At 52.0% G+C, this 268,225-nt stretch overlaps 4 protein-coding genes and 1 long non-coding RNA gene across 34 annotated transcripts; 3 read left to right on the forward strand and 2 right to left on the reverse strand.

Moving 5' to 3' along the window:
* Nucleotides 1-14,384: 14,384 nt before the first annotated feature.
* PLCD1 (phospholipase C delta 1) lies at nucleotides 14,385-63,606 on the forward strand. Of its 7 annotated transcripts, XM_072599180.1 has the most exons (17): nucleotides 32,389-32,471; nucleotides 32,864-32,939; nucleotides 33,672-33,728; nucleotides 41,721-41,885; nucleotides 50,932-51,160; nucleotides 53,740-53,869; nucleotides 54,453-54,684; nucleotides 55,045-55,246; nucleotides 55,413-55,557; nucleotides 55,713-55,862; nucleotides 56,813-56,965; nucleotides 57,782-57,926; nucleotides 59,270-59,386; nucleotides 60,266-60,444; nucleotides 60,694-60,826; nucleotides 61,912-62,061; nucleotides 62,981-63,606. In XM_072599180.1, the coding sequence occupies exons 2-17, from the start codon at nucleotides 32,915-32,917 to the stop codon at nucleotides 63,064-63,066; spliced, it is 2,298 nt and encodes a 765-aa protein (XP_072455281.1). In that variant the 5' UTR covers nucleotides 32,389-32,471; nucleotides 32,864-32,914; the 3' UTR covers nucleotides 63,067-63,606. The 7 variants fall into 7 exon arrangements, with proteins under 7 accessions (XP_072455279.1, XP_072455280.1, XP_072455282.1 ...); XM_072599179.1 differs by lacking the exons at nucleotides 32,389-32,471; nucleotides 32,864-32,939 and adding an exon at nucleotides 14,735-14,978; XM_072599176.1 differs by lacking the exon at nucleotides 32,864-32,939 and having other exon boundaries at nucleotides 32,289-32,471.
* Nucleotides 63,607-64,652: 1,046 nt separating this feature from the next.
* Nucleotides 64,653-100,514, reverse strand: VILL (villin like). 11 transcript variants are annotated; one of them, XM_072599172.1, is made up of 21 exons: nucleotides 100,481-100,514; nucleotides 88,449-88,515; nucleotides 85,588-85,668; nucleotides 85,383-85,457; nucleotides 83,935-84,131; nucleotides 83,610-83,718; nucleotides 82,292-82,402; nucleotides 81,533-81,732; nucleotides 80,857-80,935; nucleotides 80,365-80,463; nucleotides 79,671-79,824; nucleotides 79,473-79,573; nucleotides 73,244-73,381; nucleotides 71,668-71,826; nucleotides 70,876-71,055; nucleotides 70,081-70,226; nucleotides 68,506-68,650; nucleotides 67,214-67,402; nucleotides 66,914-66,982; nucleotides 66,000-66,347; nucleotides 64,653-65,061 (listed from the first exon to the last, which is right to left on the reverse strand). In XM_072599172.1, the coding sequence occupies exons 3-21, from the start codon at nucleotides 85,651-85,653 to the stop codon at nucleotides 64,948-64,950; spliced, it is 2,679 nt and encodes an 892-aa protein (XP_072455273.1). In that variant the 5' UTR covers nucleotides 85,654-85,668; nucleotides 88,449-88,515; nucleotides 100,481-100,514; the 3' UTR covers nucleotides 64,653-64,947. The 11 variants fall into 11 exon arrangements, with proteins under 11 accessions (XP_072455273.1, XP_072455271.1, XP_072455276.1 ...); XM_072599170.1 differs by having other exon boundaries at nucleotides 100,355-100,512; XM_072599175.1 differs by having other exon boundaries at nucleotides 70,876-70,998; nucleotides 100,340-100,512.
* Nucleotides 100,515-100,599: 85 nt separating this feature from the next.
* LOC140497807 (uncharacterized) lies at nucleotides 100,600-121,218 on the forward strand. 12 transcript variants are annotated; one of them, XR_011964850.1, is made up of 4 exons: nucleotides 100,600-105,944; nucleotides 106,306-112,381; nucleotides 112,470-117,741; nucleotides 120,652-121,218. It is a non-coding gene; the product is annotated as an uncharacterized lncRNA (long non-coding RNA). The 12 variants fall into 12 exon arrangements; XR_011964860.1 differs by having other exon boundaries at nucleotides 112,470-112,846; nucleotides 113,021-121,218; XR_011964853.1 differs by having other exon boundaries at nucleotides 106,306-109,246; nucleotides 109,328-112,381; nucleotides 112,470-121,218.
* On the reverse strand, nucleotides 120,955-198,581 carry CTDSPL (CTD small phosphatase like). Of its 2 annotated transcripts, XM_072599184.1 has the most exons (9): nucleotides 198,370-198,581; nucleotides 147,134-147,288; nucleotides 141,463-141,495; nucleotides 141,243-141,347; nucleotides 138,302-138,403; nucleotides 135,008-135,064; nucleotides 128,961-129,053; nucleotides 125,900-126,085; nucleotides 120,955-124,195 (listed from the first exon to the last, which is right to left on the reverse strand). In XM_072599184.1, the coding sequence occupies exons 1-9, from the start codon at nucleotides 198,452-198,454 to the stop codon at nucleotides 124,070-124,072; spliced, it is 942 nt and encodes a 313-aa protein (XP_072455285.1). In that variant the 5' UTR covers nucleotides 198,455-198,581; the 3' UTR covers nucleotides 120,955-124,069. The 2 variants fall into 2 exon arrangements, with proteins under 2 accessions (XP_072455285.1, XP_072455286.1); XM_072599185.1 differs by lacking the exon at nucleotides 141,243-141,347 and having other exon boundaries at nucleotides 198,370-198,579.
* A 32,953-nt stretch (nucleotides 198,582-231,534) lies between these two features.
* On the forward strand, nucleotides 231,535-259,645 carry GARS1 (glycyl-tRNA synthetase 1). 2 transcript variants are annotated; one of them, XM_072599187.1, is made up of 17 exons: nucleotides 231,535-231,795; nucleotides 237,981-238,082; nucleotides 239,753-239,855; nucleotides 240,968-241,109; nucleotides 241,653-241,741; nucleotides 242,366-242,442; nucleotides 244,666-244,811; nucleotides 245,404-245,553; nucleotides 247,518-247,680; nucleotides 248,832-248,996; nucleotides 251,323-251,435; nucleotides 252,364-252,504; nucleotides 253,375-253,460; nucleotides 255,190-255,299; nucleotides 255,854-255,947; nucleotides 256,417-256,607; nucleotides 257,245-259,645. In XM_072599187.1, exons 1-17 carry the CDS (start codon nucleotides 231,550-231,552, stop codon nucleotides 257,368-257,370), a joined length of 2,244 nt encoding a protein of 747 aa, XP_072455288.1. In that variant the 5' UTR covers nucleotides 231,535-231,549; the 3' UTR covers nucleotides 257,371-259,645. The 2 variants fall into 2 exon arrangements, with proteins under 2 accessions (XP_072455288.1, XP_072455289.1); XM_072599188.1 differs by lacking the exon at nucleotides 231,535-231,795 and adding an exon at nucleotides 233,042-233,131.
* Nucleotides 259,646-268,225: the final 8,580 nt, after the last annotated feature.

Here is a 268,225-nt window from a genome sequence, read left to right on the forward strand (position 1 = left end):
GCATGTGGCCCTCTAAATATCTCTGCTCCAATGCTTAACAGAATCTGGCACACAGTAGGCGCTTAATAAATGCTTGCTGATGGATTAGCTGCTCAGTGAGAAGCTCCCTGAAGGCAGGAACAGCTTTCACTTCATCTTCCTCATCTGGTAAATGGGGATGACCCATCACATGGTGCAGCAGGAAGGCACCAGGTTTGGAATCAGAGGACAGAGGTTCTTGTTCTGACTTCAACCCCCCTGCAACACACCCCTCACCTTGGGCCCATCACTTCTACTCTTTGGCCTCAGTTTCCCCATCTATAAAATGGAGGGATTGGATGAGATGACAGCTCAGGTCCCTCTCATCCCTAGCTCCTGTGACAGAGGGATTCCGGTGGGCTTGGGAGGGAGGGTCAGAACCACTCTGATACAGGGATGCTCTGAGGGAGAAAATGGTGATCTGGTGGAGGGTTGCCAGGCCTAGAGGCCTGAGGGCTACCCGAGTCTTACCTTACCTATTGCAGGTCTTCGGCTGGCCAAACCGGATAAACGTATGAGAGAAGAGACTTTCCAGAGTCGAACAAGGGTTAGGCTTTATTCAGGGTCTTGGTTACATGTTCAGGGGGAACTCTTCCTTAGGGAGCGAGGAATCTCCCAAGGAGGCAAAGATCTTAATGGAAGTGGAAGTGGAAGTGGGGAGAGAGGGGAGAGGGGCCTTCTGTCCTCTAAGGGCCCCTCAGCGCTAAGAGCGCCTTCAGGCTTTTCTGACCCTACTTAAGCTCTCCAGCCGCATATTTTGCACCTGAATACCGTGCCTGTTAGATAACAATAGGTGTGCTCAGACCCTGGGCCAATCTTGAGGGCGGGGATGCTCTCTTCCAGCACTTTTCTCACGGGAAGAGGCGGAAATGCACGAGATAGCTCGGTCTCACACCTCAATTCCCTGCTGTTCCCTGGGGGGCCTCATGAGAACTCTAAGGTTTAGAAGTCCTCACCTTTACCCGCCTGAGACTGTCCACATGGAACTGAGCTTACACCCCCAACAGAGGGTGTGGGCATGGATAAAGGTGTGGCCTCAGGAGGCAAGAGAACATGAAGCAGCCTTGAAAGGGGGTGGGGTGTGTCACATCCTAACAACAAGACCCAACTTTCACCCCCATAGTTTTTCCAGGGGGAGGAAGAGGGAGGCCAGTTCCTGGCTGGAAAATTCTGGATAAAGAACAATGGTCTTTGAGCCTAGAGAGGAAATCTGCAGGGCAGAAAGCTGGGACTCCTTCCAGGCCCAAAGAAACTCACGCATGTCCACGTACATGCATGTTAAGCCCACACACATGCCCACACATGCAATGTGTGTTAAACCTGCACACATGCACATACATGCACATGCATGTTAAACCTGCACACATGCACACACACTGTGCACACACATGCACATGCATGCTGTATATATTCACACTCATGCACAGTATACTCACACATGTACACATACACTTTGATACACACACACACACACACACACACACACACACACACACACCCCTAGACAGACACATGCTGTGGTTCAGGGATGTAGAAGATAAGACTGGGCTTTGAACGTCCAATGCAGGCGAGTGTCGCATGTCACAGCCCTGGCCAAGCAGTCAGAGGGTGACTCATAGGAGCATCCATTCCCAGGCAAAATATTTTCTCTTTGGGAGCAGCTCTGAGTCATGTGGTACCGCCCCTTGCTCTGCACTCCCACCCCAAGGGCTCACACACCCTCTGGGATCAGAGCCTCTGCCCCTCCTCCTGCCCAGAGACCCTGGCCTACCCTGCCCCAGGACACTGATAGGAGAGAGGCTAGAGCCTGACCCTCCAAGCTCCACACGCATTGGCAGAAAGATGAAGTTGGTTAGAAAATCATCATCCCCAGAGGAGCTACCAAGCCCAGAAATAAGAGCTGTTTCCAAGGCTCCTGTCCAGACAAGAGAGGCCTGGTCATGCATCCCTCTTCTCCCTTCTCTCCCGCCTATCCCTGCACTCCCTCCCCTAATTGGGCCAACACCCAGGGCACAGAGGAGTGAGTGGATCTCAGGAGTGTGGGGCCATTACCCAGCAGGGAGCCGGGGAAGGGACTCAGACATGGAGCTGTGGGGATGGGTCCCCTCTCCCCCAAGGCCCCTTCTCTTTCCCACCTACATGGTCATACCCTCCCTTGTGACTCATGCATCAGGTGGCCTTAAACAGGTCCTCACAAGCCCTGGGCAGTTTTCTTTTCAGGAGATCCTCCCAGTTCCCTCCCACTGGGGCTTGGCTTCTGGAAGAATCCTCAGCGCTCCCATCCCTACCAGCTAACCTCTAAAATCCAGCAGAGAAACTTCATTCTTGCCAGTCACTCCCCACTCAATTGAGCGACAAGCATTCATCCAGTGACCCAGGCCCCACTTAACTGGAAAGTCCAGTGGCTCCTTGTCTGTCTTCTTGGTCTCTGCTGCATTCTGACCCCTCCCTCTCCCCTGAATGCTCTCCTTCCTCATCCTCCCTGAGCTGCACCCTTTTATGTGCCCCATGTGGCTGTCTCTCTGTTTCCTCTTGTCAGTGCTACCCAGTGTCCAACCTCAACGATACCTTCGTCTGCAGAAGGCCCCAGAACCTACACTTCCACCTGCACACTCTCCCCTGGACTGTGCCAGCCAGCTGGACACCCCTGGAGGCAGCAGGGTTTGGACTTGGAACCAGGCCTGGGCCCCAACACCTCTCCCTCCCAGGGACTGAGATGTAAGGGTGGAGGAGGAGTATCCCTTATGGTGGGCACAATGTGTTTGTATATTTGTGATGATGCCTTTGGGAGTAAATATCTCTGTGTAAAAGCTATGAAGACAAAGGAAAGGTGTCCATGGGTTATCCCATAGGCCAGCATCCCAGAGACCTTCTGACAGTCCCTGTCCTGATCCTTACCCACGTGTCTCCCCCAGATTGTCTCCCCCAGAAGTGAAGCTCCCTGAGGGCAGGGACTGTCTCTTTTTGTATCCCTAGGGCTTAGCCCCAGTGCCTGCACACAGAAGGTACTTAATGAATGTGTTTTTATTCTTTCATTCATCCATCCATTTCCTCATGCTCAAAACTGAACCCAACATCTTCCCCTGCCTTCCTCCCTGTCCCCACTTCCTCCTGATTTTCCTATTTCTGGCAATAGCCCCACCTTGTCACCCTCTTTCCCCTCCCCTGGAAATCTAGGGCTCAGAGAACAACAGAGCCTCTGCCTTGAGAGGGGCCTCAGGGAGCATCTCCTGCAGCCCAGAGGAAACACACGGCCCTGCACAGCTTTCCTGAGGCCTCTTCCTCCTCCATGCTGCTGTCCACAGACCTTTCTTCACCTCTTCCAGCCTGGGACCTTGGGCACATCACTTCACCACCTCCCTGGGCCTCAGTTCCTCTATAGCAAGGTGGGAGAGATGACTCAATGACCTCCAAGGTCATTTGAGCCAATGAGATAATTGCCAATGACCCTGTCCTGGTCACTTACAGTTCGGACCCTCGTGACGTCTTGTCTGGACTGTTGGAATTGCCTTCTCGTTGGTGTCCATGCCTCATGTGTCTCGCTACTTCAGTCCATACTTCATACAGTTGATTTTCCTAAAGCATGGGTCTGACCCTTCTCTTCCTCAGCAAACCTCCTTATTGCCTCTAGCATGAAAACATAATTTCCATCTTGATACCATGTGAGCTCTTGCAGCCCTCTTTACTAATTATCCCAGAAGCTCTCAAATAGTCATGACTTTGGTAGCCTATTGAATCCTAGGAAAGCACCTGACACTCTCTGGTCACCTCGACATGGAGCCAGATTCCAGTACAGGGAGACATTTTTGTTCTCGTTGGTGAGGAAAATCATTTTAAGACTGGAGGAGACAGATCAAAATATCTACTGGAAAGCCAAGTAGGAATACACAAGAGAACATGTAGCTGCCTTTGATGGAACTGGGTCACTGGGCCCAGGCAAAGGTCCTGAGAGAGAGCAAGGAGATGTGCCTGTAGAGCCAACATGCATGACTTTGCAGAGATCATGGAAATACCAGTATCACAACATAGTAAGACTTCCCAAAAAGAGAAGAGAACAGAGTCTACAAAGCACTGGCCCCTGCGCTTGGCTTACTTCCTAGGACAGACTTTTAAAGAGACTGGAGGCAGACTGTGGAGAGGGAAGTGGTGATTCCACAGTGCCATCATGGTTTCGTTACAAGCAGCTCATACCAGACCAACCCTATTTTCTTAGCCAATGGGTTGACTTGCATGGTCGAACAAGGCTTCCCCCTCTTCGATATGTTGGAAGGGGGCTATCATGTCTGCTCCCCACCCACCACCAATGTGCACTGTGTTTCCTTCTTCGGGATCAATACTCCCATTTCCCTCAGCTTATCTCCATATGATAGTTGGTCAAAAAGCATATATTAAGTGCCTACTATGTACCCCACACAGTGCTAAATGCAGGGGATACAAAGAGAGGCATAAGCTAGATCCTACCCCCAAGGAGCTCCCAGTCTAATGGAGCTGACAACATGTAAACAGCCATGTGCAAGCAGGGTCTGTACTGAACACACCAGACATCAGCCACAGAGAGAAGGCAGAAGAGTCAAAAGGGCCTGGGCCTTGAAGGAAGTCAGGGAAGATGAGGAGGGAGAGTGGTCATGGCATGGGGAGCAGCCAGAGAGAACGCCCAGAGTTGGGGGATGAGTGTTCTCATTCAAGGAATAATACAGAGCCAATGTGTCCAGTGACAAATAGACATGCATAGACACATATGTACCTGCAGCTGGGTGGTGTAGTGCACAGAGCACTGGACCCACCATCAGGAAGACCTGAGTTCAGATCCTGTGTGACACTAGCTGTGTGAACAGTCTCATGTAGGCAGGGTGATGTGGCTGATGAGCACAAAAAAAGAGCCTGAGAAGGCAGGATCAGCCAGGCAGGAGGGGAATAAGGAGAGAGCAGTGTTATGAAGACCTAGAGAGGAGCCTGAGGCCAACTGTGTCCAACGGAGCAGAGAAAGTGAGAATGATGAGGAAGGAGGAAAGGAGCATCCTATTGGGTGATGAAGACACCACGGGCAACTGTGGAGAGAGTGGTCAGGGGAACGATGAAGCCAGAGGTGGGATTGCAAGGGAGTGAGGAAGGATGGATCTCTAGGACGGGAAGAGATAGGGATACACCAGGAAATGTGGGCAATAAAAAAATGAAATGCAGTCACGTGGCAAATGATGAATCATGTTAAAGTGGTGGCATTATTCAAATCTGAACTATTTAAGTTATGTTGGTATATAAAATATGGCGATTGGTTCTATCTCAATGCACTTACATAATATAAATTTTAAAATAAGTTTGATCTGTTTATTAAAGTAACATAAAGGTTAAGAAAAGTGGATTTCTGATAGTCTATTACAAAGTAATAGTTATAGAAGGAAAAATTGTAATAATGGAAAATTACAGAATATCCTGTCAAAGATGTCTGCGCTAACAAGATGAAAATTGTTACTGTCATGTAAAATCTCTTAGAAGTCCAGGCTGAGCTAGCTTCCCTCTCTCTAAATCTTCACACATATCCTGAAGACAGATCCTGTTTTTGAATGACTTTGCCCATGTTTCTACTATCGTAATAATAAGCTGCTTCTTTTTGTGCTGCCAGTGTTTCTACTGAAGATGTTCTTCCTTCTGTCCATGTTCCTAAGGGCTCTTTTTAACAGAAAATTAACACACCTATTGGCACCATGATACTGATAGCACATCACAGACACACACAATGACAAAGGTATTAAGTGGGATCTGGGATCATGTTATAATTCATGCTAAATTAAATTTTGCATTATTTAAACATGCATTAATCCCAGCCTAGCTGGATATGAATGAAATCTCCCCCCCACCTTTTTTTTTTTTTTTTACAATGCTACTATACTATTTGTTCATGCTATCTTCCCAATGGTATTACTTCTCCACTCCAAGACCTTCTCTAGCTCCTTTCCCAGGGCTCTCCGCTGCATCTCTGTGAGGTGCTTCCCTCAGCTTGACACTCAAAGTTCTCCACCCTCTGTTCCAGTTCAGGGAGACAGGCCTGGTCATAATTGTCACAGTCCATCTGTCCCAGAGTCATTGCTCATATCCTGCTCCTCCTCCTCTCCCCTGCCTCTCTCAGCCCACTTTCCGAAGTCCTAACCTTCACCCCCTTCAAGGGCACCTCAGATTCTTTCTCCTTCACAGAATACACATCTCAGAGCTAGAAGAGACTTCAGCCACCATCTGGTTATATGAGTCTTTCTGAGAAGTCACTCCACTATGTACAGTGGGGATAAGTAATTCCACCACCTGGGCTTGAAACCCTCTGGGAAGAGCATCTGCTACATGCAGAGATGAGGCAGCCACTTTGACACAGTATTGAGGCAGCTAGGTGGTCTAATGGGCAGTGCACTGGACCTGGAGTCTGAAAAACCTGAGTTCAGACATGGTCTTGGATTTGAGGATGCATTGCCTTAGATAAGTCCCTTGACCTCTGCCTGCCTGGATTTTCTCAATTGCAACAGGGTATGATAACAGCACCTAAGTGCTTTGTTGTTATGAGGATGAAATGAGATAATACTTGTAAAGTCCCTTGGAAAAATAACAAAATTCATCTGGAAGAACAAAAAGTCGAGATTATCAAGGGAATTAGCGTGGAAAAAATATGAAGGTGGCCTAGCCATACCAGATTTCAAATTATTTTACAAAGTGTAATCATCAAAACAGTCTGATACTGGCTAAGAAATACAGTGGTAGATCACTGGAATAGGTTAGGTACACAAGACACAGGAATCAGCGACTATAATTACCTACTGTTTGATAAACCCAAACACCCCAGCTTCTACAATGAAAAACTGCTGAGAAAACTGGAAAACAGTATGGTAGAAATGAGATATAGACCAGCATCTTCCACCATATGCCAAGATAAGGTCAAAATGGGGACATGATTTAGATATAAAAGGTGGTATCATCAGCAAATTAAGAGAACAAGAAATAGTTTATCTATCAGATCTATAGAGAAGGGAAGAATTTTTGATCAAAAGAGAGACAGACAACATTACAAAATGTAAAATGGATAATTTTGATTATTTTAAATTTAAAAGGTTTGTCACAAACAAAACGAATGTAACCAACACTAGAAAGAAAACAGAACCCATTTTTACAGCAATTGTCTCTGATAAAGGCCTCAGTTCCCAAATATATAGAAAATTGAGTTAAATTTATAAGAATAGAAGTCATTCCCCAGGATACAAACAGGCAGATTTCAGATGAAGAAACTAAAGGTATCTATAGTCATATTAAAATGCTCTAAATCATTACCAATTAAAGAAATGCAAATTGAAACAACTCTGAAGTACAACTACCTTATACCTATCAGATTGGACAGTGTGACTGAAAATGATAAATATTGGAGGGGATGTGGAAAAATTGGAACACTAATTGTTGGTGGAATTGTCAACTGATCCAAGCATTCTGGAGAACAATTTGAAACTAGGCCCAAAGGGTTATAAAATTGTGCATACCCTTTCACCCAGCAATACCACTAGTAGGTCTGTATCTCAAAGAAATTTTTTTTAAAAAAAGGAAAAGGACCTATTTGTACAAAAATATTTGTAGCAGCTCTTTTTGTGGCATCAAAAAATTTGTATATTTAGGGGATGTCCATCAACTGGGGAATGGCTGAACAAGCTGTGGTATATGAATATAATGGAATACTATTGTGCTGTAAGAAATGATGAGCAGGTGGATTTCAGAAAAACCTGGAAAGACTTACATGAATGCAAAGTGAAGTGAACAGAACCAGGAGAACACTGTACACAGGAACAGCAACATTGCATGATGATGTAAATGACTTAGTTATCTCAGCAATACAATGATGCAAGATAATTCCAAAAGACTCATGATAAAAAATACTATCCATCTCCAGAGAAAGAACTGATGGAGTCCAAATGCAGATCAAAGCAGTCTACTTTTAATTTTCTTAATGTTTTATGAGTTTGGTTTTTTTGTTTGTTTGTTTTTTGTTTTTTGGTCTGTGTCTTCTTTTGCCACGTGACTAATACAGAAACACGTTTTGTATGAATGCACATGTATAACCTATATCAAATCGCTTACCATACGGGATATAGATTCCCAAAGTGGGCAATACTGTCCCTTGGGGGGGTACTAGAACAATCCAGGGGGTAGTAGTAGGCTTGGGTGCTATTGGGAGGGCATTGAATAAAACTAAGGGGGCAGTGGAAGAATAAGGAAAGAAGAGAAGAAAATTTTGAAAAACTGTTTGGTACATGTTTCAGTTAAGTTGTAGTGATTACATTGGGGCAGCTGGATGGTGCAATGGATAGAGCACCAGTGCAGGAGTCAGGAGGATCTGAGTTCAAATCTCACCTCAGACGCTTGACACTCACTAGCTGTGTGACCTTGGGCAAGTCATTTAACCCCAATTGCCTCATCCTGGGTCATCTCCAGTCATTCTGATGAATATCTGGTCACTGGATTCAGATGGCTCTGGAGGAGAAGTGAGGCTGGTGACCTGCACAGTCCTCCCTCACTCAAAATAAAGTCAAGTGTAAGTCATGTCATTATTTCTCTGATGGCATGGTCTTCTTTGGCAACAAAGGACAAACACACACACACACAATCAACAACATGAGTGATTACGTTATTTTTCAAACAAACACACAAAGTGCAAGTTATAACCAATCAGTGGTCAAGTCTGCTGATAGGTCTTAACAAGCAAGGGTTGGGAGGCGAGCAGGTTGCACATTGTTGGGTAGTCCAGCATGTATCTGCAGGAATATGTTCGTGTAATGACTTGTTTACAATATGATACTATGTGGTTACACGATGGAATATTGTGTCATCAAAATTTCAATGCAGGGCAAAAAATCCACAAATTTACAATGAATTATTAAACTTAAGACATGTCATTTATAAAATAGTTTATATATTGTTTGAAATAAAACAAGTTTCTTTAAAAAAAAAAGTTAAAGAGAATAAAACCAATAGTTGGTTTTATGAAAAAAACTAATAAAATTGATAAACCTGTGGTCAATTTGATAAAAAAAGAAAGAAAGAAAGAAGAAAATCAAATTACTAATATAAAAAATGAAAGGGGTGAACTCACCTCCAACGAGGAGGAAATTAAAACAATAATTAGAAACTACTTTGCCCAACTTTATGCCCACAAATTCGATAATCTAAATGAGATGGATGAGTATTTTAAAAAATACAAATTGCCCAGATTAACAGAAGAGGAAGTTGAATACTTAAACAAACCCATCTCAGAAAAAGAAATTGAACAAGCCACCAATGAACTCCCTAGGAAAAGATCTCCAGGGCTGGATGTATTTACAAGTGAATTCTATCAAACATTTAAAGAACAGTTAATTCCAAAACTGTATAGACCATTTTTGAAAATTGGGGAAGAAGGAGTACTCTCAAATTCTTTCTATAATACAAATATGGTTTTGATACCTAAACCAGGAAGAGACAAAACAGAGAAAGAAAATTATAGACCAATTTCCCTAATGAATATAGATGCAATAATTTTAAATAAGATTCTAGCAAAACGAATACAGCATCTTATCATGAGATTAATACATTATGATCAGGTAGGATTCATACCAGGAATGCAGGGCTGGTTCGATATTAGGAAAACGATTAGCATTATCAATCGTATCAACTAACAAAACTAACAAAAACCACATGATTATCCCAATAGATGCAGAAAAAGCTTTCGACAAAATACAACACCCATTCCTATTAAAAACATTGGAGAACATAGGAATAAAGGGAACTTTCCATAAAATAATAAGCAGTATCTATCTAAAACCTTCAGCAAGCATTATATGCAATAGGGATAAGCTAGATGCATTCCCAATAAGATCAGGGGTGAAACAAGGATGTCCACTATCACCACTATTATTCAATATGGTACTAGAAATGTTAGCTGTAGCAATTAGACAAGATAAAGAAATTGAAGGAATAAGGATAAGCAAAGAAGAAACTAAGTTATCACTCTTTGCAGATGATATGATGATTTACTTAGAGAATCCCAGAGATTCAAGTAAAAAACTACTTGAAATAACAAACAACTTTGGCAAAGTCGCAGGTTACAAAATAAACCCGCACAAATCTTCTGCATTCCTATATATTAATAACAAAGTCCAACAGCAAGAGATAGAAAGAGAAATCCCACTTAAAGCTAGAGTAGACACTGTAAAATATTTGGGAGTTTACCTGCCAAAACAAACCCAGGGACGATATGAACACAATTACAAGACACTTTTTGCATGAATAAAGTCAGATCTAACTAAGTGGAAAACCATCAGTTGCTCATGGGTAGGCTGAGTCAATATAATTAAAATGATAATTCTACCTAAATTAATTTACTTATTTAGTGCCATGCCAATTAAACTACCAGATAATTATTTTCTAGAGCTAGATAAAATATTATCAAAATTCATCTGGAAGAACAAAAGGTCCAGAATCAAAGGGACTAATGAAAAGAAATGCTAGGGAAGGTGGCCTAGCACTACCAGATCTCAAATTGTACTATAAAGCAGCAATTATCAAACCACTTGGTACTGGCTAAGAAACAGAAGGGTAGACAAGTGGTATAGGCTAGGTACTCAAGACACAGTAGGCAATGAATATAGCAATCTCCTGTTTGACAAACCCAAGGACCCCAGCTTCTGGAATAAGAACTCACTGTTCGACAAAAATTGACGGGAAAAATGGATAACAGTGTGGCGGAAACTAGGTATAGACCCATGCCTGGCACCCTACACAAGAATAAAGTCCAAATGGGTACACGATCTAGGTATAAAGATTGATACCATGGACAAATCGGAGGAGCAAGGAATAGTGTATTTATCAGATTTATGGAGAAGGGAAGAATTTTTGACTAAAGAAGAGACAGAAAGCATTATGAAGTGCAAGATGGATAATTTTGGTTACATTAAACTGAAATGTTTTTGCACAACCAAACCCAATGCAACCAAAATTTGGAGGGATGTAGTATATTGGGAAAGAATTTTTACAGCTAATCTTGGGGATAAAGGCCTCATTTCTAGAATATATAGAGAACTGAGTCAAGTATACTACAATACAAGTCATTCCCCAATTGATAAGTGGTCAAAGGATATGAACAGGCAGTTTTCAGAGGAAGAAATTAAAGATATCTATAATCATATGAAAAAATGCTCTAAATCATTTTTGATTAGAGAGATGCAAATCAAAACAACTCTGAGGTACCACATCACACCTATCAGATTGGCAAACATGACAGAACAGGAAAATGATAAATGTTGGAGAGGATGTGGGAGAGTTGGAACACTAATTCATTGTTGGTGGAGCTGTGAGCTCATCCAACCATTCTGGAGAGCAATTTGGAACTATGCCCAAAGGGCTACAAAAATGTACATACCCTTTGACCCAGAAATATCACTTCCAGGACTGTATCCCCAAGAGATCATAAAAGTGGGAAAGGGTCCCACATGTACAAAAATACAGCAGCACTCTTTGTAGTTGCCAAAAACTGGAAATCAAGGGGATGCTCATCAATTGGGGAATGGCTGAATAAATTATGGTATATGAATGGAATGGAGTACTATTGTGCCATAAGAAATGATGAACAAGAAGACTTCAGAGAGGCCTGGAAAGACTTGTATGATCTGATGCTGAGTGAAAGGAGCAGAACCAGGAGAACTTTGTGCACAGCAATGATCACAGTGTGTGAGAATTTTTTCTGGTAGACTTGGATCTTCATAACAAAGGACATTAAAAAAAAAATTCCCAATGGTCTTCTAAGGCAAAATGCCTTCCACATTCAGAGAAAGAACTATGGAATTCAATCATAGAATGTAGGAGGTCATTTGTGTGTGTGTGTGTGTGTGTGTGTGTGTGTGTGTATTATGTTTTGGTTTGTTATATGATTTCTCCCATTTATTTTAGTTCTTCTACACAGCATGACTATGATGAAAATGTATTCAATAGGAACGTATGTGAGGATCCTATATAGAATTGTATGCCCTCTTGGGGAGGGAGGGGAGGGGAGGAGATAAGGGGAAAAACAATCTAAGTTTTATGGTAGTGATTGTAAAGCATTAAAAATAAATAAAGTGGATATAAAAAAAGTTAAAGAAAGTAGATTTCTGGGGGCACTGAGTGATTTTTTTTTTCAGAAAGGGGCATTAGGCCAAAAAGGTTTGGGAACTGCTGACTTGGGGGGAGGAAGGAGAGGGAGGGAGAGAATTTGGAGTGCAAAATTGTAAAAATAAATCTTAAAAGTTATCTTTACGTATAATTGGGGAAAGTATTTAAAAAGAAAATTAAAAAAATAGTTGTAAAGTACCTGGCACATCCTATATAAACGGTAATTATTGTTATTATAAAGTACTTAGCACAATGTCTGCGGGGGGGGGGGGGGGGGGCAGGGGAGGGGGGGGGGGGGTTGTGCCACAGTAAAAGGGGAAGCTTCATCATCTCATCCAGTCCCTGTTGGCTCCTGTATCTGTCAGAATTCACACTGGGTACAACTCAGTCCAAATCAGTGTGATGTTACCAAGCACCTACCAGATCCCTGTGTGTGTGTGTGTGTGTGTGTGTGTGTGTGTGTGTGTGTGTGTGTGTGTGTGTGTGTGTGAGAGAGAGAGAGAGACAGAGACAGAGAGAGACAGAGACAGAGAGACAGAGACAGAGACAGAGAAGGCTTCCCAGAGCAGGTGACACTTAAGCTGACATGACTAGGAAGTGGGTATATTCCAGGTCTGGGGACCAGTCTGCACAAATATGTTATCTATATGCCCTTCCTTCCTTCCTTCCTTCCTTCCTTCCTTCCTTCCTTCCTTCCTTCCTTCCTTCCTTCCTTCCTTCCTTCCTTCTCTCCCTCCTTCCTTCATCCATCTGTAGATTTCCACCAGTTTTTCTAGTCTTTCTCTGGTACCTGAAAAACAGAGACCAAGTTGAGGGCTGGCATTTTTCTGGCACTTCCTGTGCCTAAAGACTAAGGAGAGCTTGGCCTGATGGTTTATGGGAATTCCAATGAGTCACCTTGGCTAGCCTGCCCACAACTTCCTTTGGGGAGGAGGCCCAGGGGCTCTTCATCCTCTGACAATGGCGTGGTTGGTGCCCCACAAAGGGGTCACCGGGCCTCTTCCTTAGGCGACTTCATTTAGTCATTAACTCCAAGCTCTGACTTCCCGTGTGTGGTCCCAAACTGGGAGGTGGTGGGTGGTTGAGGGGGTGCTTTGCTGGTTCAGGGAGCTCCAGGGAGAGAGAAGTTTTCATTTCTATGAGTTGTTTTGGTCTCCTCCGAGGCCCTGCCAACCCGGTGAGATTGGGTGGCACTGAGAAAATGATGCCCATATTCCAGATGGGGAAAGTGACTCGCCCAGTGTCACACAGCCTTAGCAGGGCTCCCGAGGTTTCCCGTGGCCTTGTCTCTCCCCTCTCCCAGTCTGCAATCTCAGAAGCCGCTACGGGCGCTTGTGTCCTCGGACAACCCTTCTCCGGAGGGCGGGCTGCCAGCCGGGAAGGCGTCGCTGCCCTGGAAGCGCAGGGCTGTCGGGAGCCGCAGAAGCGTCCTTCCAGGGTGGGGAGAGAGAAGGAAAGGGGGAAGGCTTAGCTTCGCCTTGAGGCCTCCTGGAGGAGGGCGGGACGCCAGGCGGCTGGCAGCCCGAGGGGCCCAGCTCCCACAAAGCCCTCGCTGTGTCGCGCTGGCTTCCCGCTGGCCACCCCAGCTAATGAAAGAGTCAGGACTTGCGGTCGGGGCGGAGAGGACAGGGGAGGCGATGGGCGGCCAGCAGCTCGCCGCCGTCCCAGTCACAGGCTATTCTGGGCTCCCCTTTGGGCGTGTCCAGGTCCGGCGCTGCCAAGCGGCTTGGGGTGGGGCTGTGCCCTGGGCTGAGTGGGCTTTGTTCGGCTCCCAACCTGGGCCAGGGAGCCGAGGGTCAGGAGGTCAGGTGGGCCCGCTTGGAGGGGTCCCTGAAGTCAAGTTGTGCGGAAATCCGGCCCTAGTCTCCCCCTGGAACTGCAGCGGGGTGTGTGTGTGTGTGTGTGTGTGTGTGTGTGTGTGTGTGTGTGTGTGTGTGTGTGTGTGTGTGTGTGTGTGTGTGTGTGTGTGTGTGTGTGTGTGTGTGTGTGTGTGTGTGTGTGTGTGTGTGTGTGTGTGTGTGTGTGTGTGTGTGTGTGTGTGTGTGTGTGTGTGTGTGTGTGTGTGTGTGTGTGTGTGTGTGTGTGTGTGTGTGTGTGTGTGTGTGTGTGTGTGTGTGTGTGTGTGTGTGTGTGTCAGAGACAGACAGACAGACAGACAGAGACAGAGACAGAGACCCAGAGACCCAGAGGAGGGAGGGAGAGCGCGCGTGGTGGAGCGAGTTTCGGGGCTGGGGAGGAAGGATGGGGGGGGTGCTGGCTAGGGCCCGGCCCCCAGCGGGGGAGCGGGACTGCAGGAGAGAAGAAACCACGATTGCCCCAGACCCATTCTTTGCAGGAGGTAGGGCATAGGGGAAGGACTGAAGTCCAGACCAGGCTCCCCTGTCTCCTCTTCTCTTCCCAAGCCCCTCAGAACCTAGGGGCTAGAGGGCGGCCGCTGGCCTGGACTCCCGTGCGGCCGTAGGGGCAGGGGCAGGACCGGGTCCCCCAGCCCCAACCCCCTCCTTGAAGGCCAGACCGCAGTTAATTTCGGGCGGGGCGGCTCGGAGGGCTCGGAGGGCGGGTGTCGCTGTCTGGGCCCCGGGGAGGGGCTGGCGGGCCAGGGCCCGAGCCCGGGAGGCAGTACTGAGGTTGGGGTTGGGGTTGGGCTCGGCTCCCTCCCTCCCTCCTGCTTGTCTACCCGCCTCCTCTCCCAAGGCCGGCCCCCAGCCCCTTGGTGCCGCAGCCTGCTCCCTGAAGCTTGGCTCGAGCAGCAACTGGCACAGCTGGCCCGAGCCTAGCTGCCATGGACTCCAACGGAGGCTTCCTGGCGCTGCATGGTGAGCATCCCGGCCTCCCGCGGGGACCCCCCTTCCTTCCTCCAGCCCTTCTTCTTGTCAGGGCGCGGCCAGGTCCCTCATTCGCCGGAGACGTGCGCTGAATTCTGTGTACCTGTGTGTACGTGTGCGTGACCGTGGGGGGGGGGGGCTGTCTGTCCCAGTTTCCGAGCTTGGGATCCTGTGTGCGTCTGTGTAACTTTGTACGCGTAACTTTGTAACGGTGTATGTGTGGGACCGGCTGGCTTGGGAGGGACGAGGGTGTGTGTGATGTGACAAAGTTTTGTGCGCTTGGAACCGTGTGCGTGAGTGTGTGTGTGTGTGTGTGAGATCTGGTAGGAGACTGCGTGCGGTACTACCCGCGTCTCATTGCGTTCAGAGATTGGGTTGCGGACAGATTCGGTAGGATTCGGTTTGGCCGTTTGGCCATAGATCGGGGCGGGGCAGTAGGGATGGAAAATACAGGTTTGAGTGCGCGCACACACCACACACACACACACACACACACACACACACACACACACCACACACACACACACACACACACACACCACACACACACACCCACACACACACACACCCCCACACACACACCACACACACACACACACACCACACACACCACACACACACACACCACACACACACACACCACACACACCACACACACACACCACACACACACCCCCCCACACACACACACCCCCACACACACACCACACACACACACCACACACACCACACACACACACACACACCACACACACACACCACACACACACCCCACACACACACACACCACACCACACACACACACCACACACACACACACACCACACACACACACCACACACACCACACACACACACACACACACCACACACACACACACCACACACACACACACACCACACATACACACACACCACACACACACACACCACACACACACACCACACACCACACACACCACACACACACACACACACACCACACACACACACACACACACACACACACACACACACACACACACACACACACACACCACACACACACACACACACACACACACCACACACACACACCACACACACACACACACACACACACACACACACATCTGGGTTGATAGATTTAGAACATAGAATGGCCACGTGTGTGACAGCCTCTTGCTGTGGGGCTCACGCGGTCCATCCTCGGCCCCTCTGTTCTAATAAGAGAGTATTTGTGTTGGGGAGGGGAGGGCCTCCCCCTGCTCCTGGGACTACAAGCTCTGTTTGTCCCGGCTGCGGGCTCTCAGCGGGGAGCGGGGGGAGGGTCACACTCCACGGGACGCCAGGAATGCTGAAAGCTGGGGAAGGGCAAGAAAGACCTAGACACCCCTGGCCCCTTACCCTCCCTCCCGCCCCCTTTCAGATGGACCTCGCCCGGGGCTAGAACCGGAAGGCGGTAGAGGGTCAGTCGGCCCACCTTGGCTAGCGCTCCGGCTGAAGCTACGCCTCCACTTTTAGCCCGGTCCGATGGCCGAGTCGGAGGGTGCGTCTGCGCTGTCCTGTGCTGGCGGCTGGGGCTGTAGAGGAGGGGGCTCACGCAGGGCCCCCGCCAGCTTCCCCTTCTGCTAGAGTATGTCCTAGCTGGGAAGGGCTTTTTGTTTTCTGGGATTTTTTTGGTGGGGGGAGCCTACTGTCCGTTTATCTGGAAAAGGGGCTCTGGCTTCCTCTAGTTCGTAGGGGGGGGGGGGGAGGAGAAGGAGGGAGGGGAAGGTGGCCAGTAAGAGGGCACTGGAACATTGGGACATGGGTCACCAGGAAGGGAGACCCCCAGGGCTTTGGAAGGGATCTTGGGGAGTATCTCGTTCAAACCCTCTTTTCCAGAAGAGAGAACTGAACCCCAAGAGCAAAAGTGACCAGAATCCCACTGGCTTCAGAAGCAGGACCCCTGCCTCTGGGCCCAGCCTTGTCCCTTCCATTTTCCCACCTCAGCCTTGCAGGTTCTCACAAAAGGTCTTTGACCAACCATAGGGTAGGGAGAGATCACCGAACAGTTCTTACATAAGGTGCGAGACTTGTGCTCCAGAGAGCCTAATGAACCGTTGGAAGGGTGAAAAGGGCTGAGGGGAGGGGGCAGAGCTTTGCCCCCTTTCCCATCCCCCCCTCACTCCTACCCTAGGACATGCCAAGCAGAGGTCCGAGGATTTGGCGGGGAGGGGGCAGCCAGCATTCTCTCTGGGCCCTCTGATCCAGGGCCATGGACAGTTTCTTGGTGGAGGCTGCAGGAGAAATGGGAGGGACAACCCTGGCTACAGACAGATTACAGAAATTTGGGCTCTGCCCTGCCAGCCTGAATGACTTCTTGGGGTATCTTTCAGAGTCAAGCTTTCCCTGGGGAGGGTCAAGACCAAGGTCCAATTCCTGCTCCATCTAAAGGCCAAGCCTCATCCCACCCTGTCTTCTCCCCACCCCCTCCATCCTGGCCCCTCCCCCTCCCCCCCCCCCCCATCCTGGCCTCTCTCCCTCCCTGCCTCACAATAAAGCAGTTGTCTTTTTTGGGGGTAGTGGTAAGATGCTGCTCTGATGACCAAGATCAGAAACACTGATAGAACCACATCTAATCTCAGCCAGAATCTGAGAGGGTTTGGTTCCAGTGATTTACAGAAAAGAAGAAAGAGCAACATTTAACTATATCCATAATCCTAGAAATGGGGGGTGACAGGAGTTCCCTGCTGCAGAAGGGGAGCAGGGGAAGGGGAATGAGGCTCTGTGGAGAAGTGGGGGCAGTATTCCTTTGGTTGTCATGTTTCGTAGGTCATGGGGTTTTCTTGGCAAAGATGCTGGAGTGGTTTGCCATGTCCTTCTTCAATGTGTCCCCAGTTTACAGATAAGGAACTGAGGCAGACAGGGTTAAGTGACTTGTCCAAGGTCACACAACTAGGCAGTGTCTGAGGCTGAATTTAAACTCAGGTCTTCCTGACTCTAGGTCTGGTGCTCTAGCCACTGAACCACCCAGCTGCCTGAGGCGTCCCTTGGCTGCTCCTGCAGCTCACACTGCCCATCCCAGGTGCTCTCCTGAACATCCTGGACAGTGACTAGAGCAGTGAAACTGGAAGAAGTCTCTGAAGCTATTAAGTCTGATCCCTTCATTTTACAGATAAAGAAGCTGAGGCTTAGGGAAGGTAGGTGAAACAACTCCCCCAAAGTCACAGAGAGAGTCAGGATCTGAACCCATGTCTTCTAGTGCTTTTTGCCTAGTTCCATGCTGGAATTTAGGGATCATGTTAAGCATCTCATTTTCCAGAGAAGAAAGCTGAAACCAACAGAGAAGTGACTGGTGCAAGGTCACACAAGTGACAGCTCAGGGCAACCTGGCTGCAGATTCAATATCAAACACTTCCTGTTGGTATATGTGACCCTGGGCCACCGATTTCATCCCCCTGAGCCGTGTCCTCATCTATAAAATGGAGCTAATAAAAACTCGAATGTTTATGCACGGAACACTAGGTGCTTAAATTTCTAGAGACCTTTAAGATATCAAAGTACATGATCTCTGTTGTCTCCTTTACTCACCTGTCTACCCCCCCCATCCCACCCTCGCCCCAGTACTGCTGTACTGATGGAAGGGGCCTGGCAGAAGCACTAATGGGTGTCTGAGGCACTATTGGAATTCAGGTCTTAACACTGTGTTCTAAATGCTAGCCACAGCACTGCACTGCCTTGGCAGAGTTTCCTATTGGGGTTCAAGATCTTTGGTAAAGACCACCTCTACCCATGTATCTGCAGCTATTACTCAGCATGTACAGGATGTGTCACTAAGGCACATGAGCTGAGCTCAGGAGTGTCTCAGCCTGGCCTAAACCCTAAATGGGCATCTGAAGGGGGTAGGGAGGCTGGCAGCCTTGGAAAGCCTGGCGTAGCCTTAGGCTGTAGTGACCTCAGACAGCCCTGAGCACTGGAGAATCAGGGGCTCCTAGTGGAGTCAAGAACGAGAGGGAACATTTGCACAGACTTCCACAGCCTGCACCATCCTGGGCACAGCACCTGAATCGGCTCAGGGAAGGGGCTGCTCCCTTGCCCCCTGGCCAGTGGCTCCTCTGTTTCCTCCCCACTCATTGGCCTGAGAGGTTCCCCCATGACACCCTCTCCTGCATAGTGTGAGCCTTCTCTCACCTGGGCAGATCATCCCTGGGCCCTCTCCCTGATGCTCACGTGTCGTGGTTTCTGTGGATTTCACAGATAGAGGATGCTCAGATATTTGGGCATCAGACTGCAGCTCAGGCTCTGCTCTTTGGACCATTTGCTTCGCTCTTTGCCCTGCTCTGGCCAGGCCTGCTACCTTATTGCTGTTGGATTTTCTTTCTCCTTTTCCAATTGTCTCCATTTTCTTACATAAAATAACTTTTGCTGCTGTTCATTCATTTCTGTTGTGTCTGATTTGTGTGACCCCATTTGGAGTGGTTTGCCATTTCCTTCTGCAGTTCATTTTACAGATGAGATAACTGAGGCCAACAAGGTGAAATGACACAGCTACTGTCAGAGGCCGGATTTGGAGTCAGATCTTCCTAAATCCAAGGCCCTGTGTCCTATCCACTGTTCCACCTAGCTGCCCCAAGCTTCACAAAGTATTTAGCTACATAAAATAGCTACTCTATGGCATGTGTGGGATGGACTAGCACCTCTAGGGGGAGAACTAGAATGTCTGGGGCCAGGACTGCTCCACACCCTGGTAAAACTGTCCCCGCAGACAGGGGTGGGGGTTGGGGATGCAGGGGGTGTAGCTGACAGACCTCAAACCCTTCAGTGAGTTAGCGGGGTGTCTGCCCCAAAGCCTGTGGGGACTTCCCCTGGCGGGCAAAATGGGCGGAGGAGAACAGCATGTTCCAATGACTGGGAAGATAGCTAAAGGCAGCACTGTGGAGGCTTAGGCTTAGAGCATGGTTAGACATCAAAGACCCCATGGTCTCACCCACCACATCCTGAGCCACAGTCTGGCCTCTTGACTTTTAACGTGCCCCTGGACTCTGATGACTCTGGAGGAGAGGGTGAAGCTGGTGAAGGATGACCACCCCTGTGACTATACACTCTGCCCAAGAATCTCTGGAGCATCTCCTCAGGCCTTTCACACACTCCCTCTCCCTCCCTCCCTCCCTCCCTCCCTCCCTCTCTCCCTCTCTCTCTCTCTCTCTCTCTCTCTCTCTCTCTCTCTCTCTCTCTCTCTCTCTCTCTTCCCTTTGCAGCAGGGGTAGAGCACTAGAATTGGACTCCAGCAGACAGGAGTTCTATGCTGTCCCAGGTGCTTCCTAACTGTGTGACCCTGGGCAAATGACCATATCCCTCAGCCTCAGTTTCCATATCTGCATAATGGGGATAGTAACAGCTTTTCCCCCCACTGATTCATTGTGAGGATATATGCAATATCACATAGCTATAGATATGTCAGCAGGCATTGTTCTTTTTCCTTCTTTAATATTTGGACATTCTGAACTTAACAAACATTAAATCGAGTGTTTCTTTGTGGCTAATAGAGCAGTAAGTATAGCAGGATTTTGCCCATGAAACGATGGATCCCTTATTGTACTCAGCTGGCTTTTCCTTTAAAGGATTAAACACATTCATCGTGGTACTTTCAGAGTTGCCCTGTTCTGTTTGCCTCTTCTGTGAATTTTTGAAGAGAGGACTCATGACCTACTCTCTTTTCTTTTCCATGACAAGTGTTGCCCTAGCTTCCTCCTTTCAACCTTTCCCCCAAATCATCTTTTTTCAAAAGAAAAAGAAATCCTTGTAACCAACATGCACAGGCTCACCAGACAGATGGCTGCATTGGCCACGCCCACAAATGCCCGTCTCCTTCTGTACCCACCCCTTCTCTGACAGGAGGTAGGCAACAGGGTTCATCATCAGTCCTCACGCATTCATCAGAGTTCCCAAGCCTTTCAAAGCTGCTTGTCTGTCCAATGGCATTGTTACGGTGTATGTGTTGTTCTCCTGGGTCTGCTCACTTCACTCTGCATCAGTTCGTGCAAGTCTTCCGAGGTTTCTCTGACCCTTCCCTTTCATCATGTCTTATGGTGCAGTAATACTGCATGGGATTCATACACCATTCTCCAGATGAAGGCAATCTTCTTAAAAGTTCATTTCTCTACTATAGTGAAACAACAACCACCAGTTATTATTCATAAATCACTAGAATACAAACCCAACATTGGATAAATGGAGGAGGCACATGCCCAGTTCACAGGCTGGAAACAATATTTCCAGCTGGACTTGGGGTCACAAAAAGACTTTGTGCTGGAACTGGGCCTTGAACTGGACCTTACAGAGAGGAGGCTTTCAGCAGGAGAAGGTGTGGAAAAGGGTATCGTGGAGGAGGGAACAGCAGGAGTGTGGGATGGCAAAGGCCTCCAGTGTTGTGGCGCCATGGCTGTGGCAAGAGTCAATGAGTGTGCTGGCACTGGGCCAGATGCCAGAGGCCCAATGGGACAGCAAGACTGTAACTCAACTGTAGGTACTAGGGGTGGGAGAGAAGGGAGAGGACAGTGTGGACCACCAAGGTCCTCAGGACACATGCCTTCACTTCTCTCTTGGCTCTCCAGATTTGCACAAAGATCATTTGAAAGAAGTGGGGATGAGGAGAAGAGGGGCCTCGGGATGGGGCTGAGAATCCAGGAAAGGTGTCCTGGGGACAAGAAATGAACCTGAGCTCTGTTCAGCTTGGCCCCAGGGGGACCACGAGCAATGGGGGATTGGGGTGAGGGGGCTGATTTAGGCCTGAGATCAGAAAAAGCTGTCCCATTGGGCTGGCTTAGGAGGCAGTGAGCTTTTCATCCTGAGAGATTTCCATGTAGGGCTGGATTTGTCATGAATACTGTAGAAGGAGCCTCCAGGACGGCCTTGGTGATCTCTTGGCCCTTTCCAGCTCTGAGGACTCCTTTTTTAAAATTTCTTTTTAAAATTATTTAATTAATTTGTTTTCAGTTTTCTACAATAACTTCCATATAGCTTAGATTTTTCCCTCCTCCCTCCCCCATCTTTCCCTCTCCTTTCTCTCCCCCTCTCTGAGACAGCGTACGGTCTTATATAGGTTCTACACAAACATTCTTATTAAATACATCTTCACCTTCCTCATGTTGCATAGAAGAATTAAAATGCATGGGAGAAACCATGAAAACAAATCAAAACATAACAAGAGAAAATGGCCTGCTTCATTCTGCATTCCAGTTCCATAGTTCTTTCTCTGGATGTGGAAGCATTTTGCCTCAAGAGTCCTTTGAGAATGTTTTAGGTCCTTGCATGGCTGTGAAGGGCTAAGTCTGCCAGAAAACTTCCTTGCACACTGTGGTTGTTGCTGTGCACAGAGTTCTCCTGGTTCTGCTCCTTTCAGTCAGCATCAGTTCATATAAGTATTTTCAGGCCTCTCTGAACTCTTCCTGTTCATCGTTTCTCATAGCACAATAGTATTCCATTACATTCGTATACCACAACTTGTTCAGCCATTCCCCAATTGATGGGCATCCCTTTGATTTCCAGTTCTTGGCCACCACAAAGAGAGCTGCTATGAATAATTTTGTACATGAGGGACCTTTTCCCATTTTTATGATCTCTTGGGGATACAGTCCTAGAAGTGGTATTGCTGGGTCAAAAGATATGCATATTTTTGTAGCCCTTTGGGTATAGTTCCAAATGGCTCTCCAGAATGGTTGGATCAGCTCACAGCTCCACCAACAATGAATCAGTGTTCCAACTCTCCCACATCCTCTCCAGTATTTATTATCTTCCTGTCCTGTCATGCTAGCCAATCTGATAGGTGTGATATGGTACCTCAGGGTTGTTTTAATTTGCATCTCTCTAATCAATAGTGATTTAGAGCACTTTTTCATATGACTATAGATAGCTTTAATTTCTTCCTCTGAAAACTTCCTGTTGATATCCTTTGACCATTTATCAGCTGGGGAATCTGAGGACTCTTTAACACTAAAATTGTGAGGCCCTGGATCCTAGGCCCTCAGGGTTGGGGCAGCAAATGGAGTTTTTTCCTGTTGGGTCCCCTAAGGCCTAGGTCCTTGTTGTACAGATATGCATGCTGCAAGATGCCTGGTGAGGGCAGAGGCAGAAATTTCTTATATCCTGAGTTGGAACTTCTCATATGCTTCCCAGTGTAGGACTGGCTTAGAGCTCTAGCCTTGGGCTTCCTTTTCTTATCTCTGACTTGTTCTCCCCATCCTATCCCCCCACTCTTAGTAGCAGATCTGACCTCTAGCCTTGGCTCTCCTTCCCCTAGCTGCCCTGCTCTTGAGGACTGAGTTATTCTCTGTTCCTATGTGGACACTCTACAACATCTCCAGCATCTGAGCCCTTTTATCCTGCCTCCTGGGGACCTCTGTGTGGATATTCCAGCTAGCCTTCTCTTGTAACAAATTCAAACCAATCAGGAAAATCAACCAAAGTAGGTGCCACATCTGAGAGTGCATGCACCATTGCGCACCCACAGTACCCCACCTCTCCAGCTGAAGTGCATTTCCCCATCTCTCCTCTGGGGCCAGTTACTTATGATCATCATGCAGCCTTCAGCACCATTTTGTTTTCCCTTTCATTGATATTCTACTACTCATCCTTCCCTTCCTGCGTCTTTCTGTGCTTGTCTGAATTCCCCATGCTCACAGCATCCTATATCTAGAACTGGGACCTCGGAAACTATCTAGACCATTACCAGCCATTTTGCAGATAAGAGAGTGAGGTCCAGAGGTAATACGAGGTGCTGAAGGGCGCACGGATGGCAAGCAGGATCCCAACTGTTCATGCTCCATCACACACCCAGGCGCCACAATTTGTTTGGCTGTTTCCTGGGGGGTGGCTGCATGCTTCATTTCTTGTTCTTTCCTTCCACAAAAAGTACTGACAGATTTTTTGGTCTCTGAGACATTTCTTTCCTACCCAGCTCCTGGGGTGTGCACCTGCTGCTGGGCTCCCCTCTTTTTGGTGGCAGCGTCATGTCTCTCCTGGTCGTCCTGGCTTGGAAGCTGCATTCCTCCTGGTCTGTGCTCTCTGCATCACATTAGTCAACAGTTTTTCTTTCATGACACTCCTCCCTGGACTGAACCTGAGCACCCTTTTCCACCACTGCTGCCCACCCTTGTCCAGGGCCTGGCAGGCCCCCAGGTGCAGCAGTAACCTCCTAACTTTGTTGGCTCCTCCTCTGATTTGCTGTCAGATTTGTCTTCATAGGCTGCCTTCGATGGGCCCCTTTCCTCAGTGACTGCCACGGACTGTTGTCTATGGCAGGGGTCCCCAGACTCTCCCATTAGGAAAAGCAAAGCACGCACTCGTTGACAGGTGCATGTTGATTCCTCAAGTGCATATCTATCTACTATTTTCTATGTCCACTCATGTTTTAGGTCGATTATAAAATGGGAGATCCTTGAGGTCAGGGGCTGATTCAGCTTTGGCTGGGTGCCCTCCTTGCCTGCTCCAAGACCTGGAGCCACGTAGGTGCTTAACAAGTTCCTGTTGACAAATTGATAAAACATGAAAAAAAATTTAAAGGAAACAAATACTGTTTTAAAATAGTACATGTCTAGAGGATCTCAAGGCAGGAGCACCGAGCACTGATATGGTCCTGTGTGGTTGGCAAAGCACTTCACAGGCAGTTTCTTTTGATCCTCACAACAACCTTTTGTCCCATTTTACAGACGAGGAAATTGAGGCAGGCAGAAGGTAAGTGACTTGCCCAGGGTCTCACGGGTGTCTGAGACCAGATTTGAACTCAGGACTTCCTGACTCCAGTTCTAGCACACCACCCACAGGCACATCTGACCCAGGCTAGGTGGGTGATTTTCGACAAGTCACTCAGCATTTTAGTGCTGTAGGCAACCTTCCAAGACCATATGCATTAGTAGAGGGGCTGCGTCACCTGGGAGCTCCCTATCCCAATGAAAACACAAGGCCAGTCATAGAGAGCAAGTTATTATAAATAATATTTTGAGTGAAATTAATGTGAGTTGAATACACTTCCTCATTTTCAAAGAAGCCCTGGGTATGCCCTGGGGAAGAGGGTAGACATCAATAATAATTGTCTCATGATTATTGGGTCATTTTGATGACTGTTGTTAGTGTTGCCCACGCAGGCTTAGGAGCTACTCTTTCATCGTAGAGTTGATCCCCAGAGCTCAGCGAGTGACGAGTCCCTTCAGTGTCTGGGGGTGACTGAAGGGCTAGAGGTGGTTTTCTAAAGCTGGATACAGCTCATGAGGCTTCAATAGTGTCCACCCCCGCCATGACTATCAGTTGACATCAGTCAGCCAGATTTAATTAGTTTTTAGAAACAGATCTTTACTAAGTTGGTAACACTGATCCACAACATCCCCCAAAACTATGGGCCCACTCACCCAGCAGTACTGAGTCCAGAGGAAAGTGGGTGCGAGCTTAAAGAGCACTGGCTATGGCAAAGAGGTACCAGGGCTTGGTGGCAGGAAGTTCTTCTTCCCCTTAGGCATGTTGTAGTCCAGCCAGGCTCCTTGAATCTGCCTTTCCTCATCAGCCATCTGCCTGTGGCTGCCAGTGTAGCCACTGCCAACAACCGCTACCATCACAAAGATGATGACACTGATGCGATCCTCCAACTCTCAGGAGTTCCTCTTCTGGTCAAGGTATAGGAGAGGGGAGAAAGACACCAAAGCCCAGGCTCTTCTTATTCTCCCTTCCAAGTGATTCCTTCTCAGGCCCTTGGGCAATGCTCTCCTCTCTGAAGCCAGCAGCTCAGTTCCTCCATGTTCCTTCCCAACTGGCTCACCGTTTTATAAACCACTCCACAAGGCTTATCTGTGTTCTCAACCTGGCTGAACACACTCTGGCTCACTTGATGACTTTCTAAGACTTCTAAATTAATTTGGTATTTAGTATTTATTAGCCACTTAGTGTTTAGTATTATTCCCTTAGTAACATGGTATTAGTCATGTTATAGACATGTATAATCAAGCAAAACAAATTCCCCCATTGACCATGTCCCAAAACATGTCTCAGTCTTCACTCCAAGTTAAGAGGTGGATAGCAGGTTTCATTGGGCCATGAAGTGGAGCCATAGCTCACAGAGGGAGGGGTCTGGAGTCAGGGAGTCTTCTTTCTGAGCTCAAATCTGGCCTCCCCGATCCTTATTAACTGTGTGCCCCTGGGCAAGTCACTTCACCCTGTTTGCCTCAGTTTCCTCATCTGTAAAATGAGCTGGAGAAGGACATGCCAAACTCCAGTGTCTTTGCCAAGGAAACCCCACATGAGGTCAGGAGGAGACAGATATGACTGGGCACCAATGCCATCAAGCATATCTTGTTATTTTCCTCTGTAACTGAAAGTGGTCCCTGCACCGATCAGAGGAGTCTTTTAAAGTTGTTGTTGAACAATGCCGCTGTTATCGAATACGTTTTTCTCCTCATTCTGTTTCTGCAATCAGACTCCTGCCGAGGATAGGCTGGAGAGGGGACTTGAGGCAGGCACTGCAGTGAGAGGGTCCCTGCAATAATCCAGCTAGAGGTGAGCCAGCCTCATGGTCATGGTGGTGAGAGGACAGAGAAGGAGCTGTACTCAACAGATGGTTGTCATGGAATCCACCAGGCTTGGCAGCAGATTGGGTCTGGGAGAAAAAGAGAGAGAGCAGTCCATGATGACTCTGACACTGTGAGCCTGGTGCTTGGGAGGGTGGTGATGCCTTCAACAGTCATAGCCAAGTTGGGAAGAGCAAAGTTTGGTGGGGAGATCTTTTCCTCGCCATGGCTGTGCACTCAAAATGAAGAAGAGGGGGCTCTTAGTCACTGTCCCTCTTCTAGCACAGAGCCTGCAATGCAAACTCACTTCCCACAGTCACAAGGAGCTCTGAAGGCCAACAGGGTATTGAAGATAGAATTTCCCCAAGGGCACCTGTGGGCTGCTGCTCCAGTTCCAGGGTCTCATTGAGATCAAAAGTGCCCCAAGGGATCCACACTAGGTACAGAAGGAGGGTAGCACCGGAATCTTTTAGAGAATCAGAAGAGTCTTAGCTGGCAATAGGTGAAGGGCGGATCACATTGGAAGCCACTGGTTGAGAGAAGATAGTCCAAATTCCTCAGGCCCTCCACTGTTGGGTTCTCACCTGCCTTTCCATTCAATAAACTCTTCCAATGTGCTTACCCCATACGGAGCAGAGAGCTAGGAACTCAGGGGTGATCAATCAATAAAAATTGATTAAGCATCTACCCTGTTCCTGGTGCTACGAGCTGGGGATGAAGGGACTAAAATGAATGGACTCTGCTGTTAAGCAGATTAGATTCCCTTAGGGAGACAAGATGGGCAGGCATGGGTGTGCACCAAGTAAATATAAGACTGTATGGTGAGGTGGAGGGGAGGAGAGGCCAGCAGCCAGCAGCCAGCAGCCAGCTAGCTGCACGTAGGAAAGATCAGGAAAGGTCTCATGTCATTGGTTTAGACCCAGAAAGGCGCATTAGAAGTCATCCAGTTCAACCTCCTCATTTTACTGATTAGAAAAGGCACTAAGTGACAGAACCTAAATTCAAGCCCCAGGCCTGTAGCTCCACATTCAACACACTTTTTTGGATACAAATATCACAACATTTGGGGTTTTGAGTTATCAGGTATAGTAGGAAAGCCGATCACCCTTTCTCAGATGGCTTCTACCCTTGTGTGGTCAGAGCTACGCTTCCAGATCCTCCTTCAGGGTCCCAGGGGCTTGACATCTTCCCTCAGCTCCTGGGGAGAACTTTCTTTGACTAGGCCTTGTGCATGAAACCATGGGCAGGGCAGTTGCTTAATGGGGGCTTAGAAAGAAGAATTCTTCTTAACCAGCCTCAAACACCATTGCTGAGCCCATTTTTTGTCTAGGGAAATCCATGAGGGTCCACATCCATGTAGCATAATCTTTTTTTTCTGCTTTGTGGTTTCTAAAGTATTACTGGCTGATAACATCTCTGTGGTTCCTCTAGAGTCTCCACTGGGATGCATGGTGGTGGTAGGGGGAGATGTTGGGGGAGAAATCTTGGTTATTTGGAAAGAGAATTCCCTCCTCTGTGTGTGTCCTCAGGGTAATCTCTCTTCCTCCCTCCCTTCCTCTCTCCCCCATCTCATGCTCCTTTTAATTACTCCCAGTATACTCTCTCTGCAACCACCACACATACTGACATTTCAGAGAACTTTTTAGTTACATTTTTCAATTAACGAGCATTTATTTTCTTTTCCTTCTCAATCCCCGCTCTGCTCTGAAAAAACAAAAGTGAGTCCTCTAACAAATATGTGTAGTAAGTAAAACAAATTCCCACTTGCTCATGTTGAAAAGATACGTGTCATTCTACATATTTAGCTCATCCCTCCCCTTTAGCGTCAGTCCTGTAGAGTCCTGGTTGGTCACCTGTTGATCAGCTATTATGTCTTTCAAAGTTGTTTGTCTTAACCATGTTGTTATTGTATACGTTGCTTTCCTAGATCTTCTCATTTCGCCCTGTATGAATTCATATAAAATCTTTCCCAGTTCTCTGAAACCAACCCTTTCCTCATTTCTTATGGCTCTTGACATTCTTATATAAAAATGTGTGTGGTCTTTCCCCAGTGGATGGGCATACCCTTGGTTCTTTACTCCTACAGAAAGAGTTGCTATAAAATTCTTTGTGCATGTGTGTCCTTTTCTACTTTTCTTTGCTCTCCTTGGTGTACTGATAATCACTGGATCAAAGGGTGTACACCCTTTGGGAGTTTAGGAACTTTGGGGTCATAGTTCCAAATTGCTTTCCAGAATGGCTGAACCCATTCACGGCTTCACCAACTGTCTATTAATGTACCTGTTTTCCCATAGCCCCTCCAATATTGGTTGTTTTTATTTTTTAATTATATTGCCAGTCTTCCTGGTGGGGGTACACTCTTGGAACTGTTTTAATTTCTGTTTCTCTGTTAGTGATTTGGAACATTTTTAAAACTACATCTATTGAGAACTGCTTATCTATAGCCATTGAACATCTGTCAATTGTCAAATAGCTTTTACTCAAACTGGAATCAATTCCTTATTTATCTTGGAAATAAAACCTTGAATCTGGTTTCTGTTTAAGACCCGTTGGTTGTTACAGAAATTAGATAATCTTTAAAAAAAATCATCATGGAATGGCTTGAAGGACATAATAACTGATCAATGCGGTGACCAACCAGGATTATACAAGCCTGGTTGTCTGTACTGTGCACCCCTTGACGGAGAGGCTCAGGGAGAGAGCCAGCAGGGAGGAGGAGAAGGAGAGGAGGAAGGAATCTCATGATTACTGTTCTCAGTGATTGGGGAGTTGTTAGTCTCTTCCCCTTTTGCCTCAGCACTCTGTCCTGAGCAGCCCAGGACCCTCTTTCCTCCATGGAGCAGAGAAGGCCATGGAACCCTAGGGCACAGCTCACCTTTTGCCTTTAGCAAATTTCCATGTCCCTTTCCATTCTCCCTCCTGGGTGAAGGTGAAGAAGCTCTTGTCTTTTCAGGCACAGACAGAATCCCTCTTGGTCCCCAGGGGTCTGGATGCTGAATTCCTCTCTCAGTCAGCATGCTTTGTCTCCAATAACTAGTTTACACAGTTAGAAAGTGAATATTCTCTCCCTTCACAGAGCTTATACTCTCTCCAAGTGCCATAGCTCCCAATCCTCCTGAGAGCTGACACCAGTCAAGATGGTGCCCCAGCAGTCTTCTCAGCACACTTCTGGTCCCTTCACCTGGCCTTCTCTGCCCCAAACCATTTTCCCTTTCTTGAGTCCCCACAGCACTTGGTGTTTGAAGGATTGGCTGGTAGTCACCAGTTTAGTGCCTCCACGCTGCAGTGGAGTATCCCACCCCTGGCTTCTGATGCCAGGAGCTTGTCCATCTAACCCTCATAGCCTGGGGTAGGGAGGAGCAGCCCAGCTCCCTGATCTGGGAGAAGCCCTTGGGTCCTAGTGCTGAAAGGCTCAGCCCTACATCGGCCCAGAGCTCCAGAGACCAGGCCACCAGACTCTGTCCTGCCCAAGTAACTCTGTGGTCACTTCTCTCTTGTCCCGTGAAATGGAGTGGTTAAGACCAAATGTTAATGGTCTTTTCTGGCTCTAGGGGCTGCCATCCCTTCCTCCTCCTCTATGCCACCCCTTCCTGTTTTAGGGAGGGGGGAAGACAGAGCTCGGAGCAGTAAGTGCTTTCAAGTATATTAAAGACATGGGAGGAAACACTGGGAATACCCAGAGAGCAGGTAAACTGGCGTCCAAGCCCTCAGGGAGCTCCACCCCCAAGCAGGGTCACTGTCTCCCATAGCATAACAAGATAAGTGAGTCCAAGCTGCAAGAACCAGTGGGCCCCTGGATCCACCATTCACATGGATCAGGGAAGCCCTGTGAGACCAACGAGGTTCTTTCCTCCTGAACAGGCATGAAAAGAAAAGTCCTTTCAAATGTGTAGATGTTCCCAGGGCCCATTCCTTGGTGTCCATCCTGTGCTATGTGAGTGAGGGTATCCCTAAAACCTGGCACAGGCCAAGCACTTCGTAAGTATAAGTACTCTGAATCACTCACAACCCTTAGCATACTCATTTTACAAATGAGGAGCTGAAGCTCCAAGTGGCTTGCCCAGGATTCGAATCCTGGCATCCATAGGTAGAGGTCAGTGCTTTTACCTCCATGCCATTCCAGTTCCAGGAGGAGACCCACTCATTCCCACTGTGGATGGGCATGAGGATGTCTCTCACCAGCACCAGTGAGTGCTTGATCATGTGTGTCCCACAGACCCTAAGTTGCAGCGCTATGCTACAAAGACCGGACTCTGGTGCCCAGGAAGCCCCTGGGGGACACAGCTCCCCAGGGGAGGAGACACAGAGCAGTCACGGGGTCAGACCTCTGCTCCCAGAGCATTGTCTGAGGACTCGCGCGTCTGAGAGTGGAAATATTGCCAAGGGGAGAGAACAGGGGACAGGGAAAAGGGGAGGGCCCCAGGACAGGACCTTGGGGAGCAAGTGCCCCCCATTGATTTACTGAACTGAGGCTGGACCCTTCCCTTGGCAATGATAGAGGCTGGGCCTGGAGTCAGAAAAACCTGAAACATTAGTTGCGTGACCTTGGGCAATTACTTAACTTGTTTCCTTATCAGGAAAAAGGAGATAATAACTCACCTTTCTCCCAGGGTCATTGTGAGGAAAGAAAGAAATCACCTTGGTAAAGCTCTTGGCACAGTGCCTGGCACACAGATGGGTGCCTAATCCATGCTTGTTCCCCTCTCCTCCCACCAGGGAAGTGCTTACTTTCTGGCTTCACCCTGCTCTGGTTATACCTGCTACACTTTCTCTCTGGCACTTTCTTTCCCCCAGTGGCACAAGCATTCCAGGGTCTTTTCTGGGTCTGGGCCATCTCAGCCGAACAGCCCTGTCCTGCAAGGCCCTGGATCACCCCTCAGAACAGGGGGAGGGGGCCACTGGAGAGAGTCTTTGGCCTTGTCTTTGGAGAAGCGGTGTTTCTAGAATGAGGAAGGGGATGCTTCGCTCTCTGCTGTGGTCAGACCACTAACGGAGGTTGAGAACATTTTAGGAAGTTCACTATCAGCCAGTTGAGGGGAACAAGGTGGCCGGCCAGGTTCTTGAGGGAACTGGAGAACAAGCGTGGTGAGACCAGCTACTATGGAGCCTGGCCTGAATTTACTACTTAGCGTCTGTGTAACCAGGGAGAAGCTGGTTTCCCTCTCTGAGAGTCCCTTTTCTCAGCTGTCAATGACAGAGTGGAATGGGTTACCTCAGGGGTCACCCAGTTCTAAGGAGATGACAAGATTTATGAACATGGGTGTTTAGACTAGAGAAAGAAGTTTGGGGTGAGGGTGTGTGAGTGTGTGTGAGTGTGTGAGTATATGAGTGTGTTTGTGAGTCTGTGTGAGTGTGTGCATGTGTATGAGTGCACGTGAGTGTGTGTGTTTGTGAGTCTGTGTGTGTGCATATGTGAGTGTGCACGAGAGTGTGTGTGTATGTGTGCTGGGCAGGCCTTGGTCGCTGTCCATCCCCAGAAGTGCTCTTTTGGGTAAGAGGGATCAGGACCCCCACAGATAGACGGACAGACGAGCCGCTCCGTCCTTGCCCCCCAGCCTGATTGCTTCCCGGACCATTAGGGAGCCGAGGACCCCGTAGCGCCCTCCCAGACCTGGGCTCCTTTTGCCCGTCTGTGCGCTCTCCGCGCGCTCTCCCAGGACCCCGGACAGTGCAGCCCGCCTGGGCTCCTGCCCCCTGGCTCCACCCCCGCTTCCTTTCCCCGCCTCCAGCGCGGTAGGCCCTGCCCCTCCCTGTCAAGGCTGACCGGGCGGAGCGGGGTGGGACAGACGAGGAACAGACGAGGGCCAGCCCAGGCTGCAGGTGCCAGGACCAGCCGCCGGCTCTCCGGCTGCGGGCGCATCCCCTCATCATGCAATGCCTGGGCTGGCGCCCCTCGCACAGCCGCTCCCGAGAGGTCTTCCTGCGGGAGCACAACTGGCAGGTGGCAGCGCTCAACTGCCAGAGGTTGGGTGAGTGGGGTGGTCCCGGACTGGGAGGGACGGGCTGGAGCTGGAGCTGGGCTGGGTGGGGCGGACCGACGGGTGCGAGAGCAGGCGAGCGCGGCCGCTCCTGGCAGGAGAGGGCAGATCCCTTCCGCCCACCCCTCCGGAGTCCTCCCGGTGATCTGGCTGGCGCTCGGGGCAGTGCGTCCGCCTAACTTGGGAAGGGTGCATGCTGGAGGGCGGGGGGCGCTGCCGAGGCGGAGTGGGGCACCCCTGCGGGTCTGGGAGCCTCCGGGGCTGCGAGCTGGGGCCCTGCCGTGGGAAGAAGGGCGTTCAGGAGACCCCTTACCCCGCCCCCAAGCCAGGACACCCAGGTTCCTGCCCAGCTCTGCCACTTCCCCACTGGGCACTGCCAACAGGTCCCTTGGCGGTCTGGAGCCAGCTGGCCATCTGGGACCTTAGAGGAGATAATGGATGCACAACATGGAAACATCTGTACGCGTCTTGGGACAACTGCATGTGCCTGCGGGTGCATCTCTTCGTGGCCCAGTAGGGGATTTGGGTTGGTTGGAGGAAAGTAGAGAGGATTAATCCCGAAGCCTTCTCTTTGACTCCAGTTTAGGAGGGCTGGCCAGGAGGGTATCAGGGAGGCCGTGTGGATGTGGGTGTGTGCATGCATGTTTGCGTTATGAATGCAGTGGGACTCTGGGAATCCATCCCCTGTGTACATGGCTCCCTGAGCCTACTGCCTGGGCCCAGATCGAATGACTCCATTTCCAGGGCTCACTATTTCCATCATGAGCTAAGAGGGAGAGAGACCTGGCCCCAGGCTCAGAGAGTCGGGGACCTGAAGCTTCTTGTCAAGTGTGGGAGGCCCAGGAGGAGGGTGCCTGGCTGAGGTGTTATTAGAGAGGTCAGCAATGGGGAGAGGTACAGTTAATGCCACTTCATAGCCTCAGCAGGAAGGAGGGCGCCTACCTTTCCTTCTGAGTGAGGGGGAGACCAGGTCAAGCACCCCACCCTTCCAGAAGGGACCTAGTCTGCTCTGCTCTATGTACTGAGGTTCCTCAAGAAGTATTTGTGGCTCGATGCATTCTGCCACCATAAGACCGGAGATTTGGGACTGGGAGAGGCAGCAGATGAGATAACTGCTGGAAACACACCTCCGGAAGGTTCTGTGTAGTGATAATGATAGTTAACATTTATATGGGACTCACTCTATGCCAGGTGCTGTGCTGGGCACTTCACAAGTATCTCATCTGATCCTCACAACAACCCTGAGAGGTAAGCATTGTCATTATCCCCATTTTACAGGTGAGGAAACTAAGGCAAACAGAGGGGAAGTGATTTTCTCAGGTTCACACAACTAGTAAGTGTCTGAGGTTGGATTGGAACTCAGGCCTTTCGGACTCCAGGCCCAGGCCCTATCCATCTTGCCACCTAGCTGCCCCAGCCCTTATATAAATGCCAGCTGACTTAGTAATGCCAACGTATTACTGTCTAGCTCAAGTCACTCATTTTACAGTTGAGGACACTGAGACCCAAAAAGGTTATAGTGCCATGAGTCAGTGGTAGACCTGACTCCAAATCCTGAGTTCACTGAACCATACTACCTCCCCTGACTACAGAGCCCTGGCTGGGGCCAGGGAGCAGCTTTTCACCAATTGGTTAGTCAATTAGTAATTACTGATGTTCCTTTTCATCTCCCCCAGCTCTGCTCCTTTAGGGTAGGGGAGGAGGAGGTAGAGGACGGAGGTTTAGTCTAGTGGAGGAGGCTGACCCACTGGGAACAATTGGAAGACCATGGCAGGCCTGGCTGATCTCTGGGGCTGTCAGTAAAGATTCAGAGTTCCTAGGAATAAAGCGGAAACTGAGTCTCAGAGAGGTTCTAAATTGGCCCAAGTCACAAGGTGAGCCTGAAAGCCAGGGATTATCCCTCTTTTCTTTCCCATTTTCCTCCTCTCTCATTTCGGCCTCTTCTTAGTATGAGTCTCAAAGCAGGGGAGGTCAGGGAGCAGGGAATGTCCCTTACCCTTCTACAGCCTGGGGGAGGTAGCAGTGCCCTATGGGGGCTCCCTGTGGCTTGGTTTGCAGGAGGAGGATGGACTGCTTTGTTGGTCGGTGCCCTCATTCCTATTTCTATGGCCTTGGGATTCCCTTATCTCTCTGCAGCAGATTAGTTCCTGTAAACCAATGGGGAAGGGGGAGGGGTAGGGAGAGTGTTCCCAGCTCTAGGGGGTGGGGTAGGGGCTCATCCCAGTGCATCTGAATGGTATTGCCCATGCTCAGCACCGACTTCACCCGGGCAGCAGCTGGGCAGACAGCTGGCAGGTGTGAACAGATAGGCTTTCTGATCTGGGGGGCAGGGGTGAGAGGAGAGGGCTCTGATGTCCCATCTGCTCCCAGGCCTGCTTGGTAAAGTATGTCATTCCCTGCTAGGGGTTCTGCTGCCCGGTGCCGCTGGACTTCCCTCCTCTTTATACTTAGCAGTAGCATTATGGAAGTCAAGAGACTTTTCCAGGGAATTCTTTAAGGCCCAAACTCCTTTTCGCGTGAGGGCAGCTGGTAGCTCCTCTGGGCAGAGCTGGTCTATGGCCAGTCTTGCTGATTCGGGGCTGCTGGGCTCCGCCAGCCTCGAAGGCAGTCAAGTTCCAAGGTCAAGGAAGATAGATTGATCATCTCTGCCCTGGGACTTCCTCATATGAGGACTGGGTGTGGGAAGTGGGAATACTTCATGAAGACAAGACTCTGGGTCAGAAGGTTACTGGAGTGCGGCCACAGGGCTTGTGGAACTGTCAGCGTGAGCATTCACACACCAGAAATCTGCAAATGCTCCAAATGGTGTCAGATCTATTGAGTGTTTGATTGTCTGTTCTTCAGAACGTGAGGAAGTATTCATAATGCTGACTAAGCTGGAGGATGTCCTGTATACATTTTTTGGAGAGCCGATTATTAAACACTTCCAAGCTTGCCCTTGAGTCTGAGAGCACACCAGAGGGAAGATGCAAGAGGAGGGGGATATTGCAGAAAGACAGTTTGAGGATCCCCAAGCTGGCTGGTAAATGGAGGGCTGGAAGGCCCTTTAGACGGCAGGCCTGATTTGACAGACAAGGAAATGGAGGCCAGTGAGGGGAGCAAGATGACTTCTTTTCTGGAAAGGTAGAGTGAGGATTTTTTTTTCAGACACAGTTCGAACTAGACAGCTCCAAGGTCCTTTCCAGCTCACAAAAGTGTGTGATTCTGGTCCCTGGGAGAGATAGATTCTTTCAGCTCCCATTTAATTAGCATTTCAGAGCTAGAAGTCCAGAGGCATAGAGATCGGCAGCCTAATCACTTTTGACTATTGGGGAAACTGAGGCTCAGGAAAGGGGAAGGACTGGCTCCAAGTCCCTGCAAGAGGCGGTCTTGGTTGACCAAGAGCAACCATGAGAATGGGGAAGTCTCTCTGGCTCCAGGTTGGGTCTAGGCCGCCAGCTCCTCCCCATCTCTTATCTCTCCCTGAGGGGAACGGGATGGTTCCAGCCCTTCCCTGGAGGAAGGAAAGGCTTCAGAGATAAAACCTAGTGCCCGGCTGAGATTGGAGCTATTTCCTCTGGGAATGACCCCTCCCTGCCCCCACCCCAGCCCCTCTCCCACCTGGACCAGTTGGTCAGGGCTTCTCACCTCTGCCCTTTGGAGTCCTGGCCTTCCTTCCCAGGCCTCCCTCTTCTGTTCTTCTGTGAAGTCAGAGAGTTAGAGCAGGAAGGAACCTCGGGGACCATCCAGTCCAACCTGCTTTGTTTTACAGATGAGGAAACTGAGGCCTGGAGGTGAGGTCATCCAGGAAGGGGGTTGCTAAGCTAAGATTTGAGTTCTGGTTTTCTGTCTGACTCTGGACCTTGCTGCCTCTCCCACCCTCTGTGAAGGCTGAGCCCCTGATGGAAGGAAATGTTTTGTTTTTCTTTCCTTTTCTAAAGGAAGAATGTATTCATTTTGTTTCTTCCACCTTTCAAAATATAAGCACCAGAGGCTGTACTTTGGTTAGGTTATCCAAGGCACCAGATAGTGTGTGTTGTCACTGTTCGGTTATCTTAGCCTGACTCTTTGTGAACTCTTTTTGAGGTCTTTCTTGGAGGGCTTTGCCATTTCCTTCTCTAGATCATTTTACAGATGAAGAAAGTGAGGCAAATGGGGTGAAGTGACTTGCCCAGGGTCAGCCAGCTGGGAAGTCTCTGAGGCCAGACTGACATTCCACCTAGCTGCTCCACTAAGTGTCTACTAGGTGTCAAATCCCTGGGCAGCTAGGTGCTTGCTGGGTTGGACTGGTTGCTCTCCTAGGCCTTCAGCAATAGACCCTCATGTGTCACAGTCAGAGCTATGTGATGAGCACGGCCTGACAAGCAGGTGAGACTGGACCGAGTCAGTGCCTGAACGAAAAAGCACAATGGAACCAGCCTTGACCTAATGAAAGGAGCAAGGTTTGTTTGTCCTTCTCTGGCTGCCTGTAAACGAGCCCCAGCTCCCTCCTGCAGGAACTCATTCACTCTGAGAGGTTAGGGTGAATATGTGACATACGGGAAGACCATGGGACTGGGAGTCAGGAAAACTGCCTGACTTTATTAGCTCTGGGGCTTTCTCTGCCTCAGTTTCCTCATCTGTAAAATGAGGAGGTTGGGATTGATGGCCTGAAGGGCCTTGTTCAGCTCTTGGTCTAAGGGTCCTATATTCTTCATTTAAAGGTTTAGAGGTTAAGAGGGGTCTACGCTTTGTAACCTCACTGTTCCTTCAGGGGTGGAGCCTCAGTGGAATGGAGGCTCTTTGAGGGCAGGGATTAGGCCATATTTAAATTTTTGTATCATTGGGTAAATCTTTGTTGAAATGAACTGAAGCTGTAATGAGGCTTGTGAAAGGGGAAGGTCCTCTACAGGAGGGGGTGCTGTCTGGGCACCTTTGGGAGTGGCCAAGCCAGGCCTTCCTCCCCCCACCACACACACACTCCACTTTCCCTAATGATTCAGGTTGAAACAGATGTTTGTGAAACCCTTTCCAAGGCTAAGGTCTGTAAATGTGCATTGGTATCCTTTCTGAGCCTGCTGGAATAGCCCCCACCCAGTACCACCCACATCCCTGGATCCTCTTTTTTTTCATTCCTAAAATTTACAAAAGGCAAACATTAGCAGATGATAGGTTATTGTCTTACAATAGTCCCATGAGGTAGATTGTCCCCACTTTAAAGATGAGAAAGCTGAGTTCAGTGACTTACCCAAGGTCAAACAGTGAGTAAAATCTCTGAGGTAGGATGAAAGGGGGGTGTGAGTTCTGGGATGTTTGCTTAAGGGGAGGGGATGACAGAGTCCAACCAATAGTTTCTTTAGGGTGTTTGTAGACAATGGGAAGGAGAGATGAAAAAGGAGAGGGTGGTGGGCTTCAAGGGAGGAGTTTGCCTTGACCAGAAGGGCCCCCACCTCCTTTGAGAAACTGAAGAGAGTGGAGGCCTTGCCAGGGGAGGGAAGATGCCAGCCCTCATTGCCAGTGGTCCCGTCAGGAAGAGAGAGGCTGTGCAATGACCATGAAATGGAAGGACTTGGTGCTCCAACCAGCACAAGGACCAAGTGTGGACCCTCAGTAACCCTCAGTAACCCTCAGCCTGTCCACAGCCCTACAGAACCTGCCCCCTGTGTCCTCCTGCCAGGCCCTCTTCCATCCAGGGACCCTTCCTCCTTCTCTGGCCATCTCTCTGATCATCCCTCCCCCCCAGACCTGCACCAATCTTCCTTCTCCATTCTGACCACTGACTTGCAGGCTTCCTTGAAGTCTGAAATCCCACCTTCCTCCGTCCCCCGCTAATCCTCATCTCTTTCTTTTTTCTGTAGCTTGTTTGATGGATTTCTTTGCTTAATCTCTCCCCCATTGGACTGGGAGCTCCTTGAGGACAGGGACTGTCTTTTGCCTCTTTTTGTATCCCTGGTGCTTAGCACAGGGCCTGGAACCTAGTAGGTGGTTAATAAATGTTTACTGACCTACTGATTGAAGGATCATCTACTTCTTAGAGGAAAAGTGGTGAACTAGGGGTGCAGAATAAGGCATACATTTTCAAGGGTGGCCAAAGAATGAATTTGTTTTGCTTAATTATGTGTGTTTTAAGGGAGGACTTTTATTGGGAGGCGGAGTCAGCAGTTAGGGTGGAGGGTTATGGGTAACAATAAAAAGGAAAAAGCAGAAAAGAATGTCAAAGAAACTTAAAAACTATGGAAGAGAAGAGGGATAGGGCGAGTGAGGCAACGCAGGGCTTGCAGCAGGGAGCGTAACACTGGACTTTGTGGTCATTGTAGTGTTCAATATTACCTATTAATTGAATACGTCATTACATATTAATAATTTAAATTTATTTACTATATAATTTTAAAATGAGTTTGTATGGAGTAGTCATTCTGTACACAATCCTCTTTTCCTATTCTTTTTGTATGGAAATGTTCATGTGTGTTGCCAAATATATCACAAAAAAAGATGAATGGGAGGCTGAGAGGGAGTCAGGCAGGGCTCAGAAATGGGGAGGAGTTCCCAGAGTCACATAGAAATCGGAGAAATCAGAGATTTCGGGGCACATGTGAAGGTGATGTTGACTGGACTCTGAGCTGGTGAATCTCATCAGCCTGACCTCATGGCTGCGCCTGGCAGCTTGGGAGTCACAGTAGAGAGGGTCAGTGGTGGGGACCTCAGGCTGAGGATGAGCTCAGCCCCAACAATGGAAGGATGAATGACTCTTGAGTGTTGAAGGGCCTGGCAATAGGAGCAAGGCTTTAAAAGGAGGGAAGTGAAGTCAGAGCAGGGCTAAAATATGCTGGGAGGACAGTGAAGGTTTGAGAGTCTGATAGTCATGGAAGGAGGTGAGAGCAGGTGCCTGAGGAGTGGAGGAGGGGAAGAAAAGTGGGAGGGATGGAAGGAGGAAAGCTAGCCAACCTCTGGGCAGGGCAGCAGGTGTGGTCATCCTGGCGGTGACTTTAGGAGCTTGGGAATTAAAGAGGAGGTCATGGGATGATAGGAATGTGAATAATGAGGTTACCAAAGATAGGGGCAGAGCTGGGGTAAACAGAAAAGTGGTGGCTGTTATCCACAGCCACCACTCTTCAGCTCTTCATGACCCCATTGGGGGTTTTCTTGGCAGAAATACTGAGTATTTGCCATTTCCTTTTCCAGCTCATTTTACAGATGAGGAAACTGAGGCAAAAGGGTGAAGTGATTTGCCTAGGGTCCCACAACTAGTGACTGTCTGAGGCCAGATTGGAACTCAGGAAGAGTCTTCCTGTCTCTAGGCCTAGTGCTCTATGGACTGTGCCACCCTTAGAAAGGCCATGCCCAGATACTGCACTTCCTTGAGGAATTGGGGAGAGTGAGTGACCTGAAGGAAAACACATGACAGAGACAAAAATACAGACAGTAACATCGTCAAGCATCTAAAAGTCCTGCAAGAGTGTTGAGGCTGGGCTGGGTGGGAGCAGGGAGTGGCACCTCCTCCTGGCCCCGGGAGTGGAAAGGGTTGGGAGGCGAGAGAAGGGGGCAAAGGATGAGGTGTTTTCATGGGAACGTCGGCTGTCTGAAACTAGAAGGGATGGAAAGCCTGTAGGAGGAAAATACAAGGAAGAAGGGTGGGGAATCTCTCTCTCTCTCTCTCTCTCTCTCTCTCTCACACACACACACACACACACACACACACACACACATATATACTCACACACACACTCTTACTCACACTCATATATACATTCACACACACATACACTGACACACACACTCTTACACTCACCTACACACACACACACACACACACACACACACACACTCATCCTCACTCACACACGTGCACACACACACATACACTCTCAAGTCTCCGGTCCTTGGGTGCCAAACTGAGGGCTCCTCCCACTGCATCTCTTCGAACACTCCCTTCACCCTTTGCTCTTCATTTCACGTTAGTCACAAATCCGACCAGTTCATAACCCGCCCCATTCTAAAGTGGCTCCCTAGGGTTCCTGAGTCAATCTCAGATCTTTCTGCTTAGCATTCATGCCCCTTCTTGTCCTATGAACCTCCCCTTCTCAGCCCTAGCTGACATTATTCCTCTTGAGATCCCCCATGCTGCAACCAAACCATGTGATACACCATTTTTGGGATACACTCCGTACTTTCCTTCCTCCATACCTTTGTTCATGCAGTTCCTGATGTCTGGAATAATGTCTTTCTCCTCCTTTACCTGTCAAATCCCTGCCCGTCCTTTAAAGCTCCACTCAAACAGCAGACAGCCTTTTCTGACACCCCTCCCTAGTGGGTAACAAACCTTCCCTCTCAGATCATACAAAGTACTTTGTACCTCTTTGGTGTATTTAGGAATATTTTGTGTTAGAACTGTATGTGCGTGCACGTGTGTGTGTATACGTGTGTGCGTGTACGTGCGTGCATGTGCGTGCGTGTATGTGATAGCTCCCTTCCAGATCATAAGCCCCATGAGGACAGGGGGACTGGCTTTTCCAAACTTTGAATGAATGGTCCGCACACACGTGGCATTTATTGTGTATTTGTTGAACTGAACAGAATGGAAAGAGATAGAAATGAATGAAGAAGGAGCAGGTTTGTGAGAATATTGAGTGAGCCTTGGACAAGCTAAGTGTGAGGACCTCTGCGTGGGAATCCCCTAAGACCAGACAGAAATCCAGGCGTGGAACTGGAGAAGAGGATTAGCCCTAGCGGCTCTGGCAGCCATGTGCATACAGGGGGAGAGGGGCACAGGAGGACAGAACTGGCGAGCCAGCCGCCTCCAGTCAGAAGCCCTGGACTGAGTGCCCCATCTGACAATTCCCTCACCCACCCAACCCCTTTGGGCCTGGCTTTATTGGAGAACCTGAGGGGGCTCCTCAGCTGCACGATGTTTAGTCATCCACCGTGGTGGAGGGAGATCTTTCTGGATTTAGGCACAGACCCTTAACAGAAAGTCCTAAAGAGAGATCTCACTTGAAGCCTGGAGGGTGTACAAGAATCTCACAGTAGGGTTATTACCATGGAGGGCCATAGGTCAAATGCCAACACTGAGGGGAGGACTTGGAGGTGGACATTTGGCTGGGATCCCACTGTCAGCTCCAGGGGTGGAGTGAGGGTGCAGGACCTGGGCAGCGAGGAGCATGGGGCTGGAGCCAGCCCTGGAGGAAGTGCTGGGGCGGGACAGGGACATCCACAGAGGGTGGTTGAAGGACCAGGTGAAGAGACTGTGCACTAATCCTGCCTTCAATCTCCACCCTGCCCCAGGTCTACAGGATGATGGTGACTTGAAGTTTCTGCTGAAAGGTTCCCAGCTCCAGAAAGTCAAGTCCAGCTCATGGCGGAAAGACAGATTCTACAAGCTACAGGAAGATTGCAAGACCATCTGGCAGGAGTCCAAGAAAATGATGCGTTCTCCAGAGTCCCAGATCTGTGAGTGAAGATTGGTTCAACTGGGAGGGGCAGGGTTGGGCAGGGCAGGACTGGGTAGTGCCAAGTTGGGCAGTGCAGGGCTAGGCTGTACTGAGTTGGGCTGGGATAAACTGGATTGGGCAGGACTAGACTGGGCTGGGCTGGGTAGGGCTGGGTAGGGCTGGGATAGGCTGGGTTGGGCTGGGCTGGGCTAGGCTGGACTAGTCTGGGCTGGGCTGGGTTGGGCTGGGCTGGGTAGGGCTGGGTAGGTCTGGGATAGGCTGGGTTGGGCTGGGCTGGGCTGGGTTGGTCTGGGCTGGGCTGGGCAGGGCAGGGCTGGGCTGGGCTGGGTTGGGTTGGGCTGGTTGGGCTGGATTGGGTTGGGCTGGGCTGGGCTGGGCAGGGCAGGGCAGGGCAGGGTTGGGTAAGTGCAAGATTGGGCTGGGCTGGGCAGGGCTGGGTAAGTGCTAGGTTGGGCTAGGGCATGGCTAAGCTGGACTTGAATGAGTTGGGCTGGGCTGGGCTGGGCTGGATTTGACTAGGCTGGGCTGGATAGGTCTGGCTGGGCTGACCTGGGCAGGCTTTCTCTTGGGGGCTCTACCAGATCAAGCATGCTTGCTTATAGGATCTGGCAGGCTGTCTGTGGAATCTCTTCTATGGAAGGGGCATAGGCTGAGCACTAGGGGAGGTGAAGAGAGAGGAGAGGGTGGACAACTTCAGTGGAATGAGGAAACTGGGCTTCTGCCCTTGGAACCATAGCTGATGGGAAAGGGATAGCAAAAAGGAGGAAAGAAGGTCGAACCTCCAAACCATAGGCCAGTGAGTATCACTTGGCTTCTGGTTCATTCTAGAGGGGACCACACTGATCAGGAGAAGCTGTGATCACGTGGCACCAGGTTGGGTCTAGTCACCACTCAGCCCCAGTGGCAGTGCTCACCCCATGCTGCTCCCTTCTGCCAGTCTGAATGTATCTGGGATGTTCTGTTTTAGATGGCCCTCCTCACCCCCTTAGGCTACAAGCTGCTTGAGGGCAGGGGCTTTCCTTTATATTCCCCACTGCCTGGCATACAACCTGCCCTTGGTGAATGCTTGTTGACTGATCAAGAACAGTTGTTGCCAGACTCATCTCATTTCCCTTTTGGGGGAAACAGCCTCTTACTGCTTGAGACCTGGAAGAGACTGGAGTGAGGATTTCAGCAGAGCATTTGATGGAGTCTCACAGTCCCTGCAAAGGCCTGAATGAAAGGGTAGTTAATGGAATTTGGAGGTGACTCAGAAGTGGTGATGATGGACCCAGCACCAGCCTGGGGAGAAGAATGATGCCTGGGGTTTAGGTTGAGAACTGGAAAAGACAACCCCCCCCCTTTACATAGATAAGGAAACTGAGGCTGAGAGAGATCATGAGGTCATGGAAGTAGTGCTAGAATGGACGTAGGGGCTGGTGATCTACTGCGACTTTTACAGATAAGCCTCAAGGTCATAGGATGGTAGAGTCTAAGCTGAGGGAAGCTTTAGAGGCCATTTAGGCCATGCCCTTCACGAAATCCAAGGAATGATGGGACTTGCTCAGGTCATAGAGACAGACCTGGGATTCCAACCCAAGTCCTCTAAAGTCCTACTACACCAGCCTGTGTCCCAAGCCCTGGGCACCTCTGTGTCCTCCTCATCCCTGCAGGGTTTGGCTCTGAGGGTGGAGAAGATACAATGCTCTGGACCCACTGCTACCTCCTGATCAGCCCTGCCCAGCCAGGACCCACCCTGTGTGCCAGGTGACAGGTTGAGTCAGCAGGACAACATGCCCTGGCTGGGTGGTGGAATGTGTAGAGAAGTCACAGAATACAGAACCCTGGGCCACAGAAGGTGCAGCTTTGAGGCCAGGGCAGCTGGCTTCCAGCCCAAAGGAGAAGAGTGAAGCCTGGGGGCTAGGGATGGGGTGGGAAGGAAGTGTTAGCCCAGAGTCTCGGGGCTTCTGGCTCCCTAAGCAGAGGGGTGAGATTAGGGTAGAGCCTGCCAGCTCTGAAGGGAAGGTCAGGGGGTACATTGGGGTACAAGGAGATCCAGAGGCCTATCTGTCTTCTCCCTCCCCTAGTCTGCCCCCATACTTACCCATAAACCCAGACAAATACTGACAAGGTTGGGAAGGGAAAGCTGTCTGGCTTCTGGCATGTACAGGTGCAAAGGGCAGAGGGCTGTCAATCCTGGAGAGCTGGCCCCTCCCAGTGGGCAGGTCCTGCTTCAGTCCCTCTCCCCAACTGCTCCCCCCATCTTCTAATACCTGGGGCAACTTCAGAGATATCACCCCTTAGATATTACCCGGGGCTCCTGCCTTCCCTTCCCCACCAGATTGGACTCCCCTTTCCAGTCCCTCCCCTGCCAGTTTAAGGCTTCCAAGTATAGTGTCAATGGAGAGGAGAGAAGAGGGAGTGCCTCAGTGACTTGATCTGAGCAATGGGCTTCAGACCCCTGGCCTAGCTGCAATTAGGCTCTTGGATCTTGCCAAAGCTGGGAGTTCCCAGAGAGACTAATTTGGGGAATTAGGCAAAGGAAGGTAGAGGAGAGGCAGGGCTGGACCAAGCAGGGCAACCTCCCTGAGCCCCAAGTCATGGTGGGATGGACAGAAGGAATGCAGAAAAAAAATCAGAATTGGAAGGAGGGCCACAGTCCTGAGAGCTCTAAAAGCTGAACCTGCCCTTTCAAGGTTATGTATCACTCCCTTGAGAGGTACATGTTTAAAAATGGAAGGAGTCTTATTTTTTATTTTTTTATTTTTTTAATTTAATTTTTTTATTTTTTTAATGTTTAACAATCACTGCCATACAATTGCGATTTTATCCCTCCCCACCCACCCCCCACTACCTCCCTCCCTCCCCACGACTGCATACAATTCTGTATAGATTCTACATATACTTTCCTATTGAGTATATTTTCACTATAGTCATGCTATGTAGTCAGACTAAGATAAATGAAAGAATCCGTATAACAAATCAGAACATGATACACAAACAGATACACATACACAAACATGATCTGCTACATTATGTGAGTGACTTCCATATTTCTCTCTCTGAGTGTGGAAGGCATTTTGCCTTGAGGTCCACCATTGGGATTTTTTTTTTTTTCAGAAGTTCTTGTGTTATTACAAAAATCTAAGTCTACCAGAAAAAACTCTCACACACTGTGGTTGTTGCTGTGCATAAAGTTCTCCTGGTTCTGCTCCTTTCACTCAGCATCAGGTAAATGGAAGGAGTCTTATGGGAGTGGGTGATGAGGCCCACTCCTGGAACACTCATGTCTAGCAGGCACATCTGCCTGTTTTATGGTCAGTTTGCTGGGTCAAGGCTAAAAGTCAACGCTCATGGAATCCTCAACCCTGGGCTGGAAAAGACCTAGGTGATCATGGGGATCCTCAACCTTGGGTTGGAAGAGACCTCAGTGATCATGGGATCCTCAATCTTGGGCTGGAAGAGACCTAGCTGATGGTGGGGATCCTCAACCTCAAGCTGGAAGAGACCTAGGTGATTGTGGGGGTCCTTGACTTTGGGCTGGAAGAGTCCTCAGAGTCCATCTCATCCTACCCCTCACTTTACAGATGAGGAAACTGAGGCCCAGAGAAGTGGCCTGCCCTGATGCAGCTCATTCACTCATTTCCCCAGTGCTGATTGACTAATTCCTGCAGGGTACAGAGCCCTAGACTCTCAGCTCTGGGAATTCCCAGGATCAGCCCCTACCCTTGGGGAGATTGTTGGTTGATGGGGGCCAGGGTGGTCTGGAAGGCACCCTGAGCAGCCTACATATCTAGAGGGCTTCAAGGCTTCTGAGTTCTTTCCCACATATAGTCTCTTCTGATCCGGTAAGATTAGTCATGGAGGTACTATTATCTCCATTGCACAGATGAGGAAACTGAGGCTCCCAGACAGGCAATGACTTTGCCAAGGCCAAACAGCAAGGACTCCAGCCTCAGCTGTACCTGAACACTCACCCTGCCTGGCTTTGCCAGCAGAAGTCGAGTCAAGCTAAGGCACAGAGTTGGGGAGCTGGCATCACCTCCCCTGTATCCCAAGCTCTTTCCCTAAAGAGGGAGGAGCACATCACAATGTATTCTGGGAGCACAACAAGCACATAAGCAGGAAAGATACCGTGATCCTCCAGGGAAGGTCTGCAGGGCAGGCCTCACCAGCTGAGCAGGATGTGGCTCCTCGTGCCAAAGGCGCCCAGAGCAAAGGAGCTCAGAAAGAAGGAGGACAGGGACAGAGGTGGTTAGGCCCTCCAACCCGCTGTCTGCAGTGGGGATGAGCTCCATTTCTGGCCGAGAAAGGCGTGTTACTTCACACAGCAGGGCGGTCATGTTTAGGGGCTGTGTGCACTCATACTTACATGGGAAATAGGGGATAATCGCATTTTTAGAGCACTTTCCATGTGACAACTCATGTATGTGCAGAGACCTGGTTGTTGTTTGGTCCAGCCCTTTCTGACCCCTTTGAAAGTTTTCTTGACAAAGATCCTGGAGGGCTTTGCCATTTCCTTCTCCAGGCATTTTGCAGATGAGGAAACTGAGGCCCAGCTGGGGATTCTAGTGACTTGGAGGACTCCCAAGAGAGGCGGGGGTAGGGAAAGGGGGCCCCTCTTCTTGATCTTCCCCAACCCCACCTCCCATATTCATATTCCATCATTCTGCTCTTGCGGGTGCCCATGGGTGCATCGTTCACCCTGGCCAAACTTCAGAACACCTATCTGTGGTGGGGCCAGAGAGCTGGGAGGGGTGTTGCTCTGGGAGTTCCCAGTTTAGTGACAGGGAAAAGGGGAGATTAGCAGGAGAGAATGCCTCGCCAGCCCCTCAGTTTATCACCTTCCCTGCTTCCCCTCCAGACTCATGTAAAACAAAGGAAGGCCTTATCACTTTGCCTGGGAAAACAGGGAAACAGGGCATCTGGATGCTCTCTGTGCTGGTGAGAGAGGGGGAGGGACCAGAAAGGGGGCTGCCAACAGGACAAAGCCTGTTTCAGGGGGGAGGGGGCAAGGCCTCTATTTTTTCCTTCCTGGGAAATAGAAGTGTTAAGCCTTGGGTAGGGATTGGGACCCAGTCCCTGGCACAGGGATATAGAAGAGGGTTCTGGGGCCTGAGTGGAAGGTCATTCACAAAGTCTCAGATTAGGACTCAGGATGTGCGTTTAAATATTCATCCTCCTTTATAAATCATTAGTGTATTTCTTCAGCTCCATGAACCCCATGGGTAAACCAAGTCCCAGATCGGGTGAACGTGTCTGCGGTCACTGAGTAACCCCTATGAAATGCAGGCGTTGAACAAGATGATTTCTAAGGTCTCTTCTGGTGCTAAAGCCCACGACACCTGCCCTCCGTGCTGGCCCTGTCCCCACTCTGGCACATGAACTTTGCAGGTGCGGCCCACCCACTCTGTCTCAGATTATTAGAAAATGGTGGAGAGGGGAGGCCCGATTGGCAGATTCCTCCATCTTCTTGGGTGCTCTCACTTCCAAGCACTTGACCAAGGATCCTATAAGACCCTCAAGGAGACACCCAGTAGGACAGGAGAGGCCCCCATGGCAGATGATTCCTGGCAGCCATCTCCCATATGGAAAGGGGAAGGAGATGAGTGTTCATTAAGTGCCCACGACATGCCAGGCACTGTATTTGTGGCTTTACAGTATCTTCTTGGATCTTGTTTTCATGGGCTGCACTGAAATCTCACGTGATTGGGTCAGTCCTGAGGCACTGCTGAGCACCAGGAGCTAATACCCATCTAGGAAATGGGGTCTAATCAGGGGGAATGTGTTAGCTAGTGACTTCTGAAAGCCAAGCCGGAGTGTCATAGGACTGGAGGAGGGCAAACATCCCAACTCTAAACCGAAAAAGGAAGTAGGCCTGTTTGCCATTGATTACTACCGACATTCTAGCCAGCATCGTTAGAAGGATGGTTTGTGACCATTCAGAAAGGAAGCTGCAGTTCCCCAGAGCCAGCCTGGCTTCCTCAAGGACGGGGTTGCTCACTAGACTCCTTTCCTTGGTGGGGAGAGCACTAGATTGGCTAGAGGCAGAGCCATTCAGCTGGATTACAGCAAAGCCTTGACCAAAGCCTGGCGGGGAGGTGGCAGGTGACCCAGAGGATTGTACAGGCAGGTGCATTCAGAGCTAGGTCAGTGACTGCACTCAGAGACAAGGAAGTGACCCAAGGCACTGGGCCTGGCCTTGTGCTGTTTCACATTTAAATTAGTGACTTAGTGCACTAGAACAGGTAACTCAGCAGTGTGGGATGCAACGCCGGGAGGGCTATCTAGCACGTTGGGTGGGGGGCAGAATTCAAAGTGACCCGAATAGGTGAGAGCTTTGGATCAAACCAAATGAGATGGATTTGAATAGGGATGGATATAAAGTCTTATATTTAACCACCTTCCCAAGTGCAGGATGGCAGGGGTGGCTAGCTAAAAGTCTATCTGAATGTGATCTGGGGGCTTGAGTGGACCACAAGCACGATACTCTGTGGCAGGCAGGCCCTCAGAGAGGCGTGAGGTGAGAGTTGTGCTGTCTTCTGCCCGGCTGAGGTCCCCTCTGAGAGTCCTGTGCTCAGTTCTGGGTGCCACATTTTAGAAAGGACATTGGTGACACCTGGAGGGATTAAATTCAGTTCAACAGGCATTTATTAAGTAATTACTATGTGTAACAGGCTCACTGTGGTTCAGTGGACGGAGTACTGACTTGAGTCAGAAGAGCTGTATTCAAATCCCGCCTTGGATGCATGACCTGTATGTCTTGAACAAGTCATTTTTCTTGCCTGGATCTCAGTTTCCTCCTCTGTAAAATGGGGGTTTGCATTAGATGGCATCAGAGGGCTGGGATCCCACCATTCTAGGATGGGGCCTCCTAGAAGGGGATGGAGGGACCATGAAGCAGAGGACCCAGAGGAGGAGCCAGCATCCCTCAGGGCTGTCCTTGGTCCAGGGACACTGGCTTCCTCATCCCCAGGAGCTCCTGGTGGGCCAACAGCGGCCACAGCCCTCCTCAACTTGGTCTCTCTTCTTCTGGATGAGGTAGGGGATTAAAGGGGGCACTGTCTGTGTCTGAAGAACATCAGGGAGGCTAGTGCTGCGGTTTGGAAGAGAAAACTAGAATGGTGGAGGTGGGGGAGGAAACCGATGGGGGCTTGGGGTTACTGAGTAGGAGGTGACATGGTCAGTTCTGTGCTTGGGGAGATCACTCCGGCAGCAAAGAGGGGATGGGGCAGATCCCCAGCAGCTGCTGCAGTGTTCTGGGCGTGGAGTGGTGAGGGCCTGTGCCAGGGTGGGAGCAGTGGCAGAAGAGAGGAGGGGGTGTATATAAAAGAGGTCATAAAAGTTGGATTGGGAGGCAGGGGAGTGAGAGTTGAGGGCAATGCTTGGGTTGGGGGCCTGGGTGACTGGGAAGGGATCAGTCCCCTCCTCAGTAATAGGATGTTAGGAAGAAGGTAGAGTTTGGGGGGAAAGACTTTCAGGTTAAGATTCAAAGAGAGGTTAGGGCTGGCTAAGCAGGTTTGAGAGTCAGAAACTCAGAGATGATTGAATCATGGGAGCTGAGATTACCACCTGACACAATCAGGCTTAGCAAGCATTTAGTAAGCACCTACTGTGTACTGGTCAGGGTGCTAGGGGCTGGGCATATACAATCTGTGTCTTGGGGGTTACATTCTTTTAGGGCAGAGAATCCTCCCACTGGGCTCCAAGCACACCTGGCATGGGGGGAGGAGTGGGCATTGTCTGGGCAGGAGGGCAGCTCTGTGACAGGAAAGAAGCTCCTTAGCTGGAAGAGATGCCTGCTCTCCATAGAAGCTGGATTCACTGACCATCTGGTCTTTACTGGCAGAAACAGGGTGTAGACCCTGATGACTGTGTCACTGGGCATATCTGCGAAGCTCTCCCCTTCTAACTAGGCCCTGTGGCCTCTTTTCTTGGGGCTCAGATAATTGCCCCCTTTATGGATGGAGAAACTGAGGCCAATTCGATTCCCAGGCTTCCTTCCACTTGGCTTTCAGGATTTGGGCCCTCCAAGCCTCCCTTGGGACTCATTGACTCCCTGCCTTAGATACATCGTTGCACAAAGAGTGGATACAATCTCCCTCTCTCCCTCCCTCTCTCTCTCTCTCTCTCTCTCTCTCTCTGTCTCTGTCATTCTCACTCTCACCCTCTCTCTCTATCTCTCTCCCTCTCTCTCTCTCTCCCCTTTCTTCTCCCTCTCTCTCTTCCTCACTCTCTGTCGGTTCAATGCTGGCACGTACTCAGTGAAGTTCAGGCCACTGTCTGATTCCGGTGGGTGCCCTCCCTTCCTCCTGTTCCCCATCCAACCCCTGCTGTTTTCACAGGCAGGGCCTGATGCCCCTTCAGGAGGGCCACATGGGCAGATGTCTGGACATTGTGTGTAGCCCCTCCCCTCTGCTGTGGGCTCAGCCCCCATCCCAGGGTCTGCTGATGGGAATATGGGAGCAGCCTCTACAAACAGAAGGCCCTTTGTGTAGAAGAGCCATCTGTTCCCCCTTTGTCCTGGCTTCTTCCTCCTCTCTTCCCAACTCAGAACCTGGGGAGCACAGGTCCAAACAATGTCTTGTGTCCCTTCAAGTCAGCTAAGTGAGTGGGTAGTGCTGGACCACAGTTCAAATCCAGCCTCAGATGCTTACTAGCAGGGTGACCCTGGACAAGTCACTTAACCACTGTTTACTTCAGTTTCCCCAACTGTAAAATGGATATCATACTAGCACCTCCCAGTGTTGTGAAGATCAAATAAAATTGCTTCTGTAAAGCACTTAGGAGAGGGCCTGGCACATAATAGGTATTTAATAAATACGTCTTCCCTCCCTCCTCTGTGAGGCAAGTCAAGGCTGGATAAGCAAGTGAGGTGATGACTGGGAAATAACTTTAGGAAACAAAAGCTGGGAGCAACGGGGGGTGAACACCTATAGTGAGTACCAGCTGTAGTGAACAGCTGGGAGTGAACACCTGTAGAGAGCAGCTGGGGGTGAACACCCTGGGGGGAGCACCTCAGGTATTCTAATTACTTTCCCTCCTCCCCACCCTCGGGTCTCCAGTTTCCATCGAGGACATTCAGGAGGTGCGGTGGGGCCACCAGACTGAGGGCATGGAGAAGTTTGCCCGCGATACCCCCGAACACCAGTGTTTCTCCATCATCTTCAAGGATCAGAGAAGCAACCTAGACCTCATTGCAGACTCAGAGGTGGAAGCCCAGCACTGGGTGGATGGTCTCCGCAAAATCATTGTGCACGCAGGCTCCATGAGTCAAAGGCAGAAGCTCCAGCAGTATCCTCTTAGCCGAGGGGCCACCATCTGGTAGAAGGGGGAGAGGCTGAGGGAAGGCCCAGGGACACCATTGCTACAGGTGGGGTCCTCCTGTCCCCATTCCCCATCACCCTGCCCCCTACTGGGGCACTATAGCCCAGGGGGTTGAGAGATAAGAGCTGATGGGCAGGGATGTCCCTGAGGGGCACTGTGAGGATGTTAGCCTAGGAATGGCCAAGAAATAATCAGGGTTCATGCCTATCTTGTGCAGAGCCACTAAGTAGAACCCCTGGGAGCACTCCCATGCATCTTTGCAGCTCCTGGGAAAGCCCCAGGCTGACTGAGCCCATGGGATGAGAGGGAGGGACAGTGAACAGAAGGAGACCCCGGGAGAAGGGTGGCTCCTGTCTGGATGGGCAGAATGTTGGACTAGGCTGAGAAGCAGAGAGCCTGGCAGGCCAGAGAGGTGCCCCATAAAAACTGCCATCACAAATAGCAGGTACTGAAGGTAAGACAGGGTCAGTGGCAGGAGGAGGCTGGGGCTCCCACATTGGCTCAGTCAGGTCCAACTGTGCCTACAAATAGGGGCACAAAGGCGCAGACAGCTGCCTCTTCCACCCTGGAGTTGGGAGAGCTGACTTCTAGCCAGCTGGCCAAATACAGTTTGGGGAGTCAGTGGGAGAGAGGCTCAGGTACTTCAGTGGACCTCTGAGCTGACCTGCATGGCAGCTACAGCACATACTTGTTTGGAGGGACACCTAGTCCAACTAAGGCTTGTGCGACTGACAAGCAGTGGTCCAGCCTGGTTCTCTGCTCCACCAGCCTTTGCTCTGAGACCTCCAGGCAGAGGCTCCCATAACTTCTTTAGGGCTTCCAGACATTAACCTTAAATCTGTGTGTTCTTCCCTCCACACACACCCTTCTGCTGGCTCTGTCCCTGGAACCAAACAGGAAGTGTCTGTTGGCTCTTCTAACACTTGAACACAGTTTGGGTCTTTGCTATTTACTTAGCCAGTTGCCTCAGCGCCCCCCCTACCCCCACATCATACAAACCCAGGGCCCACCCCACTTCTGCTCACCTCCTTTTCTTTCACCATGACATCATACTCTAGATAGGACGAGACCAGAGCAGAGTGCCCAGGGATTATCGCTTGCAGCCTCTCCCACAAGATCCCACTGAGCTAGCTGCCTCATTCCAATGCAACTTATGCTTGGCTTACAGCCTACAAAGACTTCTAGATCTTTTTTTCAGACTGACTGCTATCTTAATCAGGTTTCTTTCCTTCCTTCTTGTGTAGTTGAGTATTTGAACCCATGTGTAAGACTTTACATTAATTCTTATTGAACTTCATCTCATTAGGTTCAGTCTAGTACTCTAGGCTGGCAAGACTCCTTTGGATGCTCCTCTCATCTGTGGGATGGCTTTCTCGATTTTGTGTCATGAGCAAATTGGATGGGTAAACATCTGTGCCTTTCTCTAGGTCGTTAACAAAACTGTGAAAGTGCACAGACAGTACAGAGCCCTGGGGTACTCTGCTGGGGACTGCCTTCCAAGGTGACATCGAGACAACAACGACTTCTTGGGTCTAGCCAGCCATTCAGCCAGTCGTGATTCTAGTTGTATTACAGACTTGTCCATCACTTTCCATCTAGGCATCGAAGTGGTTCAGTGGACAGACCGCTGGGCCTAGAGTGAGGAAGATTTGTGCTCAGATCCAACCTGGGACACTAGCTAGCTGTGTGACCTCGACATGTCACTTAACCGCTAGCTGCCTCAGTTTACCTAACTGTAAAACAGGGATAACAATAGCACCTACTTGCTTGGGTTGTTGTGAGGATCAAATGAGGTCACTGTAAAGCATGTGGCCCAGTGCCAGGCATCCAGTAGGTGCTGCATAAATGTGTGCTGTTATTATCTGTACCATAAGAATAACACTGGACATTTTATGAAACCTTTTGCAAAAATTGAGATGAAGCAGAACCTTCCCCTTCCTCCACCAGTTCAGTTTCCTTGGCAGGGCCTGGGCTTAATGCAGCCATGCTGGATCTTTGAACCCTGGCGTGGGACAGCCAGCTTTTTAATGATTCCTTCCAGGGGCTCAGACAAGGATATTCCCAGGAACCAAAGGGGCCGCACTGGCTTACAGCTCACCAATTCCCTTCCCTTTTGGAAAATGGCCTCATGTTTGGTTGCTCCAGCCTCCTCCTCTGTCCCCACTCCCCAGTGCTCTGTCTGTCTGTCTGTCTCCCCCTCCCTTCCTCTCTCCTCTCCTTCTCTCCCTGTCTCTCTCTCCCTCCCTTACTCCCTCTTTCTCTCTCATCCTCCCCCCTCCCTTCATCTCTTCTTTTCATCTCTCTGTCTCTTTGCCTTGCACATGTACACACACATGCACACACACACATACTCATTCTTCCTGGGGCACATGGAAGGTTCAAGGTAGGAGATGCCCAGATATGAGGGCCCTTGGGGGTCCGATGAGGGGTCAAAGGCCCCAGGGAGCTGCAGAGCTTCCTCAGGGTCACACAGGGCCGAGTCGCTAAGCCAGGACTCAAGCCCAGGTTTTCAGACACAGCGTTCCTCTCCTTACATCTGGCCACAGCTGGATTCACTCGTGTCTCCGGAAGGCAGACAAGAACAAAGACAACAAGATGAGCTTCAAGGAGCTGAAAAGCTTCCTTAAGGAAGTGAACATCCAGATGGATGACGGCTACGCCCGGAAGATCTTTGAGGTAACGCAGCAGGGCTTCTGATCGATCGGGATGGACGGCCTGGTGGCCTCACAGAGTGACCCACCCTCCGGGGTTCTCAGATATCCACACACGGAGCCTGAGCCATTCAGAAATGCCATTCATCCCCCAAAGTTTATAAAGCACCTACCATGTGCTGGGCCCCAGGGATACCAAGACAAAATAGTAATCACAACAAAACCTCCTCTTGTCCTTGAGGGCCCGTATACCTCATACAGGTCCATAAACACCAAGTGTGATACAAACACAAAAGAATAAAGAGATATTCCAGAAGACCAAAGCACCAGCAAAGGCTGTGCAGGGGCTGGCTCTGCAAACAAGTCCCCCCTAGTTTTTGGTCCTAGGTAACACCTGGGATGAGGGAATGGAGCTCTGTCTCAGGGCTCCACCCATGAAACATAGGCCGGAGGTCCTGGTGGTCTGGGCTCTCATCCAGCTTGCCCTGTCCTCACCATCCCAGGGGAGAAACTCCAGCCTAGGCTGTGTGGGGAATCCTTAGTCACGTGGCCTATGGAGCCCCCACTCGTGGGGACTCTGAGCCAGGTGCTAACCCTGACTCTTGCAGGAATGCGACAAATCCCAGACAGAATCCTTGGAAGACGATGAGATTGAGACATTTTACCGGATGCTAACCCAGAGGGAAGAGATTGATCAACTCTTTGAGACCATCTCAGGCTCCCAGGAGGCCCTGTCTGTGGACCAGCTGGCAGCCTTCTTACAGCAGGAGCAGAAGGAAGAGGAGGCTGGGCCCCAGCTGGCCCTGGCCCTCATTCAGAGATATGAGCCCAGTGAGGCTGGTGAGTCGTAGGGACTACGGACCAGAGGCATGCTCCATTCCCCTGCTCCCTATTAGCCAGGGGTCTGATGGTCTTTTTGCCTGGACCCAGGGAGCCCACAGTGACTTTACTGAGATCCTTTCATCTCACCTCATTTTCCAGAGGTAGAACATGAAGCCCAGAGGGGGCAATGACTGCCCCTGGTCACAGTGACTTCCCCTCTTCTCATGGATGTAGAAGGGAAATGACTTCTTTAAGACCACATGGGAGTAAGGCCAGGTTGGGCTTCTGGGCTAAACTCAGGAGGAGGCTTGGGCTGGGCATGGCCTGATTGCTCTCTTGGGGCTGGGGCTGGGGCTGGGGGGGCATGTCTTCCTGCAGCCAAGAAGCAGAAGCAAATGACGAAGGATGGCTTTCTCATCTACTTGTTATCTGCCGATGGAGACGCCTTCAACCTGGCCCATCAGAAAGTCTACCAGGACATGAGCCGACCGCTCAGCTACTACCTCATCTCCTCTTCCCACAACACATACCTGATGGAGGACCAGCTCACCGGGACCAGCAGCACAGAGGCCTACATCCGGTAGGAGCCTGGGGGAGGGGGCTCATGGAGCCACTGGTTTCATGTCACTGGCAGAGGTGGGCAGCAGGGCCACTGGGGCCACACACCCTGAAGATGCCTCTGGACCTGCTAAGGCCCAGGGAGTCCAGGATACCAGTCTTCAATCCTCCTCTTCACATGTCCCCAGGGCATTGTCCAAAGGTTGTCGGTGCGTGGAGCTGGACTGTTGGGATGGCCCCAACATGGAGCCGATCATCTACCATGGCTATACCTTCACCTCCAAGATCCTCTTCTGCGATGTCATCAAAGCCATCAAGAATTACGCCTTTAAGGTGAGAAGGCTGGAGATGGGAGGGAGGAGCAGGAGGAGGACAAGGGCACTGACTTCCTGAGTCCATATGGAACCATCCCCCTGCTCCAGGAGAACATCCTAGTCAGCCAGGCTGGCTTCCTAGAGGAGGTGGTCATGCATGGCTCTCTCCCACAGGTGTCACCATACCCAGTGATCCTCTCCTTAGAGAATCACTGCAGCTTGGAGCAGCAAAAAGTCATGGCCCATCACCTCCGCACCATCTTGGGGGACTTACTGCTTGACCAGCCCCTGAATGACATAGTGACAGACTTCCCTTCCCCTGAGGTGAGCCCTGGAGGGCAGAGGGGTAACGGCGGGGGGGGGGGGGGGGGGGGGGGGGAGGGAGAGGAGGAGAACCCTTACAACTTACGTTTCTTTCACATTTCTCTCATGACCCGTAGCAGAAAGGGCTCTTATTTATCCCCATTTTACACACGAGGAAGCTGGGGCTTTAGGGACATGCTGGTAAGTGGCAGCACCAGGATTCGAACCTAGGTCTCCTCTGACTTAAAGTCCAAGGCTTTCTCCATCACCCTCCTCCCTGGAAATTGTGTTGACTCTGTGTCTAGGAACAGGAAGCCCGGGCAGATATGCCAGCTGACTTGGCACAGTTCTGAGTCCCTGGCCATGGCAAAGGGGGAGGAGAAGGTGAAGGTGAAGATCCCAGGACCCCAAGACATGAGAGAGCCAGGCCATCAGCTTTGCTCAGCAGCCCCCCAGGCTGAGCACTAGAGCTCATGAGGCTGACATTTGGCTTTAAGGTGTGCAAAGTGCTTTGCACATGCTAGGGCAGGGGATAACCCTGTGTCCATCCAGGTGATAACTCCCAAAAACCCTGTGAGGCAAATACTATTGTGATCCCTACTTTACAAAGTAAGAAACTGAGGTTCAGAGAGGAGGAGTGACTTCCCCAGGGTCACACAGCTAGTAAATGTCTGAAGTGGGATTTGAACCCAGGTCTCGCTGACTCCAAGGTCCTCACTTTCTCCATATGCCACATTCCTTCTGCACCTGCAATGGGAATGTGGTGACTACAGCAGGGAGACACACCCATACAGGCTAAACAATGGAGGCATGAGGTGTAACCTGTGCCATGCAGTAGGTGGCTCATTTTTAGACTCTTCAGGCCACAGGGGACCCAAGCCCGGTGGACATGGAGGAGGGTGGTCTCTGACCTCACCAGTGTGATGGGTGCCACCTTGGGCAAAGACTGAGACCCCATATTTCATCCCCAGCAACTAAAGAAGAAGGTCTTGGTGAAGGGAAAGAAGCTGGGGGGCCTGCTCACCAATCTGGGGGGCTCAGACTCTGCCGACGTCTCAGATGAGGATGAAGCTGCCGAAATGGAGGATGAGGCCGTGAAGATGAAAGTGAAGCAGAAGAAGGCTGTAGGGATCACTTGGTGGGATGGGAGGCAGAGGGCTCCCTGTCTCTGGCTCCATCCATCTGTCTCTCTGTCTCTGTGGGCTCCTTTTTTCTGGCTCCATCCATCTGTCCGTCTGTCTGTCTCTGTGGGCTCCATGTCTCTAGCTCCATCTGTCCATCTGTCTGTCTGTCTCTGTTTCTCTGTGTTCCCCCAGTCCCCACACTCCAACTCAAGAGCTGTGACTGGTTATGAGAAGGAGAACCAAGAACAGTGAGTGTGTGAGCGCAGGAAGGTACATCTGTATGTGCATGTGTGTGCATGTGTGTGACGTGATTAGGTCAGGTCATTGCAAAGGGCAGCTCTGTGGTCATTCATCCCCTTGTTTTCTAGGACTATGCCCAGTCTCAGCAGCTCCCACTCCATCTCTCCTTATCTCATGTGACTTATCTGTCCCTTTGTCCTTGGGTGTCTCTTGGCCAGTCTCTCCCTGTCTCATGTTCCATGTGTGTGAACTTCTGAGCCTACCCATCCCCTTTTGTTTACAGTCTCTGCTTTTCCTCCTATCTCAGATTCTCCCCAGTCCTTGAATCTTTCTAGCTTTCTGTGTTCTTCATGTCTTCTGATTTTCTGTTTTTCTGTCTCCCTCTTGCTCTCTGTTGAATCTCTGAGTTTGTCTATTCTGCTTTGGTCTGTATGTGTGCCCATGGGTCCATCTGTCCCCACTCTTGGTCTCTCTGTCTCTCCTTCCATCTCCATGTTTCCCCCAGTCTCTATGTCCGTCCATTTCTTTGGGTTTCTTCATCTTTTCTGAGTCTCCATCACTCTTCCCCCCTCCCAGAATGAGAAGCGCAAGTTGGCCAAGGAGCTGTCCAATTTGGTCATTTACTGCAAGAGCGTTCACTTCCAAGGCTTCCATCACTCTGCCTTCTATGAGATGTCTTCTTTCTCGGAGAATCGAGCTCTCAAACTGGCCCAGGAATCAGGTACTTAGCCACAAACCAGCGTCCCACCTCAGTACATCCTTGAGCCATCACAACCCTGCATACTTGATGGGAACTGAGGGCTAGAGATCCCCAAAGCAGGAACTGTCAAAATTGTGTCAAAGCCTTTCCTCACTCAAAAGAAAAGGATTCCTATAGGCAAACCTCGCTCCCAGGACCCACTGCTTTGTGCTCCTTGGGATTCAGGCTGGGTAGTTCTGGGGGGAGAAGGTAGACAAGGCTATGGGGCTTGTAGCTGACCTTGCAGGGGCCATGTTAAACCTGAGTGAGGCCTAGTTCTCCATCAGGTTAGTAGAGTAGCCTTCATACACTGCATGTGTAGGCAGCCCTGATCTTTCCTAAAGAGGGCCTGTGGGACCCTTGTTTGAAAAGATTCAGAGATCTCCTAGTTCCAGCAAGAAGGCTTCTCCCCCATGTAGGAGAGAGTTCACTGGAATGAGAGTCAGAGACCCTCTCCTAGAGAACCCCTTCTTCCTTCTTGCTAACTATCATCATCGTCATTCCATCACATCCCTTCTCTGGGTCTCAGTTTCCTTGTCTGTAAAATGGGTATCTTAATACTTGGAATGCCTTTTGCAGAATGCCACAAGGCTCGAGAGAGATGGTATACATAGACTGCTTTGTAATGCTTTGTGAAGCTCTCTAGAAATGCCCGGTATAACTGAAGACATGTAGACTTCCTTGCAGATGAGAGGGCGTCTCCAGGCACAGTACCCTTGTTCTCAGGGGTAGTTGAGCTTGACTGTGATTGACAGGGGAATGTCTGATTTCACAGAAGGGGTGGCAGAGGCACTGGTCTGGAGGAGGACCACAGGGCCAGCCAGTACAGAGGTCTTGCTCAGGGTCCCACAGAGATAAATGGCAGAGCCCCCTCACCCATGATTAGCTTACAGGCTGGGAGGATCTCTGCACTCATGGAAGTTATCTGTTTTCCCTTCTGAATTAGGACTGCCTCAGACTTGTGGGATCTAGCTAGTTCTTTCCCAACATGGGGTGGGGAGAGGGAGTGAGGGTGGTGGAAGCCGACAGGATTGGCAGCCTGGGTTTCAGCAATCCCCAAGGATTATGCCCCAGTTTGTCTGGTTGATCGGTGACCTTCAGCCAGGCCCAGGGACTAGGGAGAGAGCAAAGGGGCTGGAAAGTTCAGCAGGAGATGTGTGTGTCAGGTGGGGTTGGAGATTCCTACTGGTCTGCAGCTTCTGACTGGCAGCTTTCTTTCCCCATTCTGGGGGCTGTTGCTGTGGAAGCAGCCAGGTCCCATCTCCCTGTTAGGGCTGGAGGTGCCAGTGGGATGGGTGTGAGGGAACGTCTTTGTTCCAAACCAGGAAACAGCTTCATCCATCACAACGTCAAGCATCTGAGTCGAACCTACCCTGCCGGCTGGAGAACTGACTCTTCCAATTACAACCCTGTGGACATGTGGAACGTTGGCTGCCAGATTGGTGAGGGCAGAGAAGGGGAAGCTCCTGGCCTGGAGCTGAGAGCATCACAATCCCCCTGGGGGGCCGTGATGGGAGGGGAGAGGGCTCCCAGAAACTGGCCATGGAACCGATGGGAGGAAGTGCAGTGAATCAGGCTGCTGTCCTGCGTAAAGAGAAAGCTTGCCCTCCGCCTCGTCCCTCCGGGCCCTCTCCCCAAACACAGGGCCCGAAGTTTGGCCAAGTGAAGGACTGAAACCTGGAGGGAAATTTTCCATTTCATTAACTCATGTTAGCTCTCTCAGAATTGATTCTGGAGGTACAGAGGCCAAAGGAAACAGGACTGCCCTCTCCTGGAGGCCCGACCTAACAGGGACATCACTAAGTAAACAGCTGGCCCCTCTGGAGGCAGCCCAGAGAGACAAGAGGGGAGATGCTGAGCAGCCAGGGGAATCAGGGGGGCTGAGAAGCCCTCATCAGACACATCTCATGCTATCGGGCAGCAGTTAGGGAGCTGACGTTTTAGCATCTGACAGTCACTCCCACGTTAGCCCTGGGAAGCAGGTGTTACTTCTCCTTCTTGACAGATGAGGAAAGTGAGGGAGACAGGGTGAATGAACCCCAAGCTTCCCGCCATCCTCCCCCTCAGGATCTCCTTGAGGGCCTGGAGTCTGAGGTCAGCAGCAAGGGTGCTGAACTGGTGACCCGGGGCCAGGCCGCTATGCTCCAGGCCTGAGGCTCCGTCCCAGCTCGAAGACTTCTTGTTCTGTGACCACTCCCTCCCTGGGGCTGATCTTCCTCTATTAGACAATGAAGTCAGACCAGGTGACCTTGAAGGTCCTTCCAACTCTGTGAATCAGGGAGGCACTTTCCTTATGGTGGTCTTTGCCCGCCTCTTTCTAGTGGCCTTGAACTTCCAGACACCAGGGATGGAGATGGACTTATACCAAGGCCGTTTCCAGGACAATGGGTTCTCTGGCTACGTTCTGAAGCCTGCCTTCCTCCAGGACCCCACCTCCAAGTTCAATCCCCGGGCTGTGACTGAAGGGCCATGGTGGAACCCAAAGAGACTTCGAGTGCAGGTAGGGGGGATATATGAGGAGCTTGGCGTAGGGGCTCCCCTGCCCAGCCCTGCCCTGTCTTCTCAAGGGGTCTTTCCTCCAGGCCAGGCCCCCTTCCTTGGCCTTTCTCCCTCCAACTACCATTAGCATCTCTGCAGTAGCTCTGAGCATGCTCCCTGCCCTTCTCTGTGCTCTGGCCGCCTGGAGCCCCTTTTCCCATCATCCCTGAGTGGTCTGGGCCAGCATTGCTGACCCTCCTTTCCCATCCAGGTCATCTCTGGGCAGCAACTGCCCAAAGTGAATAAGAACAAAAACTCCATTGTGGACCCCAAGGTGACTGTGGAGATTCATGGGGTTGCCCGGGATAATGTGAGCTTGCAGACCGTCGTGGTGAGCAACAACGGTGAGCACAGGCTCAGGCAGGGATGGGGAGGGCTGGCTGAGGTGCTAACAACCCCAAGGCCTGGGCTAGGACACCTTTGGGGCCTGGCACTGGCTGGGCCGGTGCCATAGAGAGGCCAGGAGGAGGGAGGGGCAAGTCCCTTGGGGCTATGCCCTCCTCAGGCCTCCTCTGGGGCAGTGGGCACTCAGCTTGGGGCACCATGGGTCTAGAAGTGCACCAGTAAGCTGGAGAACATCCAGGGGAAGACTAGGTGACCAAGAGGTTAAAAGACCTGGAGGTCCAGTCACACAGACTCAGGCCTGGAAGGAGCCTAAGGCTGGACTCAGTGACTCATTCAGGCTAGCTGAAGCTCCCTGGCTCCTGAGAGCTGAGCAGGGCAGTGAGGGGGGCCTTGGAAGGACCAGGCCAGGGAAGCTGGAAGCCCTATGCTGGGTCAGCTGGTTTGGGGAAAGACACAGAAGAGGGGGTCAGGCAGTGTCAGACCCAAAGACTGTGTGTGTGACGTACTTGTGTTGTGTGTATGTTGTGTGTGTGCATGTGCATTGTACGGGTGTGTGCACATGCCAGTGCTATAGAGATCTAGGCATGTGTAGGGCTTCACATCCTGCCTTTACTATCTGCTAGCTGTTTAAACAATCTGAGCCTTCACGTTCTCATCCACAAAATGGGATCATATCATCTCAGCTGTACTGTGTCAGGGCTGCTGGGAGGGTCCCACGAGATCATATCTGTAAAAGGCTTTAGGTCCCCAGCCAACCTCCCTGCCCTTGAGCAAGTCACTGTGTGGTCACTGTGGCTGTTGCAGTAATCTTGGGGTGAAAGTGATGGGGTGATGGGTTAGTGATCCCCTCTGGATTCAAACCCAAGACTCCCATTTTGGCAATGTTTCATTATGATCCCATGAGAAGGGCAATGTTCCCCTCTACTCAAAAAAGTCAGTGACTCAGGCTGCACAGCCAGGATATGTCCTTGTAAACATAGGGGCAGGGGGCAGCTGAGAGGCTGGAGGAAGGACAGAATGAACCCTTGTCCTTTCCCCTTCCCTATGTCCCCCTCATCCTGTGCCCTCTCGTGCTCCTCTGCAGGCTTCAACCCAAGGTGGGACAAAGAGTTCCAGTTTGAGGTGGACGTCCCTGAGCTTGCCCTGGTCAGGTTTGTGGTGGAAGATTACGATGCGTCTTCCAAGAATGACTTCGTGGGCCAATGTACCATCCCCTTTTTCAGCCTCAAGAAAGGTGAGGGCCTGGAGCCTGAGTCCCTGGGCCCAAGTACTCAAGGTCACAAGGACTGGCAAGATGGTGACCCCACTTCTAGGCCCTCATTCCCAGATTGCTGCCCCACCCCCACCCCCAAGTTCTCCCCCACCCTAAGTATGCTCACATACAAGTTCTCTCCCCTGAGGTCCACCCTCCAATCCCTTCCTCTGTTCCCTTCCCTCCACGTTCCCTTCCTCAAATTCTCCCCTGAGTTTTCCCTCTTAACCTGCCCCCACCTCCCCCAATCTGTTCTCCTAGGCTCCTCCCCCAGGGATCATGCCCTTCTCTCATACACGTTCAGACACCCTTTTCACTACTACCATCATGCCCCTGGGCAGTTTCTGTTCAACCATCCCCATTCTTGGAGAAACTGAGGGAGGCCAGGGAAGGGGAAGGGACCTGCGCAAGGTCTTGTAGTCAGTACAAGGAAGGATTGAAACCTACTGGCCAAGACTCTAAATTCAGCCTTTATTAAGCATCTTCTAAGTTCCTAGAACTTGGCTGTGGATACGAGGGGCTCACAATTTAATGGGTGAGACAGTGAGCAAGTATGTCCTGACAGGCTACATAGGGGAGGAACAGGAAAGAAGCAGTAGTGGGAGAGTGATGGAATGGATGGTGGGGGCACAGGAGCTTTGAGCAGGAGGCTCTTGACACGGCCAACTTTGGTCCTGTGCTGGGTCAGCGTCCAGAACTGCCCGACTTTCCCAAGTGAGTCATTTAAGAGTTTAGACCTGTGCTCAGTCACTTCTGGATTCCTTCCCTTCCTCCTTCCTTCTTCCTCCTTTTCCCCACTATCTTCTGCCTCTCACTTCCATCTCTCTTTTTTTTTTTTCATTCTTTCCTGCCTCTCTGTTCTCTTTGTGTGACTGGGTCTTTCTCTGTGTCCTGACTCCAGGTTACCGCCACATCCACCTCCTATCCAAGAATGGGGACCAGTATCCATCAGCCACGCTGTTTGTGAAGATTAACATTGAGGACTAGGGTGGGAGGAGGGGCTCCTGGATGGCTTCTCTGCTGGGGAGTGACCAGAGGCTGTGACTTGCAAAGAACCATCGGCCCTTTGCCCACTTGGGGCCCTCTTGGGACCAGTGAGAAGGGAGAGGTGGAGGCTGGAAGAAGGAAATGTACCTCGCTAGGTCCTGACAATGATTGGAAGGGCCCTGGGGGTGTGGGGGTGCAGACCAGACCTTGGGAATCCCTTCAGGCTGCACAGTGAGTCTCACCGCTCTGGTTGAGCCTGGGTGACATCCCTGCCTCCCATCGCTGAGCTCAAGGGCCCAAAGGACCTCCATGTCCCAGACAGGATCCACGCACTCTCCCTCAGATGCATTGACCACCTCCTCCCAGAAGGCGTCTCTGGGCCTGAGGCAGGGGAGTGGGGCAGAAAGAGCCAAAACAAGGATGTCCCCTGGGCTCCAGTCCAAGTTCTATCCCAGTGAATTCCAAAGAGCCAAGTTCCACTACAATTGCTAGGCTTGGACATAGCTGGCTTTGGTCTTTAATAAAGTTAGAATGACCTCATGCTCCACTGAGCAGAGCCTCTCCCCCTTGCTGCCTGCATCCAGTTCCATCCTGCCAGAACAGTCCCTGGGCATCTCTAACCTGGTGTGCTGGACTTCCCTTTGAGGCCCTCCTGGCCGAGGGGTGGTCCTGGAGATTCATGGGATGAGCCACCAGCTACCATTGCCTCCACCAGCCAAGGAAAAGGGGAGATCTACAGATAATCCAACCCCAGTTGTGTCCCCACTAGCTCATCCTGGAGGCTCCACCCTCTGCTAGGAGAGCCTAGGGGAAACTGAGGAAAATGAGGTGGAGCTTAGAGGCCCCCCTGCAAAATTCAGAAGGAATGACTTGGAGGTGACCCCCCCCAGCATCTCCCTAAGCAGCCTCCTCAGCACCACCCTCAAAGGGCCCCCCCACTCCACTCACTTCCAAGGTCATCAAACATAGGGAGGTGGGAAGAGCTTGGGGCCTCCAATGGGAGGGGGTCCTTACTCTGTCCCCCAGTGTCCATGGTCGGGCCCATCCTCTCACTGAGCCTTATCTCCTCATCTGTACAATGGGGACTTGGACCGGAGCAGAGCAATCCACATCCCTACAGCCCTCTGGGGACTGTCACTGCTTTATAGGATCCTCAAGATAGAGGAGGTGAATGCCATTATGCCCATTTCTCAAATGAGGAAACTGAGGTTCCCCCAGCTAACCAGTGTTTGAAGTGAGATTCAGACCCAGCTCACCCAGACTCTAAGTTCTGTTCGCTAGCTGCTACACCACACTGCCCCTTCAAGGTCTGACCACCTAGGATTCTAGGGTTTTACTTAGGTGTGTATGTAACTGGAGTCTCCACTCCCTTGTGTCTCCACTTCCCTGCTCTAGAGAATCAAGCCTATCCTCCACCCCATGCCACCCTCATCGCTGCCCTCTCATGGTGGCAATGAAAAAATGGGTGAGCAGGAGCATACAGACCTGCTTCATTCCCCACAAAGGATGAGGTTTGGGATTTCTGACCTTGGCCTGTCTCCCCTCAGCCAGCCTCCCCTTCAGGCCAACAGAGTGGGCTCATGGCATTCAGAAAGGTGATGGCAAGCCTTTATTGTCAGCCCATGGGGCACGGGGAATGGGCAGCACAGATCACTTGGTCTTGGCAATGCAGAGAGTACCCCAAGGACATGGCTGATCACCCTCACCCTGGATTCAGCTCTCAGCACTCCAGGGAGGAGCAGTGTCCCCATGGCCTCCAATCTGCTGAAATGGGAGTTCTTGAGGAATAGGAGGGGGTGGGCAGGGGCTAGGGCATGTGGCCAGCAGCTCCAGGGCCAGGGTGGCAGTGCAGGCACGCAGGGGAGTACTCCGGTGGGCACCTCAGAACAAGCCATGCTGCTTTTTCTCACTCTGCTGTTTCCACTTGGCCATCTGGTAGAACTCATCCTTGGACTTGCCAAAGATGTCTTGGAAGTCAGTGTCGGAAAGATAGTACTGGGGGAGGGGCAAGAAGGGTGTCAGGGGTGAGGGTTGGTGCAGGCTCGGCTAGTGCTGCCTGAAGGGGGGAGGGGGACCATCCCTGGGGGCAGCTGTGGAGGCAGGGGCAGCCCTCCATGCCAGGCCTTTGCATCCTCTGGTCTGGGCCAGCTCTGCCCAAAGTGATATGCCCGGAGCATAGACCGGGCCAGAATGCCAGCCCCTCAAGGACCAAGGACCTTTTCAGTTCTTTTAGGATCTATGGTCCACCTTACCAGTAGCTGCTCCACCTCCCACCTCCTACTCTTTGCCTGGGCTGGACCCTGGGACCTCTACCTCCAAGGGCAGCTCAAATCCCACCTTGGTCATAAGACCTTTCTCCCCTTGCCCCACCCCATGAACCCCTTTGTGTCTGCTCTGGATGTGCCCTGCTGAATGCCAGTTCTTCAAGGGAAGGGTGTTTGTCATCTGTGTAACTCCAGAACACACAGTAGGCACTTAGTAGAACAGAAGTGCTTCCCATCCCCCTGCCCAGGGCCCTGATCCCACTAATGGGGCTCGCCTGGGGGTGGGGGGCTGTTCGTGCTTGTGCTTCCTCCCCTCCCTGGGCCCTCAGCTGCTTAGGTGTCAAGGGAGGGACCACAGCCAATCAGTCCCCACCTAAGGATGGAGATCAGATCCCCTGGCCTGAGGCGGGGCCTGACTGGTGGCACGGCCTCTGCCCTTGAAGCCTTTCTGCCTCCCCCTTTGTCTACGGGTTGACCATGACAACGCTGGGAGATGGGTCCTACTTATAGTAATCTCAAAATTGGGGAAACTGAGGTTCAAAGAGGGACTTGCCCAAAGCCACACAGCCAGTGAGGAGCCAGGAGGCTCACCCAGGTGTTCTGAGTGCCAGGGCATTAGATAGCCCTGCCACAAATACAGGCCACCCTCTCCCCTGCCCCCACCCTTACCTCTTTTCTGGATGGGTCCAGCCCTTCAGGCAGGTCCTCTACAGCTTTGTTGATCAGGCGCTCCCGGGGGATGGGCATGGTGGGCATGGTGGTGGGCACAGTAGGTGCTGCCACAGGGCACTTAGAGACCAGGGCCATGTCATTGGCATTACAGTTGCTGTTGCTGCTGTAGTAGCTGCTCCTGGGGCTGCTGGAGCTGGAGCTGGGGTCACTGCTCAGAGGCTCCGGGGCCACAGCAGGGACCCCACTGGGGGCTGAGGCAGGGGCCCCCCCAGGAGGGGTGCCTCTCCCCTGGGTGCTGGGGTGCTCGTCCGACAGCCACTGGAGCAGGTTGATGTTGTTGAGTTCCTGTGCCACAGAAGAGGAAAAGCTGAGCCTTGGCGGGGGGTGGGGAGAAGGACATGTGAGGAAGGGGCCAGGGTTGTGGGGCAGGGCATTCAAGTGGAGATGGGAGCTGGCCCTGTGGCCTGCCTCTGCCTCACACTCGCCAGGCAAGTGTGTCTTCAACCAAATGTCACTCTGCGCTGCTCTGTTCCTCAGTTTTCTCATTTGTCAAATGCTTCTTGCCCTACCTGCCTCACCAGGCTACTATGAGGATCACATAAGACCAAGGACAGGGAAGGTCCAGGAATGACAATACGAGGGGAGGGTCAGCTGCCCCTTCCCCTTCACACCCTCAAGATGTCCCCCCATCTCACTCAAACAAGAGGGCACATGCCCAGCCTGAGCCTGGGACAGTGTTGGGAAACACTGGGCTCTCTGCTGGCTGAGCTGGGCCTCCTCTGCCTCAGTTTACCCAGTGGTGAGGTGGCCTGACCCAGTAAGGCCCCATCTGTGACCAGCAAACTGGTCAGCCTGGGGAGAGTCACCAAGTCTGTGCTCGGTCACAGAGCCCACTCAGATCAGTTACTCACCATGGTCATCTCAGAGATGGCCGACACGTCCCCAAGGCTGTCCTTTACTTCCTCATAGGATCTGCCATTCTGAAGTGAGGGGAGCTGTTAGGACTGAGGTCAGGATGGAGATGGGATGGGAAAGGAAGGTGGGGAACCAATGGGGTCAGGGACAGAGAGGGAGAAAAGCAAAGGGGATAGAAAGAGGGGAAGGGATGGGCCTAGGAAGGGGCTGGGGACAGAGATGGGGTAGGGGGGTATGGACAGGCATGGGGGAGGGAGCTGGGACAGAGATGGGGGAGGGAGCTGACTGTGCCTCACATTCCACTTGTAGGGGTCCCAAGCACTGAACCAGCCAGTGAAGGTGGGGGGCTCGTGGCCTTGCTTGACCACAATAATGGGGGTTGCCAGGTCCCTGCCTGCTGGGTGGCTCTTCAGATACTCTCGGGCCATAGTGACAGACTCCTTCTTCTCGTATGTGTTGGACTCTTTCCCAATCCACAGGAACACCTGAGATGGAAGAAGTCAGTCTTGCTGCTCCCCTGGACCTCGGTGGCTCTCCCTGCTTGGGGCAGGGGGGTTCTAACATTGGGGAGGGGTGAAACCATGGTCGGTTGGAGGCCAAGCTCAGACTGGAGTTAGGGGTGCCCTTTCGCAGCTCATCTGAGAACTTTCCCCACCCAAAGTCCTGATCTTGGTGAGATGAAAGCAAAGTAAAGATCGAGTCATTCAGCTTTTTCTCCCTCCTATATTCAAGATATTATAATCCCAGCCACCTTCCACAGCGATTCTGTGGGAACTTTTATCCCTTTCCCCAATAAAGCAAAACCAAATAGAATCCTAAATTCATGTTATCACCCTCTGGGCAGGCCTCAGGTCACTGGCTTCTTGTCCCTGACCGCTAGGCCTGGCAGGGCTCAGGTCACCAGGCTCATCTCGTCCTATCTGTCCCACCCACCTCTTGCCATCTGCTCCACCACTGCAATCTCTGAGCTGTGGCCTGCAGAGTCCATGCCCTGTTCAGCTCTGATGCTCCTGCCCAGGAAGGAGTGAACACAGATTCCTGGCCCCCTGTCTCCAACCAGTCCCTGGCCAGACCGCCCAGACCACAGCCTCTACCTGGACCATTATTAGCTGGCTTTCTGGCTGCCCTCACCCTCCATCTCTCGCTCTCAGAACCAGACTCAAGTCAACACTCTGCTTGTCTCTAGGAAGGATGAGTCAGCCCAATGCCCTGTGGCCCCCTTCACTGACCCTGTGCCTGTCGGCCACTGTCCCTGGGGACCCCCTGAGGGAGATATTGCCCGCTTTGGCTCTTGTAGCTTCAGAGCTGAGCATTGGCTTGGTCCATAGCCCATGCTAAAGAAAGCTGCCCGCTCGTTGAATTTCATCCCCGTAGTGCCTTTGCCACTGCTCTCACTCAGTGGAGTCAGACTTTCACACCCCCTCCACCCAGTGCATGGCTTCCATCACCTTTCAGATGTAGCTGGGTAGGGTGGGATGGGGGGTGTGCCCAGGTTCAGGGCTTTTTCCATGATGGCCCACCGCTTTTAATAGGAGCAGAGGAAGAGGGATGGGGAGGGGAGGAGAAAGAGGGCATTCTGGGGCCTCACCTCTACCCAGGTATCCAGTAACATGATGTCATCCTCCTCCAGGTCTTCTTGGCTAAAAAACATGATCTCAGTCATGAAGAATCGGCCTGTCTGATTGGAGCACTCAAATAGGCGGGGCTGGTAGTGGGAGGTCTTCTCCTGGAGCCTGGGTCCGTAAGGGCCAGGTGGAGAGGTAAGAGCACCAGACAGTCAGAGGCAAAGGAGGAATACGGCGTGTAGACACACCCCTAACTGGCTCTGCTGGCTCTTCCCCCATACCAGACCAGACCCTCTTCCTCCAACCAAAGCTCTAAACTTGGCTCCCCCTCCAGGAAGCCCTCCACTCTAGGTTCCTTTTGACCTTCACTGCAGGCCTCCCTTAGTCTGCCCAAGAGACGAGACCAGCAGAGTCAGCTATGAGATGAAATCTCATTGGCAGGGTCCCAGGGGAGTGGACCTGGCCTCATCTCTCTGCAGGCGCTCAGAGAGGCCAGACCTAAGGATCTTTGGCAATCCTGAGGTGGGGGGAGGTGGGGGGAGAGGAGCTGAGCTCCACCCAGGGCAGCTGTTCTGCCCTTTGTCAGGCCCTTCTCTGCTCATTCTATCACCTCTCTGAACAGAAGGCAGGAAAGAGAAGCTGTAGGGGTCCCCCCAACCCCCAGTTCACAAAGAGAGGAACAGAGACCCAGACAGTGAAGTGACTGTGGCTGGAGCCAAACGGGTCTCCCAGGTCAGCGTTTCCAGGCCCATTCCCCAGGGCCATCCTCCTTCTAAACTACAGGCCTGATCAGTCACTTCCCTGCCCAACTCTCTTGAATGGCTCCCACTGCTCTCAGGCTAAGCCAAGGCTCAGATCCTCCAGAACCTTGCCTCAGTCTCCACATTCTTGTAGCACTTTAGCTCCTGTGAAGTCCAAGCCTCACTTTGTCTCTGGATACCAGGCACATGGGCCCCTTCCCCAGGCCTTCTCTCCTCTCGGGGGCCCAGTCTGGAGGCCCACCCTGAAGAGACCCTCTTATGCTAGCTCACACACCTTCCTAACTGTTCCCTTCCCTGAGGATGGGGGTCATGTTCTCTCACGGTCTGACCTGTTGGCTAGCCCAACACTTGGCTGGGAACATATCAAAAGACCTATTGACTGAATGGGTGGCTGCATGATGCCCGAGGGTGCTTACACGCTTCCTTTTCTCCCTCTTCCCTCTCACTGGGGCTGGGGGAGCCCAGGGGGCTTTTTGAAGCCCTCTTTAGAGAGTGATAGAGTTAGTGTGATTAGAGCCTCTGGACATTGGCTGACCCATGTCACATCTGGAGACCCAGACCTGAAGATCAGGAGACCTGATCTCCATTCCGGCTTCCGTGTGTGAGCTCCAAACAAGGGACTGAACTTTTCTGGGCTCAGTTTCCTCATTTGTGACATAAGTCTGATACCACTGATTTTGTCACCTCACAAGACTAGTGTTAATCAAATAAGGGACCCTTGTGGGCGGGTTTCTCAGTAGTCTAACTGTCCCTGAGAAGGTCTTTCCTGCCTTTGGCCCTGGAATTCTGGGACCCCTGGGCTCCCCTCTCCGTCTTCCCCACCCCACTTTCTTCAACCTCTTATCACTGGCATATGGGGCTCGGCCTCCTAGTGCCTCCCAGAAGCTGGGGGGCTCCTGCCCCTCCACCACCGTCTGCTTGTCCTTCTGAGAGATGATGTCGGCCACCATGCGAGCCATCTCCCTCTCATCTCCACTGCAGCCCTAGAGGGGACCAAGAAGGAGCCACCTGCTTCTGTCCCCAGTCCTGGGTCCCAGGAGCAGCCCCATGCCACCCTCCAGGCCCTTCCCTGACAGCCTGCTCAGCCCACAGCTGGACTTCAACATTGGAATGCCATGGAGCTGGGGACTTATTCACACCCAGGGACTGATATTCAGACTGGGGGAGAGGAAAGGAAGGAAGGAGAAGGGAGGAAGGGAGAGCAGGAGAGGGAGGGGACAAGAGAAGGCCACTTGCACAGGTAGCTGAGAGAAGGGAACCCACGAGTAGCTGCAGAAAGATGCCAAAGGGCAATCCCTCAATGACATCAAGGAAGAGATGAGAGGGAATGAACGTGCCCCAGGCTTTGCCAACTACCTTGAAAGTGGGTAAGGGAGGCCACCCAGGTCTGAGGCAGGAAAGGCTGGGCTGATGAAGATATAGACTACCCTTCTGTCACTTGGGCCTGGGAAGCCCACCCAAGAAAGACTCAGACAGAAATGGGACAGGAAGGCAGCTGTGCCTGCATTGCCTGGTCAAATGCTGGGTGAATGGCCAGAATTGAGCCAGCCAGGTCAGAAGGGCCCTCAGCCTGATACATTCCCCCTGGCTCCATCGCCCCCGCCCACAAGTTTGCAGGGAGGGCTAGCCTACCTTTCCACACCACAGGTAGCAGATCTGACTGGTGGCAAGCAGGAAAACATCACTGGAATTGAGGGAAGAGGCTCGGGCCGGCACCTCAGTGGTCTTGGTATTATATTCATCTGTGCCCCTCACCTGGAAGAGTTGTATGTCTGGCTCGGGGTCCACACAGCTCTCCCGGCTAGTGCCATTCTAGAAAACAATGGTCAATGCCTCCATCAACCCCAGCTCTGGGACACCTCCACAAGAGACTGTCTAAATGCCCCTCAGGGGCCTCCAAGGAGGCCAGGAACACTGAGGAGAAGATCAAAAGGCCATTTTAGGCGGAAGGGCAGGAAAAGCTTCCTAACTGTGAGAGCTGTCGCAGGGTCAGGGAAACAGGCTGCCCAGGGAGGTGGTGGTGAGCTTCCCATCCTGCAAGCAGAGGCCACCACCAATGACCATTTGTTGGTCCAGGAGATTCTTGTCTGGGGTTGAATTGGGCTACACCGTCACTGAAGTCCTGCCAGCTCAAAGTCTAGTTTGCTGTGATCTGATCATTGGCTAGCCTAGTGCCATCCTGCTAAGGAAGAGCCTCCCCTCCTTCTCAGACTAGGAGCTCCCTGAGAAGGAAGATGGCGTTGGGCCTAGCCATCTTCTTCTCTCTTCCAAGCTAAGGAGTTCAGTGCCTTCCATCGCCTCTCAAACAGTGCGACCTTCACTATGCTGGCTGCCCCTTGCTGGACACTGGCCAAAGGTCCCCTTGTCCAACATGTCACCTGTCAAAATGGAGGGTGCTTCCAGCTGTGCAGTCACTGCCCTTACCTGGAACACAATGAGCCGCCCCTTGAAGATGGCCAGGAAGTGTCGAGGCTCCGTGCCCATGGTCACCCGGACCTGCACGGGTTCCTCCTGGTACATGTGGTCCAGCTCAATGGCATTGAGAGCAGAAGCTGTGACCTCATCCACCGATGCGTGTCGTCCCTATAGACAAAGAGGAGTGAGGACAGTCCAGTGCCTGGTTCCAAGAGGAGGAAGGGCAGGAAGAAGGGTGAGAGTGGGCTTATGCCCAGGTCCCAGGGCAGTGAAGAGAGGAATTAGGATGAGCTGGTGCCTGGGCCTAGGGGAGGGAGGAGGTGCCATCCTAGACTGGCAGGCTTGGGGATGCCTGCTACGTGGGCGAGGATTGGCAGACTCCTCCTGCCATCTCTGGATGAGCCTCCCCTCCCCTTCCCTCCCCTCTCCTGGGAGCTCTCTCCTTTCCCTCTTTCCTGATCAGAACTATTTCTCCCATCTCTTTTATACCTTTTTTGTTTGCTCATGTCCTAAACATTCAAGCCCTACCAGTCCAGTACCTATGACCTCTTACAACCTGCTTCTCCTCTCCTCTGCTGGCACCCTCCTCCTCAGCATCCTCCCCACTTCCTCTCCTCCATCTGCTCCAGCCAGGTTGGGCTATTCACTGCCCCCTGCTCAGGCTGATGCTCTGCCTGCAACGGCCTCTTCTTTCCATCCTGTAGGACCCAGCTCTTCCACAGAAGCCTCCCTGCCCTTTCAAGATGGCCCCCTTCTCTGAGCTCCTCTCCTGCTTGGAAGGAGTTTTCCTTCCATAGCCCATAACCCAGATGGTGCCCTAATTTTTGTTGCCAAAGAAGACCACGCCATCAGAGAGATGGTGACATGACTTGCACTTGACTTTGTTTTGAGTGAGGGAGGGCTGTACAGGTCACCAGCCTCACTTCTCCTCCAGAGCCATCTGAATCCAGTGACCAGATACTCATCAGGATGACTGGAGATGGCCCAGGATGAGGCAGTTGGGGTTAAGTGACTTGCCCAAGGTCATTCATCTAGGTACGTCTGAGGTGGGACTTGGATTTAGATCTCCTTACTCCAAGACCACTACGATTTTTACGTCCTGGAACACAATGGCACGAGCATTGTGCCTCCAGCTTGTATGTCTTGCTGCATGACTCTGGGCAAGTCACATAACCTGGTTGAGATCAGCTTCCTCATCTGTAAAATGCGGCTGATAATAAGAAGATGGGGCATCTGTCTCATCTGGCTGTTGTGAGGATCCAATGAGATTCTGTGTTGAAAAGGCTTCTGCAGACTTTAATTGTACACACACACACACACACACACACACACACACACACACACACACACACACGAGCTACGATGATTGTTTTCCTTCTCCAGCCAGAGCAGAGCTCTTTCTTTTCCTTCCCCTGAGCCCAGATCAGGACCCTGAGGATCCCAGGACCCCTAAGCTCTCTCTGATTTCCCTATCTGTCACAGGGCTAAGACCTCTGGCCTTTCCTCCTGACCTCTCAGAGCTCTGGCATAGCTGGCATGAGGGGCGAGGAGCAAAGGATCAGTGCCCCCATCTGGACAGCCTCACCTGCCAGATGTAGATGATGTACTGGGCCCGCCCAGACTTCTGGTAGGTGTAGAGGACCAGGTAGCAGTCACCCCCATAGAACTGCCCGTACTTCTTGGGATCCACAGGCTTCTTGTGTAAGTCCTCGATCCGCCACACCTGGGAAGCCCAGAGATGGGGAAAGGAGGGGGCAAGGTAGTCAGCGGTCCTAATGGCTCTCCCTCCCCTAGCCTCTGAGGGCCAGACCTTTCCCTTCCTCTTTGCCCTCCCTCCTGCCTCCCAGACCCAGGTGCCAGAGGAGGGGCAGCTCTTCTAGCTTCTTCCATGGCCCTGAGATGGAGTCTCCGGACAGGCGCCTCCCCTGGCCATCCCCCTGTCCCCCTGCCTGTGCTCTTCCTGCCCTGGGGAGAAGAATCCTGCCTCTGTCCTCTTCCATTCTGCTCTCTCCAGTTTCCCTCTTCTCTGTGACTGAGCTTCCTAATACATTTCCCAAGTTCTAAAAGAGGACAGAGAATCAGAAGCCTCCCTTGGTGAAAGTGAAGTCTGCCATCTGACTTTGGGCCCCAGGAACTCCTCCCCACCCCTTCTCGAGGCCCCTCCCAAGCCAAGTCTGGGCTCCAGTTCTTTGGAGACAACTTTGAACCTACCTTTGAGCCAAAAAGCCATCCCAGGAGAAAAGCTAATCTTCATTAAGGTATTAATAACTAACAAAGGCCTGGTGCCATTCCCTCTTCCCTGGAGGGGGATTAGCGTAGGAACAAGGGAAAGGCCTGAACTCAGAGAACAGGGCAAGCCTGTTCAGAGGGAAACCTCTGAATGTTTCAGGATAAAGAACCATTAACGAATCATGAACAGCTTAACAGGATTTCAAAGGGTAGCAGCAAGGGATATTAATGATACGAAAGCTAAAGAGAATCTAATAGAAAATTTGAAAAGTTCAATGGAAGCAAAGCACAACATTGGGAAGCAACCAAAATGAAGTGGAAAAACCATTTCCAGAAATAATTCAACCACAGAGAGGATTGGGAATGATGCAGATCCCAAGATACAGACCTGGAGGGTGGGTCAAGATACAGTGGCCTCAAGATCACTGACATCCTGGAAAAGTTACAAAGAAAAATCCAAGTATTGTATTCCAGAAAATCATCCAAGAAAATTTTAAGAATGGTTGAAAACAAGTGGCAACCTACAAACACAAAGAACTCAACTCTGAGAAACAGCCCTGGCTCTCTTAGACACAGCAGTTACACTGGAACACGCCAGGTGCAAGAAGACAGAAAGAACTATCACCCCAAGGGACACCAATCGGCGTTAGTTAGCAGCTAATGAACATTTATTAACCACCTAGTGTATGTGCCAGGTACCACGCTTAGCATGGTATTACCAAGAATAAAAAAATAAAAGCAAAAGTCTCCCTCCCCTCAGGGAGCTCACAGTCAAACGATGGAATTACCAAACGACTCAAGAGTGGCAGAGCATTTGGACTAATTCAGAATTATTAAGAGGCAGCATCAGAAGAGGAAGCATTTTCCCAGAGACGTATGCATCTCCAAAGGGCTTTGGAAAACCTGCCAGGTTTCGAGGGCTTGAAACAATTCACACTTTTCTGATCAGATGAAGCACCAGCCAAAAGCATTCAGGGCTCTTCCCAGCACACGACAGACTAAATCACTTAATGTTTCAGACTAAAAAAAGAGGGGAAAAAAGGTGGAAAGGAGAAAGAGCCATCCCCAAGCTCTTTGCTCAAGGAGCTACCCAGAAATAAAGATTCAGCTAGGCCTTCCTTCCTAAGGATCATGTGCAGGTGACTTGGTGAAGTTTCCATGGATAACTAGTGATCAGAACCCCGCAACACAGATCCTACTTCTCTAGCACTGTAAATTGTGCAAAGCACTTTACATATGTTAGCTACTGATTCTCACAGTAAGAGAGATGGTATTCCATGGTGGTAAATTAAACGACAGTTTAAGAAAGTGTCGTGGGAAAAAAGACCAAATCAAACCATTATAATGAAACATATTAATAAACTGAACTTTTTGATAAAGAAGAAAATAGAGGAGTGAACAAATAGGATCCTACAATATATTGTTTACAGGAGCCATGTTCAGTCCAGTACGATTGACTGAGATAGTTTGAAAAGTTTGTTTAAATGTTATGATGCTGCTGTTTGCCACAAGCTGAAATGTATTAACACTGAACAGTCTAATTTAAATCAGGAAGCACTGAGAGAGATAAATAGACATTTTTCTATGATGAATTTTTTTAAAAAATTAGTCTGTCCATTTAAAATCTATGCACACCTAAGAGGTCTGCAGCAGAACCGGTAGCTTCTAGGATCAAAAGAGGAAATTAGGGAGAAGAATGGTAGTAGAATATGTAAATATCTCACTATCAGACTGTGATAAATTCAACCGAAAGATAAGACTACCAGGATAAGTTCCTTGCACAAGTCACAAGCTCCTTAGATGCTCCCAGCAGCCCTTGGGTGTGAGCTGCCCTCTTATGCTTTAGGTACAAACACCATCATGCCCATTTTACAGATATAGTATGGAGTCCAGACTAGAGAGGCTCTAAGTGACTCATTCCTCATTTCTGAGAGGCTGAGGATCATGGAGAGATCTTTACCCAAGCCCCTCCTAACTGGACATCTAGAATCCTCTGCTGCTAGACTTTGCAGCAAGAGAAAGTGGCAGAGAGAAAGATGCAAAGAGAGACAGAGACAGAAAGAGAGAGGCAGAGGGAAAGAGACAGAGAGCAAGGAGATTGTAGGACTGAATTCAATTAATTTTACTTCAACAGGCATCTGTTAGACACCTACTGGGTACAAGGCACTGGAGTTGGCAGTGAGAATAGAAAGGCAAAGATACTAAGTGTAAGACTCTTTTGTCCCCAGAACTCCCACCTATGGAATTAGCCGTATTTCTATTTGTTTTAGTTTTTGTATCCCCAGGGCCTGGCACATAGGAAGCGCTTATTAAGTGCTTTTCTCATTCATTCATGAATAGTCATACAGAGAAAACTCAAAGGGAAAATGATATCCCCTTTTTCCTCAAGCACACAAGGAAGATGCATAAGAAAACTGACAATTGCTTGCAGGATCACAAATCAGTGCATTTAGGGATTCAACCCAAGAAAGTGAGTCCAGGAAAGTACCCAGCTGATAAAGCAAAGATAAGGGTAATGCAAGTACTCTTTATCAGCACCTCTGGATGGCAGCCAAACGGGGCTGTACAGCAATGGCAGCTAATGAGAAAGGGAAGGAACTGAGTTGGCTCCTGGCTTTCAAAAGTTCACTAAGGAATGAAGTGCGATCCCAGAGGAAAAAAGGAAGAAAGGACTATCCAAATGAAACATGAATTAATGTGTCTGAAAATAAAAAGGCCCCAAATCAAAGGAGGAATTTTTCCTTTGGTGGCGGTGGTGTTTTTTCCCATCACCGTTCCCACACAGGGCTGCCTGCTGATCACCACAGTGATGGATCCTCCTCACCTTCTCCTTCACCCCAGCAACACCTTGGGCTTCACCTTGACTTGCCTGGGGCTGGGTCTCCCTACCACACCATGCTTCCCTTCTACCTCCCTGCATGGGCTGTGCCCCCTCGTTAGGAGGGAGGCTCCGTGGGGGCAGGGACTATCTTCCTTTCTGTTTCTATCTGTATCCCCTTTATTCATTTAACAAATGTTCTCTGGGTCTTTCTGTCTGTCCATCTGTCTGTCCATTCTTCCATCCGTACGTCCATCCATTCATCCATACATCCGTCCGTCCATCCATCCATCCATGTATCCATCTATCTAAATATAGATAAATAGCAACTCCAATTTTTAAGGAATTTAAGCTCAAATGAACAAAATTAGAAAACAACCAAACAAGATCACCACGAAGGCAAAACAAATCAAAAGACCAATTCCCCCCTCCCCCAGCTCAGCCAGCAGTGGACGCCGCTGATCTAAGGGGCCTGATGACAACCTGAGACTGACCAGAACCAAGTCAGCCTCTGAAGGAGAAATCCAGCAGCTGCCTGACCCAAAGAGGGATCCAAAGGGGATTCTGCTTCGGTTCTGAAAGCAGAGCCGTCCTTGAACCAGGCTCAACAGAAACAGCACCAGGCCACCCACTTCCCTCCAGGAGGAAGAGAAGATGGTTTTGATGCCACAGATGACAAGGCCCAGACCAAACAAGAAAATCACAGACAAATATCATGAAATCATTTTGTCCAGACTCAGGATTTGCTCAGCAGACTGAAGGTCCCCAGTGGGGAATCTCCCTTTGCCATGGCAGGCAGGAGCCCACTCTGCAGCAAGCACAGCCTCACAGCCAGCACTTGCCTTCCTGATGGAAGCCAGCCCTCCCTCCACACCACCTCTTTGAAGGATATCGCCACCAAAATAGCGATAAAGGAACTCAAAAATCAAATGCATTAAACCATTCTCTCTGATGACCAAGGAGTCAGCAAGTCTTATTAAGCACCTCTTGCACACCAGGCACCATACTAATGAAGAAGAAGGATACAGAAAGGCCAAACACATTCTTTACCCTCAGGAGGCCATATTTTAACGAGAGAGACAACTTGCAATTAATTGGGTACCTACAGGATAGAAATGCTGGTAGCCAGGGGGATGTTCTTGGAGTTAGAAAGAGAAGTACAAATCCAGCATCAGACGTGTGACCTTGGACAGGTCCCTTACCCTCCCTCTGCCTCCATTTCTTTAACTATAAAATGAGGCTAATATGACCCCCCATATTTCTGGGCAGTTGTAAGGATCAAATGAGATAACAACCTTAAGGCCCTATGTAACTACTGACAAGAGCTGTTCTTAACTGTAAATGGAGTGCAATCTCAGAGGGAAGTGGAGAGAGCAGTGTAGAAAACTAAAGCTGAGAGAATCATGGAAAGAATGATGACCTCAGGTCAAATGCTGGCTCTGCCACTTATTGCCTATTGACCTTGGATAAGTCATTTCACTTCTCCGAGACTCAGTTTCCCTGTCTGTAAGATGGGAGGGATTAGACTTGGGAGCCCCTGAGAGTCAGTTCAAGTGATCCTGTCACTGGAAGCAGAGAAGGCCAGCAATCATTTCTATAAAAACCCCAAAATGTATGAATTGAAGGAAGTTTCTTTAATAGGGTAAAAGTATCTATATGAAGCTACATGCTAATACATCACACACAAGGCAGGAACATCAAAGAGATTCCCAGTAAACCCACAGGGAGGAGGCAAGCAAGGCAGGAAAAGAAAACTTGTCTTGGATTGAGATGGAGTTGACAAATACTCGTAAGCACCAACTGGGCCCTCCTGTCTTCACCATGAGTCTATATCACACAATCCCAGGTGGACCCTCGCTGCTGCCAGGCAGCACCTCCCTTAGCAGCTCCCCCTCCACTGCCCACACCAGCCCCTTCAAACCTTTTCACCCCTCCTCCCCCTCCCCTCAGCTGAGGACCTTGTCTCATATTTCATTGAGAAAACTGATGTCCCTGGTAGAGGGCACCCTCGCGGCCCCTCCTCCTCACTTACCATCACTCGGGTGTCTCCATCACTCCTGTCTCATATGATGAGGTGCCTTCTCCTTGCCAAGGCTCTACACCCACAAGGGCTCCCCCCCAATACCATCTTCTCTAGCAGATGGCCCCCCTCCATCATTAGATTTCATTTCTCCCTGTCTACTGGCTGCTTCTCTGCTGCCTACAAGCAGGTCCAGCCTCCGACTCTAACCCTCAATGCCTCTTGCTTCCCTGTTTGGTTTTCTGTCTCTACCTCCCCCAACATCTTGATAGTAGGAAGGGCTCTCTATGGCCCAAATGCCTCAGAGCCAGAGATGTGGGCTCAGTCCCTCCTCCAGCAACCTTCCCTGCCTGCCCAGGGTCTCTGGTCTCTCTCCCCAAATCTCCTGCTCCAGCCCCGGATGCTTCAGTGTCCCAGGCTGCTCCTGGAGTGGGAGTGGGAGGCTTGGCTCCCCAACCAGCCCTGTGTTCCCTTGGCCCTTGCCCTCTCCTTGCTCAGTGCAGGCTTCATGCTGGCTCCCAAAGCAAACATAAACCTGCTTGGGAATTAGGCTGACCTCTTTCCCCTCCATGTGGGGAGAATCACAGAAGTGACAGCTGATCGCTAGCATCGCCAAGGAGCAGAGCTGCTTTGGGTGTGCTCTGCCCACCTCAGGGAGGAAGAAGCTGGCCCTGAGGGTTCCCTGCCCCCAGGCTCCCCTGGTTTCCTTGGCCCTCAAGGATCCTCTGGCCTCCTGTTCCCTCTCACCTCCACCTTCCCTGAACCGTCATCCACCATTCTCTGCTGCGCAGCTAGCTCTGGCTGGCCATGCAGGTGGGTCACGTTGAACTTCACAGGCTCCACTTTGGCTGGGGAATGGAGGAAAAGGAACATAGTTCTCAGCACAGAGGACCCTTTGGGCCCTAGCTCCAGGCCCTCCCCGCCCTGGCCCCCAGCCTCCCTCACCAGTCTTGCCCAGGCTGTGAGCCCAGCCCGGCCCTTCTGTCTGGTCCTTCTCTGTCCACTGCTGAAATAGCTGCTTGAAAGTGGTGGACTCAAAACCGTCATTGACCACCTCCACGTTGGTGGTGGCCGGGTAGCCCTTGGCCTGAATGAAGCCCTGGTGGGGGAGCAGAAGGGAGCAGGAAGGATGTGCATGAATGTGGGAGGCAGGGTCCTCATCCTCCCATTCCCCAAAGCTCTGCATGGACCCTGGCCTCAGATCAGCCCCTTCTCAGGCACTTCATCTCCCACTCCAGCTCCTCGGCCACCCCACAACCTGCCCGGCCCATCTGTTCCTCCTAAATACTCAGTCACTTCTCTTGGAAGGGCAGGGTATTCAGCCCAGCATTCCTCCCATCTGAGCAGGGATGCCCTAGATCTGGGGTGAGGGGAAGCCCCTCCACTGGAGAGGGATGGCTTCTACACTGGAAGGAGCATTTCCTACGCTGGAGTGGGGATTGCCTACACTGGAGGGGGCAGCTCTTACACTGGAAGGGAGTAGCTTCTACATTGGAGTAGGCTGTCTCCTATACTGGAGGGGGGTATCTCCTACACTGGAGGGGAGTGTCTGCTATGCTGCAGTGGGCCTCTCCAGGTGGAGGCTGTGGCCCCCACATCTGCCCAGGGACTCCCAGAGAAAGTCCCTTCAGGCCCTCACCACGGCCCGGCTGAAGGCCGCCTTCTTCTCCTCCTTGTTGGAGTCACGGCCCCGCCATACGTAGATCCTGAAGCCACCTTGGTCCAGGATGTGACAGTCCTAAGAGAGTAATGGCCAGGAAGGGTCAGGCTTCAGGGTTGCCCAATGATGCTGGGAACTAAGCCTGGTCAGGGTTAGAATGCCCATTTTTCAGGTGAGGAAACCAATGCCTGGGAGTTTGGAGGGCCGGACCACCTGGATGATGGATGTCCAGTTGGCAAATAGCACCATGGAGATGAGCTAGGCTGGAGCCAAGGGAGCCAGACTTGGTGGGGTGGAGGTGGGAGAATGGGACCCTGGGCACGGGGCATGTCTCTGTGCCTCAGCGTCCCCATGAAGGTCCCTGCCTGCCCTGAAGCCAGGACCCTCCCTCGAAGGCTCCCTTGGTCTGGAGGTATCAGACCTGCCTCCCAGCACTGATCCCTGGAGGGATCTTCTCAGGCTATGGCTCACCTCATGCCGTAAGAGGTCCTGGGTCAGTGGCCGGGTGGCAATCTCCTGGACCACCAAGTCTTCATCCTTTTCATAAAGGCTAATAGAGGCAGGCTTGGGTGAGTGCCACCCCTCCCCCAAGTCTCCCCATCATTCCTCCCTTCTCTCTCCTCAGGATGTGCCCTTCTTTTCCTCAGAGGGCCTGCCTCTGTTCCCCACGGGTCCCCTGTTCTCCCCAAAATCCTCATCCTCTGGAAGAAGCTGACCTTCATGGAAAGAATCAGGGCCATGGGGTCTGGAGCTCTGGGTTCTAGTCTTAGCTCTCTTCCAGGAACATCCAGCCTTGCCTGGGTCCCTCCCTCTCTCTGGGTCTCCATCTCCCTCCCAGGAGCTAGCCTACCACCACCATTACTTTCAGCTCCACCATCCTGCAAGTCAATGAGATCTGCTCCTGGCCCTGCCTCTGCACCTCGTGATTTTATTGGGAGCAGCTCCCAGGGGCCTCTCCTCATCCCCAAAAAGCCACTGTAAGTGATGGAAGGGGCTCTGGGAAACCAGAGGAGCAAGTGTTTGGGGCACCTGGAGCAAGACCTCTGCTGTCTCACCCATAGAGCTGGGGGACAGACTATGTGACACCAGTTTCTGAGCATGCAATCCCGCCATGAGAGCAGGAGCAGCTCCCGATGCACCCACTCACTGATACAGCCTGAGATTGGCCTTCTGGAACTCATCAACCTTCTCCTCAGGAACAGCATCCTGCAGCGAGGCTGTCCGTGGCCCCAGCACCGTCTCCATGATCTGCAGCAGGTCGGCGGAGCTGTGACCCTCGTCCACCACCCCAATCTGGGCGCGGCCACCCCGCTCCCGGTCTCGGATGGTCCGGGCCAAGGCCAGTCCCTGCCGGGTCATAGACCAGGGTGGATTTGCAGAGCTAGCACTGTCACCAGCCCCAGAAGGCCCCTGGAGTCATGGCCCCCTACCATCCCCCATCTACCCTAGGGTCCCCTCCAGCTTTGGCCTTCTCAGAGGCAAAAGCAAGGCCAGGTGTCACTCCTCAGGACATGTGTGGGGCCCTGGCCTATCTCTGGAGCGCCAGCTCATACTGCCCCTGGACACCTGTATCCAGGGGATGTGAGGTCCCCAGGGCACAGTCCTCTTGAAGGGAAAGAGGCCCCCAAAGATCAGTCTGGAGGGGAAGGGCAGGGAAGGAGTGACAGGGGCTTCCCCAGTGTTCCAGCCGGTTCTTAGCAGAGAACTGAGAGAGAGTTCTGAGTGAGCCTCCCCTGCCACCCACCTAGGCAAGGAGGGCTGGGCCAAACACTACTTTTCCTGCCTGTCCCTGAACCTCTGGCCTTAAGCTGAGAGCAAGCTCCCTGGGGACCTCCTTCCCTTTCTCCAGCTGCCCTCCCAGGGTGCCCAGCTCAGCATTGCTCTGCCCCTGGCCTGGGGCACTGACCCGGGATTTCTCAGACAAGTTGGCTTTAGGGCCGTTCCACTGGATCAGCACCTTCCCCAGGTCCAGGAGGAAGACGTCTCCCTTGTTGAAGTTATCCCAGGACAGGTCCACCTGGGGAGGGGAGGGGGTGGTGTAAGAATAAAGCATCTGCCTGCCCCTCCCCACCAAACCAGGACCCACCTCCTCCAAGAAGTCCACCAGCCTCTTTCCTCCAACCTTCCATGGTCCTACTGACTACAACAACATTCACTCTACTGTCTCCACAGTCTCTGGGGTCTCTCTCCAGAGGAGGTGCATGGAGCTGTGGGGCTGGAGACTTGCTCACTCTCACTATTTTCAGATGTGTGTGTGTGTGTGTGTGGTTGTGGCTGACTACGGGGGATTGTGTGAGGTGGTGGCTCTATGCTCATTGTGTATCTGTGTGGTTGTGTGGGGTGGTGGCACTGTGCTCAGTGTATGACTGGGACCTACAGGGATCTATGTGATTGTGTGAAGGTGTTTTTCTGTGGGATTGTGTTACTGTGAGATGGTGTTTGTGTGTGGGATTGTGTTCGGTCATATATTAGAATGGATGATCGTGCCATTGTGAGTAGGGGTTTAGGGGGCTGTGTGACTGTGGTTGTACATGATGTGTGTGTGTGTGTGTGTGTGTGTGTGTGTGTGTGTAAAGAATGGGTCTCCCAAGTGAGGAGAACATCACACACTGGATCCCCATAAGACCTGCTCTTTTGACCCATGCACATGGAGCCCCTCCTAGTGTGAGCCCCACTCCTGCCTTGGCCCCCAGTGGGATGGAGGCTGGCCTCTGCTCCACCTTGTGTGTGCGTGTGTATGTGTGTGTGTGTGCGTGTGTGTGTTGTGGGGGAGCCTGGTAAGGAGTTCTGAGTCACGAAGGAGACTGTGGCCCACAGATCCAGCACAGCAGGCTTTTTCCTCATCCTACCCCTGCATCTCATGCCCAGGGCTCCAGCCTGCCGCTGCACCATTCTCTTAGGGAGCTGGGGCCCACTGCCCCCTCGCTTGACCACTCAGTTAATTTGGCCCAGGCTGGTGACAGCTCAGAAGGCCTTCCCACGCCCAGTACTAGCAGCAGCAGGGCAGAGAGTAGGCATTATTAGATCAGTTTAGCAGATTAAAGAAACTGAGGCCTGAGGTGGGGGAGCCAGAATCCCTGGGCTGCTACACTTTCTAAAATATGCCCAAGTACCAAGGGGTAGAGTTGGAAATGTCGGCCTGGCCCAGCCCTGCTTCCATCTCCACCCCTGGACGGCTCAGCCCAGGTGTGCCGGGGGAGGGGTCCCCACTGGGGCCTCCTCACCTCTGTGGCTGACACGGGTTTCTTTCCCTTGATGTGCAGGAGCCTCTGAATGTTGTACATGTTGGTCTCCACATGCTTGAGGCCAGATGCCAGACCCCCCTTCTTGTAACTGGGTTAGGGAGGAAGGAGAGGTGAGGTGGGGAGGGGGCAGGGAGCGGCCCCGGGGGTGTCTGTGGGCCCTGGGCCTCAGCTTCCTTCTCTGTGCAGTGACCACAGTCACGCCTGTTTCCCAGAAGGGTCGTGGTGACGCAGCCAGACAGGGGATATTGGACAAGATGGCACCCATCAGTGACCCCGGCCGGCCCAGTCGGGGGGCCCCACTCACGTGATTCCATTTTTAAAGTAGCTTCTGAAGACATCAGACTCGTAGCCCTGGACTTCCCGGTGCTGCACGGGAACATCCCCCAGCGCACTGTCCAGCTGGGCCACGTAGGCTGCAGCCGCCCCCTGCTCATCCACCGCCGAGTCCTTGCCTATCCAGTAATGGATATTGATGGAGAGGCCCCGGCTGCTCTTCTCATTCTGGGGACACAGAGAGGCACAGGCTGGGGGCCAGGGCCCCGGGGGATGCCCTTCTTTTATCCCTCTTCCTCATTCCCAGCTCAGTCAGGACCCTGGAAGCCGACCTGGACCAGAGCCAGGGCAGGGGGCTGAGGCTGCTTCCTCGCCCTCTGCTCCTCTGGGTTCATCCAACTGCCCTTGAATTAGGGGCCCTGCTCCTGAACAGGATGGCCCAGGCCAGCCCTTCCCCAACTTCTCTAAGGAACCACCTCCTACTCCCTGAGCTGATCAGTCCTGCCCCTCCCACAGAGAGCTTTCCCAGATCTCTGCTGGCCCCTCGAGGATCCAAGGGATCTTAGGCTCAGAGACCAAAGGGGCCATAGAGGCCAGTAAGGCTACCCTCCCACTAACTCCGCATCACAAATGAGAACCTGAGGCACAGAGAGGCTCAAAGATTTAGAGCTGGCAGGGACCCCAGAGGCCAGCGAGTCTCCTTGCCCATGTCACAGATGGGGAAATTAAGGCGCAGTGTTGTTTGTTTCGTGTCTCTCTTTGTCTGCCTCCGTTATTCACTTAGCTTGGTATGGTTCTATTATGCTAGAACCCCAACTCCCAGGAAAATATAAGGTCCCTGAAGGCTACACTTGTTTCGTTTTTGTCCTGGTATCCTCAGCACACAGCCTTGCATCAGGCATACAGTAGGCATTTAATAAAGGTCTGTTGGATTGGGCTGGATTTTCACTCAGGGATAATCAGGGAAGGCTTCGTGGAGGAGGCAGCATTTGAGCTGAGCCTTGAATGGGCTGGATTTAAGAGGCTGAATGGAGAACAGGGGCCATTCTAGAGTGGCAAGGGTAGTGGCTGGAGTGAAGGTGGAGTCTTGGATGCCAGACCAAGTAGTCTGGACCTCATTGGGGAGGTTATGGGGAACAATTCTCAGCTTTGAACAGGGCAAAGCCAAGGCTGATGGGTGTTTAAGGGAGATGATGCTGAGTGCCACATGGAGGAGGGCAGGGAGGGCACCCCAAGCAGAGGTGGGCAGCCAGGCAGTAGTCCAGGTGGGCAGCCAGGGAGGGGCCAGTAGGGTCACAGGGGAGAGAGAATGGGGCTCAGAGCTGTGTGATCTGAGGCACCAGCATGCTTGCCTCTTGGCGTGGGGTGGGTGGCGAGAGAGCCTGGACTCTGGCTGCCTCCCCCCCCCCCCCCCCCAGTGCCCAGGCCTGGGCTCCAGTGAACACAGACAGCTGGGAGCCAGGCTCGAGAACCACTCACATGCAGGATGATGTAGCAATCACCTTCAAAGAAACTCCCATAGGCCTTCTCAGGGATGCGGGCCATCTTCATCTTCTAGAGAAGGCAGTGACAGACTGGTGTGGACTGTGCCTTGCCCACACCCAGCCCAGGCTTCACCCCCTTCTAGGAAGGCCCCTTGATGCCTCTCTCCTCATGGTCCCAGTCTGAGTCTGCTCCCTCTTACCTCAATAGCCCAGATCTGCAGCCCCTGCAACTTTTCAATGGAGGAGAGGTCACTGTCCAGGTCCATCCTTCTGGATCTGGGCTGAAAACACAAGTGGGAGGGGGGATGGGAAATTTGGAGCCTAGATTGGCAGCCAGAAGGGATGTCAGAGGTCATTAGTCCATTTGGGTGTGGGGAGGTCAAAAGATGGCCCACCTTCTGGGTCCATCAGCAATGCCCTTGACCCTGTGTGCCAGCAGGGATGAACCCCTCCCTATTGCCAGGCTCTCTAAATGGCCATGGGCTTGGAGAGCACTGAATGACAAAATGAATGAAATGAAAGCAGCGTTGAGAGACTGGGGAAAGCAGCCAATGCTACCACGGGGAAGGCTTTGTGAGCGTGCCCAGACCACAGACAGACCTGACAAATGCTCAGACAAGACAGGCCTTGTCCCAGAGTTCGGCCAAGCACAGCTCGGCACCCACAGCAAGCCTGGGCTCTGCAAAGCCTGGCCAGGGCTCAGTGTAGAGAAGGCCAGGAGGTCACACCTGGGCCTTTTCAGCCACAACAGCCCCTCAAGGACAAGGTGGGAGTTCTTCAGGTGCCAGAGAGGGCAGTGGGGGTGAGGGGTTCAACAAGGTCTTGACCCGTCTCAGGGCACCCATAGACTCACGCCAGTGACCAGCCCTCCCATTCCATAGCTGAGGGACTGAAGCCCAGGGATGGGAGACAGGGTGTCAATCAAATGAAGGTCCAGATAGAGAAGGAGTGGTCATGGCCAAACCAAAGTAATTTCTAGATAACGAGTCTGGGTAATAAGCCAGGGGCGCTAGACTGCCAAGGAAGTCTACATGATCTTACACACTGAGATTGGTGGGATAACATTTTTTAGCAGTGTTAGCATATAGAAAACATCTAATAAAAGTCCCCTTTCTCTCTCCCTTTGTCTCTGTTTCTATATTCTCTTCATCTCTGTCACTCACATGCAAGAAGAAGGGAATGGAGAGCTGGAACAAGCATTTATTAAGCACCACTGTGTACTGGGCAGTGTGCTCAGCACTTTATCAGTATTATCTCATTTGGAAATGACAAACTGGAACAAGGAACAGCTTCCTGATTTGCATTAATGATCGTTCTATCCTTTGAAAGCTAAATAACCAAAGAAAAATTCTCTTCTGGCCCTGATTCTCACTAACAGAGAATGACTGGTTTCTGGGGGGTAGAAATGATGGGACCATTGTAGGGAAGGGACCACCCCATTTGGGGATTTTTTCCTAGAAAAGGAGACAAAAGCTTGGCATGACTTGGCGTGTGTCATTCATATACTGCCCCACAGCCAGGCACGTCTCCAAGGCTCTGTCCTGGGCTCTTCCCTTTTCTCATTATATTATATTGCCTGGAGACCTCCTCAACTCCCAAGGGCCCAATGACCATCTCTATGCAAATGACTCCCAGAGCTCAATCTCCAGCTTCTTCTCTGACTAGTTGATGGACATTTTGAATTGGATGTGTCATGGGCATCGGCAGCTCAGGAAATCCCAACCAGAACTCGCTCTCCTCCCCTCTTCTGAACATCCCTCTTTCTGGCAGGGCACAACTGTTCTTCTCGTGTCCTTGATGGAGACTCTTTCTGTCTTCCTTAACACCTCCTTCTCTTACCCCTTGTATCCACCAGCTTCAAAATCCTGTGATTTCTACCTTCTTGACCTTTTCCACATCTCTCCCCTTGTCTTCAGGCACCAAGCCACCACCCTAGTCCATGCCTTGATTATCTCTTGTCTGGACCATACCCCAGCCTGCCGATTGATCCCCCTGCCCATCCCAACCCACGGAACTCACCAATCAAATTAGAATACAAAAAGATATTTTCATTAGAAGGAAGCAATAGCAAGGAATAGAGGAAGAATTGCAGAATGTGAGAGTTGGAAAGGACTCGGAGGCCCTCTAATGCCACCCATACACCATGCAGGAATCCCCCCTCCACCATCCCACCTCTGCCTGAAGACCTCCAGTGATGGGGAGTCCACTACCTCCAGTGGTGGCTCATTCCACTTGTAGTGAATACAGATGGAAGCCCAAGAATAAAAGGTGCCAAACAGTAGAATAAGCTAAAGATGTGAAGGAAAGCCATGGGGATGTGTGTGCATGTGTGCACATGCGTGTGTGCACGCACACGTGCACATGTGTGTGTGTGTGTTACAGAGACACAGAAGGAAAGACGAGGCTCGGAGGAGGGATGAGGCCATTTGTTCAGCATGGATGGGACAGTGATCATGGACAAGTGGGAAAGGAGAGCTGCTCCATTTCCCCATCTCCTTTGTTTCCCTTCTCATGGACACTGACCTCAAAAATGAAAATGACAGAAGGGGTGGGGGAGCTGATGATGAGACCCGGCTGCCCTAGATGAGTTTGGGTCACCTGGTTCAAATAAAATTGCATCATTGGCTCCTCAAAGAGCTGGAGGGAGGGACGGCTGAGCCCCTTTTGGTCAATGACCTGTGAAGGAGCCAGGAGAAGTCCTATAGATGGGAGGAGAGCACAGGCTTTCCTGGCTGTTCAGAAGGGAAGTAGAGGAAGTTGGCTGACTCCAGGCCCACCAGATTGGACAAGATTCCAGGATGTTAAATTAAAGGACTGATGACCGAACATTGAGAAAAGAAAGCTGTGACTTCCCAGAGCCCATGGGCAGGTAATGTCCTTGTCCAGACAAAGTCACCATGCTGGCAGGTGGGGGAACATGTGGCCAGAGCTGACCTAGATTTGGGCTGAGCATTCTATCCAGTCTTTCATGCTATGACTGTGAAGCATGACAGAGAGATGAGGTTCTGATGGTGCTACCGTTGGGCAGAAATGGATCTGAGCGTAATCATTACTGACTCACCTGGGAGGGTCTTCAGTGGAGTGCTCTGGGCCCTGGGTCCTGGGCTGTGTCGTGTTTTCATGGATGTCTTGGACAAAGGAAGAGATCACATGCTTATCAAACTGACCCGTGATATGGAGCCTAGAGCAATAGTGCAGAGGATAGGTATTCAGGACCTGGAGTTCTTCACACTAAATAGAACATTGGGCCAAATGGAGTTAGTTCAAAGGCAGCTAGGTGGTGTCATAGTATAGAGTACAGAAGACCTGAGTTCAAATCCAGTCTTTGACACTTAATAACTGTGTGACCCTGGCAAGTCACTTCACCCTGTTTGCCTTGCAGGGGATTTTATAGATCATTTGTAAAATGAGCCAGAGAAGGAAAGGGCAGACCACTTCAGTGTCTTTGCTGAGAAAAGCCCAAACAGGGTTGTTGGACATGACTGAACAACAAGGGAGAAACATCGAGCCTCATCCATTGGTGGCCCCTCTTCTCGATGAGTGGCTGGCCTGCCTTTCTAGTCAAGCATCTCTCTGACTAAGCAGGAACTTCACATGGCTTCTCACATGCCATTCCATTCTGTCATGTGCTGCAGCCTGTGGCTACTCCCCCAGCCCCAGTTCAGGGCCATCTTTAATTTCTCTTTCTTATTCACCCTGTGTCCGATCAGTCATTTTTCCTCTGTCCTGCCAGGCACCTCCTATGGGCACCGCCCTAGTTTAGGCCCTTGGATGCCCCTCTGCTGCACAATTGCTTGAGCCTTCCTATCCCTGCCTCCACAGTCTCTCCCTAGGTCAATCCCTCCTCCATGCAGCTACTGAGAGAATCTTCCCACAGTCCAATCTGACCCAGCATTCCCCTCTGAAAGCAGGTCCAGGGGCTCCCCATGGCTTCTAGGCTAAAATTCAAACTCCTGGTCTTTAGAGTCTGGCTGGGCTTCTACCCATGCTGTCTGTTCCCAATGCCCAGAATGCCCTTCCCATTTGCCTTGGCAGTTCAGAGCTCCCGCCTCCCTTTCAGGCTCATCTCTAATGTGAACTCAGACTGGCCTTCCCAGTGTGGCTGGGCCCTTCTCTCAGATGCCTTTCTCTTTGTAATGGTTCATTCTCATCGCCTTTAATTATCAGCATACACACATTGTCTTCTCTCCTGGAATGGAAACCCCCTGAGAGCAGGAGCTATTTTTGTTTTTCTCTCTCTTACTTTCTATCTGTCCAAAGAGTTGTGACTTGCCGCTTTGAGTTAGAATGGAGAGTGTGCAGATGATTGGGTGTGAAATATCCCTAGAAGACTAGCTGGCCTTGAATGCCAGGAAGAGAAGGAAGGTGTACTCTGCCCTAGAGACAAAGGAGAGCCACAGAAGGTCCTTGAGCAGTGATGTGGCATGGTCAGCCCTGTGCCTTGAGAAGATCTGGCATCTGTGTGATCGGTGGTTTAGAGATAAGGGGGGACAATGGAGGCAAAAAGCCAAGTTAGGAGGCCATCACAGCGGTCCAGATAAGACATGATGAGACCCTGAACCAGGGTGGTGGTGTAGAAGTGCACAGAAAGGGCTGCCTACAAGAGGTATTGGGGACCTGGCAACTAACTGGAGCTGGGATGAGGAGAGGTGGGGAGAGGGAAAGCCCAGGTGGCTGGCAGATGGCTGCTCCCTCTTGGAAAGTCTCTGAGGGTTCCAGTACGGAATGCCAAGGGGGCAGCTTAGCACATGCTGGGGCTGAGGTGTCCAAAGGGCAACCAGGTGGCTGCATCTGAGAAATCTGGGGGGAGGGAATCAAGGACAGAAGGATCAGGAATGGAGGTGAATTTGGAAGTGATTGTGCAGAGGGGTCCTAGAAACTATCTTTCTTGTCAGTGTATTCCCAGAGGCTCACCCATGGCAGGCTTGAACTGAGCAAAACTGAAGCAGGGGACCAGCTGGATCCCCAAGTCCCCCGGTTAAGAAACATGGGAGAGGGCCCAAGGATCCCCACCCTTAGGGGTCAGGAGGAAGCCAGGCAACCAGCAGAAAGGGCAACCAGGAAGGCAGGAACATCAGGGCAGTGGAGGGTCCCACCAGACAACAGAGGCATTGGGGAAGGCAGCAAGGACACTAAGATTGGAGAAGAGCCATAGGAGCTGCCACCTTCCAGGCCCTGTCATGGGGCTCGTCCCCAAACCTGCCTCAGTGAGTGAAAACTACAGAGAGACCGACAGTGGTGTGATGCAAAGGAAAACTTCCAACCAGCCAAGCTGCCCCAGAGCAGAAACTTGTGGGGAAGTGGAGGCCGGTCCTCCTTCCCCAGGGCCTCAAGGCTAACTCTGGTCCAGTACATTGTAAATGAGATTCTGGATAGCGGCCTGTCCAGCACTGAACAACAGTGTCTCACAGTCTCACGGACAGCCATGTGCCAGGCCAGGGCCCTCTCCCCGAGGGCTTCACAGCCCAGGATCCCTCCTGATGTGGGAGCTGGGAATGTTCTATGTTAAACAGATACTGCCAAAGGCCATGTGCTTCTGCTTGCCACAAGGCTGAGAGTTCTTCAGCCTCCCATGTTACCATCTCCCAGGGATTTGGAGCCTTGATGGGCACATGCTTCCTGCATCCCCAAACAAATCCATAGACATGGAGAGTCACATGTTCTGGTATGGCAAGTACATACAGGGATAGTTCCCTCTTCTCTTTGCTGGGGTGGGCGTGGGGGTGGGGGGCAAGGGTATGGAATGTGGCATACACTCCCATATAGGCCAGGACAGTTGGGTTGGTTGAATGGCTTTTTTCCTGCCCTTTTGGAATTTTAAGAGAGAGGGATGCATCCAGAAATGAAAGAGATGGAAGAAAGGATACAAAAAAGATTTTTAAAAAGAAAAAGCATGCCTATATTCAAAGACATACTGTTCAAAGTCCCTCCTCCCTGAATCCCACTCCTCAGGTGCTGCCCACTGGAGGTGTCTCCTCCCCAGGCCTGACTGGCCAACTGTGACAAACACAGCCAAGCAGGCAAGTGTAACAATGCTCGAAAAACACCCACTACGTGCAGAAGAGCGGAGAGTGAGAGGCAGCAGGGCCTCATGGGAAGGGGCTGGCCTCAGAGCCAGGAAGAAGACCTTGGCCTAAGGCTTGCTTCTGATTCAGGCTGGCCCCTGTCACCCCTTCAGGCCCTCAGTGCCCCAGGCAATCCTCTAAGACCTTAAATGTCAGGATAAGGAAGTTCTGCCCAGGAGTTCCTGGAGGGATGAAATCATAAGGCGAAAGATAAAAGGCATGATGCTGAGAGAGCCAAGCTGGGTACTCATGGACATGCCATTGTAGATGGGACAAATCCCAACTATGGAAGGAACTGATTCAGATATAGCAGAATAAGAGTCACTCCTCAAAAGGCAAATGGTCAAAAGATAGGAAGAGGCAGTTCTCAAAGGAAGAAATCTGAGCTCTCAAAGCCATTAAAAATTAGAAAAATGAAAATGAAAGGAATCCTGAGATTCTACCTCAGACTTGGGAGATCGGCAAAGATGACAAAAGCTGAAAATGATCAAAGGTGGAGGGCTGGGGGCAAACAGACACGTCAAGGCACTGTTGGTGGACCTGCCAATTGGCCCAACCATTCTAGAAAGCAATTGGAAAGCATACCCCCAAAGTCGCGGAACTCTGCCCACCTTTTGACCTAGAGATGCCAGTCCTAGACATAAATCTGAAAGAGATCAAAGAAAGAAGAGAGGACAGCTAGTTGGCACACTATCTAAATACAGCACTGGCCCTGGAGTCAGGAGGACCTGAGTCCAAATCCAGCCTCAGACACTGGACATTGATTAGCTGTGTGACCTTAGGCAAGTCACTTAATCCGGATTGCCTCATCTTCTCTCTCCGAAAAAAGAAAAAAACAAAAATAGGTATAGCTGCTCTTCATCAGTCTTGCTTTGCTTCGTCAAAGCAAACCAAGGAAAGGATCAGGCCAGGACTTCTCATTGATCCTTTGCCCAGTATTGCCAGGGGACCAAGAGTCCTGCCCTAGGACTCAGCTGGTGCCTGCCCTCAAGACTGCTTCTTCACATCCCGAGGCCTTCTCTCTGTTCTCAGAGGCAATATTCCCACTGTCCCACAGAGAAGCTAAGGGGGAGTGTGTGCCTTGGCATGGGGAGAAACAGAAGACCCACGTTAAAGAAGAGCTGGGAATGCCCTGGGGCAGCAGGCATAGCTTGGGGCAGAGGCAGCAGAGGATTGGTGGGAGCACCCAGGGAAGGATCACTGGGGCAGAGGCTGCGACCCCCCTGAAGCTGCTAAGCAATGGCTCAAAATGACAATCTGCACACTGGGGCAAATGTTGTAATAGGCCTAGGCTCAACAAACATTAAGCACATCCTGTGTGCTCAGAACAGAGAAAGGAGAAAAATAGCCCCTGCCCTTAAAGATCTCCCAGTCTAGCAGGGAAGAGAACAGGCAAATACCTATGTATGCACAAACTACCTACACAGGACATACTGGAGAGAGAATGAACAGGAGGAGGGCGCTGGAATCAAGGGGAAGGCTTTGTGCAGGAGGATACCTACCTCCACTTCCCCCACAAGTTCCCTCCTTTCATTGGGATTTAAAGGGAGCCAGGGAGGTGAGGAGTGGGGGTGGAGAGGGCAGAGTGTTTCAGGCATAGGGAACAGCCAGAGAAAATGACCAGAACTGAGAAATGGAGGGTCTTGTTCATGGACCAGCCTGGAGGTCAGGGCACTGGATAGAAGAGTATGTCATGGAAGGTAAAGCGTGAGAAGACTGGATGGGTAGAAGAGGCTGGGCTCTGAAGGGCTTTGAATTCCAAGCAGAGGGTTTCATATCTGATCCTGGAGGAGATGGACAGTGCCACGGTCAGATATGAGTTTTAGGAAGAATGGGTGAATCATAGTAGGGAGAGATTTGTGGCAGGTTATCAGGGAGTCGTCATCCACTGGGGAACGGCTGAACTGTGTGTGTCATGCCTGTATGTGTCAGGGAATGTTATTGTTCCAGAAGAAATAATGAAGGGGAAGGTTTCAGAGAAACCTGGGAAGACTTGTATGAACTGATGCAGAGTCCAAGGAGCAGAACCAGGAGAAGGCTGGTTGCAGTAATAGCCTTGCCTTGGAAAGACTTAAGAACCCTCAGTCCAGAGGACGGTGAAGCACGGCCCACCACCTGCAGATGGAAATGCAGATGCAGCGACCTCAAGCTGCAGGAGAAGGCTTCTGTTTGCAGTAGCCATTTGGGGAATTTGTTTTGCGGGATGACACATACTGTTAGAAGAGCTCTGGTTTTTAGTTACAGGAGGAGGTGGTCATCAGTTGCCAAAAAGGAGGATTGTTGGAGATTTTTTTAAAAATCCACAGGAGAAAACAGAGGGAAAGACAGATAAGCAGGATAGCTCAGAAGTTACATGTCAAATTTATGATGTTATTATAACAGGTATTATATGTTATGTTATAGCATAATTATCTAATAGATATAGTATATGATTATATGTTATAATAGATCCTCCAGTCTACTTTACATGTGGAAATGTTTCTTTTTCTTGAGGTCTCTTATGTTCAGAATCTTTAAAAATTTAACAAGAAATATCCAGGAATTCCAGACAGGGCAGAAGGAAGCATTAGGTAGGTGGCCAGCCTCAGAGGAGGCTGGGGAAGAGGAGTGGGTGGTCCTAGCACAGGCCCTCTTTCCAGCCCACCTGGATGACCTTGGCCTTTCTCCCCCTCCACTGTGCATCTGCACAGACCTGACAGGAGGCTCCCTGGTTGCCCTTGATCTCCCCTGCCATCTCTTCCTGGGAAGGGTCCCACACTCCTTGGCCTGACCTTTCCTGCCCTGCACCTCTCCAATTCCCATGCCTCTCCTCGGTGTTCTCCCAGTGTGACTCCCAGCTCCCCTCCCCACCCCCACCTCCCCTGTCAATGCCACAGTTCAGACATGTCCCATCCCTCTCCCCTGCACTTGCTGAACCTCAACTACCAGCCCATGTGGATGCCCCCTCCTTCAGGAAGCCTTCCTGGATCCCTTGCTGATAGTGCCCTCTTCCTGCTCCTTCCCCAACGTGCCCTGCTGTGATGCTCTCCCTGGGTATTCAGGACTACAGTTACAATTGGCTCCGCTGGTGCCATCCCCTTCAGGACGGCCAGGACTCTGTCTAACCTAATCTTTGGACCTCTCCCAGGGCCCTGTGGCCCAGAACTGAGGACTCAGTTAATATTTGTGGAATCTGGTCTGGCTGAAGTCAAAAGGGCAAAAAAGGTGGTGGGATGGAACCCAGAGGGATCTTAGAAACCATCCCCTCCCTAGGTTTTCCCTGAGGACTTGCCCAGGCCACATGATGATAGGATCAGGATTGAACCCAGGGCCTCTCTAACTTCCGCGAGGGAAGGCTCTTCCCATGCTCACTAGGCCACAGGGCTTCCTTCCACTGGGGAACATCACCTCCCTGACCCCATCCATGAAAAGGGGCCATCTCTCTGTTGTCACACCAGGGGTCCCTAGGGCCTGGCTTAGCTCTCCTCTCTGGGACCACCTCCATCTCCCCTCCAGGAGAAGTGCTGGACTCAGCCTGAGGTTTAGGAAGCTCAGTTTCACCAGGGCCCTTGGGGAGAGCCCTGTGGTGAGTAACCTGGCTTTATTCCCAGCAGCCTCTTCTTGGGGAGAGGGATACCTGCCCTATCCCAGATAAGGTTGACTCAGCCTTGGCAAAGCAAACCAAGGAAAGGATCAGGCCAGGACTTCTCATTGATCCTTTGCCCAGTATTGCCAGGGGACCAAGAGTCCTGCCCTAGGACTCAGCTGGTGCCTGCCCTCAAGACTGCTTCTTCACATCCCGAGGCCTTCTCTCTGTTCTCAGAGGCAATATTCCCACTGTCCCACAGAGAAGCTAAGGGGGAGTGTGTGCCTTGGCATGGGGAGAAACAGAAGACCCACGTTAAAGAAGAGCTGGGAATGCCCTGGGGCAGCAGGCATAGCTTGGGGCAGAGGCAGCAGAGGATTGGTGGGAGCACCCAGGGAAGGATCACTGGGGCAGAGGCTGCGACCCCCCTGAAGCTGCTAAGCAATGGCTCAAAATGACAATCTGCACACTGGGGCAAATGTTGTAATAGGCCTAGGCTCAACCAAGATCCACCAGGGAGGACAGGCTCTGGGAACCAAGGGGGATGGGCTCTGCAAACAGTGATCAAGATCTACCAAAGAGGACAGGCTCTGCAAACCAAGGGGGACAGGCTCTGTGAACCAATGCTACCAAGCCCTACAAACAACCACCAAGATTTATGAGGAGCAGCAGGGGCTGCAAATAATCCTAGACTGGCATAAGATCACTGAGACCATGGGGGAATGGCAGTCTCTGCAAACAACCCTGCACTCTGGGGATGGCATCAGGCCCAACCTTCTGAACCAAGACCAGAGCAACCATCCAGGATCCTGAGAAGCGGGTCAAGGCCTTTGAGATTCTAGGCCTACCTATAACCTGGTCTAGAACCCTGTCTTTGGCCTACCCAAATTCAATTCAGCAAGCATTTGTCAAGCCCTGCTGTGTGCCAGGCACTGTGCCACTAAGCTCTGAGAACACAAAGAAAGCAGAAACAACAGTCTGTGCCTAATGGGGGACACCACACCCAAACAAGACAGAGACAGAGAGCATGGAAGGTAACCACCATAGGTACCAGAGCTAGCTGCAAAGGGCTGCCCAGGAAGAACTCCTGCAGAAGGGGGGTGTGAGCTGACTCTTGGAGGAAGCCAGGGGTGGGGGGAAGCCTGCTAGGCCCTGGGCACCACCAGGAAGAGGCAGGTGGAGTCAGGCGCTCCCCTTCTACACACTGTAAGGGAGGCGTAAATGACAGACAAGCTGAGAAGGGAAATTACCCTAACAAGTGGGGTCTTCCAAGGAACTTAAGGATTCTGAAGAATGGAGGGGAGGAATGCAGGCGAGCCTGTGTCCTATGCCAAGGCACAGGGGCAGGAGATGAAGTCCTGAGTGAAACTCCAAAATGGCCCATCCTGTGTGCTCACCTCCTGCTGATTCTCCTGTGCATCGTGACCACAGCTGTTTGTACATTGTTGTTAGCATGGGGATTCCTCCATCAGATTGTGAGCTCCTCATGGCACAAACTGTCCTCTGCCTCTCTTTGTCTCCCTAGGGTTTAGCACACAGCTTGGCGCATTGGAGGTGCTTCATAAATGTTGACTGACTGAGTGCAGTAGTGTGTCACAAGGGGAGGTCTCTGGAGCCAGACTACAAAGGATATTCCAGAATGAAAAGTAGGTGGCTAGAAAGAGGCCAGTGTCCTCAAGAGAAAGAAAGGGAGAAGTTCAAGACAGGCTGGGGAAGGGAAGCAGGACAATGAGTTCTGTTTAGGGTAGACGAGTCTGAGCTATCTACAGGACTCCAAGATGGAGACATCCACCAAACAGTGGGAGACTTGGCACTGAATCTCCTTCTCAGACTCCCTGCTCCTGGGGTGGGCACCATCATCCTTGGTGGGCATCATCATCCTTCTCCATTTCTAAGTTTGCCACCTCAGAGCAATCTTTTAAAGCCCCTCCCTACATCCAATCAAGTTTTGTCAGTTCAACCTTCTCCTCCATTTCCTTCCATCTATCCACACCACCAGCCCCTGGTCCAATGCCCTGATAGTGTCTCACTCAGGCTGTTGAGATACCTTCCGACTCTGGGCTCTCTCCTTTCTAGCCTGTTGTCCAATAGCTGCCAAAGGGATTTTTCTAAATCTGACCGAGTCACCAAGTCATCTAAGTCTGACCAAGTCACTCCCCTGCTCAAGTAGTTCTCATGGCTCCCCAGATAAAGTACAGACTACTCATCTTGGCATTCAAAGCCCTTAGAGGTTTTTCCAGACCGTTTTCATATCACTGGCCCTACCAGTCCCTGCAGCCTCACTAAACTGGCCTGCTTTCCCTTCCTCTCCTTCAGGCTCCCTGCCTCTGTGCAGACCTGTCTGCCATCCCTGGACACTCTCCAACCAGCAGCCTCTCTATTCCCTGGCTTTGCCTGGCACCCCCAGGGCGTGATTTTCTTCCCGCTCTCCAGTCTCTTGCTTCTTGTATATGTTTTATCTTATTTATGGAAGAAGAAGGAGAGAGGAGTCGGACACATGGAGGCCAGGGAAGCGAAGACACTATAAAAGTGAAGGCCCTCCAAGGCAGAGGCTCAGTCATTTCTGCCATGTCTGAGCACCTGCTGAAGGCCCGAAGAGGTGCTGGGTAAATTGAATTAAATTAGGAGAGAGCTCAGGACTGGATTTGTGCCTGTTGAGTTATCTGCACAAAGAAGAACCCAGGGAGAAGGGACAGAGCCCAGGACCACAAAATCAGTTAAAACCATTATATAACCATTTCAATATAATCGGTTTCCTTTGTAATCCTACAAATTTTATTTTGTGCATTGAAGAATGTAAGCTGAGGAGCCCAGCACACAAAAGGAGTCCACATCCCTGCCCAAGAAAAGAGATGGAGAAGGGCTGGCCAGACAAGGAGGAGGAGGAGGAGGAGAGCGGGGAGGGAGCAGCAGAGGGAGAAGAGCACGCTGGGAGGCAGGACACTGTGTCCAAAGCTTAGAGGGCCAGGAGGATGGAGGCTGAGGAAATGCCATTGGGGGGCGGTTTATAGGCTCTAAAGGCCCAGTGCACGTGACTAAGAAGGGCCTGGGGAGAAATGAAGGCCAGGTAGTGAAGGCAGCTTTTCTCAGGAGTTTAGCTGTAAAAGGAAGATAGAAATGGGGGGGCAGAGCAGAATGTCAGCGCTGCGCATAGTGGGACACAGACACACACACCAGTTGGATCTCCTCACTGACGTCAGAAGCTAGGGATCAGCCAGCCTGTGCTCCAAGGAAGGGAGGGGGTGTCAGGGCCAAGGGCAAGGTTAGGCTTGGTGAGTGTGTGTGTGTGTATGAGCGTGTATACATGTGTGTGCGCGCATGCCTGTGCGCATGCTGGGTTACAGATATCTGGCTGTGTTGGGAGGAAGCCAGGAGGGCTCCTGTGAGTAAGGAATGATGGAAGATGTGGGAATCGTGACCAAAGATGCAGGTCAAGAACCCAAGAAAGGGTGCCCTTGGCAAGGAGGAGGAGAAGGTCTACCTCCTCAAAGCCCACAGCAAAAGAGGAAGGGGTCAAGGAAGACTGGGAGGGCACCTGGGTTCCACTCAGACCCCTGGGCTCCTGCTGTTGTCTTCCCAGCAGGCAAAGTACTTGAGCCTCAGGAAGCTGGAGGAAAGAAGGGAGGCTTATGGGATGAACTGGGAGTTATGGGCTGGTCAGTGCCAAAGCAGCCTTGGTTTTAGGGCCTTGAGTTAAGATAAGACACACTGCTATCTGGGGCGGCTCCTCGCCTTTGGTTAAAGAGCTTTTCCTTCTATCAAGGCCAGATATCTGCCTTCGCAACCAAGAGACAAAGGCAGCTCTGCAAAGAGCCCCTGGGGTGGGCTCTGCAACCCCTCCCCCCTCGCACCCCCCCAGCAGACAGCCACCTGTCAGTCTCTCTCGGCAGGGAACCAAAAATGAGCTGCCTGCCTGCCAGTCTGTCTGATTGTCTGACTACGTCTGTCCCCCTGCCGCCCTCTCTGCCAGCCTCCCTTCCCTCTACTTCTCACTGCCATTCTCCTTGTTGGCCTACCAGCTCCCTCCGCCCCCTACCATCCACCTCAGCCACCCACCGCCCACTCCAGATCCCTCTCCCTCATCTGGCTGCTCAGCCTCTAGGCTCACGTGAATCCCAGCCCAGGCGGGCCAGAATCAGGAAAGGACAGCCCACTCAGACTGGGGCAGGCACTCCTGGTGCTCTCTAGGGACCGTCGGGAGAGGCCGAGTCGAGGGGGGCTGTGCGATGTTGGGGCACTCTAGAAGGTGCAGTGGGAGTTACCTGGAGCTCAGGTGGGCTGTGGAGAGGGCAGAGCCCCTTTCCATCTATTTCCCAGGAAGGAGAGGGGGAGCCAGCTTTGCCTCCCCAAGCCCAAATCTCTGCCTGGTTCCTCGTCCCTCACCGCCCCCCCCCTTCACTTCCATCCCCTAACTGCCCTCTGATCCAAGAGTCCCCCTTCCTCCTCCTTTGCAGGCGCCATCTCTCCCCCACCCCCCAGGAAGTCTTCTAAGACTTTGAGGAGCAGGCCAGTGATTTCCTCCTCCTCCCTCTCCAGCCTCCGGTCTCCCTCCCCCTCCTGCACCCCCTAAAGCCCCTGAGGTGTGGTAAAGGAGGAGGCGGGCTCAGGAAGAGAGGGGCTTCCAAAGAGCTGGCAAACTGGCTGTTCCACCTGCCCGGAGTGTGGTCGGGAGGTTCAGTGGGCTGACCCTACTCCAGGCCCCCCAACCCCCCCGCCCCACTCCCATCCCACCCTGACCACCACCGACCTTAACCTTGAACTCTAGCCCTTTTCTCTCCATGGACACCCTAGGGGAACATTCACCAGCTGGGCCTGCTGGAGGGGGGAAGGATGCCTTTATTCTCGAGCCCTGGGGATATCCAGGTAGGCGGTATACAAAGGTTGCCTTGAAGCACCCCCTCCCCGCCCCTCCATCAGGATCCCCTGGGTTCCGGCTACCTCTCTGCTTTCCGACCCCCCTCGGGCACACAACGGAGTGGGCCTCTACCTGCCTTCTGCCCAGTTAATGGTTCACACACCTCCCTCCAGGGAGCAGGGGCCAGGCCACAGGGGCCAGGGCAGGAGGCAGTCAAGCAGGTCCCAGGCAGTTAGTGCAGGAGGGGTGGGGGCAGGCTGAAGCAGCAGCCCCCTCTAGGCCCCAAGGCCATCCCCGCTCCCCAAGAGCCCTAGCCTTCTCTACCCTTGGCAGAGAACTAGCATTCCTGACCACAGCCCACCAGGGCCAAACTTGGGGGGAGGGAGGTCTAGGGCTCTGATCCTCATCCCCCTCCCCAAAGCCCCTGCCCAAGGCGCCATCCCCACCTAGGACCCACCTGCACACACCTTGGAGCGCCTCACCTGTCCTGACTGTGGCCAGCAGCGCCCTTGCTCTGCACTGGGATGGGCTAGGCTGGGCGTCAGTACCCCCCTCCCCCGTCTGTGGCCAGCCCTCTCTGCCTGCCCTCCCTTCCTCCAGCTCCTTACTCCTCCTCCGCTCAGCTGCTCCAGCCCGCAGCACAACCCTGGGCACTGCCCGGGCTTCAGGGTAACCAATCCTTAGTACCCTCCCCTGGGCGGCACACCCCGGAGCTCACAGGCACACCCACACAGAGTTTCTGAGCCAGTGCTCCCTGGGCACCCAACTCATGCCCCTTCTTGGTGACAGGTTGCTCTATCCGTGCAGGAAACTTGGGGCGTGGCTGAGCCCTTTCCCAATCCCTAACTGGGGGCCATAAAGAAGCTTCTTTCCAGGCACATGCGACCACTGACCCTGCCAAGGGTGGCTGATGCCCTCGTCCAAATTGGGCTCGAGATGGAGCCCAACCTACCCACCCTTGGGTCTTATTCTCACTCACAGACTGACCTTCACCCCAATTGGGGACTACCCCTTAACTCTAGGCACCGGCTGACTCCTAGCCCGCCAGGCTGGCCACCACAAAGTGACCTGGGGTGCCCATGAGAACTCGAACCAGGTATGGATTGCTCACAGTCTGAGTCAAGGACGGCTTTGTCAGGTGACTTGGAAGGACAGGATGAGGAAGCCCAGGCTAGGCGGCCAGACAAGAAGTCTGGATGGAGTGAGGGCCTGAGACTGAGGGGATCTTCCCCTCTGCGCCGGGGCTGAGCCAGGGCACTGATTTCCAGCTAGGAAGAGACATTGGTTTGGAGAAGCTCCCCGCCACGGCTCCAGCTACACAGAAGGGACTGTACAAGGAAAAGGGCTGGGTTGGATGCAGACCCACCGCTCCAGCTAAAGAATCCAACCCACTCAAGTCACACCCATAGTGGACAGAGAGCTGGCTCTGGGGTCTGGAAGACTGCACATGCAACCTCTGGCACTTGCTAGCTAGCTGTGTGACCCCATGTCGCCTCACCTCGGTCTGCCTCAGTTTCCTCAACAGTAAAATGGAGGTGATAACAGCATTTGCCTCATCCTGGACAGGTTATGCGGATCAAATGGGATCATATTTTTAAAGTCCAGTGCCTAGCACATAGTAGGCACTTCAAAAAAGTTTATCCCCCAACACTCCTCCCCTCCCCAAGTGCAGAGGGACTGGTGGGGTTTTCTCTTTGCTGTTGGAAGTTCTGACCTTATAACAAACACTTACCTGCGTCCCTCCCCCTCCCCTCCTCGAGATGTAAATTGCTTGAGGGCAGACATCTTCTGTTTGAATCCTGAGTGCAGGATAAACAGAAGGCACTTAATTGATGCTTCTGAAATTGAAATTTCCCTCTGGCCTCTGAGGAGAAAGCTCCGCTAGGCGGTGCTGCCCAGTGTACCCTGCGCTTCTGCTTGCTTCTTTCTCGTTCTCAGATTGGGCACCTTGGCACAGGGAGGTCAGTCACCCCTCCAAGAACATCCAGCAGGGCCCCTCCCTGGCAGCCCTACTGTCCCCCAATTTCTTCCCATAGCAATTCTCCCTATCTATGCACAGACACACGCCCCAGATACTTGGAAGGGAATATGAGACCCACTCCAAGGTTCAAGTGCTGACATATCTTGGGGTGACAGAGAAAAAACAGGGAGAGAAACTTCTCCCCGGCGGAACCCCAAGCTGGAAGGGCTTCCAAGTGAGTGCAAGGGGGAGAGCAAGCAGAGGCCAGAAGGAAGGAAGAAGGGAAGGAGATGTTGAGGTTTGGGGTGCTGGGGACCCCAAAATACCAACACACCGAGTCCTGCTCTAATTAATTTGACACAAGCCTTCTGAAAGTCAAAGAAAAACAAAGCTTATTACAGAATTGCCACACTGGGTTGGCTCTTAAGGAGCCCAAGCGTTTGTGACGGTCGTTTTCACAAGCGGCCAGAGAGAATCTCAGCTACACAGAGTCTGAGCTGGATTGAATCTGAGCACCTTCATGGAGGCGAGATGGAACTTAAATACAGAAAGACTGAGGGGAGAATCCAGGTGTCGTCAAGCAGTCTTGGTTCTGGATAGGGGAGGTTAGCCTGGAATGTAGATCAAACCCAGGGAGGATCCTGATGGGAGTGGCGGGTACAGACAATCCACAATCCTGGCTGGGCCACTGGGACCTCAAAAGAATGCTAAGTAATCAGACCAAAGGAAGGAATAGCAAAAGACTGCTAAATGAAGTGAGGGGAACCCAAGGAGACCCCAAGGCCAGGCTTTCAAGGCCCTTCGTACAAATGGGACCAAAACCCTCTCTCTCCAAGGGACAAAGGTCTCGGCTCAGGCTTGTACCCCATCAGAGAGAGGGCTCCAAGCTGGTGCAGGCAGGCCATACTGCACAGAGGAGGGGACATTGTGAGGTGTTCAGATCATTCAGGAGAGTGATGACAGCATCCCAGTGAAGCGGGGCGAGAGGATGAGGACAGGATATTTAGTATTGGGCCGTAGATCTACTGCTGAATGGGACCTTAAAGATAGCTAGGCATCTTAGCACAGTCTTCATAAATGCTTCTTCATTCATCTAGAAATTATAGGATATGATTTTATAGAGGAGGAAAGGGAGGCCCAGACAGCTAAGAAATGGCAGAGCCACAAGGTGTCCCCTACATGGATGGTAGAAAGGAGAGTCATGAAAGAAGGTTGGGATGGTAGGTTGGGTCCACTCTGGGGGGAGTTGGAGGAAAACACAGCCAATGAGGCACTCAAGGCTTCAGCAGGATCTTGTCCCAGGGCCAGAATGTGGTCTCAGCCTCCCTCTAGGATGACTGGCCAAAGGGAGGCCAAAGACCGGAGCCCAGTGAGGAGGTGGCTGGAACAGTCTAGGCCTGACCCTGATAGAGAAGCTTCCCGAGCTATTCTTTGCTAAGGGGGGGATGGAGAGGAGGAGGGGGAAGGGATGAATCAAAGGGAGCTTTTCCCACAGTCCTAACACAGACCTTAGTCATCTTACAGGCTCAGAAAAGGAAGACTTACCCAAAGTCACAAAACATGGTCAGGAATAAGGCAAGAGATCCTCATCCTCATCAGCATGTTTCAAGACATCTTGGGTTTTGGTGGCTGATTCTGAGCCACAGAGGACTCGGAAGATGGGGGAGGGGGGTGCCTCAGGGCCAAGTGGGCATCTTGGCCAAGTTTGTCAGTCATAGACATCTCCCCCCACAGAAGCAGGTATGTACTCTCCTCAGGAAGAACTGGAGAAGTGAGGCAAGCTCAGTCAGTGCCAGTGTGCCCATTTCTGTTTGGGTCACCTGGCTGTAATAAGCATGGGGGCGGGGGGGCCAGGGCTGGAAGGAGCCATGGCCCTACTCCCAACTCTGCTACTGGCTGGTCAAGTGACCTTGGCAAAGTCCCTTCCCTCTCAGGGCCACCATTTCCTCCTCCGTGAAAAACGGAGATTGAGCCAGTGGGTATATGAGGCCCAGCTTCCAGCGTCAGGGTTCTAGGGTTTAGGGAGAATGAGAAACAGCACCTGGCACAAGCAGGCAGAAGAGGAGAGACCCAGGCATGTGAAGGTGATATGACCACCCATTAGTGTATGCCCCAAAGCTGTTGCCCCCAGGAGGCCAGTGGAGGCTGGCCTCAGCCCTGCCTCCAGCTGAGCCAGCCCAGATCACCACCATCTGCTCCTCATTCCTCCTGGGATAGAAAAAGCAGCCCCCAAGTCCTGCCTCCCCTCCCAGGACAGGGCTCCCCCCTCTCACTGCCCTGCCTCCCTCCCACACAGGGCTCCCCCCACTCACTGCCCTGCCTCCCCCTCTACACAGGGCTCCCCACCAAGAGCTGCCCTGCCTCCTCCCCAGGACAGGGTTCCCCCTACTCACTACCCTGCCTTCCCCCCAGGACAAGGTTCCCCCCATTCACTGCCCTACCTCCCCCTCAGCTTGCTTGTCCTGGTCCATCCCTCCTTTTGGGGTACCAAAGACTCAGGCAGCCTGCAGACCGACTTAGTTAGCTTCCAGATTCCCTGGGATTCAGCCCTGCTTATACCAACCCCACAGAGGCCCTCATGGCATCTGGGCCAGGACCTGGCTGGCCACACTCTCTGCAGAGCACCAGTCACTGCTTCTCCTTGGCAGACTGTGGTGCCTGGAGCTCTCTGGGAATGAAGTTGGAGCTTTCATTTAGCACCTACTGTGCGCCAGGCCCTCTACAAACAACAACCTGGAGGTGAGTACTATTATTATCCACATTTTATAGTTCAGGAAAATGAGGCAAAGACAGGGAGTGAGTTGCCCCTATGAAGTGTTGGGAGTTACATTCGAACTCGGGTCTTCCTGACTCCAGGCCCAGGGCTCCAGCTGCAGTAACCTCACAGGTATGATGCCTGAGGAATGGGTCCAGACTCTTCGCCAACACCAATGATGCCAGGGGGTGGAGGGTTCCTGGGAGATGGGGCCTGGCTGGGGCTCAGGCTTAGAGGCCAGGGCCCCTGGCTGTTCCCTCCACCAGGAAAGGTTCCTATGACCCTGAGGCCTTTGAGGACAAAGAGTGGCTGGGCCACTAGCAGTCTCCAGCTGGGGCATTCCGTTCCCTTCCCTCACCACTTATCTCTGAGTCATGGTCTCCCAGTTCCCAGCTCCAGGTAAATATTAACAAAGGCCTCTGTGTGACCAGGGAGGGGGAAGGGATCCTAGTTTCAGAGCTGTCTGAGCCCCCGCCCCCCATGCAGCCCCTGCCTCCAGCCCAGGCCTGGGATCCAGGCGGGGGAGAGGACCGGGTGCACTTCCCACAAAGGGGAGGTCTCTGGTGCTGCAGTGCCAGGGACCGTGGGAACCCAAGGAACTGGCCCTGTGCTACACTCTTCTTCCTCCTCAGCCACCCTCCCAGCAGTGGGCACCAGGCAGAGAAAACCCGTTCTGCAACAGTTACCACTCAGAGCCCAGGGCCCCAGGACAGCCTGTCCCCCTCCCACTGCCGGCCCCAACTCCTTGGAAGTAACTTCAGCCCTGGCAGCCCCTCCCTAGTGTGTTCCTGGCCCCTCCTCTCCAGAATAATGAAAATTATTCCTATGTGCACCCTCAATTTGGCTGCCCCCATTTCAGAGATGAGGAAGCCCAGTGTCTTGCCCAGGGTCACCCAGCTGGTCAGTGTCTGAGATCAGGTGGATGCACCGGCTGCTGGGCTTCCTGGCAGCCACCACCTGACTACTCTATCCTTTCACATTCAGCCTCCATTTGCTTCTGCAGCCACTCCGCCATCTCCTCTTGAACCCTTACCCTGTTCCCTCCATCCTCCCCATCTCCCATCCCTCACACTTGGGCTCCTTCTCCCCATTTCTCCATGCTTTCTTCCTCCATCACCTTGACCCATCTCCCCACTGCTCTAGGCAAGTCACTGAATGAATGAAGTAGGTGAGACAAGCCCAGGGCCAGCCACCCATGGTGGGCACTGAAGCATTCCCAAGGCACAGTGTTTGGTCATGGCTCTCTGTATCCAAAAGCATCCTCCTCCCAGAATCCTTCTGGGTCTGAAGGGTCTTCATTCCCTTGCAAGAGACAAAGGAGAGGAGCAGAGAACCCACAGGCCATATCTACATTGTGGTGAGCACAAAGGCTGGGTGGGAATGTGGTGGGTTGTGCCACTCCCCCACTGTAGACCCAACCTGTGCCCCGCCCCCTCCCACCCCTTGACCTGAGCCTCTTCTGTGCATCTGAAATTCTGGAGATTGCCATCAGACATTTCCAGGCTGGGGTTCATGAAGTCCCAGGAAGACAATGTCCTCCTTAAGATTCATTGTTAACACATGGAGCACTGGGGAGGGTGGGGTCTCACTCTCATGCCTCATCTCAGGCCCAAGGTGACCCTAACTCTCAAAGGTGGGGCCAAAAACTCTGTGTGGAAGAGGGTGAGGGCACTGGCCTCTCACCAGCAACTGGGCCTCCAAGGGATGGATTTCTTCAGCCACAGAGACTCCTGAAATGTGGAAGGGCTTTGGCAGTAAGAGGACCAGAAGGCTAGAGCAGGAGCCTGTCCCTGGCACTGCTGCTCCACCCCCTCCAGCAGACCTGGATGGAAGAACTGCCCACTGGAGGCTCTTGGGGCTGAATTGGAGGAGAGGCTGTTCCATCTCTCTGCCTCTTAGCCTCCACCAAGGCCCAGGTCAGTCAAAGTCTTCCCACCTATGGCAGATCCAATATACAGTGCCTCCCAGCTGATCTGAGGCCAGCGGGGGGATGTCCTGGACTCTTTCTGTCTCAATGCCAGTTTGGAGGGAGGCTGGGCCAAGGAGAAAAATGTGGCAGACAAGAGACTCTAGGAGAAGCACCAGCTCCAGACCCAAAACGGGGCATCTGTCAAGACCTTACTATGTGCCAGATACTGGGCTACATTCAAGTACAAAGAGTGAAGCAGTTCCCGCCCTCACACAGCTCACGGTATCCTGGGGGATGCGGCAAAGCCGCACCCTGAGAGCTGGAAGACCTTTAGGGGAGAAGCTCCTGGCTAGCGGACTGCTTCATTCATTGTATTTGTATCCTTAGCACCTAGCACAGAGCCTGACACATAGTAGGTGCTTCAGGGATATTTGCTGACATTCTAAGAAACAGAGGTGAGGAAGGAGAGTAGTCCAGACACAGGGGAACAGCCAGGGCAAAGGAACAGAGGAAGGAGGTGGAACAGCAGCCAGTAGATCACTTAGGAAGCCTCAAGGAGATCTAAGTCCGACTGTGAAGGACTGGGAGCTCTAGTTCACCTCCATCTGAGGACATGTTGTTCAGTGGCTTTCTGAACCTGATTCCAACAGACTTTGTACAACCAGTAGGTGGACTCTTCAAGTCCACTGAGCCGAAAGCCATCACTTCTGCCCTCCATAGCCTACCTGGTGACAGGTGGTCCCAGAAGGTTCTGTGCAAGGGCCCCCCTCCCTCTCTGGGGTGATCAGAGATGTTCTTCACTCATTGGCCACTTCCCACCAATCTGCTAACTTTTACATCCCTTAAACAGTGAGGCTGTGCAGTAAAATGGTCTCTTGACAATGACCACAGGTATCACACACTTAACTCTTTCCTCCTGAGCCAAAGCCAGAGCTGCTTGGTAGACCAGAGGTTTTCTTCTCTGAGGAGAGATGCACTGTCAGTGGTCATTGTTTCAGATCTTTGGGTTTCTGACATGTTCAGGCTCAAGTCTGGGAGTAGTTTTAGGACCTTACCTTCAAGTTCTCTGCCTTGGTTGGAATGGATCCGAGCAAGGACACCATACACTGAGAAACACTTCTCTCCAAACTTAATCAAGCAAGGCAGCTTTCTGTTTCCTGGTTGGGCACACCTGTGCATACCAGGTAAACTGATAGGTCACCACAAGGTGATTTATATTCTTGTGTCATTCTGGACAAAAAAAGCCCACAAAGACCAGTTCTGAAGGTGAGTTTGCTTCCATTTCCCCAAATATGCGGCTTAAATTGGTAGCACTTTTCTTTGAACACATCATGCTGACAGATTCACTCTTCTTAGTGACATCTGTTGTCACCCTGGGCCAGTGGCTGTCTCCCATGCAGGGGGATGTTCCCTCCAATACTCAGAACAGATTCCAGCTGTCCCCTCCCCAGCCTGGACCTTCCCTTGGAGACAGCCTCTCATTTATACCACACATCCTGTATGTATGTCGCTGATGGCTTTCTGTCATCCTCATTAGAATGAGAGTTCCATGAGGTGGGGCCTGGGGTTGGGGTTAGTTCTGTTTTCTTTTCTCCTTTCTTTGTATTCTCAGTACTTACTATTCCTGGCACAGACAGTAAACACGTGATCAATGCTCACACACTTGACGGAGGTGTCCTCTTGCTTAGGTTCTGACCCAAGGGATCCTTCTGATTTTCTAACACTTCAAGGTCTCCACAGTCTCATTTTCAAGATTCAGTTCTGAAAGAAGATCCAAGGGTCTCCCCTCTTGCCTGGACTAATACTGTACTAGCCTTCAAACTGCTCCCCTGCCTTAAGTCTCTCTTTGCTCCCAGCCATCCTTCACTCAAATGGCCAAAGTGACTTTCTTAAAGTGCAGTTCTGACCATGAACCCCTCCGCACCCCCCAGACACATGGACACCCTCCCTCAGTAAACTCCTCACAATCAGGACCCGAGCGTCACCTTCTGGGGAGACCATTCCCAGGCCCACCTGCAAAGCTGCTGGCACCTTCCCTTCTGCCTCGCTTCCACTTTGCATGGACCCAGTTAGGGCCGGAATGGGTTCTGCCCTTTCTGTTCCCTCCAGTGCTCAGCAGTGTCTGGTGGAATTGGTTCAAATCAATGCTGACCTTTCCCTTGAAGGTGTGGGCACACAGCAACCCCGGACTTCATACCTGAGCACAGCTACCAACTTCACCAAGAGACTTCAGGTTTACTCCAGTGTATCCCAGGTACAGTCTTATCTTTCAATCCTCCAAGTCCCGACCCTTTCGGAGTCTCTGAAAGCATCTTCCCCAGATGTCTCTTGTAAAGTGCTTGGAATACAAGGATCACTCGAGGCCCACTAGGCAGGCCAGCAGGGCAGTGCCCATTCACAGCCATCACCAAGGTTCCGTGGAGGGTGGAAGACGTCTAACCACCTTCCTGGCCTCCCTCTTACCCTCCTGATGTATAATCCTGGGAGCTCTGCCTTCCTCTCTCAGGCAGGAATACAAGTATGAGTCCATCAAGGGCACAGCTGGAGCAAAAGAGAGTTCCTTCCATCTTCGTCTGGCTGATGATGTTGGTGTAAGGGTCTGTCTGTCTATCAGGGTCGCTAGACCGCAGAATACATGGAGAGGACCCAAGTGTAATTGGCCTGGAAAGGGCTTTATTTGACCCTGGAGGGAACAAGGAGCCACAGGAGGGGACTCAATAAGGAGTGACATGGGCAGATGGATATTTCAGGTCAGTCATTTCTTTCAGTCCTGTCCAACCTTTCGTGACCCCATCTGGGGTTTTCTCAGCGTTTGCCATTTCCTTCTCCAGCTCATTTTACAGATGAGGAAACTGAGGCAAACAAGGTTAAGGGACTCACCCAGGGTCACACAGCCAGCAAGTGTGCGAGGCCAGATTTGAACTCGATCAGCCTTCTGAATCCCTGCCCAGGGCCCTGTGCACCATGGCGCCCCCTGGCCGCCCTCCTGACCAGTAAGTGAATGCAGGATGGACTGGCTCAGAGAGGAGCCAAGGACAGCAGCCCCAAGTCTCCAAAAGAAGCCAGGCAGGAGGGGACACAAGGAGCTGGAGGAACGCTACAAAGGTGAGACCTACAGGACTTGGCCACCAGCTGGGCCTTGGGAATCAGGGGGAGTCAGGAGTGGAGGGACGGAGAGGTCAGAGATGGCAGTGCTCACTGCTGGAAGGAGGGACTGGGGTAAAGGAGGTCCCCAGAAGTGCTCCAGGAAGGGGGGTCCCCAGGGGCGGTTACTTTGGGGGGGTCCCCAGGGGTGGTTACTTTGGGGGGGTCCCCAGGGACGGTTACTTTGTGGGGGTCCCCAGGGGCGGTTACTTTGGGGGGGCGGGGGTCCCCAGGGGTGGTTACTTTGTGGGGGTCCCCAGGGGCGGTTACTTTGGGGGGTCCCCAGGGGTGGTTACTTTGGGGGGGGTCCCCAGGGGCGGTTACTTTGGGGGGGCGGGGGTCCCCAGGGGTGGTTACTTTGTGGGGGTCCCCAGGGCGGTTACTTTGTGGGGGTCCCCAGGGGCGGTTACTTTGGGGGGGCGGGGGTCCCCAGGGGCGGTTACTTTGGGGGGGCGGGGGTCCCCAGGGCACCGGCCGCAGGGCGGCCCTCGCTCAGGTCTCTTTTCCACCTAAAAATCAGCGCCCTGAACAGGGAAGCTCCCCTGAGCGCGTCACTCCTCTGCCTCAGTTTCCCCCTCTGTAAAATGGCCGTCCCGGGGCTGCCGTGAGGAGGCCCACGCTTGGCACAGTGCCCAGCACAGAGTGGCGCGTGGGGGGCTGGGGGGTTCCCCCCACCCCCGGAGAGGGCTCCAAGCCTCGAAAGTGTTTTGGACGAAAGCCCACGCCCGAACACCATTCACTCCACTCTCCGCCCCCACCCCTCCGTGGGCTCCCCAGCCAGTCCCCACGGCGGACGCCCCCTCGGCCCGGGCAGTCACACGTGGAAGGCGCCCAGGAGGGGTTGCGGCCCCTTTAAGGCCCCCCCCCACCTTGTTCTCACCTTCACCGTCTCCGCTTTGCGACCAATCACGACGCCCTACCCTCCTCCCGGCGGCTCCGCCCGAGTCTGGCCTTGGCCCCGCCCCCTGGCGGCCTGTGCGCGCCTGCTTCCACCTCCCCCACGGAAGTGCGTCACTCCCGGGCCTCTAAGAGCCGGAAGCGCTTAGCCCTGCGCTGTCGGCCCTGACCCCTCTAGCCGCTCGGTCCTCCGCCTCTCGCTGGTTCCCCCCAACTCCTCAGCAGGCGTCGGTCTCAGGGCCGCCCTCGCCTCCCCCTACCCATTTTTTTTGGCAAATGGGTAAACTGAGGAAGGCCAGAAGCGGGAGGGAGCCGTTGCCGGCCACGTCCCCTCGAGGCCCCGGGGAGGGGGGAACTGATTAGGCGCCTACTGTGCGCCTGCCTTCTGGGGGTTTTCGCTGGCGCCCACAGCACGGGGTGATCTAATCTACTCTACGGCGGGGGGAGGGGCACGTCCCGGACCCTCCCCATCCTCCTGGATCCGGCTCCGTGGGAGGGACCCCAGGAAGATGGCGGCCCGGAGCTGTGCGCACGCGCCTCGCGCCGCCGCCACCAGGGAGCGACAGAGCCTGGGGCCGCCAAGAGCTTCCCCCTCCCCCAGCGCGGTGTGCGCATGCGTGTGCGCGGTGACCCCGCCCATGCTGGCCCAGAGGGAGGGGAGGCTAGGGCTGCTGCCCTGCGGGACGGGCCCTGAAGGGAAGGCCTCTCCCCCAGCGCGGCGTGCGCATGCGTGTGCGCGGTGACCCCGCCCATGCTAGCGCAGAGGGAGGGGAGGCTGGGGCTGCTGCCCTGCGAGACGGGCCCTGAAGGGAAGGCCGCCAGGGGGCGCCCGAGAGCCTGGGCACATGGGCCTCCCCTTCAAGCGTGTGTGAAGGGCCTGCTGTGTGCCAGGAGAGGCAGGAGCGGGGGCACCCATGCCTGGCACACAGCAGGCGTCTAATAAATGCCGAGGGAGCCCCGGCGGTGACGTCATCTCTTCCTGCCTCAGTTTCCTCACCTGTGAAAGGGGGCAGAGGTCACGGGAGCCGAGGGGTGGGGTCTGGCCTGCCCGGGACCCCCTGCCTGGGACCCCCTGCCCAGGATCCCCTGCTCTAGGACCCCCTGCCCTAGGACCCCCTGCCTGGGACCCCCTGCCCTAGGACCCCCTGCCCCGGGACCCCCTGCCTGGGACCCCCTGCCCTAGGACCCCCTGCCCCGGGATCCCCTGCTCTAGGACCCCCTGCCCCGGGACCCCCTGCCTGGGACCCCCTGCCCCGGACCCCCTGCCCCGGACCCCCTGCCCAGGATCCCCTGCTCTAGGACCCCCTGCCCCGGGATCCCCTGCTCTAGGACCCCCTGCCCCGGGATCCCCTGCTCTAGGACCCCCTGCCCAGGATCCCCTGCTCTAGGACCCCCTGCCCCGGGATCCCCTGCTCTAGGACCCCCTGCCCGGGACCCCCTGCCTGGGACCCCCTGCCCTAGGACCCCCTGCCCCGGGATCCCCTGCTCTAGGACCCCCTGCCCTGGGATCCCCTGCTCTAGGACCCCCTGCCCTAGGACCCCCTGCCCCGGGATCCCCTGCTCTAGGACCTCCTGCCCGGGACCCCCTGCTCTAGGACCCCCTGCCCCGGGATCCCCTGCTCTAGGACCCCCTGCCCGGGACCCCCTGCCCTACAACCCCCTGCCCCGGACCCCCTGCCCTAGGACCCCCCGCCCCGGGACCCCCTGCCCTGTCAGGGCTGCAGTGGGTGGCTCACCTTGGGCAGGCTGGGGTGAGATGGATGGTGGCTGTGGGAGCCTGGCGAGTGAGTAAAGAAAGGACTGCCTTCCTGGTTAGGGGAGTGAGCCAAGGCCTCTGCACAGAGGTGGGCAGAATTAGTCTTTTTTTTCCCTGAGTAATGTGGAACAAAACCACCGGATCTGATTAAATATTGTCTTCTTCCTCCTTATCAGGGAGCGCTGGCAAGGAAACCAAGACTAGAAACGCTCACCCAGTTTAGCTGGTGAAGAGCCCCCAAGACTCCACTCAAGCCATGGTTCAAGGCCAGAGAAAACTGGGACTGGAGGAGATAGGAGCCAAGAGCAGCCCACCTGGACTGGGCCAAAGCGGGCCTCGGGGTCCTCAGGGGCAGGCCCTTGGGCTGAATCCAGACCTCACAGAACAACCCAAGGTTTGGGTTGGGTCAGAGGGCTGCTCCCCCTGTGGCCCAAAGCTTTTCAGCTTCCATTCTTGTAAACCCTGGGTGAGCCCTTGTGGAAGCAGAACAGTGGCTCCTGGTGCCCGGGCTGGTGGTGAGAAGGAAGAGGAGCCCACTTGCAAACTGAAGTGGGTGAGTGAACAGCCAGGTGGAGCGGGGCAGGTAGAGCTAGGGAGACTCTCCCCTCAGAAGGCGGCTGGTTCGGGGGGATCCAGAGGTCAGTGACACTTGTACAAGCAGCCCCTTGGCCAAAGGCAGGACTTCCTGGAAGCTGATGTGCAGACTTTGACCTTGGGTCGTTCCCAGTAGGAGGATCTGGAGGAGAAGAGGAGGCTAATGTAGACCAGATGGGAGGGAGAAGCCACTGCCACCGTCTAGCACCTGGACTCCAGGTGTGGGGTGCTGACAGCAGGAAGGAGAGAAGAGGGATGAAGACAGGAGTGATGGGATGTGGGAAGGAGGCAGAGAGGAGGATCCGGGATAGCAGAGCAAAATGGCACCGCAAGTATGAGCGAAGAGGAGGGGGGAGCACGCTCTCCTGATCGGGACAATTTTAATGGGTTGAAAATGGTAGAAACAAAAACAGTTGTATGAAAACACGGAGAAAATCCAAAAAATGCGGTCCGTAAAGACCCCAGACAAAGTGCCAGGGCGCATCACACAGTGAGGAAAGCAGTGTCCATGTTGGTTTGAAAATAAGGCAGAAAAAACCCCAACATCGCGAGCTTATTGTCTCGTGAATTAGACACTCCATCTGGGTTGTACTGCACACGTGCGGCACTGGGCTTGGAATCAGGAGGACTCCTTGTCCTAAGTTCAAACCTAGCTTTGTGACCCTGGGCAAGTCACTTCACCCTGTTGGCCTCCGTTTCCTCATCTGTAAAATGAGCTGGAGAAGGACATGGCAAACCCTCCAGTATCTCTGCCAGGAAAACCCCCAGACGGGGTCACGGAGAGTAAGATACGCCTGAACCACAAGTTTTTCTTGTGAAATGACAAAGTTTGATTTTCTTTTCCTTTCCTCTAATTGTTTTTTGGGGGGGAGGAAGGGAGGTTGGGGAAGGTCTTTTCATGGGAGCAACCTGTGAGAATTTTGCGGACGGGGATGTCCATTCACATCACTGTGTATTTGGGAGTATCAGAGGATGTTGCTTCCTGAGAGTTTGTGAATTGTGCCACATGGACTCTCTTCAAACTTTAGCCTAACGCGCTTGGGAAGACCCTGGAAAGTTCCTAGAGAGCTGCCTAGAACTTGAGCCTGAGGGAGGGGAGGGGGACACTCCCCCTCAAACAATGAAGGTGATTAGGTTTCTAAAGTTTGTCAATATGATTGTCAAATTCACTAATCGTAACCGGAAAAACCTGTGCAGCAAGCGTCTCTGATAAAGGCCTCACTTCTCAAATATGTAGAGAACGGAGTCAAATTTATAAGAAATAAGAGCCATTCCCTGAGTGATAAATGGTCAAAGGACATGCATGGGCAGTCTTCAGAAGAAGCAATCAGGTATCTATAGTTATATTTTAAAATGCTCCGAATTACTATTGATTAGAAAAATGCAAATTAAAACACCGCTGAGGTACCAAGGAAAATGACAAATGTTGGAGAGGATGTGGGAAAACCGAGACACTGATGCACCGTTGGCGGAGTTGTGAGCTGATCCAGCCGTTCTGGAGATCAATCTGGAATTATGCCCAAAGGGCTACAAAATCATGCATACCCTTCGGCATATACACTGTTAGGTCTGTGTCCCAAAGAGGCAAAAAGTAAACAGGTGAAGGACCTATAGCTGCTCTATTTGTGGTAGAAAAGAACTGGAAATGGAGGGGGTGCCCATTGGTTGGGGAATGGCTAAACAGATGTGGTGTACGATTGTGATGGAATACTACGGTGCTATAAGAAATGATGAAGGCCAGCTAGGTGGTGCAGGGGTCAGGAGGACCTGAGTTCAAATCCAGCCTCAGACACTTGGCACTAGCGGTGTGACCTTGGGCAAAGTCACTTGGCCCCAACTGCCTTGCCTTCCCCGCTCCCCTCCAAAAAAAGTGATGATGAAGATGTTTTCTGAAAAACCTGTACTTCATGAACTGATGCGGAGGGAAGGAGCAGTCAGGTCGTCACCGCGATGTTGTAATGGATGATCAGCTGTGCATAACTTCGCTATTCTCCGCGATATGGTGACCTAAGACAGTTCCAAAGGACGCATGATGAAAAATGCTGTCTGCCCCAGAGAAGGAACTGCTGGAGTGTGAATGCAGGTGGAAGAACATTTGTTTTTTTTTTACTTAATTTCTCTTCTTGTTGTTTGGGTCTGTGTTTTCTTTCACATGACTAATGTGGAAATGTTCTGCATGACTTCACACGTACAACCTGTATCAGACTGATTGTCTACACCCTTTGGTCCTTCAATGAGGGATGAACTCTTCTTTGACTGAGTCAGGAAGTTAACACTAGCCATATCTCTGATGGACTGTCAAAACTGGGAGAAATTTCAACAGCCCAGCTCAGTGGGAGGCCAGCTGACTGGTGGAGGGCTCCAGGCTTGGGAACGCCTTGGAGAGACATCCCCTAGGGCCTGTATCGGAGAAGAGAGGGGGAGGAAGTCCAGAGGGAGTATGATGACCCCCCTTTTCCCACTGACCATGTTATTGGAGGTCTTGAACCAGCAGGAGATGGTTCCCACCTGGGAGCAGAGAGATCCCGTGAGGACAAATACGGGCATGAAGGACTGGCTAGCTGAAGGAAGCAGCTTCAGGAAGCGTGAGTCATCAGAGAAGGGAGGACGTTGGCTCTGGAATCCAGAATCCTAGGACTTCAAGAAACAAGGAGCTGAGAATTTAGCCTTTGGTCACACATCGTCTCGCAGGGCCCTTGGGCTCTGTCCTTGTGCACCAGCTGTCTGGAGGCAGTATTTTGTGGCGATGTTGCTGTACCATCCTAATAAATCCCTTTGCTAAAAGAGAACTGAGGCTATTGACTGATGGTCAGTGAAAAGCACTGATGGAGGTTCGCAGGCAGGAGTTCCCAAGAATCCTGAGTAATAGTCACTCTTGGGGGAGCCCAGCTGGGAGAGAGAGCCACACCAGCAGTTTTGTGTTTGTACACAGCTGCTGTGTGCCAGGCACTGGGATAAGTCCTAAGGATGGAAATTCAAAAGTGAGATATTCCCTGGCCTCAAGGAACTTACATTCCACAGGAAAGATTGAAGATGTTCACAGAAAAGCAAATACAGGTTATATACCTATACATATATATATGAAGGACTTGGCAAATGCCTCCATCACCAAAGATGGAGTTATTCATGTGGAGATGCTGGGATCTGCTTTTGGGAGACGGGAAAACGGGCACGTGTGGACCGTCTGTGTCGGCCTCCCACGAGGTTGGGAACAGCCTTGTCCCATGGATGTCAGTGTAGAACTGGTGCTACCTTTCATACTGCTTCAGCCCAGCTGGGGCCTTTCCCTCCATTTTTTCTGAAGGTAAAAAGGGCCTTCACTCATGGTCAGTGACTTGATGTGGTAAAGTGGGAGGTCCCTAAGGCCTTCATCCCCTCCCCACCAACCCTTAGGCCAAGCGGCCACTGAAATGGGCCTAGAGTTTGGGCCTTTCCCTTTGTCTTTTTCCATTCCAGGTCCCTCCAGAATCTCACGCTGCAAGGATCCAGGAATCCAGACCAGCATGGACGCCCTGGGGATGGAGGGGCCAGGATGCTAGCCAGCGGGACTTGGGATTTGATTGAGATGGTTCTAATGCAATATAGGGATGGAACCAAGTCATGAATGGGCCCAGTTATCCTCCCTTGGGAAGGTGGGATGAGGTGATAAGGGAGATCATGCCCTGGAGGTATTGGGGAGAATGTGCATTTGTTCTGGGTCTCTTTGGAGTAAATATTCCTGTGTTAAAGCAGTTCAATGGAAGTGGAGGGCTGGTCTAGGCCCCTAAAGATGAATGGTAGAAAAGAGGATGGGATCCCTGACCTCCTTGGATACCAAGGAACCTTGGGACTGGGGCAGAGGCGGCCATGACTCATACAAGATCAATCCAGTGATTTCATGAAAGGAAGGCAAGCCAACAGCTTGGAGAACCAGAAAAAGGCCTCTTTTAACATGAATTTTTTATTTACAATTTAAAAATCTGATATCCTTTGTTTGTAAATGATCATTTCTGAATACATCCCTCTGACTTTTCCAGTTCAGGCATCTCAGGAAAGGCCTCTGGAGGGAGGGGACACTGGAGCCACAATATTAAGGGAGTTAGATAGGACGCCATGGAAAGCATCTGAGGCCCTGGGACAGACAGAGGCAGAAGCTGGGGGACAGAAGGCTGGGCAGACCACTTTGGCTGGAGTAACACAAGCAGAAAAGTCGTGTGATCAGCTGAAAATGCCGAGTGGGAGTCTCCATTGTATTGTTGAAGTCAGAAGGAGTCAGTCCCTCAAGCTTCTTACGCAGGGGAGTGACTGGGAGTCCCTGGGCTTTGGGAGTGTCGTGGAGTACATCTTGGAAGAGGGAGAGGCCTGAGACGTCTCTGTGGCACATGGCAACCCAATGCAAGCCCTAGGTAGGGAGCAGGTCACCCCCCACACACACTTAACAGTCAGCTCCCTTTGCCCAGGGAATCTACACGCAACACAGAGCTCCGTCGTTAGATAACATATAGTGAGCGCATACTGAGTGAGGTGCTGGCTTCAACATCAAGAGCTCAGCTGGGAACTGAATCCCGGGCTTTAGTAGCTAGAACAAATCTCCATCACTGGAAAGGATCTCCAGGCCTTCTCTGGTTATCCAGGCACAGAGTTATCCCTAGAAAGTGTTTGGTCTCAGGCCAGTTAGCACCGCTGGTGAACGAAAACTCATTACAGCGTTAACTTCCTAAGAGACGACTAGGACCTTGGCGTGGAATCCAAGCCCCAGGGCCCCTGGCCAGGGACTCTCTCCTCCTTGGCTGGAGATCCTGCATGAGGGGCGAGGTCGGGTTACTGAGAGAAGAGGGTTCTCCCGGCTTCCAGCTTTAAGAAGAAGATGACCAGGTAGGTCACCCAAAGGAAAGCCTCTGGGAAAAAGGCAGTGTGCCTCATGTCCCTATCCCCAGATTGCTACACAAGAGACTTTCTTGGGAGAGAGCTGGACATCTCTCTTGAGTCGTCACCCCCAAATGGGGCCAGACACAAGGGAAATGACTCAGCAACAAAGCCTTGCTCCCAATGGGGGAGTGCCTTGGCTGTATTATCTGGTACACACTCTCCTATGTTCATGTCCTCTGATCTCTGTCTGCTTTGGTCACTGTAGAACTGGTATTTGGTGGGAAGCATGAGACTTTCTCCATTAGCAAACAGCAATCAGGGGTTTGGCTCAAACCTCAAGCGACTTTCTCTAGACTGACAGTATTTAAGGGAGTAGATAGATATGATTCTAGCCTGGTGCCCTCTCTCTGAGGAAAGCCTCGGACCCCAAACTCCTGCTTCTCCTCCTGTCAGGAATTAACCTCTCCCTTAGGGATGGATAGGGGAAGGAGAATGTCACCAGAGATATCTCTTCTTGCCTCTCTGTGAGCCACACATGACCCTCAACAGAGACTTAAGGCTGAGGGACCATCCAGGGGTGAGAGGACAGCAGGGGAGGCAAAGATACCAGTGTGATGCCCACGGGAGCCCAACTGTGATGTCCTCTGTATTAGGGAAGGGTCCCAGAGGCCTCAGCTCTTCATACCCCCATCTCTCAGGCAGCGGAGCAGCTTTCCCTCCCCCCAATTCTTGGGCCAGGAGACTGTGCCTCCCAAACTAGCTAGAGGATCATCCCCTCCCCAATTAGGAAAGCCCACATGGTTAGGTGTGGAGCAGTGGCTGGAGGAAGACAGGGGCTTCTGAGGGGAGCAGGGCTTACCGTGATCGGTTGTGTGGCCCCAGAGGCTGGACCAAGAGCATTGAGGTGGGATCAGATGCCAAGAGGCCACTTGGGTCTGGTTGTTGGGAAACCCTAGAACTATGGGAGCGGTGCCAGTGTAGAAGACACTGCCCTGGGAGGGGAAGCAGAGTCTGCACAAGAAGGCATCAGGGATGTTGGAGTGGGAGTTCCTTTTCAGGTAGGGGGTGGGCCACAAAAGAGCAGACCAAGGCCAAGGGGATTTGCTGGGAGGGGCAGCACATTGAGTCTGATGTTAGATGGGAGCCAGAGATGGACTAGTCAGGATGGAGATGCCAGATATGGACAGTCTTAGGAAAGGGGCAGGATGAGCCAGGGGTGTTAGGAGGGGACCTCTCCAGCCCCTCCCTGTGCTCTATGGCCAAGCCAAATGGGCCCCATGGGTCGCTCCATCCCCATCATCCCCGCCTCCTTCCTGCAATCCACACCTCCCCACTGCCACCTTCTTTGTCCGCTGGCTGCTCTCCCTTATCCTATCTCCACCTCCATCACCTCATCTGTCTTCGTCCTATACCCAGACATGTATGAGCTGATGCTCGGATGGAGGGCAAGTTCACTATGTGTCTCCATCCCCAGGGCCCGCCTCAGCCCGTGTGCTTGGTGGCAACTGCCCGTTTTCCTCCCTGTTCACAAAGTGGCAGACTGCCCATGTGGTCCCATGGCCAGAGCCCCATTGGCAGGGGTGACAGATGACTCTGGGACACTGGGGAGGAAGGGAATGAGCAGAGCTGTTGGGGAGGAAGCAGCCTTCCTGCCAAGGAAGCTTTATGGGGCTGCGCCATGGGTCTGCAGCTCATCATGTGGTCAGAATCCATTCTGGGCCAGATGGGACAACACCCCATGTGATTTGGGGCTGTCCTCTTCTCCCACCAAAGTCTGGGGCCAGTCTTGGGGCAGGCAGACCCTCCTGCCTGTCCCGTTTCCCTACATCCCAGCCTCTTCCAGGGCTGCCTTGGGCCTCCCTCAGCTCCTCACGCATCCGCAGCTCCTCCTGCTTCCCTCCTCCTTGCCAACCTCGGCTTCCTCTAAGCCTCCCCTAAATTCCATCTTGTCCCAGCAGCTCTTCCAAGGCCTCCTTCAGCTAGGTGCCTTCCCTGAGACCAGCCCCAGCGTCTCCTGTTTGTACCCCACAGAGTGCTTGGGGTCTCCCCTGTTAGATGGAGTTCTCCTTGAAGGCAGGGTCTGTCTTTGTATACTTGGCGCTCAGCACAGGGCCTGGCACACAGTAGGTGCTTAATAAATGCTTGTTGACCGACTGGCTGACCTGTGACAGACACAGCATACAGAATGCTAGAATGTCAGTCCTAGACAGGAGCTCAGTGGCCACTAAGTCTGGCTTTAGTGTGTCAGTGAGGACACAGCCCCAGCTGACAGAGAGCAGACCTGGGCCCAGGGTTTGGGGGCCCTTCACTGCCTCCAGCCTCCTTTTCCTGCAGAGCGGGGTGTGGAGCACAGAGAAGGGGGTACCTGGCCATTCACATCCGTGCTGGGTCTTGGCCCCAACTTTGTGACTCGGGTTCCCCTGAGGGACCGAGCTGGGTGACCTAGATGGGGGGGTATTCCCACTGTTCCCTGGGGGAGCTCCACCTTCCCATCGCCCTCCTGGCACAGGGAGCCCTGACATCACTGCCACATGCCAGGCTACACCAGCCGGATGTCGGCACACCTGGGCGCTAATTCTGCCCCGCACCTCCCACTCAAGTGTTAGCTTTAAATACAGATGGGCTGCCTTCAGGGAGCAGGGGCGTGGTTCCTGGGATCCTCAGCCACTGCTGAGGGGGGAGGGGGCTGTCCAGCTTCCTTTCCCAGGACAAGTGCTCTATGGAAAGGGCTGGTCTTGGTGTTAGCTTGGTGTCATAAGCTGCCATTGGCAGGCCTGGAAGCTGGGCCTACTTTTCTCAAAAATGAGGCTCCTTGGTCGGGCCAACTGCCAGTCACCAGCCCATCCTACAGTAGCGGCGGTCACTGTATTTGGGGAGAACTGCTACTCACAAAGTGTACCCCTCCCTTCTTTGCAGGGGCAGGAGGTGGACTATGGGTGCCTGACACTGTCTCCACTATCTGACTCCATGAAATGTTCCTTGTTCCAAGGGAAGGCTTGCTCCTTGGGGTTGGGGAAGGACACTTTAGGAAATGGAGAAGAAGTACAAAGGACATCAGTAAAAGCTAATTTAAAAAATAAGGGAAAGCAGGGTAAAAGACCCAAATATCACCGTTCCGGCTAAAAAGGCGCAAGTGAGCGGAGGAAGGGTACACGACAAGCCGGGACGGGGAAGGGAGAGAAGTTGAGCCCCACAGACCACTCGCAGCCACCAGGTGAATCCATTGTTAAAAATTTTATTTTTGACAGTGAGGGAAGCATGGCCCCCTTGCTGAGTGACAGCCCCTCTCCTCACTGCCCCCCGGGCACCAGGCCTGTCCAGACAGCAACATACCCGCCGCTGACTGCCGGTCTGCACAGAAGGCTCCCAGCAGAACAGGCCAAAGCAGACGCTAAGACACAACAACCACCAGACAGCTTAGTTTGCATAGTTAACCAAGAGAAGCCCAAGCAGCTGCCTGTCCTCCCAGCCATCCCAGCACCAGGGAAACCCCAGACTCTCCGGGGTCTACCAGGGGCTGCAGCTTGGCACTGGGTTAGAAAGTGACTTTTCAAATAGACAAGACTGCGTACATTTGTTCACCACACAGCTGGGACCCAAAGCTCTCTTCTCTACAAGGCTACCTCATCTGCTTCTCTTGGCGCCCCTAGGACGTAATCGAAGGGTCATCCCTGCCACTGGCCAAGTGGAGCAGGGGACCTTTCTCAGGAATAAAAACACTGTTCCAGAAAACCAGAGGCACTTTCAGAGATCTGAGAAACAGCGACAGGAGAGCCCTGACGCTCCAGAGACACTTGGGCAGCTTCTCCTCCAGCTTTAGCTTACCCATGCTCGACATGGCCACCCTTTCTTGGATTTCCAGAACCCAAGGTGTCTTGCCCGGTAACTTGGCGTGTAGGCTTGGCACCTGGCAGCCCAACAAGGCAAAGGACCACAGATCGCTGAGCGAACTGCCCTTTTCCTCGGGCTCAACAGAAAACTGAACTCAGGATTGCTTTGGCGTTGGGGGGAGACATATGGCACATGGAGAGAAAACATTTTAACCTTCTGTTGTTTTGAATGCCTATAAATTAACTAATGGCGATAATTAAAAATACCCGTATCCATTTTTCCTTTTTAAAGCAAACATTCTAGTCATTTTCTGGCCTCAAGGTTCCACTGCTATTGCTTCATTAAAGTGTAGGTGCTTTGACAATGTGTGTCTGGCACAGAAGGATGGAATCTCCAGGCCTGGCAGAAGGTGGCCCCACCCAGCTCCCACCTGATGAGCCAAACAGCTCTGCTGGGTTCAGGAAATGCTCCCCAGCTGGAGGGGGCAGACAACTCTGGGGCACCGGCCTTCCCTGCTTTGGGAATTTAAAGGCTCTCCATCCTCTTTCAAGGCTGTTCACGGATGCCAAGAAAGAACCTGATTTGGCTGCGTCTTGTGCCAGAGGTCAGAACAGAAGGCCCAACGTCTGCGTACATGGGGACTTGAAACATGAAAAGACACTTAGGATCAACATTCATTCACAGACATTTAAGGCAATGGGTTCGGTCAATCACTGATTTGATGAATGAGCATTGAATGATGCCTCTGCCCACCGCTGTCACGCAACGTAAACCTTGGCGAGCCGTCTCCCTTCAGACTGCTCTGTGGGCCAAAGCCACCATGACAGCCGTCTTCCATGCAGAGGACACACTTCTGGGCAGCTGGGTTTCATCACTCCACATTCCAATAAAAATTACAGCTAAAACCTGGGCATTCCTGGCCTGTCTTCACCTGGGAGGCTCTGATGGAGAAGGGACACAGGACATGGGGATGGTGCTCACATAAAAGACTGGCTGGTTCTTTTTTAAGCGATGCGATCCAGATGGTCTTATTCTGCCACGAGACTTACAGACCTCACTGCAAAGGCTGGCCGAGGAATGAAAGCCCTCTGCTCTGATGGAGGGAGATGCCCAGCTTCCAGGCCTTCTCAAGCATGTTCTTTCACTGTTTGGCACGAGGCTGGCCAGCTGATCCCAGGGGTGGACTCTAGTACAAAATGAATGCCATGGAGCGATGTTCTATTTTGTCTTTGACAGTTTCTCCAGAAGTTGAGATGAGAGCTCCTGGGTCCAGTGGGGGCCCTCTGTTGGGGGATGAGATTTCCCATATTGGCAGATCAAAGCAAGTGGGTTTTTGGTGTAGGCACGGTGGCAAAGAACAGTGTCACAGCTGCTGGGGCCAGTTCCTTCCTCTGCTGGAACAGTAGCAGCAATGAAAAAACCTCCCAGAACAGCTCGACAGGCACACCCAGCTTTACCCCCACGGGCGGTTTGAAAGGAAGGACTTTTCGGGATTGGTTGTTTTGGCCTCCGAAGAGAATGGGCTTTTTGTCATCGCACTGCACATGAGGTCTGGATGGCAGCTGGGCAGGAGAGGAGCGAAGTCACCGCCCTGGGGAGGAAAGTGACTAAAAGACTGATCTGTGACCGCTTCAAAACACACCAACCCCAAACCTCCATGACATGAAGCATTTTCTAGAATGCTGAGGCCACACATAAGCAGATTCCCTCAGAGCTGTCAGAGTGGGTGGAGACAAAAAGGACACACATGGAACCGAAGGAAAAACCCAAAGATTCCAAGATCTGAAGCCCAAAGTGCCAACTGTCAGGAGCCATCAAAGTGAATCCCACGCCGGGGTGGGGGCGCTGCGCCCAGGGCGAAAGGGCTGCACCTCAGCTGCCCTTTGGCTGCATTTGTTTAGTTATCATATATTACAGTGCTCTATAAAACTCTCTCTGTTTTTTAAAGCAGTCAGACAATAAAAGATTAAAAGATGTCTGGAAATACGCAGCATACAAAAATTAACTTTTATCTCAAAATAACATCCCAAAGGCACTTCATTCAGTAGGAAAGAAACTCAGAGTCAGTTCGACCGCTCTAAGCAGGAACGAGAGGGAGAAAGTCGGACGTCAGGAGCAGGGTTCAACCGGTGGAACACATCAAGATTCATTCCTTTTTTGGTATGTTTTAAGAAAAAGCGATCCAGTAAATCGTGTTTCTATTTATGAAATTCATGAAAAGAGTTCCTTTGAAAATAGTGATTTTCTTTTCCTTTTTAAAAAGAGGCATGATCCACCATACTCTAGCAGACAGCCAGGAAGCATGGCAGGGCTGGCCAGGCCTCCCCGTGCTGTCCTTGGGGTCTGGGGCCCCAGGGCCATGAGGACCGATGGACGCAGCCCCTGCTCACCTTCCTTCCAGGTCTGGCAGAAACTGCTTCCTCCCAGCGTCCATTTCCAAGATGGTCAGAGCCTGGATGCGGTTTCACGCACAGCCAAGGTGGAAGGAGGGACGAGACCAAGGCTACCTGTGGCAAAACTTCTGAAGCATGCCGTAGACGTCTTCCTCGCGACTCAGACCTTCGAAGAAGGGGATGAGATCCAGCAGCTCGGTATCACTCATGTCATCGAACCAGGATTGCACAGGGACCTGGAACAGAACAGCCAATAGGGGGATCACAGAGGATGGCCTGGCCCGGACATGGAGACCCTAGCCCCGCAGGCCGCCCGTCCACACCAAGCCCGGCTCTGTGGCCCACTCCATGGCCTGGTTCAGCCACAGGCTCCAATTGCATTCCCTCCTTGCTCCTCAGTGGGCTCCAAGGCCCCTTAATCTGTGATTCCAAGGGGACTCCTGCGGAGCACTCTGGGCCTCTTACTTATCTGCTTTGCCAACAAAATCTGGTGTTTTCTGCTGCAGTGGGGAGAAGCCTGACAATGGCTAGCACCTCTCAAGGGGCTTCCTGGGCTGGGGGCTAGGGAAACAGAATCAGAAAGCCTGGGCCTCAATCCCACCTCAGGCACTTTGGGACCATGCTTTATCCTCCTGGCCCCCTACCTACCTCCATGCCTGCCTCCTGTGGGGGCCCACTCTGCCCCCATGGTCATGGGGCACCCACCAGCAAGAAGAGTTTCATGTCTTCAAACACCAAATACAAAGCTCCCCTTTCCGATTTCATGTTTTATTAAATTTGGGAAGGGGGCATCCTCAGGGCGCTCCTGATCATCTGGAAGCTAGTGCAAACATGAGAAAACTGAAGCGATGCCTCGCTCCAGGTAACTCTGCTAAAGCTCCAACCCCAGGTCCAAGAGGTCTGATCAGGGGTATGAGGATAGAGTCACCAATCAGAGATGGGCCTCCAAGCATCTAGGGGCCCCAGCCTGCCTCTTGGCAAAGTTTAGGGGTGCAGGGGGAGTCAGAATCCCACTTCATCCTCCATGGGCAGGATGGTGCTGACCTGGAGCAGGGGCCAAACTTTCTGAAATGGTCTTGGAGCTGTAAGGGTTGACTTGCTCCTACAGATATGTCCCTCATGACTACAGTCACAGCCAGACTGGGGCCAGAGCTGGGTCAGCAAAACCTTTCCTACAGCGTGAGCTGCGTGTGGACATCTGCTGGGCACATGGGATGTCTGCCATGCTCAGCCCCAGGTTGGCCCTTGGTGAGCAGGGGGAAGGGGAACCTTAATCAAAGACACCTCCTGTTTCTGAGATGGTCCAGGCCTCCCAGGGACTCCCTTTTTCTACACTGGCTCACCAGGCCTTATAAAGTGGAGCAAAAGGGGCCAAGTTTGTGGTTACTGACTCCCTCTTCCCTGCAGCCTCCAGCCCCTCCAAGCAGGGAGCAGGGAGGGTGTCAGTAGGCAAGACAGGAAGGACAAAGTGCCTGGAGCAAGGATACCTGGGTCTGATGCTCAGCTATGGTACCTCCTCTTTAACCACCATGTAATCACCTGCACTGTGAGCCTCAGTTTACTCTACTGTCATATGGGAATGTTGGCATTTGTACAGCTGCCTTCCCTGGGTCCTGGCCTTGGAGATTGACATGCAGGGCCAGCTAGAGGCCAAAGCAAGCCAAGCAGCCCCCTCTGGGGGCTCCTAAGATCTGTGTGACCCCATGGGTTGAAGCTCTCTGGCCACAGCAAGGGCTCCCTTCTTGAAATGCAGAGCCTACAGCCAAGACAAGGCCTGGGCATGGTAAGGGACTGCTGCTGCCCTGTGAGAGGTGAGCTCAGGAAGGGAATGGTGGCCAGAGCAGCTCCCAAACTGTGCTCACTAGGGGGCAGATCACACCTTTGACTCAGCGCAGCCCTGGGACTAGGTGTGGGGACAAGCCTCCTTGGGAAGCACTCACCGCATTCTCCGGGTGGAAGATGTACGAGGCTGGAGAGTTATCAACGATGACCACTCTGCTCAGCTCCCGCCCCAACTGGCTGAGGTCCTTCACGTAGTTTCCTCGGTGGAAAACACAGGACTCTCGAAAAAGCCTCGCCCGGAACACACCCCAGCGGTCCAGCAGGTCGGCCACAGGGTCTGCGTACTTTAGAAACAGAAGGGAATGAAGGAATGGCCAGAGAACCAAGGTGACCAGAGCTCTGGCATGTGGGCTGGCCAACGGTGACATGTGGCCAACAGTGACGGGCAAGGGGAAAGGGAAGAAACATGCTATTCTGAAGAGAGCGGTAGTTTGGCTCTGCTCTCCCACCTCTCCAGGGGATCACCTTCTTGTCATGGCAGGTGGGCTGCCCCAGAGCACAAGCTGAGCCCTCTGCTGTGACCTAGCAAATATACATTTACGTGGTCATCCATCCATCCCTCCCTCTCTTATCTCGAGTGGATCTAGGAGAGAATTCCCACTTCCCAGGCTCCACAAGGGCCACCTGGGGGTCCTCAACATGGCACTGTATGGAAATGGACTCATGCATATTTCCATGGCTTCACCTGATTTCTATCACCGTACAGGCAAATGCTTATTTACTGTCTCCAGGTGGCCCTGAGGACACAGGACGGAGCCAGAGCCCCAGTGGGGTCTCCCTCCTGTTCCCCTCTAACCACCAGTCTAAATGGAGTCAATCATCTTATAGAACAGCCCTTGGGAGTGTGGAGGTGGTGGTGCTGGGGGAGAGGGTTGTGCCAAATCTGCATATGAGAGGCTAGAATGAGACCCTTGGGGAGAGAGGCGGATGTGAGTGAGGGGTCCAGGAAGGCTTGGGACTCAGGTAACAGTCTGCCTGTCCCTAATGGGCTGGAATCAGTAGCAGAGTTCAAGCCAGAGCAAGAACTCAGACAGAATTAGCCCATGCTGCAACTGCCTGGCCTGATCCTAGGCCTCTAAGGGCTGCTGAGCCTGAACAGATACCACATACATTTCCCAGAGAAGAGACCTACAGCTGACCCAACTTGGGAGATTCAAGGCCTGAGGAAAAGCCTGGGGAAGCAGAAGGCCCTAGAGTTCCAGACACTGATGCCTGTTGACCACAGGGTGACCAACAAGGCTGGACTCATGTCTAGGTCACTGGCCTACCTAGGGAGGGGAAGGCTACCCTGGGAAGGGCCTTGTCTCAGCTGCTGGCATGAACAAGGCAGATGGAGGGACAGGCGGGGACAATTTGTGCATGCATGTGTACTCCCCTCCTCTCCACTCATCAGTGCCCAGCACAGGGTTTAGCACAAAGGAGGAGCTCCTAGGCCTGGAATCTTATTACCCACAAGCACAGAGAGGTCATGGGAGGGCTAGGCTGGACCAGCCTCATTAACATTTGGAGGATGCTCTGGGAAAAACTGGCCCTTCCCAAGTCTGTTTTCCAGTCCAAATACAGAAAAAGCAGCACGCCCAGGCCCATTCAAACCTTGCTTCTGAGGCAAGGCCAGAGACCAGCAAGCTTAACAAGGAGGGGCCAAGCCTGCTGTGTCCAGTCGTCTGTCCCAAAGGGAGCAGTCCCTTGCAGGGCCTAGGACAGCAAGGGCCCATGGCTCTCACATATCCAGTCCATGTATGTGAGTGGTGATGTCTGGCTGGGCAGTGACAGACCTGCATCAGCTGCATGGAAGTAGCTGTACGTGGCTGGCCTGGGAAAAGCTGCCTAAACAAGGGAAAGAATCCCGGGCTCTTCCCTATTGGGTGGCCGGCTACCCCCAGGCTGCTCAGAGCTGGGGCTCAGCAGCCCTCTGGGGAGAGCCCAGGTGAACCCCACCCCCGGACCCCCCCTGCACTGCCCTGGCTCCATTATGGGACTACATGGGGCTCCAGGGTTCATCTCCCCTCACCCCATCACAGCCAGTCTGTGCATTTCTGCTGGGACCAGTGCTGAGGATGCCCCAGTGAGGGAATTAGCTCGTTTATCCAGAGAAGTAAAGAATGCTTTTGAGATGGAAAGAGGCTAATGCTAAGGGAAGGCTGGCCCCAGGAACTTAGTGTGGTGGGTCCTTTGGACACATTTGTGGACATATGTTGCCTCCCCCAGCAGAATGGAAGGGCCCTGGGGGTAGGTACTGTTTCTTGCTTTGGTCTAGTGGGCAGCCCTTGGCCAGGGGCAGGAGGCCCAGCTGTGATTTGGGCGGGGGCCTTGTGCTGGTATTGTCTTAATGTGTGTCCATGCTTAGGCCCCCATGGCAGACCATAAGCTCTGGGCGGGCAGGGACTGGCATTTCATGCCACCAGGAAGTGGTTGGCTCTTATTCATGATGACCTGGGTTCTTGAAGGCTGAGCTCCAGTGGAACCCTGGCTCAAGTGGCTCTGGCTTCAAGCTTCTCCACCACAGATCAGCCCTTTCACCTTCTCTTTAGGCTGTTTTTCTATGTCGGCTGTGGGAGCACCTTTGGTCAGATGGAGGTCTGCCCTCAGCCAGCCAGTGTGGACACAGGCCCAGAACCTCGACATGTAAACTCTTATGTTGCCAGCAAACAAAGCTTACCTTGATCTCAAGGGCCCACAATGCCAGGGCAATGCCATGCAGGGAGGGCCCCGAGGGCAGGTGGCCACACATGGAGTCGTGGGTTCCACTGAGGACTGTGCTGGGGTCACTACTACTGGCTGCACAGCATGAACCCCTGGGTGGCCCAGCTCCCAAGCCACGCTCTACTCAGGCCCTCAAGTCCCAGAACTTTAGGTCTCCTTCCTCTGCCCTTGGCTATAACCATGGCAACTAGAAACCTCTCACTGTGGTATCCTGAGCCCCCACCCCGCGCAAACAGAGGCTCCATTGTAAGTCAAGCCCAGATGGCTTGGGATCCGGTCCCCGTGGAAATCCCATAGCCACACAGTGACAGAAAACACCTTTGTCAGACAGCAGAGGGAGGGAAGGAGGAAGGAAGGAAAGGAAGGAATCAGGGAGGGAAGGAGGGATTAAGATGTCCCCCTGGAGAGATGCAGTGCCCTCCCTCTGGGATCCAGCCTTGTACCCTCAGAACAAACCTTTGCCAGACTGGCTGTGAAAAGCACACACTCGAAGAGCTGCCCCATCCTTTGAAGAAATTCATCCACATGTGGCCGTTTCAAGACGTAGACCTGGAAAAAGAGGGCGCTGTTTACTGATAATGACTGCTTGGAGAGGCTGAGCACAAGGCCAGGGGCTGAGGAGGGGAGGCCTGGTGGGGATGGCCCAGGAGCCCCGAGGCCCTTCACCAAACAGTCCCACTGCGGCTATGGGAAAGGAATGATTCCAGGACCCTCGGGGCTGGGGTGAGCAGGGGTCATCCAGCTCTGTGCCTGGAGGTTTCCTGGAGGAAAGGGGCAGCCCACCCCCTGCCCACAGCGTGAAAAAGACCCTTGTGGTGAAAAGGGAAAGGCCCTGGTCTGTGAGCCGACAGTGGCTGTGCGTGCCAGGGGGTATGCCAGGCGACAGTCCCATCACGAGAGCACTTGTCCAAAGCGGGGAGAAGGACCAGGTGATGAGGGATTCAAAGACAGCGGGATGGAAGGACGAGGCTGTGCTGGCCGAAGGCACACAATAAGCTTGGCCTTCACTGCTCCACTCCTCCTAAGTTCACATTTCTGCCCTGGCCCCATCCCTGAGGTTTCCTTGGACCAAGACACTTTCCCCAAAACACAATTCAAACAACGGAGTGGAAAATTCCCAGAATGATGCCTGGGAAGCTCCAAGTGTTTCTGGGAACTTTGTGGAGAACGTGGACAACAGTCCCATGGCACAGGACTGGGCACAGTCAGCTCCCAAATCCAGGAGATTGGAAGTGAATAATTTTAGTGCCACTGACTCCGGAGCTGCATAAGACCACTGAGGTCAGAGGAAAGAGGCCCAGAAAGGTGACTTGACCAAGAGCATATAGCAGCTAAGCAGAAGCGTTAGGACTGAAACCCAGGCCCTTTGACTCCCAACCCGAGGCCCGCCCCCCACCCAGGTGTCCTGCACCTGCCCTGCATGCCCAGTGAGAAGCCTGCCCTGGGATGGGAGCTCCTGCATCTGCACCATCCCCCCTGGCCACCAAGCGCTCAGCCTTCCTGCCCTTCCCCATCTGCTTCTGGGGGCCCCTCCTATCTTAGGAGGCAGCCATACTACAAGGGCCTGGAAGAAGGTAACCCTAGGCTGGTAGGGAGTCACACCTGGTACCTGGATGAACTCAGAGACGAGAAGAGAGCAACCTCAGCTAACGGGGAAGAATTCTTATTTAAAACAGGAGAAAACTTCACCAAAGCCAAAAACAAACCTTCCCCAATGCCAGAATTTGCTGAAATTAGGAACCGAATTTTAGTCCTTTCCAAAGTGGGAAACGAAAGCCAAGTAAAGGATGAAAGAAGGTGCTGAGAAGCCTGTTCAGGGGGTGAATTCCCTCTGCTACCATGGGGGGCCAGGAGTCCAAAGAGACCAGACCCACAGGAGGGGGGCGCTGGTGAGATCTCAGCTTCTCCTTCTGCACTCACTCAACAGCCCAGCCTCCCATGCCCTTCCTGGCTCCCACCAGGGGTCCTACCCATTCTCTGGCACAACTGCCTCTGCCATGGGATGAGCCAGCGTGGCCCTTCCTCAGATGCTTTTTAATCAGGAGCGTCACTCGTACAGATTGTGTTTTGAACACACTCATCTCAGAATCACAGTTCCAACAGCATGGCTCAGCCGGCACACACAAGCTGGACGGCTTCTGTTCCTCCACGGCGGGCCGGCGGGCCGTCCATCCTCCAGCGTGGGGAGATGATGGCGTTCTGGGGCTCCCGCTGCTGGTGCCGCTTAGTGTGGCCGTGCCCGAGTGCAAGTAACCGAGAATAGGCCAATGAGAATGGGTCCAGCCTATCCTGGATTACTTGAACCAGGTCACAGCCTTCTCCAGGAGGACAGCTCCCGTGGCTTTATCAACGACGCTGCTTAGCTCCTGGCAAGCTGGGATTTCTGCATTCCAAGGCGCTCATACCCTCTCAGGGTTTCTATTTCTAAGAAAAAAGCCATGGCTGCACCGGTCCTACGCTGCACCCCTGCTTGGTGCCAAGTGTGGAGAGAGCCAGAGTGACACTGGGCAGGGCCTGCTGACCTGCCAGCAACCCCTCTCTGGGAAGTATCGCAGCCAGCCTTCCTCTTGTAACGCATCCTGTACATTTTAAAGCACCAGCTTTTGCCCATCACTACTGCTTTTTGGAAACTGAACCTGGATTTACTTGACTGAGTCCAGGCTGTGCCATGCCCTCCCCTTCCCTCCCCCAACAGAACAAGCTTCTAGTTGGTTGTCTTCGGTTCTCAGCCCAGGGTGGTGACTCGTTAGGGGTTCCACAGAAGTGAATTTTTCACTTAACTAAAAGTGTGGGCATTTTGCAAAGCCCTCTCTTCCTCAGATCCTAATCACAATCCAGCCTTTTCTTGGTGCCTCTGAGGCCCGCCTCTAGCTAAGAAGTGAATCTGTCTTCCTTCTTGATATGGTGGCTGGCCAGCTCTGATGGTGACCATCTATCTTCCTTGTAGCCCCAATCTCTCTCTGAGTGACTGCCGTTTGTCACAATGGGTTACAAAACCCAATAACCCAACTTGCTAGGACACATTCAGTGCTGGGCAGAGGGCACTCATGGAACTCAGGGCTTCAGCTTTTTGTCTAGGTTTGAGGTCAGAAGCCTGGCCTCCCCATCCCTAGCCAAGGTGGCTACTGCACATCAGAGCCCTGAATGACAAGGTGGGTATGGAAGGAGATGTGCAAAGGGGCACGGTCACTGCTTGGCAGGAGGAGTCCTAGTTCCCCTCAGGACACCCAAGGAGTGCTCCTGCTGAAGTGTGCATGAGAAAAGAATCATCTTCAGGGAGAAAAGCAGACAAGAAACCAGCAGCTTCTTGGGCGAGTTCTCCCACTGCCAATGTGTCATGCAGGTTTTTTTCCTGCGCACATATCCGGGCATTTTGAATGATCTGAATGACCAGTGCTCAGCACACGTTAACAACAATGAGGCTTTCTTAGCCAAGTTAGCACAACGGCTGGCATGAGGAGACATAGCCACTAACAGTCCAGATCTGCTCCTGCCCCTTACTGGGAGGCTGGAGGGGATATGGATGCCAACTGGTTGTCCAGCTAGAGCATCCCTGACCAGAGCTCACACCCGGCTCCCAAAGGGCCCATCTGGCCTCAGCTGACTGGGTCCTGGGGTCACAGTGTGACAAGCCAGCCATGGTCCTGACCCCTGAGTGCACAGGCTCAAAGACCAGCTAGAGGTCCAACTGGTGGGGAATTCTTTGTCTTATCCCACCCTGGCAGCTTTGAATTTATAAAGGACAAGAGAGCGAAATGGAAGCTGCCTTCAGTCTTTCAAAAAGTCGGTTTTGAACTCTCAGGCAAAAATCAAGGAGTTTTAATCCCTCTACAATACTCAGATTTCTCCAAGTTCTACAGATAATAAAACAAAGCTCCACAAATCAAAGCGGTTTCTGGGAAGCCTGAGCTCACGTCTGCCACACAACTGAGAGACTGTCTGTGTCACCCTTAGTCTCTTCATCTGTAAAATGGAGCTGCCCTCCAAGGGCTCTGGCCAAGGAAGAGGTAGAAAAGGCAGAGAAGGAACCTGGACACAAGAGGATGGATGGCCGTGGCCTCGACAGAGGCTGCCCAGAGGTCCGGAAGCATATGAGGACGGATCCTCCCCATGCAGCCTCGGGGGGAGTCTCCCACTGGATAGTTTAAAAGACTTGATTGCATCTGTCTGAAGGCTGCCAAGCCCACCATGGCGGTGGATGGTACCAAGCGCTGACACTCTCAGCTGGCCCCCAGCTGGAAGGGTCCCCCCAGTTATCCCTGGCCTCAGCCTGGCCCTTGTCCTCCTGTGAGCCTCCTCAACTTCGTCCAGGCCCCCTTGGCCCCCCTCCCTCTCAGTCTTCTATCAGTTCTAATCTCCTTGTACAGCTTTATCTGCTGGCCACTGCCTCAGTCCCCACCAGCTCCCTGCCCAGGAAGGCACTCCCCTCTTCACTCCCCACTCAGGACTTTGAGAGGAGCTGCCTCCTTGATTGTCTGTGCTCCCCCCAGTCATTAGGGTCCTTGTCTCCCCACTTGAATGACTCAGGTCTGTCACCCTCAGTAGCAACACGGCAGGGAAGGCTGACAAAGCTGCTGAGATGGAGACAAGCGCTATTTAAGGAGGACTCCATGAGTGGCCAAGGCCAAGGCTTCGCTACCAGCCTTTGCAGGGCCCCCAGGAAGGTGCAGGCCCCACACTGGAAGAAGCGTGAAGAGCAATGGGAGCACCTGCTCGTCGCACACAGTCCTAGCCCCATGATCAGCACAAGCCTCGACACCTTACGGCCCAGGGAGGGTGAGAGTCTCTAACCAGGCTCCACCGCCTCCAAGAGGAACTTGAGCTCTTGGACAGGTACTGTGCTAAATGGTGGATCCTCACGACAGGACTGGGGTGCTGCGCTCACACCCATTTTACAGGTGAGGAAAGTGAGGCAAAGCCAGGCTGAATGCCTTGTCCAAGATCACATAGCTGGTGTTTTAGGCCAGATTTGAACTCAGGACATCTGGACTCCAGGCCCAGCTCAGGGTCTAAAACCTAGCCAGATCCCAGTCATTAAGAAGTTAAAAAGGCCAAAGGAAGGTCTATTAAAACCAGGTAAAGTGTGTGTGTGTCTGTGTGTGTGTGTTTGTGTGTGTGTCTGTGTGTTTGTGTGTGTCTGTGTGTGTGTGTTTGTGTGTGTGTCTGTGTGTTTGTGTGTGTCTGTGTGTCTATGTATGTGTGTATGTGTCTGTGTATGTTTGTGTCTGTGTGTGTGTCTATATGTGTCTGTGTGTTTGTGTGTGTTTGTGTGTCTGTGTGTGTATCTGTGTGTGTTTGTATGTCTATGTGTCTGTGTGTTTGTGTGTGTCTGTGTGTGTGTGTCTATTTGTGTGTGTGTCTGTGTGTGTTTGTGTGTGCGTGTCTGTGTGTATTTGTGTGTGTGTCTGTGTCTGTATGTGTGTGTGTGTTTGTGTCCGTGTATGTATTTGTGTGTGTGTCTGTGTGTATGTGTCTGTGTGTGTCTGTATTTGTGTGTATGTGTCTGTGTGTTTGTGTGTCTGTGTATGTATTTGTGTGTGTGTGTCTGTGTGTATTTGTGTGTATGTCTGTGTGTGTGTGTCTGTATTTGTGTGTGTGTGTGTGTCTGTGTGTTTGTGTGTGTCTGTGTCTATATTTGTGTGTGTCTGTATTTGTGTGTGTGTGTGTGTGTGTGTGTGTGTGTTTTCAGGCAGCAAGGGCAGTCCCCCCTCAAAACTCTTTCACCTTGCCCAGTTTTCTGGAGTTCACTTACACTGACCTGACTGATGCCCAGCAACTCTCGCAGTGCCCTAGCTGCAGGCAAGGGCATGGACAAGCGCTCATGGGGCTAGGTTACACCAAGCACTTCTAGGTCTCTGTCCCTTACTGTAGGCCTGGGAATTGAGGAAGCCACTGCCTAGAGAGAGTAGGGCAGCAGGCCAGAAGCTCACAGTGGGGAAGGGGCAGGGGGAAGGAAAGCTCTCTGTTGACCTTTGACTAGACACCAGGCCCTGCAAATAGGATGTCCACCTCAGCCTGGGGGTGGGGAAGAGGGTCCTCCAGAGAGGAGGGCCTCTCGATGGACCAGGAATACTTCCAAACAAGGGCTGGATCAGCCAGCCATTTGTGGGCACGAGGGAACATGTAAGAATGACCAGGACAGAGAAGCTAGGCTAAGGGGCTGAGGAAAGCCGGAACCCTGAGAGGGCCAGGGTAGGGAAGGGGGGAGGGGCCAGGGATGACCCAAGCCACAGAAGGTTTGAGCTGGGCAGCACCTGGGGGGTCGTGAGGACTGGGGATTCCACCTGGTGACTTCTTCCAGGATGGTTCTAAATATTCAAAGTGCCAGTCTTCTTCTTGCCCAGGCCCAAGGAGGGGGCTGCGTATAGGGACCCCAGGTCAGGCAAGCAGCCAGCCATGCATGGGGCCCACCAAGCCCTGGGTGCCTGGGGATGGCAGTGGGTGCTGGGGCAGCCAACGTTCCACAAAGTCTTGCTGGGGAGGCTGCCTGCAGGCGTACTTACTTGATGTACAGTTCCATCGATCTCAACCGGGACAATAAAGTCAGCGTTGCTGATAGGCTGGGGAGAATGAGAAAAAGATGAGTGTTTCCCAGGGGCCCCCAGCCTGAAGATGCCGCACCGAAGAGCACGGCGCCTGCCTCGACAGGCATGCAGAGGCGCCACACCGTCAGGGGCTGTTCCTGAGGTTTTACTCAATGATTTTGCAGAGGATTTTCTGACTTTGGGGGCAGGAATGTCACCCACTTGCTCACAGAAGATATTTGCAGCAAAACTGCAGTCAGCTCTAACACATAACTGTGACCCCATCATGGGGGATGGCCTCTCCTCTACTGACCCAGGTCAGAAGATTCTCTCTTGGGCTTTGGTGGCTGCCCCAGGAACTGCTCGATGAATGACTGATTCAGAGTTCCACAGCTGGGACAAGCCAGAGGTCACACTTGGCCCCAGATCTTCTCGGCCTTCAAGGATGCCTCTCCCCATTCTTGAAAGAGGAGATTTGTCTCCTCTGGGGATGCACCCTCAGAAGCTGGCCATGACTGTAGCACGCTAAGTCAGTCACTCTGCAGAAGAGGGCTGTGGACTGGCTCAGCTCTTTAGAACAGGTGTAGACAAAGGCAGAATTCAAGACCCCCTTCAGAGTAGGGAACTTTCTCCTCCAGCCCTGAGTGAAGGAGCCTAGCTATTCTGGCACCTCTGGCCATAAGGGAACAAGTCAAAAGTGGGGATGGCCCCGTACAGGCCACTGAATCGAAGTGAAAAACTATAGATAAAGTACCCAGACTAGTGCTTGAGGGAGAGGAGTCCAAGATGAGGCCTCTGGCCTCTGGAACCTTCCAGATTCCATCTCAGAGCTAACAAGAGGGCAGGAAAGCTCAGGGCACATGCCCTACCCAGGAGGGCCTTGGGGCATCAGACTCGGCCTCCTCCCACCTCCCGGGGTCCACTTCTCTGAACTGGGACCTGCCCTTTGCAGCTCTCCTCAGTCTCTCCCTCCTGCTTTTCCTCTCCTTCCCTTCCTCTCTATCTCTCTCTCCCTCCCTCTTTCTCTCCTCTCCCTCTCTCCTCCTTTTTCTCTCTTACTCCCCCTCCCCCCATTTGTATCCTAATTATTTGGGTCCTTTTCTGTTCCTTCATTAAACTGGGTCTTGCGCTGAGTAGGTGCTTAATACGTAAATGTTTGCTGATTGACTTTCTGAGTGATGAATGCTTTGCAGAATTCCACATGGGCTGTGGGCACAAGGGGAAGAGTATTTGTAGAGTGTAAAAGGCAGACAAATGTTCCCAAATAACATGCTGCCCCCTCCCCCTTTCTAACGAGGAAAATTTCCAAGCAATGCCCTGGTCATTCAGTGTTCTCTGGGACAAAGGAGTTTGGGTTGGTGGGTGAGGGGATAAATGTGAGCCCTTCAGTCTTGGGAGGCCCAGTCAGTCACTGGAGAGGCCTGCAGAGAGTCCCTCTGTACTCAGGACAGCTACATGGGGGCCAGCCCAGGGCAAGAGTGGGGAGTGGCCTGGCTTGTCCAGTTGTGTGTCAGGGCTCATCTCACTGGGGTTGCCCATTGGGGCCCATTAGCCTCTGGGCATCTGGAGATGGTAATGGTTCACAGGAGGTCCAAACTTTGACCCTCCATCCTTCCTATATGGCTAGTAACCACAGTGGCTCTAACCATATCCTTTTGTCCACTGTACGTTCATCCAGTTTGGGAAAACCCCTGGCCCACTAGGACTCAGTGCAGTGAGTGGTCACCCAGCCAGGATGGGGACACTGTCAAGATGTTGCTGATCACCCGCAGCTCCAGGGTGACTGCTCCTCTGAGCTGGTGTTTCTTGGCCTGCAGACCTCATCACACAAGTTAGTGAGCCCCTCTTCTACCCCACAAAGAGGAATGCAAAAGGAAGTTTTTCATCTTTTGAGCACTGCCTTTTACCACAGAATAAAGATTCAGGGCTTAAAGAAATAAAGAAAACCCAAGCCTGCCCATAGTTCGTCCAGGAGTAAGCTGGGATGGGCACGTTGGAGGAGAGGCCTGCATGAGGATCAGCACTCTGGCCTCAGGATCTGAGAAGCAACCCTGCCCACCAAGGCTTCGGGAAGATAGGAAACCGTGGGCAGAGAATTTGGTAGAGTCTGGCACTGTGGGCTGGCCGTTCTAACCCGCAGCCTCTGAAGGGCCTGGTGTGGGGAGCCAGGCCATTTCTGCCCATCTTTTCCAGGACAATTCAGGAAAGTGGATCCTGCCTACAGGCCAGCACCTCCCACCCGCCAGTGCTGGCGACTAGCCTCCCTGAGGGGTCGTGGGAGAAACACTTCCAAGGCCACTTGGGGCCAAATGGTCATTGTCATGTCCCCATGGCTCAAGAAATCTCCTCAGCAAGGTGCAGGAAACTGCTAATGAGTTCCTTCTCTTGTCAGTCTTTGCTCTATGCCCTGGCATCAATGAAGGCTTTGTTCCTCTAGGAGGAGGCCTGAGGAAAAGCTTGCAGAAGGCCTGCGTTTTCTTTAAGATGACTGCTACCCAGTTACCCAGGCCACTTTGTCTCCTCTGAGGCCTATGGCCTGGGAGCTCATCTCTGAGGCTGCCTGCTAATGAAGTCTATCAGGAAGGAAAAAAGCAATGAATGATCCCGGTTAGGGAATCCTCCTCCTGCCTGCCTTCTCCCCAGTCTCTTCACTGTGGATTGTGAAGCCTTCTGACATGTGACCCTTGCCCATCTCTCCTCCCCACTTTAACCTCCTCATCCTGGTGTCTGAGGCTAGAAGCCAAGGCATGGAGACTCAGACCTTTCCTCAGCTTGTCCACCTCAACCTCCGCATGGGGGTTCAAGGGTAGGATACCCACAAGTGGCTTGGCCAGGCCTTCACAGCACTTGTCAGTGAGGGCTGTACCATTGACTCCTCAGAGAAGACAGGTTAAACAGATCAAATTATCATGCAAAGACACTCCTAAACCAGGACATAGCTACTAGCTGTGGGCTGTCATCCTTAGAGTTGGGCAACCTCCCTGGAGCAGACTGAGAAATTCTCAGGGCAGAAGTTGGCACAGTCTAGCTCCCAGGCTGGTCAGACCACAGCCATCCAGAAGCACCGAGGAGATCCAGGGGCTAAAAAGTCAGGACTCCAAGAAAATCCTGTCTTCTGAAGAAACAAGAGAGCAGCCGCCCTGTCACCCACTACTTCCCACCCAACAGGAGCTTCCCCTGAGTTAAGAGTCCCTGGGAAGGGTCAGTTGGCCACAGGGGCTGATGACGTCCCCATAAGCCCAAGAGCACAGACTTCTCAGCTTTCTCCTTTACCTTGAATGAGCTGTGCACCAAGGTCTCATCAAGGTCAATGACCATGCATTTCTTGCCATAGTCTGGTACCTTCAGGTCTGGAAGGAGGTATTTAGCTGATGGCTAAAGAAAGAGAAACATCCAACAGTAAAATAACCCCCCAACATTGTGACCTTGAGCATCCCCCAAAGCAAGTCCACATCTGCCCCTGGCCACCAGTCTGGGGAGCCCATTGTAAAGTGATGGTTATTCAGTGGGATTCATGTGTCCTCTGACTGATGGAACCAATGTCTCTACAAGAAATAAACAGTGTCCCTTTTCCGTCTGGGGTCACTGGAGACAGACAGATAGAAAAACAGACACACACATGCCTACAAAGGGAGTGCTCAAGGGCCTAGAAAGACAACTGAGAATGGCCTGTGTGTGCCCCTTTGCCCTCAGCACCTGTACTGAAGCTCAGCCTCTCCACGGTGAACAGACTACTCAGATGAGCTACTGCCTAAGCCAGCAGTTTCCAGAAGGTGCTGGCTCCATGAGCGGGGCCAGCCAAACTAGAGTGGCCACAAGTCCTTCATGATGGCAGGAGAGAAGGAAGAGCGTTTCCAGACGGCCCCTTGACCTCTGAGCCCAGGTTTGTGAGTGGCTCAGGGGGGACCCGGGAGACCCTGGGCACTCTGGGCTATGCCTCTCAGAGCTGTGTGACTTCACCTCTGAGCCTTAAAATGGGGGTGAAAATGCCTGTCCCCTCCTTCTCCCAGGGTTGTTGCAAGGCGAGAGCTTTTGTAAGCCACTGATGGTTCTAGAAAGGCAAGTTAGTATTCCTGTCATTATTAGCATGTGTGAGTGACGAAAGGGAACACGAGGTTTGGAGAGAGAAGATGTGCTAGGTATAACTTTGGGCCAGTCAATTAACCTCTTTGGGCCACAGTTTCCCCAGATATAAAATAAAGGTCTCTTAGGACTTGCGGCTAAGGTCCAGTCCCACCTTAGCCTGAGGACCTCATTCTGTTTGCAGTGGCCTCTGTTAGGGCAAGAACAATTTAATTTAACAGGGAAGGAAATAAAATGGTATTTACTCGTCCTTAGCTCAGACTGGACCTTGGCCAGAGAGACCAGGCAGTGACTGAGAAGGCAGAGCCAGGAGCAGCGGCCAAGTTAGGCTCAACATCTGGAAATGCTTCCTGAGGATGACGAGAGCTGGCCAAAGATGGGAAGGGTCTAAGGGTCTCCTCCAGAGGGGCTGGGGGTCAGGTAGAGGCTGGCAGAACGTTGCTAATGGGGATTCCATCCAAATAGGGGCAAGGGAGAGACGTCCCAGGGCAGCACTCCCCGTCTGAGTCACCTAGGCCCAACATGATGCACGTTTACACGTATTCCACAGGGATAATAGCAAGATGCCATGTGCTTGTTTGGGAGGAGGGGAAGAGGATTTGTAGACAGATTCTTTGGGGTGCAGAAGACCCTCAGCGAGCCCCTGGAGAAAGAGGGCCTGCCTGTGGCGCCAGTGTCTCCAAAGCCCAATCCCCCTCTGTGGGTCAGGACCGGCCCAAAGGCTGCCTGTGCAGACCCCGGATGGCAACCCCTGAGGAATCCTCAGCTCATTGCCAGAGGTCTCTCCATGCCATGGAACCACCCTCTAAGGGAAGACAGGTGCACATGAACTAGGCAGACCAGGCTCTCTGCACTAGCTTTAGGGTGGGTGACTAAGAAAGCAGCAACAGCCCTTCAGAATTCGATCAATTTTGCATTTCAAGAGAAGGTAAAAGCTGGCAAAGTCAATCCTGTCTTCCCCTCCCGCTTCATTAATGTTCAGAATGTTGGCCCATTAAGTGCTTTGTCTGATGGGATGGTCTTGCCTTTAAACTAATTTAGTTTCATCAGCTTGAAGTGATTCACTGGAATCCTCACATAGATTATGAGTCCTAAGAACATGGGAGCACATCACAGGAAATCCAGGCTGTTCATGAGCCTGAGGGATCCTGCTGTGGCAGATTCCCAGGGCGCTGGGAAAAACCGGACTGGTCCCACACTCAGAGTTCCCAAGAGCAGCTGGCCCTGGTCAGTGGAAAAGCCAGTGCTCAGATCTCTGAGGTGACCTCCAGAGGATGGTGGACCTTGGGCTGAAAAGGCCCTCTAAGGCCCAAAGAAGTGGGAAGCAGAGGTGAGTAACAGTGAGATCTCAGATGGAGTCCAGAAGGAATCTCCTGCTCCCTAAAGGCCACAAAGTGAACAGACTCACCCAAGTTCACACAGCTTGTCATGCTATAGATGAGGAAACTGAGGCCAGGAGAAGTGGTGACATGCCCTGTGTCACCCAGCTAGTAAGTGGCAGGAATGGGACTTAAATCCAGGTCACCTTCCTAACTCCAAGACCAGAGATGCACCTGTTCCACTGTGCTGGAGGAAAAGTGACGAGCACCAGCGACAACAGAGGCAACCTGGCTAGTACCTCATGGACAGAGGTGAGAAGACCCGAGTTCAATTCCTGCCACATCCTGGCAAAGTGACTAAGCAGCAGAGAAGCTATGACAGTTCCCCCAGGGCTACGGCCATCCCCTGATGAGGATGAGAGCTCCCCCATCTGTAGGAAATCTGAGGCTTGCAGAAGAATGGGACAGGGACTGCTGCCCTCAGGCAGGCCACTCACCCACCCCTAAAGAACCCGTAACCATGACAATAAGCTGGTGTTGCTGGACCTCCTTACTGGGAGCCTGAAACCCGCTGGGGCCTTGTCCCCACTTTACAGCAGAGGAGTTTAAGTGACCTGCTATTGTCACATAGCCTGGATCCCAGGGCCCCCTGACCGCATGTGGCAGCTATGGCACAGGTGGATGCTGAGGACCAGAGCTCGGGCAGTGGAACCTTGGGGACACACCCTGGAGGGGAGCCCAGCATCACTGGCCTGTCTCATGAGTGTCCCCTCTGGACTGTCCTTCTGAGGTTTAAGAGAGCATTGCCTGACCTGTATGGGCATTTCTGGATGCAGAAGCTGAAGTTGAGGTGAGGCAGGTGGCCCCTCGGGCCCGCGGCCCAGCTTTGAATCCTGACCTGGCCGTCCTTCCTGTCCCTGTTTAAAACAACAGCTCTGTGTCACAGCTCACTGAGGGAGCCATCTGACTAGGGGTGCAACATCAGCAGGAACCCAGAGCAAGCCGCCCCAAGAACAGGAAGGAGATACGTACGCTCGGTATGGAGATGATGTGCCTCTGGTCGCCCTGTGGAGAGAACAAATGAGACCATGGTCACCCTCACAGGCCACCCTCGCAGGTCACTCTGGCAGGCCACCTTGCAGGTCACCCTCGCAGGGCTGCTGGAGGGCTCAATAGGAGAAAACAGAAGAAACGTCAAAGCAACGTGCCGACCTTGACATTCCCTTGGCTGGTGGAGGAGATTAATGAACACTCGCTCAGCAGATGTAATCAGAAGCCAAGTGGTGACCCACAGGTGGAATCTCGCAGTGGCAGCACCAGGAGGCACTCACTGGCCTTTGCTTGAACCCCCTCACAAGGAGAGCTGAATGGAAATGGCATGGGCCATGCCTTGGGGGACAGTGAGGAGCCCAGCACTGGATGGTTATGCGTTGGGCAAGGGGATGGATGAACTGACCCTTTGGCTCCTGCCCACCTTGGCCTGCTCGGTTTGGGGGGTGGTGATGGAATACACTGTTTTCAAGCTGGACTTTGGAAAATGGTCCCTTTTACTCCCACGAATGTCCTCAGCAGTACCAGCCCACCAGAGGCTCTGAGGTCCTAAAAGGGCTTTGCAAACAGAAACATTACTCTGAATCAGTTTAAGGCCCCCCACCCCCACCCCACCCCCAGGCTGGTTCCCTACCCTGAACTTGCCAAAGTTTCCTAACCCCTGATCCTCCCTCAGAATGCAGGAGCCCTGAGCCCAGCTCCCTGCAGCAATGCTGAGAGACCCCTCCTGGCTTGACGAGGGGCTAGCAGGTCAACCTCCCACCAAGGCGATGAACCTTTACAAATGCTGCTCGCTGAGACCTCAAAGGTGCTGGGTTTGAGCCTAAAAACTTGTGAGAAAGCAAAGCAATTCCTAAATGCACCACCCTGCATTCTTCAGACTGTTTGGGGGGCCCCTAAGCCCTGAAGAGACTCTGGGCTGGCCCAGGGCATGGCCCTGGATTATGAGGAAAACAGTGCCTTGGACCCTGTGAGCCCCACATGTCCAGGAGAAGACTGAGCATTGGTGGAAAGAGCCTTAGAAACTAATAGCATGTGGCATTTTTCAGCTTCTCAAAGAACTACAGATATGATAAAATTTAGAGTTGGAAGATCCCTCAGAGGCCCACTAGAGTAACCTTCTCCTTTTACAGATAAGGAAACTGAGGCTCAGAGAGGGGCTAGCTGGCTGGTCTGAGGTCACATAGCTAGTGAGTGATAGGTGGGTCCAGGTCTAGAGCCCAAGACTCCTGGGCTCTGATCTGGAGTTCCTTCCTCCTCCCCCCCATTACGGTGTCCCCTTCTCCCCCTACACAATGCCCTAATGCCCCACCAGGGCCTGGGCACATACAGGAGCTCCAAAGGCTGGGGCAACAGTAAGCAAGTTTGGCTGTGTCCTAGCCAGCCAGGAGGCTGCTGAAGTTCCAGAAGGCCACTGCTCACTGGGGCCAATTTGGGACTTCCTCACCCTGGGGCCCGGGCCTCCCACATGACAATACCCCAAAGGTGGCCAAAGGGGAAGCCCTGAGCCAGGACCCTGCAAGACCTCCTGGTGCCTTCATTCGTGGCAGCAGGCCCTCCAAGTCATGACATCTCAGAGCCTCTGGACCACAAAGTCTCCATTTCACTTAGAGGTCCTGCCCTGCAGGGACCCAGCTGGCACAGTCAGCGAGCAGGTGGGGGGCAACTCTGGCCTCAGGCATGCGTCGGACTGTGGGAGCCTGGGAGCTCCCATTGGGGGCTGCAACTCGATTCTCCCTTCCCAGCTGATGACTTTTATTAAAAGACTCAGGGTGTATTCAAACAGCCAGAAGGACATTCACCAGCCTCTCTTCTCTCACACTGACCCCTCTGAAAAGGCCTTTTGCTTCCTCTTTCCTGAAAAAACAGTTCTGAGCAGGAAAAAGGGAAGGCCTGGTGACCTCAGGGCAGGTCACCAAACCTCAAGGTCCTCCGTAAGAAAGATGCTGACCAAGCACATGCAGATCAGCATTGGGGGAGGGATTCTCCACATGAGGAGTTTCCCATGTAAATAAAATCACAAGTTGAGATGAAATAAAGAAAAGGGAGTTTTCTCTTATGTTCTGTCAATTTACAGTCAGATCAAGCCTCAGGCAGAACAGTGCCCCATTGAGACTTCAGAGTGAGAATTCCTGGCATTTCGTTCCAGGGGTAGGGCTTCCCTCAGCACCAATTAAGCCCTGAATGTCCAGGTTGCAATAGTCACAGGCACTGGCTCCTCAGATCATTCAGGTCCCCAAGGAAGCCTGGGCGGGGGGACACAAGGCACAGGGTCAGGGGATGATCCTGCTCACTCACAGTGAGGGAACCACCATTTTGCCAGGTTACAGCTTCAAGCTGACAGACCAAGATGAGCATTTGGAGGGTTCTACCATGGGATGCTAGAAGGGACAGAAAGTCTGCCAGGAACATGACCAGCTTTCATGGGGTTGGCTAAGAAGCACTGTTGTGTGGCATCCCAGCTGATTCTCAGTCCTCTTAGCCACTCTGATGGACCAATGCCATTTTTTGCTAGGGCCTGACTGTGGGCTGGCAACCCCAATCCTTACTAGGGCTGCTCCCCAGCCCCAGCCACACGGCTGTGAAAGTCACTGAATGTTGGAATCTGCATGCCAGGCAGGACCTTGGGAATCATTGTTAGAAAGAGCCTGTCTCCCATTTTACAGATGAACCCATCGAGATCCCCAGAGGCCAGGTTTCTGCCACTCTCTGTATATGTTTGGCTTAGCAGTGTCTGACATGCAGTCAGTGCTAATTTATTAAAAGGGCATAAAGTGGCAGAGGGAGGGTCCTTCCTACACTATCCCCTGTCCCCTCATAAAGGACACTAACCAAAGCTGCTGCTGCTACAAATGGAGTGAGGCTGGTGCCCGGTCGAGGCCCAGCATTTATAAGAGCCTGGGCAGCTCTTGGCTCCTGGGAGTGCCCGAGTCCAGACATTCACCCTGCTGTCACCCTGAGGCAGGGCTTGCTGAATGACTTCAAATGCCATAAGGAGCAAGGCCCCACGTGCTGGAGCTCTTAGTGGCAGCATGGCCAAGCTCAGGCCCGAACCTGACTGCATCCTGATCAATTCTCCAAGATCTGATCACCACTAAGGATATATTTCTCCAGTTGGCATCCAAAGGTCTCCATAATGTGGCTCAAGCCCCTGATCCCCGCTTCTCTGCATTAACTCCCCTTCACGCTGTCCTATGTTCTGGCTCGAGTGGCCTTTGGCTGGACCAGGGCATCTCCCTGCTTGGGGCTCTGAAAGTCCTTGGTTTCTGTGCAGGCTCTGGTAGTTGCCCCTGCCTCCAGGAAGCCTTCTCTGGCCCTCCGACTGGTGTGGCTTTTATCTCGATTTTGTTATTTTGAAGGAGGTCCAAAGAGAGCCTTTTCCTTTATCTACAAAGCAGACAGAAAAGATTCTTTCTAAAACACAATCTCCATTCGGTGCTCTTCTGCTGGCTCCCCTTGCCTGGCATCTGCCCTCCTGGCTCCTCTGCCAGCGGGCAGGCACACCCTCTTGGGTCCCTCTGGGCATGCTCTCCTCTCCTTGCTTTGGTCTGCCTCAGTCTCTCTCATCGCTCTCCATCTTTCCAAGTTTGTTCCCTCCATGTGGCTTTAGTTGTAGACAGCGATTCTGCGCACTTCCCTGGGAATCACTTGGCTCTACCAAGGATTTTCAGAGGATCCATCCCACTCACACACACCAAGGGGTGAACCACCCTGCAAGATCAAGGCATTGGCTCTGTTTGTGAGTGTTCTCCCTCTGACCCACTTCCCCCAGCAGCCTTTCCCTGTACAGATTCATGTGCTGCCCCCATCCCCTTTCTCAAGCACCTCAATGAGGTTCACTCCTGTGCTCTTTTCTGCACAGACCTATTCTTTTCTCTTCCCCTCACTTTCTCCTCTGAAAACCCACAGGAGAGAACCAGCCCTGCCCCCACCCCTTGCTTTTCTTCCCTAACTCTCTCAGTATCTTTTCAAAGGTCTTACGGACGCTTGGCTTTTCTCCATTAGAGTGTTAGCACTACACCATCAGACAGTGCTTGGAGATGCTCGTACACACTTCCTTTTCTAGGTTTCTCTTGACTCTCGTCTTTGTATTTCAAACATTTTTTTGGGCTGGTCTTTTCATCAGAAATGCTTGAGGATCTCTGCTCTCTCACAGGCACAGGGCAGGATGGCTCATGGTGTAGCCTGGCTAGACCCAGCTGGTCCTCAGGCCCTCTGAGACATGGGGAGAAAGAAGCCAGGACATCCTGGGCACACGGGTGATGTGTGCCTCCTCCAGCTGGCACATCTCTCTCAGTGCTTGCTTGCTGTTGCCTCCAACTCTTCTCTTTTGTGCTCTGTGAGAAGCCCAGCTTCTTTTCTGGCCTCTCGCATCCTTGAGGCACTAGGTCCCTCCGCCCCTTCCCCACACATCATGCATGGGGGCTGGAGGCAGTCTGCTCACACCCCATATGCCTCTTTTGTCCTGTAAGGTCTTTATTATCTGGACTTTCCTTAGACCAAGATGCTCCATGACTCACAGCCATGTGGCTATTCTACTAGGAGAATACCAGTGCTAAGGCTTGGGGAAGTTGGCAGTTCAGAAGCAATGAGACTGGGCACAACTTTGCAAGCATGCTGGAGTTAGGCCTTCCTGCTCAGTTTTGGACCTAGGAAGATGAGGGATAGCCAGCACACGGATAACATGTGGTTTTCATCCATGCTGTTTTTCTATCGTGGATGGTTTAGAACAATCTATTTCCAATTGCTGGAAATGTCAGGAAGGAGGTGCCTATGCAATTCATCAGTATGATAGTTATGAACAAGGACATCTGGGGACTCCAAGCCCTGGAGAAGGCTGCCTTGTCTTTGGACTACAGCAAAGAAAGAATTCTGACCACGAACATGTGAGTCTTGTCTCCCTAAATATCCTGTCAGCATCGACCCCCACCCACCTGGAGAAGAACCACCAGCTTCTCCCTGTTCCTAACGTGCTCTCATGGCTGCTAGCCTCTGAAGGCTGAGCTGTCCACGCAGTCACAGGAGAGGCAGCCAAAAAAGAAAGCCTCTGTGCCCTCGGGACGATTCTCATACGCAGCTGCTCCGTCATGGCTGCCATAGGCCCAGGAGGCCATGCTCTCGTTCGGACCAGATGACAGGACAGATAGTGGCTTCCTTCTGGAAAACTTCATGGATAAGAAGGAAGGTGGTGCGGCAGCAGGCGCTGATAAGAAAGCCCCTCTCCCCCCAATTCGAAAAGAAGGCCTGGAATTAGAATTACTTAGGATAAGGAACAGCCATCTCTCAACCTCCTTCATTTAACCTCCCTAGGGAATTCCCCACAGGTCTTGGTCAAGCAGAGAACCATGTAGACAAGGGCTAATGAAGGCTGGGACCCAGCCTCATATTTCAGTGGGGCAACATCCCACTGCCTGCAGGGACCACCTTATTGGGGTGACAGCCACCCACAGCAGGGTAGGCTTGCCAACTCAAGAAACTGGAGGAATGAAAAATGCCAGTGCAAGACCCAATTCTAAGGTAAGGAAGAATGAAGAGCAGGAAGACGGGACACTTCTACCGCCTACGTTCAGTTCAGAATTTGGCCCTGAGCATGAGATGGGGGCCGAACCAGGCTCTTCCCAGGGCCACTCTGCCTGCCTGGGACAGGACTGACCTTCTGAAGGCCCCCGTTCTCTTCCACCACCGGGGGCAGCACACTTGTGGTGTGGATGGCTGTGGTGTCCACATTATAGTTGCGGAAGCAGCAGAACAAAGAGCTGAAGAGGCTCCGGCTCCTTTGCTTCTTCAGGTTGATGTTGCTCTGGGATGCTGTAGGAAGAGAGAGAGAACACAGAGCATGAGAACATCCCCAAAGAAGAACAGCGGACTCCGTGAGGAGGAGAGAAGGGACATCGATTCCTTGTGTTTGGGGACACCCTCCCCTCCTCCCATACCAGTCCCCAAATGGAAAGTTCCCCATACCCATCAGTCAGACCCCGTCATCCACCATCCCTCTGCTTAGAAGATAGAGGTTAGTGATCCCATTGTCTGTTCTCAGGGACCAGGATTATTAGAAATACAAGATCAGCATTTACTGTAGACTGGCAGACTACCAGAGGGCGTTGGGGCCCAATATGTAAAGGAGACTGTAAATGGTGGAAGGGGCCAGGCCAGGAGGAGATCAGATGCACAATGGAAGAGCTTCTCTTTGATCCTGGAGAGACAGAGCTACAGGGGTGAGCTGAGAAAGGGAAGGATCAGCCAGGGTCAAACATCCATGTGAGGACAGGATGGTGTGAGAAGTCTGAGGAGAGACAAGAAGGCTTGGAAGAGACGCTGTGATACATGAGTCATGGCATCAGTCAGCTCTAGAACTGCCAGGCTGTGGTGAGGGTCCAGGTGAAATGAGATGGCCGAAGTCCGCAGACCTGGCCAGCAGCAAGCCAAAGGAGTCAAGAACCCGTTCACAAAGGGCTCCGGCCTGTGAGCATCAGAGCCTGACAACTCTAATCTCAGGCCCTGCCTGAGCTCCCCCAGACACTGGCCTCACCCTTCTCCAATCAAAGATTATTTTGGTCCGTCAAAGTAAATCAAATACGGTGCTCCTCATGGAGCATTTCCAAATAAAGAGCACTGCGAGACTGAATGATCAACGGCTCTGTTCACCATTAAAACTACCAGGCAGAACAAGTAACAAGAACAAGCGGGGCCCCAAAAGTTCTCTTCTCTTGTGGCATGACTTGGCTGTATGTGTACATCTGGAAAATGGGACGCTCACAGGCCACTTGGGAGCCAGAGCTCGAATCAACAACGCTTGGTCACCAAATAAAATCCAGAGACTTCATGACTGGGCTCATAGCCCAAGGAAGCCAGCGATGAGAGGAAAGTCCTCATATTCATAGTTGTACTGTCTGAGACAGCCAAGTACCGGATACAAAGGAGATGCCCATCAACTGTCGTTCAGTCATTTCAGTCATGTCCCACTCTCCATGACTCCATCTGGGTCTTCCTGGCAAAGATAATGGAATAGTTTGCCATTTCCTTCTCCAGTTCATTTAACAGATGAAGAAACTGAGGCAAAAACAGGAATAATGACTTGTCCAGGGTCACATGTAAGTGTCTGAGGCCAGATCTGAACTCAGAAAGAGAAGTCTTCCTGACTTTGGGCCTGGTGCTCTGTGCACTATGGTGCTCCATAGCTGCCCATTAAAATACTCTTTGGCATATGGGATGGCTCTCTGGGAGGGATATTGGGGTAACTATGACTTATTTTAAAAGATCATTGTAGACAATAATTACCATTGATTGGCATTGATTAAGCACCCACTGTATGCCAGGCACTGGGGATACCAAGACAGATGAGACTCCTTGGCCTCAGGGAGTCTACAATCTAAAGGTGGAAACAATATAGACACATAGGGAAATGACACAAATACAGACAAAAACACATAATTAAAAACAAAAGGTGCATTCACACGACAAGTCCTTTTCTAATTTTCAGAATGATAAACTGAGTTGTCCTCAACAAGCACCCATCAGTTGAATAAAAACTGTCCATGAGCTGCGGACTCGCAGGCTCCTCTCATTCTGAATCTCCATGATTCGTCTGGGTCTTTCTTGTAATTCACTGAATTCTCCTGTTTGTCTGCCCAGCCACGTGCCCTCACCATCACCGGGTTATTCTGTCCTAGTCCCTTTCTAGGAGCACATCTGTGCCAGGACCCATGGATGTCACATGTGAAGGGTATTATGAATGACAGGGGCTGGGGGTCCTTTGGCCCAGGGGGGTGGCAGTGAGGCATGTTAATGATCAGGAAAATTGGGGTGTGTGTGTGTGTGTGTGTGTGTGTGTGCGTGCGTGTGCAAGTGCCAGGGCAATGGAATATGGGCAGGCATCCTGAACCTGAAAAGCCAGCCTGGGGTAGTCACTAGGTGTCAGGGCACCGACATTCAAAAGGCTTCAAGAACCCAGATTAATGGAAAGAGCCAAAGCAAAGTCAACGTTCTGGGGCCTGGGCATGGTGCCTGCCTCGCCCACCACCCCACTGCATGGGCATGCTGGCTGTCTTGGAGAGGGCAATCCCACATTCTCACTGTCCCACCTTGAAAAATCCAAAATACCACAAAAGTCACTGATGACAAAGAGGAGCTAATGTTGTGAGGCTGGCTCAGGAGAAGGGGTCTGCTTTGTCTCAAACTATGGGCTTTTCCAGGGCAGGCTTATTCAAAGTTTCTCAGGAGACCGTATGTATGCGTGTGCACCCACCACACACACATGTCTTACGTGTCTACATAGTTACATTCAAAAGGATACATGTAACCTACGTACGCATACGTATGCTGTATCTACACATAACATATCATTATACACACATAGGGAACTAGAGATCAGAGTATCTAAGCACACAGAATAATACACATACTTGTACGTTATGTAGCTATAAAACACACAGAGACACTATATCTACACATGTAACATAAACACGCGTCCTCAAGAAATATCTACACACATGATATATACTTGTGTACTACATATCTACACATACATAATACACACGTACACACATGCACATATCCTAGCTTTCTCTCCAGTGGTCTGGCTATCTGACCTTACACACCTTAGCAGGCCCCAACACTACATCACCTGGGGCTGCTGTTCTCATCACCACTCCTGCCCCCACCTTTGGGGCCAAAGGCACAGGCCTCCAAGTCATCGGTACTGCAATTTCTGGATGTGGCTAGAATCTGGAGTGCTCGTGCCCCTCCCCACTTGCTGGCCTCATGTGATCTGGACCTCTGCTTCTGCTGCTTGGAGGTTTCCCCACACACTCTGGGGGCTCAGGAAAGCATGGGGTCAAGTGTGACGCTGGGACATGTCACCTACACAAGTTCACAGTACTAAGAAAAGCCATAAAATCTGAATTCAGAAGAGAACGCCCATGTTCTGCAAAATCCCAAGTTTTCCTTCTCCATGCAAATGAGCCACAAAATTAGCTCTAAGAAAAAAAAACAAACCAATCCCAACCCCTGTCTACCCAGCGACTGCCTGACAAGCACTGGGACAGAAGCTTTGGCAGGGCCCAAGCAAGCCTCCCTGCTCAGCCTCGTTCGAGGGGATGTCTCCTAGGAGGGCACCTTTCCAAAGACACGGTCAGGAAGGAAGAGGTTACCAAGACCATAAGAGGCTGCCTGAAGGAGTGGCAACTGACAGGAAAACCTGGGTTCAAACCCTGCCTCTGGACACTTCCCAGTCATGTGACTAGGCAAGTCACTTCCCCTGGGAGCCTCAGTTTGCCCATTTGTAAAACAGGGGCAGGCATTCCCTGTTGTGCCCAGACCACCAGGCTTCCTGAGAGCCTTGAATGACATCACGTCATGGATTCACTCAGCAAAGCTCCCCCGTGATACGCTCTTATTCTTTATTATGTCTGCCATTATGATCCAGCTGGGCACACAGGGGCCAAAGTCACCAAGGGAATACAGTGATACCCCAAAGTCCACATTCTTCCCAATGCCAGTTCTGCTCTAATGGTTTAAATTCCGCGAGCAGAAATCAAATGCATTTCTTCCCAGGACAGACGGAAGTCTCCAAAGAGTTGGTAACACCATTGTGAAGCCACCATCCCAGAGCTCCCAGAGCACTCTGAACAGGAGAGGTAGATGGGCAGAAGGCTGGGAGGAAGTGATTGATCAGACGAGGCTTTGGCAAACCTTCTGTCCCCTTCTGTCTCAAGGGTCTTGGAGAGGACCACATGTAGCTCTTGGGCAAGGTGGCACCTTCTCAGTAACACAGACATCTTAGAGAAAGGCTCCAGATATGGAGAAGTCAGGAGACCTGTCCAGGGTCACACAGCCTGATCTGCTGTCTCTCTCAGAATGTCCAGAAACATTCAATTCAGCATTGTCAGCAACATGGCTGGGGAGCTGGTGGAGGTTTGGCCGTCTACATCAGGAAAGGGTCCCCATAGCAGACACCCTTCTGGGATGACAGGGATACTACAAGGAATAAAAGGCCTGGTTTCCTACAGAGATCTCTTAGAACAAACTAAAGCAGCTGAAGCTGACGCCTGCAGATGATCTCTGAGAACACCAGGAATGGAGCCTTTCAGGAGCGCAGCCCCTCGCTGCCCAGTCAGTGCTGCAGTGGCCTGACTACAGAAGTGAGTCCAGGAGGAGGAGGATGACCCCTTGAATTTTGACTCACCTGGATGGGCAGGGTGGAAGGCTCCAAACAGCCAAGGACACTTCCTGAGCTGCCTCTCCTGGACACGTCAAGGAGTCTGGGAATTCTGACCACCTCATAGTCTGGAAGTTGGAGGGATTACTTGGTTTTGAGGGGCTGAAGGGGCAAAGAGGAACATTGAGGTTCAGCATTGGGGAAAAGCTTCCTGTGAGGGAGAGTAGTCCCAGCACGGGACAACCTGCCTCCAACTGCAGGCTAAGCCCCTGCCTGTCAGGGACGTGGGCAGAGGGATTCCACTTCCCACAGGCCAGCTGAGTGAGGCAGACACAGAGCTACCTGGCTGCTCTTAGGACCTTCCTTGAGCCATCCCTAACTACCCAGAGTCATCATGGTACAGTGGAAACATTAGGGGCTCAAATCCTGCTCCTGACAGGGTCTGGTTGGGTTACTTGGGACAAATCGATGAACTTCTTCTCTGCTCTGTCAAATGACAGCGGAAAGTCAGATGGCCTCTGAGGACCCTTCCCCTCAGGATCTAGGACCCTATGTCCTATCTCAACAAAGATGATGGATCAGTGATCCACTCAGTCCTACTCAGCTCCCCTTCCCCTTGAGATCTAGGACTCTATGTCCTGTCTCAATGATGATGACAGATTAGCTGCCCAGTGACCCACCCAGTTCCACCCAGATACCCATGAGACTACATTCGGGTGGGGGTGCCGCTAGGCTTCAGACAAAGCCCCAGGCTGCCCCCATGGGCCTTGCAGCAGGTTACAGGCAAATGTCCATAAATGTTTCCCTATTTTGCGCCCTAAGTGCTCATGCTCCTTTCCTCATGGGGAAATCACTCCTTGGCAACTGGTGAAGTGAGGTGACCAAAACTGTAAACGGCCATCAGGTGGGTGTTTGTGCCAATAAGAGATCTGTCCTCGCACCACAGAGCTGAGCTTGAACAGGCATCTGGAGGCAACATCCCTGTGGACAGCCCTGGATGGACTAGGGGTGAGTGAAGGAATCACTAAGGCCTCAGAACCAGCCCAGCAACCTAGATGGCCACCTCAGAGAAGTCAGAGACATCCTCTGGCCCAACACCCTCATTTCCAGGCATCCAAGTTATCGGACTGAATACTGTACGCCCCTGATTGGTCCACTTTAGCTGTATTGGTTGGGAGCTGTAGACAGTGATGGGGCAAAGTCCCAAGGCCCCCCATGGCCTGGGAGCCAAGCACAGGGCTGCCCAACACTGCAATGGGTCAAAGGAAGGCATTATTTCTTCACTGTGGAAGACTGGTTAGCTGCTCTGGAATTCCTGCCAGAGTCGTGGTTTGGAATGGATCTGGAACAGGAAATTCTGTGCAGTCCGTGCATACATCACATTCTTTCCCCTTTCCAAAGGAGTGGCCAAAAAACAAATAAACCTTTCTTCTCTTTAGGAAAAAAAAAAAAGGCAGATAGCTCAAAGTTCAACAACACATGGGGACTCTGGAAATCCAAACATCCTTTCCAGTTAAGGAAAATAACCTCAGATTGACAAAAGCCAGCAACCTCTTCAGAAACCTGGTCCCAGCCCCCGCTCTGTGGGCACAGGGTGCCCCTTCCTGGAGAACTGTGCCACTCACAGGCTAGAACTAGAAGGGAAGGGGCCTGATCCCCTTTCTAGAATGAGCAGAGGAAATGGAGGCTGACCCTGGCTCCACCTGGCATCCCTGTGCCACCCTGGCCTGCTGCAGGCAGACAGAAGGCCTCAGGCACTCCTGAGGATGGAGCAGAAGCCTGGATGAGAAGCTGCATTCTCACTGATTTGAGATACCTGGGGTGTGGCTATACCCAGGAGCTGAGGAATTTGCCTAGCTGGCTGGCCCTTGCCTCACAGCACTTAACTTTTGGGGTTTCATTTGATCTGTTGGACTTCTCACCTCTCCTTCAATCTCTTTTTAAAATGTATTTTATAGAGAGTTCTAAAGTAGCTATTCTGGCCCCCCCAAAATCGTTTTAGCTAATGTTGGCTGTGGCTGTGGGCAGGGATGGGCACACTATGCCCTCAACCCAGCTCTGACTTCTGGGTATCGCAGGTACTCTCTGGGGCCAGGGCTACTGGTTCTAAGGGTTTCTGGTATGAAGTTGACAAACAGTATGCTTGTCAGGCTCCTCAGAGGCTGAGATGACTTTCATGGAAGCCTTGAGTGTGAGCATCAGCTCTTGGCCTGCTTCCAGCCATCACTAGCTAGGGAGCCACCAGTGCCAGAGATGACCCCTGAGCCCCCCTCACTTCCCCTGTTATGTGAGTAGCCAGCACTTAGCCCTTTAAGCCTTGTAACAAACTTGGGAGGGAGGGAGTATAGGTGCCATTCCCATTTTACAGATGGGAAAGCAGAGGCTCCACCAGTTCTAATGCCTCATCTGGGAATGTTCAAGGAGGAATTCCTATCCAGGCCTCTCGTCCAGCTTCAGGGTTCTATTCACCACCTGAACCCATCAACAGACTGTCAACCAAACCTCCACATTTGTTTATTTAGCAGCAGATCTCCCACTGAACTTATTTCTTACTGCACAGTGGTGTTCTGTATGGGACCTGGGGCTGGCACAGAAAGGAGCCTCAGAGTCTATCTACTGCAGCCTCTTCATGGAGAGCCTCAGGATGCCAAGGGCCTTGCTCGGGGTCACCCTAGTGGCCTGACCTTAGCAGAGGCAAGAGCAGGAGGCTTTCTACTAGACCCCAAGGGTCAGGGCCTCCTTGCTATCTCTCAAGAAAGTTCAACTTTCTTCCCATGGCATTCAAGGCTCTCCTCTCTCTAGTACTGTCCTGCCTTGGCAGACTCTGCCAGCCTTGGGACAATGCCTCCAAACACCATCCACACCTTTGCTGGAGTGCTATCTCCCTTCCTCTTCCGCACCTCCTGGACCTGATAGCCATTCTGAAAACCCTGGGCAGTGCTGTCTCGTGGTGCTTTGTCCTGTGCTCCTCCAATGAGCATATAATCATGTCTCACTTTGTACTCCAATGTTAGGCTCCCCAGAACCAGCTTTGGTCCCCAGCACAGGGGCTCTCTGCACTCAAGGCCAGAAATCACGTGTATTTTTCTATATTGATAACAAAACTGAGGCAAGAAATATTAAAAAAACAAACCAATTTACTCTGTCAATAAGCTAGATGAAATATCTGGCCTTGAATGTACTCTGATGAACACAAGCCAGCCCCCTATTTATCCAGGTAGCTCGTGGACTGGCCTCAGGCAGGAGCCTTGGGTTTGAATCTTGCTTCTGACAGCTCTGGGACTGTGGGTAAGTCCCTTCCCTCCCTCAGCCTTCATTCCCTCATTTGCAAAATGGAGAGAATAAAGCCTCTGGTAGTAGCCTCCTGGGGGTGGTCTATGTTCCATGTTGCCCTGAAGTGGTTCAGATCGATTTACACATTTACTCAGATCGTAATGGAGATGTCCAAGACCGTCTTACTTGGGTTAGATTCAGTTGTGGGAAACAAATGGGGAAAAATATAAAAGCGAATCATTGAGGCTCCCAAAGAAGGGGCTAAAATGCACTCAAACAGAGAATCCAGAACAAAACCCCATGGCTTCCAGAAGAAGAGGATGGTCAGATGCTCAGTGACTGGAGAAAAACCAGAACAACTCCTGGGGAAAATGGGATTGTGGTGGGACCATGCCACCACTCCTTGTCTGCAACAATGAGCTGGGAGAGAGGAAAGATCAAAGGGGAGAAAACGCACTCGTCTCAGTTGTGCAGGATGAAAGACAGCTCATCGAGCCAAGACCCAAGACAGACGAACTTTATTACATAAAAGGTATGCCACCGCCTCAGTAAAAAAGGAAATGCATCAAAGAACAAATGAAAAGAAACCATGGGGGTGGGGGGATTTCTGCAGAAAAACGAGCACCCCCTCCATGATCGATGGACATCGTTTCCCATTCACGCTCGGACCCCAAGTTGTGTCAAGTTCACAGATGCATAAGGGACGTGACTCATCCAAGAGGCTCCTGAGTAGGTTGTCTCTGCTTTCTTCCTCCTACCGAAATGTAATGAGTTTGAAGTCAATGGTTCTCTTACACCTGACTGGCTCATTTTGTTGCTGAAATTTAAGTTCAGAATAGGACTCTTATAAAAAAGAAGGCAAAGCAGTATGACGCTCTTTAAAGGCAGGCTGCTTGGGGGAGGGTCCAGAGGGGCTGGACAGGCTTGTTTCAGGAAAAGCAGAGGTGGGGGCCTACCAAAGTGAGGGGAGGCCTGGGCTGACTGAGCCCCAGGGGTGGAGGGAGGTAAGGCAGGGAGGTCCAGACAGGGCCAGCAACCCCTTTCAGAAGCTGTACAGACACATAGGAAGTCAGTACATCTCCATTTTATTCCCGTACTTAATCAATGCTTCACCCCAATGTGGGGGTGACTGAGTTCTGGAAGGACCACATCTGGGGATGGCCCATGATCTTCTGGCCAAGATTCGGCCTAAATGCAGACTTAGTCCTAGAAGAGGAGCGTTCGAGCCACAATGACAACAGCCACTGACCACGTTGTCAAGGGGCCGCCATCTTCGTGGGTGGAAATGAAACCACCTGGATTCATTCATGGAGCCCTGAAAGACCAAAATATATTTCAAAGGGAACGAAGCATCAACTTCATTATCATCAAGGAAAACCTTTTTCTCTGAAAGGCTGCAATTGGATAGTCTTGGTTTTCTTAGCTTCCCGTTGGCCTAAAGTGTCTGTGCTTAAACCTGTGTCTTTTCTATAACTGCAAAGATGCAGGGATGACCTGAAGAGAGGACCAGATGGCTCCCTGAGCCGCGCCATCCCAGGGAGAGGAAGGCAGCTGTCCTCACGAATGGATCCTCACGGCTAGGATCAGGAAGGCTTTCAGGGGACAGGGACCCTTTCTGGGAAACATTTTACCTTCAGTTTCCCAGGTGTAGAAGAAAGCTATCAGATAAACTGCCTTCATCACCTACCATGAGGAGAAAGCCCATCTCCCAGGCAACTGGATGCCAAGCTTGAAGACGAGTTCCTTCATATCCCTGCCTAGGCCATGTGGCTCCAGTGGTGCGTGGCTGTCCACAGAGCCCCAGCACTAGACTCACCACCCCTGATTACTCCCACAACTGCTCTCATCTGCCCAGACTTTGTTCCTTCACCTTCCCTTTCAGCCTCTTTGTGGCCTCCCACTCAGCTGCCCAGGGTCACCAAGCACAGCAAGGCAGGAATTCCACAAAGGGTTCTGGCTCAGGCTCAACCAAGGCAGCCCTCTGCTGTCCAGCTCCCATGGCCCAGGCCAGCCCCACTTCCACATCTTCACTGGAGGCTCCACGCGCCATCTTTGACACACAGTTGGCAGCTTCATGATTACTCAGTGAATTTACTTGTAAGAGCTACCTCACTGTTCCAGTCTGGGACTGCGCACAAGCTCAAATCCTGATATCTTCAGGAGGAAAAAAATCTAAACATAATTCTTCTTTGAGTCCTGGATTTGGGATCATAGGTCCTGGATTCAAAACCTGACTAGGTTACTTATCTGTGGGGACCTTGGGCAAGTCACTTCCCACTCTGTGCCTCAGTTTCTTCATTTGTAAAATAAGGGAGTAGTCTCCCAGCTCTAGATCTAGGATCCTGCATAGAAGCAGACTCCTTTTAGACAAAGCTGCCAGGACCCCATCAATCTGGGTCTAGGATGGACTGCTCTGATGGCTCTTCAGCTGAGTGCTTTGCCCCTTTGTCATGAGGCCTGGATCGCCCATCCCTGACTCTGGAAGTGTAGCTCTGAGGCCACAGTGGGCACTCAAACTGACCTGAACTGGCTCCCATAGCAAAGCAAGGCTCAATTCTGTTTAACTGGACACGTTCCCAAAGACAATGTCACTAAAATGGCAGACCGTCTTCATAGAATGATGAGACTTGAGAATAAGCATGTACGTGGAAGCTTAATGAACACATCATACCTCGTCTTCAGTGCTGTGGGGATGACTGCGCTGGTGGCCCAGTCTGCCCCAATTAGCTGCTTCCGTCAAACCTTCCCTCATTTCACAGAGCTCTCGAGACACCTCAGACTTGACTTGCCCCCCGCCTCCCGCCCCAGCCTAGATGAAGAAGGTCCAGAATGCCTGGCTCCTTACTCAGGAGACCTGACATTTCAACTCAAGGCATTACCACCACACCCTGAACTACACCACAGGAGGGGCCACTGAGGGCACCACAGTTCCCCAGAACTGAGCCTGGGGTCAGAAAGATTCAATCTGGCCTTAGATACTGACCCCTCAACAGTTATTTTACCTCCGTTTTCCTCAGTTTTCTCAACTGTAAAATGGGGATTATAACAGCCCTGTCCTCCCAGGGCTGCTTGGGGGACCTAATGGGATCCTATTTGTACAGTGCATAGCACTGTGCTGGACACACAGTAGGTGCTCTATAAAAGTGAGCTTTTTGTATCCCCAAGAGATCATAAAAATGGGAAAGGGTCCCTCATGTACAAAAATATTTATAGTAGCTCTCTTTGTGGTGGCCAAAAACTGGGAATCAAGGGGATGCCCATCCACTGGGGAATGGCTGAATAAATTGTGTATATGAATATAAAGGAATACTATTGTGCTGTAAGAAATGATGAGCAGGATGACTTCGGAGAGGCCTGGAAAGGCTTATATGAACTGATGCTGAGTGAAAGGAGCAGAACCAGGAGAACTTTGTACCCGGCAAGAGCCACAGTGTGCGACAGTTTTTTTCTGGTAGACTTAGAACTTCACTGCAATGGAAGGACTTAAAAAAATTCCCATTGGTCTTTTAAGGCAAAATGCCTTCCACATCCAGAGAAAGAGCTATGGAATTCGATCCCAGAATGTAGCAGATCACTTTCTTTTGTTTTTACGGTTTGGTTTGTTCTATGCTTTCTCCCATTCGTTTTAATTCTTCTATTCAACATGACTCAGGTGAAAATGTATTTAATAGGAATGTATATGTAGAACCTATATAAAATGATATGCCATCTCAGGGTGGGAGGGGGAGGTAGGAGGGAGATAGGGGGAAAAAAAATCTAAGTTATATGGTAGTGATTGTAGAACACCAAAAATAAATAAAATTAAAACAATTTTAAAAAATGATCAGACAGAAAAAAAAAATCCAAGTGAGCTTTTCTGATTATGAAGCCCGAAAGGAGAAACACGGAGCCTAGGAAGACGCTGTGGCTGCTGCCTCCTGGGTACTTGTCCTCTGCGTCCTCAGCAAACCTCCAGGAAAGCGATCCATACACACATGCTGGGTCTCCTTAACGCAGGGAACAGGGGCAGAGATGGTGGCACAGGGGTGAGCTCTGGCTCGGGAGCCGCCCACTGCCTGCCCAAGGAAGGGCAGGCAGCGTGAAGGGCTATTCGTAGGGGAGCCACAGAGAAGCAGGAAGTGCAGGGGAGGCTTCCCAAATCAGTCCCAGGAGGAGGAATGTGACTGAGGGCCAAGGCCTGGCTTCTAAGAGCCCATATTCTTCCTTTGGTGTTTCCTACCAAGAAATAGTCAAACACCAGGACTCTCAGAGAATGAAAAGTACGGCAGCTTAAGGGAGGCGCTCCCTAGGGGATACACCCCCTAAGGGGATACGCCCTCAGGGTACAGACCCTGGAGGATGCCCAAGTGGGGACGCTATTCCAGGCAAGGCCTGTAAGGGGCCATGTGGGATTGAAAATCTAGGCTTGCGGGTGACACTGCGCAGAGGGCTTGGGGGAAAACCAGCACCAAAGGAACATATCAGGACAAGGTGTAGATGGCTGCCATCTGCCCCAGAGAAGTGCCTCGTGCCCCTAATCCCCACAGGGCTGAAGGAGAAGAGAGGTGAAGAGTTCCCAGGCCCTTGTTCACACTCCCTGCCCCCCTCAGGTCCATGGCACAGCCCACACCGGTCCCATTCCACCGCTGAAGGGAGGGAGGCATTGGGGCTTCTTCACAGGGACCATCACCAAGTTCTCCCAAAAGATTCATTCAGTTTTCTAGGTCCCATTAAATAAGTAGAAACTTAAAGACAAATCTTTCCACAAGCTCAACTCTCCATTCTGTGCTCCAGAGGCCTGGTGAGCTAATGTTTGCCATGGACTTGTCAGCATTCTACGCAGGTTAAGAAGGACCAGTGCAGGATTCAGCTGTGATCTTTACAAGAGCCTGGGGATGGATGTACCGTCACTGCCCTGTTTTACAGATAAGGAAACCGAGGCAAACAGTCACATGGCTGGTAAGTGTCTGTGGCTAGATTGGAACTCAGCTCCAGGCCCAGGGCTCTGGGTAAAGGCCTTGCTAATAGTAGAGACTAGGACAAGTCATTCTAGATCACAGCTGCCTAGAACAGTCTAGCACACAGCCTAAGAAAAAAGAGCAGACCCATCTGTGACAACACCCATCCCTCTAAAAGCCTTTGGCCCAAAAGCGAAGGATCGGGCCAGGACATGCGTGCCCTTCCCACCTGCCCCTTGGGTGCAGACAGAGTGGTCTCCAGGGCTCCATGTTCCAGTCAGGCCACCTTCCAGCTTCTGGCTCCACAATCCCAAAGCTGGTTCTGTCCAGTCAGCACAGGGGCTGCCCGGGGAAGGCTTCCAAGGACCTGGCTGGGGCTTTGCTAGCATGTCCCCACTTATCAAAGGTCAGCTGTCAAACCACCATGACTCATCTTCCTTTTTCCTTAAAGGAAGAAAAAGGAGGGGGGAAGAGTTTCTCTGAGACTGTCCAGAATTCAGGGTCATCTATGTTTTGTTTTTGGTTTGGGGAAGGGAGGGGAGGGGAAAGAAGAAAATCCTGGCCATGAAATCTCTCAGGTGCCAATCAGTACCCACTTGGCCTGTCACTTAGTCTCAGAGCTGCTGGGGGCACAGAGCATGAGGGATTTGCCAGGAGGTATCTGGGGTGGAATATGAACCCAGGTCTTCCTGACTCCAAGGCTGACCCTCTGCATCTGATGCCACGCTGCCTCCTCTGTGAGTGCTCCAAAGCACACACACAAGAGAGCTCTGCACTACCATCCAAGGCCTCAGACTCCGAGGAAAGAGAATCTAGGGTGTGGGGAGAGAGCTGGAACCCTTAGCATCTTGTCTGTCCACCTGCTCCTCTCAAGAAGGTGCCCCGACAGTAGGTTTGTGACAGAGAGAATGTAGGGGCTCCAGCTCCATTCACTCAGGGTCCTTCTGCCCGTGCTCCACTCATGTCCATGGGACAGAAGTGTGTCCAGAGAGATGTGAGGCACTAAGGGAAGAGATAGGGGGTCACAGAATGTCAGGCACCACTCAGGGCAATCTCCTCCCCCTCCCCTTCCCCTTTACCCATGAAGAAGCTAATCAGATTAAGAACACTCAGCAAGGAGTCAGGAAGCCTGGGTTCTGTTACTGAGGAGCTGAGGGCCCATCAGGTTGGGGTTCCCTCGCCTGTCAAACAGGAGCGTGGCACTTGAGGGCCTCTGAAGTCTCTTCAATGACAATGGACCATTGGTCTCTCCAATGTGGGTACATTTCCTTTCATGGAACAGATCTCAACCCCCTCATGCTTTCTCATCCTGAGTGACTCGTGCTCCTGGAAATCCTGCCAACATGCTGGGGTAGACCTCCTTAGGATATCGGCAGAGCTTGGAGGCTGTCCATCTATGATTTGAGGAGGAAAACAGCCCCTGTTGTTCAGGAACAGGTGATCCCCCTCAGTAGTGTGCCAGAACCATCCACTACAGAAGCCAAAGGCTCCAGATCGATTAGTCCTACTGCGCGTCCATGGGAGACACCAAGAAGGGCAGTCACCTGTTTCCTGGTAAACAGGCTACATTTTCCCTGTGCTTCTTTCCCGCCTTGTGCCTTGTGTTGCACACTCAGGGAAGCTTAGGGGAGGCCAAGAAGCCCCCAGTATGGACTGTGCCTACGGACAGTGCCCCCCAGCTTCAGCGGGGAGCCCAGCTCAAGCTCTTCCTTGGGGGCAGTTCTCACCCACAAGCAGCGTTTGTCATTATTCTTTTCTGATGCAGACCGGAAACGCACCTTCATGGAGCTTCTGCCCGTGGCTCCCAGTCTGCAGAGGGGAAGAACGTTTTCTTGTCCTCCATTTTCTCTGGAAAGCTGACTCTGCTTCCACGTTACCTCATTTCCTCTCACCTGCCTTGGTGAGCCCATCTGACTTCCACTTGGGGATCTTCCCACTGGCTTTCTCACTCCACTGCCAAGCTCTTCCAAAACAATGACATGATCTGCTGGTTCCCACAGAACTATTGGTTTTAAAAAAGCATCTAGCTTTCTCGAAACATCTTATGCTTTTTTCCCCATAAAGGCCTTTCTACCATCTTGATTGCTTCTTCCAATAGGCCTGAGGTTGGAGGCTCCTATGGGCAAAGGGCATGGTGGCTGGAGCTGCTCCTGATGTGCCCCATAAAGCAAGAGCCCAGCAGGAAGTAAACTCCCTGAGGCCAGGCACAATGAGGTCCCCATCTTTGTAACTCCACCCCTAGCACACTTCCTGAATCATTACCTGCTGCACTGTAGATTGAGTCCTCAAATGGACCTGTCAAAAAAACTCTTTTGGATCTAGGAAGACAAGGAGCTATCTTTTACGGAGAGGACCCTGGGGAACATTAGTGCAGACCCCCCCACTGGGCGGCACCATGACAGGGCCTACGGTGCCTCTGGTCTGCTCACTCCTGGCCTCCAGGGGAGCCCTGTCCACTAGCTCCCCACAATGCTCTTTGTCTGCGCCAACATTCCTTCCATTCTTCTCTCCCCAGGAGCCAGGCCAAGGTCAGGTCTGAGGACGGTGGGGGAGTCTACACAGGCTGTGTGTAAACACAACTGGTCACAAGCCTCTCTTATGGCAGAGGAGCCACCCCTTGATCCTGGAAAGGGACAAACACTACGAGGGAAGACTGGGGAGGGCCAGCAAGCTACCACTGGCCAAGCAGGCCAGAAAAATGAGATGAAGTGTGGAAGGAGGGTAAGCCTGACGGAGACACTGGTGTCCAACCCCACCCCACCAGCTCATCATCCAACATCTTCAGGCCTCATTTTCCTCATCCATAAAAGACGATAATGGTAACTATAATACCTAGCTGACACAATTGTTAGGAGGATCAAATAAGCTACAGTGCTTTGAAAATGTGCTATAAATGTTGGCCCACACCATGAGTACTCCCCCTAACAAGAGAGGGAACTATGGAACAGGACAGAGAGCCACAGACTGGGCAAGACCAACCAGTGAGTGAATCAGCACTGATTAAGCACCTATTGTTGCCAGACTCTGGGCCAAGTGGTCCTGCCCTCAGGGAGCTCCCAGTCAGCTGGAGCATGACCAAACTCTAGCCAGGATGGGAAAGCTAGTCTCCAAGGGAAGGCCCAGGACAGGCTTCTTGCACAAAGTGAGGGCTTTAGCTGAGACTAGATGGAGACCAGGGAAGCTGGAAGCTGGGGATTAGTATGGATGGGATGCCAGGAATTGAGAAAACTAAGAGAAGATGTTCACAGTCAGGACATGGGGTGTCATGGGCAGGAATCCCCAGAGACTGTCCTGGAACAATTGTTCCCCATGGCAGCCATCTAGTGACCAGCTACCCTACTGATCGTGATGAGGGGAAGTAGAGGGGGAAGCCAAGGACCCTGCCACCTACGATGAGCAGCTGGACCAACACCCCCCAAAAAGGGCACCCCAGAAAATCTGAAACACTCAAATCTATATTCCTATAGAGAAGCTACTGAGGAGGAATTCATTCATTCATTCATTCCCTCCATGAGCATTTGTCGATATGCCAAGCACTGGGGTCACAAACAAAACAGTCGCCCTGCCTTTGGGAAATTCCCCTTCTCCTACTGGGGAGTGGGTGTCAGTGAACCCAGACTACTGATGGACTGAATGCTGGGCCCTGCCCGAAAGACAAGATGGAATCACAGACATTTTCTAAGCCAGTGAATCATGATAAAAGTCAGATTTGGGAACACACGAATGGTCTATACTGCTCAGAGTTGGGGGGAAGGGAAAGATGGGAGGAAGGTGAGCACAGAGGCAGGGCCCTAGAAGCCTCCCCCTTCTGACCGTGGTGACAGTCAGATTGCCCACACCACCAGCGTCTGCAGCAGCACCCCACAGAAGTCCCAGTGCTTACCAGGCTGCCCCCAACAGCCTGACTTACACAGTCTGGGTTTTACAAACTGGGCTAGAGCGAGCTTGACCAAAATAAATCTGGCCCCAAACGTTTATGCTTAAAAAATGTTTTTCCCAGTCCTGCTGGCAGGAAAATCCACAAAAGCCCCAGGATGCTTCAAGCCCACCTAGTCTGGGCCATTTCTGCAGCCCCTCGTGTGCATTCTTGGAAGTCTTACGCTGCCAAGAACAAGCAGACGCCTTAGCTCCTCGGTTCGAGTGTGCTGGCCGCCACTGACTTCAGCCCGAGTGGTTTCCAAATTCAGGGTTTGGTGATTCCTCAGACCTCCGCTGTAAAACCTTGGACTTCACAAACAATTTTTATTTCTTTTGTAGCAATGGGTAAACAACCTTATTTAGCAGACTTTTCTACCCTGGGACAGCAGAGAAAAGGAGGACAAAAGGTCACACGTGGGTCGTGCTGGACTTATTTTAAGCCTCTCCACAGGACAAACAGTCCTGCCTTCAGACGTGCCACACACACATGCTCACTCACCCCCATGGCTCCCTATTACCCACCCCCAACCTCCTCCTTCCCTGATCAAATACACAATCTTTGGCATTTCCCTCTGTCCATACACTCCCCACTGCAATGACCCTGCTCCACAGAGCTGACTCTTTTCCAAGCCTGAAACACTGTCCTTCCTGGCCTCTGTCCCCAAGCTTCCCTAGCATCTATGGCATGGATAGTGATCCCAAGGGAAGCCACTGACAGCTGGGAGTCCCTTCCTGCCAAAGGTGGAGATTCAGCCGAGCCTTGAAGGTAGTTGAGACTCAGGCAATCCCAATGATTTGCCCATGGTGTGTCAGGGCTGAAAGCTGGACCTTCATCTTCAAGAGCCTCCTGGCCTGGGTCTGGCTGCTTCTCTAGACCCTCCTCATTCCTGCCTCAATGCTCTGGGGGAAAAGATGGCCAGGCTCACCAGAACCGGTCACCATCACAAGGCCCAATCACGACAACCATTTACAAGTCCCTGAACAGTGGGGGCCTACAAGACCCCAGCTGGCTTTAGGCTCCTGGCTTCACAGAGGTGCTCAGCTTCTTTCTCTGTCACAGAGCATGGAAGAAGGTAGCCCATTCTGTTCTGGGCATTCTTCGGCCACCTCCCACGCCTTCCTGCTGGGCTACTCCGCAGGCCAGCCCAGGCCTTGGAAGCTCATTCTTAACCACACACTCACGTGCTCATGCAGCTGCTTTGCATTTCCCAGGAAATACAAATAACTAAATAGGAGAAAGGGATGCAGGGAAGGCCAGCCTGCCCCCGGAAGGGCTCTTCTCTGGCACTAGGCTTCCCACCCAGGACACAGGTGTTGGTCTGCACCAGGCCCCAGACAGTCACCACCCAGAGCAGCTGGGAGGAGTGGCTGATTTTTTTGAGACTCAATGGGCAGAATCTTTTAAGACTTTCTTTGAAAAGGCAGAGATTTGGAGCTAAAAGGGGAAATTACTTTTCAAACTAAATCCGTCAGGCCCATTTCCTTGGGGTGTTTCCATCATACAGAAGCTTCCCAACTCTGCATCCTGAACAAGCACCCCAGGGAGCCACGGCGAACGGGGGATCTAGCCCTCATCCTGAACCCCTCGTCCTCCCTGGATGAAGACTCCATGCACCCCTTTGGCTGGCTTTGCCACTGAGTGCAAATTCCAAGCTCTCTGCAGGCCAGCCCCAAGGTCTTTCCATAGGCATCTCCAGCTCCATTCTGTCCCTCATCCAGGGCATCCCATCCCCACCTCAGACCTTTGCTCATGTCAGTCCTCGATTTCCTGGCTCTCAGGCCCACCCTGCAGTGGTCTCTCCCTCAGTCCAAGTCCCAAGTCAAACACCACCTGACTACATACAAGGCACAGGGCTGGGCACTGAGGGGGGGGAGGTCCAAAGACAACATGCAGCAATACTGGCCCTAAACTATAAAGGAGCTTAAATGGGGGTGGGGAACACAAAGAGAAGGAGAAGAAAAGGAATACAAAAAGCACACAGCTAAGTAAGTGTGAACTGAAACTAGGACCAGTGATCACACACAGGAACTAGGTCTTGCAGGTAGCTAGGGAGTCTCAGACAGTGAAAAGGAGGGGAGGAAGTGCCTGGGCAAAGGTGTGGCATCGGGAGATGACCTGTCAGATGCACGGAACAGAAACTTGGCTGGCTCAGCTGACATGGAGAGAACCAGGTGGGCAATGGGCACATGCAGACACTCTGACACCTGCCTGGGCTGGATACTGATATTAGCCACAGAAAGTAGGCCAGTGACCTCTGAGGAGAGAGAGAAGCAGACTTCTGAAGGGGAAAGCTGGGGACAGAGACCTCATGGAGCCTGGCTGTCCTTCAACTACTACTCAGAGCAGTGACAACAGCACAGTCCTGGGGGAGCCCGGCAGCTCTCTCAGGACTGCCATGCTCTCTGAAGGCCAGCACACCCAATGGCCTGCCTTCTGACCATCCTCTTCCTGGTTTGCCCCTCTGTTCTCATCCCGGCTGCAGGGGGAGGGCATTTGGCAAGGACCTACACCATCACTTTCTTCCCTTCCCTGTCTCTTTCCATTCTCATATCCAGCTCCACCCAAGCCCCAGACAGTTGGCCTCTCAGCACTATCTCCCACCCCCAGAATTTTAGTTCTGTCTTTTGACGTCATCCCTCCTGCCCTGCCTTGCTCTTCCACCTCTGTAATACTGCTGCCTTATGGGAATCACCCTCCACCATGTTCCTCCCAGAGTCAGACGTTCCTGTCACCTTCCTGGGCTGCCTTTCCCGGCCCCTTCCCAGTCTCCCTGTGGACCCCTGCCACACAGAGATCAGGCCTGGTCTTCCCCCTGAACATGACCTGATAAAGAGCCACTAAAGATCTCTGAGCATTCAAGGCCTATCATTTGGCGCTGCTAGCAGCATCCTCCATGCGCCAAAGCGGACACCTTTCTGGACATCCAATGCACCCTGCCTTCATGTCTGCTCACAAGGCTGCCTTTCCCAGATGGGCCGTTGTATATTGAACACTCTGCCTCCTGCTTTACTGGCCAACTTGTTATCCACCTTCCAAAGCCTTCTGATCTATCTCCTCCAGCTCTGCCTTGGCCACCGTTGCTGCCCAGCACACACATTTATCAGAGAGAAGACATGAAGCTCCCTGCAGCAGACCTTGAGCCCAGGGGAGCAAACGCTGGACTGGAGCTCGACACCCATGGGGAAGCCAGGCTGGCGGGCAAAAGGAAGCCAAGGGGAGACGTGGGGGAGGGAGGGGGGAGCTTGAATCAATGTGGCCCTCCACATAGAGGGAGGCATCATGGGCTGCCTCCTTCATTCATCCTTGGGGGTCCCGTGGGAAGCATCATGGGATTCCTAAGAAAGAGATGCAGTCCGTGCCCCTGAGAGGATGAAGATGTCAGCACCAAGGCCAAGATGTCTGTGGCGCAAACGTCTGAGGAATGAGGAGCAGATATACGCCTCTGAGGTCAGTGTCAAAAGCATGACAACCAGGAGAACGGTGATCCCAGCAGCCGTCCATACCACATTTCAAGTTTACAGATCCTCTCTTGAATAATCTGGCCCCTTTCCTTGCCTCCCTAGCACTCAGCCCAGTGCCTGGTACACAGCAAATCCCTAATGAAAGTTTGCTACCTGATTGACTAAGGACCCGGACTTCCTCTCCTTACTCTGGACAGAAAGACCTTGCCCTTGGGCCTCCAGAAATGCCCTGGGAAGAGACTCCCAGAAGACCTCCTTGTGCCAAGGTCCTTCACACCGTTGGACAAAAGAGTGGATCTTTGAGATCAATTCCATTTACAGTGAGAGGTCAACAGCAAAGCTTGCCTCATCTTGCCTCCCCCTGCCTGCCAAAGGGAAACATGGCTTCTCCCCATCAATGGAGCTCCCGCCTCTGAGCACATTCTTTTCCTTTCCCTCAAAGGGCAGCCCTGATGTCCTCTCATTCAGAGAAGACCTCCGGGGTCCAGAGAGAAACAAAGAACAATTTAACAGAGAAATCCATCCATTCCTAAAATGGGCACTCTGCCTCCTGAGGTGACGCCTGGGTCCCAAGGTATGAGTCCTGCCCCTGCCATGCATGGGAGCCATTGAACCTCTTGGTGCTCCAGGAAGCTTGCTCAGACAAGACAATGCCAACCTGCACTGGGAGAAGATGTCCCCTCACACCAGAGCTCCCTAAGTCAAGGAAATCACACTCTGGTCCCTTCCCTGCCAGGCCAAGATGGCACCCATGCTAGGCCTCTCCTTGGTTCCCTGTCTCAATAGAGGAAGTATCCTACGTCCATCTGCACAGTGGCCTGAGACCCTAGAGCTGACAATCCCCACTGGAGGGAAGCTGCCCCTTCCCCCTGCCCTGGGGGAAGACTTCTTCTTGTCCCTGGAGCCTCCTACATGCCTCCTCCTGGCCAGGAGTCCAGAACCTGGGGCTCCAAGTGCAGCAGAAGCCCTCGCCTAGCAGGTCCTAGGTCAATGCCATAGGGCCATGGGGCTGTGGATGGTTCAGCCACAGTGAGTCCAAGACCAATGGGACCTCGGGACCTCTGCTTCTCAATACAGAATACATGCAAGTGGAATTCAGGGTGATGGGTGGATAGGACAGGAAGCGCTAACTACATGGAGCAGGAGGTGGACGGGTCAGGAAAGGCCTGTCCTCCTTTACACTGCCACTGGGCCTTGAAGGGAGCTGGCCATGAAGAGGGGGAGGATTCCAAGCACAGGGGGTGACCTGGACAAAGGCGGCAGGGCTGGAACGTGGAGAGCACAAAGTCTGGCAAATCAGGTTCAAGTTGATTGTCCTTAGTCCCAGAGGTACTAGAGAGCCCCAGAAGAGTTCTGAGCATCAGAGTCACACCTTAGGAGCAGCCAGAAAGAGGAAGAAATGGCTTGGAAACCACTAAAATCAGACCCACCCAGGTTGCTGACTCCTTCGCAGCCAGCCCTGTGCAAACCTCTGGACCCTGCAAGCCAGGTATCTCAGCAGTGAGCCCTTTGGGAGGAGCATTCCTCCTCCAGCTCCAACCCATGCAACATCTCACCTCTCTCTTCAGGGCAGAGGTGGGGGCCTATGGGTATGGTATACGGCATGTGCTATCAGACAGAGTTTTTCTCTTTTGAAACAAATCCTGGCTGTAAGGATGGCTCCGTGGGGAGAAGGGTGGAGAAAGACAGATATTTGGAAAGGAGGCTGGATTTTTCAGAAAAGGCTTAAGTGGAGCATTTCCAAAGTCCAAGTACTACTGGGCTAGAAATGGCAATCCAGACACTCCCAGGCTCAGCAGCCCACCTTGGCTCACTCAGCCAGAGAAGGGGCTGTGCCCTCCCTCCCAGGATTTAGAACCAGTTGACAGAGGCAGTCAGCTTCCCATTCCAAAGAGGAGGCAATGAGGGGCCTGGGAAGGTCAGGGCCTCCCTGAAGAGTGGGCAGGGGTATCAGCCAGCCTCCTGTGCTCTCATCATTCCCTGGGAGGATGCTCATGGGAGCTCTCCCTAAGGCTACCTGGCCTGGTGAGTAACTCAGGACAGCCCCTGGTGTCCACACTAGTGGCCCATCTAGGAAGAATGCAGAACAGAGGCTCCATGGGGACTCAGTTCTCTCTGGTGCCCTGGCAGGGGCCCCATGGACCAACACAGGGAACAGAAGCAGCATTTTTGCACTCCCTCAGATTTCTACTTGCTGCCTTTGGCCCCCTGGCCCTCTGTGGACTTCATCTGTACTGTCAAGTCCCAGACCAAGCCCAAATCCTCCACCTGGCCTTCCAAGAGCTGCCTCTCTGGTGTCTGGGCTCTGTCCCTGGCCGCCCCCATGCCTGGGCTTCTCCTAGGGTGGTGTCCTCAATGCCCGCAGCTCTGATTTCTCACGACCGTATCTGCTTATATGCTATTTCCCGTTAAGACTGAGCTCCTTGAGGGCAGGGACACATGATTCTTTCTGTCTGGCACAGTCAGTAAGTAACAAATGTTTAGCAATCAACAGATTACTGACTGGCATCCAGGGGGCAACCTTCCTGATCACATACCCAAGACACAGCAGGGAAGGTCTGGACAGGCAGCCCACTTCACCCAGAATGAGCCACAGTGATGACTTCAGCAGCCCAGGTCACTGGCGCATCTGAGATCCAGATGCAACATGGCGGCAGTCACCCAGTCCCCACTTTCCTGCCTGCATCTGGGCACCGGGGAGGCTAGGCCTGGCTCCTTGGGCCAAGGCAGCCACCTGGGGCAGCTCTGCTTCTTCCTGGATGGCCCTCCTCCTTCTCCAAAGAAAGAAGTCCTCAGGGCCCACATCCATGCCTTGTGCATCCTGTCTATGAAGGTGCTAAGGCCCGGTGATGGGAAGGGCATGAAGGCGGCTTAGAGGCTTTCAAGAGTGCCAGTCAGCCAAGAAGCATTTACTAAGTGCTTACTGTATGCCAGTACGGTGCAGAAACAAAGCAAAGCTTCTCACAGGGTAGGGGTGGAGGGGAAGGCTGTAGGGGTGCCACAGAAGCACCCAGATCCAGGCACTCTTCCTCCAGTGCCCAAGGGGCATGGCAGATATTTGGAGCCAGGGACACATCTGTCTGAAGCGGCCCCCCAGTCTGTCCTGGCCATGTGACCCCTCAGGTTCCCTACCCATCAAATGAAAAGAATTGGGCCCCATGGAGGTCTCTCTCCCAGGCTCTGGTTGTCACCACCGGAGAGTTGCAGCTCCCTCACTTTCCCTCGGCCACAAAATAGGCCAACCAGCTGGGAGCAGGCCTTGGGCACAGGCCTTGGGCACAGGAGCTCACCTTAGTGACAGACTGGCGGGCTTCCCTGCCCAGGGGGCATTTTAAGGAGATCGATCTTTCTCTTCTTTATGAAGATGCCAACAAGGGCTTGTCAGACATAAATTAAAATGTTCTGAAGACTTCCAATGGGCCCAGCTTTTCTTTCCAGAAAGATATTTTTTACTGTTCTATCATAATGAAAAAAATTTCCACTGCCTCGAATCTGGGGGGCTGCCAGTTAATCTGAGCATTCAGTGAACAATACAGTTTCAATCATTTAGCAGCTTCTGCAGCTCCCATTCACCGGAAGCACCGGAGCCTTCTTCTCTCCCAACCTGGTTTGTCCACAAACAGAACCGCCAGAACACTGTCCAAGGCCCAACATGGAGGGTCATTCTGATGGTGTGTGATGGACTCCTGGGGGCTGGGGGGCGCAGCAAACCTAGGCTGGGTGGGGACACATCCTGCTCCTTCTCCCCTCCCAGGAATTGCCCTGAGCTCCTCCCATGCACCAGCTTTGCACAACCACCCATGTGCGGCTCCCTCAGCTTTCTCATCTAGTCACGAAGCAGGTCTACTCCTTGAAAATGAAGAAAAACGCTGTCATCCCTACTGTGTGCCAGACATGGCATACAAAAACTTCAGAGTCTCTGCCCTTGAAGAGCTCACAGCGACAGGGCCCAGACCTGGGGTCTCAGTGGGCATGCTGGAGCTCCCCTGCCCAACACTGTCTCATGGTTGGCGCCTTTAGAGGTGGCCTGGAGGGCTGGGTGCTTAGGTGACGTGTCCAGCTACAAGATCAAGAATGGGTCAGAGGTGGGGCTCCAAACTGGGATCTCCTGCCTTGGTGCTCACTGCTCTGCACACTAGGCCATGTCTCCCCTGTTCACACACGTGCACACGTACACAACATGCACATACCATGGCTTGGGCCTGCCCTCGGCCAACCTGACCAGCAGCTCCGTGGCCTCCAGTCCCCAGCTCCTTGAGGACTTGGCTGTGGGGCCACATCCTACAGGAGGCCCACCTGGACACCCCAATTACCCTGCACAGGGACAGAGGCTCCTTCATGACCATGACTTGGTTTGCCTTTGTATCCCCAGCACCCGTCATAATGCCTGCACGCAGCAGGTGTTAAGTAAATGCTCGATGGATTGAAATTCATCTTCCAAGTAGTCCAAGCTCACAGAGAGACAAGGAGCCTGAGGACTTGACTTCACAGGTGCCCCTTTCCTCCTGCGTGAACAGAGCCCTTCAGTAACCTAGAACACTATAAGCCTTGCCAAAGGTAAACCTGTGTGACTGGAGCATAAGTGGAAGTGTACACATTTTCCTGCCATTCTGTCGAGGAAAACCCTGAGGTCAGGGAGGAGAAGGGGCCTTGTCCAAAGTCCCACTGCCTAGAAGCAGGAGCAGAGGCCAGGCACCAGGGGGCCATGCTCCCAGATCACCACCATCCCATGAAGGACAGGTAGGTGCAAGGCAGCTGCTCCAAGACAAGATCTCTTTTTTGGAAATTGCAAACTGAATATTTCAAACAAAAAATTCAGCTTGTCTGCAAGATCAAACACTCCCATCTCAGCTCTGGTCTGAGTGTCTGGCATTGCCAGTCAGCCCATCAGGAGCACTCAGGCAGTTCTGGCCTCCCAATGACTGAAGGAAGCATTTATTAAGCATTGACTGTGTGCAAAGGCTTTTCCTAAGCCTTGGGGATGCAAAGAGAAAAACCAGCCAATTCCTGCACTCCAGGAGCAGACAACGGAATGGGGGAAACAAGACCCAGGGCCGAGGGCAAGGGCAAAGTGGATAGGCAGGCCTCTTCTAGCATGCCGTTCCCACTGTTTCTGATTCAGACCACTGGCCAGGGCAAGGGCTTTCTTTTCTGGGTCTTTGGTGGCTGTGGCTGCATTTCTACAACATGCTGGTTGAGTGCACTGGAGCGGCAGCCTTGCTGTCCCTGTCAAGGTGCCAGCACAGCTAGGGGTCCCAACACGATACCAGATTCTCCCTCAGCCCTTCACTAGGGAAGCTGTGTGCCACTGGACAGAGCTGCATCACTTGTTTTCTCATCTGTAGCAGGATGACCGATCTAACAATGGACCTCAGGGTCACCAAATCCAAACCCTTCATTAGACAGACAAACTGAGGCCCAGGGCTGAGCCCGGCAGCCACCCAAAAGCCAAGATGCCAGCCCTTGCCCTGCCCAGTACTGCTCTTGCATGGCTGGGCTCACTGCTGCTCCAGCTCTTAAAGATGCTGAGCATGGGGGGCTGACAGTTTTTACTCCAAGAACAGACGCCCAACTACTTGTAGGCCCTTTGAGCTCAAGAGCTGACTTTTAAAGTCAGTGAAACATCCCCTGGAGGCTGCCAGCTCGCTCACTAACACCAGCTGGGACCCGCCCCTCACCCCCTGGCAGCCTCCACTCCAGGCCCTCCCTCAGCCCTGTCCCAGGGCAGGAAGTCAGCACAGCAGGGGAGGCTGTGCAGCAACGGGCTGTTTGTCCCATCAGTCTCTTGGCTCCTTCTGGAGGTCCGGAATGTACCAGAAGCCAGGGCCCCACTTCCTCCCCACGTCCAGCTCAGCTCAGCCCCGCCCCAGCTCAGCCCAGCCGCCAGCTCCCCATCATGGCTCAGGGGCTTGGCACTGCCCTGGGAGAAGGGAGGCCCCATCCAGGGGCTGAAAGGAAGCTGGAGGGAGCTGTGGGCACCACGGGGCTCAGCTCCAGGTCCCTGGGGCTATGTTGCTGAGGAGGAAAACAGGCCTAAAGAGAAAGCGGCCCCCAAATGCCCATGAGCCCCCCCCAGGGGTCCCATCTCCTTACTCTCAATCAATTAATCAGCATTACAATACTGGTGCCAGGCACCCAAGGGCGTCCCCCCCACTCCTCCTTGCTCTTCCCCTCTCTCCCCCCCTCCTCACTCTCCCTCTCTCTCCCCCTCCTTACTCTTCTCTCTCTCCCCGCCTCTCCTCCTCCTCACTCTCCCTCTCTCCCCCCTCTCCTCACTCTCCCTCTCCCCCCCCCTCACTCTCCCTCTCTCCCCCCCTCACTCTCCCTCTCCCCCCCTCCTCACTCTCCCTCTCTCCCCCCTCTCCTTCTCCTCACTCTCCCTCTCTCCCCCTCCTCACTCTCCCTCTCTCCCCCCTCTCCTCCTCCTCACTCTCCCTCTCTCCCCCCCTCCTCACTCTCCCTCTCTCCCCGCTCTCCTCACTCTCCCTCTCCCCGCCTCCTCACTCTCCCTCTCTCTCCCCCTCCTTACTCTTCTCTCTCTCCCCGCCTCTCCTCCTCCTCACTCTCCCTCTCTCCCCCCTCTCCTCACTCTCCCTCTCCCCCCCTCCTCACTCTCCCTCTCTCCCCCCCTCACTCTCCCTCTCCCCCCCTCCTCACTCTCCCTCTCTCCCCCCTCTCCTTCTCCTCACTCTCCCTCTCCCCCCTCTCCTCACTCTCCCTCTCCCCCCCTCCTCACTCTCCCTCTCTCCCCCCTCTCCTCACTCTCCCTCTCCCCCCCTCCTCACTCTCCCTCTCTCCCCCCCCTCACTCTCCCTCTCTCCCCCCCTCCTCACTCTCCCTCTCTCCCCCCTCTCCTCACTCTCCCTCTCCCCCCCTCCTCACTCTCCCTCTCTCTCCCCCCTCCTCACTCTCCCTCTCTCCCCCCTCTCCTCACTCTCCCTCTCCCCCCCTCCTCACTCTCCCTCTCTCTCCCCCCCCCTCCTCACTCTCCCTCTCTCCCCCCTCCTCACTCTCCCTCTCCCCCCCTCCTCACTCTCCCTCTCTCCCCCCTCTCCTTCTCCTCACTCTCCCTCTCTCCCCCCTCTCCTTCTCCTCACTCTCCCTCTCCCCCCCTCCTCACTCTCCCTCTCTCCCCCCCTCCTCACTCTCCCTCTCTCCCCCCTCCTCACTCTCCCTCTCCCCCCCTCCTCACTCTCCCTCTCTCCCCCCTCTCCTTCTCCTCACTCTCCCTCTCCCCCCCTCCTCACTCTCCCTCTCTCCCCCCCTCCTCACTCTCCCTCTCTCCCCCCCTCCTCACTCTCCCTCTCTCCCCGCTCTCCTCACTCTCCCTCTCCCTCCCTCCTCACTCTCCCTCTCTCCCCGCCTCTCCCCCTCCTCACTCTCCTCTCTCTCCCCACCTCTCCTCCTCCTCACTCTCCCTCTCTCCCCCCCTCCTCCTCACTCTCCCTCTTTCCCCCCCTCCTCACTCTCCCTCTCTCCCCCCCTCCTCACTCTCCCTCTCCCCCCCTCCTCACTCTCCCTCTCCCCCCCTCCTCACTCTCCTCTCTCTCCCCACATCTCCTCCTCCTCACTCTCCCTCTCTCCCCCCCTCCTCCTCACTCTCCCTCTTTCCCCCCCTCCTCACTCTCCCTCTCTCCCCCCCTCCTCACTCTCCCTCTTTCCCCCCCTCCTCACTCTCCCTCTCTCCCCCCTCTCCTCACTCTCCCTCTCCCCCCCTCCTCACTCTCCTCTCTCTCCCCACATCTCCTCCTCCTCACTCTCCCTCTCTCCCCCCTCTCCTCACTCTCCCTCTCTCCCCGCCTCTCCCCCTCCTCACTCTCCCTCTCTCCCCGCCTCTCCTCCTCCTCCTCACTCTCCTCTCTCTCCCCGCCTCTCCTCCTCCTCACTCTCCCTCTCTCCCCCCTCTCCTCCTCCTCACTCTCCCTCTCTCCCCCCTCTCCTCACTCTCCCTCTCCCCCCCTCCTTCTCCCCCCTCCTCACTCTCCTCTCTCCCCCCTCTCCTCCTCCTCACTCTCCCTCTCTCCCCCCCCTCCTCACTCTCCCTCTCTCCCCTCTCCTCACTCTCCCTCTCTCCCCCCTCTCCTTCTCCTCACTCTCCCTCTCTCCCCGCCTCCTTCTCCTCACTCTCCCTTTCTCCCCCCCCTCCTCTCTCTCTCCCCCTCTCCTCCTCCTCCCTCTCCCTCTCCTCTTTTTTCTCTCTCCCTCTCTTCCTCATCGTATTTTTCCCTGCCCTCTCCAGGCACTTAAGAAAAGTTTTCAAAATCAGACCGAAATCACCTCTGTGCAGTATTTGAAGTCAGAGTCTGAACAGCTGAGGTTCTTTCATGAGAACCTGTCTTATTTGTGTGCTATAGCTTTATAAAGCATGTGTCGATTCCTAAAGCTCGCCTAAAGCCTTTTCTTCTCTTTTTAAGTGTCAGAATGGCAGAATGTAAAGGAAGCCAGGGTCCTGACATTACAAGGGCCGCTGCGGCTCTGCCTTTGGGGGGGTCAAAAAGTATCAGTCGAATGGCCCCAGGCCAGGTGTTCCAGCATCTGTGGACAGCTCTCCTACCCTAACCCTACTCCTGCTCTGTCCTTTCCAGGTTAATCCAACATGCAGACAGGATCTCTAATGCCCCAGGACCTCCTCCAGACACTCTCCAGCCCAGAAACGCCCTTCCAAAAAGGGGATGCCCCTGCCAGGGGATGCTTGTTATTTCAGCTATGGTCGGCCGTGGGCTGAAACCAGTAGCATGAGCCACCAGCTCCCCACCCTGGACTGTCTTCCCCTTTCAAGGCGGTGCAGGAATATTCACTTTGTGAAGTTCCAGTGTTGGAGTAGTAGTGGGGGGATGATGGGAAAGCACCAAGAGGGCATGGCTTCAAGTGCCACGCCGATACACACAAGCGCTCCCAAACTCTGACTGGCAGAGAAGGTGCTAAGTGTCACCGTGCACATCCAGGGGTCTCCTCCCCGAGGAGCACCCCCCACCAGTGAGCCCTGGTCCAAACTCTTCCAATCCTGCGGGATCCTGCCTCTGTCACCGTAGGCTGCCTCAGATCTGGTAGCCAGGCTGGCTAGGACTTCACCCAACACTGAGAAGAACAGCTGACATTTAGAATGCTTTCAATCTTACCCTGAGAAGCAGGAACTACAGACATCATCCGCATTCTACAGGTGATGGTACTGAGTTTCAGAGAGGCCGAGTGACTTGTCCATGGGCCTGTCACTCATAATGACAGGGGCAGGATTCAAACTCAAGACAACACTGTTCACTTTGGCACAGGGTCTAGTGACAATCTCCCCATGTTGAAAGGATCTCCCACTTTCTCCATTCACCTTCAGCTTCAATGCCCTACTGATCTCTAGTGTTTTTCCTCTTCCCATTCAAGGATCTTGTTCCTTGCTATAGAGCCCCTGAAGTGGAGTCACGTGGCCCTGGATTCAGTGCTCATCAACACTGGCATGTCTAGGCTAAGCAGAGCCAACCCCAGAATCTCAGACCTGGGAGGGACCCTGCACCCACTGGTCCAACCCTCACATGAATGAGGATTCCCATTACATCTCACCTGAGAAGGGAAACTTCCATCCATGCCTGGAGAACCCAGCACATCCTATGAACCAGTAATACCACTGCTAAGTCGGTATCCCAAAAAGATAAAAAAAAAGGTGGGGAACGACCCACTTGTACCAAAATATTTATAGCAGCTCTTTTTAAAGGTGCTGGTAAAGAATTGGAAACTGAGGGGATGTCCATCCATTGGGAAATGGCTGAACAAGTTGTGGTATAGAATTATAATGGAATATTATTGTGCAATAAGAAATGACGAGGACGACCTTGGAAAAACCTGGAAAACTTACATGAGCTGATGCCAAGTGAAGTGAGCAGAACAAGAGAACATGCTACACAGGGATCGTGTGGGATGGTCCACCATGAACGACTGAGCTCTTCTCAGCAATGCAACGGCCCAAGGCAATCACAAAGGATTCACAAAGTCCACCTACCCTCACAGAAAGAACTGATACTGTCTGAATACAGACCAAAGCTTGCTTTCTCTCTTTCTTTCCTTTCTTTCTTTTCTAATACGGAAATGTTTTAGATGACTGCACATGTATAACCTATATTGGTTACTATCTCAGGGCGGAGGGAGAGGAGGGAGAGAGGGATAGAATTTGAAACTTAAAACTTTAAAAACAAAGCTAAAAAAATTTTAACATGTAACGGGGGAAAAAACAAAATATTATTTAAAAAAAAAAAAAGCATCCAGGTCATGCCAAGGGGCCAGCATCTCACCCTCCTCTGGTCAAGTCTGACTACTCTGAAGTCCTCCATCCTCCCTCTCCACACTCCTCTGAAGTGGCAGACCCCGAGCCACAAGCCTGAAAGCTTCATCTCGTGCTGGAGCTCTAGGCAGCCATGAGTCCTGACCTTTCTTCCATCTTCCTACTGCTCTCTCTGTTGGGAAACCTTTATGTTCTATCAGAAAGTATTGACCCATAAGGAGAAAACTATGAGGAGCCCAAAGGCCAAGTCACAATATAACCAACGTGGATCCAGATCTGCCTAAACTCAAACACTGAACTCAGGCCCAGGACAGGTGGTTCCCACAAACCACTGCCAGTGAGTAGGAGTCCAATCCCTCCAGGGTCTGCCCCCTCTGCCACAGACCCTTTAGGCTAATCAGTCACTCAGCCTCCCTCCAGGCCTGATTAGCAGATCTCTGACTCGAGATGTCCAAAATCAATGATGAGCTCCCAGATAAGTTAACAGAATGTAGGTCGAGCAGTGGGGTCTAGCCCATTCTCTCAGGGTCCAGTAACTGATCCAGGCTTCCACTGGGACCTTTTGAACCGTACTTCAGATATTTGAGCAACTGAAGGAGGGTGGCGCTTTGGATTCCACCCTCTGTGAGAGAGCCACTCCAAATCTGTTCAAAGATCCCCACTTTGTGAAGGCCCAAAGTGGCCAAGAAGTGGTCTTCAACGTTAGACTTCTTTCTTTCTGTGGTGCCCACTTCCTGGGGGGCTAAGCCAGTCCCCTGCTCTTTCACTCAGTGGAGCTCCGGGTTGGCCCTTGGCCAGGCTCTCCGTCATGAGCATGTTGGCAAGCGTCCCTTCTGCAAAGAGCTGACCTTTGGAACACGTCATTCAGTACTGCCCCAGAATGGGCGGTCAGTCCTGAAAAGTCCCTCAAGGGGTGACCAGAGAGTGATGTTTTTATTGCCTAGGCCTCTAATGCAGGGGAATAATTCATTTCCCTGTAGTCCCTGAACACAAGCCCAGGAGATCACCGTAACCTCTGGCTACATTCGGCACTGAAGGCTGGGGAGGGAGCCCAGGAAGGCAGCCTGGGATGCCTCCAATGCCTCTCACTACTCTCCAGGTCTGTCTACATAAGTAATACCTGAGGCAAGAAGCCATCGGTTTGCCAGGATGCTGCCAACATCTGACAGCATGGTGTCTTCCCTTCTGGCCATTTCATTTCCTCTGACTGTTTCCAAGTCACGAAAGTCATGGGGCTCTGAGGGCATACCTGTCACAGCACTGCACAGTGCCCAGGTCTCATTCCCCAGTACTGGCTCAGACCTAGCCTCATGCCTCTCTGCTCACACCTCCTCCAGGGTGAAGCTTGAAAACGTGGACCCCAAAAGGGTTCTCACACCCTGCCTCCCTCCTTCTCCACAGCTGCTTCTGAAGCCTTTTCTAGAGTGGTTCTATCAGCAAACCTCCAACTGTGGCCTTTCCCCTTCCCCCCACTCTGCAATCCCTGCAGTACTGCCCTGGACAAACCACCACCTAGCTCAGGGCATCCTTGTCACTGGGAGGGCTAGGACACCTGGGTGGTCTTTAAGCTAGCAAAGAGCCAGGGGAAGAGGCCCAGACAGCAGCCTGGCCTGTGGCTCCCACCAGTATCACATGGCAGCTCCCAGGAGGCTGGGCCACAAAGGAGTAGGGGGGGAAGGATTAGGAGCAGCTGGTGGGGTCTGCCAAGGGACTCTGACTGGAAGGTCTGGGGAGCAGCTGGACAGTGGAGGAGGAGACTAAAGACCAGCCCATCAGGGGCAGAGAGATCCATAAGGCAGAAGGGAATGTGGAAGTGTGAGGGGAGATGAGAAGTCCAGAAGGGGGGCAGGAGAAAAAGGAAAGGGAAAGGGAGCTGTGAGAGCTAGGGGGAGGCCTCAGGGAAGGGCCCATGCCAGCTTCCTGCTGCGGTGTCCAGGCCAAGCCCAAGACTGACCCCTGCTTGGCTTCCAGCAGGCCCACACATGGAGGATGAGTGACTTTTCAGGGTCCCAGCCAGCTCCTAATGCAAATAGCCACCAGCATACCCCCACTCCCTATACCTATTAAATCACAGGGTCAGGTCCAAACCTCACCACCCCGGCCCAAACTCAGGGCCCAGATCTCCTCATTCTACCTCAGTGGCCTTCACCACGTAGGTGCCAACTCCTCTCCCATCTTCCAACCAAAAAAGGATTTCTCTGCCAAGGGAGAGGGACAACACATTTCAAGTCTGCCTGGTGAGGGAGATACAAATACACAGGACCAGGTGGTCTACACATCATTTCTGTAGGGGACATGAGACCCAGTTTCACTTTTTGGCCACTCTGTGTCCAGAGGCTCTTGGCCTTCCTGAAATGGAGCAGGGTGTGGCCCACTCCTGGGTGTGAAAACAGGCCAGGAGATGTGGGCAGGGACCCGCTGTGGAGGCCACAGAGAGCAGTGACCTAGACACACCCAGGCCTCACTGAGCAGTGCCACCAAAGAAGCTGACGGGGAGTAGGGATAGGGATGGGACAATGGTGTGAGATGCCTGGGATGCCACACAATGCCTCTCCAAAGACTGCCTGCCCATCTCCAGATCACCCTAACATCACATGATTTCAAGAGCCGCCAACTGAGACAGTGGCTTTGGCGCCAGGTTTGCAGGGTTCTGATTCAGGAGGCTATCCCATGACAAGGCCCCCCTCCCAGAGGGTCCCAGGGCTCCCACAAGGTCCTCCTTAATCACCTTTGAGCTCTGCTTCCCAGAAAGATGGAGATGCTAGATTTAAAAAAAAGACTGAGTTCTCACATCTGGAAGCCAATACCAGAATGAGAGCAGGCAAGCGCCATACTGGGGGCTGGAAACCACCTCCAAGTGTTGCATCTGGCCCAACACCCTCATTTTAAGAGCGCAGGAAACTGAGGCCCTGAGAAGGGAAAAGACACAGCTAGCCAGTGTCCGGCCAGTCCTCAACCAAGGGTTCCTGAGTCCCACATCAGCATGCTTCCTCTCTTCACCTGTCTGCTGGGAGACAGTGAGAGAATTGCCAGGCTGACTGTCTCTCCACCCCCACCCTCTCCCCACCCCAGAACCGGGGGCTGCCCCTGAGAAAACTGACTGCCCTCTGCAGCTGCACTTCTAAGTGACCTCCCTCTGAACATCTCACTTTGGGTCACTCTTCCTTCCCTGACCATCTTCTCCCTCACATGGCCCTTGTACCCAGGTCTCACACCCCCAACAGGACCCCAGGGAACCTCCAAAGGGCGTGGTCTGGACTCTGCCCAGAGCAGACATTCCATGAAAGCTTAGTTATACAACACACGCATGGAGGCTCACTCCACAGACCCCACAGTCCTTTCCAAGCCTTCCTGTGTAACCATTAATGCATCTCTAACAAGTTTGGCCTCTCATCACCCCCACCACATGACCATAGCCCAGGCCCTTCCACACCAAGCTGCTGCGCTGAGAAGGTTCTTAAACTAAACAGGCCTCAGCTTCTCAGCTGATAAGAAATACCTGGTACGTGTGGATTGCCATGATCAAAAATCTGCAGAGAACACTTAAAAGCTCATTCCTTGAGCGCTAAGAAGGTGGAAAAAAGGGATAGAGGAGGGTAGGGGATGTCACATGTAGGTAACTGCCCTGCCCCTTCTGGGCCCACTCCACAACCAGGTCCAGAGGCCTTACTGCACACACACTGAAACCCAGAACCATCCTCCTCCTCTCAATCCCAAAGCCAGGCACAGGGGTGATAGGCAGCTCTCAGCCAGAAGGATACAAGCAAGCTGGTCCTTGGTGCCTCAGACAGGATCTCCCCTGGAAAAGCATTCTGAGGAAAGAAAATTCAGTCTGAGGGCAGGAAATGGGCCTTGGTGTGCTCAGAAAATAAAAGCGACAAACGATATTTGTGCCTCCAGGACAAAGCAAGATTCTTGCCTCAAAGACTCGGATGGCTCTGGGACCACAATAAAGTAGCCAACCCTTGCACAATGCAGATCATAGCCCAGTCCTGCTGCACCAGCCCCGCCATCAGTAGGTCACAGGGGCTCCTGAACATGGCTTTTCAGATCCCAGTACATCATGGTGACAGTCCCATCTTATTTAGCAATGAAGAAGCCTTGGGCCAGAAGGCGTCTTTGGGGTACCCCCACTGTGCAGAGGAGGTCGTGGAGGCCCATCAGGAACACATGACTTGTACAGACTCCATGCTCCAGGCTGAATCCCAGGTCCTCTGACTCCACCAAGACAAGCTCTTTTTCCTCAGCACCATGTGGATACCAAAGGAAATGAGGATCCGCAGCTCTAGATGGGGGGGAGGGGTGACCACAGGGACCAGAGAAGGCAGGATTTGGGAGAACCCCACGGCAGCTGAGGTAGAGGGCTATGCTTCAGCAGGACATATCTCTTACACGCTTACTATGGACATGCTGAGGATGCCAACAAAGACAAACAGGAAGCCGCAGTGACCCTCAGAGACAAGGGAACACAAAACATGTGCCAAGTAGGGAACCCAAGGTCAAAGTGGCAAGGAGGAGTGCTCTGAACTGGGAGAATTTGGAAGGCCTCCTGTGCATGAGGTGGACTTGACAAGAACCTCAAAAGAACTGTGAGGATGGAGGGCATCCCAGGTACAGGGTACAGCAAGGGCAAATGTGCAGGGGCAGGAGAGGGTGCATTGCTTATGAGGCCAGTCTGGCTAGAGCCTCCAAGGACAAGGACTGCTTGGAGTTGGCCTTTGCTTTCCCAGAACCTAATACATGCCTGATGAATTCATCAGAAAATAGCCATCTTCTTTATCAGTTAACTATTTTGCAGGAGCTGCTGAGACACCAGGTGAAGGAACAGACTGAGGCGGGCTGGTAAACTGCATGACTGAGCTGGAGTTGCATTCCTGTGAGGCAGTCCCCCTGCCAACCACCCATAGTCATCATGAGCAGACACCAAGACAGCAGCCCCAGCCATAGCCCAGAGAGTTCTTCAGTTATTTCCCAACTGTGCTGGGAACGACACTGCTGCCTGAGAGCCAGGACCACAGAGACTCCCTCAAGCGTCAGTGAATCAATGCATGTGGTGACTGCTGCTGGCAACCCTGGAGCCCACTCAGTAACAAGGCAGACCTCCTGGGGCGCTTCCCTGAGACCCGGGGACATCAGACAAGGGTGGGAGTAGAAGTGTACACACACCACAACTGTGTTTGTTGTGAACATTGTGATGAGAGCTGACTGCACAAGTCAGCCCAAGTGTGGCACCATGGGAAGGGCAGCATGGAGTCAGCTGACCTGAGGCTTTGGATCCCGTCTCAGTCACTTACAAAGGGTGTGACACTAACCCATCATTCAGCCCCCCGCACCTCAGTCTCTGCACTTGTACAAGAGGGCCTCTGTGTATCTTTCCAGATCCAAAGAGAGGTGACGTTTATAGGCATCTGCTAACCACAGAACTTGGTAAAGCAGTCACTGACAAAGATTATTTACCCTCATCTCAGAGACAGCAAGTAGCTCAGTGGGTAGGGTGCTGGACCTGGTTCAAAGCCATGTGTCTCTTGCCAAGTCACTTAACCTCTGTTTTCCTCAGTCTCTTCAACTGTAGGGTTGTTGTGGGGGCCTAATGAGATCGTATTGGTGAAATGCTTAGCATTTCATGGCTGATGCACAGTAGGTACTATAGCAATGCCTTTTCCCTTCCCCTGTCCTTTTTTACAAAAATGAAGAAACCAAGGTCAGAGAGCTGAAGGGATGTGTGAGGTCACAACAGGCCTGGATCCTATTGGGAGAATGCCCAGCCTTCCTCTGTTTCCTCTGCCACCTTCCCTCTCCCTGTATCTCTATACACACCCCCACACAGGCACACACACACATGTGTGCACACACGCACACATGTTCACACACACATATACATGATTCATATGAAAAATAAGCACAACCCCTGCCTCCAATCAAACTGAAGCCAACATAAGAAACAGATCCCAGTCTTGGGAGAGAGGCCGTCTGGCCGAAGGTCTGTAAGCCCTGTGGAGAAGGAAGGCCCAGGCAGAAATAATATCAGACTCAAAGGAACGGTTTTCATCAATCAATCAACAAGAATCACTCAAGCTCCCATGAGGTGCCCGACCAGGAGCTCAGCCCCAAGGAAAGCTATTTCAGGCTTCCAGGAGCCACTGAAATGTATTCTCCAGTCTCCAGACAAAGCCGTATCTAGGGAAGTGCACTGGAGCTCCCTCAGGTCCCTTAGCACCTTGCTCGTTTAGCAGCTCACTTGGGGAGAAGTCGCTAAAACAGGTGAGTCCTTCCCAATTCAGGCTTCTTTCCCCTCCTCCTTAGCCCCCAACACTGGGAGACCCTGAAAGGATGACTGGCATTTCTGTCTCTTGCTTGCAAACACCAGTGTCCAGACACCTCTGTCTTCCACTCTCCCAACCCCTGTCATTCCCTGCTGCCTGCCCTGGGCACTGCCACCATCTGGGTCAGGCTCAACTCTGGCCTAGCAAGAACAGGGCCCTTTGGATCACTCAGACTCTACTGAAATGACCCCCTTCAGAAAGCCCATCCTCAGAGTCTGAACAAGGGGGGCCCAGTCTGCCCAAATGTTACCACCCACGTCAGCCAAGGAGGCCCAGTCCCCCAGAGGTCACTGCCCACCAATAAGGGTGTCTCCTCCTCTCCCTGCCCATGTTATGAGGGCTTCTCTCTCATGCTGAAAGAAGGCCCCAAGTACATCCTCCATCTGGATGTACATGGCAAGGACAAGCCTGTGGGGCCAGACTGTTGATCCCAATGCAATCCCTGCCTCGAGTCCTTGTGTTTTTATTAAGTCTCTAACAGAAACCCCGACTTTTGCACCACACATTTCTTGGTTCTTCTCTGCCTGCCAGAGAACAGAACTCAAATATCTCAGTCACTTTATTCAGAAGCAAAGCTCCAGCTAGACCGGAGGAGAATCAGAGAAGGGCAGAATGGGAAGGAAGGCTGAAGGGGTCAGCTGCTCCAACCCGCAGCCTCCCAGGGCACACTGGTCCACTCTGGCCAGCTCTAATGCTCAGGAACTTGGGACTACTGGCTTAATGAGTTTCATCCTTCTTTAACAGGAGGGCCTCTCAAATATAGGTAAATAACCCCCTCTTCTCACCTCCAGGCTACATAAACTCAAAAGGTCTCGATGCCCTTAGCCCAGCACAGTCTGACCACTCTCCGCCATCTTGATCACCTTCTCTGAAGCTTGTCTGTGTCCCTCCCAAAAGGGACATAGTCCTCCAGCTGGGGTCTAAGGAGGGAAGGGAGCAATGGGGCTGGTCTGGCTCCTCTCACCCTCAGGACTCTGCTGACCTCCTGTTGTGTTTGCCTAAGGTTTCCCTGCTTTGCCCAAATGCTCACGACAAAAACCCAGGTAGCTTTCATGAACTCCACATCTGAACTCCACACCAAAACCTGCCATGATCCCTGCTGATGTGTGGGATGCCCAAAGGCTGGCTCTTCACAAGCACTAAAGCTGGGTTAGCACCAAAGCTTTTCTATATTGCTTGGAAAACTCCTTTAACCAAGTTTTCCTTGACAAATTCCTACAAAAATCCCAACACAAAACACAGGCCCACAGCAACCCTAGCACATTCACCAGGAAGGGCCCATCTGGCCATCTCCTATAATGGAATGAACACATGGAGAAACATTTGCTTTGTTACTTAATGAATTTCCATGACATCAAAAAACATTCTAGAATTCTCCTGCAACAAGGGGAGATGATTCCAGAGCCACAGAAGGAAAGAAGGTTGCGTGCATTGTCCCGAACAACAAGAACCAGAGGACACACTAAGACACAAATAGGGATGAGGATGCTGGCAAGTCAGCCACACAGTAAAAGTGCCGGTCAACTCCCCTTCCAAATCCAGTGTGAAGACATCTACAAATTGCTTCAAGGACCCCCCAGCCTATTTTCTCTTTATAAAGTTGAGCTGCAAACCTGCAACAAGTGAGAAACGCCAGCACCTCCATGTCCCCAGAGGCAGCACCAAGAGTGTTTCTTTAAGGAGATCAATGAATTGGGAATGCAACTAAAAAAGCTAGAAAAAAAATAAATTAAAAATCCCCACTTAAATGTCAAATTAGAAATACTGAAAATCAAAGGAGAGATTAATAAAATTGAAAATAAGAAAACTATTGGACTAATAAATAAAACTAAGAGTTGGTTTTAATAAAATAGATAAACCTTTGGTTAATTTGATTTTTAAAAAAAAGGAAGAAGAAAAACAAATGACCAACATTCAAAATGAAAAGGGTGACTTCACCTCCAATGAAGAGGTAAGTAAAACAATAATTAGGAGTTATTTTGCCCAACTGTATGCCAATAAATTTGATAATCTTAGTGCGATGGATGAATATTTACAAAAATATAAATTGCCCAGATTAACAGAAGAGGAAATAAAATACTTAACCCCATCTCAGAAAAAGAAATTGAACAAGCCATCAATGAACTCCCTACGAAAAAATCTCCAGGGCCAGACGGATTGACAAGTGAATTCTACCAAACATTTAAAGAACAATTAATTCCAATACTATAGAGACTATTTGAGAAAATAGCTAAAGAAGGAGTCCTACCCAGTACTTTTTATGATCCAAATATGGTTCTGATCCCTAAACCGGGAAGAGCCAAAACAGAGAAACAAAATCATGGACCAATTTCCCTAATGAATATCGACACAAAAATGTTAAACAAAATATTAGCAGAAAGATTACAGCAACATATTACAAGAATAATACACTATGAGCAGGTGGGATTTATACCAGAAAGGCAGGGCTGGGTCAATATCAGGAAAACTACTGGCAAGACTGACTACATCAACAACAAAACTAACAGAAACCATGTGATTATTTCAAGAAATGCAGAAAAAACTTTTGACAAAACATAACATGCATTCCTATTAAAAACACTAGGGAACATAGGAATGAATGGAGCCTTCCTTAAAATGATAAGTAGCGTCTACCTAAAACCTTCAGCAAGCATTGTATGTAATGGGGATAAGCCAGAAGCATTTCCAATAAGATCAGGGTGAAACAAGGATGTCCATTATCACCACTGTTACTCAACATGACACTAGAAATGTTAGCTTTAGCAAGAAGAGAAGAAAAAGAAATTGAGGGAATGAGAACACATAAAGAAGAAAGTAAGTTATCACTATTTGCAGCTGATATGATGATATACTTAGAGAATCAAGTAAAATTTACTTGAAATAATAACTTTAGCAAAGTTGCAGGATATAAAATAAATTCACATAAATCATCAGCATTTCTATATATTACTAACAAAGCCCAACAGCAAGAGAAATTCCATTTAAAGTTACTGTAGACATAAAATAGTTGGGAGTCTACTTGCCAAAACAAACCAAGGGACAATATGAACACAATTACAAAACGCTTTTCACACAAAGTCAGATCTAAATAACTGGAAAAACATCAGTTGCTCACAGGGAGGCTGAGCAAATATAATAAGGACAATCCTACCTAAATTAATTTACTTATTCAGTGCCATATCAATCAAGTTACCAAAAAATTATTTGTTAGAGCCAGAAAAAATAACAAAATTCATCTGGAAAAACAAAAGGTCCGTAATATCAAGGGAATTAATGAAAAGAAATGCAAGGCAAGGCGGCCTATCCCTACCAGATCTCAAATTGTATTTAAAGCAGCAATCATTAAAAACACTTGGTACTGGCTAAGAAATAAAGGGGTAGATTAGTGGAATAGGTTAGGTACACAAGACACAGTAGTCAATGACTATAATTATCTACTATTTGATACACCCAAAGACTCCAGCTTCTGGGATAAGAACTCACTATATGACAAAAACTGTTGAGGAAACTAGAAAATGGTATAGCAGAAACTAGGCATGGACCAACATCTCACGCTGTATACCAAAGTAAAGTCAAAGTGGGTAAACGATTTAGATATAAAGGTTGGTACTATAAGCAAACTGGGAGAGCAAGGAATTGTTTACCTGTCAGATTTATGGAGAATGGAAGAATCTATGACCAAACAAGAGAACATTATGAAGTACAAAATGAATAATTTTAATTACATTAAATTGAAAAGTCTCTGCACAAACAAAGCCAATGCAACCAAGATTAGGAGGGAAGCAGAAGACTAGAAAAGGATTTTTACAACCAGTGTGTCTGATAAAGGCCTCATTTCTAAAATATACAGAGAACTGAGTCAAATTTATAAGAATACAAGTCATTCCTCAGTTGATAAATGGTCAAAGGATATGAAGAGGCAGTTTTCAGAGGAAGAACTTAAAGCCTATCTACAGTCATATGAAAAAATGCTCTACATCACTATTGATAAGATAAATTAAAACAACTCTGAGGTACCACATCACACCTATCAGACTGGCCGATGTGACAAAACAGGAAAACAATAAATGCTGAAGTGAAGAGATGGGAAACTGAAACACTAGTGCATGGAGAGTGGAGTTGTGGACCGGCCCAAATGTTCTGGAGAGCAATTTGGAACTATGCCCAAACAGCCATAAAATGTGAACACCCTCTGACCAGCAATACCGCTTCCAGGGCTGTACCCTGAAGAGATCATACAAATGGGAGAAGGACCCATGGGCACAAAAATACTTACAGCAGCTCTTTTTGTGGTAGCCAAGAACTGCACATTAATGGGCTGAACAAGCTGTGGTGTAGGAATGTAATGAAATATTATCATTCCATAAGAAATAATGAGCAGGCGGACTTCAGAGATACCTGGAAAGACTTACATGAACTGATGCTGAATGAAATGAGTAAAACCAGGAGAACATTGTATACAGTAACAGCAACATTGTTTCATGACTAACTTTGATCGACTTAACTCTTGCAAGGATCCAAGACAATCCAAAAGACTTACGATGGAAAATGCCATCCACATCCAGAAAAAGAACTTGGAGTCTGGATGCGGATGGAAGTAGACTATTTACTCTCTCTTCTTTTGTTTTATTTTTCTTATATCTCATGGCTTCTCCCATTGGTTCTAACTCTCCTTTACAATATGCCTAATGTGAAAACAGGTTTACTACACAGAGAAAGCCTACATCAAATTACACGCTGTCTTGGGGTGGGAGGAGGAGATAAATGGGGAGAAAATCTGGAAGACAAACTCTTATGGAACTGAATGTTGAAAACTAAAAATAAATTAATTAAAGAGGGAAAAAAAGGAGTGTTTCTTTAGTAAGGTTCAGGACTGTGTTACAACTCTGGTTTCTTCTCCTCCCAAGCCAGGGGAGGGAGCATGAGGCCAGTGGGAGCTAAGCAGGCTAGTTAGCAGGTTAAGATTAGAACCAAGGCCAAAAGCGCCCCTGTGCTTTGGACGCCCATCTAGCTGTCCAGTGAGCCCCATCTTAGAGGGCAGGGAGGATCCTACCCTTGGTCCATTCCTCTTTCTGTCGAGGGCTCCATTATCCTTCCAGTCACTGGGATCTGCTCCCCGCCCACCCCACCCCAGCTCCATCTCCAAGTTCCTGCTCCCTCAGCCCCATATCAGATCAGCACTAAGCCTCAATGGCTCCCTTGGAACATCTCTCCCTCCCAGAGTGAGCTACTGCTCAGGGGCCTGGTCCTCACAACCCACTTCTTACCTAGACTACTGTCATAGCCTCCTCCCCAGCCTCCTGGCTTCCTGCCTCTGCCTTCTGCAATCCAGCCTCCAAAGCGATCTGATGAAACCAGCACAGTGGTCTCTTGCCAGAGCCTTCCTCCTGGGGCTCCCGCTGCCTCTGCTACTGAAAGCCCTTTACCAGCTGGCACCAACTCCCTTTTCCAGCTCTACTGCACATGGCTCCCCTGTGTGCCCTCAGGGATCTAGGCACACTGGCCTCCTTTTAGCCTGACTTCCTCCAAGGCTCCGTTCCAGAGCCACCTCCTCTGGAGGGCCTTCCCCATCCCTGGAGTTTGGCATGCCCCTTCCCTCCTGCTCAAACGATCTCATGTACTCCTCTGTTTACATGTTGCATCATCTCAGCAGAATATGAGCACCACCGAGGCAGAGCCTGGTTCATTTTTTTCTTTGTACCCCTGACATACAGTAGGCTTGTAATAAATGTTTATGGAAGCTCAAAGGAAGCAGAGGATTTTCTAAGGCCAATGCCTCCCCCACATACACTCATGTCTGAAGGCCTCCTATCCTGTCCACCCTCCCTCACTGGTACTAGGTACCCATGTTACCTCCTATACTGATGATCTGAAAGGCACAGATCAGAACTTCACTGAGCCAAGTTTGAGTCTGGCTTCTGGCACTTGGTCTAACCTGTGTGACTTTGGGCAAGTCCCTTGTACTCAATGGGCCTCCACTTCTCTGCTATCTGAGGGGGGCTTCCAGCTATACCTTGGGGAATCAGACCTTCCTCTAGCCTTTCCTTATTGAATAAAAAGCTTCTCTCCTCCCCCACCAAGAGTGCATGAAACCAAAGTTCCAATCATCTGGACTCTGTCTCCCTAAATTGAGAAATGCTTTGCTATTTAAGCTTCTGCAGGACCTCTAACAGGTCAATAAAAGCCAAAAAAGCAGGCACTCATAAATATGGAGATGGAACAGTGCAACAAGGCAGAGAGCATATTTTTCTTCAGTAGAATGGAAGGGCCTTAAGGACAAGCATTGTTTCCCTGGTGCTTAGCCCAGGACCTGCCACACAGCAGGCATGTAATAAACCAATGAAAGCTTGCCCATTGGGTGAAACTCAGATTCCTTAAGAACCTAACGTTTGGTGTCCTAACAAAAACCTGCCCACCCCACACTCCACACCCAATATTAAAATTCTGAGAAACTGCTTTGAAGAGGGGAATAAAACCTGAGCAGAGGGCACGGAGATTTTTCCTTTTCCTTTAGGTATAGTGAAGCCTTTGAAAGCAAAGTCAATGGATTGTGAATTTAATGTAAGGGAGCCAAGTTATTTGGAAAAAATTTATGGCATGTTAATTATGAAGCCTGAGCACTGATTAGATTTGGGAAGGTTGGTATTATCTGCAATTTAAAAGCACAGCCTGGCTTTCTGCTGGAATCCATCATCTCTGGGCATTACATAGGCACCTTTAAGAAGGCTGGGCTGATACAGAGGAGCCCCAATGGCTAGCCTGGCCTCTAGTGCATCAACCTGAATTCTGAAAGGGAACATCAGCCCAGTCAGTGAGCGATGAGAGGGCACCTCATCAGACTGGAACAGGGGCCAGAGATCCGCACCCAGCATCCATCCTGGCAGGCCCGCCTCGAAAGGCACAGCAGACGCAGACTGCAGATACAAAGGGCCCATTCAGTCAGGAATGGGAGGCAGCCCCTCCCATTGGAGCGGAAGTTCTGATCTATGCCTGGGTCTGGTTGAATTATGGGGCTGGGGGCCTCTGGCTGCATACATATGCCTGACCACACTGGATTCCATCAAAAAAGATAATCACACCACACATACCACACACACACAGACACACACACACACAGACACACACCACACACACCACACACACACACAGACACACACCACACACATACCACACACACACAGACACACAGACACACACCACACACATACACACACACAGACACACACCACACACACACACAGACACATACCACACACACAGACACACAGACAGACACACACCACACACATACCACACACACACAGACACACACCACACACATACCACACACACACACAGACACACACCACACACATACCACACACACACAGACACACACCACACACACACAGACACAGACACACACACACAGACACACAGACAGACACACACCACACACATACCACACACACACAGACACACACCACACACATACCACACACACACACAGACACACACCACACACATACCACACACACACAGACACACACCACACACACACAGACACAGACACACACACACAGACACACACCACACACATACCACACACACACAGACACACACCACACATACCACACACACACAGACACACACCACACACACACCACACACAGACACACAGACACACAGACACACACACAGACACACACCACACACACACAGACACATACCACACACACAGACACACAGACACAGACACACACCACACACACACAGACACACACATACACACACACAGACACACACCACACACATACCACACACACACAGACACACACCACACACACACACAGACACACACCACACACACACAGACACACACCACACACATACCACACACACACAGACACACACCACACACACCACACACACACAGACACACACCACACATATCACACACATACCACACACACACACACAGACATATACTCTCTCTCTCTCTCTCTCTCTCTCTCTCACTCCTGGCCCAGGGAAGCCAGAAGTGACTGTCCAACTCAGAACCATCAAGGCTGCCTCCGCCTCCCTGACAAAAGCCATCCTCGCACACTGCAGAACTATTCAAAGGTTAGCTCTTCTGCCCCACTCACTTACACTCAAATGAAATGATAATAATCACACTTATTTAACACCTACTATGTGCCAAGGACTGTGCTGTGTGCTTTATCCCATTTGATCTTCACAGTAATCATGTGACGTAGATGCTGGTATTATCCCCATTTTACAGTTGAGGAAACTTGAGGCAGACAAAGGTGAAATGACTTGCTCAAGGTCACACGCTAATAAATGAATGTCTGATATGCCAATTCAATTCAGTGAGAGTTCATTAAATGTGTACTTCATACCAGGCCCTGGGTGAGATCCTAGGGACAAAGTCAAAAACGAGTCAGGCTGCCCTCAGAGTTCAGTCACACGTAGTTCTTGAAGCCACTTTCTGAAATATCCACAAGCAGACTGGCTGCCTTTCTCTGGCCGGCCAATGCCCCAGGACTGTTTGGAATCAGAGCTTCGTAGATTTAAAGCCTCCGCACCAAAAGCACTCACAGCATTTACCCAAGAGTGGTACAGCGGGCAAAGGCAACCAGAAAGCCCCAGACACTTTCCTGACCTTGGCCAAGTCATTTCCCTTGTCTGACCTTCAGTATAATCCTCTGTAAAATGCAGATGAAAGAAGAACCTGCTTCCCTCAGGGTTGCCCTCAAAGTGCAGTGTAGATGAGGCTTGGCATCCCCTGAGCAATGCCCACATTCCGAGCCATTTGAAAATGAGAAAATATCCACAGATATGCTCACACATATTTAATCTAGAAACCATTTGCACATCTTACAGGGAGTGCTGGTTTTTGAAATGTTTTCAGCCTTAAATAAACCCAAACCAGATTGAGACTGGTACCACCTACCGAGGGATATTCTTTCCCTGGTTCTATGTGCCAGTTGATCCTGGGCTAAGAGGAAAGGCCCACCCCCAATAGCAAGGGCTGTCCTGATTGGCCCCAGCCAGAGACAAGGCTCAGTCCCAAACTGGCCTCCTCCTGAGGGGCTGGCTCATGGCCCCCCTTCTCCGAACACCAGAGGCACGTGGCCTTGCTTCCAATTATCTCCCTCCTCACTCCCAGAGTGGTCTCCCACTGCACCCTGAACACTCAGGCCAGCTCCCCATGAGCATTCAAAGGAGCTTTGTCTTGTCTCCTACCAGTCCAATAGAGAGTCAGGCAAGCCAGGTCCTGCAGGTGACTGGGAGCCATGTACTCAACTCTCTGAGCCTTCCTGACTTGGGCACCAGCTAATCTGTCTCCCTGGCCTTCCTCCAGCTGGCCCCAGTGTGGCCTAAAGGACAGGGTAGGGGCAGCAGCAGCACAAGCCCTCAGCCAAAAACAGACTCAGCCAGTCAGAGCCTGGCCTTGCTATACCTAGACCTGGGTAGATCTCAGGTTCTTTACAACGGGTAGCAGGGAGCTCCACAAAGCCACCAAGGCATTGCAGCCCTGCCCCCCCCATAGGGCCCCCTTTCTGCCCTGTGTCTCCTTTCCAGAAGATCTTAAATGACTCAGGCTTTAAGTCAGAGAACATACAGGAAAACTGGAGCCCAGGCGGTCATTGGCCATTTTCTTTGTTATCATAATCTGGAGATGAAGCCACTTTCGGCGCTGTCATTCATGGCTGTAACACATACACCCATGAAGGTGCTCTCTGATGCCCAGCCTGGCTTTCTCCATAGCATACAGATCTCCAAGGATGCAGAAAGCCCTCTCTCAGAAACCGAGGAAAGGCAATGTGCAGAATGTGGTCTAGGGGTTGGCCTGCATCCACGTTCCTCAGCATCTGGCTTGGTTAATCCTTGGACACTTCCAGGAGTGGGGGTCTCCTTCCCATTGACAGGCAGGGCACTGGGTTGGGGAAGGAGGATCTGCCTTCAAATCCTGGCCCTGTCACCTCCTATCTGTGAGACCCTGAGCAAGTCACCTGACCTTGATGGGTTCTGAGGGCTCCAAAAAGAAGCCCTCTAGCTATGATTCCCAGCACCAACATTTTATGAGTCTAGGTATTCTTAAGGAAGCAATCAAGGTGAAGACGGAGAGGCCAAAATCTGAATCACAGAGGGTCAATGTTAGAAGAAGGGGCGTAGGAGCTTCAACCCACAGCTGAAGCAAGAAACAGCTCCAGATGGGACCACTGACCACCAAAAGCCCAAACCAAATGACCACCGAGCCTCCATTCACAGACCTTCAGGGATGGAGGTCTCGCAGCTCTCCAGACAGCTCTGTCTTTGGGTCGCTTCTCATACGGAAGTTTCTCTTTTCCATCCAGCCCCTCCCCACCTGGACCGCATCTCCCCCTTTCTGCCAGTTCTTCAGAGCCAATATGATCTCTCTCAGCATATGCCAGCCCTTCAAACCCTTGAAGAAAGCTATAAGCTCTGCCCACCTCATGCCGTGAGCATGTGCACCAACCTCTTCTCCAGGCCACAGCCAGCCAGGCAATAAACATCTATGGAGTGCCTATTAGGTGCCAGAGTACACAATGAAAGCCCAAAACAAGGTCCCTGCCCTCCAACAGCTCCCAGCCTAGTGGGGGAGATACATGTGGATAACTATGTACAAACAACCTACAGACAGGATAAAATGGAAATAAGCATTTAATAAATGCACAAGAATTGAATGTGATCTTTTGAGTCATGGTTCCAAGGCCTTCCTAGTATATAGTTGCTGTCTTCTTGACATGGTCAGTCTGGTTAATGGGCCTTCCTAAAACGGGGTCCCCAGAGTACCGCCCCCAAGAGCAGGGCCCAGCAGGCTTGCTGCCTGCGTGATTCTGGAGATGCCTCTTCTCTGCCATGGATGGGGCTATATGAGCTTTTCTGGCCAGCTCATCCTCTGCGCATATGGAGTTTGGAGCAGACGCGAAAACCCCTTATGAACACTTCCTTGTCTCATCACCTCTTACACATTCTCTCTCAAGGCAATTGATTTTTGTAACCCAAAGTACTACTTTACATTGATCCTATTACATTTTATCTAAGTACACTCAACTGATGGTTTAAGTCAATTGTCAGCTTTTGGGATTCCAATTTGGGAATCTAAAATGTTAGCCTTCCTTCTCCTGCTCCATTTCTTCTGCAAATTTTAAGTCATTGAAAAAACGGTTAAATACCATGGGGCCAAGGATGGAGCAAATGGGGAACCCAGATTCCAAGATAATATTGGTCCAGTCACCATCTCCTTTGGTCTGGTTATTAAACAAAACTTGAACCGTCATCTATAATTATACCACGGGCTAGCCCACAATCTTCTCAATTGTCCACATCGTAACATGACAGCCTTTCTCTTATTCGTTGGAGAAATAACTGTCCATTCCATTTTACAGCATTTCCCATCTAGAGGCAACCCAGACGACAGAGCTGGAGTCAAGACGACCTGAATCAAGAAGACATGCCACAGACACTAGTCACTTAACTTGTTTCCTCATCTGTAAAGTCAATAGAGTACAGCACCTCCCCTCCAAGGTGGCTAGGATAAAATGAAATAATGTGTATGAGGTGCTTTCTAAACCTTAAAGAGATGGCAGAAAGGGGAAGGAGTAACTGTCAAAAAAAAGCAGTGAGCTTTGGTGTGAGCTGGCTCCCAGTGATCACTGCTACCTTCTCCAAGTCCCCACCAAACATCTCACTAATAACACAGTCTACAATCATGTTTGGAATCAAATGGAAATCCAACAGGTCAGCTTTGGAAGAAGATACAATGACATGCCTCGAGGCCTCTGGCACCTCTCCCTTTCCCCCCAGTTTTGGGATACTCTCCTGGTTTGAGAAAGTTCATTGTCTTTGGGACCTGGGGGCTCCTCAAGGGCAGTAAGGGGCTTCCCTACTTATCTCTTCTTCTCATAAGTCACTTTTGTCACTTCTTGTCAGCGCCCCTGTGCCCTGATATCACCTCCTTCCCCTTGGATCTTTCTCTTGCCCTCCTTTGTCTTCCTCAGCATTGGCCATTGTCTTGACTCCTTCTGGGTTTCAGCCTTCCTGGCCTTATTCTAACAAGTCAAGTCTGCCTTTCTGTCCTTGTCCTCAGTTTCCTCTATCGCCTTCCACCTCATAACCTTCTTAAAAATCTTGCTTGGTGAAAGGAGTTCCCTGTGCAGCCACATCAGCCTGTGTGGACAGCTCCCCTTTCTTCCTCTTCAAAATCGTTTGTATTGTTTTGGCAGGATGCCGTCCTTGAGAGCACCCCCTACTCCCCTTTTCCTGTCCTAGGCCATGGGCTCCTACTCACCCTCCTCTATACTAATCAATTTGCCGACTACAGGGGACCGTAAGAAATTTATGGAGATAACATTTTTTTGCCTTCTCAGTGGGTGAGGGTAGAGTGGGAACGAGAGAATTCAGAACTCAAAAATTTAAAAAGAAATGTTTAAAAACCATTATTAAAAAAAAGAAACAGAGATTTTAATCCAGAGTGCTTGTGAATTCTAGAGTCAGTCTTGGTGGACAACTCAGACTTTAATTCTAGTTCTCAGGCCTGAAAAAAGGCCCCTGCCTTTCTGAGCATGTGCCAACTGTCCTGAGAAGTTCATCCATCTGGAGGACTGCCACTCAGCACTGAGCCTGGTGGAAGGACAATGAGGTTTAAACAGAGCCCAGGGAGGAGGCTTTTCAACTGGCTGGCCTAGAATGGTTCCTGAACTAGGTGGGAAGGTGAAACTCCTTGCCTTCCCCTTTGAATGGCTTGATTCCACCCAAAGACAGGTACAGAACTCCGGACAATTCGGCCTGTTCCTATCCATTTCATGAAGCTGAAAAGCCAGGGGACTCAGGAAGAAATTCAGTCATTAGTGAGGTAATTCAGACGTGGGTCTCTTCCCCACAAAGGGAGAAGCCCACCAAAACCCAGCTGTCCTATCTCGGTGGAAACAGCCTGGAAAGAGACCAGTTAGCTGAAGGGAACTTGCTCTAGCTGCCTGCCAACCACTTCAGTGCCTTACCAAATAGCACATCGATTTCTTTCCAAAAGCTGTGTTTTGTTTGCTTTTTAATTTGCAGGATAACAACATAACCCGGTACAGTTTAGCCACAATTCAATTCTGAAAGTCTCTGGAACAAATGCAAAAGTAAATCCACATTCTTCTTAGGGAAATCTGGGAACTGTCAGCAAAGTGCTCTCCAAAAGCTCAGTGACCCAAGCTTGTCTGGTAAGCCTCCACTCTCCTCCAGAACACAGAACATTCAACACAGCCCAACCAAACGGGACAGAGGGCCTGGCCCCGGGGCCATCAGGGCAGAAGGGCTTGGTTTCTTCACCGGAACTGAATTTCCCTCCCCCAAATTGGAAGCTAAATTATTAGAGAATCTGATCACTGAACACGGATCAAGTGGATTTCAAGCCACTGAGTATTTGGGGATGATGGATCCTTCCAACCCCCTTCAGGAACAGGAAAGGCCTAAGTTTGGAATTTCCCTCACCAGGCCTGGGGAGTCGCTAAAGAGATGGAAATAATCAAAGAGTGCTTCAGAACCCACACTGAAGACAGGCAGAGCATGTGGCTGCCCCCCCCTTGGGTACAGGCCTCTTTGGGCCTCCAACCATGGCCACTCAGAGCAGCTGTGGGAGGCCCCAGAAGCCCCCCACGGAAAAGGCTCCCTATCGTAGGCCCCAGGAGCCACTCAGCATGCTGGGCACGCACCAGGCTGGCAAAGTTTGGCCAGACTGTCTCTGTGTGTGTGTGTGTGTGTGTGTGTGTGTGTGTGTCTGTGTCTGTGTGTGTGTGTGTCTGTGTGTGTGTGTCTCTGTGTCTCTGTGTGTGTGTCTCTGTGTGTCTGTGTGTGTAAGGGAGCCCCAGGGAGCCCAGCCAAGAGCACCGGGAAGATGCCCTGGTGGGCCTGCCTCCGTGCCCTGCTCCTTGGCCCACTTACCCAACCTGCTGTCCTCTGGGCCCCGCTGGAGCCAGCCAGTACAAGGGGCAGAGCAGGGGGCCAGACCCAGGCTCGGGGGGGGGCAGGCCCTGGGGAGGGGGCAGCGGACTCCTCCCCCACACAGACACACCCTACACCTGGTGGGCTCTGCCTCACCTCCCCACAGGGCTCCCAGCAGAGCCAGAGCCCCTTTCCCCCAGTGACGGCCCCCAGCCCGTCGATGCCAGGCGGCCCAGCTGGGGGTCCCCTGCCCTGGCCCGGGGGGGAGGGGGCTCCTCCTTCCTCCTCCTCAGGCTAACAGCAACTTAGAAACTTGCCAGGGGCACCGACGGACCCCCTGGGCCCCTCTGACCACGGGGCCCCCATCTCGGGGCTCTCCTTCCTCCAAAGGGCCAAGTCCCGTCCCCCTTCGGAGATCGATGGGCGCAGGCAGGGATGGGGGCGCCCCGGGGTGCACCCGGCCCCGGCGTCTGGCCAGCTTCCGCCCGGCGCGGACCGGGGCCGGACCGGGGCCAGACCGGGGCCAAGTGGGGGTGCCAGGAGGCCTGCCCGGCCTGGGGCCGAGGCCGGGGCGCGCTCGCAGCTGGGGGGCCCGCCCCGCCCCCGCCCCCTCACCTTTGTCGGGCCCGCTGCGGGGGGTCGGGCTGCTCTCGTCCTCCTTGGGGTTGGTCACCTGGGTGATGACGGACGGGGCGTCCATGGGCCCCGATCCCGGCCGAGGCGGCCCGGGGAGGGGGGGCCCCCGCAGGGCCGCGCTGGGCCGCCCGCTCCGGCCTCCAGCTCCCGTCGCCGCGCCCGTGCCCGCGTCCGTGTCCGCCGCCGCCGCTGCCGCTCCGCCCCGGCCCCGGCCCCGGCCCCGGCCCCCGCCGCCGCCGCCGCCGCCTCCTCACCATGAATCCCGGGCCGCGCCGCCGGGGACACAGAGCCGGCCCTGGAGCCCGCGTCCGCGCCCGCGCCCGCGCCCCCGCCCGCGCCCCCGCCGCCGCCACAGGCCGGGCCCCGAGCCCAGGGGAGGGGAGGGGAGGGAGCCGAGCCGAGGGGGCGGGGACTGGGGCGGGGCCGGCTCCAAGCGGCTATGGCCCCGCCCCCGGCAGGGCCGGACCTTGGGGGAGGGAGGGAGAGCCGAGGCTCCAGAACCTGGTAAACAAGGGGCGGGCCGGATGGGGGCGTGGCCCGCGTGGTGGGCGGAGCCTGGGCGGGGAGGGGTCACGGGATGGGCGGAGCCAGGGAGGCTGCGCGCGGGTGGGAGAGCGAGGCCTTCGCCTTCCCGGGGCCGGAGCGGGCGGGAGCCGGGCGGGAGCCCACGGCCTCGTCCTCCCCAGGCCGCGCGTGGGCTGGGGGTGGGTGCGCCGGGGCCCGGTCCGCGTGCGCGCGTCTGTGCCTCTGGGTGTGTGGGCGTGAGCCCCGTGCCCTGGGGGTGTGTCCATGGGGTGTGGGCGTGCAGCCCCGCCCGCTTAGGGACCCGCCACCTGCCCCGGGTGGGGGTGGGGGCGTCCCTCTGCGGGCCCCCCGGGTCGGTGCACGGGGGCAAGTCCAGGCTGGCGCGGGGCCGTCCGCACGCCCGCGGCCCCCTGCTACGGTGGATCCCCCCAGGGGCTGGCACAGGGCGAGGCGGTGCCCGTGCCCGCGGGCCGCAGCATGCAGGGCAGGGGGCGGGGCCCGTCTCACCTGTCCAAGGCGGCCCAGAGCGCTTGAAGGAGCGCGGGGGAGGGGAGGCGGCGGTACAGTCCGCTCTGGCGCCTTTATGGGGGGGGGGATTTGAACCCCGACTCCCACAGGCGTTAACTAAGGGGGCAAGGGCCCAGGGGCTTCCGGGGCGCCGCAGGGTCCCCGCAGTCGGCCAGCCCATCCCCAAGCCCTCCTTACGCTCTCGCTCCGGGTCCTGGGCGAGCAGGGACCGACTCTCGCCCTCCGAGGGACACGGCTGGCCTGGTGGATACAAAGTAACTCCTGGGGGCGTTCAGCCGGCCCAAGGTGCAGGACCTGGGCCATCCGGGAGGGGGGCCACCTTCTCCGCCGGCCCCCTTGTGCCCGCTGGCTCCCCGCACCACCTCCCCCGGGGCTCCTGCAGTCAGCGTCCAGCTTCTCCATTTCCCAGCTCATCCTCCACAGATCAGCACATACGGAACCCCCCCCCCCCAAAGAGAGCCTGGCATTCCCTCGATTCCACAGGGTTTAAGAAGGGCTGGGCTGTGTCACACGGTTAACTGAACTTCGTTTGGCACCGGGCTCAGTACAGACCGCAAACAGCAAGGTGGTTCACAAGGGTCTGCCACTACATTGAGAGACAACCGGTGCCTATCGAACTGTTCACAGACTACAGACACAAGAAACGACCTTTGTTTCCAGGTGAAGGAGGCTGGAGCAGCTGGGGAGGGGGTTGGGGGAAGGGATCAGGAAAGGGGAAGGTGAGGCAGGAGGGCATTCCCAGCCTTCCGACCCGGGACTGCCTGCCCAAGACAATGCAGACCAGTGGGCTGGGTCGTAGAGGGCAGGAAGGCCAGAAGGCTAGGGTGGGGCTCTGCCTGCAAGTCAGAAGAGCCTATATTTGGCCCTGGAGTTTACGGAGGAGGGGAGAAGTGATTGGACATGGTGCCAAATAGAGAATGCTGTTTCACAACCTAGCCCCTTCCTACAGTTCTTCCATTGACTTTCGTCTTTCTGTTCCTCAGGCTTTCCATCTACCAATTCCCTGCCTTTTCCATCCAAGTAGCTGTGCGCTGGGACTGGAATGCTGTCCCTTCTGGTGTCCCTGGCTTCCTTTGACACTCAGTTTCAATGGAGGGGATGTACTTGGAACAGCCACCACTTTAGCTCAACAGCCTGACCACCAGGACTGTTACATTTCACTCTCCCCTGGTCTCTTCACTCTTAAGGAGTTTGAGGAGGGGAGTTTCTCTTGTCTCAGCCCTTGGCCAAGTCCCCATCAACTGTGGTGCCCCATTTCAAGAGTCCAAACTCCCTATTTCAACTAACTGCTTAACAGCCACTTATCTTTAATAAGGAATATTGACTTCAGAGACAGAACAAGAACACATCTGTACCTCCCAAGAGCCAAGGGCATAATCCCTCTCAACCACCTTAGGTTCAGGGAAAAAAATGAGAGATTGGGTTCACAATTTAGCTCTGTTTCTACGTAGCATTAATCCCTCCAGATGCTGCCTCCAAAGCATCCCTGGGCTCGTGCCCCATGATCCTGGCTTCCAGGGCTTGCCTGCTGTGCTGGTGGCAACAGCCAACCAGGAATCCTGGGCTCCAGGGACACCATGACTCAAGTCCCCAGGTCTGCCAGCTCTGCTCCCTGCACCTAGAACTGAAAAGGACCTCCGGAGCAGACCCAAACCTTAAGGTTGTTGGCCACAAGACCTAAGGGGAGGAGAAGGAATCCCTCCCCACTCAGCTTAGTGTGTAGTGCCCATGCTGTAGGTGAAAAAGAAGCTGTGATCCACCTGGAGACAGACACAGAGACAGAGACTGAGACAGATGGAGACGGAGACAGTGACTATTCCAGTCTGGTAGTTTTAAAGATGCGACCAGTTCCAGCTACTCCACCAATGGAAAATGTCTGTGGTTTACTCGTTTAAATTGTGTGCAATCCTTTGTGGCCCCACTTGAGGTTTTCTTGTCAGATACAGAGTGGTTTACCATTTCCTTCTCCAGCTCATTTACAGTTGAGGAAACTGAGGCAAACAGGGTTAAGTGACATACCCAGGGTCACCCAGCTAGTGAATGTCTAAGGCCAGATTTGAACTCAGGAAGGTGAGTCTTCACTGACCCACTTCGATGCCTGTATGGTAGGTGAACACAGAATGTCTTCTCCCAGAAGCGAGTCCCTGGTGGATCCCATGGATGCCTCCATTTTAGGGGATCTGGGCTGTACAGGCTGAATGAGATCCACGTTTTTGGAAGTGGTCAGTACAAGAGTCCGCTTTGCTTAGCAGAGCTTGGTTACAAGGGCGTTGTTTTTCTTTCTCCAGTTGGGAGAGGAGGGAAAGGGGGAGAGGGAGAAGTGAAAATAAATGTTTCTTAGTCAAAAATAACTTTCAAAAAGCCAGTTCAAGCCCCACCTTCTGTCAGAGGTCTTCCTTCCCTCCCCCCTTCCCCCCCCCCCCCCCCCCCCCCCCGAGTTCTGTGTGAGCTCTGGGAAAGGCCAATGTCACTGGACTTGAGTGTTCTCATCTGAAAAAACCACTGAGTTCCACCAGCCACTTGATAAGGGCCTTCTAAATCTCGGAATCTATTGGGGTGCGATTTATCTGAACAGGGGGTGTGCAGGGAGGACTTTCCGGCCTTTGGAAGTGAGTAGGGGCATTTGAAGCTCCCCAGGTTCCCGACACTGGTTGCAGCCTGGCTGGATTCCTGAGGCTCGGTCAGGGACTGGGCTGCTCATGTCCAAAGGGGTGCCTCCACTGTCGTTGAGGGAGAATAACCACATTGTCTAAACTCTGCCAGATTGGTTCTGCTTTTCCTCTCTGGGTTATTCTTCTAGATTCACCCCTCGATGATCCTGGGGGAGCTTGAGCCTCATGCCCAACTTGCTAAAGAAGACCTATCCTTTTTTCTCTGCTGTTTCTTGCTATGCTGTGGCTCCCTACTGCTTTCAGTCTCCCATCAGCTTCCTCTGCATCATCTTGGCTTTTCAAGTGACCTTGTGTCCTGTACCGGTGCCGCGCTTCTTGGCAAGGTTAAGGGCTTGCTGACAAAGGCCACTGTTGCTGGGCTTTTGTGATTTCCTTGCTGTGACAGCCGATTTGCATCAGCTAAACTTCCTTAGGAAATGGTGCTCATCCGTGTCAGCGTCTTTTCCTTTATCCATTTATAATTGTTGGCATCACAGTAGAGCTGTAGCGATTGCCTGCAGTGAGGGGGCCTCTTCTCTGTCCTCTTTCTTCCAATTGGGTGAACTTGACCTTTGCTCTAATGAGTCAGGACTTGATTGGAACACTTCCACATCAGAAACCAGCTATTTCTTTTCTTCTGAGCTAGTTTCAGCAAGGAGGCTCAGTGGCTACAGCGCTAGACCTGAAGTCAGGAAGACCTGAGTTCAAATCTGGCCTCAAATACTTACTAGCTATGTGATTCTGGACAAGTCACTTCACCCTATTTACCTCAGTTTCTTCATAAATGAGCTGGAGGGGGGAAAAGGAAACCCTCCAGTATCTTTGCCAAGAAAAGCCTGTGGGCTGTATGGTCCCTAGGGTCACAAAGAGTTGGACACAACTGAACAACCACAGCAACAGCATTTTCTGTCATGTTATCTGGGACACTCCATGTCCAGCACCTTCCAACTCTTAAAGAAAGGCTTCTTGATATGGCAGCACCAGGCTTCTGCAGACTCAGTAACCCTCTGGACCTTTTCATTTCTTGACCTTGAACTCTACTGCCCAGCTCACTGGTCACTGTGTTTCCCTTCGGCCCCTTTTCCCTTTGAAGTCACAGAATCCATTATTGGTGGCTCTGCTCTCTGACCCCATGTGACAGAAGGCACTGTGACCATCAAGGGGCCCACTGGTTCAGAACCGGATGGCGTTTCCTCTTGTCTCTGGGCACATATTGACTCCAGCTCTGTGAACTCTTGTATTTATCTCTCCAGCAAGAACCTGGGAAGCATAAGCGTTTGTGGGGTGGGAACTCCCAGTGACTTCTGGGTCTGTTTACAGCCAGCATGTCCAATTCTCCAGGAGCATCTTCAGCTGGCCTGTACTGCTGACAGACTGTCTACAAACCTCTCCTGGCCCACGTGCAGCTGTTCCCACCCCACTCGCCCATTCACACAGTCCATGCTTTCCAGGCTGCCTCCCTTCCTGACTCTCAGGACTTCAAGGCGGGTGCCTCTCCCACACTCCTTTGCAGCTTCCTTCCCTTAGAATGGGTACCCCTAAAGGGCAGGGGCTGGCTTTCTTTGCCCTTGTATTTGTATCCCCAGCACTCTTAACACAGTCCCAGGTAGGCACCTAGTAAGCACAAAATAAATCCTTGTTGACTTGACTTGAGTGCAGAAGGGATGAAACAAGACTGTTTTCCCTTTTGTGGGCTGCTATGGCCAAAGAAGCCAGCAGCCCAGGGCCTGCTAGCCTGGAATGGACTGCCTCGCCACCTCTGGCATGGCTGGGCCTCAGGTGGCACAGAGTCTACAGCTTGGGCTTGTGCCCACGGTGGAAGACTTCTTTGATGGAAGCATTCCCAAGCTGTCGCCTTGTCAGGGACCCTGGTCTGGAGTTTGAAAAACCATTTTTTTCCCCATCTTGGAAACCAGGAAAAAGTCTGCCCATCTCCAGCCTTTAAACAAATCTAGGACAAGGATTTTGTGGATTTGCCAGTGCTTTCAGTGCTCTGGGCTGTGGTCTGGGTTGGAGGCCACCAATCGGAGGCTGTGTGGAGAAGTTTGAGGCAAATTCTGCCCTGCACCCTGACTTCTGCTCTCCTCACCCATGCAAGGTCCAAAGATGGTGGGCTGATTTCATCTCAAGCTTCACATGATGTCCACTTGAGCAGTAAGTTCCTCTGATAGGCAGAAATCTAACCCAGAATGGCTATTCCTCTCATCACCTCTGCTGCTCTTTAAATAATGAAGTGATCATTAAGGCATATCACAGATTCATTGGAGCCTCTATTTTTAGCAGCAAGAGCTTGGTCAGATTCACAGAGTTGAAACCCCATGGTAGCCAGATTAGTTTGAGGGACTCTAGCTAGAGTATCTCCACCCCCACCTGCCGCAGTGCCCTGGCCTCACTCAGACACGTGCATCTGTTTCCACCTTGTGTGTCTGCCCCCTAGTCCACCCCCACTTTTCCAGCTCCCATATCTGTTTCGTCTTCCCCATTGGAGCATCCCAGAGGCAGGCAGGGACTGACTGGATTGCTTTCATTTCTCTCAGTGTTCAGTCCAGTGACCAGCACACAGCAGATGCTTAATACATGCTCTGGGCATCTCTCTGCTGCATGCCATCATTAGCAGCTCTTGAGGAGCCTGCCCCTCCCCCCTCATTTCTGCTGCAGTCCTAGGAGCCACTAAACAGCTTGACAACCACCAGGTTTTGGGAGGCTTGGCACAAATGGTTCCAGCCGCCAGAAGGGGAAGCAGCCTTCCTGTAGCCAGTCATGCCTACCTAGGCTAGAAGGGTCTCAAGGCTAGGCTGCTGGGGGAAGGGAACTGGCCTGCAAGCAAAGGGGCTCCTTTTTTACCTTATTCAGTTGCCTCGGAGCTGCTGTGATTTTATATTGTGTCTTTTTGTCTGCTGTGCAGCCGTTCAGTTGTCTCCAACTCGGGGACCTCATGGACCATACTGTCCATGGAGTTTTCTTGGTAAAGATGATGGATGAGTTTGCCATTTCCTTCTCCAGTACATTTAGGCCAACAGACGTTAAATGACTTACCCAGGGTCACATAGCTGGTCAGTGTCTGAGGCCAGATTTGAACTCAGATCTTTCTGACTCTATGCACCGAGCCACCTCACTGCCTTGTCTTCTTTTGCTTTAATTCTATTTCAATGAACAAGTATTTATGTTCTTTTACTCCTACCTCCCCCCCAGTTGAAGAAAAAGGAAAAATCCAGGCCTCCAACAAGACCCACTGTCATATTGGCTTTGGCCAAGTCTTTGGTCCATCTGCTCTCTGCCAGAAGGCAGGTGGCAGGCTTCATCACAAGCCCTGCACTGGCACGGCCAGCATTCTTACAATCCTGCTGTTACTGTATAAATGGTTGTCCTAGTTTCTATCTCAAACGGATCATTTATCAGTTGGGAAATAGCCCTGATTCTTCTGCATTTGAATTAATAACATATATCTTGGAAATAAAACCTTTGCTAGAGAAAACTTGCTACAAACATTTTTTTCTCAGTAAACTATCTCCATTCTAATTTTCACTGCATTGGTTTTGTTTGTGTGAAAACTTTAATTTTGTGCAATAAAAATCATCCATTTTTCTTCCATGAGCCTCTCTATCCCTTATTTACTTGTAATCTCTTCCATCCATAGTGGGGAGAGGTAATTACCTCCTTGCTCCTCTAATAGGACCTTTGGAGATGTTGCTTTAACCCCAGTTTCTCCCAGACTGCTTTCTCCTTTGACCAGGAGTTCTGGTTGAATACTGAGTCCTCTTCCCAGTAGCTGGGTCTGAGGGTTCCCTGAGCACAAGGATTCTTGGCTAGTTGGCTTCCAGGAACTCCGTCCCTGGTCTGCTCCTTTTCAACCAACACCTCCTAGTTTGGATGATGACTGCTTTGGAGTGTCGCTGGGGATCCTGTCCTACTGGACCCCCTTCCTTCCCACTGTGGAGCTTCTCCCTGTTACTTCTCTTGAGATTGTGGACCTTTTGCTCCTCCAGATGAATTTTGTTACTATTTTTTCTAACTCTACAAAAGAATCCTTTGGTAGTTTGATTGATTTGGCATCAAATAATTCTGGCAAGATATTGTCAGTTTCATTATTTTGCCTTAGACATCCCGAGGGCAATGGCCCCTTTTCCAATGGTTTAACTCCTGCTTTGTGTCTCTGTGGTGTGATCTGTACCTGTGGTCTTAGAATTCCTTGGTGTGTCTTAGGAGGTAGGCCTTGAAGTAGTTTATACCTTCTATAGTTATTTTAAATGGAATTTGTTTCAGTCTTTTTCTGCTGTGTTTTGTGGTTACATACAGGAATCCTTGTGATTGAGGGTGGAGTGGTTTACAATGGAACCCCACATACCCTTTGAAAATGAAGAGAAAAGACTCCAAATTGGTCCCTGGTGCAAATGAATCCAGAAAAAGGAAGCCACATGGGTCCAGACCCTGAGGAAGAAAACAGGCCAGAGCCTGTCTACCATAAATGCACTTTTCTCTGGCCCCTCTGGGTGAGCTTTGTTGGGACTCTGAGTCATTGGGGGCCATGGGAAATGCCCAGGCCCACACCCCTCTAGCTGGCTCTCATTCTTCACTTGCTTCCCAGATCAGACTTATTTGAGGATCACCCCGGGAGTAAGACCTCTGAATGTGACAGCCCCTGTCTTCAACTCATTCAGCATGAAGCTCAATTTTCTATCACCCTCTGATGGCCCTGAACCTCCCCCTCCTCCCACTTCCACCATCTTCTTTTCCCTTTACCTAGTGTGTATGTTTGTGAAGAAGATCATGCCATCAGAGAATTGGTGACATGACTTGCACTTGACTTTGTTCTGAGCGATGGAGGGCTGTGCAGGTCACCAGCCTCACTTCTCCTCCAGAGCCATCTGAATCCAGTGACCAGATATTCATCAAGATGACTGGAGATGACCCAGCATGAGGCAATTGGGGTTAAGTGACTTGCCCAAGGTCACACAGGTTGTGAGTGTCAAGTGTCTGAGGTGAGATTTGAGCTCAGGTCCTCCTGACTCCTGCACTGATGCTCTATCTACTGCACCACCTAGCTGTCCCCATAAGGCAATAAGGAATGGAATCCCATTTGGACCCTTTCTGTTACAGCAGTGGTGGTGGCAGAGTCAGGGAAAGGGCCCAGAACAGGTCTAAGAACACATGCGTCAAAGAGCGGCTGCACCCAGGATAATTGTGTGTCCTCTGAATGCACAATCTTCATCCATTAACCAATGAATTAATTGACTTAACACTGAAAGAAGGAGGTGCGCATTCTCCCCTCTCCCTCCTCACAACTCTCAAGCATTTAAAGCCTGGTTAGGTTTCAATTCCCCAAACAAATGCTCCCAGGCTCTAGGAATGCTTTCCTCTGAAGGCCCAGACATTTTTCTGTTCATTATATGACATCAAATGGAGGTGGTGGAAATGGGTGATTTATTTAAAATAGGAAAGCCAAGGAAGATCACAGCAAACATATTCCATACCATGTGGCCAAGCTGAGTTACGAAACTGCCCAAGATCAGCCAATCACAGTACGAGCCTGGCTCCTTGGCCTAGCCCGATTCCAGGGGAGCAAGCTATGTTGGGCAAACACTCTGCCCGCCTCCCAGTGCTAGCTCTGCTACTGCAGAGGAGAGGTTGAGTCTCTGGCCCCTGCCCCTGTGGAGGGAAGGAGGTCAGTAGGGATCAGGGAGCCTCCTGGAGACTTCTCAGAGCTACCAAGGAGAGGAGATCTCAAAGCCTTCCTGGGAGTAGTAGCACTCCCATCAGTGAGACTTCAGAGTCTGAGACGTGGAGCCCCACTAGAGTCACATGAAGGGTGGTGGCAGAAATGGCAAGGGTCTTGATGCCCCCCAGGGATCAAGGTCAGCCAAATGCTGAGAGCCATGGGATACCCGAAGTAATATGCATCTGACGTGTCATTCTCAGCCCTTCCCCAGAGAGCAGACTGGGAAGTGCTCCTTGGATCGATGCTGGCTGTGATGTGGACTCAGTTGACCTGTACAGGGAGGCGGGGTTAGGCTAGGCAGTCTGAGGTGAAGACTAACTTGACCTCGATGGCTCCACTTGGAACTCCTTAGCTGGGTCCCAGCCTTAGGGCTGGAAGGGACTCCTGTCAGTCTAATCCAACCCATTCATTACAGCTGAGAAAACTGAGCCCCAGAGCACTTGAAGGATTTGCTGGCCAGCCCATAGGAGTTATGGGGGAGACAGGTTTGGGCCCAGGGTCTCTGACTCCAGACTGAGCCCTGAATGAGAAGGCACAGAAATTTTGGGCTTTGCACTTTCCTTGCACTTTCCCTCCTGGGTCTCAGCTCAGGACCTGCGCCCATTATTCAAATGGTGCCTGGGACTCCAGAGGCTCAGGTGCTGTGCTCTCAGGATCTCCATGATGGAAGGCACTTCCAAGGCCACTCAGCTCAAGCTGAGCAAGGATGGATCCTCCCACAATGTATCAGACGGGGTCTCCCAGTAGGGGCTGGATGACTGTCAGTGACAGGGAGCTATCTCATTCCACTTCTGTAAACAAAAGTTATTTCTGACAACAAGGCAAGTTGGACCTTCTCCCTTTTGCCTTCTAGGACCAATCCTTCCTGGAAACACTTGAAGGTAAGAAGCTTCCCTCTCCCCAATGTCTCCCACCCCCATCTTCTTAGGTCTCTTGACTGGTCTTCATGGCCTTGAGTTCCATCCCCATCCTGGGTGCTCATCAGAGTTCCTCCCACAGTGCAGCACCCAGTTCTCCAGGTGGAGTCTAACCAGGCTCTGGCCAGAGCTTCTGACTCTTTCCCTGGCTTCCTGACTTCCTGAGGCCACCTGTTGGGCCTCAGTCTCCTTATATGTGAAATGAAGGCCTCAGTTAGTCTATTCCAAGTCTCACAAGTGTTGTGACTCTAAGGAACTGCAACTAGACACAAGCCCATCCCCCTGCCTCCAGACAGGGCCTCTCCCAAACTGCCTCACCAGGCTTAATTGGTGCCCAAAGCAATGGGGTTGGGGAGATGCAGCTGCCATAGCCCGGAGGAGGAGGAAGGCTGCTCTGGTGACCTGACCTCGACTGCCACCAAGCTGCAGACACAGTTATTTGGACCCTGCTCAGACCAGGAATGAGTGGAAGAGATTCTGCCAATGGGAAGCCTGGAGGACCTTGGGAAGGACATAGTTCTGGGCCTTGATTGTGCTGAATCTGGTCAATTCCTAGGGATTCTGGCTCCTTTTCAGAAGGGAACCCAGGGACTGTGTCCGGCTCTGCCCACCTTCCCCACGCTTCTTCCCAGTGTGATGACAACAATAGGATTCTGAAGAGAGGGTGTAAAGGGCATCCCTAGGAGCCCTTAGGAACCATGGAGGGGAGAAATCCTCCCTAGCTTGGAATTTGGGAAGAGCCCTTGGGATGTGCCGGTCTGGTGACTCATCTGCGTTCCTGCAGGGTAAGGGGCGGGGGAGGGACAGAAACGAGGAAGGATTTTATGGAGCTCTCATGGCTCAAACCTTTGTTCCCTTCCCTACCACTTTCAAAGGTACTTGGGGACCTCCTTCACTTTTCTGGGGGAAGGCTTGGAAGGGTTATCATTCAGAGGGGTCTTGGGAGTTGGACAATCCCTTTAAAACATGAATGATGGTGCCTGGATGAGACTGAGCCTTGGGATAGCAATCTCATAGAATTCTGGCAGGCTCTTTTTGATTTGGCTGTGACATTGTACAGTGGGGAGGCCCTAGGCACGTTAGGCTCAAAAATGAAGCCTGGCTCTGCCTTTTACTTCCTGAACTTCAGGAGAATCATGTATCCTCTGCAGGCCTCCGTTTGCTCACCTATAAAAATGGGGCAGTGAGTTGTTTCCCCTCTCTGGGCTTTTTATGTGAAGTTGGGAGGGTGGGGGTTTGGACTAGAGAGTGCCTAAGGCTGCTTTCAGTTCTAAGGCCAGTGATTCATTGGAAGAGAAGAGAAAGGAGGCTGGGACAGATGTGACAATTTGTTTTGGTGTTGAGTGCCTGAGGGCTTCCCATCAACTTCCCCCTTACCAACTCCCATGCCACTTGGAGGTGGGGATAAGCACCTTCTCTAGGGGGTGGGGGGAGTTGGGGAGGACTTTCCCCTCCTTGGTTGTTTGGTTTTCCAGCTAAAGACCCCTTTGTTGGGGTCACAAAGAGCAGAACTGGCCTTGGACACTCCATTCAGGAGTCAGGAGACATCAGTCAGTCAGTCAATCGACCAGCATCTGTCACAGAATAACAGAATTTCAGAGTTGGAAGGGGCTTTGGCAACTGTCCCATCTAGTCCACACCCTCTACCACAAATCTAGCCTTTGTTGGAAAACCTCCAGGGAGGTCTCTACTTTCCCCTGTCTCCTGGAGGACCACAGCCCACCAGGTGCCTACAATCTGTATGCCAGGCATGGCTTTTCTTTGGTGAACCTTGGGGTAACTCGTTGTGCTGGTTGAGGCAATGAGCATTCTGTTTGGCTTTGCCAGCCTTTCCCTTGTCAAAAGGAGGATGGCCTAGGATTCTCCTTCATGCACTCCACAACTGGGTCCGCCCCCTGCCTCAGCACATCTTCAAAGGCAGCGCCCTACATCTGGAATCAGCTCCCCTTTGCCTGCACTCTTAGAATCCTCAACCTTCCTCAGCCCCAGCCCAAGTAGCACCTCCTCCAGGTTGCCCACCCTGAAGACTGACTGAAAGTCACACATTCTGTAGTTGTTTCCTATGTACACAATGGTGCCCACCCCCACCTCTGCCCTCAGTATAAGATGAGCTCCATGAGGACAGAGACTGGTTTTCATCTTTGTACCCTCTACCCCTTGGATAGTGCTTAGCACATAGTAGGTGCTTCCTGAATGCTGGTTAATGGAGGAAACTCAGCAGGGGTGTGGGCTTCAAGGGGCTGGTGGAGCCAACATCCCGCCACCAGCCAAGGATGTTGCCTCTGCAGATTCTCCACAAGAAGTAACTTGTCGGAGTTGCCACTCGTTCCCTCACTTCCCTGGCATGGCCCTGCCATTGAGCTCTAACCACATCCTCCTCCTCCTGGTCTGGAGGGCCTGTTGTCTCATGGAGTCTTGGCCTGGGTACAGAGCTTGACTTTCCTCTTTGATCACCCTAGAGCCCAGAGAGCCAAGGAGCTGGCTTGGGCCAGAGAAGCCTCTAGGCCTCAGGAAACAGAGGAGTGGGGCCCAACACCTCAGTCCACAGGCTCCTCAGCCTCCCCAGCGGTCTATTTTGGGCCCCTCCCATCTCTTTGGAGCCAACTGGGACCCTGGTGTCCTCCCTGTCCTATGTCAGAGCTCTTGGCTGTCAGTGCTTAAGTCCTGGACGCAGAACCTACTAGGATTGGTGCTTCCACCTTCTGGCCCAGGAGCTGCTGCCTGCTGATGACATGGCTTACCAAGGCTCTGCCTAGGCCTGCTTCACCAGCTTCCTTGGTCAGAATGAGATCCTGCTGAACAATTCATGTAATGGCAAAAATAGAGGCAAGAAAAACAACTTTGAAAGACTTGAGAACTCTGATGAACCCAGTAACCCATCAGCAGACAAATCATGAAGTATGTTATTGACCTCCTGGCAGAAAGATTCAGGACCTAGGGACAGAATGAAGTGTACATACCATAAGACAGTGGATAGATACAGTGCCAGTTCTGAGACAGGAAGTCTCACTTTTCTGAGTTTAAATCTGACCTCAGATACTTCCTAGCTGTGTGACCCTGGGCAAGTCACTCAACCTTGTTGACTCAGTTTCCTTATTTGTAAAATGAGCTAGAGAAGGGCATGTCAGACCATTAGTATCTCTACCAAGAAAACCCTAAATAGGGTCCTGGAGAGTCAAACACAACTGAAAATGACTGAATAACAACAAAATGTGGGCATTTGTTGGGCTTAACTGTTACAAAGGTTTTGTTTCTCTTCATTTTTTTCAGTGGAGGGGGAAGTAGTGATAGGGCTGCCCTCCAAAAAAGAAAGAAAAGAGAGTCACCGAAGCATTTTTAAAGCTGCAAAGAAAAGGTAGACTGGAAAGGACCCCATACCAGCAGGACTGCTTTGAAAGTTACACATCAAAGTTACTGGTAGATTCTAAGAAAGAACAGCCAATAGAAGTTCACAGTTTCATGCCCAATCCTCTTACTCTTTTCTCTTGTGGATATGGACATGCTCATTCTATTTGGTGTTTGGTTAAGTTCAAAATAAAAGAAAATACGGTGGCAGTGCGGGCAGATGGGGGGTGTGGAGGGGGACAGGGAGAGAAGGACCAGGTCTAGACAAGCTCCCTTGTCCAGAATCTGTGACTACTTGGCTTTCTGGGATTTCCGTAAACATTACCCCTTCCCCCACCTCCTTGCTGCCTTTCCATCTGCTGATTCTTACTCAAATGCTCTGTCCCTTTTTGCCATGTCTCCCAGCTCCGTTTTGGGCATTTCTGCTCCTTATAATTTGATGGATGATGTATGCACTCCAGGGGCCCTTCTCTGTCACTGGTCCTTTTCCAACAAGTTATGCATGCCCTGGGGCTGTGTCGTGAGACCATCCAGCCTCAGGAGTACCAGTGTGGCTGCAGCATCTCTTCTCAAGGGCAGATCTCTCACTCACTGTTTCTCCCGCAGAGCAAGAGATCGGAACCCCAGGCTTTCTCAGCCAGTGGGGTGTCCTCACTGTGCGTCCCTGCACACAGGCCATACTGTTTCATTCCTCTTCATTCATGATGCCACTTTCCTATCCTGAGTTACTCCTCCTTTTTCTCCCTCTCTCCCATTCAAATCCTAGACCACCTGTCCCTGGGAAAATGGAGCATCCCAGAATCCAGATCACAGAATTCAGAGTTGGAATATGATTCGCCCCTCTAATGTTCTCATTGAACCACCATCTGTTTGAGAACCTTCTGGGAGGGAGTGCATGTTCAATCCCATCCAACCACTTCAGGGCTGCTCTCAGGGTTAGGATCCCTTTTCATCCCTCCCTCTCTGAGCTTTGCCCTCTGGGGCCAAACAAAGTCAGATAAATTCCTCTCCAATCACTGGATCAACATTAAGCTCCTAGCAAAAGTCAGGCACTGGGCTAGGTGCTGGCATCTCTCACAAGGGCTATCCTTCAGATACCAGAAGGCAGCTCTTCTGTCCCTTCCAGGAGAAACTTCAAGTCCCTTTGATTCAATAAGAACTAATTGGTTTGCTAAGCATTCTGGGGCCCTGCCCTAGTCACCCCCTTCCCAACATTTGCAGCTCAAGGTGCGCTGTCCTTCCTAAATAGTGCTGACCATGAGTCCTGGAAATTATGGGGCGCTTCCTCCAGGAAGTGGGACTTCAGCTAGGAGCTGCAGCCTGGACTGCCTGAGCCACACCCTCCAGCCTGGATCACACACAGCTTCCCTCTTTCATCACTCTCCATGCAGACAGAGAATGTTGCCTCTCCTCCTAGACAGGTTCTGCTTAGCCCCAGAGGGCAGAATGAGGAGCAGTAGGGGAGGGAAAGGGAGTGGCCGGAAAGAGAACTGAGGATCTGTGAGCCCAGCAGTTTGGATTAAACTTCCTAACAGCTAGAGCTGGCCCAAAGTGGAAGAGGTTGCCTGCCTCAAGAGAGGGTGGGCTTCATTTTACCACAGATCCTCACACAGAGGCTGGACGTCAGGGAAAGGCTTTTGTTTTGGGTGATGGGCCTCTGAGGTCCTTTCTCCAACACACAAATGAATACAGACATACTTACCCTTTTGTTCATACGCAGTCAGACACACTCCATGGGACACTCACACCCTGTTGGGCTGACCCAAACTTATACCCTGCCAGTCCTTGGGCAACTGGACAATGGGGAGGAAAGGGGTGGATGGCCTCCTAATTCCCTTCTTGAGATTTCTTGCCAAGGGCTGTGGTCTCTGGTCCTGTGCCGGAGGTCAGGACAAAGCTGCCCAGGGAAGCAACCTTAGAAGGCTGGAGTTCGCTGACAATCTGGGAAAAATCACTGGCTGTTGTAACCAACCAGTCCTGGGAGACCGACTAACTTCCTACCTGCTAATACACCCTTTACAATGTTCCAGGAAAATGGAATGATAAGGAAAGTAAAACAGCCCCATGAATGCACATACCTGTGTCCCAAGGACCTAGCTGTGGACAAGTCAGTCACTCACAATTTCAAACACGAGCCTTCTTTCCCCTGGCTGAAGCCCCCCCCCCCATCTTGTTTATTGCCCACCATGAAGGGGCAGAGGGTGACCAAGGCTGTCTCTGCCTCCCCTGCTTTCTGCAGGCTTCCTGGGAATGGCTTTCTTGAGCATTGCAGTATGAAACTGCTATTGTGGGTTCCTTCTCTGGAGCCCAAATCCAGACTCTGCCCGTTGATCCTAGATGACCATCTTTCCGTATTCTCACCTGTCATCTGGCCTGCCCCCAACGAGTTCTGGAGTCTTGAGCCAGAATTAATTCACCTTTGCCATTGTTCCATGGACCGGTGGTGCCAATCTGCTCCCCAGTGGCCCCTGGTGACTTTCCTGAGCGCGCTGCCCTCCCTGGCCATCACTACTCTCCTTTCATGTCTTCCCCATTGGAATGGGAGGTCCTCAGACTTTGTTTTTGCATTTGGGTTCCCAGGGCTGGCACAGTGCCTGGCACAGACCTCCCCCCACCTCCCCAACAAGCCTGCCTTTGTTATGCTATTGTGATGGTTGTTTGTTGCTAGTCATCTATTTCTATCAATTCCATATAGATCAACCAATCAATCAATAAGCATTTATTAAGGGCTCACTAGGTGCCAGCCATGGGCATAGATATTGGTTGCAAAGTTGGGTATTTTTCTTCCCCAATCAACAGTTGCCCTCCTCATTTTTTTTCTGCATTGAAAACTCAGGACTTTCCCCATTATATAACATGACTGGCTGGGAGGTGCTATAGGAGGCCCTACTGCTCATGGGGTCCCCATGGGTGGCCCTCCAGCCCATTTGGTGGGGTGGAGAAACAGGGATGCCTGGGAGGTTCATGGAAGCTGAGCTACATGAGCATGGACCAAGCCTGGGTGGGGGAGGGAGCTCTTCTCCATGCTGGTGCTCTTTTGGACAAGAATGGCATGTCCTGATTCCCATCTTTGAGCAATAACTGCCCTAAAACACATTTAAAAGAGCCAGGGGAGGTCCCAGGCTATGGCCCAGACAAGATGGGCCCCCGGGGGGCCACCTGAGCCGAGGGAGCTTTTCTGACCTGGCCACAAGCAAACTTCAGAGGGGGGATTTACTGGTGCCCTCATCAGGGTTCTTGGCAGCAACTGCCATCTTCCTGCTCCCCAGGTCACTGGTCCTTGTTCCCTGTTGTGGTTATACTGAGGCTCAGATTGGGAGGTGGTCACAGAAGGAGAAGGTTTCAGCTGGCTGGAGTGGTCAGGGAAGGCTTCCTGGAGAAGATGAAACTTAAGCCATGAAGGACGAGTGGGATTTGGCTAGGAAGAGGCGGGCGCCTGGTGGTGGTGCTGGGAGATGGGGATTCCAGGTGAGGGGCTTGGGGAGAACAGAAGCAGTGTGGGAGGGAAAGGCTCCAGTTTCTTAAATTGGAGCTCAAGGGTAGGATGGGGGAAGGGCCTGTCAGAGTACAAAGAAGAGGGCGGTCCCCGCCCCTCTAATTCCCTGCTGTCTGCTTCCCTGGCTCCTGACTGAGCTGCACGCATGCTCCACACCTGTTTTGGGGACGCAGATGGGGTGAAAAAGGGAATCAGAGATTTTCGCCCCCTCAGAGCAAGTTTCTGCCTATAGCTTAATAGTCAGGGGTACTCTGACTTCATGCCAAGGCCTCCCTTTCCTTTATCCAAGCTGTTCCTGCAAGTCTGTCTCCTCCTCCAGGAAGCCTGTCAGGACCAAGAAGATAACCCATAGGAGATGGCCTTTGACCTCTATCTAAATTGAGGGTCCCTTAGGAAAGTGTCCTGGGAGGCTTTGGATCACTCCCAGAGAGGTGTGAAGGTAAATGGACCTGCAGTGAAGTGGCAAGTAGAGGATCCCTGGACCTAGCTGAGCGTAATATGCAAAATGGCCACCTTGGTTCAAAGTCCAAGGTCTAGGCGTCCCCTCCCTCCCATTGGGGAAATTGGCTACTCTCAGAAGGGCTGGGGGAGGGCTTCACAGTTCAGTGTTTGCCCAGAATCCCAGGGCTGGGGAGCTGCACTGAGTTTCCCTGGCAGCTTTCTCTAAGTGACTGCTAGAAGGGACCCTCTTGTGTCAGGGGAAGTGGGGGGAGACAAACATGCTCCAGGGATTCCAGAAGGAGCCAGCCATCCTTGGGGACCAGGTGGCTAGTGGAGTAGCCCTCACCATTATTTTTTTCAAAATTCTTATTGGGTCTTGGATGAAGTCATGAGATGCTTTGCAGATTTCTGTGTGAGATACATGTCTGCTATCCAACAGAGAGATTTGAAAGGTATGGCTTTCTGGTGGCTTGTATAGATGTGATCTAAAGGACTGTGCCAACACTATAGCCAGCCTAGTTGGCAGTTGGGGGCCTGGGGGAACGGCTGAGCAGTATCAAGGGCCTCTGAGATCTGGCAATCCATCCTCCAGTCTCCAGTAGGGGATATCTATGTGCCATCCCACAACATTGTCTAGGGATAGGAGTCTGGATGCAGCTCTCAAGAGGGATGGCAGCCCTTAGCTCACCCTCAGCAGCCTAGGTCCTTCCTCCCAAGTGCCAGCTACATTCAGGATGATCACAGGTAGCCAGGCAACCCCAAAGAAAGCAGTTAACAGAAGGCCAGGAAGTTAGAATGGTTAGAACAGACCAAAGATGATGGAACAAGTCCAAGAGCGCTTTGGCTAGGAGTCAGAGGAAGCCCCTTAGCTCTTCCAGGGAGGGAAGGAGGGACGAAGAAAGCCAGCTCACCTGTTCACCTGCATCCCCCCCAAGCAGTACAGAGCCTGATCCCAAGAGGCCCACTGGAATGGAGGTCACATCCAAAGAGATCCACGTTGCCCCCAGGAAGATCACTGAGCCTTGGCTAGTCCAACCCCAAAGCATCAGATGGGTGACTGGGATTGGGGAGCTTCCACTTCAAGGCAGGCCACCAGGCCCAAACGGAACTAGGGCCATTTCCACCCCACCCCCTCCCTTTTTGGCTGCTCTTTCCCTGTTAGAATGCCTGGAGGGCATCTGCCTGCATGCCTCCCTCAGGTTTCTATCCTGATTTCTCACATGTCCTTCAGATGGAGTTAGCACCTGGTAGATGGCTTCTCATTCACTCATTCATAACAAAAATTCAAAATCCATTTGCTTTAATGGGGACAATGGCTGTCTTCCTGTCCCCCTCCCCCATTTTCACTCCAGCCAGCTCCTACAGACTTCTTAAAGGAAGATGCCAAGCTCAGGGAGGCAGGCAGAGGAAGGGAGGTGGAGGGAGATGGTGATGAGGAAAGAAGCCGTGTTCCCTCCCAAATATCTTCCTTCTCTGATGCTGAAGCTCTTTGAATTTTAGGGTTTAGGTGAGAGAACCTGTAACTCCTAAGGCTGAGGATTAGGGGCTTTCAGCACTGGGGAGTGAGAGAGAAAGGAGGACTGACACCAGTCTGGCTGTCTTCTAGAGTTCTGAGGGGAGGCAGTTGTGGCCTCCATCAGGGCTGAAGCAGATGGTTCTTGGGCCTTCTTGGACCTGCCAGCCTAAGATGGGTGGCTCTAGGATGTCCCAGGCTGCCTGTCATCTGCCATCCCTGCTCCATCCAGGTGAGCCCTTTGTGCCTCTGAGTTAGGATGCACTCTCGGAGGCCTGCCAAATTGGCCTGGCTTTTCTGACAAAGGAGGTCAGCTCTCCATACTTCACCAGGCCAGCTTCCATGCTACATTTCCTTGAATGTTGAACTTTTCTTGAAACAATGTGGGTGCTTTGGCAGAAACGAAAGCAAATGCGTGTGACTGTACATGTATAACCTAGATCAAATTGCTTACGGTCTCAGGGAGAGGGGGGGGAAGGAGAGAATCGGAAATCAAATTTAAAAAACAAACCAAATTGAATTACAATTTAATTGCAAATTAAAAATTTGTAACTGAGAAAAAAAATATTATCCAAAAAATAAAATGAAACAATAGGTGAAAAAAAAAGCATATGCATGTCTTGGCTTCTCTGATGCCCCTCTGTCCCATCAATACTCCCATTCCTGGCCTCAAAGCTGCAGATTTGCCTCCTCTTTGGGCTTGACTGCCTCAGCCTATCAGATTTAGAGGCAGGAAGGTCTGACCCCATCACTTTGTCTATGAGAAAAAAGAAGCCCAGGGATAGGAAATGACTGGCTGAAGGTTATACCAGTTGTATGGAGCAGAGGTAGGATTCAGACCCTTGGCCTTCTGACAGAAAATGTGGCCATCTTCCTGTTCCCTCTTCAGTCCCATCCTCACAGAACCCCCATGCCTCAGAAAAGTCAAATCAAAGCCAAGTGAAGACTAGGCTCAAGACCTTCTTGCCAGTGGCCTCTACTGGAGGATGTGAGGCCTCAGAGACCTTGGGAAATGGGTCTTCTCTCTATACTGCAGGTGGATTCTCCCAATTGTGAATAGCCTGGACCACACGTGGAGAAATTTGTCCTGAAGAGTGGAAAGGTCTCCATGGTGAAAAATAGGCAGGGTGATGATCATCCCTTAAAGGAGGAGCCTGAAAGCATGAGTCCATTTTGGAAGGGCTGGCTAGGTCTGTTCACAATTTGGGAGACAGCTGGAACTCAACTCATCCTTCACCCGAGGCAACAACAGACTCCTTTTCCCTCTCTCTTGGGATTTCTAACAGCTCCTTCCCACTGCAGAGGAAACAGCGGTGGTCCCTGGGGCAACAGACAGGTGAGAGGCAGAGGATGAAGACAAAAGAGTCAGTATTTGGAAGGATAAATGGTTTGTAATTCAGAGGCTGCCTCCACTCAGGATGGATCAGGCCAACACCAAGGAGGTGGGACTGTCCCCTCCTGTGACTGAGACACTTATGTCCTGGGAGGGGAAGATGTGTCCTCATGGACCAATCGTCTCACTTTTGGAAGGGCAAAAACCTGCATCTTCATCATTTACATGGAAGCATTTCTAGGGGTTTTTACTTTTTGAGATCCTTCACCTCCAACATGGCATCTCCTTCACCCCTTTGTCAGAAGGGGGGCATGACAGGCTTCACCATCAGTTACCTGCATTCCTGGTGGCTAGCCCCTCTTCTCCCATTAATCTTCCTTGTTGACTCAGAATGTCCAAGCTAGAAGAGACCCTGGAGGTCACAGTCCAATCCCCTTATTTTACAGTTGAGGAAACAAAGGCCAGAAGATAGAGTGGGTAAAGACCTGGGCCTGGAGTTAGGAAGACTCATCTCCCTGAGTTCAAATCCAGTCTCTGACACTTATTGGCTGTGTTACCCTGGGCAAGTCACTTCACCCTGGTTGCCTCAGTTTTCTCATCTGTAAAATGAGCTGGGGAAGGGAATGGCAAACCAGTGCAGTGTCTCTGCCAAGAAAACCCCCAATGGGGTTATGGAGTCAGAGATGACTGCAAAGGACTGAGCAACAACCACAACCTTAAACAACTACCAAAAGTTGGTAAAGAGCTCCGTCCAAGGTGCCCCTGTCACTAAGCTGCAGAATCAGCAGCAGCAGCAGCAGTAACAGTAGTAGTAGTGGTAGTAAAAGTAGAGGCTGTTCCCTTGTCTCTCAGAAGGCCCCAGACTGTAGGGTTAGCGCTGTGGGAGTGGCCCAAAAGCTGGCAGAGGCTTAGGGCTTTCTGAGCCTTTCCTTTGTACACCCCAGAGCTGGGATGTGCCAAGGGTGGAATGATAAGGGCACGCTCTGCTCCCAGGCCTTCATGCCTGCACTCATCATGGGCTTCATCCCCAGGGCACCTGCACAAGGCTTTCAGCTTCCACATGTCCTGAAGGGCATAGACTTTCCCTGAGCCTAGGCTTCCTGTGCAGACTTGATCCTGCCCATTCTGTCCCACAGCTCATCCCCAGCCTGGATGCATTTGTCTGGTTCTGCCTGGAACCAGGCTCCCTGTTCCCTCCCATTCTCAATATGTTGGTTCTAGCTAGGGGGCTAGCTTTCTTATCTTTGTGTCCTGAATGATCCAGTATCTGGACCATTATCATTATTCAGTCATGTCCAATACTTTATGACCCTATTTGGGCTTTTCTTGGCAGAAACACTGGAGTAGTTTACCAATTCCTTTTCCAACTCATTTTACAGACAAGGAAACTGAGGAAAACAGGGAGAAGTGACTTGCCCAGGGTCACCCAGCTAATAAGTGTCTGAGGTTGCATTTGAACTCAGGTCTTCCTGACTCCAAGCCCAGGTCTCTACCCACTGCTCCACCAAGTTGCCCAGTATAAATGCCTTATTCCTTCCTTTCTTCCTTATTCTTCCATGTTATGGCTTTGTCCCTTGATAGCTCCAGGGCTAGAGGCATGACCCTCTTCTCCTCAAAAGGCTGACTTTGCCCACACATCCCTTCTTATCTCTCAAGGAGGCTCAGGTTGAGGAATCTCTATGTCTGCCCTCCCCTCCGCTGCCCCCTGTGCCCCTCTCCTCAGCTATGTTGTTGAGAACTGAGCCTGTGGAGTCACAGAACTCTGGCTGGCCACAACTGACTGGTTCTACCCCTGTCTTTCCATGGTTTCCCTCTCTGGGGCTGGTGGAGGATGGGGTAGGCTAGCTGGTTCTTGGGGGCTTTATCTACCATGACAGAAGTCTGCTCTCTTTCAGAGCTCTTTAATTGCATTTAGGGAAGTCAGCTCCCCTTTTGTATAGACTCAGTACAAAAGGGTGCGCAAAGACTACAGCCTTTAAGTCATTCTGAGACACTGAGGCTTAACTGCTTGATCTCAGTGAGGTGCAAATCGGCTGAGAAGTTCCCAGGCTCAGATGACCTCAAGCCACTGTAAGAGGCTTCCCTGGGCACATCCACACCCTCCTTAGGTATTAGTGTTCAAGGCTCCAAACAATGGCCCCATCTCCTTACCCTCAACGAGTTGATCACTTACCACCTAGGGCACGCTCTGCATTGGTGGTTTCCAATCTTTATGTACGGGTTGCTTCTTGTTCCACTCTTTTCCCAAAAATCTTCTTGCTGGCTCCGGGTAAGCAGAGGGATGGTACAGCTCCTCTGCGGCATGAGTCTTCACCCATGGAGGGTGGCAGATTGCACCTTAGCTGAGATCGATGAGATCTGTTCTCATTTGTGCATACCAGATGAAGCATTCCACATGTCCTTGGGAGTCTTGCTTTGGTTGACTTGGGTTTGAACTTTGTTTTTATCAGAAGATGTGGATGTTTGGAGGGTGCACTAGGAAATCTCTAACAATTTGAGTCATGGCTTTATGCCCCTCTATCCTTCCCCTGTCCCAGGAGGAACGCCCCTCCCCCTTAGAAAATTGCCTCATATTAACCTCCCAGAGCACTGAGGAGGGGATGACAGCAGTGGAAAGGGATCTAGAAGCTGTCTGTTATGAAGTTTAAAAGGAATTTGGAAGGGAAAAGAGCAAGTTCAGACTGTGCGCAGGAAATATGCCTCGGACATCTTTTCAGGACATCCCTTCAACAACTAGCACAGCATCTTACATGTGATAGGTTATTCAATAAACATACATTGAACGAATGACTTCCCATTTTATAGGTGAGAAAACTGGGGTCCAGAGAAATGACCTAACAACCAAGGTAGTCACTCATCGAATCAGCAGCAGACACCGCAGTTAGAGAGCTGTTTCTCCACTGGACAAGGCTGAGATCAATGAGTATGGAGGAGGAGGGGAGGGACTGAGGGTTTATATCAGGCCTGCACCAGCTGTGGCCCTTTGGGCCCTAGGCCTTTGGCGTGCCCACAAGGGGGCCGCAGGTGGTGCAGTCCTGATTCCTATAGTGCTTCCCAGGTGTCAGGCATTGCACTAAGTCCTCTTTACAGATATCATCTCCTTTGATCCTCACAACCACCCTTTGAGGTCTGACCCCCATTTTACTACAGTTGAGGAAACAGGCAAATTGAGATTAGTTGATCTGGCCAGAGTCACACAGCTAGTACCATCTGAGGCACCATCAGATGCCTCCCTGTGCCATGCAGGATTCAGACAGTCTCAGCTCCTGTCCACCGTAGGGACAGGCCAGCAATGGCACGGTTGCCTCCTCCCTCTGTCCCTGGGACCTAGCAGACGTCAGAAAGGAGGGAGAGGAACTAGGCACCCACTGGGAGGCTGAACTGTGGGTGGTCTTCCAGCTCTTGGACTCCAGCCTTGGCTGAGCCTCTGGAGGATGGGCTCCCACCACAGGACGCTCATGAGGATGCCATCTCTTCCCCCTTCCCACCGACCCCGTTGTGTTGGATGCTTCCACGCAGGAGCTCAGAGACACATGGCTGCTCCACAGGGTGTCCTTGACCCATTGCCCAAGACGGGGAGGAGACAGTGGATGGAGGCGGGAGGCACTAGAAGGAAGGCTGACCTCAGCCTCCAGGCTCTCTCCCCTTGGGAACACCAGGAGCTGTGGAATGTGTGGATCTACGTGCTCGTGCTGCTCCCTGCTGGACGAGATGCGGCCTGAACGCCCTTCCAGCCCGGACTCCAAATTGTGGGTGCAGAAGGGGGAGGGAGCTTACAGCTCATATACTCCGACTCTCTTTTTTCAGAGGAGGAAACTGAGGCCCAGATGAACTGTGCAGTGCAAAGATGGCCTAGTTCGAGTCCCAGAGTAGCCAAGAGACCCTGGGCCAATCACTCAGCCTCTTGGGGCCTTAGTTTCTACTTCTATAAAGCCAGACAGGGGTTAGACCTGGTCTTTTGATGAGCTCTCTGCAGCAATTGCTTCAAGGCCTCACTCACAATCACCCAGGAATTCTGATTTCTACTATTGTGCCCTGAAGGGGGGGGGGGGCACATTCCCAGTGCTGAGTTGGGCAGAGCAGGGCTGGGCTGAGGAGGGGTGGGAAGGACACAGCAGGGCAGGGCAGGACTGGGTTGGACTGGGCAGGACAGGGCTGGGCTGAGCAGGGCAGGATGGGCTGGAATGGATTGGACTGGGCAGGGCAGGACTGAGCTGGGCTAGGCTGAGTGGGGCAGGACTGGGCTAAGCAGGGCTGGACTGGGCAGGGCAGGGCTGGGCTGGGCTGGGCAGGATAGGCTGGAATGGATTGGACTGGGCAGGGCAGGACTGAGCTGGGCTAGGCTGAGTGGGGCAGGACTGGGCTAAGCAGGGCTGGACTGGGCTGGACTGGGCAGGGCAGAGCTGGGCTGGGCTAGGCTAGGCTGAGCAGGGCAGGATGGGCTGGTCTGGGCTGAGCAGGGCAGGACTGGGCTAGGCAGGGCAGGGCTGGGCTGGGCTGGGCAGGGCAGGGCTGGGCAGGGCAGAACTGGGCTGGACTGGGCAGGGCTGGGCTGGGCTGGACTGGGCTGAGCTGGGCTGGACTGGGCAGGGCAGGGCTGGACTGGGCTGAGCTGGGCTGGACTGGGCAGGGCTGGGCTGGGCTGGACTGGGCTGAGCTGGGCTGGACTGGGCAGGGCAGGGCAGGGCTGGACTGGGCTGAGCTGGGCTGGACTGGGCAGGGCAGGGCTAAGCAGGGCTACATGGGCCTGGAGGAAGGACTGAGAACTGATGGCTGGTTCCTCAACAGAAGCTTTGGGAGGCTCTTCCAAGTGGGACATGTCCCCAAAGACTCCTTGCAGGAGCAGTCCCATAGACTACTCCCCTCCCAGGTTGCACAGCACGTTAGAAGCTCTAGATGAAGGAGGCCCAAAGAGTTTGAGGGAGGAACAGAGCCAAGACACCCATGAGACTCCTGGAAGCTAGGGTGGGTGCTCCTTCCACTTTAGAGAAACAGATATGGCTGCCAAGTGCCAGAGGCCCCAACCTCTTTGTCTCTAAGCAGGTCAGAGCCTAGAACATTGTCCAGGGGCGCTCACAGCTAGTGCTTTTTTGGTCCCAGGAAAGGAGCTTGGAGCAGAGCTCTCCTGGGTAGCTCCAAATGCTGCTCCATTCCACTGGAGGATTCTGCCTCGGGAACCACAAAGATGGTGCTCAGAGGCTCCTAGGTCTGGCAGGAGGACAATAATAGCCCGTGGTGATGGGGAGGACGGGGGTGTATTTCTATGGTCCAGTTGGATGCACTGATGCTCTATTTAATGCTAATTCCTGAGGCCAAAAGAAGGCAGAGGAAAGATGGACAATGTGGTTAAGAGACAAGACCTGATGGAGCAGCGGGCACGCTCGCTGGCTGATAAATGTTTATGAGTTTGGTGACAATGCTCTTGGATTCTTCAGGAAATTTGGGGAAAGCCCTGAAACATAGAGGAAGCCTGGCAGTTGAGGGGAGTCAGTACTTGGCCTGAAGTCAGAAAGGCCTGGCCTCCATTGGCCATTACCTGGGGCTCTGGCAAATCTCTGACCACTCCTTTATAAAATGGGCATGTTCGTCGTATGGCCCCTGCAGGGTTGTGGTGAGGTACAAATGAGAGACTAAGACAAGTTCTGTAAATGCTGCACAGTCTAAGTGAGAGAAGGTCCTCAGGCTCTGGAAGGTGCAGCTGGGAGAGCACAACGAGGTCCAAGAAAAGGACTTTCTTGAATATCAGCAGCAATTTTTTCCAGTCCTCCTTCTTCCAGTAGGAAGTGCAGAGCCAGACTCTTGGCCAGGCATCCCCTCAATTTTTCCCAGGCACAGAACCCACTTGTAGCAGTTCTCAGATCACATTTCCTTTGGGCCAGCACTGGGCATTTCCTTTGAATCATGTACTACTGGTCTAATAACAATTCAGACAATCATGCCTGAAATCAAAACTCAGAATGATATCAAAGTCCCAAGAGATTTTACTTCAAATAGAAAAATCTCACTACGCTATTTTTCTTATGTTGAAATAACAGTTCCTGATGAACACACATGAGGACACTTTATTTCCCTTCCTTTATAAATGCAGAATAATCACATTCTGGAGTTTCGTACATATAGTCAGCGCATGCCAGCGGCCTCCAAAACCCTGAAGCTGAGATGCAACAAAGCATGGATCAATTCTCTGCTGCCTGCACTAATTTTAACCTAATAAATTAATACCAAGAAAACACAGGTGCTCCATCAGCCACCACCACACCATCCATATGTGGAACCATTGGTTACAACAAATGGAGATGTTTTGAATGCTGTGGATAAGTTCACTTACCTTGGTAGTGTACTTTCCAGGGATGTCCACATTGACAATGAGGTTGATACATGCACTGTCAGAGCTAGCTCAGTGTCTGGGAGGCTCTGAAGAAAGGTTTGGGAGAGAAGAGGTATTAGACTGACTACCAAACTGAAGGTCTACAGAGCCGTTGTGCTGACCTCATTGTTATATGCTTGTGAAACCTAGACAGTCTACCTGTGCCATGCCAGGAAACTGAATAGCTTTCATTTGAACTGTCTTAGGAAGATTCTGAGGATCACCTGGCAGGATAAGGTACCAGACACTGAAGTCCTTGCTCAAGCTGAACTGCCAAGTATTCAAACTATGCTTCAGAGAGCACAACTCCAATGGACTGGCCACGTTGTTTGAATGCAAAATGTACACTTGCCAAAAAGACTATTTTATGGAGAACTCACATGAGTCAGGCAATCACATGGTGGCCAGAAGAAACGATACAAGGACACTCTCAAGGTCTCTCTCAAGAACTTTGGAGTTGACTGTTGCAACGTGGGAGACACTGGCACAGGACTGCTCAGCATGGTGTGGCCACCTAAGAAAAGGTGCTGTGCTCTTTGGGGAAAGCAGAATTCAGACAGCACAAAGTAAACTCAGGATGCACAAATTTGGGATATTCACCCCAAATATTCATGTGCCCAACCTGTGGTAGAGCATTCTGAGCTTGCATCGGTCTGATCAGCCACAGTTGGACACAGTGAAATTTCACTACGATGGTGATGTCATGTTGGTCCTCTTAGAAGGTGGACAACAACCAACCAACCAACATGACAGCGGCTTCCAAAACCCAGGAAAATGCAGACTCAGTATGCCTCCCATGGGTACTGCGGGTACCCCACCACAAACCTGAATCCATGAATCTAAGGTCTGGTATGACTAAGCTGGCTCAAAGATGTAACTTCAATACGTGCATTTACTCAGAGGTCTGATTTTGTCATTTTCATAAGGATAGCCAGCAAGCTGCCAGGTCACGCTCACTCTACTTGAAGCAGACTTGGAAGTTTTCTCCCCTTGGCTGGCAGGGGTCCTAGTTTCTTAAACTTCATTACAGACAGTTCTCACTTCATGTAAATTTACATTACAAACATTCACCTTCAGGTAAAGAATGCTGTATAGTGCTGTGCTCTCTCTGCTCTACTCCCTCCACTTGGTCCACAACCTCCCAAGCCCTGTTTAGAAAAAAACTGTAAAAAAGCCCCTCTAAGTGAAAGCAGAATGGATGTATAGAAAGACCACCTCCTCTGATGCCAAGGAGACCTTTACCCCTCTCTGGATCCCCCCCCCCCCCAACTACAACCCTCATCTGTCCACACTCGGATACCATTGTGTCTGTTCCTGACTTCTGTGTCTACCCCCACCAGTCACCTATTTGTGTCTGCTCCAACCTGCTGAACGTTCTTTCTCTTAGGTCTGGCCAGCCCCTGACAAGGTGGGCCCCTGCCTTGATTCTCTGTCCCCAGGCCCCGTGGGTCCTTGAACCATGTGCTGGCCCCCTTCCTGCTTTCCTCTCTTTCTCCTTCCCTTCCCCAAGCCCAAGGGTTCCAATTTGCATTATATAAAAATCACTTTATATAAAGGCCTATGAAGCAGTCCACTTACTTAAAGCAACAACTGTCTGTACTTGGGAATTTCCTATCAGGGTTACTAGGATCTTATGGCCTGGCCAGAATAGAAAGTCCTGAAAAACTTCTCGGACGAGGCCAACTTGAGAGGCCTTTGCTACGTCTCCTCCAGCATCATCATTATTGTAAATTTTAGAGCAAAATACGGAACAGTTTTTACACATTGGGCCAACATTCATCAGCTCAATTCATCATTGAACAGTATCCACATTAGAAGAGAAGTCCCTTTTCTAATGATACAATTGTATCCCCTGGGGTGGATACATATGTATATATATACACACATATGTTTACATACATACATATATACATATGTTTAAATTAACAGTGTTTCTTATACAATGGTTTTCCAAAATTCACAATATAAGATAGGAGGCTAAAGAAAATACAAACGCTATCATGGATTGGAAAAGAACACAACAGAGTTTTTGCCAGTCAAATAATATCTGTTCCTCTGAGAACATTTCTGAATTTCCTTCAGAAATAGGAACTTTGGCATTCTAGACCAAATGCATTCAGAACCAAGTATGGAGTAATTATACTTAATACAACAGCTAACATTTACATAGCGCTCACCACATGCCAGCCTCTGTGGGAAGCACTTTACTTAGGGTATGTCATTCGACCCTCACAGCAACTCTGGGAGGTAGGTGCTATCACTCTCCCACTTTACAGATGAGGAAAGTGAGGCAAAGGGGGGAAGAACTTGCTTAAAGTCACACAACTAACAAACTTCTGAGGCCACATTCGAATTCAGATTTTCATGATACCTGCAGTTTTCCAAGTATGTTGCCTTCATGCCAAATAACAAATGCATTTTGCATTCAATTCAGATTTACCATCACATCTCACTTTAAATGAGACCATATTATGATTTAGTTTGGGGACAGACTTCAACCAATCAGATCCGGACTTCTAATCACTAATGGTAACATTTTCCCAAGGGCCATTAGCTGCCGGGGCTTCAGACTTCAGAATTCCCTGCTTGGGGCAGCTTCACCTTCTCACTGCCCTATTGTTGGAGTTCATACGGCTCTAAGAATCAGGATGCACCTTTCTCATGTCCTTCAAGGACAGTATTTTAGTATGCTATGCTGGAATAACCTCATGCTACAAATTTATTTCTATATTTTCCATATCACAAAAAATAAATACACAACATTCCTTGTACCCATTTTATCTCAATGAGATCAAAAGTTCCATCAAAACTCACTTCCCAAACTTCAAACACTTTACTTTGAAACCCTTCGTCCACACACCGTGCAAACAGACTTCAACTTTCTACCCATTCTCCTCTCATTGAGAATACTCATCCTCAGTATTAAGAAGAAAGTACAAACCATTCTGTGTCCTCAGCCCAGTTCTAGTACAGATGGTGACACAGGGTGCTGGTGGACTGGCTTTAGGTTATGTTGGGGTGAGGGTGGCAGTTCTCAAGACAGCTGATTTTAAGGGTGCCATGGTCTCTGCTTCTCAGAAATCCAGCCTGGCTGGACCTGGTAATGAGGGGCAGTCTTGGTTTGGAAGTTCCATCTAATAGCGCCAATCATCTGTTTTGCCCAGTCTCTAGATCTTCAGGTCTATTTTTTAACATACACAGCTGAGAACAATTGAAGGTCCCACATTTATCTGGCTAACGGAGTTTCCCATGAGTCCTTGCTGAGATTCCTTGCCCTAGTTTTGAACATTAACTGGCATTTCTCTTGACCCAAGCTTTAAGAACTTGCCAAAGCAGGTGCCAGTAGGACTGTTCTGCTCCTTGGCAAACTAGTGTTGGGCAGGACCATCTACTCAGCTCTGCCCTGCCCTTTACATAAGCAGCTTCCATTTTTCTTTGTGCACAAATGAGAATCAGTTTTGGGCTTGGGACTTAGGCCCCTGGGAGACATCTTCTGGAGTCCCTCCCACCAAGTTCCCTTCCAGTATGGTGTAGCCTGTGGATGCCCTGCTCTCTTTCTCACCTGGGTGGACTCTTTCCCCAACTAAGTCAAGCAGGTCATTTGGCTGCTGTGCCCTTTCTTCAGCAGACTTCTTACTAGGCTTGGGTGTTGTGGTTAACTGGCTGACTCTGTTACTGACTGGACCTCTGAAGGCTCTTTTGAAGTTCACAGAATTGTAACCAGTTATGTCTCCAAATACTCACTCACTTATAATGAGGAAAGGATAAACATAAGAAATGGACGGCCCATGTGTTCACAACCACACGGCAGTCAGGTGAGGCGATAAGGCAGCCAATGTCACTGACTGGATGTTCTTGGTCCCTTTTCTCCCCCTCAGAAAGCTTCCAGGAAAGAGAAAGATGATCCATTCAATTTTCTTTTTTTTGTATGAAGACTCAGTTTTCCCTCAGCAGTCAATTAAGAGGCTTTTGGTCACTATAGTAAACTGTTGGGAAACATTGAGTATATTGGCATTGCCTTGAAGTTGGGGGAAGGGAGAAGAGTACCTTCCCTTCACCCAGCCTGGAAGGAGGCTCACCAAGCCTCCAAATGGATTGGAACCAAACAGGGCACCCTTTAAGGAAGACGCCCTACTTATATTTCCAGGATTACCTGTCTTTGCCATGGAAATGGAAGTTTCTTGGGAATAGGGATTGTTTCTTTATCCTTGTATTCTTTAAACTCCACTGGGCCTGGCACATAGTTGGTACTTAGTGAATACTGGCTGGTTGACGGCAGTGCTTAATAATGAGCATTTGTTGACTGATCAGTCAAATGCACTGTTTCATTCTCTGTGACATTATTCGATGTTCACTACGTCTCATGCTTTTGGAAACCTTTTTCGAAGAATGAGTTTGTGACATTGAAGACGTGTGAGGCTTCTTCTTCATCTGAAAGGCTTTGGCCTGTAACACTTGCTTTCCCACATATTTCTCCCTGTTGTACCTGAAGTCACCCAGGGTCAGAGTGACTGAGGAGGTGATCTGAATTCCTCCTAGAATTTCTTCACTATTTTGTCTTTGGCAACTGATTTTGGAACCCAAACTGCTATTATTTCTATGGTGTCTTTTTGCAGATACCTATTATGAAATACTCATCATGATTCCTGCAATACCTGATGGCCAAAATGTCCTGTGAAATAATCCCTCTTCTCTTGGGGACGTGTAGAACGTGAAGAAGGACGTCATTCAGCTCTCACAGTCATGTGTTCACTTCTTCGTCTTTGGACAAAGATCTCACATTTAAAGAATTGTGATTCTTGGACCCTTCAGCTAAGCCCCTTTCCAGCTGAAGTGGACGTTATTCACCCCCCTCCCCCCACCGGAGCCCCTGGGTTGAGAAATTTCTGTTGAGTTTCTAGGCAGGGTTGGGCCCCCCTTGCCTAGCAGCAACTTGGGCCCCTGTCAAAACTGTTCTGTGAGATATGTTTGCTGTCAAGACTGTACCGTGAAGTGCCGAAATGCTTAAAAGGCACACACTTTAGTTCGTGGGCTGCCTCCTCTGGGTTTTTCCATGAGACTGCCTTGGCCCGCTAAGAAAGACACTCTCAAAATTCCCAACTGACTCTTGCCTGTGCTTTTTCTCGGTCGGTCCATTTCACTGCCAGTCATTACAGAAGCGGAAAAGGGCTGCTCCGCTCTGAGGGCCATGTAAAAACACTGATTCGGGCCCTGTTGTAGCCAAAAGTTTCACCAGCAGGTAGCCAGTCCACTGGTGCATGCGCTTCTCTGAGACTGGCCAGACTGGCCCTTGGAAAACAGGTTTGGGCTGCCCCAGGGCTCCTCCTTCTGTTAGACTCGGAATTCTGGTAGAAGCTGCCAGAGCTTGGGCATCCCTGGCAGAGTCTTTGGTCACCTCCATGCTACGGAGAATCGTCAGTGAGACCTGAGGAGGAAAACAGTACAAAGCGGCTGTTACAAAGACGGGCCAGCTGTCCACTGAGACCCCTGGATCTCTTTCTGGAGGAATCCCCGGTGGCCAGCCAGCTGGCAGTTTACTCGCTAACCCAAAGGCAGGTGTCGCCAGCCCCCCTCCAACCCTCACTAGCTGGACGCACTTCCGTTCTCTCGGACGTCGCTCGGGGGGTGCCAGTGATAACCGCCTCAGCTGCTGGGGGCTGGAGGAGCGGCAGTCACGGACCCTGGTCAAGCCTCGGGGCCTCGGGCGACGCTGCGCCGCCCGCAGCAGCACAGCGAGCAGAGGAACGGTCCGGACACCAGGGGCAGCCCCGGCAGGGTGGGCACTGCCCAGAGCGGGCAGGGCCCTGGGGCTCTATGGGTCCAGCACGCCCGCCTCCCTGCCCCCACCCATTTTACAGATGAGGCCACTGAGGCTCGGGGAGGTGGGGAGAGCGCCCTTGGGTCTAAGGCTCACGCCGCCCCGCCTTCCTTGCCCCGCCCCTCCGGCCCCGCCCCTTGCCCCGCCTCTTTCAGCCCCGCTCCCCCGGCCCCGCCCCGGCTACGCGTCGGTTTCTCGCCCGGTTTCTCGTCAATTTCCAGCCTAGCTGGCTCGCGCCTGCGCTCTGGGGCTCGCGGCTTGGCCTCTGTTGGTGGCGGGAATCCCGGAGGCTCAGGGGGCGAGGCTTCGCAGAGCGCAAGCGCTCGCCCTCCTCCCTCTCGGCTTCTCTAGGGCCGGGGCAGCGGCTCTGGCGCAGGCGCAGGCGCAGGCGCAGACGGGACGCAGCGCGGCGGGGCCACTGCATCGATTTCATCAGCCGGGCCGGGCCGCGCATGCTCACGCGCCTGCGCCCTGCGCCCTCTCCGCTCCCCCTCCGCCCCCTCGGGTCCATGCCCCCGCGCCGCGCGCTGCTTCTGCTGCTGCCGGTGCTGCCGCCGGTGCTGCCGGCCCTGCGGCTAGTGTGGCCTCCGGCCCCGCGTCCCCGGCCCCGCGCCGCCGGCCCCGCCCCCGCCCTTCTCTCCTCCTCCTCCTCCGCGGCCTCCTCGAGGGCGCGGCCCCCGGGCAGTAGCATGGACGGAGCCCTGGCCCAGGTGGAGGCCGCGCTGGGCCCCTTCCGCCTGGCCGTGCGGCAGCAGGTGAGCACGCGAGGCCTCGCCGTACCCTTCTGTGTAGTGGGATCGTGGGATGGGTGCTCATCCTCCCGGGGCGCTCGGAGCCTCAGTTTCCCCGTCGGTCCCCCGCCCCTGGAGTGACCAGCCCCCTCCCCGACCCCTGGGGCCGCGTCAGCCGGACGGGGGGAGCCTAAAGAGCTCCCCGCTCCCTGCTCGCGCCCCAGACGTCATGCCAGGCCCCTGGGCTTCTCAGCGATCGGCCCCAGGGCTGTGTGACCTTGTGGCCCCCCATGCCTGCCCCTCCGTTCTGCGTGGGTGCCGGTCAGGCAGCGTGCCTTTAGTAGGTGCCCACTGTTTATCAGGCGTGGTGTTGGGCACTGGGGGTGCAAAAGAAAACCAAAAAAACCAGGATTTGCCGGTCTGGACGTTGGGCACGTGGGGCTGCCCCCAGACTAGAGAGGGTGCAGGTATGCAGGGGGACAGACTGGGGTTCCTGAGCCGTCCTTACCTGGTCGAACTGTGTGTGTGGCGGCAGGACAAGCCCTTCTTGCCCTCTCCCCAGGAGGAGAGAACATTCACCCCACAGCCCAGGCAGGGATGCCGAGATGTGCCAGGCTTTTGGGAAATCAGGCTGCGCCAAAGTTCCCCCAAAACCGAAGGCTGCCTTTTGTTGTACGCAGAAGAGGGTCTGCTCCTTTCCTTATTCTTCCCCCTCCCCTCCCCTCTCATCTCACACCCAGCCAGGATTGAACACAGATGCATGTGTAACTCTAATGCTTCTGCAGGCATACACAATTTTTGTAGTCTAAACTAATCAGGGGGTTAGGAATAAGGGGGATTTTTGAATTCCCAATTGAAAGCATGAATGTGGGGGACTGAAAGATGTTTTTGTGCTTCTGAGGTGGAAAAGTCAGGAGTTGTTGTGGGGGAGGGGGGCCGGGAGGGATCCTTGATCTGCATTCTGTGTGGGAAATCCTGGGGTGCAAATTATCTTCTCACGATTGCTGGATAACTCCTCTTTGGTAGAGAGTTTTAGAGAGTAGATTGAAATACTGAGGCTGGCACTTGCCCAGAGTCACCTCACTAGTCTATTGATAAGCATTTATTAAGTGCCTTCTGTGTGTTCCAGGCCACATGCTAAGCTCTGGGGGTGCCAAAAAGGGCAAAAATCAGCTTTTGCCAAATGGGGAAGATGACATGCGAACAACTATGTATGTGTAACAAAGGATATGTGAAGTGATGGAAATCATCACAGAAGGAACTTGAGGAGGACTAAGATCAGTGGCATCATGCCTGGAGCTGATGGAGAGTTTTGAGGAAGAGAAAGGAGGCCCGGTTTATCATTTCAGAATTTCTGGAGGTAAGGAAGGAGACTGGAAAGGTAGATTTTGAAGGGCTTTAAAAGTCAAACAGCATTTTATAATTGATTTTGAAGGTAATAGGGAGCCACTAGATTTTATTGAGTAGAGAGGTGACATGGCATAACATACAGAAAAGATCTACTTTTCTAAAAGGAAAGCTACTTTTGAGGGGTCAGCAATCTACTTCAATCAAGCACAAATATTCACTTAGTTCAGGGGGAAAAGTCAGCACCCTGAACTTCAGAGAAAATACAGAGAAATAAAAATCCACAGACAGGGCTTCCAGCTGTCTGACCATAAGCAATGCATACATAGGTACCGGAGAGAGAAGCACCAACATTTAGGTTTTCAAGGTCGGGGGGGGTCAGCTCCTTAGCAGCTTCCCAGAGTCTCCTCTGGCCAGACAGACACTTTCAATGATTAAGCCCCAAAGTAAAACCTCATCTCAGAATATTAAAGGTATTGAGACCTATTAATTGGCAGGGAAGATCTTTAACTCTTCGCCTCACCCACCATTAACCTTAAATTACTATTATGGTCTGATCTGTGCTTTAGAAAAATCACTTTGGTGGTAATGGGAGGATGGACTGGAGTGGGGAGAGACTAGAGGCAGGCAGGAACCCCTTCCCCTAGCAGGTTTTGTAGTGATCCAGGTATGAGGTGATGAGGGCCTGCTCCAGGATTGGGGCACTGCCAGAGGAGGAAAGAGGGCTGTCCAGAGAGGCTGCAAAGGTGAAATTGAAGAGAGATGAAATTGAAGACAGTTTTACAGAGGTGAAATTGTCAGGAGGGATGTTGCAGAGGTGAAATCCACAGGCCTTGTTGACAGTTGTTGTGAAAGGTGGGGAGGAGAGAGAAGGGGAATTGAGAATGACACTTAGGCTGTGATCCTGGGACAGAGGTGGTGCCCTTGATGAAATAGAAACATTAAGAAGAGAGGAGGGTTTGAGGGTTGTTCTTGTGGAGGGCAAACAACAAGAACAATTTAGTTTAAGATGTCAGTGGAACATTTGGTTCAAGATTTTCAGTGGGCATTTGGAGATTGGAAGAGAGTGTGTGAGGGGCAGAATGGTCTGGCTTCTAGATCTTTCTGCTTTTCTGCCCACCTGCCAGAGGAACATTTCATAATTATTCAAGTTATGCAGTGAATAGGATATGTGTGAATAGATGCCTTTCTAGAATCAGAATTGAGTAAGGGAATTCAATCCCATCCCCAGGCTTGCCTCTGGAAACAGGAAAATGTGTCTTATTTTGAGTGGACACGCATGTTCAGTCAGATTCATTTAGGACCCAACCCCAAACTGGTTTCTCCTGCAGAGGTGCCTGATGCAATCGGTTCTGGCCCAGTTTAATAGCAGGGTGGGTCCTCTGGAGGGCTCACAGCAGCAGGAGCCAGCACTGCCCTCCCTTGCTGGGGTAGGTTTGGATCTGCAGCCTCCCTGGTGGTCCCCTTGTTCCTTTCTTTAGACTGATGTTGGAGGCACGCCCTTCTCCAACACATGCCCTGGCTGCGTCCACTGGATCCGAAGGTGTTGGCTGCCCCACATTTTACTGTGGTTTCTGTAACCTTTCATTCTTCTCCCTTTGGAAACAAGGCATGGGTTTTTAAAAAAGTGTTCTATGCCATTTAAACCCCTCCTTCTGCCACGTTAGCCTGGGACTGCAATGCAGACCAGCTGTTTGGGTAAAATCAGTTACCTAAAATGAAGGGGAATGAGTAATATTTGCCCACAGGGAAGAGGAGCTGAAATGCTGAACTTTTACAGAGCAGCCCAGTTCTGTGCTTTGTTGGTTCTGTTCAATGTCCTGACCTCTGATTGTAAAGACAGATTTTCTGAGTGAGGAGTTTGCCTGAGCAGCCTCTGCTTTTCCTAACGATTCTCATGTGTATGTGCTGCCTTGACCAGCCAGGTATGTGAGTGGGGAGTTTTTGTGGCTCTTGGCTGCCACGTCCCTGGGTGGTGAAGAGACCCATTGAAGAGGCCCTCCTAGGATGCTGATGCTTTTCTTGTTGCCCTTTTCATCCTCCCATAGAGAACTGCAGCGCTGCTCTACATGGCTGCCAAGTACCTGGAAAGCTTTAGAACAGTCAGGACCTCAGGGGCCCAGACAGATGAGGTGCCTTCGTGGAGTGGGGAATGGAGTCCAGTACCAGGGTTCCTTCCATGTGCCATTCCGTGGTTCAGCTTTTAAGGGGCTTGGAGAAGAACTCTGATCATATTCTGGTTCAGGCTTCCTCCAGCCTCAGTTTCCTCATCATAAGAATGCCTGCTGCCCATGATTCTCAGAAGGGGCACTGAGCTGGGACGATCCAAAGAGGCAGCAGGGACTCCATGGAGCCTTCCCTTTATCCTGGAGGAGGGAGTCCAGCCAGGGCTCAGGTACTGTGACGCATATAAAACAGCACACAGTGTATAATTTTGTCCTTAATTGTGGGTTGGAGGCCTGCTAAAGTCTGAGAAGAGGGCTTGTTAGTGGAAGTAGACCCTGGAGGGAAGACTCTGATTGGAGCACCATAGATACAGAGGAAAAATACAGAAAGGAAGCTTTGTGAGGTGGGACACTGAGGTGCTGGTGACTCGAGGAGCTGTCCAGGGTCTGAAGCTCCTACTATGTGCTGACTTAGCTGGGCCCTGTAGGGAGGCCTTGGGTGGTGGTTCATCTGCGAGCTTCTGCCGAATCTGCGCCTTGCTGAGCCCTCCTTCCTTGGACCTGTGAACCTCTGGATTTTGGCAGCTGGGTGGGTAGCACGGTGTAGACATGTAGCACCTGAGGAGTCCTGATGAATGACGCTTGTTAGCGGACCCTGAAAGGAGTTGGAAGCAGGGTCTGTGCCTTGCTCTGCTCTCCTTGCTTGCCTCTCTCAGCCTGGGCACTTAGGTGCCCAGCCTGTTAGGCATTCACTTATTGCTCACTGCTCTTTCACAGTGGGATGGAAGCAGGAACACTGCTGACTCTCCTCCCCTCCCTCCCTCCCACCGCTCCTGTCACAGAAGTAGGAAGAAGGAGTGAGAGTTCAGTGCATCCCAGCATGCCAGTGTGTGCAGTGCTCCTCACCCCTAGGCTGCCACTGCTACAGAGAAGGCAGGTGTGTTTTATAATCTTGAGGAGTTCCATGTTCTTCCTGTTGCCTTTTTCTGGGTTCAACCATAGGTCGATAAGCATTGATAGAAGGCCAGGAACTGGGGATACAGACACAGAGAAATGAAGTTCTCCCTGTCTCCTAGGCATCATTGCAGAGTTCCCAAGCAATCTTCCTGGCCACCTTTTCTGTAATGCCTTAAGGTCTGCAAAGTGCTTTGCATGTGAGGAGCTACATGGTGCTATAGTGCATAGAGTATTTGGCCTGGACTTGGGGAAGACTGGAGTTCAAATGTGTCCTCAGACACCGTGTGATCTTGGGCAAGTCATTTCACCCTGTTTGCCTCAGTTTCCTCATCTGTAAAATGAGCCTGAGAAGGAAATGGCAAACCACTCCAGTGTCCTTGCCAAGAAAACCCCAAAATGGGGTCATGAAGAACCAGCGACTAAAACAATTGGCTGAACAGATGAAATGATGTATGTGTTCTCATTGGATCCTCACAAAGCCCTGGGAGGGAAACTGAGTCTGCGCCATCTGATTGAGGCCAAGGTGGATGTGAGGGCGTACATTCCAGTCATGGGAGACAGCATGAAGGGGCAGAGCAACATGGCCAGCATGGACCATGGTGCTCTCAAAGAGGACAATGGCTAAGTCTGGAGAGGCAGGTTGGGTCCAGCCGAACTGGGGGGTTTGTATTTGACTCCCAAAGATGAGAGCGGATCATGGAGACTATTGAGTAAGACAGTGAAGTGAGTGCACTTTGGCCCCTGGGCTGGAGTTTGTTAAAGACCTGGAGGGAGGGAGGGAGGTTCAGGAGATGGGGTGAGAGCATGGAGGAAGCTGAAGGGTACCTGGGCGGGGTGGACGCTGGAGACCATGGCTGTCATCGGGACGTTCAGATGGAGAGAAGGTTTGGGAGGACGATGTACTCAGTGGGACGTCTCTGCGGCATCCTGGGTCATGATAGGCAGTTGGTGATGGAGCCTTGGAACCTGGGCGCGACTCATTGGGAGCTACCTGTGTGTAGGGTTGATCATTGAGCCTGGGGAAGCCACCAGGAGGGGACACCAGAGAGTGTGTTGGGTAGGCCCATGTTTGCCATCTGATGATCGCAGTACCGTGGGAGAAAGGGAGGCCTCAAGACCCCTGGGCTCCTGGGCCCAGGACGTGGCTGCTGTTTCTTCCTTCCCTCTCTTGGGAACCTCTGGCTTCTGAGAGGGTGGTGGGAGGCCCATCCTCCTGACTAGGCCCCGATGCCTTGTTGGCCCTGGGCTGCATTGTGCCTTGTTGATTCCAGAGGGAGGCATGTAGGGGAACAGCTCTGCCCCAAGGGAGGATTTCCCTGTGTCCTGCAACCTTGGGCCCAGCTCGACCCTCGTACAATCTGGTCCTTTTTTCTTGGCCATGTATCTCCTTTCGCAGTCTGCCTTCTCTCCTGGTTCTTCAAGGCAGCGAGTCGTCTCCCATCTACCTCTTGCATCCTGTTCCTGAACTGCAAAGAGATCAGTTGTTACTTTGGAAGTGGAGCTTTGGTCCCGGGTCCCGGGTCCCTGGGCCCTTCCTGCCATCATTCCCCACCTCGTGGCATGTGCCTGTTGGGTGATGTTTGCAGGCTGGAGTTGTCATTGCTGGGACAGCTGGCCCACCCTCTCTCTTCCAATTCAGGGCTGATTCCCTTTCCCCGTTTTCAGCCAGGATCTTTAGAGCTTCTTGGTGCTGTCCTGCAGATGCCTTTCCTGGGTAACGTTGGCTCTTGTGTCCTTCAGGGGGATCTGGTACGAAAACTGAAAGAAGACAAAGCCCCTCAGGTGGATATCGACAGAGCTGTGGCAGAGCTCAAGGCCCGCAAGAGGATTTTGGAGGCCAAGGTGAGACCACAATCGGTCTTCTTGTTCATAAGCTCTCTTCTACTTGGAGAGGGAGCCCCCCAGGACAGAGTGGTCACCCAGGGTCCTGTGGGTGGGCAGATGGGCATCCGGAGAGGCTTCCCACAGAAGGCAGTGCTAGCTACTCTGGGCATGAGTGATGCCAGGGCAAAGACTTGGTGGTAGGAGATGGAAGCTCCTTTGTGGGAGGGAGTGATTGGTAGAGAGGCCCTGAGGGCCTTGTCTGAGGGGGAGAGGGGGGAACTTCTGTGGAGGGATGGACAGAGAAAGTTAAACCAGGGTTTATGTTTTCACCTGCAGGCTCTAGGGAGTCAGGGAGGTGGTTGAGCAGGGGAGTGACCTGGTCAGGTCTGCCAGTCAAGAGAAGCCCTTTGGCTGCAGAGTGTAGGACAGGTTTGGGGATTCCGGGAGCAGTTGGGGGGGGGGCAGTCGGAGGTGGGGAAGCCAAGGAGAAGGCTACAAGGCAGGGGAAGGTATGTGAAGAGGAGGGCCCCTGGGAAACGGGGGTTGGGGGGCAGAGAGGAAGGTTGATGCCCTCAGCTTCTGACACCTGACTCCAGGGGTACAAGGTGGGTGGTGTTTGGGCCCCAAGTCCAGCTGTGGAGATGGGGATAGGGATGAGAAGGGAAGAGGGTCCCAAGGAAGAGAACAGAGGGCTCAGGACAGCGAGGGAGGGACGTGACTGAGAAGCAAGCAGAGGGGCGGGGGTGGGGGAGTGACCCAGGAGGCAACATTTGTGGAAACCTAGCAGAGGGAGGGTGATGGACTGTGGCAGACCCAGTGATCCGGGACTTTGAAGAACAGGTTCTATTGAGTGATGAGACAAAGTGTGGTTAAAAGGAATGAATGAGAGGAGACCTCAGCTGTGTAGAGAATGGTGGGGAGGGGGCATCGGGCCTGGCTCTTCAGGAGAGGGGAGACTGAGGCCTGTTTAAATTTAAAGTAGCAGAAAAGGAGCCGTGGAGGAGGAGGGGGATGGAGGACACAGCCTGGCTGAGTTGATGAGGCCTGGGGGTGGAAGGAGTGGCAAGGGGAGGGCGTGATGAAGAGGGTGGGCTGAGGGGAGCGTGGGAGGCTTGTGAAGGGGAGAAAAGAAGGGTAGCAACGGCTTGTGGGGGTCAGGGGCGAGATCTGGAGTTGGGGGATACAGGGACTGCCTTGCAGCCGTGAGGGCCCACATGGCCTGGGGCTGGCCAGACTTGGTGAAGGTGGGGGTTCCTCCCCGTGTGTTAGGAATGGGGAGCCCTGGGAGGCTGTGGATGGGAGTCATCCAAGGCTAAGGGGACAAGAGGAGAGGGGCTTCCCAGGCAAGGGGAGGAGGGGTCCAGGGAAGAGTGCCCTCAGGCCGAGAGCACTGGCTGGAGGAGACAGTCCTAAGTGATGGGTTTAGTGAGGCGGGGGAAAGGGGCATGGACAGAAGGTCGGGGTGGGGAGGGGCAAGCATTTAGTAAGCACCTACTGTGTGCTGTATGACCAGCTTTCCTGGTTGTTGACTTAAATTGTCATCCTGGGGCGCTACAGACGCTAGAGCATTATTTAATTCTCGATCAAGGCCAGTCTTATGCCCAGTAAATGTTTGTGAACCATGCAGATTCCCTGTGGATGCTGGGGTGCAGCCAGTGCTCACGGCCACGTTTTTCTTTCTTCCTCAGGAGTTGGCGCTGCAGCCCAAAGATGACATCGTGGACCGCGTTAAAATGGAGGACACTCTCAAGCGGAGGTTCTTCTATGACCAAGCCTTTGCTATTTACGGAGGTGCGGGGTTCCTGATAAGGTGCTCTGGGTTTTGAATTGGAACTGTAATTGGCCAGTTCAGTTCTTGTTTTCTCGAGTTGCCCAATGCTGTAGGTGGTTTCAGGCTCAATTCTTTGCATTGGGGATCCCCAGGGGCCTTCCCTCCTAGCCAGACCCCGGGGTCCCTCTTCCATCTGCCTCCTCACTCTGGACAGAGCAGGGCTGAGGCTTGAAATTGGCTCAGCTCTGGGTGTAGCTAGGGGTGCTTCTGCTCAAATCTCTAGGCTTGGACTCTCTTTGGATCCTGGGTTCTGTTCCCAGCATCCACTGATGTATCTCTTTGTCCAAGGTGTCAGGGCTGTTGGGGGGTGCGGTTCCTGTGGTCCTCTGGCCCATTCTAGGCCTGCTTCCCTGCCTTGTCCACAAGGTTGTGTGTGGTGTGAGAATGTTTAGCCATGTGGGTTAGAAAGGCCTTTGCGTCCTCAGCGCTAGATTTCTTTCTGCTGTGATAAATGAAGGGAGTGTGTGTGTGGGGGGGTTGCCTTGGTGGTTGTCCTGAGGGGCCTGGGTGATGCCGCCATGTGCACCACATCTGTGCTCCTCTGGAGAAATCTGGAACTAGATGTTCTGTTTGGGCAGTGTCCAGACCAGAGTGTGTGTGACAGTCTGGGTGGTGGTGGGGAGTCTTTTTTATTTATCTTTGTGGGTGCCATGAGCTGCCACTGGGTGCTTAAGAGGGCGAACTGGATGCAGGCTTTTGTGACATTCCTAACCTTGACCCCCACAGTCAGTCTGACCACGCCAGGGGCTTCAGGTTTGAAAGATGACGCCAGCATCCAAGCTGGCATTGGAGATGTTGATGCTGAACGTTTAATTTGGTCATTACTGATAGCTTGAAGAGCAGATCCCTAACTGGCAGGTGATGCCGGGGGCAGTGGCTCCAGGGCTGGAGGAGAGGGATCTGAAATCCAGCCCCTTTGGCTCATGGGATGTGGCTCCTTCCTGACGTCCGTCTGTCCTTCCCTCAAACTTTCCTGAGAGTGTTGGTGATGGAGCATTGGCCTCATGGGGTCCTTGCACAGAGGCCTGGGCAGCCTGGCCTGCATCCCTCCCTTCTCTCTTTCCTCTCCCAGGGGTCAGTGGCCTGTATGACCTGGGTCCTGTGGGGTGCGCCCTGAAGAATAATGTCATCCAGCTGTGGCGGCAGCATTTTATCCAAGAGGAGCAGATCCTGGAGATCGATTGTACAATGCTCACCCCAGAGCCTGTTCTCAAGTATGTGGGCATCCCCTCTCAGTTCACATGCTGCTGTGGCTGCCTGCACAAAGTGGCATGTACTGGCTGTGCCCCTGGGCCAGCTTCTGAACCCCTGAGTCCATCTGGGAGGACTGGGGGCATGGTGCCTCTACATGGGTGCTACCTGGGCTTAGTTACAGGGACCTAGATTTAGAGCTAGGAGGGATCTTGGAAGCCAGGGACATCTGGCCTCCTTGTTTTACAGAGGAGGAAACTGAGGCCTACAGGTCACACCAGCAGTCAGTGTCTGAGGCTAGGCTCTTTGCCGTGCCAGATCAGCATCTTTGCCCGATACTACTCAGAGCTCCCTGCTGGTAGAATTAATGTGGAGAGTTGGCTGCCCACCTCTCTCCAGCTAAAAAAACTAGCCCAAGTGTGAGACACCACATTTGGTAAAGAAGTAGCAGCAGATGCCAGCCCCCAAAAATGCTTCAGCACCACAGTGGGCTCCTTGTCATCCGCCTCTCTGCTTGTTCGGGAGTCAGGAGCACGTGGGCTTCAGCCAGACCCTTGTTTTTGCAGGACTTCCGGCCACGTTGACAAGTTTGCTGACTTCATGGTGAAAGATATGAAAAGTGGAGAATGTTTTCGCGCCGATCATCTCTTGAAAGGTGGGGTTTTATTTCAGACGCCTAGCCTTCCCTGCTTGAGGCTCACGTGAGCCCAGGTATGTGACGGTATTGGGCTCCCACCTTTCGTCCTCTGAAGGTGTACGTGGGGAGTTAAAGAAATTATTATTCCCTGGAACAGCTGCCTTCTAAACAAAGTGCCGTCTTTTGTTTTTTTGTGAGTGCGTCTGTCGGTTTCTGCTGCTGCCTCCTACTGGAGAATGCAGAGTTCAGCCAAGCTGTCAGACATGATGGAGTGACCGTCGCATGCCCTGGTCCACACCCATAGTCTCCAACCTCTGCCCAGAAGTGGGATGGGGGAAATGGGCTTTCTGTCTTTTCTAAGCCTGGTCATTCTCGTTTTTTTTACCATTTAATTTTGCTTAATTTTTTTTGCCATTTAAATATGGACTGAATGCTCGTGTGACGCCATAGAGCCACGCACAAGGATCTTTGTCCTGCCCAGCAGGATTTGAGGTCTCTCCTCTTGTTCCCTGTCCTAGTGTGTCTCAAACCAGACATCTCAGAGGGTGGACCCATCTAGCGTTAGACTGGTCTGCACTGCCTTGGAGTGGGGCCTGGGCGCCCCCAAGGCAGGAAGGCTCACCACACCTTCTCTGTTCGTAGCTCATCTACAGAAATTAATGTCTGATAAGAAATGTTCTGCTGAGAAGAAGTCTGAGATGGAAAGTGTCCTGATCCAGGTGAGCACTCTGGAGTTCCCCAAGGGGACAGGTGGGGCTGGGCCCTCATCAGATGGCTGGTAGGTGGGCCTGGTGGCTGGTCCATCAGGGCACGTTGGTAACTTGCTGGGAGGTTGGCTTCTTCTCACAAGTGTGGCCAGGCTGAGGGCAGCTTCCTGTACTCCACACCTGTCCTTGCCCTCCTGTTCCTTTGTGGGCCTTACCCTGTGTTAGCTTCCTGATATGGGCCCGTGTGGACCTGCCTCAAATGATCTCTGGGCCTTCCCTGGAGGAACTGGAGCATTTCAGGCAGCTGAGCCTGCGGTCCTGGGCTGTGTTCTGCTACACTCTTTGGTCACTCTGTAGGGTGGGAGGGGGCTTTTCAGTTCCTTTCTTTCCTACGCATGTTTTCATGCTGGACTCACAACCCTTGGTAGAGAAATTGAGTCTATAAAACTTAACCTTTGTGCGCCGATTTTGTGGTGCTTAACCCTATGCAGAGACAGGCTGGCTGCTCTCACGGAGCTCCCTTTCTAACATGGGAGACAGCAGGGTCAGCAGGTGTGTGTCTGCACCTGGGTGGGGTGGGCAGCTGTTGGCCCTACTTAGCCCTCCACTTCTTAGTGGTGTTGGTCCTGTGCTTTGGGTGGTGACCTGGTGGCTGTGGGCGGGGTCGTGGGGGTAGTTAGAGATTTGGAGAAGTGAGGAGGGCCTGAGCAGGAGTGACTAGCAGCCTGGGGAGTGGAGAGGGAGTCAGACTGGGGAGTTGAGAGAAGCTGGGGGAGAGTCCACCTGACTTGGATATTGCCTGACTTTGGGCAGAGGAATCCTGAACAACATAGGACAGTCCTTATGGGAGTGGGTTGGGGGACGGTGGGATGTCCAGTCCAGGGTGTCTGTCTTTAGGAAGGTGGTGCTGCAGGACACCCCTCAGGAGGACAGTGGGGTTGCTGGGGTAGGTCATGGAGCCTGCGGGAGTCAAGTGGGCCTTGAATGGGAATCCATGCCAAGAGAGGGTCAGAGAGGGCAGGGGGTCATGGGCCGGGGACAAGGAAAACGTTTGGTCCCCTCTTTTGTTGTAGAGGCCAGATTGAAAGGGCTTTGTTGGGTGCAGTAGTCCAGTAGTCACTTTTCCTTTCCTGCTGGGGGGGGGGGGGGTCTCTGCAGGAGGTGGTCCCCACAGTGAGGCCACGTGGTTTTGGAACACACTGAGGGTGTCCCCAAAGTCTTCATGTGGCTTGGGGGCACCCTGGATTGACCATCTCATTTGAACCTCATGATAGGATCCCATTTTACAAATGAATAGACTGAGGCTGAGAGCTCTGAGGTAGGGTCCCATAGCTGACGGTCTTTTTGTGTGGCAGCCTCCCTGAGACTTGGAGCATCCTATGTTAGGGTGGCAGGGGAGCTGGGTAGCTGCCCTCAGGGAGTGGTCAGGGATCAGCTGGGATCTGCCATTTGGATGGAGGGCTGTGGTGATGGAGAGAGCGGCCTGGGAGTGAGGGAACGAGAGAAGCAGCCACAGTCAGCTCACGTGGTCGCTGCAGCTTGCCCAGCACTTTTTTCCTCCCAGTTTTTAAATTTATTTTTCAGTTTTCAACAATCTCTTCCATAAGTTTTAAATTTTCTCCCCCTCCCTCCCCCTTCCCGCCCCAAGACAGCATGCAGTCTTCTCTGGGCTCTAAACATACGTTCTTATTATCTTCACGTTAGTCATGGTGCATAGAAGAATTGAAACGAGTGGGAGAAAGCATGAGAAAACCCAACCCAAAACAAAACATAGCAGAAGAGAAAATATTCTACTTGTTCTGTGTTTGGATTTTGTGGTTTTCTCTGGATGTGGACGGCATTTTGCCTCAAGAGTCCATTGGGAATGTTTTACGTCCTTGCGTTGCTGTGAAGGGCTCAGTGTGTCAGGAGCAGTCCTTACAGCCTGTGGTTTGCCCAACTTTTCTAACGTCCGTTCTGCTCACAGTCTGTACTCTGGAGCCCCCGTGTGTGTTCATTGCTTTATCGCCACATTCTATTCTCTGCGGGCTCATTTGTTTGTTAGGCAGTGTGGTGAACACTAGGGAACTGTGAGCCTGCGTGCTTCCAGAGGGGAATGGGAGCCAGGCCCTGGAATCCAGCTGAGTAGTGGGCGAGCATCATCCTGCTGGAGTCTCGGGAAGCTGTCTGATGGTGTGTGGGGATTGTGTAGACAGGCTTGTAAACGGACACCTCTGCCTTTGTGTGCCTTGCCAGCTGGACAACTACGGGCAGCAGGAACTCGCAGACCTCTTTGTCAACTACAACGTCAAGTCCCCCCTGACTGGAAATGACCTGTCCCCACCTGTGTCCTTCAACTTAATGTTCAAGACCTTCATTGGACCTGGAGGGAACATGCCCGGGTAGGTGACTTTCCCTATGGACCCTGAGGCCCTGCACAGGGAGTGCCCAGGCCATGTGGTGTGTGTGTCCTGCCACCCAGAGTGGGCATCATCTCTGGCAACCCTGCCTAGGTTGTCCACAGGCAAAGCTCCTAAGGCTGGCCAGGGGTTTGGAGGGGGGGAACCCATGTGAGTGTGTGTGTGTGTGTGTATGTCAGGGGGGAGGGGGAAGGTGTGTGTGTGTGAGAGAGAGAGAGAAAGAGAGAGAGAGTCAGAGCCTGGGCCTCTTCAAACAGTGGGTATCCTGGCTGTGTTTGGGCTGTACTTCCACGCATGGGCATCACTTTGGGAAGGACCTAAAGTGCCCAGGGTCTCCACTTAGAATGACTGACTGTCGTGTCAGACAAAGCCTATTCCTGTAGCTTTGGGAATTGATTTGTCATTATTTATTGGGAAGTTCTCGAGTTCTCCTGCCCTTGGTCTGTGACTGCCACCCTGGGCTTGAGGGGTTTTGAAAAGTGTGGGTTTGAGATGGTTGGCAGCACTGGGCTGTCAGGTCCAGAGCTTCCAGCTCATAGGAGTATTTACCCTCACCCTCACCCTTCTCATCCAGTTACCTGAGGCCAGAGACCGCCCAGGGGATCTTCCTCAACTTCAAGCGGCTTTTGGAATTCAACCAGGGAAAACTGCCCTTTGCTGCTGCCCAGATTGGCAACTCTTTCCGGAACGAGATCTCCCCTCGGTCGGGACTGATTCGAGTCAGGTACTGTCTCATTCTCTGCGCGCTTATGAGGTCTGATGCCCCTTGTTTTGTCTGGCCCCGGAGGGGAACGTGTGGCTGGCAGAGCAAGTCCTGGGGGATGTCCCCCTGCTCCCCCCTGGTGGGATGGTCAGCACCTCCCAGCAGGGCTCATGGGTGGCACCTATGCCCTGGGCATGGTGGTAAGAGAGGCAGTGGTGGCAGCTCTGCATGGACCCAGAGCCTAGGCCTCCGGCTGGACAGCCCAAGCCAGTGCCAGAGTAAGTGCTGCATGTCCGTGACCTCACCGCCGCGCGTCCGTGACCTCACTGCTACACCGTTGTTCTCTGTTAAATACATTTTTGTCGATGATTCCTCCTGCTTCCTCCCCCTTCGCCTCCACCCCTCCCTGAGAGGTCCCTCGTAGCAAATACTGTGTTTTAATAAGAGTAAGAGGAAGAAGAGGTCCCGCAGACGAACCAGGCTGATCAGGTGCCGAGGAATTGGTCGTATCTTCTCCTTGGTCCCGGCTGCCTGCCGGAGAGCCGGAAGAGGAAGGCCGAGGAGACCCTGGGGGGGCATCACGTGAGGCGGGCTCCAGGATTTTCTGCTGCCTCTTGGAGTTTGGAGAGCAGTGAACCTTTGTTAAGGGTGGGTGCACACTAAGAGCTTCCTAGATGCTGGAGTAGTGACCACAGCCAAACGCAGGCTTAGAAGGAAGGAAGAATCGATGCCCACTATGTGTCCAGCCCTGTGCGAGCGCTTTATGGCACCTACTATGCGCCAGGCTGTGCACTGAGGGTTTTCCAGACACTGCCATGTTGATGCTTAAGACAGCTCAGGGGAAGGTGCTGTTGTCCTCATTTTACAGTAGAGGAAGTTAAGGCACACAGGTGTTCAGTGCCTCATCCACTCCAACCTCCAGGATGGATCTGAGGCTGGATCCGAAGTCTGACTCTGGGCCTTGTGGTATGCCCCTCTGCCTCTATACCACGTGAATAAGAAAGGTGATGCTGGTCTTTGAAGTGAACCAGACACTTTTGGCTGGAGCTGCTCTCAGCCCTCTGACCGTGGTGCGCTCTGGCCAGCTGAGCTGGGCTGGAGGTGGCTGATGCAGCCGACGCATGTCAGCCCAAGGACCTCCCGAAGTGGGCACCTCTCTGGGCTCTAGGCTGCTTTTCTAGCTCCTTCCTGCCCCTCTGCCGGCCCATCCCCTGGGAACCTTTGTGCTTGCCCATGTGGTGCCAAGATACAGGCTGTTCTTGGGCATAGTAAATGAGGTAATGGAGCGAAGTAGCAGCTCCCGCTTCGTTCCCAAGTCCACAGACATCCCCACGGGGAGCTTTGTCCTCTGTCTTAATTGGTGATGTGGGCATCTGCATGTGGACAGCTGCGAGCTGCCACTGGTCATGAAGACGGGAAGACCTGAGTTCAGATCCAGCCTCAGACCCTTCCTATCTGAGTGACCCTGGGCAAGTCTCTTTTCCTCTGCCTGTCTCAGTTTCCTCATCTATAAAATGGAAATGATAACAGTACTGATCTCCCAGAGTTGTTTTGAGGATCAAAGGAGATTACTATAAAGTGCTTAGCACAGCGCCTGGCACATGGTAGGCGCCATGGAAGTGTTAGCTGCTCCATTAATGCCGTGATGGCGGTGCTTCTTCTCACTACCTTCAACATGAAGGGTGAGCCCTCGGGCTGTTACCCCTTCACTTTCTGTGGCTGGGCCGCTTTTGTTATCCCCATCATGATCAGTTGTCTTTGTGGGAGGCAGTCATGACGATGACCTTGGGGTAAAAGGCGTTTGATCGAAGGGAAATAGCAGGTGAGACAGGAGATCACTGATTTCTGAAGAGTACTTGCCTCCCCGGCCCTTTTCTGGCTATTGCCCTTAACAGCATGGCGGCCTGCTGGCCTGTGCTCGTCACCATTGTCTGATTTTCCCTAATACAAACATGGGCGTCGTTGGCTTTTGTCTTTGGTTTTAGAGAGTTCACTATGGCAGAGATTGAGCACTTTGTTGACCCTAAGGAGAAACACCACCCCAAGTTTGAGAGCGTGGCAGACCTCACCCTCTCTCTGTATTCAGCGAGAGCCCAGGTCAGCGGCCAGTCTGCGCACAAGATGCGTCTCGGGGATGCTGTGGAGCAGGTAAGGAGGGGCATCCTGGCAGCAGGGTGATGAGGGCCTTCTCCCATACTGAGGACCTCCATTGTACCTTGGATCCACTTGGGCATTTGGGGCTAGGCAAGGAGCATTCCCTTTGGAGATCCTGGCTTGTGGCAAGTTGATTAGTGGGGAAGTGACTGGCACTCCTGAAAATACTGGAATTTGGGACCTGCCCCTTGGCTGGAAATTCTGCTGAGAATGGAAGTCACATAAAGGCTGAATTCAAGGCAAAGCGCTTTTTACCCCTGTGGTGTCTAGTGCAGGACCTTGGGTGGCCATCTCTGACAGCTGGCTCCACTGGACTGAATCCCAGAACTGGCCTGTGTCTGGAGACCTGCCCCACAGCCAGAGTCATTTGCTGACTGGGGGCCGGCCTCTGAGGCTGAGCCTTGTCTACCTGGCATTCTGAACCTTCAGGACTCCTGGGACACTTTCCCATCATGCGGTCCTCTGTGCAAACAGGGAGTCTCATTTTCAGACAATTAGAGTAAACCAGTTCAGTGACATAGTGTGTCTTCATGCATTCTGTGAGCCTTGTCTTGGAAGCTGTTGGCTTGTTCTGTTTTGAAGAAAAAAGCCAGAGATCAAGACATGGTTCTTTGTAGTGGTTTGTCATCTGGCTGACCTGGGGGCCGTACGGTGTTGACTCCAGGCATGTATTCTGCTCTTGTGGTGGTAGGGTGGTAGGCTCTGCTTAAGGTTCTAGGGACCCAGAGAGCCAGCAGAAGGTGCCTGTTCTCAGCCATGTGTGAGGAGGCTGTGTAGAGGAGATGGAAGGGAGTGGTCAGGGAGGGAGAGGACAGGGTGGCCCCATGTCCTGAGGGAGCAACCGAAAAATGGACCAGAGAGGATAGGTGCTTAGTGAGTAACAGAACTGAATTGGATATTAAGCTTAATAGAAACAAAGGGTTTTCAACCCTTCGATGGCTCTTTCCTGTTTGAGGGCTCTTTGTCCAACATTTATTGAAATACCTCCTATTAGGTACAAGGTGCTGCTCAGATAGCAGTTTGGAGTAAGAAAAGCTGTTAAAAACAATTACCACCCCGCAGTGCTATCTACGATGCGTGGGCACAAACTGTGCGACCACGAGAAGCTGGCTCCAGCTCGGCTGAACCTCCTCTGTTCTCTCTAGGGAGTGATCAACAATTCTGTGTTGGGGTATTTCATCGGCCGGATCTACCTCTACCTCACCAAGGTTGGGGTGTCCCCTGAGAAGCTTCGATTCCGGCAGCACATGGACAACGAGATGGCTCATTACGCTTGTGACTGTTGGGATGCTGAGGCTAAAACATCCTACGTAAGTAGAAGGAAGAACCTTTGGTCCCCAAGCAGCTGGTTTTCCGCAGCAAGGGTGGATCCTTCCATTCCTGTGCCCATCAGGTCCTCAGAGGTGTTCAATTCCTTGCTGCCTTGGCATTTTGGGGGTGGGAGGGCAAGGTGCCAGCAGCCACTGAGTTGTCATGGGTGAAAGTGGCAAGGAGGCCAAACTCAATCCTGTAACTCTCTTAGATTGTTGGCTTCTGAGAGCGAGTTTGCATTGCCCTCAGCCCCTAGAGGCAGGCCTTGAGTTAGAGGAGGTGTTTAAATATTTGTGGGAAAAATTCAGTGCCTTTAAGGAAAAATTGTATAAATTGTGATAGCTGTGAGAAGTGGAGCAGACTTTCTGCTAGGAATCTTGCAAACTTCTGGAAAGGGAGTTGAGCCTGGGCTATGGGATTGGAGTTGAGCTGTGATCCAAGATGGTGTAATGGCCCCCTGATCCAAGATGCCAAGGTGCTGGCCTGAGCCAGGCTTGCTCTGCTGTTTTCCAAAGCATCTCTCGGATGGTGTCTGCCCTGCCCATCAGGCAGCAGCCACTGATTAAGCTCTTCCTCTGTGCTGGGCCCTGGACATTCTGCCCTAATTCTTTTTAGGATAGAAACCACACGCCCCAGTTGACAAGAGATTACAGGTGACAGTGGGGTTTCAGGAGTCGATGGGGGAGCAGTAGATTTCTGGGAAAGTTACGGTTTCTTCCTCACTGTTTTGAGAGCTTATTTACAGATCATTTAAAAAATCCACTCCCATTCATTCTTTAGTTCATTTTCAGTACAGAAATGAAAATGATGCCATCCATCCTGAATCCCTTGAGGAGATGAGGGATTCCGCCATTAAAATTAAGTGACCTCTAACCTGTGCTTCAGTGAGCTGTGGCTTCAGTCCCTCCATGGATGCACTTTGTTACTACGCCCCTTGGTCATTTGGTTGGGAGAAGGTCTGTAAGCAGGGCTATGGCCAGGCAGGGGAGGTGCTTCCCTGAATAGAGCTGCCTGCCTTGGGGAAGGTGGTGTGCCTGGTCACAGTCTGCCTCTTGCCAGGTCTGCCTCCCTTATAGCCGCAGGGGACAGGCCTGCATGAAGTCTTTGTTCCTAGACCCATTGCCCACGTGGAGCTGCCAAGAACAGACAGGTCCCAGGTCCGGCTTGACCACAGTCCGGCCTTCTGGAGGCCTGAAAGCAGGGTTTGGGGCCAGCTCTTGGGGGGTGTGGGAGGTGATGCTGCTCTGTGATGCATTTTCCCACTTAAAACATATTTGCAAAATTAGAGCTAGTCATTAGAGTGGCATAACTAATTGGAGTTCCCTTATCACTGGCTCAGCACAGCCGGGGAAGGGAGGCCAGAAACAGAGCAGAGTTTTTTTGTTTTTAAAGTCTACCCTTTGTTCATTTACTTAGCATTCAGTTTTTAAAATTTTGAGTTCCAAATTCTTTCCCTCCTGCCTCCCCCACCCACTGGGAAGACAAGCAGGACGTTGTCAGTTAGGATGTGAAATCATTTCCAGATCAGCCATGTTGAAAAAATAAGCTAGAGAGTGACAGGAATATGCTTCCATCTGCACGCAGAGTCCATCCATTCTCAGGAGAGGGAGAGCATTTTTCCTCATGAGTCCTTTGGGATTGCATTGATCAGAGTAGCCGAGTCTTTCACAGGGAATCTCCAGTAGAGCTGTTCCTGAGCGCAGTGATCTCCTGGCTCTGCTTGTTCATACCAGTCTTCTCAGGTTTTTCTAAAACCGTCCCCTTCATCTGTTTTTGCAGCACCCTAGTACTGTACAACCTAATACTGTACTACAGCTTGTTCAGCCACTCCCTGGTGTTTGGGTATCCCTACATTTTCCAGTTCTTTGTCACCCTAAAAAAATGCTGTAAATACTTTTATACGTGTGGGTCATTTTCCTCTTCTTTTGATCTCTTTGGGATACAGACCTAGCAGTGGCATTGTTGGGTCAAAGGGTGTGTACAGTTTTATAGCCCTTTGGGCATTGTTCCAAATTGCTGTCCAGAATGGTTGGATCAGCTCACCACTCCCTCAACAATGCATTAGTGTCCCAGTTTTCCTGCATCCCCTCAACATCGGTCATTTCCCTTTTCTGTCACATTAGCCAGTCTGAGGGATGTGAGCTGGTACCTCAGAGCTGTATTGACTTGCATTTCTCTAATCAGTAGCGATTCAGAGCACTTTTTCATGTGGCTGTTGATAGCTTTGGTTTCTTTGTCTGAAAATGGCCCGTTTGTGCCTTTTGACCATTGATCAGCTGGGGAATGACTCTTGTTCTCACACATTTATGAATGCTTCTGTCCTAGGGCTGGATTGAGATTGTTGGATGCGCTGACCGCTCCTGCTACGACCTCTCCTGCCACTCGAAGGCCACTAAAGTCCCGTTGGTAGCGGAGAAGCTGCTCAAAGAGCCCATATCCTTTCTGCTGTGACCTCCACGTGAAGCTTCTCTTCCTTCCTTTGGGCTCGAGCGAGGCCAAGAGCCTCCAGCAGGGCACAGGCTGAGGGTGTGGGACAGTGTGGCACTCTTTCCCTTTCTGCTGTGGAAGTTTGTGGAGCACTTACTCACTGAGTCCTGGGTGCCCAGCACTGTGTTAGGCTCTGGGGTTACTGGGGCAAAAAAGAACCAGTGCCTACTCCTTCAGGGGGTGGGAACAGCAAGCACTCTGAATCTTCAACCAAGAAGTCAAGTGGGATTCTTGGTGGGAGTGGGGGAAGATCAGGATGGACTGCCTGTGGGAGGTGGTATCTGGGCAGAATGAAGACTAGAGAGTGCACACTAGGTATAGAGGACAGACTGAGCAAAGGCATGGAGGTGGGAGATGGGTGTTGTGTATGGAGACCCGCAAGCAGGGCAGGTTGGACTGGCATGTCAAGTGTGTGAAAGAGACAGATGTGCAGCCTACCTGAAATATTCCAGGTCACAAAGGGCCTGAAAAGCTGACAGAGAAAGCCGAGGGCTGTGCTGATTGGGAAGCAGTGGGAGTGGATTGGAAAGTGGAGTGGAGAGCAGAGTGAGATGCCAGGGTTGGGCATCTAGGACAAGCACCTTTCCCTGCATTCGGGTCTGGGAAGGAAAGCAGCATGCTCTGCTTTGGGGTTATGGGGGCCACTCTCCAGCCAGGTCTGGGGTCAGTACTTCTCTTGGTGGGGACAGCAGCACAGGTTCAGGTCTGCCTTCTGTCTTCAGTCTCTTGGCCTTTTCAAAAACAAGATGGCGGGGATGGGCAGACCTCATTGAGGACAAAAAACAGCTTCTATTAGGTAATGAAATTTGCCACTCCCAAGTGTGTCCGCTCCAAGCATCAGTGCACACGCCCGGCTTCCTTGACTGCTGCCCACAGAACAGTGAACGTGGTTCAGTTTGAGTCAAGCAAGGCTGCCATTGGCAGGGCCTACAAGAAGGATGCCCGCCTGGTCCTGGACTACCTGGCCACCTGTGATGAGGCCTATGTCACCGAAATGGAGAACCTGCTCAATGAGAAGGGGTGAATGTGGGCTCAGGCCGTGCCTTGACCAGCAGCCTTGGGGCTGGGGGAGCAGGGTAGAGCCAGGAGGGGCGCCCCAGTGATGGGTGGCAGCCTCACTCTGTGTTCTATAATGTTGGGTACTCCTCATGAGGCTTCTGCTGCTGAAATAGGCACCTTCCCCCACCCAGTACATACTCACACACACACACATAGCACCACCCACATACAGGTGCTTAGACATTCGTATACAATCCCAATACATACTTATATGCACACTTCAACATGCATACCTAGATACGTGCCTCACACATTCGTGTATCACACATACATGCAAACAGACCCATACACATATCCCTCTTACATAAACACACAGTCATACACTCACATGTATGCCCCTACATACATGAAAACACACCCCATACAAGCACATGCCTCCGTATACATGCTTAGACACATACCCCACGTTCATGCACATGCACACACATATGCTTTCATATGCATACCCACACACATTCATACACTCACAGCACCACCCACATATACATTCATATGCAATCACAAAACATACTTATATGCACACATTCACATACATACATACATGCCTCACACACACAGATTCATACACATATCCCCTTACATACATGCATATCCATCTTCATCCACCCCATATGTACCCCCCACGTATGCATGTAAACATGTACCCCATACTCACACATATTCACATGCCCCCATGTACATACTTACACGCATCCCCACACACGCTCATACATTCTCACATGCACCCCCCCACTCATACACCCCCCCCCATACACATATACATACTTATACGTGTACACACAGTTGTTTCTTTGTATTCTGACTGATGTGAAGTGCTTTGTGTTTCTGTAGGGAATTCACCATTGAAACGGAAGGGAAAACATTCCAGGTGACCAAGGACATGGTCAGCGTTCAGAGATTCCAGAAGACACTCCACGGTAAGTGCCCAGGAGTTATGGTCAGGGTCATCAATGGGTCTGATGCCCTTTCATTGGGTCTTTGAGTGACCAACAGAAGAGAGCTCCCTCTTTTAAAAAATTAATTTATTTGTTTTCAGTTTTCAACAATCACTTCTATAAGTTTTAAATTTTCTCCCTCTCCCTCCCCAAGATGGCGTGCAGTCTTATATGGGTTCTACACGTACATTCTTACTACACACATTTTCACATTAGTCATGCTACATAGAAGAATTAAAATGAATGGGGAAAATCCATGAGAAAAACCAAACCGAAACAAAACATAACATGAAGAAATATTCTGCTTCCTTCTGCATTCTGATTTCATAGTTCTTTCTCTGTATGTGGAAGCATTTTGCCTCAAGAGTCCTTTGGGAATGTTTTAGGTCCTTCCATGGCTGTGAAGGGCTAAGTCTTATGAGAAACAGTCCTCGAACCCTGTGGTTGCTGCTGTGCAGAAAGTTCTCCTGGTTCTGCTCCTTTCACTCAGCATCAGGTCACATAAGTCCTTCCAGGCCTCTCTGAAGTCTTCTTGTTCATCATTTCTTATGGCACAATAGTACTCCATTACATTCATATACCAGAATTTGTTCAGCCATTCCCCAGTGGATGGGGATCCCCTTGATTTCCAGTTTTTGGCCACCACAAAGAGAGCTGCTATAAATATTTTTGTACATGTGGGACCCTTTCCCATTTTTACGATCCCTTTGGGATACAGTCTTAGAAGCAATATTGCTGGGTCAAAGGGGAATAAGCACATTTTTACAGCCCTTTGGGCACATTTCCAAATTTCTCCAGAATGGTTGGATCAGCTCACAGCTCCACCAACAATGAATCAGTGTTCCAGCTCTCCCACATCTCCAATATTTATTATCTTCCTGTTCTGTCATGTTTGCCAATCTGATAGGTGTGATGTGGTACCTCAGAGTTGTTTTGATTTGCATCTCTAATCAATAGTGATTTAGAGCACTTTTTCACATGACTATAGATAGCTTTAATTCCTTTCTCTGAAAACTGCCTGTCATATTTTTGACCATTTATCAGTTGGGAAATGACTTGTATTCTTGTAAATTCGACTCAGTTCTCTATATATTTTAGAAATGAGGCCTTTGTTACAGATACTGGTGGTAAAAATTCTTTCCTGACAGCTCCCATTTTTTAAAGGAGGAGAGGTCCAGAAAGGGGGTGCCAAGGCTTGCTGGGATTGGGTACAGGAACCCTCATCATACTAAGTATACTAAGAGGGTTCTTCCCAGGGCTGGCGGGCATGGAGCCAGAGCTTCCTATGATTAGGTACTTTGTTCCTCAGCGGGACATCTGGGGATATGGGCAGTGCACCATCCTTAGGAGTCACTGGTAGGGGATTGGCCAGTCTGGCTACACCTGGCAGAGGGCATGGGGCAGAGCTGCCAGCAGCCCCAGATGTGAGGTGCAGGACTGTCCCGCACAGGGACATTCCCCCCCAGGTGGTGCCTCCCATCATCGTCTCCTTTCTATTCATTTCAGTGAGACTGTCTCTTCCCCCTCCCCAGGATGCCTGGACAGAGGGCAGTACCTCAGGGGGACCTTGGCACTCTCCTGGAAGATGGCCAGTGGTGACCTTCTTTCCAAACCAGGAAGGCTCCTTGGGGACTGAGGCAGGGAGGGGGTGCAGCACAGTCTTTCCGTCCTCTGCCTGTGGTCTTGAGCAGGGTGGTCTTTTCGCTTACAGTTGAAGAGATTGTTCCAAGTGTCATCGAGCCGTCCTTTGGTCTTGGCAGGATCATGTACACGGTGTTCGAACACACGTTCCGTGTTCGTGATGGGGACGAGCAGAGGACGGTAGGCCCTGGCTCTGTCTTGATTTTTCTCTTCCTGCCAAGAGGGAAGTGTGTGGAATTGTCTGGATGAGCGTCTGGAAGGTGTCTCTTCCTTCTGATCCCCCGCAGACGAGTTGTGTTCTGCCCCTTTTCTCCTTTGTCCCATGGCATCCCCGTGGTGTGGCTCCACAATGAGATCCTCCTTTCCCTGCACAGCCCCATGACTCCCTAGAGGAGTCTTTGCGGCGGGAGTGGTTTTCTGTGTGTCGTGTCCATCTGTCCATCTGTCTCATTGTTACTGTGATCATTATGTTGTCTCCTCATCTGTCCCTGCCGTTTATCATCTCTCTCTTATCTCTCTGGCTCCTGTCTCTGGGTGGTCTCCAGAGCTTAGCCACGTGCCCAGTACACAGAAAGTGCTTAGCAGAGACCCCACTGCCCAAAGGGCATAGGTCCCTCCACTTGTGCCCATCATCTATAGCCCCTGGAGCTGGGCTGGGGCAGCGGGTGGCGGAGGGACAGCAGGACGGCTGGGCTTTGGGTAACACATGGGTTGGCACTTTCTTCCCCATCCAGTTCTTCAGCTTTCCTGCCGTCGTCGCTCCATTCAAATGTTCCGTCCTCCCGCTGAGCCAAAATCAGGAGTTCATGCCCTTTGTCAAGGACTTATGTGAGTGGGTCTGGCCGGGGCTGAGCAGAATGGGGAATGAGTATGAACATGTATGGTTGTGAGCCTTTGTGTGTGCATCTGTGGCTTCCGTCCCTACCATCGCTCGCTGGTCTAGGACAAGCTGTGGAGGGTCTGAGGTGTGACCTTGTTTGGAGACTTGGTTTTGGGGCTCTGAGGAGCCATGGGGCTGCAGTGGGGGGGGAGGGGCACTGTGGGGGGGGGGGGGCATGAGGGAGGACAGAGCCACCAAGTCCCATGCCCTGCTCCAGGCCCTTTCAATTCCTCCTAGGCCCTTAGTGGGCCCTGACCCAGGGTAGAAGACCTCCCTGGGACTCCCCTTGTGGCTGGTGATAGAGCTGGGCCTGAGGGTGGGGCCTTTCCCATGGTCCCCCTCCTTGGCTTAACCTTCCCCAGTTGTAAGCCCAGGGTGGGTTTCTCATTTCCTTTCCATGTCCTTCACCCTCCGCAGCCGAAGCCCTCACCAGGAATGGAGTGTCGTACAAGGTGGACGACTCCTCCGGCTCCATCGGAAAGCGCTACGCCAGGACAGATGAGATTGGGGTCGCGTTTGGGATCACCATTGACTTTGATACCGTGAATAAGACTCCTCACACAGCTACATTGAGAGACCGGGATTCGATGCGCCAGATCCGCGCTGAGGTAGCTGTTGTCAGCTTTTGTGTTGGGGCCAGCGAGGGTACGGCTCCTTTCTGCGGGAAGCCTGGGGGGAGAGGGATGTGGGGTGTTGGGTACAGCCTGTTAGCTCATTGTACGGACGACAGTGAAACGTCCACTGAGCTTGCCTGGCTCTACCCGCAGGCTCTGCCATGGGCCTAGGGGACTGGGAAGGCAGGAAAAGGGAGCTTTCGGGGTCTCCGGAGTAAGAGCAGAACTGTTGGAGAAGATGTAGAAAGGGGATGGGGGGTGGTCCTGGAGGAGGAGGGGCCCAGGGCGAGGAAATCAGGGGCTACAGTGATTCTGCTGATTGTGGTTTCCCTCAAGGGGCTTACAATCTGGGGGTAGTGTGGAGGCTGCAGGACTGAGTTAAGGGCAGAAGGTGCTATTTGTGCCCTTAACAGGGGGTATGGTGAGGCATGGTGGCAGCTCTGGAGCCCAGAGATGGCTGGAGCATCTGGGCCAGACCTTGGGGAGGGAAGCTCTGGGGAAGGACAGAGTGGGGCCATGGAAGGGGCAGGGGTGGAGCCCCAGGTCCTGGTTATCCCAGGGCTGAGTCCTGAATCTGCATGGTCCGCATGAGTCTGCATGATACATGAACCTCTCCTTCCTTTTGCCTTAGATCACTGAGCTTCCCAAGGTTGTCTGCAGTCTGGCCAATGGCTCCATCACGTGGGCTGACGTGGAAGCCCGCTACCCTCAGTTTGAGGGGCAGGAGACGGGCAAGAAGGACACCATTGAGGACTAGACCTTGCAGGATCTTCTCATCCTGCTCACGCCAATAACCTGTAAACTTATATCATGTGACTGTCTGTGCCAGATTGGGGTAGGGTCAGGGTCTTAGCCCGCGACACAAATGACAATTAAATTAAAGGTTGCGCACAGCTGAGGCCGCCTCTGTCTGCTTGATTCTCTATAGCTGCCTGCTGTCTGTCCGGCCTCACTTTTGGCGTTTGGCAGGCCGGCCCTGCCGTGTGGCATAGCCGCCTCAGGTGTACGTCAGACCACTTGTCTCGTCTTTCTCTGTAAAAACCGTCCTCATCATGGGAAGGCTGTTGTTTCCCCCAGAGAACTTTCCAGCCTCTGGGCCAACAGCCAGGCTCCACCAGCTGCTGCCCCTGGTGCCCCCCAGGCCCAGGCTGCTTGTTCCTGCCCTTCTCCCCAGGGGGCTTGGCTGCCCCACAGACCCCCATCTCAGGGAAACTCTTCCCCATGTTGCAGCTCTGTGTCTCTTCTGGGCCTAGGAAGGATGGTTGGGTCTGGGGTGGGGAGGGGGGTATAAGCACAGCTGGTCTTCCTCCCCCAGGGTTCCTGCCCTCTAAGGCTGGCCTTCTGCCCTTTGGCACGCACTTCTGGGCTGGCTTGGGGAATGTCTTTCTTAGTGTGTCCTCCCCCAAAGCTTCTGGTCTAATTTTGTTATTTGGTTCCCTGTCCAGGGCAGTTAAAGACATGATTCCTTGTCAGGCGCATGACCCTTGGGACTGCAGGGTTTTCCAGGATATGGGCTCGAGGTTCTGGGAAATTCCCCTTGTTTCTTTGGCCATTGGCTTTTCTTTTATAAAACTGGGAGCTCCGATGGGATGAACTCCAAGCCCACTTCTGCTCTGGTGCTCTGTGATTGTGGGTTGATGATCTTGGAAAGCCTTGGGAATCAGTGGAAATCTCTGACAAGACCACTCAGTGCCTGGGAAGCCTGGCTCTCCCTGCTTCCTTGGGGACACACGCTAGATGGCAGGGATGAGGAGATGTCTCCATGGCCCGAGTGTTCCTTTCACGAGGCCTGCCATTGTCCCATGTCTGTTGGGCTTTCCTGGGAGGCCCTTCTTTTGGGCAGCCGTCCAGGGTGGGGAGTCTTGTTTGGGGATCTTCCCAGGCTTGTGATGGGGGAGAATGGTGGCCACCTGGGGCAGCAGAGAACCATGGTGCCTCTTCTGCCCTCTCCCCTTTGTGGCCCCCCTCCACTCCACCAGGGCTCAGGGACGTGCCCAGATTTCTTAAGTACTTGTGTGTCTTCTAGTACTGTGGCCATGGGAAAAGGTCCTCTGATCTTTGTGAAAGGAGTTTTTGAGATCTTTGTGGAATACAGAATTCAAGTAGACCAAAGCATGCTTTCCCCCTTAGCAGCCCATAAACCCAGCATTTCCTAAGCCTTGCTGTCAGTTCCTGAGAGGGAGTCATCTTGGGACAGTTGGCCCAAGGCTGGCCTTCCTTGTAAGGGGAAGCAGGCTTTGTTTCAGCTCTCTGTCCTGGGGCCTTTGGTGGTACAGAAGCCCATGGCAGGGTCTCTGCCAACCCCTGCTGCTAGCTGTCAGAGCCTCTCCCACTGGAATGAAGTGGGCTGGAACATTCTCTCACTTGGTGGATGGCTTTGCATCGGGACACTGGCTCTTGTGGCTTTGACGATTATCTGATACTGCCTGGATTACCTAAAAGCCATGGTTTGGTAGAGTGTAAGCCCTTTGGGGGTAGGCTTGATTCTCACTGTCTTTGCTTTTGGAAGAAATGTGACTTGGGAGCTTGAACCCACCTGGGGATGGAATGGAATGGAATTCGAGCACAGGGGGTGCCCATGGAATTGCTGACTCGAAGGTTCCCCCACAGCTTCATTTTCTCACAGAAGGTGGGACCATGCCTCCCCCATCCTGTCGCTTCTCAGCTTGGTTGCCCTGCTGGGAAGTCAGCCATCCGCGTTTGGCGGAAGAGACCACAGAGGTGCGCAGGTGCCTTTTTCTCTCCAGTGTTTGTGCTTCCAAAGTGCATGATGAAAGAAACCACCTTTTCTCATCTCTGGTTATAGTAGTTTTAAAACTTTGCAGGATCAGTTCTAAAAGTATACCAAGTTCAAGCCACAGCAGGAGACTGCGCCAGGCAGCATTTCGGTGTGGCAGGAACTGAAGAAGGGAGAAGGGGGACTGTTGATCTCAGCCCAGGCTTTCAGAAAAGCTGAATGTTTCTGGTTTTGTATTTGTATGACAACGTTGAGATGAATGTGATGCCCTAATAAACCTTGAACGTCTCTCAGACTTTGGCCTTTTTGTGAGTTTTCCCTGGGGTCCTGCCCCTCCCTCTGCCCCTGTCCCATCCAGCTCAGCACTCCCTGATTCTTTCTCTCAAGGCTATCTTAGTAACAACTGTGTACAGAGTGATACTAAATGTGTCACCACTTGAGGATGGAAGGGAGGCTCATTGGGACCTCCTGGTTGTGCTGTCCCCTTGAGATTCTCTGATTTGGGGGTAAGAGGTTCAGGTACCCGCTCCTGGTGCAGATAAAGGCCACTTGACCCCTGCTTGGAGTGGATCCTTAGAAGCTGAGTCTATATATCAATGAGTTTTCTCATCTGAGAAGTGGGCCCAACAGCAGCGCCTGCTTCCCATGGTTAGACACACTTGTAAATGACCCCTCGGAGAGCTGAGGCTCTTCTCCATGTTGCCTGTTGATTTTGCTAATCTGGGCAGATTCTGGGATCTGGAAGGTAGGACCTCACCTAGCTAGTTAGTCTGCTATCAGGAACCAACCCCGACTTTGTTAGAAAATGCTCATTTGTGTCTGGCCCACGCCCCCTTTGTTAAGTCGTCTGTTTCCTTGTGAATGGCATGGAGCGATTGGGCTAGGTCTTCATAAAGTTGGGGAAAGACAGACCTTAGAAGTGGCCAGTGGATGACGAGCACAGGCCTAGAAGGCTCGTGTCCAACCTGTTGAGATCCCCAAAGGAGGGCAGACCTGCAGCCCTTCCACTACCAGCTCCAAGCTTGAACTGGCCTTGGGCGCTTTTGTCCTTTGTTCCTGGTTCTGCCCTGTGGGGCATCACCAGCTGAATGACTCCATTTCCTCTTCCAGAATTACAGGCCTTCTAACCCTTAAGGAAGGCTTCTTTGGCAACTGACAGGGTTGTGGATGGAGTGTTCAAATCAAGCCTCAAGACACTAGCTGTGTGACCCTGGGCAAGTCACTTCACCTCTGTTTGCCTCAGTTTCCTCATCTGTCAAATGGAGATAATAACACCTGTATCCCAGGACTGTTGTGAGGATCAAGTGAGACCATATCTGTAAAGCACAGTACCTGATGCAGCAGATGCAATCTAAATGCTAACCATTGTTGTATTTGTAGAAAGGGTTAGCACCTGCCGGCGTGCAGTAGGTGCTGTAGAAATGTCCCCACTAGAATATGATGCCCCAGCTACTTCTCATGGATGAGACTCCTTGTTATTCACCCTTCTGGTAGCCCTGCACCGGGCCATCTCCTGCTCACTGGGCTGAGCCAGAATTCTCCCAACATTGTATGACCATGGCAGAGGGGAGAGGGACCATCCCTTGTTGTTCCTGAGCATATGCTAGCAGTGAATGGTCATCTGGCTGGGCCATCACACTACTGACCCACCTGGAGTTCTTTTAGACGGCCATCTGACTGTGCCTCTGTCATCTTGCATGTGGGATGGTGACTTTTTGAACCAAAGCATGACTTTGCATTTATCCAGACTGATTCTAAGATTCACCCTATTGCTCTAATTAGCTAAGTTCTTTTGGGATCCTGACCGTAGTGCAGTGTGTTAGGCATCACTCCCAACTTTGATGAACCTGCCATCTGTTCCTTTATCCAAATTACTGTTAAAAATATTCATCAGAACTTGTCCATGGGGAACCCCAGTCAAGTAGACATCCAGCCTTAATGTGTGTTCCCTTCATGTAGCCATTTTACCCATTAAAGTGGATTTGTTTTTGTCAGTTAAGCATTTGTTAATCACCAACTGGTCCTGGAGGCAGGAAGAGTCATCTTTATGAGCTCAAATTTGACCTCAGACACTACCTCACTTCACCCTGTGTGCCTCAGTTTCCTCATCTGTAAATTGAGTTGGAGAAGGGAATAGCAAACCGCTCCAGCATCTTTGCCCGGAAAACCCCAAATGGGGTCATGAGGCATCAGACACCACTGAAAACATCAGTAATGATGATCTGTTGGACTAAGTGCTAAGTGCTGGGTTTGCAAATAAAAGCACAATCCCAGACCCCCCCGCAGAGATCATGGTCTAATGAGGGCATCGAGGTGCAAAGGATTATGTTCAAGATGCACACAGGGTAAGGTGGAGAAAATCAACGGAGAGATGGCGTTAGCCTGAAGGGGACTGAGAAGGGCGATTGCTTTAAAGGAAGCCCCAGGAGCCAGGAGGTGGAGAAAAGAAAGGAGAGAGTTTCCGGCATAAAGGACAGTCAGGGAAAATGTTTAGAATAGAAGACAGTATGTTTGGGTCAAGCTAGGAGGCTGAGGGTGTGTGAGGTATGAGGATATAAGGTGTCAGGAGGCTGGAAACTAGGGTTAGCTGCCATGAAAGGCTTTAGGAGCCAAACAGGATTTTGTATGTGATCTTGGTGGCCATGGGGAGCCATTGGAGGTTATTGAGTGAGGGGAGGTTGACATGGTTGGCCCTGGGCTTTAGAAGAATCACATTAGTGGCTGAGTGGAAGTGGGGAGGGGACAAGGTAGGCAGACCCCCCAGCAGCTCCAGCCATAGTCCAACCAAGCCTGAGGTGTTGAAGGTCTGCACCAGGGGGTGGCAGCATCAGCACCGGGAGAAGCACATTCCCTACCATGGGCAGAGAAATGCTTTGTTACGTCTCCCTTACCCTGCCAGCTTTACCTGATGCTTTTGCTTTAAACTGAAGGTAAAATAATAAAAAAAGTAAGCGAATATTGATAGAGGTTCTTGAACTGTGGCTGTAGTGTGTGTGAGCCCGCAGAGCGCCTTGAACCTGAGGGGGCCGTGCTGGGTACCTCCTGGCACCCACACCTCTGAGCTGGGGAAGGAGTCCTTCCAGGGGACACAGACCCTGGTCTCATGTGATGGGTGGCTTAGTCAGGTGGTGGTGTGAAGGGTGATGGAAGAGGAAGGCACAGCAGAATGGAAAACCAGAGGGCTGGGTTGAGGTGGATGGCATGAGGGAGCAAGGTGGCTGGGAAACGGAGGTGTCCCCTCGCTCCCCTTCAGCTTGGAGGCACAAGGATTCGGAAGTCACTGGGAATAGTGTCACCATTCCCAGCAATACACAGCAGCTTTCCCCCAGCCCCGATCCAGGGTGATGCTTCTTTCACCCTCCTGGGGTCGGTGGCCCTGGGCTGGTCTGGGTATCCCGAGACGTGTGTGTGCGTGCAGTGGGCTGGTATCACAGTCCAGCTGCCTCCGACTGCATTCCTCTAATATCTAGGTGTCTCCGTGGTGGTTCTGTGCAGGGGTGTGTGTAAGTCTATGTTCGCATGTACGCATGCATGCATACATGTAAGGGCTGTATGATTTAGGGAGGGCGGAGGTTAGCGTGTGTGCGGCGTCGGACTCTGTCTTACCGCATGCTCGCAGACGGCGAGGGGGGCTTCAGGGTGTGCGTTTCATGGCTCTCTCCAGTGGGCAGTGCCGTTTAGGGCTCACGCCCCTGTGGGCTCCCTACTCACCAGTCTCCAGCCTTGCTATCGCCCCTAGGAGAGCCCCTAACTGGGGCCTGGAGCTTTGCACAGCCTGGCCCCCTCCGCCTCCCTAGGCTCAGCACACACTTACTGCCCTGGACAGACGCTGCGGTCCTCCCCTCTCTGTGCCCGCATTCGCTGGGCCCCGCGCCGGGCATGTCCTCCCCCACCTTTGCTTCTCTGACACGCAACCCAAGCGCCAGCCTATGACCCATTAACGGGACGGGGAGGTCCGCGGTCCCAGCGATGGGGATCCGGCTGCGCCCCAAGTTGGCAGGTGGGATCCAGCTCGGCTTGGGGGCACACGCTCAGAAAGCAGACGCGCCTGCGGTGAGCGGAAGCACGGACAACTCTCCCCACAGCTGCGGTTTCCTGGCTGGGCTGGAATTAATCACGCAAATTCCCTCAAGTGTTACTGTATCCGCGGCATCTCTGGTTGTCAGATCTTAATCACCGGACAGATACTGAGAGCGCGGAAGCTTGCGGGGGGGGGGGGAGGGAGGTAGCTGCCCACTCCAACCCCTTCCCTAGGGCAGCTAGGAGGCGCCACAGTGCTTAGAGTGCCAGATCTGGAGGCAGGAAGACTCATCTCCCTGGATTCACATCTGGCCTCAGACACAACTAGCTGGGTGACCCTGGGCAAGTCACTTCACCCTGTTTGCCTGTTTCCTCATCTGTCAAATGAGCTAGAGAAGGACATGACAAACCACTGAAGCCCCTCTCCCATCCCACCACCAATCCCTGACATTAGCAAGGTGTCCTCAGACTTGTCAAATCTGGGAAGCCCAGGTCTTGCGTTCCTTCTGGTTTCTCCCTTAACAATCCCGTCCAACCTAACCTCAGGTGAGTCTGCTCCAAGGCCCCTTACTCTCCTTGCTCACTCTTCTGCGGACACGCTCCTAGCCTCAGAGCTGGCTTTCAAACTCAGGTTCTCTGACTCCAGAACCAGCAAGTGCCCTTCTGTCCTTTCTGGTGTGCATACACCAAACCCTGAAATGGCTCTGAACCCAATCTGTCACTCACTCATCTCCCGATGAAAGGCATCTGTGTGGGCAGAGGCTGGGCAAGGGGGAGAAAGGAGAGCCAGCCTCCCTTCCCAATCCCCCTTTCCCCCCTCACCCCCCATCCATTCCACTTCTGCGTTGTAAGCCTGAGAGGGGGCGGCCAAGGGAGGAGAACAAAGGAGATAATTACCTTCACCAGGGCTCTCTTTGGCAGCTCTCCAGTCTGTGGGGGTCAGCCTGCATGGCCCGTTGGGGTCAGCGATGCCAGGCTCCCCCATTCTCATGCAAGGTTTCAGAGACCAGCCGACAGCTGCTCCCCACTGTCTGGCAGAGCTTAATTAAGAAGCCCAATTAATTACATTGTATTTTTAGCAAAAGGGAAGGGTAAGATTGTTTTGGATAATTAAAAACCCCATCTCTTTTCTCTGTCTCAGTCATTCATTGATTCATTTGAGCATATTGGGAATAGACAAAGATCTAACCCTTTGTCTCCCTTTGGACCAGAAGGGTCAGGGCATCAACTCTTGGTATTCATTTGTGTGTGTATGAATGAGGCAGGCTATCTGGCAAAGAGGGCCACAGCCTGAGTGGCATAGTAGAGGAAGCCCTGGATCTGGAGTGAAAAAGACTTGGTGTTCTGATCTGGCCTCAGATCTCACTACCCGAGGGGCCCTGGACAGTTCACTCAGACTCTCTCAGTCTCAGTTCCTTCATCCACAAAATGGAGAGAATAATAACCTCGATATTCCATGGTTGTTGTAAACATCAAATGAGATAATCTGTGGAAAGTGCTTTGTAAGCCTTAAAGTTCCAGGAAAGTGTTAGCCATTATGCTAATTATAATTGACCTTTCCCTATGTTGTATGGTGCTGTGAAGGACACATGGGGTGCCCTGAAGAAGAAGCAGGGGTAGCTGTGCTGGTGTGTGATAGGCAGGTGTGCTAGGACTGCCTTGGCTGCCATCTTAGGAGTTTGATGGATACAGTCCACACCCCTAAGTGCCCTCCCTGCCATGCCCCAAGACCCACCTCTGTCCCAGCCCCATAGCCATTGGGCTCTCCACCCAGTCCCAACCTTCAAAATGTGCGAATTTGACAAGCATGATATCTAGGTTTCCATCAAGCCACTGAGAAAAGTATTGCCCATGATGGGGCCAATGACAGCCCTCTGCTGTTCCTCCTGGTTGACATTGACTGAAGAATCAACAGTTTTGGGGTCTGATTGTTCAACCAGATCCAAATATGGAGGAATGAAACTGAGAACTGGCATTCCCATGTTTGAACTAGAGCAGAGAAGGAAAGAGAATGCTTGAGCTTTTGTTGATAAAACCAGTCTTCACCCAGAATGTTTTTCTCCATATTTGTGGTTGAATCATTCAATGGCAAACTTTGCAGACTGTTGATAGACATAACCGGGTGAACGCTGGAAGGTCTCCAGGTGCCAAAGGCTTCCCTCAGTCCAATGTGAATAACTAGGCACATACATTCTCATTAGATGTGGCCATGAAGAAAAATGAAAGAAAACACATTGAAATAGATTTCCAGCCCCAGCAAGACTGTCACCTAAACATAGCTTCTGCATGTCAGTGCTGGGACTGAGAATCAAGGTAAGTTTTCTTTTAGGAGATATTCATAAAATGTCTCACTTTGCCCACATATCTCTTCTCTGGGCCTGACAGCTGACCCATCTCATTGTAACTTCTTTAGACTAGTTGGGAACTGGAAGATGTTTGGGCATTTCTACGTGTTGGTCAGAACCCATTTCTAGGTATGATGAGATATGCTGAGGTGACCCAAAGTGAAAGACCCTCCTATGGACCTGTTGTCTGCTGGTGCATCTATATGAGAACGAAGAAGAATTCTTTCATCTGGAGAGCCATGGCTTTTACTGGGGCCACTCCCCTCCAGCGATCTCACTGTAATCCCCTCTTCACAGGGCTTTAGCTGCCTGATGGCAGAACTACCTCTGATCACAGGCAGATCTCCAGCCATCACTTGGCATCTGGACAGCTGCTGTGGCCTGCATCAATTACACGCCTCACTGAGAAGATGTGGAATCTGGCTTGTTTCTAAGAGATTCCCAGCTACAGATGAGTTGCTTCTCTGAAATGGCTTCCACATCTCCAGTCCCTGGGAGGAGGGAGAGGAAGATGCTTAATTTAAAATAAAAACACATTTGATGCCTTATGTCCAGCAGGGACTAACTCGTTTGTGAAATTGGATTAAGAAAGGCTGCCTCCGGAGGCTCAGCTTCAATCAGACCAGCTTGTGGCAGTTCATTTGGACCATGTAGAGGAGGAGGGAATGATCACTGGAAGACCCAGTCAGTCTCAAGTTTGGCAAGAACTACAGATATTGTTCCAGATTTCCAAAGTGGGAAGCAGGTGGATTTTTCGAACCCTCAGCCAGTGAGCCAAGTGAACCAGTAAGCCAGTGAGCCAGTGAGCTCACTTGTTTCTTGACCAAATCCTAGAAAACTATTGAAAGGATGCTTTGTGATCTCTTAGAAGGGAAGCACGGACCTCAGTGGCATGACACGGTTTTGTCGGGAATGGGTCGTACCAGTCTAAGCTCCCTGCCTTTCTGGGCAGCATGGCCAGGCTGGTAGATGCTCACATGCCCAACAGAGTAAAAGTCTGGATTTCTCTAAGGTGTTTGACAAGTCTCTCCTGTTAGCCTTGGACAAGATGGAGACAATAGTAGAGTGAGAAGTATTTGGAAGTCTTGGAATGCAGTCGGCAGGCAATAAAGATTAGGGGTGTGATGCCAGATTGAAGGGAGGTCTGGAGACGTGGCATGTCTGGACTCTGCCTTCCCACAGTTCTACTCAGTGCTATTTAGGTGAAGACATCGGTGAACTCATTACTGCTCAGGAGGACCAGGGGAGGGAGGCCCTGCTGGCATCATTCTCCTTGTTTTACAGATTACACTACTGAACCTCAGAGAGCTGTGTAATGATGCCCTGGTCCCATATCCTCCCCCGCTGTCATGCACCTCACAGGTGTAGGGGAAAGGGCATGAGTGTGGCTCTGACCTGCTCTGGGTCAAGCCCTCTCACAGAGCTTGGGTCAAGGCACCCTCTGGGTGCCTCAGTTTCCTTGGCTGTAAAAAGGAAATCATAATATCCCACAGGAGACATCCTAGAGTAGAGTGCACTGCCCAAGGGAATCTCCCCTCCTCTCCTCTCCTCTCCTCTCCTCTCCTCTCCTCTCCCCTCCCCTTCCCTCCCCTCCTCTCCCCTCCCTTCCCCTCCCCTTTCCTCCCCTCCCCTTTCCTCCCCTCCCCTCCTCTTCCCTCCTCTCCTCTTCTCTTCTCTCCTCACACACTATTTGTAGAAGATGTGCTATTTTCTCACCTCCTAAAGGGAGGCAGAGTGTGGAAGGAGAAAGGGCTGGGGCTTCAGCTTCTGGGGGTGGGGGTAGGGGTAGGAGATCACTTCTTGGCTTAGGACCAGAGAGAAGACCCTTCCGAGACTTACTCCTCTTTGAAGATGGAGCTCCAGCCTCCTTGCCCCTGCCCTCCCTCATATCTGGAGCACTTGTGAGCCCTCTTTCTAATAGATGTATTCCATAACACTGTGTATTCCAGGCACCCTGTATCATCTTCTTGGACAGTAAGCCCCATGAGGCCAGGCCAGGGCTCAGAGATCGCACGTAGTAGGTGCTTAGCTGTTTTTGTTTGTCCTTTGTTCAAGGGTGAAGAAAGCCAATGACATCATGGGCCATGTCTTGACTCGCCAGTGAATTGGGTTTAAGTGAGGCTGAGCCTCAAGTTTGCCGGCTTCACTATCTCCTCCAGAGTCATTGCAGTTGAGTGGCAGGACAGAGTCAAGACAACTTGGGATGCCTGGGAGCAGTGGGTGATCTTGATGTCTTGGACGTCTGATCCAGTCTAAGTGCTGGACCGTGCTTAGCCCCTTCAGCCACCTTTATGGCTGTTGGAACAAATTATTCTCCTTTGCCCATTCCACTGGAGGAAATCTTCCCATGGTTGGGGTAGAGAACCCCCTAACTCACCAGAAGGCTTGTGACCCCTCAGTTACCCTGAGCCTGGCTTAGGTGCTTAGTTAATGTTGGCTGAGCGGAGCCAAATCCCCTTCTCTGTATTTTTAGCTCTCAATTAACTCCTGAGGTCTGGACTTGCAATTCT

The sequence above is a fragment of the Notamacropus eugenii genome, chromosome 3 (assembly GCF_028372415.1).
Source record: "Notamacropus eugenii isolate mMacEug1 chromosome 3, mMacEug1.pri_v2, whole genome shotgun sequence".
Taxonomy (NCBI): domain Eukaryota; kingdom Metazoa; phylum Chordata; class Mammalia; order Diprotodontia; family Macropodidae; genus Notamacropus; species Notamacropus eugenii.

Bases quoted from the DNA above. Each gene is read 5' to 3' on its own strand.
- PLCD1 (XM_072599176.1), top strand. From the start codon at position 32,372: ATGCAATGCCTGGGCTGGCGCCCCTCGCACAGCCGCTCCCGAGAGGTC. The intron at 53,870-54,452 runs GTAACGCAGCAG...TGACTCTTGCAG, and splicing joins ACGCCCGGAAGATCTTTGAG to GAATGCGACAAATCCCAGAC. The intron at 55,558-55,712 runs GTGAGAAGGCTG...TCTCTCCCACAG, and splicing joins TCAAGAATTACGCCTTTAAG to GTGTCACCATACCCAGTGAT.
- VILL (XM_072599172.1), bottom strand. From the start codon at position 85,653: ATGGACCTGGACAGTGACCTCTCCTCCATTGAAAAGTTGCAGGGGCTG. The intron at 82,403-83,609 runs GTGAGGAGGCCC...TCCCCTCCCCAG, and splicing joins AACCCGTGTCAGCCACAGAG to GTGGACCTGTCCTGGGATAA. The intron at 67,403-68,505 runs GTGAGGCCCCAG...CTTCCATCTCAG, and splicing joins TACTGGATACCTGGGTAGAG to GTGTTCCTGTGGATTGGGAA.
- CTDSPL (XM_072599184.1), bottom strand. From the start codon at position 198,454: ATGGACGCCCCGTCCGTCATCACCCAGGTGACCAACCCCAAGGAGGAC. The intron at 141,496-147,133 runs GTCAGTCCTGTC...TTCTCTCCACAG, and splicing joins AGAACGGGGGCCTTCAGAAG to GGCGACCAGAGGCACATCAT. The intron at 135,065-138,301 runs GTAAAGGAGAAA...CATTCTCCCCAG, and splicing joins TGGTGCACAGCTCATTCAAG to CCTATCAGCAACGCTGACTT.
- GARS1 (XM_072599187.1), top strand. From the start codon at position 231,550: ATGCCCCCGCGCCGCGCGCTGCTTCTGCTGCTGCCGGTGCTGCCGCCG. The intron at 231,796-237,980 runs GTGAGCACGCGA...TGTGTCCTTCAG, and splicing joins GCCTGGCCGTGCGGCAGCAG to GGGGATCTGGTACGAAAACT. The intron at 247,681-248,831 runs GTAAGGAGGGGC...TGTTCTCTCTAG, and splicing joins TCGGGGATGCTGTGGAGCAG to GGAGTGATCAACAATTCTGT.